This window comes from Scomber japonicus, chromosome 23, assembly GCF_027409825.1.
Source record: "Scomber japonicus isolate fScoJap1 chromosome 23, fScoJap1.pri, whole genome shotgun sequence".
Classification (NCBI taxonomy): domain Eukaryota; kingdom Metazoa; phylum Chordata; class Actinopteri; order Scombriformes; family Scombridae; genus Scomber; species Scomber japonicus.
The window spans coordinates 20,489,670-20,778,027 of NC_070600.1; the positions used below are offsets into that span (position 1 = coordinate 20,489,670).

Below are 288,358 nucleotides of genomic sequence, written 5' to 3' on the forward strand. Positions count from 1 at the left end.
AGTCACTTTGCCACCAGCTATGTCATTGCTCATCAAAAGTGTTATTCCTGGAATTGGCAATGCAGGGCAAACAGCAACAGGGAAAAAACCTGTAATCAATTTGGACTTAATATGTACGCGGTGGACTGGCCGAGGGATATAACCCATCTCTATGCCACGCAGCACAGTGCCGTATCCACATGAAGACTGCTCTGAGAAAGGCAGTGCACTAGAGAGTATCACAGACTGTGAGCCACCGGTGTCACGCAAAATACGCACCGGGCGCTGGTCATTAGACTCACCTGTCAGCGATACTACTCCATCAAAAATGAACGGCTTGAAACATTCATCTGGCTGTTCACAATCAGAACCAGTGGGATTATTGAGATCTGTGGAAATGCGAGGTCCTGATTTAATTAATCCGACGCCCTTTGGCTGAGTAGCACTCTGAGAAGGATGCTGCTGCTCTTTTCTTTTAAGGGTCAGACAATTGGCGATTACATGTCCAGTTTTATGGCAATAGAAACACTCTCTCTCCTCTTTCTTCTGACTATTTGATTTAGAGAAGGTGGTCTGTACAGCCGGAGCATAACGAGGCTTATCAGCAGAGACTGACGGAAAAACAGTCTTGTGAGTCAGCGCATACTCATCAGCCAACACAGCGGCTGAAGACAGTCTATCTACCTTTTGTTCATTCAAATATACAACCACACGATCAGGCAAACACTTCTTAAATTCCTCCAACAAAATTAACTCCCGTAACGATGAGAAATCAGTGACTTTGCATGAATTACTCCACTTATCAAAAAGAGTTCCTTTTTCTCTTGCAAACTCCATGTGCGTTTGATTTGGTGCTTTTCTATGATTTCTGAACTTTTGTCTGTACGCTTCAGGAACCAATTCATAAGCGCGCAGGATAGCAGCTTTCACTGAGTCATAACTCAGGCTGTCTTCCACCGGAAGAGCGGCTACAGCTTCTTGGGCTTTCCCATGAATTTTACATTGCAGTAAAAGAGGCCAAATGTCTGGCGGCCACCGCAGTGCGGCTGCAATGCGCTCAAAAGCACCAAAATACGAATCCACTTCACTCTCACGAAATATTGGCATCAAAGCCACATGTTTACTAACATCAAATGCCCTATGAGATTCAGCGGGTGAAGATGAAGCCCCCAAACCAGTGTCAGTAGGTGCTTGCAACACCTGCGTCTCTTTCTGAGACTCGAGCTCTAACTGACGCAGCCTGACGGCTTTATCAGCTTCGATCTCCAGCTTTCTAATTTCTAGCTGGTATTGTAACTGTGCCTTTCGGTTTTGTGCTTTCTCGTGGGCTTCCATTTGGAGACGAGCAAGGCGTACCTTCAGCCGTGCCTCGTCTCTGGACGACCCAGCACTGGCAGTAGAGAGAGGATCATAGCGAGGCAGCGTGAACGGAGTCTTCATCCGATCGCCTATCTCACCCTCCAAACTCAACACTGCTTGCGCACCAGCAGGTTCGTGCACTTGACTTTCAACCGAACCAGGCTTATCAGGCCGGATATCATCCTCCAGCACAGCAGGCTCTAACTGCTCTGGCATTACAAGAAGCTTCAACTCCACCAACTTACCAACAACTAGAGCTTTAAGCTCTCTCTTGAGTATCTGTTTGGGATGTGAGATGCTGAGGTGGCTTGCCATTTTGGCCAAGTCATCTTTACGACAACTGTCAATTTGAATAATGGATGGTTTGGCGAAGAAAGACTCCAAATCAAACAGCGACATGGCTAAACTGAAAACGTCTTCCTTTTACAAAAATCCTCGGTAATCAATAATTTTGTCTATTATACGTTGAAAAAGGGAAATATTATCCCGGACGAGCCCCCATTTATGTTACAACCCAGCTCGTTAAAAAGGAAATGTAACATAAAACCAGATGTAAAAGGTTTAAGCAAAATTATTTATTAACCAAGGATTTTACAATAACAAACAAAGGCCGGGTGATGCTGCTCAAATAAACAAAGAAATAGAACAAAAAGAGGACTCTAAAAACAGAGCTAACAACACAAAAAGGGAAGCTTACCAAATCTCTATTACAATACCAAAAACGGTGAGCAGCACCCCTACTCCTAGCGAGCTAATACAAAAAGTGGAACTAACGATGGTGTGCAACAATACCATTAACTGGCCAACAGGTAACAGGTAACAATCTCACAATCTCAAATAGGCGCAACAGCAAAGCAAGGCGTACTGGCCACAACAATCCAGCCGCCTCGAGTGACGGGCTGCAGAGCATTATCAAGAGTATGCCCTCCTAATTGGAGGCAGAGATTGGAGCACCTCCACCTATGCCGCACCAATCAGGGGGCCGAATAGCACCGGAGGAGTGGGAGGAGCCAGGACTGGAGATTGGTTCCCTTCGCTTCCGTCTAGCCAAACAAAAGGGAGAACACAGAGAACCCACACAGACACACAATACACACATACACCATACCTACTGCTAGAGGGCCGTAACAACTACCTTTTACTATTCTGCTGTAGTGTCCTTGAATATTTTCTACTGTCCTTACGCTCTTCTGCTGCACTGTACTTCACTGTGTGCTACTATATTGTCTTCTTCTATACTGTATGTAGTATTTCTGTAAAAGTTGGGATGTTTGCTAGATTTAAATTTAAAGAAACACAAGTTCATAAAGCTCGATCTGTCAAACGGTCAGTCCTGGATAATGAAATCAGTGATTTCGACACACTGTGCTTTCTCTCTCTCTCTCTCTCTCTCTCTGTCTGTGTGTCACAATCAAACTCTCGGCTTTGTCAGCAGAGCAAATATTACTCTGGCTGCAGGTCCGACGGTGGCTTGATGTTGTGTCCTCAGAGGTCGATTTTTTTCAAACGTACACTGAACTGTTTTTGTGAGCAGAATCACAAGTTAGCCGAGTCTGTCCGTCGGTACTGAATTAATCCTCCTGCATGAGCTGAATATGAGCAGCAGCAAATCCAGCAAAAGCTTTTCTTTTTTTTTTTTTTTGGTGAGAATTTCTCTCTCTAATCAGTCATCCTTTCTGTGCAGAATATGCATTTGGATGAGGAGATCAGTCTGGCATGCTGATTAAGATTTGTGACAAGAATCTGTGTATTGTCTATTAATAAAACTCACATTCAAATATCCCATTTTCAATTAGACATCTTTTTAAAGGCAACATGCTCATAAAAAAAACTGACTCATTTTGAGTTAAGAAAAGGATTAAAGACACAGAAAGAGAGAGAGAGAGACAGGCATGTAATTGTAAAACGTTATTCTTTTGTACAGAGCATCGATACGGGACTGAGGGATGGAGACTCTACTCTTTTTACACACGTTACCATGGAAACCAGCCCAGCAGCCAACCAGCTGCTGCAAGAACCCAGAGAACCCCCCCCCCCTTTCCCATTCCCTTTCCCTCTCTTCCCTCCCCCCTCCTCCTAGCCATCCTTAACACACACACACACACACACACACACGCCCCTCTCTTCTGCACATTCATATTGCATACCAGCACATGGATTATTATAAGTGGACCATTGAGTGTTTCTTCACAGTAAAAAAGAAGAAACCGTCAAATAAAACACTTAAAAGGAAATGCACACACACACACACACACACACACCTTTTGCATACAGTTGCTCAGACGTGGTTGTGCAGCAGTTGATGTTACAGAAATGAGAGTTAACAGGAAATGAGTCACCTATTTGAGAACAAAGTAACCACAACATTGTAAAGCCCAAAGTGTAAAAGCTAATTTTAATTTAACACAAAAGTACTTTTCATTGTAATTTTGTCAGGTGGAGAATTAGACACTTTTTTTTTTTTTTTTGACAAAGATACACATCACACTTTTATACTGTATGCGTACACATGTGCACACAAATAGAGCGTGATAATTGCAATGCCTTGCGTTGAACATCTGGGCAGATTCCTCACTCTGCAGTATACAATAGCATCAGCATGATAACCTGAAATATAACACAATAATTAGATATATTAGGATGTTGGTGCAACATAGAGGAAGAACAAAAGAGAGATACAGACAGATGAGGAATATTTAAAGAAGTGTTCACATCCTTTACTTCAGTATGAGTAGGAAAAAAGACTCCATTACAAGTAAATGCATTCGAAATCTGTATATAGCATCACATTGATTATATTGATTAGTTGTAAATGATGGTGTAGAGCCTCTAATTACTTCAAAAAATCAAATATATACTGTAAGTAAGTAACTACAGCTGTCAAAGAAATGCACTGGAATCAAATGTAAGACAGCAACTAATGTGACTAATATGTAGATTGATTTTCTCGCTTAATTTATTCATCGTTTGGTTCATAAAATGTCCAAAAATAAGTGAAAAATCATTTTTTTTGACATCTTCAAATGTCTTGATTTGTCCTGACCAACAGTCCACAACCCAAATATACTCACTTTACTGTCATAGAAGTATAAAGAGGCCTAAAAAGTACAGTAAATTTAATTAAACACAGTAAATATACTTTACAGTCTGTATTATACAACTTGGTAACAGTCATTACTTGTTTTCTGAATCTCATTTGATTTTTAAACGTGATTTAAACACATAACCAAGTCATTAACGACTCTCTAGTCACCAGTAATCAAATAAATATCTTCTTATAGACGGTGAGATGATAATTGTGTCATAAAAAAGGTCAAATTTATTCTAGTTATCAGTCAATCAAACTTTACTTCTATAGCATATTATATATATAGGTTAATGTAGTTCACAGCTGATTGACAAGTTGATAATAAGAGGCAGAAAAATAGCATCATTCAGAACAATCACAGCTTCATTTTAAACAGTAGATGCTCATATTATATATTCTAGTTTATTGGATTAATTATCTTTACTGTGCATTTGTTAGTTTTTGCTAACTTTATTCAAGCCACACATGTACATTTAATATAATTATCATTTCAATTTAAGTCAGGGAAAGTCTGTGAGAGATTACGACCTATCTGACAAAGAAAGAAACTAATCAAAAAAAGTTCAAGGCAGAAAAAAATGTCTTTTCTCTGCAGGTTTTTCAGACATACGATATCTTATACTGAATAAAAATCCAGGATCAGCCACATTTATCCGTCCGGCTTCGGTTTGCTTTGCTCGTGCTAATGTGTCCTCTACGACTCTAGCGAGGTTTTGAATTTCCCTGACACAGTGAGGAAGAGGAGAGGCGTGTTTAGTGTTCTCATTGACCTTCTAGAGAGATGGACCCCCTGACCATCAACACAGGCCTGGTCTCACATTACTGACAGCGCCTCAGGGCCCAACACACACACACACACACACACACACACACACACACACACACAGCTAACCCTAGTCCAGTGCTGTTTTCTATAGCAGGACGACATGAGATTACCGTTCCTGATAATCCACTCATGTTCTTTACGAGCCAGACGAGTTGTCTGATCCCCAGATGTCCACTTCAGGTGTCTTATTGAATGAAGTTGAGGTCAAACTGAGACTTTATACTGGTTTGGTGATTGTTATGGTTTGAATGTGAGACGCAATCATGATGTACATTTAGGTGTTTTGAGGTACTCTTGATTTTATAATTCAGTGTTTTTCCAGAGAGAACATTTGTGTGGTATCTGTACAGTAGTTTCGGCTTATACTTTGCTTTCAAGGATTTTCCAAGCTCATAAATTCAAATATTGGAGAACTGAATGGTTTCGGCTTATTGACAGAATGCGTTTTTAGATTTGTGGAGGGTTTTTCTCAACCTGCAGATGAGCTTCAAATGTGAAATCAGGAAAGTCCCCAAAACTGATGAAGTGAAAACACTAAATCTTTCATTTGGATCTCTCTCTAAATCAGCATTTTTTAAATACTTGCTGATTTAATTATGTTATTATCTCAGTTTTTGATGATTGCCATTTGACCATTATTCAATATATTTAAATACGACTTCAGTAAGTTTAAGAAGTTAATATCTTACATGTATATGGTTATGTGTACGTGTTAAAGATACAAATCTTTTCTCTACAGGATATATTATTGGGTGAACTCAGTCATAACTTGTGCCCATGATCCATATCTAGTGGAAATAAAGTCACTATCTTGGTACACACACAACAGTCATTTTTAAAGACTTCAGAGGCTCCATTTGCACCAGCAGAGAGGGTGAACCTGTTTAAAGTGAAAATACTGGTGAAGGAAACTTGTAATAGTTGTAACAGATATTTTTCCTTTGCCACTTTTACTTTTTAATATTAATTTTAATGCTTTCTTTCACCACTGATGAGATGACACCCAACTGACTGATAACCTGAATTCAGAGAGAGGGGGCGATCAATTTGGTGTTTGATTAAACATCTAACGTCAGTCAGTCAATGTCAGCTACCTCTGATATGATGGATATGAGGCTGTATTATTGATTACATACTGTATGTATCATGTAGATCAATATTAGACAGGACGGCAGATGGAAAACCTTTTGATTCGAGTCAATTCCTGTTAGAAATGTTGATGCAGTTTAACCCAAGTGTGCGTTTTGGCGTTTTGGGGTTCGAGGTGAGACTTTGCATTGAAGCCCGTCTGATCATTTCTCCAATAATACAACTGTAAATCTAGACAATGCTGCAAATACGTTGGCTTCTCAGCGGTAAATTAGATGTTGAGCTAACTTGAGCACATTTCTAATAGTATTTTTAAAAATTCTATTATTGATTTATGTGCAGCGTCCTGTAATATGTCCCATAAAATACATAAATAAAATAGATTTCCTGTCAGTTGTGTCAGCCTCCCCCCCCCCCCCCCCTCTCTCAACTGCTGTCTTCCCTTGCTGAAATTTTGTTCTTTTATTGTTTTGACACATGTCTCCGCAGAGAGGCGACAAACGCATGAATGCATCACCCCAGCAAAAAAAACAAAAAGAAAAAAAAAAAAGTTGAGTCAGTTGTGGTTTCAGAATCACATTGCGACCTTTTTAATGCATGTATTTTCAGTTAAGAGCTGTTGTGACAAAGTTCACAGTGGTTAATGTTAATGTGGTTAATCAACATCCAGCAGGGGGTCGCTTAGAGTTCACTATCCAACGTTTTAAGTCACATTTATTGCATTTTTGTCTTCCTCTTTTTTTTTTCTTTTTTTTTTACAAGTCTCAAAATCGAACTGCAGGAAGCTTTAAAATTGCAAATGTGAAGTAGGGTGTTTCTTGTACCTTTCTATTTACGGAGCGTGGTGAGACCTCTTTCGAAGAGATAAAATACTCTGCTGCTGTATTTCAAACTTACTCTTCAGTCTATTTCCTCTATCAAACAAACATGTTGCAGCTCTATCTACATATCAAGCAGCTTCACACTGAGAACCTCTGCTGCAAATTTTGTTAATTTAGCAGAAGTAATAAAAACCCTGCGGGAACACGGAAACTCAATTACTGGATTTCTATTTTTGCATGAATACATCAAATCAAGAGATTCCTGAAAATAAGAACAAAATGGTTTCTTTTTATATCTTAATTAAGTTTTTTTCTCTCCCCTCCTACATGTTGTTGCTACCTGAGTAGAGATAAAAGTGTTAATAAATGATCAAATCCAACTCAATGGTGAGATAAGAAGACAAGCTATTAGAAATTAGAAAACTTCTGAATCTTTTTTTAGATTTTTCATGTGTCAAATTATTCAATGTGAATTTTCCATGTAGGCAGACGGCTCAGCCAACTCCTAATTATGCATTTTCTTTTTCTTCTCTTTAAAAAAAAAAAAAAAAAAAACTCCCTCCCCTGCCGCCCACCCGCAGCACTCAAACACACTTCTTTCTTCCCACACCAGTCCTGTTGTGTCCCAGTACTGCACTGTCTCTTTTCAAAGAGGCAATTTATTACCATTTTTTTTTTATCATTTCATCCATTCCCCCAATGATAACATCAATGAATGGATTACCTTTTGAAAGAGAGATGAAGGGAGCAAAAAAGAGATGAGTTTATACCCTCTTCTCTCTCTGTCTCTCTCTCTCTCTCTCTCTCTCTCACTCTCTCTCTCTGTCTCTCTCTCTCTCTCTCTCTCTCCACATATCAGATGTATACCTCGCTTGGTCGAGCCAGGCATATGGAAATAGAGCCATAGCAGATGGGAGGGAGTCCCACAGGCAGTCCAGATGACTAATGAATAATGAACAATAGAGAGGAAACTGCTCTGTCGTATAAACAGGAGTGTGATGTTCAAGATAGGCCACCGTTCAGCCCCCGCTAAACATTAATCAATAGTGAATCGTGTCTGACTGTCTGAATCACATGAGCACAGCATCAATTTGCCTCCACTCAGACGTCTATTAGCTTATCAAAAGCTCGGGGAGCGCATAATTTATAAGACATGCTTTGCCGGATTCAACATTGCGATCTGTTGATGCAGTAGATACGCGAATCTCTCGGTGCTATACGCATTATAGAAATAAAGACAAATTATTTCCCGAAGGCAGGAATGTGGAGAAGTTTGCATTGTAGCCGTGAAGACCAAACTGATTGTGATGCAGTTTGCATTTCTGGGAGCATTTTTTTTTTTTAAATTGGCTAATGTTTTGGGGGTTTTCTCTTAATCCAGTGGATAGTCTGCCAAATGTTGGAGGACGACAAGGACAGATTTGTATTGCAGCTGCTCACAATCTTGCACATCAGTACTAAAAGTGAGGTTTCATTGTCTGTCACTCAGTAGAAAAAACAATGAGGGAGTCTTTCTTGAGCTCAGTGATTTTTAAACTCTTACAAATTTGATAAGAATCGACAGCAGAAGAGAAAGATACCAGTTTGAACTTGAACCTCATGTTGTGTTTCCTACAGATCGTTAGCAAACAATTATTTCCACATCCAGCAGTTACTAATCAACATTATCATTCATTTAGAGTCATATTTCTGTCCACCTGGTGAATAAAAGGCCAATATTCCCTCTCTTTTAGCTCTGTCTGAGAGAAACATCTGGCTCTTTAGCTGCTGAATGCTCCTTATTGTTCACCATCATGACGTTTATATCATAGACTGTATAAAAGAAATGGATGTAACATCTGTGACGTCACCCATTGGTTTGTGGACTGCTGCTCGGAAGCCAATAGTTTTGAATCGAGGCAGCGCCATCTTGAAAATTTCAGGTGCATGCTGGGAAAAATAAAAATCTGTCAATCAGGACGTAGCCACGCCCTAATGCATACCCTGCTTTATCGTCAAATATAAAATCAGGGAGGCCAAAATGTCCCAAATGAACATCATACTGCATTGAAGAAGGCTTTAAACTAGCGATTGAGACCATAAACACATTTTGAAAACGTTTACTGAGGTTAGAAATCAAGTGAGAAGTTGGTGAATTCTCCATTGACTTGTATAGAGACGGTCGCCCCCTGGTGGCCTTTTGATAGAATGCAGTTCTAAGTTACTTCTGCATTGGCCTCTTTTTAGAGGACTGGAGCTCCCCGCCTGATTTACATAGTTCTTTATCTTGATACCCAAAGTGCTTCACAGTGAAGGGAAGGAACCCACCTCAACCTCCACCAATGTGTAGCACCCACCTGAGTGATGCACAGCAGCCATGTTGCACCAGTATCAGCAGAATAATTGAGCCAATAACACCGAGGCATGATTAGGTGGCCAGATGGAGAAACCCATCTTGGGATTTTTGCCAGGACACCCAGGAACCCCTTACTCTTTGCGTTAAGTGCCATGAGATCTTTAATGACCACATCGAGCCAGGACTTTGGTTTAACGTCCCATCCGAAGGGCGGCTTCTCCTTTATTGGGACCAGACCTAACACTGCCCCCTACTGGCCAACTAACACAACGTCCACAGCTAACTGGCTAACTGTCTGGTAACTGAGCAAGTAGCATACAGTGGATTTCTCACAGTGGTTCCAAAATATCTTTATGAGATTGTGAGAGTGAACCAAAACAAAAAAGTTGCAGCCGGACATTTAAACAATGAACTGAAACTCGTTTTAGTTCTTCATAAAACCGAGAGGAGCTGCAGAGTCACTGATGATTCTCAGTATATAAAATAGGAAACAAGACACCACACCCAGTAAATGCACAAAAAGTCACGAAAATAATTGGAGAACTGAAGAAACAGCATCATAAATATTTCACACGTGTTCTTTAATAACAAAAAAAAATGACAATAAACAAAGCTGCAATTAAACTGCGAGAAAAATTGTCTCCCTTTTTAAAATGTCGTGGGTAGGTGTGAATCACAGCTTTAACCATGTTTCGAGTCTGATCGGAGACCTTTGTTGTTGTTGTTGCATGTTGTTCTCCCTGCTGTCTAATCTGTAATACATGCATGAATTAAATATTGTGAAGTTTGAGTCTGAAAAATTAAAAGACAATCAGTGCATGTTTCTATCTAAAGTTAGAGGATGTGATAATAGCAACTCCTCGATTTTTTTTTTTTTTTTTACTATTTTTTGGGGCTTTCTGATGTCTGTAACTGAGCAGCAGTATGACAGGAATGATGTTTCTGCAGAAGGCAAAAGCAGCTGCTGCAACTTTTTTCACAACTTCTCTCTCTCTCTTTTTTTTTTTACTTCTCATAAACCAATTTTTAAGACATGCAAAAATTTCCACTCAGGTTTTTCAATACGTTAAAAATGAAAAGAAAGACTCACAGAAGGACACACATTGAGTTTTCTTATAAAGGAATGATCAAGGCTGCTTCATTTGAAACTATGAATATTATGTATTTATTGCTTTTTCATTTTCACATTTCAAAAGGAGCAAACTTTTCTTTTTTTTTATTATTTCTGCAGTGCACATTTGTCTCATTTATCTCAGATTTGAGTGTTTCAAGCAATCTTAAAAGCAAGAAAAAAAGGAAACTTCTTGATTGACTTCTGATTTTATAGATTTTATTACTTTACATCCACCGTAGAATCAGTCCAGCTCAAGTCATACATACCAAAGTTTGACATTAGCATAATACTAGTTTTATTCACACTCAACCGTGAGACATGACGGACTTTTTCTCAGCCAGAAACTCTGCTGTTGCTGAGTGTCTCTCTGTTTTGCTCACACCTCTAACCCGAAGATGACTAAAATGAATTCACACATTTTCTGCCTTGTGCTGAAAGGCATGAAGTCAGTAACACGGCAGGTTGATAGAAACTGTGCACAAAAAAAGAGGGAAAATCGCAACACACTAATAAAAAATTTAAAAAAAAACAAAAAAAATGAGAAGCTACGATTGCTGAAACACTGATGTAATCTCACTGTGTTTTTAGAGGATTTTTCCTTTAAGGGTTTAGTGAAGTAGTTCGGTGGTGAACTGACAGATCGAGCCTTATCTTCATCACATCTGATTGTTCTCTCTCTCTCTCTTTCTCTCTTACGCTCTCTCTCTCTCTCTCTCTCTTTCTCTCTTACTCTCTCTCTCTTTCTCTCTCTCTCTCTCTGTGTCGAGCCTTTAAACACAGTGTGCGTGTGTGTGCGTGTGTGTGTGTGTGTGTGTGCGCTACCGTGACCTAGATTTCAAGTCTGCAGTGCAATGCAAGAGATGGTTTGTGTGTATGAGTGTGTGTGAAAAAGACAGCGAGCTCAGTCTATGGTTAACCATACACCTCGCCTTCCCCCCACATACACACATACCTACACTCACATTGAAATTACCTTCCACCAGCTGTGTCCTGTCACGTACTCGCGTTCTGAGTGAAAATTGTGTTTTTGTCTGGTTCAGTTCTGAATAGTTTTGTTTTCAATAAAGGCTTGATATATGAATTCGATGTACCTTAGATTTTATATGAGTATATTGACTTTGGGGGGGAAAGTGTGATGTCATCCTTTAGATTTGCATTAGAGGGGTTTTGAGGTACTGTAAGGAGCCGACTGTGAGGAAGTATCTCAAAGTTGCCGGAGTCAACTTCTTCTCTCTTTAGAAATACTGAGTCAATAATTTATTTCAACAAGTCATCGTGGTCTCAACTGCTCAATTAGCTTCGGTCTGAGGTGGCAGGGTGAGTTTCCAGAAAATGAAAGTCTGCAGTAATTATGTGAAAAGTCTTGGCTCCAAACGGGTAAAAGATGGCGTCGACTATAAGCTGCAACTCTGCGCTTCAAATCACAGCCGTCAATCAAACCCAACACGGCAGACTTCAATCTCATCTCCAAAAGGAATCACCAGCAGACTTATTAAAAGGGCCCGAATTTACCGATTGAGATCATAATGACTTGGTTGACTTGGTGTTTGTGGAGAGAAATTGATGCTTGTTAAATGGGAGTTAACTGGAGCATCTATTGGCTCTGTGTGGCATCGCATGTTAAAGCGCTACAGCATCGGCTTCACCCTCAAGCTGTGATAGTTGCTGCTTGGTCGCACCCTCTTTTTAACCTTTGTGTCGTCCTCCCGGGTCAAATTGACCCCGTCTGTTTTGACTGTTCCTTCCTTCCTTCCTTCCTTCCTTCTTTCCTTCTGTCTTTCTTTCCTTCCCTCCTTCCTTCCTGCCTTCTGTCCTTCTTTCCTTCCTTCTGTCTTTCTTTCTTTCCTTCCTTCTTTCCTTTCTCCCTTCCTTCTGTCTTTCTTTCCTTCCTTCTGTCTTTCTTTCTTTCCTGCCTTCTGTCCTTCTTTCCTTCCTTCTGTCTTTCTTTCCTTCCCTCCTTCCTTCTTTCCTTCCTCCCCCATTCCCTCCCTCCTTCCTTCCGTCTGTCTTTCTTTCCCTCCCTCCTTCCTTCCTTATTTCCTTCCTCCCTTCCTTCTGTCCTTCTTCCCTTCCTTCTGTCTTTCTTTCCTTCCTTCTTTCCTTCCTCCCTTCCTCCTTTCTTTCCTTCCTTCCTTCTTCCTTCCCTTCCTTCTGTCTTCCTCCCTTCCTCTCTTGACTCAAGGACAACAGGAGGGTTAAACATCTCTAAACCTTCTTTTTTTGTTTTTTGTGAGTGTCTTGTGACCTCAATTTGAATTTCTCTGATTTGATATAAAGAACATTTGCTTGTCTCACTTTTAAAGATGTTTGTATCAGATTTTAATGGTGTGATTGTCGCAAGTCGTCGTGATTTGACTCTCGTTTTAATCAGTTGTTGCAGAGTGTGGCTCTCTGGTATTAAAAAGTGCCAACAGTGTGTGAGTGAATGTATTACTTTCAGTTGCCAGTGTTTTGACACTCATGGTTGTTTATATTTTAATAAGTTGTAACAGGTTTAAACTGGTTAAACAGGTTTTTAAAGGGCTTCTGCAGGTTTTAACAGGAAGAGGTCAAAACGTGATCAGCACATTGGAGGTTTTTTTTTTTTAAGCTGCACCAGAAATCCCTCCTCTTAGAATAATGGGATTGTGGAGTTATCTATTATATTCTATAAAGGTTAGGATAAAGGATAATTATTGTAATTACAGACTAATCTTTTGATTATTATCTCAAGAAGTCATTTTGGTCTATAAAATGTTTAAATGTCTGTTTTCAAGAGTCCACAACCCACAAAGATATTCAGTTTACTGTCCCAGAAGACTAAATAAGCTAATTATATTGTATAAAGTTTAGGGCTGTAACTGATAATTATTTTCATTATTGATTGTAGCCCAATGGTTAAGATGTATTTCCTGTCTCTTTGTGCTTCTACCGGTCAAATAAAGGCAAAAAATGCTTCAAAAATAGTCTTTAAATTGTCAAAAAAGCATAATCTTCACATTATTTTTTATATATCTGACCAGCAATAAATAACTCAACATTCAGTTTACAATAATGTACAAAAAAACAGCAACTTCTCATGTTTGAGATATAATATAATCGCTTAAACCATTAATCAAATATGGGAAAAAAATAATAATAATATATATATCTACCAAAAACAAAAAATACAAATCTGCCTCAAAGGGTTTCTGATCTGTAAAACATCCTCTCTCGACTTACACCATGTTTAAAATCTCACTCTGGTCTTTTTTTTCTCTTTTCTTTTCTTTTAAAAGAAATTCTTTGTCAATTTAGCACGTCCTTTTGGTTAGTTATGTGGTGATGCAGTGTGAAGCATAGCAGCGCTGTTGCCATGGTTACCCACAGTTACAGAATATACCATCCGATCTGATTTAGAGCGGAGAGGGGTTAAAAGTGTGGAGCGTTGGAGTGATTGGGAGGGAAAAGGAAAGGAAAGGGAGGAGGGGGGTCCTGTGTGATTTTTTATTTTTTAAGGAGCGAGTATGTGGAGCAGTTTTTTAACAAGTCAGTGGATTTTAATGATGAGTTAATGTGAATTTTAAATCTTGAAGCTGGCAAGAGTTCACGTTTATGTTCTGATATTGATAAATGTGCATTAACAAATGAGCTAAATGCAAATCTGCTGCTAGGTTTCTGATGGCAAAGCTTTCTTATTTTCTCTCTGCTGGCACATTACATTAAATATTATAGTAGTTTGTCATCTGGTTTGACTCTGATTTTAGGCCTCTGTATGTTTTTGCCTCTACAATACATCCAGTAGTTGTAATATTTCAGTTTTGAGCAAAGTAGTAGCAGACACACTACAGTTGCAACCCCTAAAATATGTATATTAGCATCATTTCAGTCAGATTTAATAATTTATTAGTATTAAAAAACAGCAATAAGACTTAACACTGCTCAGCTTTGCATGGAAAAATGTGTTGTTCAGTTTTTTTTAAGGGCACACGAGTGAGTTTTATCACCTCGTACAAATTCTTTGGTTAGTATATCAGATATTTTTACACCCACACGTGTCTAAAAATGTCCCTATGTTTTATTTATAACATCACAGCTCTTGAAATGCAGCCTAATGGAAGAAGTTCTTTCCGTGGGCCAGATCAGATTTTGAATTTAAAAAAAAAAAAAAAAAGGAACGACCTCAACTCCACTTTAAAGCATCTACAGTACAAAACCCCGATGCATCCGTCTAAACACATTTTCTGTATCGCTCTCCTTTCCAACCACCAGACCTCAAGTTGCTTGGTTTCCCTCCCCCTCATTCGTCCTCCGGTGCACTCCCTCCTCTCCTCCCTCAGCCTCTCTGCCTCCCACTTTTTTCCTCTCAGACTCTCACCCACAGCGGAGTCCTTGAAGCTGCTTGGTTAATGACCCGATGGCAGCTCGGCTAAATAAAATGTCAATTTAAATGTAGTGTAGTGGGTTTTTTTAATGTGATTTTCAAAGCAGGAAGCTACTCTTAGATTCTTGGAAACTGCGAAAAAACATCAGTTTAGGGTGAAAAATAGCCGATTTAAGCATAAAATCATAAGCAAACGTTAATTTTACTAGTGGAATGAGTGGTACTTTTTGTGTGTGTGTGTGTGTGTGTGTGTGTGTGTGTGTGTGTGTGTGTGTGTGTGTGTGTGTGTGTGTGTGTGTGTGTGTGTGTGTGTGTGTGTGTGTGTGTGTGTGTGTGTGTGTGTGTGTGTGTGTGTGTGCAACCACTCCGCAGTGCTTCGAGAGATACGGTGCGTGATTTTCCTACATTACCCAGAATGACTCGGACTGCCCACAGAGAGGCGGCACACGCTTGTTCCACTCAGCTGCAGCTTCGGTATGTAGGAGGAGGGAGGAGGGAGGGAGGGAGGGAGCGATGGAAAACAAAACATTTAAAAAAAAACAAGAAAACAAAACCATTTTCATACCACACACTTTCAATACATAATTAAATAAATAAATAAATAAAGTCAATATGATGGGTGTTTATGTGTTTCACAATTGAGGTCGTTCATCTTTACCAGGGGTGTCAAACATGCGGCCCGTGGGCCAGAACCGGCCCGCCAAGGCGTCCAATCCGGCCCACTTTCCTTCCTGTCTTCTTTTCCTTCCTTCCCTCCTGTCATCTGTCCTTCTTTCCTTCCTCCCTTTCTTACTTCTTTCCTTCTTTGTTTCCTTCCCTCCGTCCTTCCTTTCCTTCCATCTTTCCTTCATCTTCCTTTCCTTCCCTTTCCTTTCCTTTCTTCCTTCCTTCCTTTTGTCTTTCCTTCCCTCCATTCTTTCCTTCCTATCACTTTTCCCTTCTTTCCTTCCTTGTTTCCTTCCTCCCTTCCAAACTTTTTTATTGGTCCGGCCCACATGAGATCAAATTTGGCTGTATGTGGCCCTTGAACGAAAATGAGTTTGACACCCCTGATCTAAACTAACATATGGCTTAATGATTTAGTAGTTGGTGATTTGATTAGAGCTTTTTTTTTTAACTTAAATCAGATTTGAATAATAATAAAATAAATAAAATAGCAGTAATGGCAATAACAGATCAATATTAGCTTTTTGAAGGCGACCTGAGGCTCAGTAACATGAGTTGCATCTACTGGAAGGAGGGAAGGAAGGAAGCAGGAAAGGAAGGGAGGAAGGGAAGAAGGAAAGTAGGAGGGAGGGAGAGAGAGAGAAAGGAAAAGAGGAAGGGACGAAGGAAGGAAAGGAGGACAGAGGAAAGAAGGAAGGTAATGGGGAGGAAAGAAAGAGACAAGGAGGAAAGGAGGAAGGAAGGAAGGAAGGTAATGGGGAGGAAAGAAAGAGACAAGGAGGAAAGGAGGAAGGAAGGTCAGAAGGAAGGAAGAAAGGAGGATGGAGGAAGGAAAGAAGGAAGGGAGGAAAGAGAGAAGGAGTGAGGCAGGACAGACGGAAGGAAGGAAGGAAGGGAGGAAAGAAGGAACAGTCAAAACAGACGGTGTCAATTTGACCCGGGAGGACGTAACTACTATATACTTACCTACTGCTTCTTTTTTTTGGTAAATCCTCATTCAAACCGATAACATCCTTTTCCTGTTCAGGTGATTATAATATTTGGAAAAGCGTCAACCACCAGAACTCGAATATTTTAAACTCAAACTGAAGCTTGTCATTTTATCATACTTTTATTTTTTATGATCTCTTTTCATGTTTGTTGTGTTTTATCTATTTTAAGGCTCAGCGAAGGATAAACATTTCAAACTAGCTTAGATTCAACATGCTGCAGTGTGTGTGTGTGTGTGTGTGTGTGTGTGTGTGTGTGTGTGTGTACAGTATATATATAGATTTAGTGCAGTGAATGATGTTGAATGTCTTTGAATGTCGTCTCTGTTTGTCATGTTGTAAATATACACTGCGTACATACATACAGTACTGTAAATATAGTTCTTATTATTTAATATGCTCTGTATTCGTAGCGTGCTCTCAACGGCTCCTCTCTGCGAAAACTAAAGGTTAATAATGCATCAGTCCGTGCTACTGTTATAACCTCTCCTTCTATACAAATAAACACTATTACACACTAAATAAATAATAAATAACCAGATTAACACATTATCTTAGAAAGCTCTGGAGAAAAAAGCTTAGAAGGTGTTTTATTATAGTTCAAACTAACAAGACTTTTATTATATTTACATTTAGTAATGATTGTAATTGTGTTGCTTTCTTAGTTTTCATTGTGTGATAGAGTAATGTTTATTTCTGGTGTATAATCTACATATAGCAGGTGTTATCGGCCTGTTTTTGTCATTTCCGCCCCCATGATGCATGCCCTGAGGAGGTGAAACTGGTTGACATTTTAAACCTGAATAATATTTATATGTTTGTTTTGGGGGGTTTTCTTACGTGTGAATGTGAATGACCTACTCTGTTACTCTGGTCTGCGGCGAGACTCGTTAGTACACTGGCCTGAATTCTTAGTGCAGCAAAAAGGAAGTGATGCATGTTTTTCTTCAGGCATCACATCAGTATAACTATCATCTAACATCCTCATATAACATCAATAGTCTGGTAGAAATACTGGAATATTAGACATATTTTGACATCTGATTGTCTAGTTTTTCATAGAAAGAAGAAAAATCATCAGTTTGAGGTGAGAAAGTAAAATTTAAAGCCAAAAAAATAAGCATATTTAAAGTGTTTCATCCACAGTAATGTAAAAAGGATGTTTACTATGAGAATAAATGATAGTTTATATATAATTACTCAACAGTAATGAAATGCCAAAACTGTCTGATTGGCTCTATTTGAATTTAATGTTTCAAAAAGAAAGATATCTTATATGGAAAGTGTAGTTTAAAGGAGTAAATTCATCATATTTAAAGAAAGTTTTAGCCTTGAAAGAAGGAACGATTTGGAGTCCGTCTTTGCTTAATAAACAAAAAGTAAAAGTGTTCTTTGGCCTCAATAGTCACAATTATAATCTATAACTTTGTTATTCTCTTTTTCCAAACTGCAATTTAATCTTTTCTTTTGACACATTTATTGCACGTCTGTCCATCTTGGAAGAGGAATCCTTTCTCTGTTGCTCTTCTTGAGGTTTCCTCCATGTGTTTTACACCATTAACCTGTTGTCCTCAAGTCAAGGAAGGGAGGAAGGAAAGGAGGATAGAAGGGAGGAAGAAGGAAGGAAAGGAGGGAGGAAGAGAGGAAGAAAGAAGGAAATGAGGGAGGAAGAAGGAAAGAAAGGAGGAAGGGAGGGAGGAAGAAAGAAAGAAATGAGGGAGGAAGAAGGAAGGTAGGAGGCAGGAAACAAGGAAGGAGGGAGGCAGAAAGGAAAAGAGGAAGGAGAGAGGGAGGAAGGGAGGACAGAAGGAAGAGAGGAAGGAACAAAAGAGAGAAGGATGGAGGAAGGGAGGAAGAAAGAAGGAAATGAGGAAGGAAGGGAGGAAGAAGGAAGGTAGTTTTTCGTCATTGGAGTCGAGGATAATCTAAGAATAGACGTTGTAGGTTGTACAGATTGTAAAACTCCCCGAGGCGACTGAGTGACTATACAAATAAAAATCATTTGACTTGACTTGACTTCAAATAGGGCACTGTGTGAATTTATTCTCTACTGAAAATGTTAATTTTACCAATAAATGGTGCTTCTTTTTTTTTTTTTTGTGGAGCTACTCTAAAACTTGAATATTACAAATATTTGGAGATGCTGTCAAGCTGTGTGATTGGCTGTTGGCTCCCACAGGAATAAGAAAAATAGTTGAGAATCAAAGCTAGATCCTCGGTATCTGCTCCGGTGTGTTTCAGTGATGGATCGCTCCTTCAACAAAGACTGAGACGAGCTTTGATCAGTCGGAGTCAGACAACAAGGCTGACAAAGATATCTGATCTTATGTCAATATTGGTGAACCATTACATCTGACGCCACCTTTAACTGAAACTATTGAAACCACAGCAGCTGAATATGAAACATGAACTCCCTGTCTGCGCTCATTCAGGGCTTCCCTCTCAACAAAACGTCTGTTTACGCCTCTGCTGTCATGACTTAGTTTGTATTCACATACAACATGGAGGTGGGGGGGGACAGGGGGGGGGGGGGGGAATCATGCAAAGCGGACGTTTGATATGAGGTTGCCAGGCAACAGTATAAGGTAGCAGCTTTTCAGAGTGACTCAATACAAAGTGTCAGAGTTGGGGAAGCGCCTCTCTCTCTGTGTGTGTGTGTGTGTGTGTGCAAGAAAGAGAAAGCTATTAAATTAATTCAGCTGCACCCATACAGAGAGAGCTGGCGAGGCACGACACATCTCGCTGCTGAATACACTCTGAATGTGAATCACCGCCTTTATGAATTTCTGCTGAATTCTCGACGTACGCAGGGGGGAGAAGGGCGCAAATGAATCAGCACATCGGGTCATGTGTGCTGCACGCATGACGGCATTACCTCCAATTATGTTGCTACATGAAACAGCCATCATCACCACATAGGAGGAGGAGGAGGGGGGCAGGGGGGGTAATTGCTTTTATTTTGCCATCAGGAAATGATCTGCCAATAAAACACCTTCCTAATGGCTCTTGTCGTCTCACGTAGTCTACAGAGTCTTAATGTTGCTGCTGATAATGTTAACTATCTCAGTTTGCTTTAGATAAACTAAAGTCACATTCAACACCATTAATATGTGATTTTAACCCCCCCCCCCCCCCCCCCTTTGAAATCCCTCCTAACATTTTAGTTTGGATGTCAGCTAGATGTACATATATAATGGAAAATCATTTATTAGGCCTAGTGGTGTAGAACAAGATGTAATAACGTACATTTCTGCAGATCTTTAATATTTAAAGTCAGGCCGCTTATGAAGGGAATAATATTATAGCTACTATTTCTTAGCTTTAATCTACAGGCCACTACATGTACTTCTTTTGCTGATGCAGACAATGAATGACAGCTCAAGAGAAAAACTATAGCAACCAGACAATTAATCAGTTGTCACAGATTTAATAAATAAAGGAAATAGTATATCTTCATTCATTATTGAATTGTATTCTGCTTTAAATTATTCAAATGTTCAAATGTTTTAGGATTAAAACAATTATTTAACTCCACAACTTCTTACCTCAATATATAAAATGTTGATTATAGAACACCTTCATAGTTTAGTGTGTTTTGGTGTATTTAATCTTAAAACATATGAACATTAAAACAATTTACATACCAGAACATCTGAGCCTCAGCTTACAAAATGCAGCAAAGACGGAAACCGAGAGGTTAAACCGCTGACACGAGGAACACTCCAGATAAACGTGAGGAAGACAAAGGAGCTCCTTGTAGACTTCCGGAGGAAAGCTGACCTCGTCCCACAGATAACGCTCAGCGGAGAGAGTGTGGAAAAGGTTAGCAGCTGCATGTATGTCAGGACCATCATCGATAGCGAGCAGATCTTTAATGATAACACATAAAACATCTTCAGAAAGTGTCAACAGTACACTTTTCTCCTACAGAGGCTGAGGCACCTGAACGTCCTCCATACCTTCTACATCTGCCTTATAGAAAACAACCTCACCTTTATTTTTCTGGCCTGGCTCTAGCTAGCGGGGTTAACGTTCATTAGCTGACTAGCGGGACTAACGTTTATTAGCCGGCTAGCAGGGCTAACGTTTATTAGCCGGCTAGCAGGGCTAACATTTATTAGCAGACTAGCAGGATTAACGTTCATTAGCTGACGTGGCATTTACAGAGGGTTAAATATTTGTTGATTAAAAGTAATATTTTTATCTCTTTTTTTTTGCCAGAGCTGTTGTCGTCGTCTTCTTCTTCTACTTCTTCTACAGCTTCTTTTTCTTCGTTTCCGGCAGGCTAGATGCCTTGCGCCATGTTGCTGCCTCTCACTGGTGAATCATGGAAGTGCTTCAAAGGCACACGCTGGCTACTGTACGTCATACAGTGATGTAATCACGTGGCTCCTTGCTGATGGAAAAGCCACAGGTTCATAAGAGGTGCTTGGATTAGCACCAACAGAGCACTGGCTCTAGCACTAGCTCCGAATTAGCACCGGCTCCAACTCAGTGGAAAAGGGGTAAGAGACCAATAAAGCCAAATTGTGAAGGGTGATCACCTTAGGGTCCAAACTCTGCAGGGAGGGAGGAGTGTAAAACCCTCCAGCAGCTCAATGCCCAGAGGACAGTGAAGAAAGAAAGCAACATTGAGAGAGACTAATCTCAGCACCTGCTTCCAGATTCTTCCCTCTGGCTGCAGATCTGCTGCCCCTGTATTTAAAGTATATTCTTCACTTTGATCTGAAGGAGACCATCTGCATGTATCTCTGAAATCTCATCACCATTAGCTCAGTGTCAGTCCGGTTTCTGTCATGTACCCACTTCACACCAGCATTCATAACCGGACACGCTGAACTGTCCGCTGTAATTCGGCTGTAAATGTTTAGCTGAGTGATCTCCTGCTGTGGTACCGATACTGCTGTGGAAGAATGACCTGAAACCAGCAGACCACCTGCCTCTTATCAGAATATGCATGAATCCATCATAATAAGTAAATAAAAACAGATGATTTTTCACTCAAATATGGACAATGTTGTTCTCCTAAAATATTGTATATGCAAACCAACACCACAGGTTTTCAGTAATGTGACCAAACGTGCAGGCATTGCAGCCAAATGTCACCAATTTATTTGACTTGAGATGCCATTAGTTGCATACTGTATAATCAGGCCACAAACAAAGAAACTGCATTTGGATTAAAATAACTTGTTTGAGTTGCTAAGGCCTTTTTTGGCACACAGTTGACTTAGAAACAATATATAATGGTATAAAGCTAATAGAGGAAATGAGGAGATGCTTTGTATTAGATGTGCAGTACAATCGGGCTCATGTAGGTAAAATCAAACTGTAAATGAATACTCATGTTCTTGGTGTAAGTATTATCCCTCATAGCTGAATGAGTATTGATGAGAAAAGGCCAATTTATTGCAAAGTTCAGTGGATTTTTTTCTTCTTCATACAAAATAATGAGTGACTTAAATATTCTTGCTTTTTTATTTATGTGTAACTTAAACATTAAAAGACTGAAATTCATTTATTGAGGGCGTCCTTACAGGATGTACTGTATACCACTGAGTTACAAAACCTTTCTAAAGAAACTGAGGATGAATCACATACAGGGAAATCAGTCTCTGTTACTACACTGTAGATCTGACCTGATGAAAGTCCGCCAGTTGAAATGTTACAATACAATATTGAGTACATGTAATTCTTTGGTTTCTTCACTGAAAACTGCCACTCGAGTCGTAATCACATTCATTTTGGCGCTTTTCCACCACACAGTTCCAGCACTGCTCGGCTCGACTCGGCTCGACTCGACTCAGTTCCAGGAACTACCTTTTCCATTACAAAGAAGTACCTACTCAATGTGGGCGGGGGCGTCATAGCAACGCTCCGCGATTCTGCTGTGACTTTGTTTTATACGTGACACAAACACATAAACAATGGAGGACATGGAGGCGATGGTGTACTTGCTGCTGTATGTGGCTTTCTGTCACACACAAAGCAACAAAATTGAGTCGTATGGCTGTAACGATGTTGCCGGTATTTAAAAATGGCGGGTTTGATTCTTGTGTGGGGCGGCTCATGACTCTTCCAGCGACGACTCTTCTGACCAATCAGCGGCCGGAAGTCTCTTGACGTCACATTTAGTATCGGCTCGGCTCGCTTGGAACCTCGGCAGAGCAGGTACTAAAAAAGTACCAGGTACCAGATACTATCCCTAGTGGAAACGCAGAAAAAAACCTGAGTCGAGTCGTGCTGGAGCTGTGTCGTGGAAAAGCTCCATTAGTCTTTAATATCCTGATGTATTTATTCCTTTAGAGTATTTGATGTTTATTTATAGAGGAAAGTCTATAATAAAGCTTGTGTGGTTCCTTATAATAACACAATATTTAACAGATGAAAAGTTTCGCTTCTTTTGATTATTGAGATTTAAAAAACACATTAGTCTAAATTTTACTTCCAGTTTTTTTTATATTAACACCAAAAACACTCAGATATCTAATCTACAACTACAACTAGTATCAAGAACTTTCAAATAATACCCAGACCTACTGACCTACTGACCTAATCCAAAGCTAAAAACTGATTTAAGGAAATTGAGAGTGAAAATTGCCTCAATGACTAATGTTGCAAAACCTTTCTAAAGAAACTGAGGATGAATCACATCGCTGCTGGTTTAAGGAGAATTATTGAGAAACTTACCTAGAAGTCAGTCAAAGTCCGCTGAAGTCTTTGGTTTCTTGGAAGTCTAAAAACTGCCACTTCAAGAGTGTTTAACTTCCTGATGGATTTATTCCTTAAGAGTATTTGATGTTTATTTATAGAGGGAAGTCTATAATAAAGCTTGTGTGGTTCCTTATAATAAAAAAAACATGTTAGTCTAAATTTTACTTCCAGTTTTTTTTATATTAACACCAAAAACACTCCATATCCTTCCTTCTGTCCTTCTTTCCTTTCTTCCTTCCATATTTCCTTCCTCCTTTCCTTCTGTCCTTCTTTCATTCCTTCCTTCATTATTTCCTTCCTTCCTCCCTTCCTTCTGTCCTTCTTTCCCTCCTCTGTCTTTCTTTCCTTCTTATTTCCTTCCTCCCTTCCTTCTGTCCTTCTTTCCTTCCTTCTGTCATTCTTTCCTTCCTTCTGTCATTCTTTCCTTCCTTCTGTCCTTCTGCCCTTCTTTCCTTCCTTCTGTCCTTCTTTCCTGCCTTCTGTCCTTCCTTCCTTCCTTCCTTCCTTCTGTCCTTCTTTCCTGCCTTCTCTCCATCTTTCCTTCCTTCTGTCCTTCTTTCCTTCCTTCTGTCCTTCTTTCCTTCCTTCTGTCCTTCTTTCCTGCCTTCTGTCCTTCTTTCCTTTCTTCTTTCCTTCCTTCTGTCCTTCTTTCCTGCCTTCTGTCCTTCTTTCCTGCCTTTTGTCCTTCTTTCCTTCCTCTGTCTTTCTTTCCTTCCCTCCTTCCTCCCTTCCTCCCTTCCTTCTGTCCTTCTTTCCTTGCCCCCTTCCTTCCTTCCTTCCTTCCTTCTTTCCTTCCTTTCCTCCCTCCTTTCTTTCAAATAATACTCAGACCTACTGATACTCTGTGAATCCAAAGCTAAAAACTGATTTAGGAAATTATGAATGAAAATTGCCTCCATGTTTAATTTCAGTAGTAGTTTTCCCCCTGAGCTTTCAAAATAAAAGCCACTATATAGAAACTGATGAAATACTGCAGACACCCAAAATAACTAGCACATGAGTCACTGGTCCAATGTTTAAAGAGGGAATATAATATATAATGTAATAATGATGTAATGCCACTTATATGATACTGTTTATTTAACAGGGTGTTGCTGTTAAATTAGATTACGTCTGCTCAGCCAACTAAATAAACTTGACTTGTGAGCAGCTTTTAAATGAAATATAGCAGTTTGAATCCTCATCCATAAGAGAAAGCTCTGTCTGGCTGAAACTGAAAAAAAAAAAGATGTTTTAATTCATGGACGAAAGATAAATTACACTTCTTGTTTTCGGTATTTTGCTCTTTCTTTTGTCTTGAGACAGCTCGTCTTATTTTCATGTGTAATTGCAGTGTTTGTTGTTTCTTGTGGAATACATCTGTGTCCGTCAAGGCTGTTTATCACCGTTGGGGGAAAAAAAAAAGAAGTTTTATAAACCATCGTGATTTACAATATCTGACACCCTGTAATTACTGTGTTGTTCTCATTTTTGAAGTTAAATTATGTTTTATTGGGACTTTTTAGAGCTCAGAAACTTCAGCTGAAGACTTTCTACATTAGTCAGACCTATACTAGATCACTTTCTACCTCATATGAATACTGGCAATTTTAATTAGATGCATTTAACTTGTTTCTTTCTTCACTTAAAAGGTGATCGTACTGTATAACTCAGATGTCTCTTCTAAGTAATGGAGGTAAAGTGAATTGTGTGAAGTTGTTTCAACACAGCAGCAGAAAGGAGTGTGGTTCCTCTTTAAGTGTGACTTTCTGTATCACTGTGTGTTTGTTCTGTTAACCACAGTCAAGTTTGACTTCCTATATCTCACCATGCATGAGGGAGCATCTGTTAACCCTTAATGCTGCCTAAAACAGCCGTGGCCTGACATGTGAAGAGCTCCACCCAAAGAGACAAGAGGCAGTTTTATTAGGAGGGTTGTTTGCATGAAGAAGCTGAATATTGCAACTGGGTTCATGCTTAAATGCATAAAAAAACACCATCTATTGCATTGTAGCCTACATTTATAATGGATAAAACCATAATTTAGTGGCATTAAACATTATTTTTTGGAACTTTAGTGCATGCAAAACAGGTCAAACTAACAATTCATAAGATATAATGACTAATAACTGAGTTAGGTCTTTGTAACTGTTAATTTGCAAGAGTTATTTGCAATTTATAATAAACAAGACTAGATCATCTACCCCGAAAAACCCTGATTTCACTGGTGTATCGATACATTTGAGATGGTTGGATTAGTTTATGAAGGAATCTGTGCCAATGAAATACATCAACTAATCAACTATTGCAGGATTTGTATTATTAGCACATTTTGCAGCCCTGTGTCAAATAGACTTATAACAAGTTCACATGATGCATTCTCCCAATTACAGTTTGATTAAATACCTACAAAGTCATTGACACACTGCAGCATATAATGTTTGCTCTTTCCTTCATGGGATTTAAACTGAGTGATTTTTTTTTTTTTTTACCAGGATAATCTAATTTATCAATCCAGCAATGAACAAACCAGAAGAAGTTTGTCAGTTGCACTACAGCAGGTTGTGTTTTTACAGATTATAAACAAGTGGATCTATTCTTAGTTTGAGTTTTAAGGGTAAATCTCAACCTTGGAAAAAGGAGTTTGATTAGGAAGTTATTAACCTTTGTGTCGTCCTCCTGGGTCTTACCTCCTTCCTTCCTTCCTTCCCTCCCTCCTTCCTTCCTTCTGTCCTTCCTCCCTTCCCTCCCTCCTTCCTTCCGTCTTTCTTTCCTTCCCTCCTTTCCTTCCTTCCTCCCTTGACTCGAGGACAACAGGAGGGTTAACATAAGATCCACTTTTTAATTGGTGTGTCTTATTTCACTCAACACGTTTAGTTGCGGTCGGTTCTTTCCTACTACTTCTTCTTCTTATCTTCTTCTTCTTCGGTGTTTTATGGCGGCTGTGTAGTGACTCAGTGCTGCCAAAACAGTGCGTAAGTAAAGTATAGGAGGGTTTTTGGTTACTCTATTTATTATACATTACTGTGAAATCTGACTTTAGTTTTTTAAATAGTTTTAAAGTTACATCATGCACTTTAAATTGAAACTAGTGAAGACTGTGAAATGCTTTTCTAATAAAGCTTGTAAGTCTCTCTGAACTCAAGGATTTTCTTTGTAGCCTTGAGATGTATTGCTATAAAATATAACTTAACTCTGCTAATAACACACACACTCAATCAAATTCATCATAAATCATTGTTGGTGTCGGTTGCTCATGGAAACTATAATCAGAAATATAAAACATAAAATGGTGAGAGTATCTTTTCATATCTGTTGTTGACGAGCTAGTTCATGCAGTTACATACTCCTCTTACTGTACCTGTACTGTAACTAAACACCAGGCCGTCACCTCCTGCTCCTGCTGTTCATTCACATTATTATTACCAAAGCTCCTCCTCCACCCGAGCCTCCACCTGTAGCCTCTGAGTCTAAACCCCCGCAGAGGGAAGCTATTATCATCCCTCCCTGCTGTGCTGAGCTTGGCGTTTCTGAGCCTAGACTCCAAACATCAATGCTCTACATATTCTCCATACTCATATAAATAATCTTTCCCACGATATTAAGCTGACTGAAGTGCAGATTTGCAAGTGAAATACATTCACGCCGGCAGTAGCAGTAGAAAACCTGTGGAGGAAAATTTAAAAACAAGCAGATAAAAATCAATAGAAATTTATTTTCTTACTTATCAAAAATATCTGCAACACATTTGCATAGATGGACACAGAATAGCTTACATGATTGTTTTCATGTGATTGTAACAATGAGAAGAGAGAAAAACCGGGTTTGGATTATTTTATAAAGGTGGTATTTTTTTATCCCCTATAAACAGAAACTGAAGTATAAAATCTAAACTAATGCAGATCCTGTTTTTTTCTTTTCTGGTTGTGAAATAACTTTTCGGGTTTGTTTCAGTGGAACAGGAGTTCATGTATTATATTAAGATAGATTTGTTTGATTCTTTTTCTCTACATCCAAATAGATAATAACTCCTCATAAATAAGGATAACAATAAATATTCCAAATATATTATTTCTTGGCTTATTAAATAGGTTTTTTCTCCATTAGATTTTTCTTTCAAAACCAATTATGTTACAGAAAAAGGGGGACATTCTCAAAGAGGACCTATTATGCTCATTTCTTTATATTTTTTTATTCTGGGACTCCACTAGAGTAGCTTTGCATGATTCACAGTTTAAAAAAAATCCTTAATTATCGTATACTGGCCCTTTATGCAGCCCCTCAATTAAGCTTCTTAACAGGCAGTTTGCCATATCAGAGTCGTATTAAGTTACCACTGATGCAAACTCAACATTTCCTGCTTTACTGCTTCATATTATAAACGCCTTTAAACTAGTAAATAACAAAAGGATTTTAATGTTGTTTTTTATAGAAAGTGAAATGTGTTCCTCGCTAAATTAGCCGAGCTTCGTTAGCAGCGGTAAAAACAAGTAAAAACAACATAAAAGGAGAAAATTGTAGCTATTTGTTGAGTGGAGTTAGAAATAATGTAGAGAGGAATAGTGCAAGCAGACACAGTGATGATGATGATGATGATGATGATGTTTGATGAAGAGCTGCAGACAACCAGCTCACTTCTAGCAGGTAAACTTATTTTTCTTTGAGTCATGGCTTAAAGTGACTCACCGGAAAACAAAGGTCATAATGTTAGCGCAGAGGAGCATGTAAAGAGCATGTGACGAAATCTGTCACCAGATGACATCAGCTCGAGCTTAAAAGTAGAAAAAAAACATTGGAAACTGAGCTCCACCTCATTATTTGACCCTTTGGGCCCATTTATGGATCCAACATTGTAACATTATATATTTATGACTGACTGAAAATAAAGAAAAGCATAATAGGTCCCCTTTAAAGCATTTCTAGTTAATAATAATAATAATCTTTTAAATTAAATGCTATAGTGCTCCTCTATTACAAACAAAATAATGAAATTGAAAAGTAAGAACAAAAGAAAATAGTCTTCAGAAACGAATCCTCAGCTTCTCAAAAATAACATCTTCACAGATCAGTAAAGCCACATGGATTCGACTCCGATGTGTTTTTGTTCTGCCGGAGCCGACAGCGGGGATGTGTGTTTTTTTTTGTTGTTTTTTTTAAAATAAATCCAAGATATGAATCCTTCAAATCCTCACGGGTTGGGGTGGGGGGTAGGGGGGTTGGGGGGGCATTCTCCATTATTCAATCCACCGTCACTTAGTTTGTGCTTCTCAAAATGAAACCGCTCCAAGAAAATATTCCTTCTTCCTCACAAATTTGGAAATTCCCCCAAAACTCCACGAAAGTAGTCCAAAAGTTTCCATCAGGAGGCCGTTAATCCAACATTTCTTTCCCAGTCGTTCATGACCACAACATTTCTTTCGACTGACTGTGAGTCATTTCTTTCAGTGGGTGACTTCCTGTTTCGCTGCTCCTCGGTCAGTTAGCGTACTGTCTGTAAAAGGCAACCTTGACTCGCTCTATCTGGTGGCACAGTTTGATGGCGGGGCCGAGCTTCAGGTCCATACACTCCTGCACCGTGGGCAGAGTGAGCAGCAGCAGCGCCTGGCCGTCAATGTCCTAAACAGGATGAGAGACACAAAACACATCAAAGCTTTTTTATTAATATATTATGGATGAAACTGGGCCAACAACTCATTGTTACTTTCATTATTCATCATTTTGACCACTTTGAAAGACTCAATTTGGTTTTTTAGACACATTTCATGTCATCCAACCAGCTGCTATTGTTGCAAAGACAAAAAAAAAAAGAGCTATTTATTCTTTTTTTAACCCTCCTGTCGTCCTCCCGGGTCAAATTGACCCCGTCTCTTTTGACTGTTCCTTCTTTCCTTCCTTCCTCCCTCATCCTTTAATTTTCCCTTCGTTCTTCCCCTCCTTCCCTCTTTCTTTGCTCCCTCTTCCTTCCATACTTCCTTCCTTCCTCCCTCCTTTCCCCTTTCCTCCCTCCATCCCTCATTTACTCCTTTCCTTCCTTCCTCCTTCCTTCCTTCCTTCCTCCCTATTTTCCTCCTTTTCTTCCTTCCTCCCTCCTTTTCTTTCTTCCTTCCTTCCTTCCTCCTGTCCTTCCTTGACCTGAGGACAACAGGAGGATTAATCATAGAAATGAACAAATAAATGGCTGGAAGTGTGTTTTGCTGCAAAGGTATTGTTTAATCATCAAATAGGGCTCATTTTATAATTTTGAACAATAAATACTGACAATAAAAAACTGTAATCTCTGAAACTGGCCAACAACTCATATTCATTCACACACTGATCGCTTGTTTACTTTCATTATTTATCATTTTGACCACTTTGAAAGACTCAGTTTGGTTTAAACTAATTTTTGGACACATTATATGTCATCCAACAGTTCAGAAATATCCTGGTCAAATAAACAAATAAATGATTGGAAATGTGTCTTTTTAAAAATTAAACTGTTAACAAGATGTTTAATAATCAAAGTGCGCCTCTTTCATCATTTTCAATAATAATAATGATCTCTAATCTCTCAGGGCGAGTAAAATGTTTAATCACACTGTTGCAACACACTGAATAAATATCTGATAAAACAGCTGCTTTATATCTGAGCTGTACTACAAGACAAATATTAGCTCAAGGTTGGAAAGAATTAAAAGGTTGAAGAGTATATTAAAAGCAATAAAAGATGTAAGAAAGTAAAGATGACGTAGTTAAAAATATAAATATAGACACAACTTTTCCTTTTTGGGGTTAAATAAAGAGAGGTTGGTAGGTTGGTGTTAGTTTACCTGCTCCTGGAAGATGTTGGCCAGAGACGCACAGTCAGTAGAGTTTATAAACTGGACCACTTCATCGACGCTCCACTCCAGAGGGTTTCTGTCCAGAACCAGCTGACCCTCCTCTTCCTCCATCTAACAACAACAACACAAAACATCCGCTAAGTTATTGAATAATAACTCAGTACACAGCTGATAAGTAGAGCCACCTTCTGCATGCATCACTTAGCTAATTCACACTGTACGATAGCTATGGTATACTTATTCTGGTGTAGGAACTGATTTACAGTTCAGTCGTTCATTAGCACACATTAGACTCACACTGTCTTATCTACATGTGAGCGTCTATGAAACATGCTTCACTCTGTCTTAAAGAGACACAGAAACCCTTCTGTTGTCCTCAGGTCAAGGAAGGACAGGAGGAAGGAAGGAAGGAAAGGAGGAAGGAAGGAGGGAGGGAGGGAGGAGGGAGGGAAAGGAGTAGAGAGGGAGGAAGGAAGGAAAGAAGTAAGGAGGGAGGGAGGAAGGAGGGACGGAAAGTAGTAGAGAGGGAGGAAGGAAGGAAGGAGAGAAGAAAAGGAGGAAGGAAGGAAAGGAGTAAGGAGAGAGGGAGGAAGGAAGGAAGGAAAGGAGGAAGGAGGGAGGAAAGGAGGAAGGAAGGAAGGAAAGGAGGAAGGAAGGAGGGAGGGAGGGAGGAGGGAGGGAAAGGAGTAAGGAGGGAGGAAGGAAGGAGGGAAGGAAAGGAGTAAGGAGGGAGGGAGGAAGTATGGAAGGAGGAGGGAGCAAAGAAAGAAGGAAGGAGGGGAAGAACGAAGGAAAAATTAAAGAAAGAGGAAGGACGACACGAAGGTTAAGGGACTTTAATTGTTACCATGGAGGAACTGCCATTTATTAATTTCACATTAACACAATCTGACCACTGTGAAGTCTCAAATTAGCCTCAAATCATTTTATTTTCTACATTTCTTCTTCTCTTATCGGCTCATTTGTGAAGCATTTTGAATATAAACATAGTTTGATTGACAGTCCGCCGGTCTCACCTGCACGTCTTGTCCTTTGGGCGGCTGGTACTTGTTGTTGTTCTGGTTGTAAGTCGACAGCGAGCGGGTCGACCTCCGGCGGCCCTCGGGAGCCTCCTGGCTGCCCGCGGCGTTGCCTGCGCTGGCGGCTCTTCGCAGCGTAGCGGCTCGGCGAGGACGGCTGCTGGTCACTTCCACCGAGGAGGCGTCGGTGTGATCCTCCCGTGGCTCTGAGCTGGTGCCTTCACTGCCCGACTGCAACGCCAGCTCTTCATCCTCCTCTCCCTCGTCGCTGTCCTGAGGGAGGAAGAGAAGATGAGAGTCAATCTGTCGGTGGCTCAACTCACTCGTTTGTTACTCTAATAGTCTTTTAATCTCAACATAGGAAGATTTATTATTATTAAAACTCTTTCTGGTGTTTAAAGTGATTATTACTTCACTCTGGTAAGATTCAGAGCCACAAAATATCATGCAACAAGATAAATATTGATTCATTTACCTCAAATGGGCCATAAAAAAAGTTTAATCAAGTGTTTCTTTCTTTAATCAATCAATTACTCAATCAGACTTTAATGAATTACAGTGGATAAAATATGAAATGTGAGGTGAGGTATTAAAAGGAAAACAAATATAAGAAGAAAATAAAATAATAAAATAACTAAGAGGAGATGTGATATGAAATAAAAACAGACATAAAAGGTAGGTCATGACAAGGAAGACAAATATAATAAAAAAAGGATAGTCCAAGTAGTAAAACAGGCTAAAACATAAAATAAAACACAGATGAATAAATAAATAAAGTTAAATTAAAAGCCAGATTAAGTGTTGAATCATATAAATGACTTAAATGATAGTTAAACTGGACCATATTACAGGTCTTTTTTTTCCCCCCTCTCTCCTGTAACTGTCCCCAAATGTCTCACAGGAAGTGCATAAAACATGAAATATGAGGTGGGGTATTAAAAGGAAAACAAATATAAGAAGAGATGTAATATGAAGTAAAATAAAAAAGGCTAGTCCAAGTAGTAAAACGGTCTAAAACAGTATTTTAAAACTTAAAATAAAACACAGATGAATAAATAAATAAAGTTAAATAAAAAGCCAGATTAAGTGAAAAGTTAATGAAAAGTTTGAATCACATAAATAACTGAAATGATAGTTAAACCACATTACAGGTATTTTTTTCTCCTGTCTCTTGTAACTGTCCCCAAATGTCTCACAGGAGGAGACATGTGATCTGAGCTCATGTACAGTAGAGGAGGAAGAGGAGGAGGAAGAGGAGGAGGAAGCTATGTTTCTTCAGGGTTTCCAGTTTCCAGACAGAGCAAAGATCTGTTAGCGGTGGAGTTTACATTAGATTGAGTTTCACTTGCCGGTTACATTTGGCTCCAGTTCCAAGTTGGTTCACATCCAGATTCACTAAACTCTTTTATCTCTGAGAAACTAGATTTTATTTGCCCCTTGAGAGATTATTCATCCACATACATAAAAAATAATCAGAAAAATATAAATATGATAATATCAGAAAGAATTATAATAACTTTAACCTTCCTGTCGTCCTCCCGGGTCAAATTGACCCCGTCTGTTTTGACTGTTCCTTCTTTCCTCTTTCCTTCCTTCTGTCAGTCCCTCCTTCCTACCTCCTTCTCTCTTTCTTTCCTTCCTCCATCCCCCTTTTTTCCTTCCTTCTGTCCTTCCTTCCTTTCCTTCCTTCTTCCTCCCTTTTCCATCCTTCCTTCCTTCTTCCCTCCCTTCCTTCCTTCTTCCTCCCTTCCATCCTTCTTCCTCCCTCCCTTCATTCCTCCCTTCCTTCCTCCTTTCCTTCCTTCTTCCTCCCTTCCTTCCTTGACTCGAGGACAACAGGAGGGTTGAACATCTGAATAAAAGATGTCATTCAACCAGAAAACTACCTTATTTTTAATCTTTTATTTAAAAATTGTTGCTGAACAGATTCAACTTAGATTTTCAAAAGGATTTGCTTTCAATAAACTGATGTGATATACTCAATTTAATGCTTTAAAACTCGCCCCTCGTCCACTTCCTCTGATCTGTCAGCTATCGTCTGTTTTATTCACCTCCACCGGCTATTTTTAAAAAACCCAAAACATTTATTCATCACTTATTAAGCTTATTCATTCTTTCTATTTTTTTTCTTCTCTTTTGCAAAATAACACATAAAACCTACTCAGATATTCAGAGTTGAGAGCTTCTGGTCTGATCAGTATGTAGATGATGAGTGAATAAACATAAAAGCATCGCTAAGCAACACTTCCTGCCTTTGAAGCTCCTTTTTCTTCCTTCAGTCTTTGTCATATTAAGGGTCAAGATTGTTATTATTTATGCACTTGATTATGACCGTACGCTCATTACCTGCCTGTTGCGTGATCAGCGGCGGAGCGGGACACCCACTGTCACCGTATAGGCGACACACACACACACACACACACACACACACACACACACACACACACACACACACGAAAAACTAAAAGAAGTGAAGTGAAGAGCCGGAGCGTTCTCTAACCTGCGGTGAGCCAGCAGGAGTGTAGTCCACAGCTGACGATCGCCTTTTCTTCTGCACAAAGATAGCTTTCCTCTTCTTCCTGCGGCGCGTCGGCTTGGCCAGCTCTCCCTCCGCAGCCTCCTCTCCTCCCATTGGCTTGGACAGCTTCCTCTTCTTCCCATAGTAATAGGCTGCAGACGTACAAGCAGATGTTGAAAACAATGCACCCAAAACAAAAACTTGGCCGCTCATCAGAGGCAATTATACACTCTGCTGTATGCCGCGTCACAGCCTTTGATTTGAGGGTCTTCTTCATAACTGCGGCCAGGAGGAAGTGATGCGTGTAATTACAGGACTCACTGTATTTGGTTTTCGTCTGTACGGAGCAGTTTTCCGGGCACTTGTCGGTAACGAGGACGGGGCCGAAGAGGTTGGGGCAGCACTGCAGCTTCACGCACACCTTACGGCAGAAGTCAGGGATCTGGTCTGCGAGGCGGACGATCCGGATGGTGGAGCGATAGGTTTTCCCTTTATATCTAAAAAGGGAGGGGGAGAAGGGGGGGAAGGGAGGGAGGGGATAGCGTGACATTGTCAGACAGTGATTATACTTGTATTTATGAGAACAATGGCTCTGTAATCCATCGGAGCACTGGACTATGAACGATGATTGCCTGCGTGGTAATGATGTGACTGAGTCATGTGGTTCATGATGGAGACTCCAGGGCAGATTTGACTCTCTAATAGTGAAAGGTTAGGAAAGGTGAAGCAGGACATTCTGAGGCTCAAAGGGAAAAAATGTGTGTTTTGGGTTTTTAATTTTAAGCTTGTTTTACAGACACAGTATAATGATTCCTCTGATTTGTTTAATGAAGAAGCAGCAAAACTAAAAATCTAATACAATTTTGATTCGGTTTAATAAAATGCTTTAACCTTCGTGTCAAATTGACCACATCTGTTTTGACTGTTCCTTCCTTCCTTCCTTCCTTCCTTCCTTCCTTCCTTCCTTTCTTCCTTCCTTCTTTCCTCCCTCCCTCCTCCCTTCCTTCTATCCGTCTTTCCTTCCCTCCTTTCCTTCCTTTTTCCTCCCATCCTTCCTTCTCCATTCCTTCCCTCCTTCCTTCCTTCCTTCCTTCCTTCCTTCTTTCTCCCTTCCTTCCTTCCTTCTTTCTCCATTGTTTCTTCCTTCCTCCCTTGACTTGAGGACAACAGGAGGGTTAAATGTAGTTTTTTAAGGGTCTGTACATTCCTAATAAATAAAATAACTCTTTATCTTGATGATAATCATGTGTAAAATAAAGACTGTATTTAATAGTCTTTTCAGTCATTCAGCAGGATGAAATTCAACATATATGAAGATTGAAGTTTTTAATAATGAATGAGTGATGAATAAATATTAAATTAGGTTTAAATCAACATCAACAGCAGCTTATAAACTCTTCAAAACGTGCAGAAAAACAAACAGTCCCTGTAATGGGATACCAAATCACAAAGTTTCTTTGACGGAAACATTGAAGAAATTATTAATTATAGGAAAAATATGAATTTAGATGATAATAGACAAAATAAAGCTTTACCCCAGTTCTTACATCACAAATACTAATTAAAATGGTTCAATCTAGTCACATTTCCACCATAAAAACAGTGATAATGACATTATACAACACTGGAGGCTCTTTGGGGGGAATAACCACCCCTAGAAAATTCAAAGTAACCCCCTTTTGTCAAATTGTCCAAACATCTCTGCTTGAATGTGATGGCTGTGCTCCGTCGCCGCTGCAGGTAACTCGCAGGGTGACGATACGAGCGGACGATTCTTTCTGGTTTCAGCCAGAAAAAAAAATGGGGCAGTTTTTGATTAGAAAACACTGAGTGTGCAGCCTGAAGCTGTGGAATAATTTGGCTCTGTGCAGCCAGCAGCCGGAGAAAATGCAGACCTCACATAAACCACTGCAGCAACCCAAAAAAATAACATGGAAGAGAGCAAGATGGACTCATAGGGGACAGAGAGAGAGAGGGAGGAGGGAGGAGGGAGGAGGGGAAAAAACCAGCAGGCCTGATACTGATTTATAACCGTGGGACAGATGTGATGATTTATTAAGATTTAGAATATAACGCAGCATGAATGCCACTAGAGGATCAGATTTACGGCTTTAATAATTATAGAAATGTGCCTCAGAAACCAGAAAATAGGGGAAGAATCTGTTTTGCTGCACGTTTTTTGGTATTTTTGGTCTCCTTACTTGGCTTTGAGGGTCTCCTCTTGGCAGTCCCAGCTCTGATCCTCCAGCTCCTGCAGCTCCTTCAGGACTCGTCCAGGCTTGTAGGCGGCGTTTATCAGCATGCTCAGGAGCTGGAGGCGAAAGCAACGTTTGAGATTACAAAAAAAATAAAAAAATACACACTGAACAATTCGCCACAGGAAACAGAGTAACTGTATAAAAACTGAAGAAAAAAAAGATTTGAATTAGACTGAAAAGGACAAATACAGATCACACTCGACTCCTGCTAAACACACAGCGCATGTACCAACACACACAAACACGGTCTCTGGAGAAATTAAGAGGCTGTTTTTCTGAGCGGCAGCGATGGTGTGTATGTGTAAACACACTTGACTGACAGGTCCTCACATTGAAATGAAGGCACTGCTGAGAAACTGCAGGTGGTTAACAAGACATCGCTGTCTCGCCCTTCGTCTTTCACCTCCTCCCCTCTTTCAATCTCTGTCGACTCTACTCTCCCTTTGAAAGTGTGTAACTCTTTGATTAAACCCGGCGCTACTCTTCCCCTCCCACCCCCCCACCACCACTGCCTTTGACATCAGCCCACCTCTTTGAGGACCAGCGTGCATTTTCCAGGTCCGACGGCCTGCGGCAGCTCAGCGATGCGCCCCTTGTTGAGGTAAGGTCCTGAGAAACAGCGATGGTTGACGTAAATCTTGGAGCAGCAGTATCTTCCATTAGCTGTGCCTGATGGAGAAATGGAGGAGAGGTCAAATGCAGTTAATGTTAAGTATGATGATGAAATTAAAAGGTTGAACCAATAAAATCAGATGGAAATATCTTGTAAGGGTTTTTTTTTAGGGGCTTTTTTTTGTGCCTTTGGCGTTACCAACAAAAACAAATATATCTTGAACGCCTGCCGGAGAATTAATCATCACTGCACTGAGTCATCTCCACTAAAGCACACATATAAACGTGGACTGAGAGCTTCAGGATCAATGATCTGAAAAATAAAACTAACAGAAAACTTCAATTTTTTACTTGTTATTGAAGATTTATTTATTTAGTCTCAGCTCTTCTCCGCATCTCTGATTGAATGTGTAAGTTCTGAGCTGCTGCAGGCGATCCCACAACACAAGCATCACATCAGCTTGCAATAATAAAAAATGGTGTAACATGATTGGATAAATAAATACCAGAAACAACAGATTATTTAGAAAAGTAAAAAAACACCTTCTGGTCTCCAGATATCAGTGATTGGTGCAGGATGTCATCCTCAACAAAACACAGAAAAACACACTGGACACGGGTTCAAATATACCCAAAAACATCAACGGAGCTACTTTTTTGAGGGGTTAACTCAACGGAGCAACTGAGAACTCAGATTAAAACTACTGTCATGTGTTCCTTTTTTGTGGTTTGATACATGTTGGTATAGGATGTATAGGATGGCATAGGTTGGTATATGTTAGTATATGATGGTATAGGACAGGGGAGTCAAACTCACTTTCATTCAAGGGCCACATACAGACCAGTTTGATCTCATGTGGGCCGGATCAAGGAAGGAAGGAAGGCAATAAGAAGGGATGGTAGGAAGGAAAGACAGACAAAAGGAAGGTAGGACGGACAGATGGAAGAAACGGAGGAAGGAATGTAAGAAGGAAGGAAGGAAGAACGGAAGGAAGGAAGGAAAGAAGGAAGGACAGATGGAAGAAACGGAGCAAGGAAGGAAAGAAAGAAGGAAAGAAGGAAGGAAGGAAAGAAGGAACGAACAAAGAAAGGAAAACAGGAAGGTAGGAAGGAAGGAAAGAAGGAAGGGCAGATGGAGGAAGAAAGGAAAAAAGGAAACTAAGGAGGAAGGACAGATGGAAGGAAGGAAAAGAACACAGAAAGTGGGCCGGATGGCACCCCTAGGCGGGCCGGTTCTGGCCCACGGGCCGCATGTTTGACACCCCTGGTTTAGGATGTATAGGTTGGCAGAGAATGGTATATGTTGGTATAGGATGGTATAGGATGTATTGGATGGTATAGGATGGCCTAGAATGGTATATGTTGGTATATGTTGGTATAGGATGGTATAGGATGGTATAGGATAGGATATATATCTTTTATTGATATAACTGCTTTCAAATATGTGTTTAAGTGATAGATTCAAATACTTGTGATGCAGTACTTTCATTAGTATCCTCATTTTTCTGATTTTCATGCAGTTTATCCGTAAAGCATTTGATTTGGGAGCAGATATAAATGTTCAACTGGAGCCTCGATGCAACTTTCTGCAGATATAATAATATAATACAATGTTGTCGTCCATCAATATGTTGCTATGATACAGTTTGATTTATACTGAGTTCATCCAAGGTTTGTTATTGACCTTTTTGAAATTGTAGTTTTTTGAAAAATTATCATTTTGATTAAACTACACCTCGTGGCCTTCATCAGTAAATGGTGTTTGCTCACTTTTCATGGAGATGTTTCCATTTGTAATATCAGTCATGCTTTAAAACAAGGCCATGACATGTGGGTGAAAGCTCCAGAAAACTTAGGTTAGAATTAGTTTTTTATCAAACAGCATATTTTATTAGTATGATATTCACCCAGGCTGTTTTAACTCTTTTATAGACTTGATTTTATATTAAACTATATTACCAGTGCATGATTTTTGAAGCCTAAAAAAGCTGCATGTTTCATTATTTGTTTTTCTAGTATCATCATTTCTATGTTTTATGTGCATATAATTATTTCCATTGTTAATAATATTATAAATGTGTGACTTTAAGCGTTTTACCCTGAAGGTGAATGCAGAGTCAAACTGGGCTACGGCTACGTCCTGCTCATGCACCCCCCCCCCCCCTCCACCTCCCCTTCCCCCTTAACATGAATTAGGGGTCTACAGAGCGATGTAGCATGCTGTACTCCACCCTTCCTGCAGCCCCTGACTACCACCAGCACCTGGAACCACACCGGCAGGGGTGAATAGTAATTAGGTGAGGTGATGAATATGAATGAGCGAGTGGGTGGTTTTTAAAACGGGGAACTTGGGAAAGAGGGCAAGGGTTTTATGGAAACTATGCTTAGCCTCCTCCACCACCCCCCTCCCCCCCCCCCTGCTCTCTTTGTGCATGTTGTTTACATGCAGATTCACCCATAACAACACATCGTAGAAACAATACAGGAAGGATGTGGTTGTTTGGTAAAAGAACGTGTAACCATATCCTGAGCTCTGAGGTCACTGATCAGTTATTGATTTTTCTCCCAGTGTCCCATTTGGCTGCCAAAAAGCTTCCCCCATCCTTCTTATTATGCTTCAAATAAAAACTTCAGTATTCATTTGGGGCCTTGTCTTCTACATTTTTTGGCTTTAATCCCATCTATTGTAATATTTCACACTTATTAAAATCCCAGTATGCGGCACCACTGGCTGCCACAGACCGACCATATGGATTCAGACAAGACAGACACATTTAGAGGAGGTGAAAACAAATAAAACTGCAGAGAGAGAACACACAACAAATATTTCCCACAGGTGTAAATGTCAAGTGTTCATATCAATGTTCAGCTGTAAATAAGATAAATATAATCACTCCAAATGAGCAGTTTAGATCCTTCATATGTAAACAGGTTGTGTTCGAGAGCTGTGTTTTTGGAAAAATCACTTGTTATGATAAAAATACAAAACTAGGAGCTGAGTTGTAGAACAATGAAAGTTTCCTTTACTGAGAGATTGATATTAAAATCCTTCAACATGAATTTAAAAAGCAGGATGTCGTCTTTCGGGCTCCGTGTTGATGTTTCTGGGCGTATTTTTTTCTCGCCTAAAAAAAGATGAAAACTGGCCAAAACATAGACCAAAACTCTCCTCTACAGCGAGCGGCTCCACTGCAGCTACAGAAAGCCTCTCATCTTTCTAATGCATTCATGATAAATGAGCTCTTCTTTTTAAGCGATACACAAACCCGCACACATAGAAAATAAATAAATTACTCCTGCAATACCAAACCCTCACTGAGGAGGAAATGAGACTCAATGAGCCATACTGCAAACGTTGGCCACAAGTTGCATCTTGTTTCGGCTTCTCTTTGTATTCTTCAATAATCTTTTTTATCAAACCAGACATTCACAACAATCCTCTGGCTTCAGTCTGGCTTCTCCTCCTCGAGGGAGATAAATGTGTAAACAACTATGTGGTTTTTTTTTTTCTTCTTCTTTGGGTTGGGCTCCGAAAAAAAAAAAAAGCCGACATGCACCTCATTACATGAACGTGCTGCCAATTTTTATATGTCAGTCTCATGCCTGAATAAACTCCTGGTTCACTTTTATGCAAAAAAGTTGGAACGGTAACCTTATCATCGTATCGAGCAACACTTACGCAATACAGTGAACGCAGCACAAGTTTGGATTAAATGTCAAGATTAACAGCATCACTGGGTTTAATACCAGCAAACAAGAGATAAAAACACATCTTGTTCCATTTTAAGATCATTTTGCAACTCCTACGCACACATAACTAAATAAAAAACACTTCAGTGAACCAGGAAATACTGTGAAATGAGACAATTTTACATTTTAAAAAGGTGATTATTCATGTTTTTCTCTTATCAGCATGGGGTAAAAATAGTCCAAAATCACAATAAAACTGCCTCTTTTTTTTACTTTTTCAATTTTCATTCAACTAGAAAATGTTTTACATACAGAGTCCCACCTTAACATCTACTGACTTTATATAACGGGCATTAAAATACACTCACGCACTCTAATAAATGATGAAACTGATGAGAACTTGTGGAGGATTAGCTGTGAGAAGAGAGGGGCGAGTGTCCCTCTTGAAAGTTTTTAAATAAAATCCATCATCAGTTACGCAACAGAAACACTTCAACATCTACCTTAACATTTAGTAGCTGCTCTCGCTCGTTCACACCACATGCCAAATATCACAGAAGTCTGATGTATGTTTCTGTAAATGTCGTGTCATGTCAGAATAAAGGCGTGAAGAACATTAAGCATGACACCAACGCTTGACTGCCAAAAGAAACAACAGAAAACCAGATGAATGGAGCCTGTTTAATATCTGAAAGCAGCTTATGAAGATGATGAGACACTTAGATATCATAAACTGTACTGTACGAGTGAATCTGAAGAGCCCCCCCCCCCCCCCCCCCCCACTGTGTACTCCCATCATACCTCCTCATTAGCATTAATTACTGGAGATAAATCATGTGTAACGTGGCTTTTGATTACCTGGATCCATGGCAACGGGCTGGCAGTGGCTGACGGGAGTCGTCTCCAGCGGCTGGGACGGAGCCAACCTGCAGGGGAAGGGGAAGGGGGGGTGGGGGCGGAGGTGGAGGGGGTGGGGTGGAGAAAGGCAATCAATCCGGTCAAACTAATCAATAAAAATTATCCGGCTTGATCTAATCAGACAGGAAACAACAGAGCAACCAAATGATCCCTCACTCCACTGATCAATCAACATAACGGCTACTATAGTTTCCGATTTGGAAAGCAGGTGACGCAGCAGCGGGGAGGGGAGGGGTGGCGAGGTAGGGAGGGAGGGGGGTAAAGTGATGGTGATGGTGGTAGAAGAATAGGGAGGGGGGGTATTGATGAAAGGATTCCCCCGAAGGTTAGAAATGGAATTAGTGGTTAGATGAGAGAGCTGACAAAGTGCTGCTGAAGACCTCATATTTCTCCTGCTCTCCGACTTCCAACCAACTACCCCCCCCTGTCCTCCCCCCTCCCCACACACACACACCCCCCCTCCCTCCACCGCGTACTCCCTGGGCTGCGTTTGCCAGCCGACGACGGTGTAACATGTCATTTGTCAACAAAATCAATCAGCGCTCCGGGAAACCAATTTCTGCTCCTAAAAAAAACCCCACTGGTTCAATTAATGGCTCCGGTGTGACGGAGAGAGAGAGAGAGAGAAAGCCTCGAGGGTTTTCTGAAGAAACATCTTTTTTTGTTTTAGTTTTATTTTGGGGGGGGGGGGGGGGGGGGGGGGGTTCACAGGTAGAAAGTAGAAGAGTGGTTAAATGAGACTGTTTTTGTGACTGTGGCTGAAGTGAAATAGACGACGGGTGTTGTTAGGTTACACACATATCTGTTTACAGACACATGTGGCCAGTTTCAGTTTCCATTTAACTCACTTCACTCAGTCTCTTTTTTTAAGAGTTAAGAGAGAACACAGACAATACTTATTAATAACTAAAAATGCACCAGAGATTAATTAGAGCTCTATATTACATCTATATATAGTTTACTTTATTGCAAAAAAACAGTAAAGATCATCAGGTAGAATTAGGTTTTACTGCATGGATCCTCTCTGGATGATTATCACTTTATAATATTTCATTTATCTTTAAACTGGATCTTTGGTGCAACATGTAAATCATTCATTTCTCACATTTTCTCCTGAGTTTTTGGAGCAAGTTAATAAAAGCTTAATAGTTTAATTTGCAGACATTATTGGCAGCTATCGACTGGTAAATGATTTATCCCAAAAGTTACACTCACTATGAACTTAATGGCTTTTACGTGAAGAAGAACTAGAGAAGAAGTTTTATAGGAAGTGTAATAACAATATAATGTAACTTCATATATTTCTTGTTATTATGTGTTTATCCAGTATAACATCTTTATCTGTAGTGATTTGAGCACATACCATCCTGGGCTTGTTAGTGTTTTGTTAGTTAAATCCACATTTTTTTAGTTTCTAGGAAGTTTATTGGTGGTGAAAGAGCAGAAAGAGTTGCTGTTGTGTTTTCACTGGATGATGATCACTTTACAATATTTAATTTATCTTTAAACTGAATCATTAATGTCTCCCATTTTCTCCCAAGTTTTTGGAGCAAGTTAATAAAAAATGAATTATTATTATTGGCAGCTATTGACTGGTAAATGATTTATCCCAAAAGTTACACTCACTATGAACTTAATGTCTTTTGGAGAAGAAGTTTTATAGGAAGTGTAATAACAAGCAAACATGGATACTGGATGTAACTTCATATACAACATCTTTATCTGTAGTGATTTGAGCACATACCATCCTGGGCTTGTAAGTGTTTTGTTAGTTAAATCCACATTTTTTTTTAGTTTCTAGGAAGTTTATTGGTGGTTAAAGAAGAGCAGAAAAGAAAAAGAGAAGTCGTTGTCTTGTTTTAAACCTGCGTATGTTGACACTTGACATCTTTCTGACATGTTTCTGGCATTTCTTTGCAACAATAACTAATCGATTAATCTAGAAAATAAATCCCATATTAAATAATAATCAAAATAATTATTAGTTCCAGACCATGAAATCCATAACACATGTTTCATATAATTTAGGAAACATCTGCGTTCATTATATTTCTTCTCTCATTTATTCAGACCTTTTCTTTAATCTCTCATGATGACAGCGACTGCTCATATTTAAAAATAAATAAATAAATATTTGTCTTTCTTACTGTTTCTCTGGTTGGACCACGGCTATCTTCTTCTGCTTCTGGCCTGTGGGAGAAAGTTTGCATCTCGTTGTCACACACAGGGAAATATGGGTTTATGTGTATGTGTATATGAGAGTGTGTGTGTGTGTGGGGGGGTGTGTGTGTGTGTGTGTGTGTACGTACAGACAGGTTTGAGTGGAGGGGTCAGAGGGTAAGCGTTTGCCTCACACCAGCCGACAGGGAAGATGTCCATGGACTCGACGTCCACGATACACTCTGACAGGGGTTTAGCCACACCTGGAGGGGGAGGGGGGGAGAGGGAGAGGGGGAGGGGGAGGGGGGGAGAGGGAGAGAGAGAGAGAGAGCAGTTATTACATTCACTCAGAGTCACAGTAGGAGTCCTCTGACACACTATCCTTCTTACACACACACACACACACACACACACACACACACACACTATCCTTCTTACACACACACACACACACACACACACACACACACACACACACACGTCTTACCTTCCAGTCGTAGCCACAGCAGGCGTCCTCTGACCTGTGTGATCTGGGCCACACACACCTCTGCTGGCTGGTGCGGGTTCACTGCTTCCAGCCACATGTCCTTGGCAAAGCCTCTGTTCTGCCATGTCTGAACACACACACACACGCACACACACACACGCACACACACGGATAGAGGAGGAGAAGGAGTTTATTTTACATTTAGGACAGCGATCTAACCTGAGATAACCTAAAGCCAGGCTCCGATAACGAGACATTCAAACTGATTTGACCCTGATTTTCCCGTGTGTGTGTTTCTGTGTGTGTGTGTGTGTGTGTGTGTGTGTGTGTGTGTGAGAGATAACAGCGATCTTGCAGCAGGTTGACTGCATGATAAACTGTGTGTGATTGCTGTAATAATAAAATAAATGAACTGCCAGATTGTACAGGAGATAGTGAGATGTGAATGCAGGCAGAGACACATCATCATCATCAGCATCATCATCATCATCGTTGTTGCGTAATCCATCTGATTCACTCTCGTGTTTTCAAACTGCAGCAAAACAAACATTTTGGCCACATAGTTTTTGCTGATGTTGCTTTTTTTTTTTTAACCTTACAGTATTTAAAAGATGACTCTTAACAGGTTCAGAATGAATTAATAGTTTGTGTGAGGCAGTGAAGGATTGTAGAGCAGCACGTAACTCTACTAAACAACATTAGAGATGTTTCCCTTAACCCTCCTGTCCTCCGCCCGGGTCAAACTGACCCCATCTCTTTTGACTGTTCTTCCTTGCTTCCTTCTTTCCTTCCTCCCTTCTCTCCTAAATTCCTTCCTCCTTTCCTTCCTTCCTTCCCTCCTTCCTCCCTCCTTACTCCTTTCCTTCCTCCCTCCCTCCTTACTCCTTTCCTTCCTTGCTTCCTTCTTTCTTTTCTCCCATCTCTCCTAAATTCCTTCCTCTTTTTGTCCTTACTCCCTTCCTTCCTTCCTCCTTTCCTTCCTTCCTCCCTTCCTTCCTTCCTCCCTCCTTACTCCCTTCCTCCCTCCTTACTCCTTTCCTTCCTTTCTCCCTCCCTCCCTCCTTACTCCTTTCCTTCCTTCCTTCTCTCCTTCCTCTTTTCCTCCTTCCTCCTTTCCTTCCTTCCTTCTCTCCTTCCTTCTATCCTTCCTTGACCTGAGGACAACAGGAGGGTTAAATCCCAGTAGTATCAGAGAGTTATATAACTTCATGAATTCACGGATGCACGTTAATTTTCCTTCTTACAGTAAAAGTATCGCCGCGGTAACATCCTCTTCCTTACATCAAGGCTAAAATGCCATTAAGGAGGTCTGTTTATGTGAACTTTGGCTGCCAGAAAACCTGATGGAAAACCAGCATAGCGTTCATCAGCGTGATGGTTTCTGCAGCTGCACAGGAGCGTGCAGACATTGGATGTAATAGTTATCATCTGGACCAAACTGAACTTGGCGCTTTTGGTGAAAAGGCTCTGTTACAGTAATGCGTTGGCCAATATATTCTACAGCAGGGATTTTTAAAAGTCTAAAACTGTGGATTTCCCCTTAGGTAAACCCCCCCCGCCTCAACCCTCACTTGCTTAGTTTCGCTGAATTTCTGGATGACTATTGGATCGTGATTATGTCATTTTATCCGACAGACACTCAACAGTTGAGCCAAGTTAGTGTAGTATTGCTGTTTGACATACTTCGGAGTACAAAAAAAGTCTGTCTGAAGGGTTTTTTGACTCTATGAAAGTGAGAAAAACCATAAAATTCCCCCAAACTACTGTATCTCCTTAACCTAATCACACCAATTTAGGCTTTTCTATGTGATCTCCTTTTGATATTAATGTAATAACTAATATAAACATCTATTCACTGAGTCTCCTCTGAAGCTGCCTCCCACTTTTCATCACACATTGATTAGTTACTACATAAAAATCTGTACTCGGTTGCCAAATGCTCTAAATCAATATGTATCCTAATGTTGGTTATATTTCTCTTACAAATGTCAACTTCTGTTTGCAGCAGCTTAAAATAGCACAGTGTGTAGGGGATGTTAAAAATCATTCGGTTCATGAAGTGGTATTGATGTTCTGAACAAAATATGTGGTTTCCGAAATAGATTTTTTTACCAGCTGAGCTCCTTCCAGAAATGATCAGGCTCACTCTGATAACATCAAACAGGTATCTCTACTATACCACTCTGTATTTTTTTTAGCGTGCCGGAGGGGGAAAATACTTTTAAATCTTTCCTGCTTTAAAAAGGAGTAGTGTTAAATCATTCTTACATCGGGGAAGCAAGCGTCAGGAGCCGCTTCGGTTCCGCTCTGCTTCAGGTAGTCGGCCCAGTCGAAGTCTTGGCCCTCGTAGCCTCGCGGTCGCTCCAGGCCGACGCCGTTTTTCAGGCACCACTGGACGGGCAGGATGCCTGGTGAGTTGGCGTGGCACACTAGCAACTGCGGCTTCACGTCAACAGAGAGGTCGTCAAGCGTGACCTGGAAGTAGGTCTCGTTGTAGACCTGAAGAGAAACGAGTGAGCAGAGAAAATTAGTCTTTAAATTTCCTGTCGTCCTCCCGGGTCAAATTGACCCCGTCTGTTTTGACTGTTCCTTCTTTCCTTCCTTCTGTCCTTCTTTCCTCCCCTCCTTCCTTCCTCCCTTCCTTCCTTTCCTCCCTCCCTACCTCCTTCCTTCCTTCTTCCTCACTCCCTTCCTTTCTTTCCACCTCCCTACTTCCTTTTTTTCTTTCCTTCTTCCTCCATTCCCTCCTTCCTTCCTTCTATCCTTCTTTCCTCTCTACCTTCTTTCTACCTTCCTCCCTTCCTTCCTTTCCTCCCTCCCTACTTCCTTCTTCCTCCATTCCCTCCTTCCTTCCTCCCTCCCTACTTCTCTCCTTCCCTCTTTCTTCCCTTCCTTCCTTCCTCCCCCCTTCCTTTCCTTCCTCCCTCCCTACTTACTTCTTTCCTTCCCTCTTTCCTCCCTCCCTCTTTCCTTCCTTCCTTCCATCCTTCTTTCCTCCCTACCTTCCTTCTTCCACCCTTCCTGCCTTCCTCACAAATGGAAATATATACATCTGAAATACAAAAGGCGGGTTTCACAGAGACTAATTATCCCAAATATTTCATTAGTGGCAACAGGCTCCACTTTTTGAACCACGCCTGTTCTCTATTACTCCTCCAACGCACCTGTCAAGAAGACTATTCAGATTTTTTGATGACAGTCGAAGGGGGAAACAAAAAAAAAAAGAAAAGAAGAAGCTGGAGTATTATTAGGATACCAATGCAATGCAATAAAATACCCAAGAACTCCCTGAGGGGTATTTAAGGCGGTATTTCAGCAGAATCTACAAACTTGAGGAATGAGACTGCCTCTTTGATAATAAAAGGCAGCTGAAGAACGCCTGAGGGGAGGAGTCTTGATAGCTTTATTAAGACAAGATTTCAGTCTGACTCACCTTGGTGACAGAAACGGGGCAGATCTGAAGCAGCTCCCGCGGAGAAACCATCTCCAGCTTCATCCCCGTCTTGAAGGAGTGCTTGGGCAGGTCTACGTGGTCCTGACACAGTAAAGTCAAGACTTTTAGACGAATGTGCTCCTTTTTTTTCCCTTGTTAAATGTGCACACATGCAAGATGACAATGTAGGTCATGCAAACGCTGCTGGGCGGGCGTGTAATGAATGAAGCACCTCAGTAAGGCCAAGTGTTATTCCCAGTTTAGTGATTAATAAAAAAAAAGAAGGTGGATCACACAAGAAGACACACACATTTTATTTTTAACTGATGAATTTGCATGATTTACATTTTGGCAAAGTTTCTTTCTTTTGTTTTTTCAGCCATGTAAACGCTCCTCATGCCAACGACCGGTTTCTTTCTCTATTCATGTTAAACTGACTGGAAATGAAAGAGTTTTATTTCCTGTTAGGAAAGTTTGACAGTGTTTCTATTAGGGCTGCACGTTTAGGAAGGGGAAAAAAATCCAGATCTTTCGTTTTTAAACAGAAAACCTGCATTCACCTACACCTACAGTCACCTACAGTAATTCTTGTGGCGTTGATAGTATCATCATATTGTATTGTGTGTGACAAAGTTCATTAAGTGGTAGTCTTTTAATCAGTGGACAGTAGTACAGCTGAAGAAAAATGTCAAATTTGTCTAAATCAACATACAGTGAATAGAGAGTAAAGTTTCTAATAATAAATAAACATTTAATTAATATTTAACTTGGGTTTAAATGACAACTTTTACTTTTTTTTCTCTATTTTCCTTATAATTGGTACTAAATCATATTCACCATTACAGGAAATGATTGAGAAGAAGTTATTGACCTGTAAAATAAAGCATAAAGTTCTCTAAGTTTTATATCATCAGAGGTAATAGTGGTTAAAAACAACATTGTAATCATTGCTGTAATCATTCAAAATCTACAGTCCTCCTTCTGTGATTAAAACATGCATTTAAAAGTTATATATGAAGCTTCAGTCGTCCAAATGAGTCAAATCAAGTCTTCTATGTTTCAACTTTACAGTGTTTTTAGAGCCAAAGTCTTTTTTATACTATACTTCCACCACAGCTCAACAGGGAAACACTAAGAGGGAATTTATCATCTGGCCTTAGGTAGCGCTGACATTATACACACACACACACACACTATGTGAAGAGCGGAGACGTGTGTATGTGAGTCTCACCTTGAACACTTCTAGCGGCAACGGACTCGTCTGTCCGTCGAGTCGAGCTTCCTCCAGAGCCTGCTGCCAGTCGGAGGCGCTCTTCAGAGACCGGAGCTCTGAGGAGTAAAGAGATGATATGAAGGGTTAGGGTTAGGGTCATTAACGCCATTAATATGATGGTAAATCTACTTTTAATACTCAAACCCTTCCTCAGCTGTTACAAGTGACGAATAAAGCTTTCAACTCCTTATTTAGCCTTTAAATGTGTACTTTAAATCTCTTGAAATGTACAAAAAATCTCTTTATATGGAAAAAAGGCGGCTGTAACGAGTGATTATTGTTATTATAGAGTAATTGCCCTTTATTTTCTCCATGAAAGCTAGAAGAGATAAACATGTTTCAGAAGCAGTTATATATATATATATATATGTATATTTTTAATTCTCTAAGCATCCTAGCAGCAATCAATAAACGAAAAGCTTTGACAATAAAGAAAAAAAACCTAGTATCTGTGGCTTTGGCCTGCACGTACTTATTAATAACACTTCCTTCTGACGGACAGGAAGTGAGAATTGCAGAAGAAGAGAAAGAAAAATTTGAGAGAATATCAACAGAAAGCAGAATGAAAAAGCAACATGAGCTCATCCCACTGTTGCATGTCGCGCAGAGAAAAACCCGAACAGCAGATAATCTTCACAACAAGGACGGAGCGAGAGACTGTCCAAATGTGATATCACTCGACCTCCAGCAGGGAGAGAGATGGGACACTCATTACTTCAAACAGAGAAGCTTGTCCTGTTTGGAGTTTTACTAAAGCTTGTTTTGCATTGAGAGGAAGTGAGCGCAGTAGTAAACACTGGTGTTGCGTGTGTGTGTGTGAGAGTGTGTGAGTGTGTGTGTGTGTGTGAGTGAGTGTGTGTGTGAGAGTGTGTGAAGCGTGTGCTCATCTGTTGGGAGGCGCTTCGGACAGAGAGCAGAGAGCAGAGGACGAGGAGGGAGGGAGGGAGGGGGAGGGGAGGGTTTTATTTCCAAATCATTTTTTTCCCTCCTTTTTGCAGAACCTTCCTCAGCTTTAATCACTTCTATAAAATATCAGATAACAAATATAAACAGTCCAAAACTCAAAGAGAGGCTTAAAGCAGATAATTGATTAATCAATCAATCGTTGCAGCTAAGGATGGGAATAAAGAACCGGTTCCATAATGAGATGTAAAAAAAAACATAATTTGATGTTACTAGTTTTCTCATTTGCACCTAAAGTAAGAAATTCCCACAATTATTTTTAATATATTTTGGATTTTTTGATGCCCATATAAATGGTCATAATGGTAAAAACAACTGAATGCTATATTTAATAAAGAGAAGTGATACTTTCTTGGTTTCCCTTGTCATTAATATCACACATACTAGTTTCTACACTGATTTTTTAAATCATTTCTATCAAAGTAAAGACCTACTGTACCCCAAGCTTCAATTCTACCAGTCTTAACCAATTATCTCCTGGTGCACGTTGCCTGTTTAATAGTAGGGAGGTTAAGAATTGTGAAGGTAAGGACAACATTATTGGGTTTTTTTGTTTTTTTAAGTTAATTTTTTGCCTTTAATGTAGAGGTTAGTAGAGAGAGACAGGAAATGGGAGGCAGAGAGGGGGACACTGACACACAGGATAGAGATTCGAGGACTGTAGCCTCACACATGGGGCAGGTGCTCTACCCACTGAGCTAAACACAGCCACAACATTATCATTTTTCAGTCTTGGAACCTATTTTATTCGAGTCCTTGACCCCAAAAATGTGCACTTTGATACCAAATGTGTCATTATAGCTATAACAGAAGCAAAGATATGGGCCTCTCAAGTATGGTCGGCGGCCATTTATAAAAAATGTGATCTCACTTGTGTCTTAGGATACATTTATTTCTATGGCCCTAAGGTACTTCCATACCAAATGGGACCTTTGTATCATGACCTATAGTACTATAAGGGTTAAAGCTTATTAAGTATGTTTATCAAGAACAACAGCACTGAAATAATGATTCAAATAAAACTCATGGTCTATTTCCACCATACTGTGAATATGATACAGTGGTATGAAAAAGTTTGGGCACCCCTGATCATTCTCAATATTTTCCTTTATAAATCATTGGTTGTTCGGATCAGCAATTTCAGTTAAATATATCATATAGCAGACAAACACAGTGATATTTGAGAAGTGAAATGAAGTTTATTGGATTTACAGAAAGTGTGCAATAATTACTTAAACACAAGTAGGCAGGTGCATAAATTTGGGCACCCTTGTTGTTTTATTGATTTGAATACCTTTAGCACTAATAATTGGAACACAAAATTTGTTTGGTAAGCTCATTGACCCTTGACCTACATACACAGGTGAAGCCAATCAAGAGAAAGGGTATTTAAGGTGGCCAGTTGCAAGTTGTTCTCCTCTTTGCATCTTCTCTGAAGAGTGGCAACATGGGAGCCTCAAAACAACTGTCAAATGACCTGAAAACAAAGATTGTTCAACATCATGGTTTAGAGGAAGGATACAAAAAGCTAGCTCAGAGATTTAAGCTGTCAGTTTCCACTGTGAGGAACATCGTGAGGAAATGGAAGACCACAGGCACAGTTCTAGTTAAGGCCCGAAGTGGCGGGCTAAGACAGATCTCAGATAAGCAGAGGCGAAGGATGGTGAGAACAGTCAAGATCAACCCACAGACCAGCTCCAAAGACCTACAACATGATCTTGCTGCAGATGGTGTCACTGTGCATCGTTCAACTATTCAGCGCACTTTGCACAAGGAGATGCTGTATGGGAGAGTAATGCGGCAGAAGCCTTTTCTGCGCACATGCCACAAACAGAGTCGCTTGAGGTATGCTAAAGCACATTTGGACAAGCCAGCTTCATTTTGGAATAAGGTACTGTGGACTGATGAAACTAAAATGGAGTTATTTGGACATAATAAGGGGCGGTATGCATGGCGGAAGAAGAACACAGCATTCCAAGACAAACACTTGCTACCCACAGTAAAATTTGGTGGTGGTTCCATCATGCTGTGGGGCTGTGTGGCCAGTGCAGGTACTGGCAATCTTGTTAAAGTTAAAGGTCGCATGGATTCCAGTCAGTATCAGCAGATTCTTGCGAACAATGTTCAAGAATCAGTGACAAAGTTGAAGTTGCGCCGGGGCTGGATACTTCAACAAGACAACGACCCCAAACACTGCTCAAAATCTACTAAGGCATTCATGCAGAGGAACAAGTACAACGTTCTGGAATGGCCATCTCAGTCCCCAGACAAAATCTGTGGTGTGATTTAAAGCGGGCTGTCCATGCTCGGAAACCATCAAACCTGACTGAACTGGAGATGTTTTGTAAAGAAGAATGGTCAAAAATACCTTCAACCAGAATCCAGACCCTCATTGGAAGCTATAGGAAGCGTTTAGAGGCTGTTATTTCTGCAAAAAGAGGATCTACTAAATATTGATGTAATTTTTCTGTTGGGGTGCCCAAATTTATGCACCTGCCTACTTTTGTTCAAGTAATTATTGCACACTTTCTGTAAATCCTATAAACTTCACTTTACTTCTCAAATATCACTGTGTTTGTCTGCTATATGATATATTTAACTGAAATTGCTGATCCGAAAAACCAATGATTTATAAAGGAAAATATTGAAAATGATCAGGGGTGCCCAAACTTTTTCATATGACTGTATATGGATCCTAGCAGTGACATTAAACATTATACAGCAGCAGAGAGGTAACTGATATTTATGTTGACAATCAGTCACATCCCTAATTAAACACATAGAAAATCCATTTAGTCTCATCTTCCAATGTACAGTTATTTTCTCAGTCGTAAAAAAAAAAGGTTCATGGATCTCCTCAACAATCTCTAACCAGTTATCTCCAGTCTGAAGATCTGTCTGTAACCATTAACATGTAATTGCTTTCTTTGCTGCTGCTGCTGCTGCTGCTGCGAGTACTTTTCAAACGACATCCAGCATTTCTTGTTATCTCGTAGTTCATCTTCAAAAACGACAGCGGTTGCAAGCATGTTTTGATTTAACGACTAAGTAATTATCATTTATGAGGCGAACATAAATTATGTAGTGAACTTTCAACATCATCGCTAAACGTTAGCAGAGCGGGTGCAGCAGCGAACGCCGGCAGTAGCAAACGAGACCCCCCCCCCCCCACACACACACACAGGCTGCAGCATAAGCAACTTAAATCAACTCCTCAAATATCACTTCAACGTTCCTGCAGCTGCTCAGCATGTTGGACAGTACTGCAGATATAATAATAATAATAATAAAGCACTCCACCTCACCCCCGAGGCAGAAGACTGTAAGATCACATAACTTATTAATTAATTACTGCAGTTAACTTTTGGCTACGGACAATTTAATTTACCTGTTACGTTTCATATATTCATCAGCATGCAAGCTCATTGATAAACAGTGGAGATAATAAGACTGTTGCATTGCCACTGAAAACTTTTTATCCCTGCATGAAAAAATTGATAAGCAGAATCGATGACGGCATTTATATTAATAAAATCAATTCCCATTCCTAGTTGCAGCTCAAACATATTTTTTTTGCTATTCAGCTACAGTCTGCACACTTATATTAAATTAAACATCCAAATCTAACATGCACTGTTTATTTATATGTCTGTTCCATTAAATCATGAAGTGTGCATCATGTTTTTGGGCCTCACACGTTTGCACTATTTAAGAAATGTTGCGAAATCGTCCCTCTCATAGAGCAGATTCACACTCTGTCTCATATAATTAACTTTCTGCATCTTCAGCATTAAAATATTGGCATCAGATATCAGATTTCTAAGAACCTACGGCCGTTAGATCCGATTGTTAACTTCAAACAAGAACCACACACACACACACACACACACACACACACACACACACACACACACATGCACACACATACACACACAAAAGACATGATTCATTAGGTATCGTTAAGTATCATGTAATTAAATTTTCTGGAACATTAAAATTGCGTCTTGTCACCACATTAGTTTCAGGCGGATTGTAAATTAGAAGGTGCAGGCAGATTAGATGATCACCTGTTGGCGGCTCTAAGGTGAAGCTGTTCTCCAGAGCCCAGCCGAGGGGGCGGAGCCTAACGTCCAGGTAGAACAGCCAGGTGTCCTCCTGAGCCTGGTCGGAGAGGCCGGCGTAGCGTAGACGGAGCCGCCCTCCCACGTTCTGGATGACTCGGACGGGCCAGTAATGGAAAGGATCCGAGACGTCCTCGAGCTCCAAGACGGAGCCCTCGATGATCAAATCCACCGTGTTCTTACCTCGTAAAGGCTGAGAGAGAGAGAGAGAGAGGGGGAGAGAGAGTTTTTCTTTTTATTCATGAATCTCTTAGACATCCAGCAGCTCTAAAGGCAAAGATAGTGTTAAGATTAGTGGTTTAACTTCACAAGTCTGTCCAGAAACAACAGTCAAGAGCTCAAATGAACAATAAAGCCTGTTTTTCTTGCTGTAATGATTCCTCCTGTTTATACTGACCATTAGAAGATCCCTATATAGTGTTTATAATGGAAGTGATGGAGGGACAAAATCCACAGTCCTCCTTCTGTGCAAGAAAGATGTATTTAATATGAAGCTTCAGCATCCAAATGAGTCAAATCAAGTAGATATCCTTCAACTTTACAGTGTTTTTAGTGTCAGAGTCCATCTTTTTGTTACTATACTTCCCCCACAGCTCAACAGGGAAGCACTAAGAGGGAGTTTGATGCTATAAAGACTGTAAATGTGTCAGATATCACTTGATAAGAGCTTCATATAAACTTCACATCTACTTTTTAAATACATTTACATTATGAAGGGATCTTCTATAATTGATCAGCATGAACAGGAGGAATAATTACAGCATTAAAAAACTGTTTCAATAATCATTTGGACACCTGACTGTAGTTTTTAATACATACATGAATACCTACTGTACCTGTAACCTACAGTGATGTTAGACTTGAGAAATAACAGACAATATTCATGTGATATTTGAATTTTAAAAAAGGTATTAGATAGGTATTTTTTCTTCCCTAATTCAACCAAGCAATTATCTGACCACACAGATATCAAGGCAGGATGGTTAATTAACTTCCTCACTTGAACCTCATGAGCCCAAAAAATGGACAATTATACTTATTTAGTAATAATTGGGTAGAGCGATCTCAGAAGACACTCATACAGAAAATACTTATTTAAAACTATCTAAAATCATCCATAAGTCTCCATGCAGGTGATGACTGTATATATGCATTCTCATACACACACACACACACACACACATTCATCCAAATGAAATTGCAAATTTTTCCCTAAACAACTGTCGGAAACACGAAGCAGTAAAGTAAAGTGCACAAGGAAGCGATGTTTAAAAAAAAGAGGAACTATAATAAAGGTCATAGCATACCTGTTTATGAGGGGGCGTTTGAAGGGAGTGTGAATAGTAAGTCGTATGTATAGTGTAGTAAATAATTTATTTAGTCATTTTTCCTGCTGTGTCTTTTATTAAAATCGACCCTGCAGGATTTGCAAGAGGCACAAAGTCTCTATCCTGGTGACTGGAGGATATAAATAGAAACTATTCAGTCAAACTCTCATGTTAAGGGTTAAGGGTTGCCAGGGTTACCAGGGTTACGATGACAAATAGGTTAAAATTGTATGTAGTGAGCTGATTGTGGCTTATAGACCATCTGGCAACTCGGATGACGTCGAACAAACTTCCATGGAAGCGAGTATGACGATTAATCATAATAAAGTTTAAAAGGGAGTTTCCAGGAAAAACAAAACAACAGGACAGGACAGGACAGAACAGGAGGGAGCTGCTGGGAGACGGTTATATGAAATACGGGAACAATTTTGAGGCCTGAATAACCGAATATGTGATGATGAGGATGTTAACCTTCAGAAGCTCCAGATAGAAATTTGACAGTTAGTTTAATTAACCCTTGTGTCGTCCTCCCGGGTCAAATTGACCACGTCTGTTTTGACTGTTCCTTCTTTCCTTCCTTCCTTCCTCCCTCCAACCTTCCTCTCTTCCTTCTTTTCTTTCCTCCCTCCCTCCTTTCCTTCCTTCCTTCCTTCCTTCCCTCCTTCCTTCCTTCCCTCCTTCCTTCCTCCTTTCCTTCCATCCTTCCTTCCTTCCTTCCTTGACTCAAGGACAACAGGAGGGTTAACTGACACCAATACTGGAAAAATACTTGGAAAACTAATTTCCTCCTTTACTTTCCAGTTATTTTAAAGAATAAATACTTGTATATGAGACACACACACACACACATAAACAAACACACACACACATAAACAAACACACACACACACACACAGACTTCTCCATAAAGCTTCCGGGCAAAAAGCTATTACATTTCAGTGAGCAGATAGAGAGAGACACAAAGTTGTTTCTCTGATATCTGATACGGCTTTGCTCTCTTCCTTATAATTATGCATAACTTACATTTTCTCTTCTTTTTTTTTAAGTATAAGCACTGATGTGTTTTTCTTTAAAAAACTCTCTTTTGCAAAAAAAACAAACAAAAAACTGAATGAAGTGAAGCGATGATTTCAGGCGTTAAGGATAAAAATACAGCTTGAGTGTTTCCGCCCGGATGGAAACAGGAGCAGGCGATGTGAACCGGAAAAGGAACGGCTCATGAATACTTTAATAAAACGTCCGACAAAGACGTTGTAAACATATTCTACTATTCCTTTTTTAATGTTTAAAACTACAATTCAATCCTCCAATCAATAAAGCTGCTACCAGTTTTATCCTGAGGTGTTTTTCTATGATAAAATGTTCTCCTTTGGCTCAAATCTGCATCTTTATTATTACATAACTACTACTAAAATATCTACATGTATTAACCCTCCTGTTGTCCTTGAGTCAAGGAAGGAAGGAAGGAAGGAAAGGATGGAGGGAGGAAGGAAGGAAGGAAGGAAGGAAGGAAAGGAGGGAGGGAGGGAGGGAGGAAGGAAGGACAGAGGAAAGAAGCACAGAGGAAAGAAGGAAAGGAAGAGGAAGGACAGAGGAAAGAAGGAAAGGAAGAGGAAGTACGGAAGGAAAGAAGGAAGAAAGAAGGAAGGAAGGAACTGTCAAAACAGACGGGGTCAATTTGACGCTGGAGGACGACAGGAAGGTTAAATAACTGCTCCTACTTTTTTCCCCCCAAATAAAACTTGAATATTCTCATATATGAATATTTTGTGTTTTTGACAGTAAATTGAATATATCTGGGTTGTGGACTAACATTTTTAACTAATCAGTTAATCAAGAAAATAATCATCAGATGACTCAATGATGAAATAAACTAATATTTGCAGCCATAATTTGCCTTTATTGTAAATTAGTCTGGTTGGCTTCATCCTTCCTTCCTTCCTTCATAGCATCATATTTAGCTTGGGGTGAAAAGTTCTGTCTCTTCTGTCTCTTCATATTAAGCAAGAAGAAACCATAACGATAGACTATCAGAATAATCCATCTTAAAAAAAATGTAGGAATTGATTTAAGAAGAGCAGAAGATAAGAGATAATAACACACTCACCCCCTCCAGCAGGTTAGCCGGTGCCGTCCTGGAGCCGGTCAGGTCCTGAACCAGGAACTCAGTCCAGTCGTTGTATTTCTCCTTGATGGCTACAAAGAGACAAGGACACAGAAAAAAGACACAATGCAGAGACTGAAAAACATGCAAAAAAAAAACCCAATCAAAGTGTAGAAAATGGCCAAAGTGTTGTTTTTGTGGTGAAGTGAGTCACCAGAGAACAGCATGCACAAGTAAGTACATGCATTTACTTGCAAAAACAAAACATTCAGCTTTTCTACTGCAAATGTTCAATATTATAACAAAGAATCACTCTGAAGTTAATCGTTTTTATGCAAAAGAAGGAAGAAAAATTCCAATATTCAGGCTGAAAAAACCTCTAAAGCAGGGGAGTCAAACTCATTTTCATTCAAGGGCCACATACAGACCAATTTGATCTCATGTGGGCCGGATCATTAAAAAGATGGAAGGAAAGAAGGAAGAAAGGAAGGAAATAAGGAAATAAGAAGGGAAGGAAGGAAAGACAGGCAAAAGGAAGGAAGGAAGAAAGGTAGGAAAGAGAGTTAGTGAAGGACGGATAGACAGATGGAAGGAAGGACAGATGGAAGGAAGGACAGAAGGAAGAAAGGAAGGAAGGACAGATGGAAGGAAGGACAGAAGGAAGAAAGGAAGGAAGGACAGATGGAAGGAAGGACAGAAGGAGGAAAGGAAGGAAGGACAGATGGAAGGAAGGACAGAAGGAAGAAAGGAAGGAAGGACGGACAGATGGAAGGAAGGACAGAAGGAAGAAAGGAAGGAAGGACAGATGGAAGGAAGGACAGAAGGAAGAAAAGAAGGAATTAACAAAGAATGGAAAAAAAGGAAGGTAGGAAGGACAGATGGAAGGAAGGAAAAGAGCCCTAGATGGCAAGTGGGCCGGATCGCACCCCTCGGCGGGCCGCTTCTGGCCCACGGGCCGCATGTTTGACACCCCTGCTCTAAAGTCTCGATGGCTCAAATCTGATCATCGCTGAGATCTCACTTTATTTTTAAGGCTTTCATATGCAACAGAAGAGTGATGAAGACAGCACATCTGGCAGGTTTATGCAGGAGTAAACACATCAAAGTGAAGAACAACCACGAATATAAATACCGCCTTAAATGGAGTCATTTCTGTATTAATAAGCATCACAGTAGCTGCAAAAAAATTGAGCCTAAAGAAAACAGAAACTTTTCATCACAGCTGTTTTTTGTGGAGCAGTCGTGGCTGAGATGAACAGAAGCAGGTTTCATATATCAAAAAGTTTCATTAGGTTGACTTGTAGCTTCCTCTGCCGAGCGGTAAACGATGCATGAATTCAAAATGACGGTTGAAGCTGAGGTCAGACTGCCACAAATAAAGGTTCATCATCAGCTTTTAAGACCACATATGAAAGTGGAGCAAATCACAATTGAAAACGTCAGATTCGGTGTGACAGTATGAAAGTGATCTGAGGCACAAAATGAGGCAAAGAAAAGAAAGAAAGAAAACTTTCCCAGCAGTTTGAACACTGATGAATGAAAATACTGAAGAAATGAGTCTAAAAGACGAATGAATAGAAGAATATGATTAAAAATACACGTTATAGAGTTTGATAGTTCATTTGAGCTTTACTGGAGATTATTTAACCTTCCTGTCGTCCTCCCGGGTCAAACTGACCCCATCTGTTTTGACTGTTCCTTCTTTCCTCCCTTCTCTCCTTCCTTTCCTTCCTCCTGTCCTTCTTTCCTTCCTCCCTCATACCTTCCTTTCTTCTTCCCCCCTTCCATCCTTACTTCCCTCCATCATTCCTTCCTTCCATCCTTCCTTATTTCCTTCTCTCCCTCCTTCCCTTCCTTCCTTCCTTCCATCTTTCCTTCCTCCTTTCCTTCTTTCTTCCTCCCTTCCATCCTTCTTCCTCCCTACCATCATTCCTTCCTTCCTTCCCTTCCTCCTTTCCTTCTTCCTCCCTTCCATCATTCCCTCCACCCCTTCCTTCCCTTCCTTCCTTCCATCCATCTTTCCTTCCTCCCTCCTTTCCTTCTCCCTTCATTCCTTCCTTCCATCTTTCTTTCCTCCCTCCTTTCCTTCTTCCCTCCCTTCTTTCCTAGAAGTGTGAGTTTTCCCGCCTAAAAGTCAATCACGCCTCGCTCTATACAGGTCTCAGTGAGCACAGAATGAGAAAACATCTGTATCGGTTTAACAAGGTTATAAAAAAAAAAAAATCAAATAAACAAATAAAAAACATTATTTTCAGCTTAACCAGAACAGTTGCTTCAGTGGTTAACAGACAGGTCATTAGCATTTCCTTCCTGTTTTCTCTTTAGACTTACTGACTTCTTATTATTATACAGTAGCTTGTTAGTTTCTTTATGCAAGCAGCAGAAAATCCAAGGTTATGCAAGCTGAGAAGAAGAAACCAAACAAGACTATGGAGGTTGACTCATACCTAAAAAACAATCATCTTTCTCCCCTGCACACTTTCTGTCATTTGTGAGGACATTATATTGATTTAGAGGCGTTTCCTATCTTTAATCATGAGCTACAACACTGACTGAAAGAAAATGAATAGCCAACTATTTTATTAATTGATTTATTGTCTTGAGTCATTACTCTGATTCCAGCTTCTCTAATATGAATATTTTCTGGTTTATTTATTCTTGTATGACCGTAAAGAGACAAAAGATAATGTCACATTCAGGCTTGGGCAAATATTTTACACATCAAACAATCAATTGGTTAAATGAGAAGATAATTGATAAGTTAATCTATAATGAACATAGTCTTTGAGTCAGACTTGAGTCCCAAAAAAATGAAAACTTTGACTTATTTGGACTCAAAAATAGTAAAATAATGGAAAAATAAGAAAGACAGTGACAGGCAGGACTTGTATAGATTCTCCTTGAATGAAAGGACTTCTGTCATTTAAAAAAAAACACTTAAAGCTTTGAAAGAAAAAAATCTCATTATAAGATCATTGTTCAGTCCCAAAAACAATTGTTTCTGAGAAGTTGCTGTAATGTCTTCAGTCTGCTTGTTTTGTCTGACCGAGAGTCTAAAACCTTCAGATATCAGATTCAATGTCACATAAGACAAAATAAATAGCACACTGTCACATTTTGAGGAGCTGGATCCAGGAAATATTTGGCATATTTTCTCAAGAAATGACGAACATTTGCCAATTCACTTTCTGTCCTCAACAACTAAAAACTTTCTTTGACTAGAGTTCACCCAAACAACTTATCATTATTATTCTGGCTCATAATTCGTCTTTACACCAATTCACATTCATAAATTCCCCCATCAGTCATTAATAATAAATGTTTGATTAATTAAATGGGGTAAAAAAGACATTTACAATCACTATTTATGCTTTAATTTTATAGAAGATGATGAATACATCATGTTTAAATGCTGATTTCTTTTAAATTTCTTTCATAATTAGGCTACAGGTCAAAATGTGTATCAGCTGTGCAAAAAATTTTTGGATACTGTCGGTCACATTAGGAAAAGTCCCGCTAAAAGAATTGTTTAGGGTGTCAATTTTTTTATGTATAAATGTATTTTGGAGAATTTTTTTCCTGTGTTTGAAAGTACTGAGAGAGAGAGAGAGAGAGAGAGACAGAGAGAGGGAGAGAGACAGACAGAGAGAGAGAGAGAGAGAACCTGCAGCAAAGGTGTAACCACTCAGCTCCACAAAAATGGGTCAAATTTGATTCTGAATAATACGCAAGGGTTAAAAATGTAACTAACCTATCTTATATATATATATATATATATATATATATATATATGTATATATGTATATATATATATATATATGTATATATATGTATATATATATATATATATGTATATATATGTATATATATATATATATATATATATATATATATACACACACATATATATACATATAGACTCTTTGACAGTAAAGTAAAGAGGGATACTGAGGAAGACAGGGCTGCATTTTAATTGTTTTTTAATCATAAAGCCACAATAATAAAATAAAAAAGAGATAATTCATCCCTTTATTTGTGTTGAGTAATAAAAAAGCATGTCCACTACAACACAAGCACGCACACACACACACACACACACACACACACACACTAAAAAAGCTAAGATCCAGCAAATTTGCATGGGGGGGGGGGGCGGGTGGACATGCGGTTTCTGTCTGCTTCCTGTTTCCCACAGTGCAACAGTGTTATATAATTCCTGCGTCTGTGTGCTTCCTTAGCTTTTCATTTGCCCTTGATGCCTGATATCAGCCTCCTGTTTATCCCTCCCTCCCTCTCCTCCTCCTCTTCCTCCTCCACCTCTTTCTCTTTTCTTTCTCCTCCTCCTCTTTCAAACTGCTGCCATTCCAAGGAAGACGAAGATGCTGAGTGGCCTTCGGTGTGTCCTGCATGTTTTTCCTGTTAGTCAGCACGTCTTGCACTAACACACACACACACACACACACACACACACACACACACACACACACACACACACCCTCCACAAACGCAGGCACTTGTTGGAGTCGGTGAAATGTTGCCAAATGAGTCACAGTTACAGAATGACTGCAACAACACGCAGCAAGAGCCGACGTTCCCCTGCAGCGCCGATTAGCATCAAAACTGAAGTGAAAGTGAAATACACATCTACTTCAAGCATGCTTTCTGCTTTCTGCTTTCTTTTTTCTCAGAATATATACGTTTTAATTGTTAACTTCTTCCTACTTTTGGTTTTTCTTGTAATTACTGGGTGTGTGCGTCCAATGTAGAGTGTCTAATATTGACCTTCGTATGATTGGTGTTCAAACATTTTAAGGAAGTGACATGTTTGATTGTCAGTTTGATAAAGATTTCAACTCTGTTTATCAGGTTTAGCAAATAGTTTCTTTAAGTCTTTGCCAACAGTTGAGATGAAATATATCAACATCAAAGTTTAATCGATGTGTATCGAATGGAATTAGACTCCTTTAACTTTTGCACATTTTATTTATAGATTTACTTTTAAATGGATAAAACTGTCTTTTTTTGCCAAAGTGATTAACATACCTGCTACAAAGAGTGTCATAAACTGCCCAAATCCAGATGTGCAAAGCCTGTTGTGACTTAATTAACCCTGATGTTGCCCTCAGGGTCAATTATGACCCAAGAGGACAACAGGTGTTAACTCAAAAATGAGGTTTAGTTTCATTTATATTACCATAACTTCCCAAAACTATGCATGAAAAACCTTTTGGTTAAAGGGCTAACACAGCTTTGGGTGGTAATTTAAACCTTATGCTGACTAAACCGGGTCAATTTTAACCCGAGAGGTCGACGGGTTACATCGACTCTAGCATGTTTTTGTTTTAAAACGAAAAAACCCGAAACTGAAGCTGCTGACCCCGTTTTTTTAGTTTCACAACAACATGATCGCTCTTTAATCTGAATTGGATTGGTGGAAATGGAGAATTTTAAAAAAAACGATGATATAGCCACCCACGTTCACTTCCTGATCCCATCTGATTATTCTCGTGTCATACTTTCGTCATCACTCTAAAAGGAAAGAAATGTCTCGTCTTACTTTTCGCCATCGCTGATCTTCTTCTGCTGTATTTTTCTGCAACTAAGCATCCAACCGAAAAGACGATCTGCTTCCTATTTACACACCAGCATGCGCATGCACAATGTAGAGCGGTCATGTGATAGGTGCGTTACTATGGATACCATGGATGGAGATTATTACTCAAAACGATGCTAAAATGCTCGTGTTGACTAATGCAGATTGTTTTTGTTTGAAAACGCCATTTTAACCCTTTAACGGGTAGGAGTGGAGAATGAAATATGAAAAATAAAATCCTAATTACGTCACATGCACAAAGTAAAACATTTCCATAAATATATTGTTTTTAATATTTTGGATTTTTATGAGTTGTATCTCCTAAAAAAGCTGCTAAAATGCTTGTGTAGTCCCTATTAACCCTCCTGTTGTCCTCGAGTCAAGGAAGGAAGGGAGGAAGAAGGAAGGGAAGGAGGGAGGGAGGAAAGAAGGAAAGGAAGGGAGGGAGGAAGGAAGGGAGGAAAGAAGGAAAGGAAGGGAGGAGGGAGGAAGGAAGGAGGAAGGAAGGGAGGAAAGAAGGAAAGAAGGAAAGGAAGGGAGGAGGGAGGAAGGAAGGAGGAAGGAAGGAAGAAGGAAGGAAGGGAGGAAAGGAAAAAGGGAAAGAAGGACAGAGGAAAGAAGGAAGGAAGGAAGGAGGGAAGGAAAGAGAGAAGAAGGAAGGACAGACGGAAGGAAGGAAGGGAGGAAAGAAGGAGCAGTCAAAACAGACGGGTTCAATTTGACCCGGGAGGACGACACAAAGGTTAAAAGATATAAAAATGGTCACAATGGTAAAAACAATTGAATGTTGTTTAATAATTATCATTTCTATTAAAGTATAGACCGACCATAAGCTTCAATTCTACCAATCTAGTCCTTCCAATTCAAAGCACAATACAATTCAACAACCACCTTAACTTATCATCTCCTAACAGGGAGGTAAAGAGTCATTAACATAAAAAGGTATTAAGACTTTAAGCTGTACTTCCTGTTAAAGCTTCTACAAAGTGTTGAATTAAGAGTCTGAATACTGATATGAATGAGAGAGTAACACCGTCAGATGTTTATGGTGATTATTAATGACATAAAAACAGCTTTCTGATCAACGCTGTAATTTGATATTTGATATTAATATTGAGTAAAACTCGTCGAGCTGATGACGGCCTGGTGTTTTGACTGCTGAGGCTCTTTTCCACCTGATTAATGATGACTGATTGAGGACTGAGTCATTTAACCCTCCTGGTGGAGGAGAGGAAAGGAGGGAGGAAGGAAGGATGGAAGGGAGGAAGAAGGGAGGAAAGGAGGGAGGAAGGAAGGAAGAAGGAAGGAAAGGAGGGAGGGAGGAAGGATGGAAGGGAGGAAGAAGGAGGGAGGAAGGAAGAAAGAAAGAAAGGAGGGAGGAAAGAAGGAAGGGAGGACAGACAAAAGAAGGAAGGAAGGATGGAAGGAAGGAAGAAGGAAAGAATGAAGGATGGAAGGAAGGAAGAAGGAAGGAAAGGAGGAAGAAGGAAGGATGGAAGAGGGAGGGAGGAAGGGAGAAAGAAAGAAAGAAAGAAAGAAAGAAAGAAAGAAAGAAAGAAAGAAAAAGAAAGAAAGGAGGGAAGACGGAAGGGAGGACAGACAAAAGAAGGAAGGAAGGATGGAAGTAAGAAGGAAGGAAAGGAGGGAGGGAGGAAGGAAGGACGAAAGGAAGGGAGGGAGGAAGGAAGGACGAAAGGAAGGGAGTGAGGAAGGAAGGAAGGAAATAAGGAAGGAAGAAAGAAAGAAAGAAAGAAAGAAAGAAAAAAAGGAGGGAGGAAAGAAGGAAGGGAGGACAGACGAAAGAAGGAAGGAAAGAAGGTAGGAGGGAGGAAGAATCACATTTAAAACATAACAGATAAGGTTGTTTCCACTTTTTTGACATTTGACATTTAACTACCTGATTAATCGATAGTGAAAATAATCGTTCTATATTTACAGCCATCAGCTTCTTATCTGATTCTACTTTTCCCTTCTTGTATAGACATGAAAGTTTTAGGGTTTCCCCCTCGTAACGCTCAGTGATGACGAGCTGCTCTGATGAATAACTTTAGGCGTTGAAGGAATGAATATCACATGACTCATCCATCACACTCATCATCATCTTCATCCTCAACTCAGAACTTTAACTCAACATTTAACCTTCCTGTCGTCCTCCCGGGTCAAATTGACCCCGTCTGTTTGTACTGTTCCTTCTTTCCTTCCTTCCTCCCTCCTTTTCTCTTTCTTTCCTTCCTCCCTCCCCCCTTCTCTCTTTCTTTCCTCCCCATTACATTAATTCTTTCCTCTGTCCTCCCTCCCTTCTACCTTCCTTCCTTCTTTCCTTTCCTCCCTTCCTTCCTCCCTCCTTTCCTTCCTTCTTCCTCCCTTCCTTCCTCCCTCCCTCCTTATTTCCTTCCCTCCTTCCTTCCTTCTCTCTTTCTTTCCTCCCTTCCTTCCTTCCTCCCTCCCTCCTTATTTCCTCCCCTCCTTCCTTCCTTCCCATTACCTTCATTCTTTCCTCTGTCCTTCTTTCCTTCCTTCCTCCCTTCCTCTTTTCCTTCCTTCTTCCTCCCTCCTTTCCTTCCTTCTTCCTCCCTCCCTCCTTATTTCCTTCCCTCCTTCCTTCTCTCTTTCTTTCCTCCCCATTACCTTCCTTCTTTCCTTCCTTCCCCCCTTCCTCTTTTCCTCCCTCCCTCCCTCCCTCCCTCCTACCTTCCTTCTTTCCTTTACTTTCCTCCCTCCTTTCCTTCATTCTTCATTCCTTCTTTCCTTTCCTCCCTCCCTCCCTCTTACCTTCCTTCCTTTTTTCCTTTCCTCCCTCCCTCCCTCTTACAGTACCTTCCTTCCTTTTTCCTTTCCTCCTCTCCTTCCTCCCTCCTTTCCTTCATTCTTCATCCCTTCTTTTCTTTCCTTCTGTCTTCCTCCCTCCCTTCCTTCCTTCCTTCCTTCCTTCCTTGACCCTTGACTTGAGGACAACAGGAGGGTTAATCTAACACTTTAAACCCTTCCAATGCTTCAAACTTTAACTTTAATATACATTTGAACACATCTCAACCTATTTAGAGTCATTTCCACTTACAGTAGCACACTCAGAACATTTTATCCTTTCTCTGGTTCTCTCTGTTCTTATTTAGCACCTACAGTAATATAACTAGATGTGCAGCTTCTTAAGAGTACATGTGCTTCTATTTTTAAGTCCACTGTAGTTTACTGGAAGGCTCAAGTATGTGACGCTATTAACACGTTTAACAAGTGTTACATTGTGGTTTTTAAGCCAAGACACAGTTATTAGAGCGGTTCTGACACACTTTACGCAGCTAAATCTCTCAAATTTGGAAAATCTATAAGAAAAGTTGCAGTTTTGGAGCATTTTAAAACTCATACGCTGTCATAGAAACTGTATTTTTATTCACTTTTTCTTTTTTTTGAGTATTATACATTTCATTACAACATTTTTCTTTTCTACTTCGCCTTGGAAACACACTTCCTCTGAGTTATTTAGAAAAAGCTCTTTCAACTTCCTTATTATAGTTGTTATAAAATCCCTTTTCCGCATCATAGATTTGAATATATATGGCAGACAGTTAGCGCCACGGAGGCTGCTCGGGATTTTTAAATACATAATTGACTTACGAGACCGAATACAAAAATCCTCTTATGGCTTCGGACTCCAGAAGTCCAGCCCCAATCAAATAAACAACTGTGGATTTTTTTTTTTTGGCAATTTAATCAACTTGTCAACATGGGAGAGGCTGTTTTTTTTTTTTTCGTGTGATGCCACCATGAACAGCGAAACGTCTCTGTGGCCCAAACGCTCTCTCTATGACTGTTTAATAATAGAGTGTTTTCCTGTGAGACTATTTTATTTCCTTTCTACTGCTGCTGGACTTTTGCAAGTGCATGCACACACACACGCAACACACACACACACACACACACCTCAAGTGTGCAGAAATAGATAAACTATTTTTACAGATCCTGCTTGATTACTCATGAAGACATTTAGAGCCGAACGGTAGCAGCAGAAGCTAAAACATGCAAAAATTCAACCTCCTCACCCTCTTTTTCCCCCCTCCCCCCCCTCACCCCTCTCTCTTCCCTCCCACCTCACAGTTTTATTATACTGAAGCGCTTTGTATATAAATAATTATCTATTTTTCTTCATTTCCATCCTGAAGGCAGCAGACACATAGAGGTGAAAGCCTGACTTTCACATAACAATAAGTGCATAATTAACCTTGAGGGAGGAGATCTTCAAAACACCCCCCCCCTTCTCCCCCCTTCTCTTTTCCTCCCTACCCCCCACCAGAGGCCCAGGCTGCACCAGAGCTCACTGGCAAGCAAATATCTAGAATGAAAGAAAGTGAATATGAATACATCTCTCTCTCCATATATATGTATGAATCTTGATATTCTGCATATTTTTCCAGCTCCTCTTTGTCAGAAAATACAAAATAAACTCAAATAAAAGCCTAGCTCTGTGCTCAAGGCTGGTTTAAAAGCTTTACCTTGGGTAATCAATGTTATAATTAAAGAAGAAAAATCAGCGCTGTGTTTTTAGCCTCGATCGCAGCGGTGCAACAGATTCTAATCAGAGTTAATAGGAGCAAATTACGCCTGATTCCCCCTCTGTCTTATCCAGTCATTATGCGCTGGCATGGAGATGAGCAGCACGGGTACAAAAAATAAAACGCCAAGTCAATTCAAACAATTACCTACTTCCATTTTAACTGACAGGCCATGAGCGTAATGACTGCAGCACGCGGCCGCATGTAAAATGCCACGCGGTGCAATTAGTGTGTTTACTGAGAGACGCCTGGCTGTTGTGTTGGGCTGAATTATTCCCGGACAGTTTTCAGATGCCGTACTGTTTAACAGTTTAATAGCCCTGTTCATGACGAGGGGCTGGTGGATAGGGAGGGCTGCACACTTTTAAAAAAAATCAATTTTAATAGTTTTTTAAGAAGAGAGAAAATTGAATACTCTTTTCAGATTAAGGCTGAGGTTCATGTTTGAAATCAATTTGATGCAATTAGTAGGGATCATATGTAAAAATGACAAAATAATCCAATTAATAGCAAATGCAATGAACTGTGTCCAACTGTTATGCTTTAAAATGTGTCTTGTGTCTCTAATTTTAACTATAATTTGCTTTAAATTGTTCATTTTGACACCACCTCTTTAAAACCATGAGGTTGTTCTGCTCATTCTTGCAAACACAGACTCGGCTGTGGTTAATTCTCCCCCATTAAGACACATACACATTACAGTATGTTTACCTTTCATCCACTTAAACAGTCCATTAAATATGTAAACTTCAGCTAAGCGCTCACTAAATATATAAAAAAAAAAAGAAAGTCTACTCCTCTTCTGCTGCTCCGCACTACAAATATTATTATTCAGATTCCAACAACTGTCAGAAATAACAGAAGAGTCTCCTCTAAACCCCCGTGGTCAAATGTCCTTATAGCCGAGCATCATCTGTACTGTTTAGGGTACTAATTTAATCCTGTTTACCTCCGCCAGAGCAGGTGGCGGCCTGTGGAGAAACCAAAAATCGAAGAATTACCAGAAAAAGACCAGAGCGAGTTGAACTGGAGTGACCCAAAACCAAACTATAAATTAGGGAAATCCTGTGGGAACATATTCTTCACACAATAAGAGCATCACCACACCATTTAAAACCCCACATGTAATGAAAAACAAGACTTTTCAAGACATTTTATGACCTTAAATTCTGTAAATCCTACTTAAGGCTTTTTAACAATAGGCAGGAACCCTCTATTAGAGCAATTAGTGTAAATATGAATTAACTTAGTGATGTGTTGGCAGTAAAGTGGTTCAAATGATCTGTGTATGATGTCATAAAGCAGGACGAAAAACATCAGATAATACTATAAATCTAGTTCCTGCTCGACTTTTACTGCTGTTTTCAGAGTAAAATACAAAATCCTCTACAAAACACTCGCTGCTCTTTTTACACAGTTCATCTCAGACACGCTGTCAGTTTATAACTCTAGCAGATCCTCTATCCTCCATGTGATTAACCCTCCTGCTGTCCTCGAAGGAAGGAAGGGAGGAAGGAAGGAAGGAAGAATGGAAGGGAGGAAGAAAGAAGGAAAGGAGGAAGGGAGGGAGGAAGGAAGGAATGGTGGAAGGGAGGAAGGAAGGATGGATGGAAGGAAAGAGGGAAGGGAGGATGGAAGGGAGGAAGAAAGAAAGAAAGGAGGAATAAAGAAGGGAAGGGAGAAAGAAAGGAAGGACAGAGGAAAGGAGGAAGGATAGAAGAGAGGAAGAAAGAAGGAAAGGAGGAATGAAGGAGGGAAGGGAGGAAGGAAGGAAAGAAAGGAAGAAAGGACAGAAGAAGGGAGGATGGATGGAAGGATGGAAGGGAGGAAGAAAGAAGGAAGGGAGGAAGAAAGAAGGAAAGGAGGAACGAAAGAGGGAAGGGAGGAAGGAGGAAGGAAGGAAGGAAGGGAGGAAGGAAGGAAAGAAAGGAAGGAAGAAAGGAGAGAGGAAAGAAGGAAGGGAGGAAGGGAGGAAACGAAAGGAAGAAGGAAGGAAGGAAGAAAAGAAGGACAGAGGAAGGAAGGGAGGAAAGAAGGAAGGAAGGAAGGAAGGAAGGAAGGAAGGAAAGAAGGAAGGAAGGAAGGAAGGAAGAAAAGAAGGACAGAGGAAGGAAGGAAGGAAAGGAGGGAGGAAGGAAGGAATGGTGGAAGGGAGGAAGGAAGGATGGATGGAAGGAAAGAGGGAAGGGAGGATGGAAGGGAGGAAGAAAGAAAGGAGGAATAAAGAAGGGAAGGGAGGAAGGAAGGAAGGAAGGACAGAGGAAGCCCTGTTTCTATTTACCTCTCGTTGCTCGACTTAAAAGCACGATCATAGATAAGAAACAGCTGATGCATTAGTGGCAACGAGGAGTTATCTCTCTATTACTTCCTCATTTCACTACATCAACCAAAAATAAATGCAGCAGCTGGGTAGGGGAAACGTTTCTGGGTACGTTGCTATGGGGATATTTTGTCATTTCCAGTAATCAAACATCTAAATATCACAATATAAATTATGTTTAAAAAGTATAAACATAGAGCAGAAAGACCTCTCCCATCTTTTACTGGAGTGTTTACATATCTGGGTCAATGATGGTTTTTAGTGTCCATGTGGTTTAGTCTAATTTAAAGGGTTAAAATATATAAACTTGCACACATTCTTTTATTTTGTACTCAAATTTCTGCTTTTAATCCATTTTGAGAGAATATATTAGAGGATTATGGCAAAAATGTCTAAGTGGTGTAACCATAAAAACAGTAAATAGTCAATAAAACAGCATATCAACTAGTTTGGCATGATCTTACATTATAACTTTTATATTAAATAAAGCTAATCGAATACTATTGTTCTAAATATTACATTTAATCTGGGTAACCATGGAGATAGGGTTTGTATAAATCCACTTAAATACACTGTGGTTACACCATTCTTTCTTTCTATCTTTCTATATTTCTTTCTTTCTTTCTTTCTTTCTTTAGTTTTCTTTCTTCCTCCTTTTTCTGTCATTCTTTTCTTTCTTTCTCATCCTACTTATTGTTCTTTCTTAATCTGGGGAATCATGGAGATCAGGTTTGTATAAGTCCACTTAAATACACTGTAGGTGGATCAAATATTTAATATTTATCATTCTTTTGTGGTTACACCATTTGACATTTTCAGGAGCATTCAGTCTTACTTTTGGTTAAAAAAATGGTGCAAATGTCATTTCAAAGGACATAAAACCAACACAAATACAAAAAGTACATTTTAACAAACCTGATTAATTTATCATTGTTTTGTGGTTACACCATTTGACAATTACAGGAGCATTCAGCGTTTTGGTAAAAAATGACGCAAATGTCATTTCAAATTAGATAAAACCAACAAAAATACACAATAACAAACCTGATGCTGCTTTTAAAACTATTTTTTAAGATATTTTTGAATTGGTCATCTTACCAACCCTTATTCATCACTGAGCCTCGTACAGTCTGATCTCGATTACACAGCTGATATTGGTACGTGGTTTGTTTACATGACGTAACGGAGGTGTGTGTTTGGACAGACAGCGTTTGATGTTACGTGATACAACTTAACATGAAAATAATGAAATAGTTTACCAGCTGCTGTCAGACCTGTTTCAACACTGTTCTTCTAAAGAAACAAACTAAAGACTTCTACTTAAATTAACAGTGTTTTTATTTGAATTCGTAGTTGTTGTTTTTTTGCCTTAATTGTCTTGTTGTTTTTTTACGTGAAGCACTCTGATCTGCTCCTTGTGTGAGATAATGCTACACAAATACATTTGAATTGAATTTGAATTGAATTAATGAGCCTCACGGGAACGGAGCAGTGAAAGATGAGTGTGCTACTGTTGGCCATTGTTATTATGATTCTGTCCTTCCATTTATAAAAACACCTACTCTACTCACATAATGTGTATGAAAATGAAGCCAAATCACACAAAAAGACACAAACACACACATACACAAACACACACCCACACACACACATATACACTGTTTTATAGTGTACACAAACACATTTGCATTGTGGCTCTATGTAAATCTAGAGACTACAGCAGTGAAGTGGCTGAACTACAGCTGTGAGTCTGACCATAGAAAGCTTTGTGTCCTTTCCTTCACTACTGGAGCTTTTCCACTACACAGTTCCAGCACAACTCGACTCAGCTCGGGGTTTTTTTTGCGTTTCCACTAGGGATAGTAGCTGGTACCTGCTACTTTTTTAGTACCTGCTCTGCTGAGGTTCACTGTGGATGAATAAATGGCATATTATGGTTGATCAGCTTAGCATAATCGTACATTTTCTTATTGCTACTTCTAAAACACATCTTTTTTCTGGTTTGTAGATAGAAATAAAACAGTCCGACCTACTTTCTTGATCTACGTTAGACGAGCCTTAAGACTTCTTCAGGTTAAACTGAGCTGATGAAACACTTTTAGGTCTAATTGATGCTAAAACACTCACTAAGAATGGGACTTAAACCTTTGTATCGTATTCCCGGGTCAAATTGACCCCGTCTGTTTTGACTGTTCCTTCTTTCCTTCCTTCCTTCCTTCCTTCCTTCCTTCCTTCCTTCCTTCCATCTGTCCTTACTCCCTCCTTCTTCTCTCATTCTTTCCTTCCTCTCTCTTTCCTCCCTCCTTCTTTCTTTCCTTCGTCCTTCCTCCCTTCCATCTTCCTACCTCCTTCTCTCATTGTTTCCTTCCTCTCTCTTTCCTACCTTCCTTCTTTCCTCTGTCCTTCTTTCCTCCCTCCCTCCCTCCCTCCAAAAATGGGACTTTAATATGCAACATTAACGCTAAAAACAACCCATATTGAGCGGCACTCTCTCCATGATTTCAAAAATAGAGAAATAATCTAGTCCTTGGATGTGGAGGAAGCACTTTTTCATATATAATTTCCAAAATATTGTCATATATTGTAATTACTGTGCCATAAACCTGCAAACAGCTTTGAGTTCAAATGGTTAAAATCACACCTGAGAGACGATCGCTTCACACACAGATGTGTTCATGCTGCCGGCTGTGGACGCTCCCTAAGTCGTCTCATTAATGGAGCTTTCCCACTACACGGTTCCAGCACTACTCGGCTCGACTCGACTCGACACAGTTCCAGGAACGACCTTTTCCATTACAAGAGGTACCTACTCAATGTGGGCGGGGTCGTCATAGCACGGCTCCGCAAAACTGCCGTGACTTACCATATATGACAATATTTTGGAAATTATATGTGAAAAAGTCCTCCCACATCCAAGGACTAGATTATTTCTCTATTTTTGAAATCATGGAGAGAGTAACGCTCATTATGGGTTGTTTTTACAAAAATGTTGCATATTAACCCTCCTGTTGTCCTCGAGTCAAAGGAAGGAAGGGAGAAAGAAGGAAGGAAAAAAGGAGGAAGGAAGTAAAGGAAGGGAGGAAAGAAGGAAAGGAAAGAAGGAAGGGAGGGAGGAAGGACAGAGAAAAGAAGGAAGGTAGGGAGGGAGGGAGGGAAGGAGGGCAGAGGAAAGAAGGAAGAGAGGAAAGAGAGAGGAAGGAAAGAATGAGAGAAGGACGGAGGAAGGACGGAGGAAGGAAGGTAGGAGGGAGGGAGAAAGGAAAGAGGAAGGGAGGAAGGAAAGGAAAGAAAGAGAGAAGAAGGAGGGAGTAAGGACAGACAGAAGGAAGGAAGGAAGGGAGGAAGGAAGGAAGGAAAGAAGGAAAGAAGGAAAGAAGGAACAGTCAAAACAGACGGGGTCAATTTGACCCGCAGGAGGACGATACAAAGGTTTAAGTCCCATTCTTAGTGAGTGTTTTAGCATCAATTAGACCTAAAAGTGTTTCATCAGCTCAGTTTAACCTGAAGAAGTCTTGAAGCTTGTCTAACGTAAATCAAGAAAGGTGGTCGGACTGTTTTATTTCTATCTACACACCAGAAGAAAGATGTGTTTTAGAAGTAGGAATAAGAAAATTGACTCTTATGCTAAGCTAATCAACCATAATATGCCATTTATTCATCCACAGTGAAGAAGAAACTATTCTATACTATTTCTGTTTCTGTGACGGCCTCATCACATTTAACTTATTGCTTTATCTTCAGGAAGGTAAAGGTGGTAGATATGTGCGTTTAACTCTAAAGAAGTGATCAAAGTAGACAACATTTAAATGAAGCCGTCTGCCAGTTTTCATTCTTGTGGCTGTGTTTCGTCTTCTTCTTCTTCCTCTTCCAATGAAATGCCACGCTACCACAACCATCTGTTCTGTCTCTGATATGACAGCGTTTTCTACAAAAAGCTCCGTTTTCCCACGCACACACACTACAACACCGAGCCTGTCTTTTTTCAGATTTACACGTTCATTTGACTAATTTAGCCCTCGGAGTGTGTGGACATCGTCTCAGTTTGAACTTCTGAACTGCTGCTGCTGCTGCTGCTGCCGACTCCTGGGATCAAAAGCGTCACACCCAAAAGCAACGAAGCTCCATTGTATTTGTCTCAACACCATGCTATTGTAAACCTTAGTTACACCTCATTCTTAAAACACACACACAAACACACACACACACACACACACACACACATGGAGCAGAAGACAGGTCTATCTCTGAGCGTCATCTCCAGCAGGCTCTGGCAGGAAGCAGTGTGGTGAATTCATTATGCAAATGATCTGTAGTCGGGATCTGAACAGCAAGCAGCGAGCAGCTACCCTCACCACATGACCAAACTTGTGATATAGCCTTTAAAAAAAAAAAAGACGTTCTTTACATGAATGGGATGGATGTATCCGACATGCATGCAGGCGTACTTTTACATGCACATGCACAAAGAAGAGCAGAAACTCCTCGCTCTGTACTGTAAGAACGAGATTTCTCCCTCCTCACGTCTGACCTCGAGGTTTCATATACAGTCAAAACACCATAAATATGTAAAGTAGGTTGGATTATAGATTCACTGGGTGACTTAAATTTTTTTGGGCTCATCTGCCAGAGGCTTATAGAGAAAAAGCTTTACCTGCCAAAGTCTGCCTTTAATCACCAAAACAGTCTCTTTAAAGTTGTCAAGCATCTATCAAGAAACCTAATTTGATCTACAACTGCACATTAAAGGACCAGTTCACAAGTATAGTCAGGAGCCCAAACCATCATTGAAGCATGTTTTTCTTGCTGTAATGATTCCTCCTGTTCATACTGACCATTAGAAGATCCCTTCATAATGTTTACAATGGAAGTGATGGAGGACTAAATCTACAGTCCTCCTTCTGTGATAAAAAAAAATGTATTTAAAAGTTTCATCTGAAGCTAATATGAGGCTTTAGAGTCAAATCAAGTCTTCTATGTTTCAAATTTACAGTGTTTTTAGTGCCAAAGTAGTATTATAGGAGTATTGCAGTAGTAGTATTACAGTAGTATTGCGTTAATATTATAGTCGTATTACAGTAGTATTATTGTAGTATTGCAGTAGTAGTATTACAGTAGTATTGCATTAATATCATAGTAGTATTACAGTAGTATTGCATTAATATTATAGTAGTATTACAGTAGTATTATAGTAGTATTGCAGTAGCATTACAGTAGTATTCCAGTAGTATTATAGTAGTATTATAGGAGTATTGCAGTAGTATTATAATAGTATTATAGTCGTATTGCAGTAGTATTGCAGTAGTATTATAGTAGTATTGCAGTAGTATTACAGTAGTATTATAGGAGTATTGCAGTAGTATTATAGGAGTATTGCAGTAGTATTATAATAGTATTATAGTCGTACTGCAGTAGTATTGCAGTAGTATTATAGTAGTATTGCAGTAGTATTACAGTAGTATTATAGGAGTATTGCAGTAGTATTATAGGAGTATTGCAGTAGTATTATAATAGTATTATAGTCGTACTGCAGTAGTATTGCAGTAGTATTATAGTAGTATTGCAGTAGTATTATAGGAGTATTGCAGTAGTATTATAGGAGTATTGCAGTAGTATTATAGGAGTATTGCAGTAGTATTATAGGAGTATTGCAGTAGTATTATAGTAGTATAACAGTAGTATTGCAGTAGTAAAGTCTCTTTTTGTTACTATACTTCTATCACAGCTCAACAGGGAAACACTAAGAGGAACTTTGATGCTAAAAAGATGTAAATGTGTCAGATATCACTAACTACATAACTCAGACTGCTGAACCTGAATATAAAGCTTCACATCTACTTTTAAATGACTTGTGTCCTCCATCACTTCCACTGAAAACACATTTAAAGATCTTTTAATAGTCCGTATGAACAGGAGGAATGATTACAGAGAGGAAAAACCCTCTTTCACTTTTGTTTTAAGACACACTGGAAAAAAAGTGAACTTCTCCTTTAATAATTTAGCGTCCAGACATGAATAAAGTGTAAACTGTCAAATAGCTGCAGAAGAAGCATTAAGTAATTACGAGTGAGATGGAAAGATCAACAAAGTTTATCCTGTCTTTTAAACTGTTTTTTTTTTTTAAAGTGACTTTTTCCATTTGTAAAAAATTAGCAAATTACGCAACAGAGCCAGACGCAGCGCTCTTCTTCCAAGCGAGGTCGCTGATTAACGAGGGCGCTGATTCGATGAGCACAAAGGCTTCGCTGAACGCATGAGTTAGCTGAGGAGCATTTGAAGTGGAGGAGCTGAGAAAGGGAGACTGTGTGTGTGTGTGTGTGTGTGTGTGTGTGTGTGTGTGTGTGTGTGTGTGTGTGTGTGTGTGTGTGTGTGTGTGTGTGTGTGTGTGTGTGTGTGTGAGTTTCATGAGTGAGGCAATTGTGAGTGAGCGAGTTTGACGAGGGATTTAGGTGTGTTTGTTGTGTGACTTGCCGAATTAAGAAAGACCTTTTCAATTCAGAATGTTTTCAAGGTTTCGCCCATCTCCAAAAAACTGGGGTGAAAAGGAAAAGGAGAGAGAAAAAAAAAAAAAAAAAAAAAGGGCAAGATGACTGTAACTGAAAAAAGGGGGAGGGAGGGACGATTTGAGAAGTTGTCAGAAAACTTTTAGAGGTGAGACGTTTGCTTCTGCTTTGTGTCGAGCAGCGTTTTAACAATAAGCTGCAGCTGACTCATAATGAAACTCCTCTGCATGAAGATGTAAAAAAAAAAATCACAGTCTCCTTTTTTAAATCTCATTGAAACTCGAGCTGAAGTTTCAAGTGAAGGCCTTCTCTTCATTATACTCATTTGTACATTTACACGGTTCAAAATTTATTTTTTTCTAGTGAATGCTCAATTTTTTATCTCTTTTTTTTTTTTTGCTAATTTGAGCTCTGCCTTTAACCTTTGTGTCGTCCTTCCGGGTCAAATTGTCCCCGTCTGTTTTGACTGTTCCTTCTTTCCCCCATTCCTTCCTTTCTTCCTTCCTTCTTCCTTCCACCCTCCTTTCCTTCCTTCCTTCCTTCCTTCTTTCCATCCTTCCTTCCTTCCCTCCTTTGTTCGTTCCTTTCCTCCCTCCCTCCTTCCTCCTGCCTACCTTCATCCCTGCCGCCTTATCTCTTTCTTTCTTCCCCCCTACCTTCCTCCCTTCCTTCCTTCATTCCTTCCTTCCTTCCTTCCTTCCTTTCCCCCTTTCCTTCCGTCTTAATTTCTTCTTTCCATCCTTCCTTCCCTTCCTCCCTTCTGTCCTTCTTTCCTCCTTCCTCCTGCCTACCTTCCTCCCTCCCGCCATCTCTTTCTTTCCTCCCCCCTACCTTCCTCCTTCCTTCCTTCCACCCTCCTTTCCTTCCTTCTTTCTTCCTTCCTTCCTCCCTTCTTCCTTTCTTCCTTCTACCCTCCTTTCCTTCTTTCCTTCCTTACCTCCTCCCTCCCTCCCTCCCTACCTCCCTCCCTTCCTTCCTTCCTTCCTCCCTTCCTCCCTTCCTCCCTTCCTTCCTTTCTTGACTCGAGAACAACAGGAGGGTTAATTTCTGGTATTTTATTTAATGTTTTTAATAAGACAATGTGCCAAAAAAAACTTAATATGCTATTTTCATCATTTCTGATATTTGATTGTTCATCTAAGTCATATTTTAAATAATTACACTAATATTTTTTGTCAGTGTAAATTAATGAAAATGAGCCAAACCTCACTTTTTCTCACTAGTGGTATCAAGGCACACAGATGATTTTTTTGTTTCATTCACGCTTCATTCACAGTTGGAGGTTTTTCTGCCTCCAGCTCGACAAAATGAAAGTGAACAGACAAAATAATTCAACAGTAACATCTCTTTGCAGAAGCAGTGTCTCTGTTAGAGCTCAGTGTGAACGCTTTACAAAGAGACTATCTGTTAAATTTGGGTGAAAGAACCCTTTAAAAGAACAGCAATGACTCTGCACTTTGAGACTCAGCTTTCAATTCAGAGCTTCAATGCATAATCTTCTCCAAATATCTTTAACTTTACATCTCCAAAATGTAAAAAAAGCTTTGGCTGCTTCTACATTAAATACATTTATTGATATTTATGAGCTTTAATCTTCATTTTAATTTATGATTTATAGACTGTTAGTCATATAACAATTAAAAAAAGGACAACACCCTACATTCTTACCCACACCCACCAAACTAACATTCATAGTAATAAACATGATACACAAGAGGAAAAATCATTTAAGGGAAGCAGGAGGGGAAGCAGTCCTAAATAATAAGTCATCATGTTATCCTACATGCTTATTTTTTCCATTTAATTTCCTAAAACATGCTTTTTTATCTGTGTAACTTCTTTATAAATTAACTTATCCAACATTTTATAGAAGAAACTGTCAACTGATGTATTAATTAGTAATAAGAAATAGTGCTAAAGTCTTTCTATGGGTCATTTCATACTAGATATAACATCAGTTGTTGTATGTAAATGCCTAAAAAAAAATTATTGGCTAGTCTAGTTTTGTTTTTTAAATTTCTGACCCGTCTTTGCTCAACTTGTGCATGTTGTTGTTTTCTTTTTTTTTCTTTTTTTTGGTCTTTCTGATGCAGGATAAAGTTTGTTTGCTGCACATAAGAGGAGGAGGCTTGTTGTTTATCAAAGCATCACATTTCTCACTGAGTCGCTGCGAGTTATCATACAAACACAGCTTGTTCTTATAGTGGAGCAGGCACAAACAGCAGTGTGTGTGTGTGTGTGTGTGTGTGTGTGTGTGTGTGTGTGTGTGTGTGTGTGTGTGTGTGTGTGTGTTATCAAACTGCTAAGAGACACACTCACTCTGCACTCAGCTAGAAAAAAAAGGAGTCACATGCAAGAAGAAGAAGAAGCAAGGCAATAGCAACTGAGCTGAGAGGTCACTTCCTGTAAAAGAGGTGAAGAGCAGCAGGAGGAGGAGGAGGAGGAAGAGGAGGAGGAGGAGGAAGCACACTGTACATGCAGCTCTGAGGCCTAAACGTTGGCACAGTGTTGATTTTATGTTAGCAACTAAGTGAGAAAGGGCAGTTAGTCAGAAGCACTGTTCAGCTGCTTACCTTTTCTTAGGTAAACGTTATCTGAGAAACAAAAAACAAACAAAAAGAGAACAAATAAAACAGGTAACCGTGACACAGGTGTAAGCACTCAACAATACACTCTCTCTCTCTCTCTCTCTCTCTCTCTCTCTCTCTCTGTCTCTCTCTCTCTCTCTCTCTCTCTCTCTGTGCTCTCATATTAGAGATACACACTCACACCAAAAAAGATGTGCATAACATGATGCAAAGCCTTGAAATGAAGCAACAAAGTACTCATTTTTCCATTAGATTGACAGTGTCTTGCAAAAGCCTCAAGGCAATATAAAGCTGCATTCAGTTACACTACACTCAGGTTTGCATCATTAAACTTGCAACCATGTCAGCTGTCCATCATAGTTAAAGACAGGAGAGAAAAAAATTGGAAATATGAGCTTTAGGGGAGAGATGGTTACCAGTAACTTTAGTGTTAAAGCTGTGGAAGAATCCTTTATCAGTAGCTGCTTTTATTTTCTTAATTAATACTAAAATGAGAGTGTTATATAGGTCAGTATTTTTTTTATATATCAGAAAATATTTTAGTATGATATGAAGCAATATGTTAAAAAGATGTAAAATCTCCATAGGGAAGCATTGCAGAGGTCAAGTGTCACCAATCAATACACATTCATTACAGTTTTCTGTTCTGCGACATCCATTACTTCAGAATAAAAGCATGTTAATGTGAAGGCTTTTATCTTAAAAGGCGACGACTCATGCAGATTTTCAGGTCTCTATTTTTATTCAGGGGCTTTACTGGAATATCTCTGCATGATTCACACTCTTTATTTATCTTATACTGGCCCTTTATGCAGCCCCCTCAGTTCAGCCTCTGTCTGAAACAAGCCGTTTTAGTTTAACCCTAAAACGTGTGATGTGCGGACTCTGTTCTGACTGGTCAGCTCCCAGAGGCTACAGAATCAAATAGAAGTAGGATTTCACTTTTTTCTCACTTCTCAAATACATCTGCACATGTTTGAGCCCGTATCACAGGGGTGTCAAACATGCGGCCCGGGGGTCAGGTTCGGCCCGCCAAGGGGTGTGATCCGGCCCACTTGGCATCCTGTGTTCTTGTCCTTCCTTCATACCTTCCCTTTTTCCTTTCTTCGTTCTGTCCTTCCTTACATCTGTCCTTCCTCCTTTTCTTCCTCCCTTCCTCCCTTTCTTCCTTCTGTCCTTCCTTCCTTCCTTCATTCACTCCTCCCTCCCTTCTGTCTGTCCTTCCTCGCTTTCTTCTTTCCGTTCTTCCTTCCTTCCTCCCTCCCTTCTGTCTGTTCTTCCTCCCTTTCTCCCTTCTGTCTGTCTGTCCGTCCTTCACTGTCTGTCTTTCCTACCTTTCTTCCCTCCTTCCTTTTGCCTGTCTTTCCTTCCTTCCCTTCTTATTTTCTTCCTTCCTTCTTTCCCTCCATCTTTTTAATGATCCGGCCCACATGAGATCAAATTGGTCTGTATGTGGCCCTTGAATGAAAATGAGTTTGACATCTCTGCCGTATCAGATCTGAAATATGCGACTGGACAACATGAACAACACAATACTATGACTATGTTCACCTCAATTCATAAAAAAACATGTTATGTCCCCTTTAAAAATGAAGTGTTGACAGTGACCTTTGCAGTTTGGCAACATTATTGACAAACTATTACTCCACACAGCTTCTCTGACAGTAGATTGAACAGAGACTTTATGATCATTTGCAGTTCAAACCAGATAAATAAATAAACCGACACATTAAGTAACGCCATAACGCTCATCTCAGCTGACTCTCACATCTGGACAATTTAAATATTTCTAACCCAATCCTTTCTGAAGGCTTATACTATAACAAAAAGAGCCAAAAGGAAAAAGTCACTCCACTGAAGTACTAAAAAAGCTAATTTCACCATAATTTCATAATTTCACAGCACTATCATATTAGTTACAAATAATTTAGTATCCGCTTTAGACAATAAGGAACACTGTGTTACCCTTTTTAAACATCTGTTAAAAGCATTTGATACAGTTGATCAGCCCTCTGCTCTTATAAAGGTTCTGCAGTATTAATGGATAGATTTTCAGATGGATGGAAATGTTGGGATATGTTTCAGAGATTTGAGTATGTGAAGTCTGGGAAAGTCTAATCTTAGGGTCTGTTCCAAACCGCATACTTTCCTACTACTCGTACTAACTCTGACGTCATTTGAAGTAGTGTAGTATGCATCAAGAGCTGACTACTCACACTCACATTACCCAAGATGCAATGCAACTTCTGAAAAAAACCCAAAATACAAACCTCACAGATCACCGAGGGTATGTTCGCTTCCTGTTTTCAAAATAAAAGCACCAATTCTATGGTTATGGTTTTCTTAATAATAAAAGGTAACGGGTGTTTTATTTTATGAAAATGACAGGAAGTGTGTTACTCGCTACGGCTAACTTGAGCAGCTCCGAATTCTCAGGAACAGAACTTTAAACAGGTGTTATTTGGACAAATTAGCGTCACATTGTGGATCTAAAGGGCTACTTTACTTTCTTCCTAAAAAGGTTAGAAATGTGGATAAAGTGGTATATTTACAGAGTTAGAGCTAAAATGAAATCAGCTTCAGCCTGATGATTTCAGCTCGGGTAGGAACCAAATGCATTGTGGGTTATCGTGTAGTTTACTACAGTGTAAACGGTCTGCTTACTATCTGGTCGTTTAGTGTGTAGTGTGTATATGGAAGTATGTAGTATAGAAGTATGTAGTATGTAGTATGCGGTTTCGAACACAGCCTGAGTCTTGTCCTCTTTTTACTTTCTATATTAATGATACTGTCTCTTTATTGAGTGGTTTTAAAGTGCATCTTTACCCTGATGACATCACTGTGTATCGTATAGCCTTTGAGAATCTGCAACTTTCCTTTTAATGCTCTTTAATGCACATGAAGCAAAATCTGTGTTGTGTACCAGAGCCAGAGATTATAGATGGATTATATGGATTATATAGATTATAATAGCATGCATATATCCATTGGGAACCGATGAACCGTTGAGAGAGTTACTAAACATAATTATCTTGGCATCTGGGCTTAATGAGAAATGTACATTTAATCACTATACGGCGAAATGCGTTAAAAAAAATTAGCTTCTTTTACAGAAACAGAACCTTCTTCTCTACGATTGGTAGAAAGAGGATTGCTGGAGCGGGTTTTCCAATCAGTTTGGATTATGAGGATGTCATTTTTTATTTCCTTCCCGTCTTAAACTTCCAGAAATAGACTGGCCTCAGATTTATTACTGGTGATAGCCGCTGTGCTCACCATTGTATTCTGTATGATAAGGTAGGTGGGTCTTTTCTAGCGGAGAGGCGTAATAAACATGAGACATTTGTTTATCTATAAAGCTCTCCTTGGAAGGCTGCCACATTACATCACAATGATGCTGGATTTGAACTTTGGACTCTATCTAACTCACTCAAAAGACTAAAGGCTTATGCTTAAGGTCCTCCGAGTGCAGCCTGGATTTGGATTTTTTATTTAAAGGCTTCGAATTCTTGTAATGATCTATGGATAATTTATAAAAGACATGATCACAAACCTCCCTGCTTCAATGTGTAACTGCTTTAACTGATATTTCTTTACTCTCATCTCCATTGTGTCCTATTTATTTTTAACTTGTCTGTAACAGGAGATAATTGTAAATGAAGGCAGCCTCTTTGAGTTCTTCCAGATTAAATTAAAAAAGGTTTGATGATATTTAATTTATAGTTCCCCCAGTTTGGTAGATAATCTGCTGAGATGTGAACAACCGTTACTTAACCGAGCACTGTTACAAAAAGGCAAAAAAAAAGAGGAAGTCGTTGAAGTCGCTGAGTGAAAAGGACATGTGGAGTTAGTGTGAGGACGAGGACACCCGAGTCAGGTGGAAACGTATCCAGGTCGTCTCCACAACAACGGAGGTGCTCGCTATCCATCAGCAAGAGGCGAGAGGGCGAGGGGGGAGGGGAGGGGGTGGGGGGGGAGGGGTCGAGAAAAAATAAATGGTCTGAGCAAGGTTTTTTGGGGAGGGTGAGTCATTTATCTGCTGCAGGTTGAAAAAGGTCTCTGCTCTTAAAAAGTTGTGATGTTTTGATAGAACGGCTGCCGGAGAAGTTAAAAGGACAACGCTCTGTTTGGGAAAGGTTGAGATCAGGTGGAGAGAGTAAGAGATGGTCCTCCCCCCCCGGCCCCCCTCGCCCCCCTCGTCTTGCAAAACTGAGGCAGTGTGACTCTTGAGCCATTGCAAGGGTCTGATGTGTCAGTGAGATAAATGACAGTTGAGCCGTCTCGACAATGAAAGCCCTTTGGGGAAAACCTGTCTTTCCACTCCGTTTATTTAAAGCATTCTTTGAGAAGGTAAAGATGGGAGGGTTATATGTGTGTGTGTCTGTGTGTGTGTGTGTGTGTGTGTGTGTGTGTGTGAGTGTGAGACGCTTCTAAATGAATGAAGTGGCTGACCTTTTGTGCTGATGGAAAGTGTCTTCAGTCTTTTTTATCGCTTTTCTATATATTCTGGACGTCGAACGCTTTGAAACAAAACGGCTGCGTGACATTGACAAAGTGTTGCTAACGCTATACGCACAATCACAGGAAACTACACATGATAATTAGTCACTGCATTTGAATCACAACGTCACATAAAACGAGAGCAAATTACCACTTAAATGCCCCCTACACCTCTTCTGGTGTCTTTCTGATAACATTTTAGTGTAGATAGTGTCCCAAAGTATTTTTTTCCATATGGATCTTTTATATTGGATATGTTTGGACAGGATTTAGGAAACCTCTCTACATCTCCGATATTCAGGTCGGACGAGGACGCAGCAAACCTCATCTCAAAACATGATCCAGCAGCTATAACAACTATAACAAAGCTCTGTACCTTCAAATCACAGAACAAAAAATGTATTCCTTCTGTATTACATTAGGTCCTTTGATCATTAAACAACATTATTTCGTTACTGTCACATGACTGTATTATAAAAATAATGTAGATTTATAGCTCGGCATGATCCTGAAAAAAGGAACTTGATGATAGGACAGTAACAGTAAAAGATTAGTTTTAAATTGGATTAGATTTAAAAAACAACAATGGCTGCTTTTCTTATGCTGCTTTCATTCTTATCATGACTGTCTCATATCTGATTATGCTTATACTTACTAACTCGTGTGTGTGTGTGTGTGTGTGTGTGTGTGTGTGTGTGTGTGTGTGTGTGTGTGTGTGTGTGTGTGTGTGTGTGTGTGTGTGTGTGTGTGTGTGTCAAAGTGTTTCTTCCTACCTTCAGGGGGCATCAGTGTTTTGTTGTTCTGAGCGCACCAGCCCACCGGGTGCAGCTCGGCTGTCATGACATCACACCAGAAGTCGGCCTTGCGGTCTTCGCCGTAGCCGCTGAAGCGCAGCAGTAGCAGCTGGCCACATGTGGTGATGATGGTGGCCACCCAAAACGTGTCCGGACTGTTCTTATTGGCCACTTCCAGCTTCATACCGGGCTGGAAGCTGCTCTGAAGGCTGATCTCCACCTGCGAAGGACATAACAATTCATTAAAGGAATATTCCGTTTTTTTCACAGCCTTATTTTCATAGTTACAGCACCTTCTTATCAGTTAAGATAACATTTTATTCATCTAGTTATTGTTTAAACCAGTTTATTATCTAAACCGGCAAAGGATTCAGTTTCGATCTCTCACCGCAAAGAAAGGAAGTTAGATTGCAAATTCAGACGCTGATGTTTACAGACAGTTTTGGGTGACAAGTTTAATGTTTGACTTCTCTAATAGGTTGATAAAACTTGGGATTCTTTTACAGCTTTGTGTATTTTGCTCTGCAGGAATCCTTTATCTCACAGGTTGCAAGTAAAATGTGATCATGATCAAAACTTTTCAAAATTTGACCCTGAAAGAGCCCTTTACTATAAGAATGTCACATTTTTTGGCCCAATACTCTGATATAATATGATTTGGGGAGTGTGTGCTTTCAAAACACATGTAAGGTTGAACTTTAACTGAACTAAAATAGTCAATTAATCACATTACACAACAATCTGATGAAACCTTTGGTGAATAAAATTGCTCTCTTCACACCTCATCAGTATTCACTCTGTAAAAAGCAGGCAAGACAAGATACAGTCTCCTGTCTCATTGCCTGTTCACAAATCAGGCATGCTTTGGTTCATATGTAATCTCTCCCTCTCTGTTATCCCTCCACAACCCAAATAAAAACCTAGTCAGATAAAAGTGAGAGAAAAGGGAGGACAGACAAAAAGAGGCGGAACAGAAACTGAAATAACTTGAAGTCATAGTTATTGTGGTTACTCTCAGCAACATTCATGTAGTGGCCACACACAGTAGATTTAGTGCGCTGCTTGAATGGCTGAAATGGCGCATCGTGTCCAGAGTGGCATGATCGCAAATATCAAGCGTGTTTAATTTGATGAGATTCTCTCCACAGACATTGGGATAACAAGTCGCTGCCATGCTTTTATTTTGGCGGGCGCCTCTGGAATGTATCTGCAAGTAGGAGACACATCTGTAACTGTGAGTTAAATTAAATTGCAGTATCATTTTTTGTTTGAATGTTTGCTGATTTCTCTGTTTTAACATTACTATGACTTTTATTTTGTAGCACAGATGGAAAACAAACAGATTGATGATGATGATGATTATAACATTAATAATCAAAAAGTACTTTCATTCATCATTTAGAAAAGCACAAACCTATGGAGGCTTCAGGTGAAATACCTGAGCTTGTTTTTATTCATTTATTTATTTGTTAGCTTAATATCTTTTGGTTTTGCGATGCTAGTTGGACAAAATAAGCAATTCAGAAATTTGACTGTCAGTTTTGGAAAAATATGATGGAAATTTATCTCTATATTTTATTCTGTGCCAAAATATAATCCAGACTTAAGTCAATAGTTTAAGTCATTGTTAGTCGCAGCACCAACCAAAATGTCATGATATCTAGTATCTTATGCCAATATTGACACCCGAATCTGCTGCCAGGTGATTAAATTTAACAAGCAAGGATTTTTTTTTTTTCCTTCTTCAAATTTACAACAAGTGTTTGACAGCAACCGAGAAATGTTTCACACTGTTACACACCACAGGTGAGGTTTAGATAATCACCAAGCAGAACTAATAAAGCTGCTGACTATTGAAGGAAAAAAACTAAACAACAACCCACAAAGCTCTGCACTGTAAACATCAGCTTTCCTGTTCATCCTTGTGCAAGGAAAAAAATGTTAACGTTAAAGTCTACGAGACAGTGAATGCAGCACAGCATAATGAGTTTCCATCATAGCCCACAGGCTGCCATACAATTCTTGAGAACACTACAAGCCCAACAGGATGTTCACATTCAACACTCGCACACAAACGCACACTCACAAGTGAATGGAAAAAGCCAACATCTTAGAAATAAACACAATACTAACGGCCCCGTGACTTCCTGCTACAACAATGCAAACGTGCTGTATCACTCTGGTTGGCTTATGTAAGAGAGCTACGGGCAGCCTCGGCAGCAAACACTGCCTGGTGTGTGTGTGTGTGTGTGTGTGTGTGTGTGTGTGTGTGTGTGTGTGTGTGTGTGTGTGTGTGTGTGTGTGTGTGTGTGTGTACAGGCCCAAGAGAAATCACTGTTTCAATTTGTCCAGGCAGAGAGAGAGAGATAGGGAGAGAGAGAGAGAGAGAGAGAGAGAGAGATGAGGGCTGCACTTTACTGAATCACATTTTTCTGGGGAATTCATGGTCTGTTTCCCAGTGACTCAATCCACTTACCAACAAGGCAATTTAGCTTCCCGAGAGACCTCAGCTGTTCAAATCACCACACAGACAATTTGTCCGACATCGTGGCGCACTCATAAAACCCACACATATATATATATATATTTTCTATTCTTGCCCTTATTACATTCATCGCTCCGAGTGATGTAAGAAACTGAAACACTGACACACTTCTTTAAATCTTAAATTACCAGCAGAAACGTCTCCACCTTGTTTCCACGGCGCACCCTGCCTAGAAACGGAGAGAGAGAGAGAGAGAGAGCGGTGAGCCTCATCGGGGCAGACAGCTGCTCCGTCGGTCGAACGCAGTCAGCTGAGGTGGATAAAGACCTCGCATCCAGGATCAACCGCTCTCGTCCATCTGGCCGTCTCCTGTGATGTAACATGTTGATGGCGGCAAAGCCTCGCTCGCAACTGTTTGGTAACAGTTTATTTGGGACGGCAATGAGTTGAGTAAAATTTTTGGATGAATCATGCCACACAAAAACGGCAAGATCCCTCCTAAAATATGATATAAATTATATTATGGTGGAGTTGTATTAAACATACTGAAATCCTGACAGCTGGCAGGAATAAATGCAGCTATCAGCAGCAATTTAACTCCATTTTTTTTTTGAGAAATAATTCTAGGAAAAGGATTAAAGGGCGGGTTCACAATTTCCCAAATCTGTCTTAAGTTTAGATCCCCTTATAATGCACTTACAATGGAAGTGATGGAGGGACAAAATCCACAGTCCTCCTTCTGTGAGAAAAATGTATTTAAAAGTTTTATCTGAAGCTAATATGAAGGTTCAACCGTCCAAATGAGTCAAATTAAGTTGATATTTTTTAACGTTAACAGTTTTTTTAGTGACAAAATCCCTCTTTTTGTTACTATACTTCCACCACAGCTCAACAGCGAAACACTACGAGGGAATTTAATGCTTAAAAAGACTGTACATGTGTCAGATATACACTTCATATGACTAACTCATCAACTTTTAAATGATGTGGATTTTGGTCCTGCATCACTTTACATTGAAAACACATTTAAAGGAGATATTTTAACAGTCATTATAAACAGGAGGAATGATTACAATGAGGAAAAAACTTCTTTCTCTCTTCATATGGGGGCGCCTGACTGTTATTTTAAGACAGGGATTTTGTCTTTTTAGCGACAAAATCTCTCTTTTTGTTACTATACTTCCACCACAGCTCCACAGGGAAACACTAAGAGGGAATCTGATGCTATGAAGACTGTAAATGTGTCAGATATCCACTTCATATGACTAACTCACACTGCTGAAGCTGAATATAAAGCTTCACATCTACTTTTAAATGATGTGGATTTTGGTCCTGCATCACTTTACATTGAAAGCACATTTAAAGGAGATCTTTCAACAGTCGATATAAACAGGAGGAATGATTACAATAAGGAAAACCCTCTTTCTCTGTTCATATGGGGGCGCCTGACTGTTATTTTAAGACACACTTGAAAAACTGTGAACCTACCCTTTAAAGCTTTACATAAAGAAGCCACAGTCCACTCCAACAACTCCAAACAACTCTTCAAGACACTCAAGCTGTGAGTAACTCATTGATTTGTAGCAGTTTTAGTTGCCTAAACTTAATTAAACCTTAACCACAGCTGTGGCAGATCAGAGACAAACAGTCACATGAATAGTTTTTGTAATGGTCATGTGTATCAGTTTGTAAGACGCTGACGACAACAACAAGAAGTAAATCCTCCAGCTGATAACGGCTGCAAGATCCTGCACCAAATCTGTGTTTTAGGCATCGAATATAATGATTTGATATATTACAGCATGTCTACGCCAGCTGTGGAGCACACACAGCACAGATAGATTGATTTACTGCCCACATGAAGAGACTTGTTACCATAGTGTTTGAAACTCTAGATACATACATACATGTAACAGTTTCATACAAGACTCGACTTGGTGTAAATTTGCTGATTATTACAACAATTTCTGGATTAAAAAAAACAGATTTAATGCAATAAAAAAGCCAAAAACTTCAAATGCATCACTGATTAACCCTTTCATGCATGAATTATGATTATTTTTTTATCCAAATTTTTTTTCATTTCTCTTTAGACATGAAAAAAAATTAACTTCCATTTTTTTCTTTCACCAAATGATATACTATTACATTATAATAACATAAATCAACTGATCTGTAACAAAAAACATTACTGCAGGTTTAGTGATGATGTATGGGATGACGCACTAGTGCCACCAAAATCCTTTCATACATAAGAAAACAGCTTTTGAATAGCTGTCCACTGCAGTGACCACTATGCGTGAAAGGGTTAATGTAATAACCCCAATAAAATGTTAATAAAATAACTTATTTAAATAGAAAAATATCTAATTAATCAGCAAACAAACACTCAACACCAACTTTTGGTTCTTTGTGGTTTGGTCGAGACTTAAAAATGATGTTTTTATTTTATTTTCAGTATGAAAAATACAAATAAATGATGTTTAATACATTTTTTTTACATTTTAATCTAATTTATTTTAATCTGTGCTTTGCTTTTGGAAAGTAAATTCATCATTTTGGCACCAGAGCAGTTTTCCTGAACTTGGCATTAAGTAAGAAAAACAACCACATACAGCGGAAAGCTAATTAGCTGATTCAGTATGTTATGTTTGGCTTTATTCAGTTACTCTGCACCCTCACGTCTTGTTAACTTACAGCAGCGATCAGTTCAATCCAATCAGACGCTGACGAGGAGCATTTTAACTAAAAAACTAAATGTAGATGTGATTGGTGCTCCTGTGGAGGTGAGATCACTCCAAGGCAGCGGCAGCAGCAGCAGAGAATAAGCAGGTGAGTTTGACATGTTAAACAGTCAGAGCCCCGTTGGTAACGGCGACACGCGGCTCAGCTGACCCCTCAGCTGACCTGCACTACGTCAGTCTGTCTGATCTAACTCAGCAGGCTGCGCTTCACTTCACTTCGGTATCAGATATGAGTTTCATTCCAGCGAATCAGAGCGGATCACAGCTGGCCTGCAGTCACTGCCAAAAAAAGAAAAGAAGAAGAAAAAAAAAAAGAAGTACCTTCCCCTTTCCTGCCACCTCCTTTCTTTCTTTCTTTCTTTCTTTCTCCGTAATGATTCTCTGCTTTGGGCTGAGTGATTAACAGCCTGTATTTCCTGATCCTTGTCAATACCGTTTATCTTTAATACATTTCAAGTTAAGTTGTGCCCCATTTCTTTTTAAACCCCATGATTCAGTTTTCCACAGAATTTAAGCTCTGAAACTGGTTTCCTGACTCAGATTTCCTTGATACAAACCAGTCATCCTGTACAAGTCAAGCCTAACACTTTCTCCTTTTTGCATCACAGATCTCGGTGGTTAATCAATATCTGCTACTTCGATGAACAGCAGCTTTCTTATCGGTTGTATCAGAGTTTTAAATAATTTCTAATGTGTCATATTAAAGCTTAAATGTGTTCATCTCAAAGTTACTGGTGCTACACGGATCAGTTTCAAATATTGCAGGTACAAGCAGAAACAGCCACAGTGAGGTTTTCCAAATGAAGAGCCTCTTACATGGATTTTCTGCCAACCAGCAAACCTCCAAACACGTCATCCAGGTAAACAACTTCTTCTACTTAGTCATGCTGTGTGTTGTAAAAACATTCGACTACTGCAACCGACATGAAAAAAGCTCTTTATCTCGTTCCCCCCCCGTGCCACAGAGCTCCATTATTGTCCACAAACTATTAAAAACATGTCAGTGAGCCACAGCGTTGCTCTGGGTGACATGTTCCTTCATTACCATGTACACACACACACACACACACACACACACACACATACACACACACACACACAGTAGTTTATTTTAAGTCAATCCCACATACACAGACCTGCTGCTGTACTCACTAGAGCACCAAATGTGCTGTAATAATCCGCTGCTGAAAATAGTCCCCTCAAAAAATGCAGCTTTTACTCCGGTTTCAGTTGCATTTCCTAAAATCCTGCAGTGCCCAGCTGTTTTAGGAAATCACTGAGCCTTTTTTTAAAAATAATGAAACTATGCATTTATGAGCTGTTATTAAATGAGAAATAAGAAAAAAAAGGAAAGTGTGATTCCTGCATCAACTGCCACATTGTGTTGATATATAAGAATATCTATTAATGCAGGAAAAACATCCTAATAATGTGATTATGATTTCCACCTTAAGGAAGAAGGATGCTGAAATTAAAATATGTGCCTCAGGAAATTATAGTGAAATCAACTAGAAATGAGAGAGTCTGCAGAGCTTTCAATAAGCGCTGGCTGTCGGCCAAATAGCCACATACTCATTCAAGTCCAACCGGCTATTTAATTATATTCATTTCTGATTCTAATAAAATAGTTTTAAATTAACAAGTTGTACATTTACGACTACTAGCAGCAGTTTAAAAACAACACTTCCTGTCTGTATCAGTCCACGTGCTCTATATGAATGTGTGAGTCGTCTCCAAAATAATTGACGACCTGTAATGAAGGGACGTCCTCATTAAAAGCTACTCCAGAAAGCACCAGTTGCAACAAGTTGAAGTATTAAAAACTCCACATTTTCCATATATACGCCACACAGACATTTATAGGCTTAATGAAAGTATGATTTAATTAATTATCTTCAATTACACTCTTTCTTCTTTCTGCTTTTATTCTTTAAACACTCACTAAAATAGGCGATGTTGTCAAAGTAACAGGTCTGTGTCATATGAGGAAAATATGGGCTACGCCTCAGCCCTCACACTCATAATGATGATGATGATGATGATGATGATGATGATGATGATGAAGATGACTAGAGGTTGAGATGATTCAGTAGATTCACATCATTTGAGTTTGTTTTGTTATTTTAGAGTTATTGTCAGCACAGGTTTATTTTACACCAAATTCTATTTAACCTTTGTGTCATCCTCCCGGGTCAAATTGACCCTGTCTGTTTTGACTGTTCCTTCTTTCCTCTCTTCCTTCCTTCCTTCTTTCTTTCCTTCCTTCTGTCTGTCCTTCCTCCCTCATTCCGCCTTTTTTTCCTTCCTCTCTCTTTCCTCTGTCCTCATTTCCTTCCTTCCTCCCTCCCTCCTTCCTTCTGTCCTTCCTCCCTCCCTCCCTCCCTCCCTCCCTACCTCCTCCTCTCTTTCTTCCCTCTTTCCTTCCTCTCTCTTTCCTCACTTCCTTCCTCCATTCCCCTTTCTTCCTTCCTTCCTCCCTCCTTCTTTCCTTCCCTCCTTCCTTACTCCCTGCTTTCCTTCCTATTTTCCTCCCTTCCTTCCTTCTTCCTCCCTTCCTCCTTTCCTCCCTTCCTTGACACGAGGCCAACAGGAGGGTTAAAACCCAAACATAGGCTGGATATGACACGTGATTAAAAACATGTTCCTCCTTAAAATTACCTTATTTATCTTTACTGAATAAGCATTTATATATTTCTAGTAAAATTATACATTAACCATCACTGTGGCATGTATTAATAAACCTTACAGTGACTGTGCCAAGTAATAAATAAAAAATAAAGAGTAAGTAAAGAGAAGTCGGAGATAGGCGTGATTGTAAATATTTATAGCTTTTTACAGACTGTGTGGGTTAAAACTCACAAGAAGCCTAATTCTCCTTTACACTAAGTCTCTACATGTTTATAATCCTGAAGGCAAACTCATTAAAATATGTAATAATTAATATCTGTGCATGTGATGGAATAGCAGCTGGCTACTTCACATCCATATGGAAAGCCCTTCAGTTTAGAGTTAGAGCTCATTTATACCCGCTGCATTGTTTGGGTTCTTTTTTATATTATTAATGCTTGAGTAATTACCTTCAATTGTATTTTCAAAAACCGGCAAAAGGTCGTCCGACAACTTGTGCGTCATGAGGGAACAAAGCCAGTGAGAGCGCTCTATTGAACTGCATGAACGCGGCGCTGCCAAGGCCCCGGCTCTCTCCAATATGTCGTTAAAGGATTTCTGCATAATGGTACTTATCCGTGAGGCTGTATTTAAAGGATCAACGAGGGACGGGGATTAAAGTGTGGAGGTGAAGATCATATGCAGTCACTTACATGTCTGAAGGTGGTGTGCGGGGCAGCGTTAGCCCCCGTCTCCTCCATGTACTCCTCCCAGTTGAACTCCGCCTCTTCCCCCATTGAATCTGCATCTGAATAACAACAAAAATCTTTCTGTCAGTCATTGACAATAAAACGCCTTCGCTGGAGGCCAAAAGTGAATTTCATTGACAATAAGACAAGCAATTTGTTACTCAATCTTGACTCGTAGGTGTAATTGATCTTGCCAAAATATAAAAAGTGAAAATGATGTGGAGCATGCGTCTGTATGTGCAACGTGCTGCGGGTTATCTTATGTAATGCCACTAATGTTTCTCCTGAAGGTGAGAATTGTTCACTTTGCCTGTGGGAGACTGATACATCCCAACTATAATGTGTCAGGTTTTTTTTCTTCATTGTTTTTCTATGTGTGTGTGTGTGTGTGTGTGTGTGTGTGTGTGTGTGTGTGTGTGTGCCTCTAGAGACTCCTTCTCCTCTGTGTGAGCAGCGCAGGACTGAACCTGCTCGGTCTAATGAGAGGGGCCGATAAGAAGCTGATGTTTTGATGGAGGTTTGATTCAAATAGATCATAGGGCCCCTCTTGCTCCTTCTCATTAATGCTTACATGCACAACCACACACACACACACACACACACGCACACACTTTTTAATAAACAGGGATTAACCCTTAGCACCCAATTTGATTTATCGTGTGCTTGAATCACGACAATTTACAGTCTGTTATAAGTAAACAGTTGAGAAATGATATTACAAAATGCTCCTTTGCTATAATCTTGCCTTATAAATCACCAAATTCTGATTTTTTTTCTTCAATATCAAATAAAACCCTGTTGTATGTACCTCCAGTTTTAAACAGAGCAAACATGAATTGTCCAAATTTGCCTAAATGTGAAGAAAAAGGCTGACGGTGAAGCCCAGAGCTCCAGCAGCGCCTTATTTGTGAGAAAAACATATATAACACTAAAATAGAAACCTCTTTTTCATTTTCCACCATCAATGCACTAAAAGCACGTGTCCCATTGTGTCATCTGAGGCAATCAAGTGATGCCCGAAGCACAAAATCAATGCATGAAACACAAAGAACAGAAGAAATAGTCCAGGTACAATAGCTGACATGTGTCGACCCACAAGTGAATGTAATAACTTTGTGGAGAGTGACGCGTTCACACTCCTGTGGGAAATAGGAGCGCTGACATACAATCACATGCATGAAGACGGCGCAGGTGTGTGTGGGCTTATAAAGAAGGAAACTATGGCTGCTTTGTGTCTTGAGGTGTTTTTATAAGCCACCAGTTGCAGTCGACGCTCTCTGTTATCCGTTCATATACAGATATTTGCTTGTGTGTTCAAATAGATTTGAATATACAGCGAAAGACTCAACACAGAATATACGTAGTAGCGCTTAAATTTTAAATTATGGTATTTCTGAGCTGTCAAAAAAAAGGTTGTGGTAGATAAATAAATCCAGCAAATAATAAAATATTTAAAAAGGAAGAAAAAAAGGAAGAAGAAGAGCATGAAGAAGAGCATTGAGCTTGAAAACATCACATGTGCTATTCTATTAAATCTACTTGCATTTGGAGCTGCAGTGTGCGGACTTTCTTGCTTTTTTATATATTTCTGAGTTGTATAATATATCCTAAAAATAAGAATATGTGGCATAACTATCTTAGATGTATAAACTTAAATTTAATCCAAGCAAAAACAGTCCAACAAACATTTTCCTGCAAACAAGAAATACATCTAAAAGAGCCAAGAAGAAACCAAATCAGGGTTTACTTTCATTTTTAAGTTAAAAAAATAAACAAAAATAGGATAAAATCTAATTTAAAATCATAAAATGAGCAACAGGATTGATTCCAGTCTGTTGATCTACTACAGATGATACCTTTGAACCAATTTTGCCACTTTTTGAAGGTTAGGGTTAGTGGATAAAGCTTTTGGACCTCACCTGTGTTCACCTCTTCTTCTTTCCCATTGGTTGAATAATGTGACTTCACAGCAGCGGGAGCCAACAGCTGATCCCGGGTGCGAGACTGCATCCTGCTCTTCCACTTCCTGGTGAGAGTTGAAACTTTTTTTAGACCTGTGGCAGCTTTCAGTTTCTTTCACTGCATCTTTCGCTTTCCCACGAAATCCCTGTTTCAGAGAAAAGAAACACATTTAATAATAATAATAATAATAATGGCTCAAATGGCTTTTTAGAAACAAGCTATAACATTCTCAGAACTTTGTTTCCGTCCAATTTTAACCTTCAATACCACAACAGAGACTTCAACTGGAAGGCTTTGACGTCTACTCAAGCAAACAATGACTATTTGATAAAGTATTTCCTTGGAAATCGTCTAGCAGACAGGAAATGTTGCAGAATGCATTTCCAGTTTCTTCAGAATAAACACACACAAAAAAAAAAGAAGAAGTGGGTGATTATTACGAACAGCGATCGTCACCGGGACTGAAAGGACTAAATAGAAAACAGCCTCCACCTCCAGAAAGCTTAACTTCATAAACAAAAGCCTGCACTGACTATCAGCTCATCTCCAGAGGAAGCGCTCGGAAACAAAAGGAGAGACACAAAGTTTAAGAAAAGACGGATTTTGCAGTTTTTTTTCTGTGCTCTGATTAATTTTTAAAGCATTGTTAAACTCAAGTGAAAAAAAACTGCTATTTTTGACTAATTGCAGAGCAGCCGCTGCCGGTTCAGCGTGTTGTCTTCCCCCAGTATAATATCTGGTTATGCATATTGTCTGGTCAGCCTGGATTTGCATACCAAAGCAAAAAACACCATCAGATAACCAATCGGAGTCAAAGAAAGTAGAAAAACCGGAATGACACGAGCGAGCGAGACAACAACCCAACAAATTAAATCGGGACTAGAAAAATATTCATCGAGGCATCTGTGCTGAGAGAATGATACACGACTGCAGAATATCATCACTGAATGTAGAATAAATATGTGTTTGTGACTTGAACCATGATATATGAAACACAGATTGACTAAAGAGGCAATTAGATATTTAATGTGGCAATTAGCAAATGTTTCTTTATCGTGGCACATCTTGAAATAACACATCAGCGTGAGTAGTGCATTAACACTCAACTCTCTGTGGAGGGGCATTTTCTCTTTTTTTCTTGCCATAAAAAGATGACTGTGGATATCATATTCAGTTGCTTTCTTTTCATCATGTCCTTATAAAAAGGTGAATCTCAATGATTTTTGGTTTATGAGCCCTTAAAATGAAGTGTGTCTACTTCAGCAGCAACCAAGGTTAAAAAATAAAGGCAACACCAAAGTGCCTAAATGTGAAGTTCCTCAAATGGCATCTTGAGTTTGGCTCCAATTTATTTTTATAACCCACCTGTTTAACCTTTACAAAGGCTTTAAAGGTATGCATAATTAAGGGTGTGGTCTCTTTGAATGACAGGTGCATACCATCACAGGCAATTCATTACCATGGTGACAACATTGGTTAGGTATCGTAACCATAGCTTAACTTTAGATACACAGAGTACAGAAGTAGCTGTCACTATTTCAGGGTGTTTTCAGTTCATGAAAGTTAACTTTAACATTTTAGTCACCTAAAAAAAAATGCTTGTTCAGCATTTTGTTGTACTAAAAGACCTTCTAAGGATCTGATGTAAGGTTTTATTTAACCCTCCTCCAGGTATTAACCCTCCTGCTGTCCTCGAGTCAAGGAAGGAAGGAAGGAAGGAAGGAAGGAAGAAGGAAGGAAAGGACAAAGGAAGGAGGGAGGAAGGAAGGAAGAAGGAAAGGAGGGAGGAACAGTCAAAACAGATGAGGTCAATTTGACTCGGGAGAACGATACAAAGGTTAACTAAAAAATGAGGTATAATGTCATTTAAATGAGGTGTAAATGAGGTGTATTGACCATAATTTCAAAATAAAATACGTGTAAACTCTGTTGCAATAAGTTGGAATAAAGTTGGCTAAAAAGGTCTAACACAGAATTGGGTGATAATTTAGAAATTATGTTTTATAAAAAGTCAAACCAAACCCAGGAGGACAAAAGTTGCACATTTGACAAGAAGACAACAGGAGGGTTAAGTACATTTTGTCATTTTGTTGTTGTTTTTCATATGTGAAAATTACCACAGACAGTAAATGCACCACACTAACCAAGCCAGCAGCATTATACGATCACTTCTGGCTCACTAAATCCAAGATGGCAACAGTCAAAATGCAAAGTCAAGGCTTTAAAACAGGAGTCCACAAACCAATGGGTGATGTTAAAGTATCTATGTCTATAATCTTTTACAGTCAACAGTTAGAAAAGAGTAGAAATAAAATGCCTTTACTGCCACTGCACAATGAAATGACTCTCTGAACAGAACAATAGATACAAGAAACTAGAGCACACATTAAAATAACATTACGAAATTACACCATAATGTTTAACTAACTTCGCCATTAAAACGTCTCCAACTGGTGATTATCAACCTAACTTCAGCCTGATGTGTGTGTGTGTGTGTGTGTGTGTGTGTGAGATGCAGTTTCTCCTGATTGTGACTGATTGGGTTTCTCTTCTTTTTCCAAAAAACTTGTAAAAACTCAGAAGGGGTTTTTTTTTTTTAGGTTTTTTTTTTAACGACAGTCCGCCTTGATTCATTACTGTGAACGATTCGATCAGTCAGACAATCAATCACCCGGCTGAGATGAATCAAACACATCCAGATGCCTCTCATCTCCTTATCAATGTTACTGGATGACTCTTTAAACTAAATCGCCTTACTCATCAAATCTGTGGCTTTGCTGTGTGATGTTTGAGCCTCTGCTATAGTTTCTCCTTAAGCTTTAATAAGCCTAACACCAAAAAAGTGACTTTCTTACTTCTCAGATTGTTTCATTTAAGCAGTGATTACTGGCTATGTGGGATTTTTTTACAAGAACAAAGCAAAATTTAGAGTGAATATCTCTTTTTTTAAAGTATGTTTGGAGCATTTTTGTCTTTATTTAACAGGAAATTAATCAAGAGAAATCAACAAGAGACTGAAATTTGGGGTCTTTACTGTCATTTTATGGGTTTTAACCACCAGACGCCCCAACGCTCCCCTCTTTTCTAGTATATCCATGTATACTGAATCCACTCCTGGTCATCATTAAAGTTTTAGAAATAAGCGTAACAAAATCTGAGCGACACATGGAAAGTATTTGTCTTGTACTTGTACTGTGATGTCAAAACTTTTGTAGAAGTATAAAAGAAAAAAAAAGAAAAAACTATTTCAATGGAGAGAAAAAACAGCAGATTTCAAAAGTCTTAAAAGACAAAAAAGGGAAAACTCACAAACAGGATGAAAGGAAGACAATTATGAAAAACTTGCTTATTTTCTCACTAATGAAACAAAAATTTTGAAAGTCATTATCCTCCAAACAACAGACAGTGTTTGTCACTTGCCTTGCGGTTGTCCTTGATCATGCAGTCATGCACCATCAGTGACTCACACACACCGACTTCCTCCCACTTTCATCAAACCTGGCAATTAACACCCAGGCACACATGCGATCCTCAATCAAGCCAACAAAAAAGAAAAAACAAAAAAAAAAGGAAAGAAAGAAGCTCCAAATATTCAAATTCAAATCCAAAAAGAGCAAAAAGTATCCTTATTGTGTTATTAGGAGAGTCGTCATCATCATGTATCCAGGCAGAAAAAGTTAAATAAGATATATATAAAAAAAATAGTCCAACAATCCTCTGATGAAAGAAAGTTGTGCATCCAAAAAAGAAGAAGAAGAAGAAAAAAGAAAAATCCAGAGAAAATGAAAGCACACAGCTGCTGTTTGTGCTACGAGTATTTACAGAAATGTGAGGCTACAAAGGCTGTGACAGTCTCCACAACTACCCGAGTGCGTGTGTGTGTGTGCCACCCCCCTCACTACACACACACACATACACACACATCCACACACACACACACCCCCGACGCCCCACAGTGGCTCCAGCATACATCCATTGCGTAAACAACAAGCTGAGCTAATTTGGCTCACATGACGCCGTTTGCTGCCCTTCTCCCCCCCCCCCCTCCGTCCCTCCTTCCCCTCCCCAAACCCCACCCCCCCACCACCCCCCCACCCTCCTCACAGCCTATCAGTGTTTCTTGCCTAAGTGCCCTACAATCTTCTGCAGCATTGACACATCGCTGTCGTCAGCATGCAGCGGCGGCACAGCGCTCATTAAAACTCAAAGTGCACTCAAAACGCCTGCTATCAAATAAGTACCAAGAAGTTCACAGATCCTGGTTTTTCCCCTTAAAGTCCCCCCCTATACCCCCCTCCCCACCTCGCTCTCATCTACTCATGCAGGACTTCCCCCCCTTTTGACACAGAATGACAATATTACCCAGATATTTTGCATCTGCTTCTTCAAAAACAAGCTATTTAAAGGCTTAGTTGTCATATTCAAATTAAAGATGACATGTTCATCATCAGATATCTGAAGAGGGTATTAATAGGAGTTTTGGTAATCGACCACATATGTATGAATATATTTGGTCATCTATTAGTCATTTATCAAGCAAGAAATGACATATTATCTTGTTCCAGCACTGAAAATGTGAAGATTTGCTTCTTTTCTCTATTTAATATCACTGTGGGTTTAATATCTTTGAGTTTTGGAGTGTTTCTGAAGACTTCACCTTGAGCTATGGCAACATTTTTTTCCCACTATTTTTACTTGATTTCTCAAAAATAATATTAGTCACTTAAAGATCTAATGGAGGTTTTTATTAGCGAGCACTTACAAACTTTAAAACGACACATTTTTTACTGTTTTCGCTCTGCTGTCCGACACATGAATTTGAAATGAAGCCAAGACTATGAGAGTAAAGTACCCACTTTCAGCTTTAATTTGAAGCTTTTAACATCCATATCCAGATGAAAGTGTGGAAATTGTAACCCTTTAACTTACTGCTACTGCATTGACTAAATATTAGAGGCGATATGTATTTAAAAAAAACTAAAAAAGATCATTCACTACGAGCAACCTCAAACCTTTCCAGCTGGAAGTTGTTTGGTTTTAAATCCAAAGGTGCTGGCTGGAGATCAGAGCCAAAACAACAGGAAATGTGTCACTGTCCAAATACTTATGGACTGTGTTGCTCATTTCCCCAAAATTCACCCTGACATATTTATTATATCTGCGAACTTTGGATGTCCCCTGGAATTTAAAACATCACATATTTGACTCTTTAAAAAAAACAAAAAAAATAAAGGTTAATAAGTCCCTGAGGTGTAAAAGAAAACATAAACAACCGAGGTTTATGTGTAAAGGCTAAAATCTTTCCACAATATGAGCTCTTTAAAATAATGTCCCTGTTGCTGTGAGTAATTTAAAAGGTTCAAACGAGGTCAAGCCTCTCTGAAAAGCAGAGAATTGAAACTAGGTGACATATTACGTTAATGACAGTTAGAAAAAACACATGAAAAAGGTCAATTTCATTCATTTATTCTACAGTCAGCTCACTGAAAGAGCGTGTTGGGTTGATGTTTTTTTTTCTTCTCTTGTTTTGGTTCCTTCACTGGTTCAACAAGTTTCAAACCCTGAGGGAGCGGAAAGCATCCACACGCGTTTGTTCAGATTGTTGGGCGTCAGTGTCAACTATTCGACTTCTATCTCTATCTCTAAACGAGCCGACTTTATTTATTTATTTATTTAATTTAGAGTTTATTGGAGTTCAGCATTTCTACTTGATGAAGCTTACTGGCCTATAGCGTCCCGGAGGAAACAGCCCAGATTGGGCATCAGGGGATTAAACTGGTCTGGGAGAGTTAATCTCAGACGCAGGACATTTGTGCCCCCGTGGTCTGAGGAGGGTTTTTTTTTATTATTGATTAGCCCCTGATGGGGCACTGGGCATCCACGTGTTGTCCTCCTGCCTTTCCCTAAACCCATCCATGCCAAAGATTTAATGGGGGATTTAGGAGATTAACTACCACTGCATGGGCTTGGGGTTTTATTGCATTACTCCCTATTAGGTTCTCCTCTTTTAGACCCATCCAAGAGTTGTTTCCTCTTGGCAGCAGGAGGCCTTGATAACAAATTGTCCTCTAATTTCCTCTACAGCGTTTTTAACATGGGTGTGTACACAATGCGAGGCAGCCTGTGTGTTTCATACACAAACTATGACAAACCTCCGATGCTCACTGGCAAACTAATAAATGATAGAAGTGCAAACAACAACTGCTCCTGATGTACCACACCAAAAAAAAGACAGAAGACACAGAGGAAAACAGTGCAGCAGCCAAAAAGAGAGAGGAGGGGGGTGAGGGGAGGGTGTGGTGGTGGGGAGGGGGGGAACTCCCTCAGCCCAGGGCTTTCTTATTTCAACATCAATGACTGGAAACAACTTCCTACAACACAGACATGTTCACCAAATGTCCTAAACAAGCTGCAGCTTTAAGACTTTTTTTTGGTTAGGGGGTTGTGAAAACAGAAGAGGTCAAAAACGGTATTTGCCTAATTCCTCTCCTTAATCAAATACAAGACAAGAGTTAGTCGGAAAGACAGAAAAGAAAAAGATCCTCATCATTTCCTGTTAAGTGACCACCTCTTTCTGTTTATCTCCAGCACAGACTGTGTGACTGTCCTTCTGAGGAAATATTCACAGGAACATTAACATACAATGGCTTATCTAAAACAGCTAAATGATTCAAAAAAGAAAAAGAAGGCTGTTGGGTGGATTCTTACAAAAACAGTCCAAAAACCATCAATAACATGCAGGAAGACATATTGATTTCTCCCTGTGGACAAAAAAAAAGGATCATATATATATATTTAACATCTATTGCTTTCATTTTCCCTTTAAAAGTGCTCTTTCTTTCCTTTATCTACAGCTCACCCATCCCCACTGGCAGCTCCATGAGAAAAAAAAATGTCTTTGGAGCAACAAGAAGTCTAATAGCATGATTTATTCATTGCACATGAACGTCTCGCGCCGGCTCCATAACGTGCAGTCTCTTTTTTTTAATTTTTCTTTTTTTATTGTTTCTGTTCATTCCGGTGACGGATTTAATCTGGAAGGAGGAATCCTCGGGAATAATGCAAAGCTGTAAAACCCCCCGGATTTACAGATCGCCCCTTAAAAGAGAAATAATTAAACAGATACGCGCGGTTTAACCCAATTATCTGCTTAATCGTTGCACATTTACCCATACAAGTGAAACAATACACTGAGAGAAACATCTCGTCCGACTGTACAATCATCAACATATTAATCTATAAAGGTGCCAAGAGGAGGAGGAGGAGGAGGAAGAGGGAGAGAGAGAGAGAAGGTGGAATAAATGGAAAAACCCTCCCGATGTCGATTTCATTTGCAGCATTAATTTAACATAATGCGATGTAGAAACAGAGCTGTCGCATGAGCTGCTGGAGCATTTTTTAGATAAAAGTGAAAGAGGAAACGTTAAGTGCACATGAGGAAGATGAGGCAGTGTGTGAGGGGTGTAGCCGACCAGCAGGCTGGCTTGGCACTCCGGTCATGTACTTTGCACACTCAAAACTGCAGCGGAAAAAAACTCCCACGGAGTTGCCAAATGCACACTTTAAATTTAATTGATTAAATCTCTTCCATGTCCATCAAAAGAAACAGAACCGGGCGCGTTATCTGCCATCACTTTATTTTTTCCTCGTTCAAAGATTTTAAGGCGCAGTTTTCCCCCCTGAACACCATAACCCGCCATGTTGAAAGTGGTTTGACATTTTGGCAGTGTCCGGTATTTTCCGATGGCTTTTACGCACCTCAGGGTGACGAAAAAAATCCCAAATGACTCATCTGTACGCGTATGACGGCTATAACTCATTTCTATAAAAAAACAACTTCGTGTTAACATTAAACCAAAACAAAAAAAATGCGTGGTGCTCTTTAAAAAGCCAGCATTTTATAAAACAGCTTTAAAATAACGTGACGCGGTGCAGATTAATAAAAAAAATTCACGTCATTTCCAAAACTGTTAATTAGTCTTCACGAGACGTGTGAACAGAGAAAGAGAGACAGAGAGAAACAACGCAATAAACGGTATTAGCGAGAGTGCCACGAGACAGCGTCCTCTCCGCCTGTGAAAGCTGTTAATTACAGCGCGTGAGAGACACTTTTTTTTTTGGTGTGGAGAGCAACTTGGGCTCGTGAACGGACGCTCGCGACTATTTTTCCTCGTTTCTATACAGCAGCACTTCATGGGGTTTTTAAAGCGGAGGAGGAAGAAAAAATAACTCTCCCGGTGGCTTTTTTTATTTCGTCGACATAACGAAAATAACAAAACGCTGCAGCCACATAAGAAAAATAAGCCGTCCAAAACACAGCTGGTGCCGTCACCTGTCTTACCTGTCCAAGTTTTTTTTTTTTTTTTGGTAGCCTCTCCTTCCACGAGACCCCCTCTGTTTTTTTTTCTTCCTCTCCTCTCCTCGTTCGCGTGAGCCCGAGCAAAGCAGCGCGAGCGACGTCTTTCAGCTGCTGCTGCTGCTGCTGCCCCCAGTCCAATATGGCATCTCCCATCTGCGCATGTCCAAAAAACATCTACAGATATTTCCAAGCCAACTCCTTCATTGACCTTTTAGTGCAATAGCAACCAAAAAAAAGAGAGAGAGAGAATGAGAGAGAAAGAGAAAACATTTCTTCTGCCTGTTTTATAAATAGGGAACTGAACTACAACAAAACACACTGTACAGCGAGAAACAGCGAGTTACACTATGAATATTTTATACGAATGAAAGCTTTTCTGTAATAATATTAACATACAAATATATATATGTATATGTATATAGAGTCACCGACCACTTCATTAGATACACCTGTACAATCTAAATCAATCCAACACAACAACTCTGCTTTATATTCTATTTTTATTAAGTTTATAAACTACATTTTCAGTTTTTATTAACATTGTCCCCAAAAAACAGGTGATAATTCTACTTAATGTTTATTATTGAGGTCGTACTAAGTGGTGAGCATTTTATACTGAATGGTGTTCTTAATATTTTGTCCACCCCTCATGTATGTTAATGAAGGGGACAAACTATTAAGGGACACCATTCAATACGCTCTAAGGCTTCCTAATACACCACCATCACCCACTATCACCTCAATAATACACATAAAGCAGAATGATCACCTTTTTGAATTGTAAATGTATAAGCTTCAGTTTAAAGCAGAGCTGTATTGGATAGCATTAGATTGTACAGGTGTACCTAATAAAGAGGTCATTGAGTGTATATTCTTTACATATATATATATATAAACTCTCCATCGTTTGCATCTTTTATTGTCTAATTTACATCCATACACGCATGATGACGTCTTTATCTATAGAGTTGTCTTATTAACACACACACAAAGTTCTGTGCTCATTATAATAAAAGTGATAATGTTTTTAATGAAGTATACGGAGCTATATATGACCATAGTGCCGCGATTTAGTCAGAAAACTCTTTAATTGAATTGCGCATATAGGCTGTCATCTATTATCTCCTCATGTTGGCTCTTTTTGCCCACTTCCTTTTGGTTCATTGGGGGATTTTTACTTATCTTTTTTTAGTTTTTTTTTTAGTTCTCTTCTAATCACTTTCCTCCAAAACAGTTCTTGAGAAATAGCGTGATATTTTTATCTGTTTTTTTTTCTTTCTTTTAAAAAAAAATAATAATCCGGAGCCATCTCTTATCAAAGTCAACAGTATCCTCTAGTGGTTAGGAGCGCATTGCATCACACACACACACACACACACACACACACGTACACACACGCACCTACACACACATTGTACAGTTCAAAGGTTCTTATATTTCCATGAGTTGGTGCCAGGGAGATGCAGCATGGCGAACTTTAAAGCCTTTATGCTTACAGAAAGTGAAACCTGCAAGGCTCTATTATTACCGCTGATCGCCTCGATAACACGAGGTTAGTTGGAGACACACACACACACACACAAACAACCGAGGCTGCAATGGAAATTAAAGTTACATGTTCCTCTTTGAGTGTGGAAGTTGACCTTTGAGTATTGTATGTATGTTTAAAAAAAACTGAAATAGGTATTGTAAGTGGATCCTAGATTATTTTGTCACACAACATTTTCCTCATTTAGCTTGGAAATCCCCTGAAACACCCACCGAGAACACCTGACTTTTCACCCACTGACCAGCCAAGTTTGTAAAAGCTATATTTAAGTTCAGTTAAGCTCTTATTGGACTTTATTTGAACATATTATATCTTTACTGCACATTCTGAGGAAACAAATATGCGCATTAATATTGTTTATGCCGTTTTTGTGTCTGTTAAGCGTCGCTCAGCTGATATTGTGGCTCCAGTGACTTTCAATAGGGATGAAACGCTCCTTGAAAAATAAGAATACATGGATATAGGCCTAAAAGTTTATCAAAGCTCTTGTTTAGTGTATAAATCACAACTACAAGGGTCAGTAAAGACACTAAGGTTAAGTGCATCTTTAGAAGTGCGTGAAATATGGTAAACTAATCTAAATAGTCTGAAAATGTACAGCTGCGATTTATTACAGTATAATATATTTTCTCATAATGTGGTTTAACCCTCATCAGCATATCTAACATTCAAGGACTATACCAATGGATTCCCGGTGGACCCCCGAGAATAAACTACTGTGAGAAACAACCATCAAAGTAAAAATGTTTCTTTCTTCTCAAAACATTATTAGTTTTGTGAGTGATGTCATCTGGAGAAAACAAAAAGATGAAAAATCATTATTATGATTTTTAGGAAAGTTACAGTTAACATTGAGTAAAATGAACATATATAGGCCTACTTTCTTTCAATAGAAGTTACAGTGTGTGATACTTTAAATTAAGATCCATGGCAAACATGATCTCAGTATACAGGCAGAATTGAAGCTTTCGACTGGGGTCAGAAACAGGAATATGAACTAATTAGGAACAAAGTCATAAAAATACTCCAATGATAGAATAAAGGACCTTTGAGACATGACAAAAAAGTATACCTCTGGGGTCTTTGGGTACTCCACTTGGTAGGATTAAGGTTAAAGATGTGCTTCCTGAATTGAGGCCCTCAAAATCTGAAGGGTCACGAGATGAGTAAAGAGATAAGAAAGAAAAAAAGTACATTTGTTAGGCATTTTTTGTTACTTTTCTCTTATTTTTGCTTTTTTCTTGTGCAATAGTCACCCCTTCAGATCTTTAAACCATCTCAAGTGACCATAGGCCTCCAAAAAAGGTCAAAAACAGCTGGTGTAAGTCTTAAAACGCCTGAAAACTGCCAGAAACAGCAAAGTGCGTTATAACAAATAAAGGAACGATTAACCGTGATAAGGGGTTTTATTTTGAAACGTGTAACGGGAAGTTCAATGTTACGTTCATGGTGTGGAGGGGGGGGGGGGTCTGAACCAAAAAAACACACAAAGGGACTCAGAAAGGGCAGAGGAAGAGGCGCTCGTGCCGGTGTGATGCCGCTGGTGGAACAGATGGTTGAAGCGCGCGTGGTGCCCTATTAATCTGCCAGAGAAGAGGCTTTTCCAAGCGCGCGGGAGAAAGGATTATGACTCCCTTTTACACACACACACACACACACACACACACACACACACACACACACTCACTATCACACACACGCACAAGGACACGTGCGACTTGTGCAGCATGGGCCCGCGGCCTCTCTGCACGAGGCTTTTTTGTTTTTTTTGGGGGGACTACACTCAAACGATTCTGGTATCTGAAATAGAGTCATTCAACACCTATAGCGGCTTCAGACTAAATCATTAGTGTCTTATTGTTAAAATAATCCCATTATAACTCGTCTAGCTTCATTTATGTGGCGTTTGTATTAAAATAAAGAAAGTAATTTATGCATTTAAGCTGTTTATCTATGCATGAATCCAATATCAACCAACTACGTCTGGCGAAATCATGGACAGACACTAATTGGCAATTAAATATCTGCAACCGAAATACAATTAAAAGTCTGTAAGGCAAGAGAATGAGAGAAAAAGGTGCCTTCAGTAATGTAAAAGTAGGCATACTGAAAAAAAGATCAATACATTTCATATAAAACTTAATATTCTCTGTGTGTGGGTCGAGGAGAGACGGCTGAGTTTAACGTTGTCACTTTAATGATTGAATGAATATGAACTCTTGTGAATGTGGATGATGTGACAGCTCTATTCCTTACAATCAATGGGATGTAGGTCTATCAGTAATATGCCAAAAGCCAAAAGCTGAGAATAATAATTTTAGGCTATAGGCATTTTGAATGACTATTTAGAGCAATTTACATTAACTTACTGCATTTGCATCTAATTAATTTACTCCCTAATTTACTCTTCTTAGCTTGTCACAGCTGTGTTGTGCAAACGTTTCATTTTATAGCCTGTGGATCCCATTATAATGTGTGGAATGACCTTAATTAAAGGATAGGTTCACTATTTTCACAAAAAAGTCTGTTTTAAAGCAACTGTCAGGTGCACAAATGGACACTGAAACAGGTTTCTTCTTGCTGTAATCGTTCCTCCTGTTCATACTCAACATTAGAGGATCTCATTTAAATATGCTTATAATGTAGCTAAGTGACGGGGAACCAAATCCACAGAAAAATGTACTTAAAAGTTTTATGTGAAGATAAAATGACGCTTTGGATGTTTGACTAAGTCAAATAAAGTGGATATCATCCACAGTTACAGTCTTTGTAGTTATATAAAAAATATCCCCTCTTTGTGTCTTGATGACAGTGTTTTCCTGTTCAGCTGCAGTGGAAAGATAGTAATAATAAAAAAGAAGTAATTTGGCACAAAAACTACAGTCACACTGAAAGATATGGACTTCATTTGGAGAACTGAAGCTTCATATTAGCTTCAAATAAACTTTTAAATACATTTCAGCTCAAAATGAGGACTGTGGATTTTGTCCTTCACCACAGACACTGAAACCCCCCTTCTCCCCTCCCCTCCCCCAAAGAAACAGCTTAGCCTATTTTATTTTATTGTGACCCACAGAAGGTTTTGAGTGGCATATAGACTACTGTGTGCTCTGAACAAAGCCAGACATCCTCTCTGACTTTGGTAGCCTGCTGTAAGCCAACATGTATAAGTAGTGGCCCTGTAGCTACCTGAGACTTCCAGGTAACATAAACCAATTAAGTCTCTAAACTGACAATCATTAGATCAATTAGTAATTAGAAACACTTTAAATACAGCCTGAGCCCTGAGCAGAATGATACCTGAGAGACTGTTAACACAAATATCTCCTTTATTATTACACCTTCACGTGAGGCAGTGATTCGTCTCGTGGACTGCTCGTGCGTGCGACTGTGCATGTGCGCGCACCCAAGCCCCCATTGGCACAAACAAAAGGCTCCCCATAAGCGGCCTCGCGCACATTCAAGGAATTGTGCTGCAGGAGCTTGCGTGAAGTCAGCAGCAACCCGCGACAGGAAGTGAGGCGAATTACACTCCAAATTAAAAGCATCAGAATCAGGCCAAGTATGTTGGAGCCATTTGTTATTCTGGTTAGATGTGTTTTTTGAAGCTGTTTGTTTTGAAGAATATAGATTAATTAGTTTGATTATAATATTAGTAGAATATGAGTTAATTTAAGTACTCGTTAATATATAGGCTATTTCTATAGGTAGACAGGTCGAGCACCATATGTTTTTTTTTTTACCAGGACAAGAGAGACACCATTGTTCTTTGTTTGCTTGCAAAATGGTAAAATAAACCAAAAGAAACGCCACACTTGCCTTGACATTACACTCCCACCCCCACCCCCACCCCCTCCCCCTGCGTAAGATCCATTCCTGAGGTGCCTCAGTGGCTGTTTGATCTTGAATTTATTTATTTTTTATTTTTTATGTTTTCTCCAGTTGAAGAAAAATCACCACTACAAAGTAGGTTTGCACATAAAAAGATATTTGCCTCCCTGCTGTGGTGCAAAACAAATCAAATATGCACAAGAGATAAGTGAAATTAATAAGCCCAAATGATGGCATGAAACTGTCTCAGCTGATTTATATGAGGGGAATTTAAGCTCTTGGTAAATGTGATTGCACCTAAATTTCACTGTAATCATTTTAGAGAAAAGTACCTGTTTATGTATCATAACTTGTTTTTCATCCATGACCTTGTATTTCACATTAACTGGATATTATATTCACCTGTTTTAGTCTTTAACAGTTATATTTATCTCTTTGTATTGTTTGTGTTTATTATTGTAACAGTGTTTATGCTGCTGTCTTGGAAAAGAGACTGTAATCTGAGTGAGACTTTTACCTGGTTATAGAAAGGATACATACTCTAAGTGAAATGAGCTGTTATGAGTTTAAAGCTTAACAGTGTGGGATATAATGAAAAGAGCAACAAAGGTTTTGGGTTGAGAATTTTTAAATGTATAAACCACACAGGAGTAAATGCCATACTGAGGTCATAATATCAATATATTTAACATCTTAGAATTTAAAGATACACTTAGTGGACATTTACAAGGTAACTCCATTGAAATCCATAAGAAAAACAAGTCAATGCTTTCCGAAATTTCTTCACTGCATCATCATTGGGGCTTGGGTATCAGTACTCGATACCTTTAAGGTGATGCTTCTATTCACATGATGGGTGTCAATTCAAATAAAGTACTCGTTGTAGTAGTTGGCCTTTACTCGCTTGAATGGGGAACAAACATATCCAAGTGTGCAGTTTCTGTTATTATAGTCGTTATAATAACAATCTATCGAGTTATTTTAACTATAGGAAAACAAAGGCTCCAGAACTGGAAGGATGAGTTGGTGTACTAGTGTAAATGTTTACTTTAGGGAAGAGCCTAAAATGGGAAGATACAGTAGGTCTAAAAAGATATCAGTCTCCTCTAGGACTATGTGATCCTCTAGTATGACTCAAGATATGATATATAATGATGTTTTTACTGGATTTAGGCTATGTTTTGTATTTTAATGGCAAATTTGGTGTATTAATATGTACTGGAGTCCATAATATGATATATAATTGAGCCATCTTTTGTATCAAACCTTTATAAAAACTAATGAAATTTCCCCAAAAACCTTTTTTATTTTTAAATATTTCCCCCGGAAGATAGACTAGCTATTAATGCTACTTGACAGTACCGTTTTCCTTGACAAATTTGTTTTCCTAGGATGGCGAAGTCTTAACCCGCCCTCCTCTGTCTCTGATTGGCTAAAATCCGTTGCCTTCATGGATTCTATTGGTTAGGCTGCGACAGAATATCAGGATAAGCCAATCAGAGGCAGAGTAAGGCGGGTATTGACTTCACCATCCTAGAAAAAGGGGAAAAAAGTGTTTTTCTTGACATAAACATGGATGTGAGTCAGATACTCGATCCTCTTGTTTTGGTTTTGCATCATGAGATGTAACACCAGGCTTTTTAAACATTGAAAAACTTTAGGGAAGTATAACCAGCTGTTTGAGGGTCTTTAAAAAACGCCCAACGTGGAAGAAAGTGCAACCTTTTGTCTTTTTTAAGCCTTATCAAAATGGATATGTACGGATACAGCGGAGTTATCTTGGTGAAGAGGTTTTTGGATAATGGTGTTTTTGAAGTGACCAACATGTCAGACATTAACAAAGCCAATCCTCACGGCTGTGATAATGGAGCTTTGACTGACAGGTTTGGCGTCTTGATCCAAGGTCTGCTGGCCATCATCGCCTTCAGCACGCTAATGTGTGAGTATCTGAATCCATCATATGTCTCTAAAGAAAAATCCATCTTTAATACAAACACCTTATTGGGTTTAATGTGGTAAAAGTAGCTGGAGATATTACAGAGATATTAAATGGAGGAAACAGCTTTTAAAGGGCTTGGTTTGTCCACGTGGCGTTTTGTTGATGTTTGTTGTCTCATTGGTTTTACACCAAACTGCATTGAAATATTGGCTAATTTAATGTGTTATTGCTTGTGGGAGAAAATGCATACCGATTATAAAACTTTTTAAAGCGTTAAATGACTAGTTGGGACTCTCCAATAACTTCGGCGCATATTATGTGCTATAAAAAACTCTAATTTCGGCCAATCTGAGCCTTTTCTTTGATAATGATCCACATATATATGAAGTAGGGCTGGGCGATATGTCGATATTATATTGATATCGTGATATGAGACTATATATCGTCATAGATTTTGGATATTGTAATATTGTGATATGGCATAAGTGCTGTTCTATTATTTACATTCACCCACTTAGTCATTATATCCACATTACTGGGTGTGTAAATATCTTGTGAAAACATCATTAGTCATCCCTATAATGTTGATATTGAGGTATTTACTCAAACATATTGTGATATTTGATTTAGTCCATATTACCCAGCCCTAGTTTCCTACCTATATTCCCGCTTGTCAGAAAAAAAATACATATTGAACACAATTTAAACTTTTTTAAACACCATTAACTTGGATGCATATTATGTGCTGTAAAAATCACTTATTTTGACAGAAAGATCATATTATGGCATCAGTGTTGTTTTTTCCAGGGTTTAAAGGCTGCATTACAGTAAAGTGACGTAATTTCCTGATCTTCCCAGACTGATAGCTGTTCTATTATTTACATTTACCCACTTAGTCATTATATCCACATCACTGAGAATCATTAGTCAACCCTACCGGTCAAAAATATTGTTTAATATATTCTTGCTTGTTGGGAAAATACATACCCAACATGACACAACTTAAAACATTACATGAGCATTAAAGACTTCAGTAACTGTAACTGTAAAAATTACTTTAACTCAACATTAGCCCTTTATTTGATTGTAATCCCAAGACATACATAAAACCAGACTTCTTTAAGCAGTTACAATCAATATGAATCAATTTTAAACACAGATTTGAATGGACATGCTGTTTGGTGGCATATTAATACACCACATTTCCCATTAACATCCAATTTCTCCATAAATAATCAGGAGATACGATACCACACCAGTATGTGAGCCTGAGAGCAAATCAACATCATAAATTGTGTTTTTTAGACAAAGGTTTCACCACAGTCTCTCCAGAAAGTGTAATTTAGGGTTTTGAGTTCAGGGTTTCATTGTTGTTGTCAATAGCAACCAGAAGACCTACAACAGTATATAATCTGTATAATATATAATACTTATAAATTAATGTGGAAATGTATAAATATTATATGAAACATATGTTGAACATGTGAATTTGATAACTTATAATGCAGAAAACACAAAACATAACATCTCATACTTTATTTAAAGCAACTTGAACTTCTCAGATTCACTGTCTGGTTTATTTAAATTATAACCAGTAGTTCTCAAAGCGAGACAGTTTTAATTAAAATATAATTTGAGAACTTCATCTACTTCCAGTGCAAAAACAAGATGCTCCCTGGCAGTCACAGTGAGGATTTTCATAGCTGGAACAATGCCTATTGATTGCTAAATAACTTGTGATTCTGGCAGCTGACTTGGAGAATGTCGGGCATCTCACCAGATTTAACGCTGCAGGCAACGTTTAATACTTTGTGCAGCACTTGCAGCCGAAAGGTGGGTCAAGCAGGAACACTGAAAACTTTAAACCTCCAAACTTTTAGAGGTTTAGAAACTTTGTATGGTTGGTTTTTAACCCTCCTGTTGTCCTCAGGTCAAGGAAGGACAGGAGGGAGGAAGGAAGGAAGGAAGGAAGGAAGGAAGGAAGGAAAGGAATAGGCAGGGAGGGAGGAAAAGAGGAAGGAAGGAAGGAGAGAAGGAAGGAAGGAAAGCAGGAAGGGATGAGGAAAGGAGGAAAGAAGGAAGGAAGGAAGGAAGGAAAGCAGGAAGGGATGAGGAAAGGAGGAAAGAAGGAAGGAAGGAATGAGGACGGAAGGAACGAAGGAGTGTAGGAAGGAAGGGAGGGAGGAAAAGAGGAAGGAAGGAAGGAAGGAGAGAAGGAAGGAAGGAAAGCAGGAAGGGATGAGGAAAGGAGGAAAGAAGGAAGGAAGGAAGGAAAGCAGGAAGGGATGAGGAAAGGAGGAAAGAAGGAAGGAAGGAAGAAAAGGAGTAAGGAGGGAGGGAGGAATGAAGGAAGGAAGGAAAGGAGTAAGGAAGTGAGGGAGGGAGGAAAAGAGGAAGGACGTAAGGAGAGAAGGAAGGAAGGAAGGGATGAGGAAAGGAGGAAGGAAGGAAGGAAGGAAGGAAGGAAAGGAGTAAGGAGGGAGGGAGGAATGAAGGAAGGAAGGAAAGGAGTGAGGAAGGAAAGAAGTGAGGAAGGAAAGAAGGAAGTAAGAAAGGAAGGGAAGGAGTAAGAAGGGAGGAAGGAAGGAAGGAAGGAAGGAAGGAAAGGAGTAAGGGGAAGAATGAAAGAAAAATTAAAGAAAGAGGGAAGAAAGAAGGAAGGGAGGAGGGAGGAAGGAAGAATGAAGGAAAGGAGGAAGGAAAGAAAGAAGGAACAGTCAAAAGAGGTCAATTTGACCCGGGAGGGCGACAGGAGGGTTAAAGCTCGAGCAACACAAATTCAATGTGTGTCTAATGAAGCTATAGTTGTTATTTTCCACCTAATTACATTTGATACTCCATGTTAACATTGACTTCACCTCTCAGTAGATTAAATATCATGCAAATGAAGCTTACATCTGAATAACATGTGATTCATTTTGCCCTTTTCTCTGATTCAGAGCCTGTAAAAGTGCTTATTTTATCAATTTACCTTTTTAATATGGGGTAAATCCAGGTCTTAAATGTTAAAAGGAAATTACATAAATCCAAATGCATGTACGTCCTTCATTATCTCCATGAGTGTGTTGGCATATGATCTAATAATCAGTGAGTAATTTCAAAAGGTCACTGCAGTCAAAGTGATTTCATCTGCTAATCAAGCCGCCGGGTTCAGTGCATCTGAAGCCTCGGAGCAGCCAAGCGTTGCAGAATTAGGCCAAGCCCTTCAGGGTGAGTGAGATCAATGAGCTGTAACCTCCACTCTGTTATTTAGTAGTAGAGAAATCAATACCTGTCCTCCTCATCCCCCCCCCCCTCCCTCCCTCCCTCCCTCCCTCCCTCCCTCAACCCCCCATCCTTGTTCTCAGTGTGCTTGCAAGTGTCATTCCTGGTCAAAAAGCATATGTGTCTGTTAATATTTACACTGCATTAGAGCCCAGCAGCTACATAGATCACAGTGGCGCTTTGCCAGGTCACATCCGAGCCTTCCCCATGCATCCCCTTTGGCTGATCTGTGTTTAGACTCCTCTTCCTCAAAAAGCTATTTATGGGATTTTCCTCCATTGACTCGTCATCATGCAATGCACTCATGTAAACCAGATAGAGGCTGGAAAATCAAAAAATGCAAAGATTTAGATTTATAAAACAGTCCAACTTGAGTTTTTTTTTTTTTTTTAATAGAGAAAAAGGCTGAACAAACTTTGAGAGCAAATGTTGAGAAACTATCTCTGACGTTCGATTTGTGCAATAGTTGTTTTTCCAGATTACCTCCAGGGAGTTTTAACATGCTTCAGATATAATAATTAGCCCTCACAATTTTGTAAAATCTACATATGTAAGCAATCTGATACTTCCAGTAGCTTGAAAAGTTTGGGAATTGCAGGAAAGAAAATTAATGTATGAATACTAAAAAGAAAAAAAAGAAAGAAAAAAAGCCTCCCTATGCAGTTGTTGACCTATTGCATAATTTCAAGTATCTCTGCTTTAATTAAAAACTTTATTTTCAACACTCAATGTATTTATAAATGAAGTTCGGAGGGGGAAAAAAAAAGAATGAAAAGAGTTTACAGATGTCTGCCAGGAAGCCTCGATCCTGTTTTCACATGCAGAGTCACATTCCCTGACCTTGTGAGATGGTGAGATAGAGGAACAGTGGGCGTCTGTTTCACCCCGAGCCGCCCGGCGAGGAGGAATGAAGTGTTGTGGCGGCGCGAAAACAAGAACGACACGTCTGCGTTTCATCTCTCTGCCCTCCTCCGAGCTGCAGGGCCTGAAGAGGGGAGAGGAGAGGAGAGGAGAGGAAGAGAGGAGAGGAGAGGAGAGGAAGAGAGGAGAGTAGAGGGGAGGAGGAGAGGAGAGGAGAGGAGAGGAGAGGTGGGGGCGGGGGGGGGGGGGGGGGGGAGAGGAGAGGAGAGGAGTGGAGAGGGGAGGAGAGGGGAGGAGAGGAGAGGAGAGGAGGAGGAGGAGGAGGAGGAGGAGAGGAGAGGTGGGGAGAGGAGAGGAGAGGGGGGGAGGGAGGGAGGGAGGAGAGGAGAGGAGAGGAGAGGAGAGGAGAGGAGAGGAGAGGAGAGGAGAGGAGAGGAGAGGAGGGGAGGGGAGGAAGAGAGGAGAGGTGGGGAGGAAGAGAGGAGGAGGAGGAGGGGAGAGGAAAGGAGAGAGGAGGAAAGGAGAGGAGAGGAGGAGGAGGAGAGGTGGGGAGAGGAGAGATGGGGAGGGGAGGGGAGGAGAGGGGAGGAGAGGAGAGGAGGGGAGAAGAGGAGGAGGAGAGGTGGGGAGAGGAGAGATGGGGAGGGGAGGAGAGGAGAGATGAGGCTCCCGGCGGAGGAACTGTGTTTACATGTTTTGGTATTTTGCAGGATAAACACAATTATTGATTAATTAGTTGATTTTTTTGTTGTTGTTTATTTGTTTGCAGTGAAGAGGTTTCGAGAGCCTGTAGGGATCAGACGACCGTGGAGGATCTGGTCAGAAAGTTTTCTCTTCTTATTCTCTCTCTCTCTCTTTCTACACTTTACACACTTTCACAGATGAATAAAGTCCATGAAAAAGAAAAATGATATTACAGCTGCAAGAAGAATTAGACGAATTAAATGGATCATTTTTTATCAAATTAGTTCCAAATATTGGTCTTCACTTGATACAGACAACATAAAGCAGCAGAATAGAACAAAGAAGTCAAGTTTGTTTCTTTTTTCCAGGTTTTTCGACACGTCCAAACAGGCCATCGGTGCTCTTTTCATCCACTTTGCCAACGTCTTCCTGTCCACACTGACCGAAGAGGATCCATGCTCCCTGTGAGTTCCACTGTTTAGGTTATTTAAGTTATAATAAAATAAGATTCAGGGATCCGTCATTCATTCTTCTCTATTTTCCCCCCAAAAGATATCTGATGAACTTCCTGCTGGACGCCATGTTGGGGATGCTGGTCATCTGGCTTGCTGTCAAGTTAGTGTCCAAGCTGGTGGAGTACAAAGAATGGACGCTGCTTACATTTGGAGAATATGGTGAGTATTAAAAAAAGTTTAGGAGCTCTTTCCCCTTTTTTTGAAATCACTGTAAGATGCAGTTACAGCTTGATCCAGCAGAGGGCGCTGGAGGCTCGCTGCAGGCAGACAGGGAGGCTCGCCAGCATCTCCAGCTGCAGCTGAATCTGGAAAACATTTCCCAGTGGCTTTACAGAGGGATTAACTCCTCGCCAATTATTACACTCACTCACTCACTCTGCACTTCTTTTTTTTCTGTCTCTCTCTCTCTCTCCTCTTGCGTTCCTCGTCTGTAATGGAAATTTTTAACTGAAGTGACATTACAAGGCTGATTTCTCTCTGAGGTCAGCGTCAGGTTTATAATTTGCCGGCTCTGTTTGTTTGTTTGCCGGCAGAGAGTGTAACAGAAATACTAAACACTTATTGTATTAATAGTTTGTCTGTTTGGTCGACGCTCTCTCTGTCTGTTTGTCATCCTTCCTCTTCCTGTCCTAATGACAGACTGGTCCTCCTTTGTGTCTACTGTGATCAGACACCTGCAACAAACCTTCTGGAAAGCCTCAGACCAGCAGAGGAAAGACTATAAATACAGAGTGTCCGACTCCGACACAAGCGGAGGAGCAGTGTCTGACATTTTGCAAAAGTAACTGTAAAAAAGGAGCTAATTTCAAAATAAAGTTAAAATCAAATTAAATCATCATTTCATGCAACATTTAAATGATCTTTTACATATGGAAGTTATATAATATAGGGAAAGTCTAAATCTGAAATTATGGTTTCTTTTTTGCTCAATGACCAAAAAAAGGAAACACTGCGTTGTACATATATAAAGCGACATAAGCGGAGGAACAGTGTTTGAGATTTTGCAAAAGTAGAAGTAAAAAAAGAGCTAATTTCAAAATAATGGTAAAACCTGCAGAGTTAAAATCAAATTAAATCATCATTTCATGCAACATTAAATTATTATTTTTTTGTATATAGAAGGTATATAATATAGGAAAAGCCTTTAAAAATCTAAATCTGAAATTATGGGTTTCTTTTTTGTTCAATGACCAAAAAAAAGGAAACACTGCATTGTACATATATAACGATAAATAGATTAAAGGTTTAAAAATAGTAAAAAAAAGAGTGAAATATAGTTATATGCAAGAAAAATGAATGTAATATGTAAGCAACACTTCAATACAGAGTATGTCCAAGCTCTAAATATTTGTTATCATCATCTATTTATATGAGATTGGCCATTTCACTGATGTATTCGGCCTCTTCTCGTTCCTCCAGGTGACCCTCCTCAGGCGGCAGCGTGGTTGGGTCAGTGCGGCATTTACCTGCTCATCATGGTGCTGGAGAAAGGTGTGATCAGCCTGGTGCTGCTCGTCCCCGGATGGTCCAAAGTAAGAAAAGAGTCAGAAACTTGAAGTGCATTCAGGTTCTTCCTTGTAGTTTAATGAGGCAAACGTTCTGGAGGAAATAGTTAATGGGTCAATGATGTTTCTTTGTGTCCATGTGTTTGAGTCAAATTTTAAAAGGGGTTAAAATATGAAAATGAACGTTTGAATAACTTATTTTGTGGACCCAGCATCAATTTCTGCTTTTAATCCATTTTGAGAGAATATATTAGAGGATTATGGTAAAAATGTCTAAGTGGTGTAACCATAAAAACTTTGTACCAAATAATTCAACTTGCTTAAAAACAATAAATAGTCAATATAACATCATATCAACTAGTTTGGCATGATCTTACATACTTTATATTAAATAAAGCTAATGGAATACAATTGTTCTAAATATTACATTTAATCTAGGTAACCATGGAGATCAGGAAACATTTAAATTTTTAAATACAATGTAGGTGGATAAAATATTTAATATTTATCATTCTTTTGTGGTTACACCATTTGACATTTTCAGGAGCATTCAGTCTTACTTTTGGTTAAATGCATAAAACCAATAGAAATACTAAATGTACATTTAAACAAACCTGATGCTGCTTGTAAAACTATACTATATTCACCTTGCCAACCCTTATTTATCACTGATCCATATATATGAGCATTAATTGAGTGTAACTTGACTGACTATAATGTTGTTGGTCAATATTGTGCAGGTAACCACATCTAAATTTAAAGTTTTCAGTTATTTTACTCTTGGGAATCATGTCAATCAGGACCCATTTCAAGTAATTATTAGTAAAAATCCACTTAAATACACTGTAGGTGATTCATTCCTTTTGTGGTTACACCATTTGACATTTTCAGGAGCATTCAGTCTTACTTTTGGTTAAAAAATGGTGTAAATGTCATTTCAAATCAGATAAAACCAACAAAAATACTAAAAGTACATTTTAACAAACCTGATGCTGCTTTTAAAACTATTTTTTAAAGATATTTTTGAATTGCTCATCTTTCCAACCCTGACTATAATGTTGTTGGTCAAAATTATGCATGTAAGTTTTCAATTATTTTATTCTTCAAACAACATTTATTTTAATCCAATTCCGTTTCCCAGACAACAACATCAAGAGTCTTGAGAGAGAATAAACAACTAGACAACAAACACATCAGAAGAAAAATGATTTTAATTCTCTAATGAAAACATGGAGGCAGTGTTTATATTTGAAGGCCAGTTGGTTTCCATGACATTCGTTCATTCATCCTTTAGCCCTCCTCATAGTGACAAATAACCTTCCAAGAAATAAAAAGGCAGTTTATTTGTTTATGTCCGGATACATTAGAGCTTTTTGTTTGTTTTCTTGTGAAGCTCTCTGTGCTATATTTATTTATGTGCTCTATAACAAAAGAAAAGGCTCAGTAAACATCAGCACATGTGTTTGTTTCTCTCTGGTTACCTTTTCATTCATATTTATATTCAGTCACGTCCCATTCTGTTAAGATTTAGTACTATTACATTCAAGGTGCTGGTGTAATGTTATTATTTAAGAGACTGCTAATGCTCAATATTTGGAATTAAATTTTTTGTAAGGCATCAAACTAATAACTATTTTCATTATTGGTTAATTAATTGCCAGTAGATATAAAAAGAAATGTCTAAAACTCAAATATAATCGGTTTGCTGTCATCTATGACAAAGAAAAGCATCATTTTCTGACATTTGAGAAGCTGATACCAAAAAATTAAAATACATTTCAGACTGAGGTTGATTTTTTTTCTGAGTTTTTGCACTGTGAATAAGAGCAACAACCAATCACAAAGCCTCATCTGCACAGACAGCTGTTCGTTTCAAAGACTCATGTGTGATGTTGAGATGAAACTCAAATATTCTGCATGTGTTTTGAACTTATTAACAGTATCTACGTTGATTGATCAGCTTCCAGTCAATATATTGATTCATGTGTCATGTATCACCATATGAAAAAAATGTGTGGTAGACATCTGGAGTAGGAAAGCAGGTACTGGACCAAATAACAACATTTGTGAAAGCAAGAAGAAAGTCTGCACACTGCAAATTTAATAGGATATCAGACAGCAGTGCAGACTTCCTACTTGCTTTCATGGATCACTATATGCATCATTATCATGTATTTATAAATAAAAACAGTCATTTTCTTCCCATGGAGCTGACAGAAGAACTATTTTGGTTTGGTAAATTGCTGCTGTCAGTCAGTCTGGTGAAGTTGAAGTTTATCCAGCCGCTCTTCCTCTCAGCTCAACACAGGTCAGAGCTCATCATCATCATCTTGTCCTCCTCCTTCTCCTCATCTTCATTATGTTTTCATTCAATCCACGCCAACTCCGCCCCGTGTTGAGCGTCTCTGTCCACAAGAGCAGCCGCCTGTCATCTTCAGCTGCTGCAGAGCTGAGAGGAACAGCGGCCAGACAAACTTCACCTTCACCAGACTGACTGACGGCAGAATGAGCTGCTGCAAATTCATATCACTGCTTCGTATCGTCCTCCCGGGTCAAATTCACCCCGTCTGTTTTGACTGTTCCTTCTTTCCTTCCTTCCTTCCTTCCTTCCTTCCTTCCTTCCTTCCTTCCTTCCTTCCTTCCTTCCTTCCTTCCTTCCTTCTCTCTTTTTTCTTCCTCTCTCTTTCCAACCTTCCTTTTTCCTTCCTCCATCCCCCTTCCTTCCTTTCCTCCCTCCCTTCCTTATTTCCTCTGTCCTTTTTTTCCTTCCTCCCTCCCTTCTTTCCTCCATCCTTCCTTCCTTTCCTTTCCTCCATTCCTTCCCTCCTTCCTTCCTTCTTCGTCTTTTCTCTCTCCATCCCTCCTACCTTCCTTCCTTCTTTCCTTCCTTCCTTCTTTCCTCTGTCCTTCTTTCCTGTCCTTTTTTCCTCTGTCCTTCCTTCCTTCCTTCTTCCTTCCTTAACTCGAGGACAACAGGAGGGTTAATGTTTAAAGGCCTTAATACAACTATTCCCTTGTTGATAAATGCTGATATTCACTATGTTTTTCTCCCCTAAAGTCCACAAATTCGTTGCCTTCCCAGGATTTTTATGAATGCTCATACGCTCACAATGTCATGCTTAAAGTGCAGAATAAAAACCAGTTGTAATAACAGTGCCATGTGTGCTTGTATAGTTAATATTTGGGTCTGATGTCAGCATATTAAACTTCTCCTCTCTTCTTCCAGTTGCAGGAAGTGTTGCTAAGCTACATCGCTAACCCTCAGCTGGAGCTGGTGCTGGTCATGCTCATTGTGCCATTCATAGTCAACGTAAGTGTCACTTTTATGATGAAGTTGTTAAAGTCTGTGTAAAGTACGAATAAATGTGTTCTGAGTTTGACGTACCACAGAAAAGTGTGTTGTTAACCACCCTGCCAAATTTGATTGATTAAAAAAATCGCCAAATATATGAAATTAAGCTTCAAAGTTGTGTAAAAATCAGCCTCTTTCTCTGCTACCAAACGCTGTGGGCGTGGCCGCCGAGTCCGCTGAAACCCCGCCCCCTACCAAGTGATGCCCCACCCCTATCAAGTGTCACCTGTCAATCAAAGTCAGACCAGAAACATGGATGCTAGGTTTGAGAGCTTTCTGCTGCTAACTCAGCGGCTAGCTTGGTGGCTAACTCGGCGGCTAATTCAGCTGCTAGCTCGGCGGCTAACTTGGCGGCTAATTCAGCTAACTGGCTAACTGTAGACTGTAGTAGTAGTTGTGTGTGCCTACTAAGTATTTATACCTCTACAGCAGCAGGGGCAGGTTTATGCTAATCACCGCCGCGTTACGTAACGCCCACTAAATCCTGAACACAGTTTGTGAAGCCTAGCTCCACAATTCAAATCTAAATGGTTGAAATGCTTTTTACACCTTTTTTTAGAAATACATTTATGACCTATTTAATGCAGAAAATGTCTGAATTCACTTTACACAGTCTTTAAATCTTAATTTTAAAAAAAAAGAAAAAAAGTAGTAAAAGCAGTAGAAGTAACCTCTGTCTTGACTCTCTGGCGCCTCCTGTAGTCCATCATGTTCTGGGTGATCGACAGCTTGATGATGAGGAAGTACAAGACGATGAAGAGCCTGGATGATACTTGTGACAGCTCTGTGAGGAAGGCCGACTCGCCGCCCTGGGCCACCGATGAAGAGTCACGGGTGAGAATAAGTGGCATTAATATTAAATCAGTTCAGCAACAAAACAGAGAAAATTTGAGCTCTGGTTAACAACAGCTGGTTATTGTTTATACTGACTGGCTCCATCAAAGCAGCAGCTGCTTCAATCTGGAAATAATATCTGTAATTGGGATAAAACGATACAAAAAGAGCATCATATTATAACTCTGGGCCAAAACAACACATGCAGTGAAAGACTCACAGAAGAACCTCGAGCTCTAGTAAACTTCAAATAAAAGTGAGATTTAAATAAATTACTGAATTTGAGACCTAAATTTGATTCAATTGCTACAACTACAGTAATAAAGGATGCATTTTTGTACTATTTTACAGGTTTTATTTCAATTAACTTATGTTTTAATATAAATAATTGTAGATTAAAGTGTTTAAATGTACAGAAATGTCACTTAAATTGAATTCTAAACTTTATAAAGTCTCTTAGCATCTGTTAAAACCTGAGCTGCTGTATATTATATAAACAGAAGCCTTATGGCAGAAACATATTATTGACATATTATAACTCTGGGCCAAAACAACACATGCAGTGAAAGACTCACAGAAGAGCTCCAAGCTCTAGTAAACTTCAAATAAAAGTGAGATTTAAATAAATGACTGAATTTGAGACCTAAATTTGATTCAAATGTATCGACTATAGTAATAAAGGATGCATTTTTGTACTATTTTACAGGTTTTCTTTCAATTAACTTTAGTTTTAATATAAATAAATGTAGATTAAAGTGTTTAAATGTACAGAAATGTCACTTAAATTGAATTCTAAACTTTATAAAGTCTCTTAGCATCTGTTAAAACCTGAGCTGCTGTATATTATATAAACAGGAACCTAATGGCAGAAACATATTATTGACATATTATAACTCTGGGCCAAAACAACACAAGCAGTGAAAGACTCACAGAAGAACCTCGAGCTCTATCCATCCATCCATCTTCTTCCGCTTATCCGGGGTCGGGTCGCGGGGGCAGCAGCCTAAGCGGGGAAGCCCAGACTTCCCTCTCCCCAGCCACTTCGTCCAGCTCTTCCCGGGGGACCCCGAGGCGTTCCCAGGCCAGCCGAGACACATAGTCTCTCCAGCGTGTCCTGGGTCTTCCCCGGGGTCTCCTACCTCGAGCTCTAGTAAACTTCAAATAAAAGTGAGATTTAAATAAATTACTGAATTTAAGACCTAAATTTGATTCAAATGCTACAACTACAGGTAATAAAGGAAGAATTGTTGTACTATTTTACAGGTTTTCTTTCAATTAACTTATGTTTTAATATAAATAATTGTAGATTAAAGTGTTTAAATGTTCAGAAATGTCACTTAAATTGAATTCTAAACTTTATAAAGTCTCTTAGCATCTGTTAAACCTGAGCTGCTGTATATTATATAAACAGAGTCTTATGGTAGAAACATATAAAGGACATTAAAAGAACAACTTAGATAGTTATTGATGGATTTATGTGCTTTAAAACTGTAAAAAACAAGTCAAATCCTCACTTGTCAGACCACTTCAGATTGACCCGTCTGCTCCGTACGTGATTCATCGGCCTATAAAAGGATTATTTTTGATGTTATGAAAGACTTTGCTATTTCAAAAAAAAAAAAAGAAAGAAGGAAAAAATAAAAAGAGGCTAGTTCCCATGACACATCCATGCAGTGTTACCCAAACTGATATAAACAAGAATGTGACAGTTTAATGTTGTTGCTTTTAATGTGTGTGAAACTGGGTGCTGATGGTTGATGGTATCTACGCCGTCACGCTGGGTGTCAACTGCACCTGTTGTTTTGGGGGATGAGAACACAGACACCACCAACATACCACGCAGATCTCCTCCGTCTGCACTCCAATCTAACGGGGAACAAACCCAGATGAGTTCACTCCAAGAAACACTGAGTCAGACTGGCCTTCTTCTTTGCTCAGTTGGTTGTTTTAACATATGTTAGGCGTTGCAGAAAAAGGGTTCGTTCAAGCAAAACTAAAAAGACTAAAATATGTATTCATGCACACGAGTTATGGTTTTATTTCTATACAGTTAATAGTCAAGGAAGGAAGTTAGGAAGGGAAGAAGGAGGAAGGAAGGAAGGAAAGGAGGAAGGAAGGGAGAAAGAAGGAAGGAAGGGAGAAAGAAGGAAGGAAAGGAGGAACGAAGGGAGAAGGGAGAAGGGAGGGAGGGAGGGAGGAAGGAGGGTAGGGAGAGAGAGAGAGAGACGGACGGAAGAAGGGAAGGGAAGGAAAGAAAGACAGAAGGAACAGTCAAAACAGATGGGGTCAATTTGACCCGGGAGGACGACACAAAGGTTAAAGTGAATATGTTAAAAACTCTTATTATTAGTTATTAGAGACTTAGAACAGACCCTTGCTGAAATAGTACCATGCCATTGGTTCAACGTCCCATTATTCCAAAACCCCAATAATTTGAAAAGCTTCCCATTAGTCCAATGTCCTGTTATCCTGAAATCAAGAACCCACTGCTCCGAAGGCCCATTGCTCTTAAAATACACATTCTGTTTGGAGGTTTTGCCTGTAATTTATATATTAAATGTATGTTTTTTGACTTGCAAATGCAAAAGTGTGTGTGTGTGTGTGTGTGTGTGTGTGTGTGTGTGTGTGTGTGTGTGTGTGTGTGTGTGAAGACAAAGTGAGAACTGAAAGACACGGTGTCAGATTATTTACGCAATAACATTAACCACATGTACATGATATCAATCTTTCATCTTTTAAGTGTCAACCGTTATCGTCAATACCAGCGTGTCAAGTATTAGACACAGTATTTATATGTCTTTATACACATCAGAAGGGGATCTTTTAATAATGTTTGAATGGGCGTTATATCACAATACCAACACTTTTAAAGAATTGACCAACTTTTCTATTTCTCCACCAGTTTATTCACTACACTAAATTATTTGCACAAAGTAAGAATTTGGTCATTAATGAGCTCATAAGCACCACTTACACTCATGCATTTTTTGATTTCCTGTCCTATAATGTTGGATATCTACATTAAAGATGGTCAAAGCTGCAACATTTGAAGTGAACGTGTGTGAAAACGCCTGAAAGACAAAAACTGGAGCTTCAACCTGCTCTGAACTCTTCATTTGTAAAGTTTGTCATCAGCTTGTTTGGATGTTTTTTGGTATTTTGTGAACTAAATGATCAATCAAGGAAAGATTGGAAGATTAATTGATGATAGTAATAGTCATTAGTTGTAGCCTTTGATGAGGTTTTGTGTCTCAACCAGTAAGATGACTCAGCTACTGTGTGGTTTTGGCTTGAGTTCTGGTTTATCTCGACAAATCAAACTGTAATGGGACAGTTGTTGTGTTCAGGGAATCAAACTTCAACACCCGCCTCCTCTTCCTCCTCCACACAACACAGCGACCCATGCCCTTTTTATTTCTCCTCTCAGGAAAGATTGAACTCACAGACTTCAGAATGAGTGACTATTTGGGTGCGTGACCCTCGTGTGCAGTTGGATAAGAGTGTTTATCCCTCCCCCCCCCCCCCCCCCCCCCCGCCTCTTCTTTTCTTTCTCCTGATCATCTGCCAGGCAGTCATAAATCAACCCTTCTTCCCGGGAATAAAAGTGACATTTAGGAGTTATTTCCACGAGCTGATGCTATGGAAAGCAAAGTGGAGTGGAGGAGGGCTACAGATAGAGGGGCATTGACTTGGATGAGGTCGCAATGGGGGTGGTAGTCAAAAGATAGTCACAATGATGATGTTGTTGTGGTTCGTGCTGATGGCTGTGACGAGCAGATTGTGGTGGAAATGATCCGATTCTTGTATGACATGACTATCATCCGAGATCTACAGGGCTGAAAAATTTACAAGGAATCTCTCCAGTCCAGATAATGTGGTTTATATCTGGAGCTGATCATTGACTCTCAGAACAAACTGCGTCCATTCTGCAGCTTTAAATGTAAAAATGTGAAAGTTTGCATTGACTTATTGCTCAGATCCTTGGTCTCATTGGTTAAATATTGATAGATTTAAATCATAGTTAGATTTTTATACTACATTAATGTAAACTGTAGTAAAAAACAGCGTCTTGATGCATTTGAGGACTTTGACTTAGTTTTTGAGCTCTAGTGATGCTAATGTCTGTATATCCATCTGTTCAATGCTGAAATATCTCAACATCTGTTGTTTGGATTGCCATGAATGTGTGTGTTGATGTTCAAGGCTTATAATTACTTTTGAACATTAAAAAGTTCATATTTGTGGTTTTGAGTGAAATATCTCCAAGTATTGGATGGTTTGCTATGAAATTGGGTTCACACATTCAAGTCCCCTTAAGGATTAACTGTAAAATCTTTGAGCTCCTAACTTTTCATCTAGCGCTAACATCGGGTCAAAAATTTGAAGTTTGGTTTATGATTAATAACCTGCTGAACAAATGGCCTCAGCTGCACTTTGTTTTGTGGTAATACTTTAACTTGTTAGCATGCTAGCTAAACTGTGATGGCAAACAGGGTAAACATCATACCTGCTAAATATTAGCATATTAATGTATTTATTATATTCATGATTGCATGGTGATGTTAGCATTTAGCTCATAAAGTAGCACCACTGTGTTTATAGCATGTACAGCCTTACAGAACTGCTAGCATAGCTGTAAACTGAGTGTGCACAGCTCTGCTAGCAACTCAAGATAAGTATAATAAAAAGAAAGATGAAGAGAAAAAGTGATTAAACTGTATATTGTTTTGATACACAACTAAACGTCTTTTTGTTTTTAAGCTAAAAAAATGCAATGCTGCACTGTTCAGAGTTAATTTTAATGAATGATTCTGATAGGAAGCCACCGACAGGACAGTAGTACCTTTCTCCTTGTTTTGCTCATTGTTTCAATCTACAGTTTTATTCTTCTCTTGTGCTCTCTGAGGTTAAAACTGTCAGTTTATGAGGATACAGAATATTGACATTTTTTATTGATTTATCATCGCCATTTGTCCAATCGGTACAGGAACTACATGAGCACAATATTAAGTGCATAAACTCAAATGAAGGATCAATGCATAAAAAAACTATTTTTGGCAAAAAAATGTGGTCAAACACCTCTGTTGCAACTTTCAGAGTTGCTTGAAGGTTTGTCTGTAACACTGAGAAAAAACATTTCTGTCAATATCAAAACAGGAAAACCAGATTGCTTCATCATCACAGATGTTTTTAGAAATGCACTAAAAGTTAGATGTCAACTCAGAGTTTTATGTTGAATATTTATCATATACAGGGAAGAGTTTTGAAATTGGCCCTGACATGTATAGTATAACAAATCTCTTTTATCAAGTATCTGATTCATACATCTTATACTCCTGTCACTATGTGGATCAGTGTTGGTCTTTATACCAGCTTTCCCAACTTTACTTTCAACAGCGAGCAACATATGGAAGTTTGTAATGTTGTAAATTAACTTGAGGAATTTTGCTCCTTTGGGATTTGAATTCCTGCTGCTGCTGGAGAGTCTCTTCAAAGCAGTGAATAAATGTGGGAACTGGGACGTTTTCCAGCTTCACATCATAGACGCAACATCCAAACATGCAACAACTTATAGTGTTGCATGTGTGTTGTGGCATGTGTTCATCCAAAATCATCTTCTATCTTCTCTCAGGTCTTGCTGACCGTCGAGACAGACACAGAGGAAGCTTCAGAAGGGGAAGAAGAGCCTGGTGATGCTGGACCGATCCCTTATGTGCAGTATTCAGGGGGGCCAGTGAGACCTAGCTGGGTGGTGGTGTAAACCCAGGTGATGTGACTTCCTACTTGTCCGTCCACTACTATCAAACACACACACACACACCTAAACACAAACACTCAAAACACTCCTAAATACACTATGAGCAAACCTTGCGTCCTTATCTCCTCAGATTTCAGATTTAAAGGTCTTAAATATCATCTTTCTTGCAAAGTGAAGGTATAAATATATAACCTGTGAATGTGAACACACTACAACCGCAGCTGCCTTCCTCTGCACTGAAGGTGTGAATAGTTACAACCTGAGCTTTAATCTTTTTGATAGGACCAACAGCAGTATGCATGTAAATCATAATCATCTTCAAGCTCTATATATCCTTTCACCTTGCTGCCTCTGTTTGCTGCAAGGTAACATCACGGTAGCTCAGACTGAACATGTGTGAAGAGAGATTATTAGGGAGCGCAGCTTTTGCACTTCAAAGTGTAAAGGTAGCACTGACAAAAGACTGGAATAAATCTGTCTCTCCTTCACACTAGGGGATTTTTGGGGATGATTTCATCTATAAACGGAGTCATTTATGGTGTATCATATTCCAAAGAGGAGTAAAAGTATATATATATAATTGCTCAAATATAATCACTTGAAATCTTGACTTTTTAATTAAGGTGTAATTACAGTCATTCCTGCACGCTCTCTCCCTCTGGCTGCTTGCTTTTAAGTTTGCAGGATGGTTAATGGTCTTATTGGTCTTATGGTTGTTGTTTTTTTTTTAAACCATGCACATTTTTTTTGGCTGCTACTGCATGTTGTGAAGTCAGCAGTCACGATGGACCAAAAATGTTGATAATGTCGTTGGTTATATGTAAAAGTTTCAGGCTGCTTTTTTAAAGAGATGATATGTGGGTTGTTTCATGTTTCATGTTTCATGTCATGGTTGGAAAGGACCAAGTTACACTATGTTTCTGCAATGATTATGAGTTTTAGTTGTATATGATGGACTATCAGGTGACACTAATTGACTGTATATAAAGAGGAACATCACAACACCACTCGAAAAGTGAAGCCAGAACATCTCAATCGCCCCCTGCTGGCTGGCTGCAGTATTAGGTTATAAGTCCAGCTGTCTCCATGTTAGTAGATGGGACATGAGCCAAACTAAAAACTTAAAGTACACGTCAATTTTTAGGTTCTTATCATGTCGATGTTCGTCCAAGTGCTCCTTTTATTGGATAAATTTGTTTTTAGTTAGTTATTTAGCGATTATAATAAGTGGATGTGATGTCATCATTCAAACCTCTGTTGGCCTAACTCTACTGCACAGACTCTGGCTCCAAATTACGTCACACAATCAAGATGGCAGCTCCGAGAAAGGAGATATTAACAGAAAAAAATTAAAGTACACGTCAATTAAATTTTCCCCAAACATGGTTTCTGTTGTTTTAGGTTCTTATCATATCATTTGTTCAAGTGCTCCTTTTATTGAATAGTTAGTTATTTAGCGATATAAAAATTGGATGTGACATCATGATTCAAACCTCTATGGGTCTAACTCTACTGCACAGACTCTGGCTCCAAATGACGTCACACAATCAAGATGGCAGCTCCCGGAAAGGAGATATTTCGACTTCACTTTTATATAAATTACAGGAAGTGGAGATGTGTCTTCCATATTTATATACAGTCAATGAGTCCACTATTGGAGAGGAAAATAATATCTTGTTAGAATGAAGTTGCTAATGTTATGAGGAAAAAGTCTTAAATTTGCGAAAATTTTATATTTCAGGGCAAAACAAATTTTATAGGAAAAAAAGCCATGAAATCATGAGAAGAGTCACAATATTTCAAGCACAAGATTTTGAAAAATAAACTTGCATCATTTTTACGACACAAATTGTATGATGTTTTAGGCCAAAATAAGTCTGAATATTTCTGTTTTTGAGAAATACTGATTCTCGCTCTCTTGTTAAGAGAAGCTCGATCTTGCTCTCCTGTGTGAGAAAAGTATCAATCTTTTCATCTAACCATCAGCAAGAAAGCAAATAAGCATATTTCTTAAAATAGTGAATATAAATTGTTAAATCGTTAAGACTTTTTGGAATAAGAACTCACATTTTGCTTACAATCTTTTTCTCAAAATGCTGTTTCGATATTTATATTTTTTTAAATTTTCAACTTAATTACAATTTTTTTTTCTCTCAAAATATTCCAACTTTACCCTACTTTTTTTTTTTCTCTAAGAGTGACCTCAGTTCTCGGTGGTAGTATATTGCTCTCAATGGGATAATAGCTGAATATTCAACTTTTTCAAGTTACGGCACATTTTATTGTATTTATTCTGTAAATATTTTATATGTATTTTGACTTTATATATTGTGGTCAAATCTGTGGTAAGAACATTGGAATCGGACAATCACTGCCAAACTACAGGCGGTAAATAAGCTTTGAGTTAGTATGAAGTGAAGTAGATGATTTATGTACGTTTCTTATTATTATTATTATTATCATTTCTTTTGTATCTTGCAATTTATCATAAAAAGCTACTTCTGTTCACCTGTTTACATATGTCAAACAATACAGGTTGACATGTCCATAATGTTTTTTTTTATATTAAAGTGTATCTTGTGTGTTTTTTTTTTTTTTTTTTAAATAAACCAAATTATGAACATGTGGATCAAATGACACAACGCAAGTGTCACTAACTGGCTGTAATCTGCCACGGTGCTTCTTACCGAATGTATCTCTTTAAATCTGTACTATGAATAAAGATGATTGACACATGCACTGTTGTGTGGTGGTGAATTCCTGCAGCGACCGGGTCAGAGCAGCCCGATGACAGACAAACTTGAGCAGTACCTGGCCGCAGCACACCTGTGTGGGCGGAGCCAGCAGCCCTGTGACCTCCAGCTGATGACAGGGAGGACTATAGAGGTGTGTGTGTGTGTGTGTGTGTGTGTGTGTGTATTTGTGTGTGATGTATGTAAGGTGTGTATCTAGTCATTGCCGCTGAGACAAGGAGTTAGTTACCGGGTTCGTCTCCGCGGTAACCAGGTGTGATCTTGAGCTTGAAGTTGACACGTTTTGAGACATGTTGACGTACATATATTTGGCGTGTGAGGGGAAAAAAAAAAAAAAACACTTACAAATGGGGACAAAAGTAGAGCTGCTTGGTTTAAGTCTCTAAAAAGCAACTTTTAAAATGTAGATTTAAATGTTTTATTTACAATTACAAAATTACTGTAAAAAATAATACACATCATATAACAAAAAAAACATTAAAATTCTATTAGAAATAGTAAAAAAATATATTAAAACAGAGAAAACTGTAGAAAGGACACTGAAATGTTTGGAGTTTGTAACCCTTGTCTATTGGCTTGTGATATTTATGGATACTGGGTAAAATTAGTTAAGATTTAAAATAATTAAATGCCACAGCTACAGTTCGTAGTGGTCGTTGTCTCACACTCTGTTAGTCCCGTGTGGCCAGTCCCCTGTGTCGAACATGTGTGACATCAAATAGTCCTCGTATTGTCCGTCTATCAGCTTTGCCGCGTTGTTCTTGGCGAACCAGCAGTTCACGCTCTGTGTCCCGCTGTAGATCCGTCTGCTCTTCTCAACAACCGGCACTGAGCGGTTTTTCACTTTGAGGACCTGCGAGGGTTTCATGTCTCCTTCTGCTGGAAGCTTGGACAGTCCCACTTCTTCATACAGGAACTGACCTAAAAGTATAATGAATCAGAGGTTTAAATTAATTTAAAGTCTTAAGAGACCAATGTTAGAAATATAGGATTTCATGATAAAGCCAAACTTTTGGTGACTAGATCTTTCCTCATTTTGGGTCTAGTGTCCAAAATCTTTGCTTTATCATTAAATGCGCATTAGACCTAAGTGTGCAGAGCCTTCTTTTCTCCCTATTTGACTTTTGGCCTTCTTGCAACTTAAGGCTGATTTATGCTTCTGCGTCGGACGCCGTCATTGTCCTTTTGAAATTCTGGGTCGAGACAACGTGTGTGTGTGTGTGTGTGTGTGTGTGGTTTCAGAGGAGTCTCTATCTGTATCTTTGTTTATCTTTCGGTCACAGTAGTATGTAGCATTGTGCTATGTGCGCTAATAACAGAAAACGCATACCTTTTGTTCATTATTAATAAATAAAGCAACTGCTGGAGGAACTGATGCTTTGACCAGACCAATCACAGCCCTTGTGGTCCGCGTAGTTAGGATTTTTTGGAGGTGCAAGTCAGGCTATGGCATAGACGGTCCGACGCAGAAGCATAAATCAGCCTTCTTTTCTCCCTATTTGACTTTTGACCTTCTTGCAACTTAGCATTGTGTCACTGGTGCAGAGTGACAACTAGGGAAAGACTCTCTAACAGTATTGAACACTGAACTGAAACTCATGCAGAGTCAGACAGGTTTCACTGCAGGTTCAGCAGAGTGGCACTAGATTATACAGCATCATGTCTTTGTTTTTACACAGTGACTTGAAATAAAAGTAATCCAGTATCTGTGTTCAGGACTTCAGTTGAAGGTATCTGATATATGTAGCGTTAAAATTTCCTCTTGTCAATTTCATCCATGGGACTCACAAGAGACGGATTAAAAAAGAGCTTGACTAAAGGTCACTCCAGAGGCGCGGAGCACATTATACAAGTGTTTTTATGGGCTGAGCAGTCCTCCCCATGACCAGTAATATGGTTTTAATGGCCAGTAATGTTTTTAGTGACCCCTTCAGGCTGAAATTTCCACCAAAGAAATACTGAAGCAGATTTTCATGAAACTTCTAAGGTAGTAATGACGCTGTGGCCTTTTTCCCTCAAGAATATTGTAGTTTTTAGTGGTTGATATCAGGCTTTTAGTTGTGTTAAATGACGAATAATGATTAAATGTATCATCTACTCAGTCATCACTCATTACAAATGAAAAGATTGAACTTGTCTGGACTTACCTAACAGACCATGGCAGTTGTTGGACAGCCCCTTGCTGTTACCGATGTAGAACCCCAGATGGTCTCTCTGGTACGGAGCTGGGTTCTTGTACTGGTGCAGCAGGATCACAAAGCTGATGTTTCCTCCGACCGTCACAGTCACGTTGGACTTCCCCACAATGGCCACTGACAGCACGCCGCTGTCCACAGAAACTGTGGAGTGGCAGGGCAGAACCATACGGTCCCGCCCGTCCAGGATGACTTTCTTAGGGGTCACCTCAATGTAGGCACGTTTGGGATGATCCACCACGATGGTGATGGTGCTGAAGTAGGTACGCTGTGTCTTGTGGCTGCCTGGTGGAGGTGGGGCCCCGATTAGTTTACCATTCACGGTCACACCTGGAGACATAAATGACCCACAGAAGGAATAAATTATGTAATCATGATGTGAAATAAGAATTTTATTTATTAATGCGTCACAAGTCTTACCGGAGTACTTGTGGTCAGAGACGAGGCGAAGGACGTGCCCAGGCTCGCCGTTGATGTTGAAGCACACGGTCAGTTTACTGAGGGGGAACTCAACCACAAAGTGAGGGTCACCGTCCGCTGAGGTAGTGAAAGTCAAAGGCAGGGACACAAACAGAAGATTAAAAAACATCAGGAATGTAAAAGTGAGCCTGTGAGTAGACTGCTAGTAAAGTAAAATGACCCATTTTGAGGGCATTTAATATATGTCTGATTAAAAACTGTGTGTCAACAGTAACAATAGATTAATTTGTCCAATGGTTCTCAAACAATTTGGCTTGGTCTTGTGAGCCATTGTAACAGGTTGCAGAGATTTTCACCTCTTACCTTCACAGATTGTTTAATTTGAAACACATTTAGAGAATAAGAGCGAGACAGAATTTTAAAAGAAAAAAAAGATCTTGAAGAAAAATCATCATTGTTTTTTCATTCATCATGTTATCTGATCACCCTTTGAGAGACTTGACCTGCATGTTGGTATGAATAAGGGAAAGGAACAGTTTTATTTGGTATGATAGAGTTGTTAGTTGTGATTCAAGGGGCAGGACAGATAAGAAAAACAAAAAAATAATTTGGTTAAAAAAGAGAGCACTAGTGCAACAGAAGGTAGAAGTGGAACCGGGCTGGTAGTTACAAAATGACCAAATTCTCCTTGTTCTAATATAGAAATAGTAAAAACAACTGAAACTTTTTTTTTTCCTCATTTGGGCACCCTGGTGACCATGGCGTTATTGTGCCAACCATGAACCAAAACATCCAGGTTTGCATCTGGCCGGAGACCTTTTGTTACGAAGGTCTCCATTTCCTGTCATTTCCAGTCATTTCCTGTCATCTCCCTATTGTTGGCCATCAAATAAAGGCACAAAATACACTCAAAAGTTGGACATTTCTCTACATATGAGAAAGCCTAGTATAAAATGACAAACAAATAAAGGCAATGGCAGATCTGTAGTGAGGGGTTATTTTCTGATTTTTAAAGTTAAAGCTTAATTTCTGTTCTGTCACATCGTTTACATCTTTAGCTGGAGTCTTCTCTGACTTGTGAGAACCAGCTAAGATGAATAGAGAAGTGATGAGATGATAGAGCAACAGTAATGACAGGGTCATTAACCCTCACTAACCACCTCTGATGGGGTCCCTCTATTTAGTGTAACACAAACATCCACTTCCCAACTCTGAATGCTTTCCCATTTGGCCGTAGTGTATGTGCGTGTGCGCTCACAAACACGCACTTGCATGTTTAAAGTGCCACGTAGACCCTGTGTTGGTATTTCAATTAGACCTTCTGTGTTCTTTCCTCTTTCCAGGTCATGTTCAGAGGCATCCCTGAACGCCTTGCCGTCTGATCACTGCCGACTGTCTGACGAACATCCAAATTACAGGCCGCCCCCCACACAGAGAGTTTACTGTACATTCCCTCTCTCTTGTCTTTCAGGTCTTCCTATAGATCCTCATAACCATTGCATTCTTGTATACAGTATATAGGGTTCAGAGGCCATCAGATGAAACAGGCAGGGGAAAATGTACAACTGTTTACATGAAGGGAAGGTTATGAAGTTACCTGATGTTTTGGAGATGGTGACGGATTTCTTGGCTGGTCTCCTCTCAACTTTACCTACGAGGAAAAGAATGTTTATCATCGGTGATGAGTCAAAGGGCCGCCATTGTTTAATGCTTCCTCTTAAAAGCTTCCATTAGCGTGATGTTAACTGTTTGTGGGACAGTTATTGGTGTAAAACTGTGTCTAAAGGCAAAGAAACGTGATATATACTGTTACTATTGTTTAAGTATCACCCTCTTTAGCCATTAGATATAGTCAGTTTGATTAGCACAATGTACTTAAAGGAGCTAAGGGACTTTCTATTGCTAATATGTTTCCCACAAGTTGCCAAAATATGACTAAATACACAACTATAAACAGCTATCCCTCACAATGACAAATGTTAGCTAACCTTTCCCACAAGCAGCTATGTTTGTTTTAAGTAGGTATCAAACAACAAATGTAAACAGCTGTGTGTAGGGATTTTATCATATTTTTTTCCTCTAAAACAGCTTCCATATTTGTAGCCAGTGTGTTGTTATAAACTAGTGGAACATTAACAAATACTGTAGATGAATACAACTCTGCTAACTGTGCTCGCAACAACAAGCTTATTTTGCAATATACAACATTTTTCAATATATTAAATATTTTTTTGCATGGACTGTGTTGAAGTGGATTATGCTGCAGGAGTGGATTGAGAAGTTGTAGTAGATATAATGATACTTTAAAGAATATTTGTATCTATATCACCATTTTAATCCATTGTTACAGTTGTGAATCCAAGCTAACTAGCTAGCTAAGTATTCCTTTGTTGCAGTTGTAGGTTTTAGTCCCACTTGTAACAATAACCACATTTAGGAGACAAAACCTTACCCAGTGTGTTGCTCAGACTTGAGCTTGGGCGTCCTGGCTTCTTCCCATCAGGTTTCTGTGGCTTTCCATTGTCAGTGTCACCCGGCAGCTCGTTGGCAGGTGAGAGAGATGAGGAAGGCTTATCCTCATCAGCAGCTGGGGGGATGGTTGGCGCCAGGGCCATGGTGCCATCAGCCAAAACCTCAGGCTTCTCCACCACCAGGTTGGTGAGAGGAGTGAGGAAGTGGTAGGTCATAGACAAATTGGTGGCCTGTTGAATGTGGTCTTCCCTCTCTTTGCTGGTTTGACTGCGCAACCGTGACCGAAGTCCCTCCTTGACGCTCAGGAAACCCCAGACGCGTTCTACAAAGTCCTCCGCAATCGAACCCAAAGCCTTAGATCCAGCTGCCATTGCCGCTGTAGCAGCCTTCACATGCTTCTCAGTCTCCTTCTCTCGTTGCTTCAGTGGCACGTCAGTCTCCAGGATGATGCTCTTGTCATTGTTGCTAGCGGTTACCTGAACGTGAAGTGATTCTATGCTTTGGTTGGTCAGTTTGCCGGCGATGACCATCTCCGAACCGTTGAAGTAGTTGGTGAAGAGATGCTGAGTAACGTATTGGACCGAGTCCTCAGTGTAGTTGATCCTTATGTCAGACAGCAGAGGAGTTCCTATCTCATCGTAGAACCTAAAGTGGGACAAGAAGACACCTGGGATTGTAGATTAATGTTTCAAAAATGATACACAGACAGTAAAATGACCCCTGAAAGTCAAAAATCAAGGTATTTTGTAAATTCTCAAAGCATGTTGACACAATGGTGGCTTCCTCATTTCATTGAAACCAATGCATTGGTGAATAAACCAAGGGTCATTGGGCCAGAACTTTGATGTCGGATCAGCTTTTTCCAGTCAGATATGTACAAGTGCAAATAATATGGTCGTAGCATGTCACTTGAACAAGATCTGAACAGAAAAATATAGATTACTAGTCATATCTAAACAACCTATATGAGCATTATCTGATCTTTAGTCCACATTGGTGAGTATCTCCCAAAACGACCCATATGTCCATTAAAAGATCCCTAAGAGTGTTTCATGGTCTACCACCTCTATGACTAAGGTTCGGATTATGTTTATACAACTAAAACTACTTGGTTTACTACTTTGCTTTTGGTAGGAAACAGATTGTGAAACACATCCTATGACATAAATCCCTCACTTTAAAGGTTTTGCATCCTACTTCTGCTTTCGCTCCTGAAAGAAAGACCAGTTATTCTTTTCATGAAAATCGTTTGTTAGGAAACATGAGTAATTTAAGTGTCAATGCTTTGGATCATTGTTCAAACACTTAGAAAAGTACTGTTTTTTTTTCTGCTGGGGATAGTTTCCACTTGCAACATTGATCAAGATCAAGTTCAAAGCAAGATGTCGGAGCAAGTTAATGGACTTGCTGGATCTTTCCAATATCTTAGACCCTTGTCACGAAGCCTTAGAGTATCACATGTTCCTGGCTTTATTTCTTATTGCTTATTTTTTACACAAACAGTAGCCAAATGTTACCCTATTCTTCTACTGTTCAAGCAGAGCAGTTTTTGGGTTCAGTGCCTTTGCTCAAGGGTGCATTAGTTTGTAAAGGAGCCAAAGATTTCGTCAAATGTTTTGTTGATTCAAACTAGTCACCTTCCGCCCATAAATCTGCTTGTCCAAACCCCTCTAAGCTACTGCGACCCCTCTTCAGAGTCTATGCACACATTCATAAAAGAGTGTGTATAAAGTTAAGACTGTGTGTGTGTGTGTGTGTGTGTGTGTGTATAAGTCCTCTGTCCTGTCCTTGTTGTAACGCCGCGGTAAACCTCCTCACCTCTTAACCAGCGTGTTTGTTCAAGCAGGACCGCGGCTATTATCTGTGGAGTCTATCTGTTAACCTCACGTACATACTCAGACGCAGGTTTCACAACACACACACACATTCCTGCTCAACTGAACAAACACCTTGTGTGTCCGAGTGCGGAAGAAAGAGAGAGAGAGAGGAGAGGAGGGTTGTGTGTAAAGGATAAGGGGAAAAAAGAGAGAGAAAGAGGGTGGCTGTTGTAGTCTGTGGCTGTCACATGTTGAAGTTGATTAAAGAGGTCTGTTGTCAGCACCGTCACATTTGCTGTCTTCGTTCCCTCATAGCTCGATGAGAGATGGAGGGATGTGTCAGAGGGGAGAAGCGAGGGATTAAGGATAGCTAATTGTTTAATAAGAGGTGGATTATACCCTTATTTAATAATCAATGATGTCCTCGTACAAATTAGTTTTGCTTCATGATCTGAAATGCTCAATGTCAAGTGTGTGTTTAGTGGAACAAATAGAAAATTCATTTAGATTAATTAGTGATTTTGGAAAGTGCGATGCAAAAAACACCACAGTGACAACATCATGGATTTTTGGAAAGTTTCTATACAGATCCAAATATAAGAAATAAAAAAATAAATTTGTCTTTGTTTATGTTGAGAGACTTGTGTCTTCAGACCAGGGTCATGCCATTTTAATGCATGTTTAACAGGCGATTTTGAACACTTTCAGTCCAGCATGAGGCCATTTCTAGATCAGTTTTAGACCAATTTTAGGTCAGTTTCCTACTAATATTACACCACTTGTAGACCACATGGGTAGAACAGTGTCAGATCAGTTTCACACAGATTTTAGTGCATTGTCTCTCCAGTGTCAGGCCCAGATTAAGATCTGTTTTAGACTACATCAAACCACTTTTAGACTAGTTTAAGGCCGGTATTAGACCTCTTCCAAACCACATTGTTAGATCAGATAAAGAGACGAACTAGCAAGTTCGCTTGGGGTTAGATCAAGGTTAAGTTCAGGTCTTACCAGAGTTTTGCAAATTGCCCCTCCAGCTGATGCAATCTAGTACCAACCATCTTGTCTTTGATTAGTTTCATACCAGTTTTAGACCATTGGCTTTCCTATCCATATTCTTCTAGGAGTATAGGCTCTTTTGAATTGAAATAGTGAGAAATCTCAAATTTGGTTGCTATTTTTTACAAATTTAAGATGACCACCATATAGACATAACGGAAAATCAATCAACAGTTAGTGAGGAGAATAAGATTGGCATTGAGGGTAGAGATTATAAATGCTCTATAATATCTACTGGCTGAGCAGAAAACACATTCTCACCCTTTGAGCATAGCGCTGGCATCAGCTTCCTCATTGATACGTCTCATCATCCCACAGTTTTCCAGAGACATGCGCTCCAGCAGCCGGTAATCAACATCATTCCCAATCCCGATGCTAAAGATGCAGAACTTTTCCTGCACAGCTGAGCGGGTATTCCCCAGGATCGTCGTGGATTGGATCTCACCAACCGTGGGCCGTCCATCCGTCAGGAAAATAATGAGGGAGACACTATTGGGGTTGACGTTAGGGCCCGAGAGGTACTCACGAAGCAGAGTGGAGCCAGTATTAATGGCACCATCGATGTTTGTGCCTACAGTGGAGGGATATCATCAGAGATTGTTGCTCATGAAAATGTCAAAGAAATGGAAATGCAGTTAGAAAGGCAAACTGTATAAATTTTATTGTCCTTATGCAAAATGAAAACGAACGCTCATAAAAAAGATGTTTTTCCACTTTCAGCCTACTACCAGTATAGTTATGGGTTTTTCAGTGGGGACACCATTTCTAGTCCAAATCTTTGACTATAACCATTTTTACACCAGGAAAAGTCTTCAGCAAACCATTAAAAAAACACTAACTCAACTATCAGATGTGCAGACAGCATTGACTGAAGTTATAGGAATCATGTAAAGAACTACTGGACTATGGTATAACTCTGTAGGACATCAGTTTTTCCATTGGCGCTGAAATAACATCTCACCTCCGTTGGGCACCAGCATGTAAATGAACTTCTTGGCATCTCTGATGTTAAGGGGCGTGACCGGTACGAGACCATTCGGCTGCCAAACTTTGATCTTATTGGAGAAGCTGATGAAGTTAAAGTTATCACCAGGACGCAGATCCTTCAGGATGGTGAATAAGGCATCTTTAGTCTGAGAAAGAGAGTCATGGAGAAAGAGAAGTAATTAATGCCAAAAAACATTATACACAGTGGATGTGCTTCTAGATGTGAAAATGAGTCGGTTTGAGATTCAAGTTGTTGAATAAAAGCCTTCAATGTTCAATACATTTTAAAAGTATTGGATAGTTCAAATAACATACTGAAATAGGGGCAGCATGTTTAGTCATGTAGTTGCCTACATTATGGAGCAACACACCAAAAACCTACAGAGTTCCTTAAAACCTTTCATTTCCATTTTGTAAATTAAGGACAACAATTATTTTGTTTTTTGTGTCCTTTTGAAAAGTGTATTAATGTATAAATCATCAAAAATCATCATTATCAAGTCTGAAAAATGCATTTTAATCTCCCCATCTTCCTTCATAGTTCTCCATAATTTGCATTTTTACACAAAGTTTGACAATGCCTCATCTGTTTTCTGCGCCATTCATCAATGATTCTACATCCATAATATGATGTTAGCTAGAAATGGAATTGAAATAGGTCTTGATATGGGTTTGTGGTAATTAGACTGCTGGTGGTGCATCTACTTTTCATCTCGTGCCAATATTTACTTTACTTGTATTCTACATATGTTGAATTTACTCTGGATACACAACCTGGTTATGATCCCATGCTTATTATATTGTAATGCTATAGAGCTGCAGTGGTGAAAACAAACAAACATAACATCAATTAAACACCCAGCCCTTTGACCAACTGTGGTGCTCCTCAGCTTTGATCTCACTCACTCACTCACACACACACACACACACATGCTTGTATAGCTATCTTAGTGAGGACATTCATTCAAACTAAATGCCTAAACTTGACCCTTACCCTAAACTGAACTCAAACCCCACCCTAAAGCCAACTCTGAAGCCTCAAACAGCTCTTTGAAGGTGTGTCAGAAAGTGAGGACCGTCCAAAATGTCCTCACTTTATAAAAATGTCCTCACTTCCTAGGAATAATCCTTAAACATTACACTCATGAATCAAGCACTCAAGGGTGGAGTTAATAATATAAAAAAATAGCATAAAGTATGTTCGTAAGATAACAGAAAGCTAGTTAATCTGAGTGTTTCAGTACTTTAATCTTAAAAAAAGAGAGTTTGTTAAGTTTTTGACCTATAGTTACACTACACTGCCATGTTAAAAGCGTGTATTCCCAAGTCTTTGCTTTATGGGATATTAATTAATTTCAATGACTTTTGAATGAGCTCCAAATACAGATGTTATATAGTCAAAATGCAAAGAGTGTGTGTGTTCCTTCAGTTTCAGCTGAAACATTAATTCAACTCCTGCAGAAGGATGATGTTTTGTCCCTCTCTTAGCTCAGAATGGGCTTCTCTTGAATGTCCACATTTAAGTACATAGACCAACAAAAACATAAACTTCCTGCTTTTTAAGTCCTGTAGCTTCACAGTCTCAGCATACCCAGATCTGCAGCCCTTAGCGTGGGGGTGACATATACAGTAATTTGGCGCCGAGTGGGAGGTGGGGGGGGGTATTTAAGGACATCAGCATGGACTGTATACAGCAGGGGTCACAACCTCAGCCTGACCCACACTGAAACCCTCTATTGTGGCGCCATATCAACACAATAATACGCACTTGTTGTTCTGTTCCTGCGGGCCAACTGGGGGTTGGCAATGGGTGGGGGGATGGATCAAGGGGTCGAGGGGGCTATTGTCTAGAAAGTTCCATTACCCCATAGACCCTGACCTTCCTCCCTCGCAGCACAGCCTCGTACAGTATATTTCCACTTTTCTCTCTCGCTGATAATCTGTTTTTCAGTTTCCCTGCTCTCTTCTCTGGTTCTGCACTCTTCGCTCTTGGCAGCTGCAGAGATCAGCTCTGAGTCTGAATGGGGGTGGCGGTAGCGGAGGGGGGGGGGGCGGGAAGGGGGGGATTATCGTGCTATTGCAGATGGAGGAAAAGGTCTGATATTGATATTCCAGTGTGGGCGTGAGGAGGTGGTGGGGTGTCAGATTTCTGATGCAATACAACCATTTGAATTTCGGCTTGAAAGCATTGTAAATTGCTTTGCTTGAGAGCAAGCCTGTCTGAAAACTCATCAGATTTTCCCTGACGCACACGGGGAAAGTAAGAGTGATTTCATATCTGTTATCCTGCTCCAAGGTAGAAGCTATAGCTGCATTAGATAAGATGGGCTACAGCACATATATTTACTCTAATTAAGGCCCATCAGATTCAGGCATTTGCAGAAACTGCTCACAGATTAACTGGAAGTAACAAATCAAAACTTAAAGGACCATGCTGATGTTTTGGCATGTTTATCCCATTCGCTACTATTTAATGTTAACAATCCCAACCTTTTTATAGGAAAACATATTTTGGTGACCTAATGGCTGTTTTTCCATTTGCTCTTTGGTTGTTTTAGCTTCCTACTTTTGTGATGCAGGATTGGGCTATTTAGCTGGCTTGGAGAGCGTGAAGGCTCTTTGGACATGACTAGTGTTCACATCTACACAGCATCCTTCTCATTGTAAGATTTTTTCAAAAGTTGTAACTTATAAGTCATGTCTTTGTTTATTGTTATACATATACAGATATAAACCTTTTAAACTACCCTTAAATTTAGTTGTTTTATTTACATAAATTAAGTCACTTTATTTTTTCTACCACGGTTTATGTTTAAATTTCTTGTCAACACTGTTCATAAATGCAATGCTCTTTAAAAGTCATCTCTCAAATCTCAAATATCGGAGCTCACATAAGCAACTAATTGTGCCTTTATAGTAAGGATTTCAAAACTATTGACATTTTCAGTGATAGTATCATGCTAGAACAATAAATGTTACCTATGTAAAATACATTTCATGCTTCTGCAGGTTTATTTTAATAATCTAAAACCAATGGCTGAAAATGAAAAGTATTAATCAAGAACCTGTAAAACAATGGTATTTAATGTACACAAATTGTAGTGAATGTACTTGAATGAACTTGCAAAATGACTGGTACTAAAAATTTAAAACTTTCTCCTTCTCCAATGATAGTACAACTTCCTAATGATGTTCTACTTTCATTTAGCACACTGTACGTAAATGTCTTCCTCTATTCTGTTTTTTTAACCCTCCTGTTGTCCTTGAATCAAGGAAGGAAGGGAGGAAGAAGGAAGGAAAGGAGAGAAGAAGAAGAAGGAAGGAAAGGTGGGATGGAGGGAGGAAGGAGGGAAGGAAGGAAGGAGGGAAGGAAGGGAGGGAGGGAGGAAGATAGGAGTGAGGGAGGCAAGGAAGGGAGGAAGGAAGGGGGGAGGAAAGAAAGAGAGAAGGACGGAGGAAGGAAGGAGGGAAGGAAAGAAGGACAGAAGGAAGGGAGGTAGGAAAGAAGGAAGGAGGGAAGGAAAGAAGGACAGAAGGAAGGAAGGAAAGAACAGTCAAAACAGATGGGGTCAATTTGACCCGGAAGAACGTCAGGAAGGTTAACTGAGCGTGCTGCTTTACCTGTCTAATCTTGGTTCCCAACATGGAGGCGCTGGTGTCGATCACAAACACCACGTTCTTGGGGACAACGGGGAGGTCTTTGGGAGCAAAGTAGTGGACGAAATGGCCGTTTAAAACCTGGGAAAGAAAGACAGATACACAGGAGTGAGCGGCAGTGAGACCAGGTGCAGTAGTTATGTATGATTGGCAAAACTTAAGATTGTTCTGAAGACAGACAGAAGAGTTTGGCAGCGGAGTACGACCGGTGGCAGGAAGCCAGAGAAATTAATGACTAACAGGTGGATGAATGTGTGTGTGTGTGTGTGTGTGTGTGTGTGTGTGTGTGTGTGTGTGTGTGTGTGTGTAGTTGGATGGGAAATTTGTGTGCATGCATGCAAAATATGTAAACTATTCTATTTCTTAAATGCCTTTTTTCGTTGTCTGGTTTCTGTTTTATATGTCATCACATGCTTTCACCTGAATGTCTCCGATCCCCATGTCTCTCTGGACATCGTAGCGGATCACATAGTCTCCCAGGTTGCCGTTGGTGGTGATCCTGGCCTGCTGGATGATGGAAGGACTGAAAGTGATCCTGTAGACGTTGTTCTCGTTTTTGACCACTGTGGTGACGGGAGGCTCAAGCTTGGCTGGAGCACAAAGACAGGAAGTGTGTTTCTGTGTTTGCTACATTTCACGCTACATGCACATGTAGCATGAAATAAAAAATACAACAGATGAAATAGAGATAAAATATAAAATGTAAGACTTTCGTAAACCTGGTGTTTTAGGTGCGTTAGACCCAGATGAGGTGCTAGTACGGCCACTGCGAAGCGGCAGCACCTGCAAGTCCGTGATTGACGAGTGGTCGGCGATGGTGACGTCCAGGCTGAGGCGGCTGACCAACTGCAAGGGCCGCAGGCTGGTCATATGTTCGTAGCGTCCCAGACGACGCTGCAGGAGCTCCTCGTAGGTAAGCAAGAAGATGGCCCTGTTTCGACCCGGGATGCTGGCCGCCATCCTGAAAACCTCCACCTCCGGCTCGGAGCTGGTGGGGGATGAAACAGCGGAAGAATCTGGTCAGCAATACTTCACTAGAGACATGTATATGGATCAAATATATTTCTATTAAAAATATTGACATCATAAGTATTTAAAGGGGCAGTGTGTAGGATTTAGTGGTGTCTAGTGGAACAGACTTGGCAGAAATATAATATTCATAAGTATCTTTTTATTTGTGTGTAATCCCATGAAAATAAGTATCATTTTGTTTTCATTACCTTAGAACGACCTCTTTATGTCTTCGATGGAGGCCGTCAACACTGGCTACAGAATGCCTTTTTTCAGTTTTTGTGAATTATGTGGCCAATGTACGATGTCTGAAATCTGTGACCTCGCCACTAGATGCCACTATATTCTTCACACTGGTCCTTTAAACAACTATGCTGCTGTGTTGCATGTTATCCAGTCTGCTACAAATCACATTTATATACTTTATGTGTCTTTTTTGACACTATCAATGGAAGCCTCCAAATGCTGAAATATATAAATAGTGGCTTTAAGTTATTGCAAGCCATTCATCTCAGTGTGGTAGTGAACATGAAGATTCAAATGTGAACCTTTTACATTTTTAATTACAGTAAAAAGTGCATTCAAAATGTATATTATAAAACTGCTAGTATGCTTTAGGTAATGTTGTAATGTTGCAATCTGTGGTTTAGTCAAAAGCTCATATGTGGAGGATCAATTAAAATCTGTGTCCTCTATGTGCTGCTTGTGACCTTTCAGTGTCAGAGTCCATAGATTGTATTGAAGTACATTTTCAGTGTATTATCTGATACTGCCACTAGGGGGTACAAAAGTTTTAGCTTTAACATTATAAATGATAAAACTAAGCCACTTTAATGTGTGTCATTATGCGCAGCTTTTATGACCCAAGCCCTCTTCACATTTCAGTGTTAACAGATTGAATGAAATATGAAATATAAAGAGCACAAGCTGTAAACAGACCATTAAATATAGATGACAGCAAAAGAGAAACATTGGAGCAATTAGAGAAGGGAGGAGTACAGATGAGGGGGGAGCGGCAACCTTAAGAGTCTCCAAGTGGTGATGTTATGAATATGGCATTGCTGCTTCTGTCTAATCTCACATCTTCCACACGTCAACCCCCCCTCCCTACTTCCTCCTCCTCCTCCTCCTCCTCCTCATTTACAGTGGAGTCAATGAATCACAAAATCTCATTTTATGAAATGTCGCTTTTTGCCCTTAACAGCTGGAAACGTGAGGTCACTTCTTCCATATGTCACCCCTTTGCCTCTGCAGGGTCACACGCAGATTTATATGACAAGTCTCGACTCTGGAGCAACGCTGTAACTCCAGACTTGCCTCTGTCTGCTCACACACACACGCACGCACACACACACACACACACACACAGACACACACACACACACACACACACACTTGTAAAACACTCACTTGCCCTCTGTGATTGCCTAGCTGCCATAGAAGAGGTTTTAGTCGGGATATTATTAATCTCTGTTCGCAAAATAGGAACATTAGAGGGAGCAAGGTCTGCTGTGTAATTAGGAGGAGACGCCCGAGGGGGATCAGACGGCAGGAGTGGCCACACACATACTTAAAACGTGCACAAACACACACACATACACACTCTCAGGTTTGTCTTACCTTGCGTCACCTGACTCTTTGTTCTTGGGTTTACCGTTCTCCTGCTTGACCCTCTTTTGCTTCGGCATGACCTCACTCTGGTATACACGCCCTCCGATGATCCTGGTGCACGGGGTCAAAGGTCAGAGGATTAGCGCTATTCCTCATATTCAGGACCACCTATTGTCACGGTTTAAATGGGGGCTTTTTGGACAAAAGAGTGAATTTGTGGACAAAATCCAATTGCTCCCTATTTACGGGGCAACATGAATGAACCTTGGCGTTAAGCAGTAAAAAAAAATAAAAGAAGTTGTCTATTATTTGAAGGCACTTTGCTCACATCTCCATGGCAACTGAGACATCATAAACCCCTCCAGCTCCAGTTTGTGCCCCTTTTATATGATGTTCTGAAGGTCTTTTAACATTTTGCTACCAGAATCTTCAAAAGCTCAAAAAATATTGCATCTGTTGCATCATAAAAAGTAAATTATGTTGTGACTGTACTTTATTTTATCTAGCTAGAGAAATTGTATCTATTCTTACTGTTTTTGTGAAAGATACACAATATTAAAGCATTTATTTGTATTAAAACATAACATATTGGAAAGACAAATGTTTTGGTTTATGGGAGACAAATTGAGCAAACAGATATGTGTTTTCTGGCTGCCATCTTGCATTGGTTTGGGAAACAGAGTCACAACTTGGGAAAGTGATTGAAAAATCTTATTATCTTCTGATTGTATCGTGCAGGAGACGACATTCTCAACGTTATTTCAAACAGATGTTTAGAAGAGTGTTTGATGACTATGGAAATATCTTAACAGCGGTAAAGTTGCGAAACAACTTTCTGAGTTTTTCAAAGATTGCAAAGTATTTCTCTGGAAATTGGACCGTCTGTGATTACACTGGGACTCAAATGTAATAGTGATACATGAGACACACTTTGGAGCTTAAATCCCTGTAGATTTTACAGCTTTTACAACATCTGTCATTTCATTAAATCCTTTTTTAAAATTTCCTCCATAAAATATCTTCCAAAACTTTCAAATCTGCAAAATTTAATGACTTCCTGGGGACAAATTAGAGCAAAGACTGACATAATGAGATTGTTATTTGATGATTTGTCCTTCTTTAGAGGGAACTCCTCTCTCCTGATGACATTTTTTTGTTTGTTTGTGTCAAAAAAGATTTTGTAGCATTTATGGCTCAATATCTGCTCTCGATTTTAATGATATTCCAACCTGTGGGTCAGGACTCAAGATAAATATGATTGGCCACAAGATGGAAATATTTCCTTTCATTTAACATTCATTTTTGGGACTTTTCTGTAATTCTTGCCATTTTTTCTGGTTAACTCTGGTTACACTTTGGACAAAATGTATGATGGAAGTTCAAGTACAGTAGATGCTTTATTGCACAGTCCTAAAGGTTGGGAACCTCTGTTGAAGAATATTATATCTTTAAAGTACAGTATCCCCATCTTTCATTCATTTTATGCTTTTTTTGTGATATACAAGGTTCCCAGGTGATAAAAGTGTTATTAAAATTATAATTTGTATCTTAATTATGCTTTGATTTGACCTATTTCGATTTTAGATCCACTGTCTGTGAGTCATTATTGCTTATGGAGTGACCCGCACGGCTCTTACATGGTGAAGTTGGAGACGTAAGCGCCAGCGGGGATCTGAAAGTGGAAGACGCCCTCAGCAGCGGTGGTGTGCCGGTTGAGCATGGCGCAGTACACCGCGGTGAAGGCGTAGCGGGAGATGATGGTGGTCTTGATGGAGAGTTCCTGGATGTGAGGTTTGGTCTGCTGCTCAGAAGAAACATTTTACGCATGAGGTTTTTATTTCCTTCAATACTTACATACTTTTACGCATTTCTTTTGCGCATATTGACACTTATCCAAATTTATCCAAATTGCAATTTCTATTACCCTAGACAACCCATCCCCGGGGAACTGGGCTTCCCCATAGCTACACTAACCAAAACAGAGGCAGAGGAATTTGTTTCCCCCCTATGAACTATGATCCAGTGCATTACAGCTCCTCTGGCACATCTGCGCTCTTGGCGGATCCCCTGTGCGTCACGCCCAAAGCGCACAAGTTTAAAAATGACAAAATACACTGCGCTAAACAACTTAAACTGGGTCATGCATTCCAGGTCACTAATCAAATGCTTTGGCAAGAGACGTTTGATTTCGGTAACCTTAGACAGCTCAGAGCATTAACTCATTAACTCCCCGAGCATTGACAGATTATAAGATATCAATATTTATCAGATCTAAGAAACCAAGGTAAGGATGTGGCATTGCTTCTTTACCTTGAATTTCAAATGTATCCCCTTTAAAATCTCTTGAATAAAAAAGAAAATGCGGACTCAGTGTTTGTCCAGAAGCTACAAAACGTTATCGACCGGATATCAACACTCTCAAGGCTCAAATAGCTTCATAAACCTGCAGAAAAGTTGACATTACCTTGTTTAGTAAAGTTTTCACCTGCCGAGGAACCCTGCGCGGCGCCTGTGGACACAATAAGAGAGTCAGGTGGGGGGTGGGAAATCCAAACACCAGAATATGCAGCATCTCCATCTTTTAAATGTCTTACAATATCTAAGTCAAAATCTGCCAAGTCGTAATCAATATCTCCAACATTTCCAAACTGGGATTCCTCCAGTTGCCCCAGTATGCTCGGGGTGAAGCACATCATCAGCAGAGTTAGCAGCAGCAGCATCTTGATAATCTTTTTTTTTCTTTTCCAATTTAAAGCTCAAAAAGATAAGTGGGACATTATCTCCAGATTCTCCGAGTCATCCACAGTGTTGTAGAGAAGAAAAATACACCCACCCACTGGAGAAAGAGGGATGGAGTGTTGTCAGTCCCACTTCAGGATGAGTTGGTGGTAATTTGGACCAGTGCTGCTGTTGCCTTCAGGGCGCGTAGGAATTTTTAAAAATCCCCTGAAGAAGTGAAAACTGTTCAAAGCAGCAAGGAGAAGAGTCGATATGACTTGAGGCAAGATGATGATTTCAGGCTCAATGTAAAGTTTGGGATTAATGAACAATGTATTATAATTCATAGTTTATTATCCTGCATGTCCATCACCTGCATTCACACAAATCTCCTAAGAAACATGACACATTTTACTTTTTGTTCCCAATTGGCAGTTCACAAACCTTTTTTTTACTCCTCCTCAACCTGCAGTTCATAATCAGCTCTTGATCCAACACCCAGATGTTTTTTCATTCTGTATAATATAACTGATGTTTTTCCACTACATAGATGACTTTCACTTACCTTTTTTGGTGGATTTGTTTATTCTTTCTTTTCTTTCTTTATTCTTTCAACGGTGTTTGTTTCCCCATCTGGCTTTTGCAGGACTAATACTCTGTTTTGGTCATTTAAGAATACACTTTTCAACTCTAAAGTTCCAAGTGTTGATGCACAGTTGTAGAAATGTTTTGGTCGGTTTTCTCCTGCCTGTGTCAAAGTCAATGGCCAGTATTTTTTGATAATCTTGACTTCCAAAAGTGCCATAACAGCTCAGGTAAATCAGTTTTTAATAGTCACATACAGTCATAACCACAGTACAGCATAGCGCAATTTGACATACAGAAAATATTAAAATCTCTGTAACCTCAAGCTGGTTATGGCCACCAAAAGAAAAAGACTAGACATAAATGTTAAAAACAGATTCGACTGATTAATAAAATAATGAAGATAGCTTGCCTGCATCTTTAAAACAACATGGAAGCTAGAGTTTACAAGGAGCACTTGAAGGCAGCATGTCACTGTCATTTAGCATTGTGTTTCCATCAGCTGCCTTAAGTCTTAACCTCTGTTTCCAATTCAGTATACTTTGCTAAGTTTAGCACAGCTGTTATCATAGAGTACGTATAACAAAGCATAATAAGAAAATGGAGTATTTATTTTTACCAAGGGTGTTTTTAATTTATTTTTTTATCAAATTAAAAGTACAAAATTGACTCTTTTTACTCTTGTATATTGCTTCTGACTTTTTTATAACCTTACTCAAAAAGGGTAAATTTGTCTACGTATGTGTTATCAGTTAAATATTCAGACAGTAATAACTATTAAACTGCTTGACAACAGTTTTTGTTTCTTTTAATTCCCACCTCTTTAAATTTATATCATTATTTCAGTAACTTATAATGTGATACCTATTTTGTTGTCCTAAAACTCAAACATGTAATTGTAGTAAAACAGACATTTTTTGTTTGTTTGTTTTGTTTTTTAAAACCTATTTAGTAAGACAGAGGTAGCATGTATATATTTCAACAGTACAGGCCTACGTTGACACCATCTTGTGGACATAATGCAACATTACATCTTCCTCATGTAAACTGTGGATATGTGTCAGTTAGATAAGCTCTGTACTTTCTGTTGTACATGGCTTTTTAAAAAAATCTGCAATTTCTGTCTAAGACACACCTCAGAATCACATTTAGCTAAATATGCATCATGCAGTTCAGTTTTTGACAGGTCAGTCTGTCTGAAACCTGTTTAATCTATGAATGACTCAAATCTGTCCTATTTACCCTGTCCACACTGCAGGCCAAGTTTCAAAGTTTCCTTCTCCTCACATGAAACACAACAAATATTGACTGGGGCTGGGAGTCGATCAGTTCAGTGGATTTTAACCTTCATTTTCAGTGTGCTGCGTTTTCGAGAGGCTCCCCCGCAGAAGGACCGACTATCTCCTTCGTGCTGTGTTTTGTGTGTGTGAGGGTATGTGTGTTTGAGCCCACAGGCTTGCAAACATGAGGCGTCCGCTATTGCTGCTCCTGGGGCTCCTGCTCCTCCAACAGACCTGCTGCTTTGAGTTTGTGATAGATGGAGAATGGGAGGAAGGGACGGTGAGTTGGATGCTGAAAAAAAATCTGTTTACACCAATTTATTATTTACAGAAAAGAGTCTGACCAGCTGTTGAGGTTGATATTAATCTTAAATCAAAGTAAAGGTAAAATTGGTTGCTCTTTAAGAATGGGAAAAAGGAGAATATATACATTTAAGGTGTATTCTGATGCATACAAATATTTCTTGATTTTTGCATCTAGTGGTGGTTGTTGGTCTTATGGTGAACACTGACAAGAACTGATATCTTCCCCTTTGTAACATCATTGGTTCCTATAATATGTTAAAACTGAAATTGAGAATACTCAATACTACTTTTTATGGGTTTTTCATCTAACCTGACCATTACTGCATGTACAACAGTGGATTATTTATCATGCAATAGTCTTATTGTATGAATGTTTCTCCTTGAATTGTTAAAGAGAAATATTAGAAATGTGCATATTGGTCAGCTTTTCTGTTTTAATTAAATTAATGGTTATATTTCTGGTGATTTTTTTATAATCTTACAAAAACTCTCTTTCTTCTACCAGTCAGATCTCCAGGATCATCGGGAAAGACACAAGGTGAGATCTTTCTGTTCTATTGAGTCCAAAACACTTTATATACATGTCTAATTGTAAGATAAAAAGCTTGCATTGTAGGTTTTCTTTTCTCACTGATGTTGCAACAGCTGCAAACATCGACCCGTGGAATGCATTGTACCGATTAAATAAACAAGACATCACCAAACAAACCCACTCTGTACCAGAGTATCTGAACTCCTGCATCATATCTGACTTAATAACAACACTTTGTGATTCATGATCTTCTCTCAGACACTAGATTAAGACCATGTGAGGCTCATGACTTGTGTGTGTGTGTGTGTGTGTGTGTGTGTGTGTCTTTCAGAGAGCGATATTGACCAGCGAGGAGCAAGAAGACTTTGAGGTATGACTCTCCGCTTGTTGTTTGAGCCCTCTCCACTGTGACAGAGTTTAACCTTATCTAACAATCAATATGCTGCTGTTTGAAGAGATTCCCATGACTGACAGGTTATTGACTTTGCTCTGCCCTAATCCTGCTCCGCTTTCCTTTACTCGACCTTTCTCTACATATGAAATCAAATCAGTGGGACAGATGTGTTGAGTAGGATACATCATGTTGTGGTTTTAAGTGACTTTACTTTGACTTTTGGCTCATTGATTATGGAGACATTGTGGAGCAGTTTAAACCACAGCAACATGCAAGAGAAGCTGGTCCAAAAAAACTGACTTGTAATTAAAAGTTGGGTTCAAAATTTTACACATCTCTTCTAATACAATAGTCAGGAGCCCAAATGAGCATTGAAACCTGTTTTTCTGGCAATAATCATTCATCCTGTTCATACTGATCATTAGAAGATCTGTTCAAAATGTGTTGTGAAGGAGGACAAAATCTATAGTCTTCCTTCTGTGTCTATTGACATTTTTATTTGAGGCAAACATGAGGCTTCAGCTGTACAAAGTTATTATGGACCAAGACAGTGAAAATAATGAGCTGAAAGACTCTAAAATGTCCAGAAGGAACTGCAGAGTTGGGTAAAAATGTGCCTATACCTTATATACATCATTTGGTCCTTTGATATTAAAAAAATATACATTAGTGCATCTTTGTGTACTGAGTTTTAGGGGAAGGACTTTCTGAAGTTAAAGAAAGAGAGTTGATAATTGGGCTGGTGTGAAAAAATACTCAAGATCAAGTGATTGTTAAGATCAAAAGTCCAAGTCAAGAAAGGATACAAATGCTAAAACCAAGAAATGTTTCTAAAAAGGGAAAACATTTATCTTGAAAGTTCATCTTCTGAACTACTGAGCTCTTGACATCCAGATCCACTTTCTTTGTGCTTAAATCTTTCTCACATTTTCTGCACAGGCCATCCGCGGAGATGACATCACTGTCAAGAGCTACAAGGTGGAGAGTCGCATCACATCGCGATTCGCCCACACCACCGTCAGGAGCTCAGTGGTCAACTCAGGCTCCAAAGCCCAGAGCATCGGCTTCAACGTCCAGATCCCCAAACGAGCTTTCATCACCAACTTCACCATGTAAGCCACATCACAGTTTTATGACGGAGCCATCCAAACAGACTGCACAATTCTAACTTTTCACATTTTATGTTGCAGGAATGTGAATGGAATAACATTTGTGGGCTCAGTGAAAGAGAAGACGGTGGCCAGGAACCTGTACGCCCAGGCCAGAGCCAGGGGCAAGGCAGCAGGCATCGTCAGGTACTGGACCAGCTTCTTAGATTTAAACCATGAGTAGAGTTCAATAACTGTATAAAGACTGCATTGATTCTTCTCCACAGGGCTAATTCTCAGGAGATGGAGACCTTTAAGACAGAAGTCCACGTCCCTCCTGGCAGTAACATTGAGTTTGAGCTCCACTACCAGGAGATGATGCACAGGAGGTTGGGTGTCTACGAGCACTCACTGTACCTGCAGCCTGGGAGGTTGGTGCCACAGTTCCAGGTAAGAATATCATAATATATATATTTGTCTATTCATGTCTCTATGTCATCTAGCAACGACCACTGACCAAATCTCTCTTTAGGCGGATGTGTACATCTATGAGCCAAAGGGAATTTCCGTGGTAGAAACACCAAACACCCTTGGTGCACAGTTTACAGAGATCATCCGAGTTACTCACTCCGACAAGAAGGTAACACCTCCACCAAAGCTGGTTTTGAATAATTTTGAAGTCAGAATCAAGAAATCTCAACCTACATTAGAGCATCATCTTACTGATTGGCTGATGGTTAATATCTAAATCTTTTTAAATGGGAATAACACAGTTTTGTACAAAGATTTGAAGTGAAGAATATCCATGAATTGTAGACATTTGAAATGATCATGTTTCTGTATGATTATATATAGATAAGTAGTAATCTCAATGATTTTAATTTAAATAAATGTCTGTTGAGCCACTATCTATTGTGGTAATAGGTTAACACAATGGTGATTAAACCTATGACCGCCTGATTAAAGCTATTGCATTTGCAGTATTACAAAGGAGGTTTTGGTTGCGACATTCCCAGGAGTGTGTGTGAAGCAGTTGAGCAACATCACACAGATTTTTACTTTAAAATACTATTACATTTTGTTAGATCACGTTGAATTAATAAAAACATTTAAAATTGACTTGACTGTTATGACAGTTCATGTCAAATTGGCCACGCATACCAGAATATTAGCAATATCAACAAGAATATTAAAGAATCAATAACAAACACATTTTAAAATGTTATAAAATATTAGTAGGAAAAAATGGAAATGAGTGAAATTGTCAGTATTTACCCAAAACAAAATTCAGGGGTAATTGCTGCCATGGCTGAAGATTAATTAATTATAGCCAAAATTGTGCAAAAAGTGCTTTATAAATGGCCACATATTAGCACTATTCACATCTAAATGAATCAGTTTTTCCTTGGTTCATGATGTAATTTTCTTCCTAATATCAGTGTCATATGTTAAATGGGTTTTGAAAACAAATAATCAAAGAACAAACACATAAAACCAACTGTGTCTGTGTCCTCAGGCTCATATTGTCTTCAAGCCCAATATACAGCAGCAGAGAAAGTGTGAAAACTGCACTGAGAGCGCTATAGACGGTGTCTTTACTGTCAGATATGATGTGAAAAGGGACAGCAATGCCGGAGAGCTACAGGTATCACACACTCCACTCAATAAATACTCAATAAAACTTATTGTTCAACTTGTTTCATACAGCTAGAAATTTTTTCCATGGTTCCCTCCAGGTCTCTGATGGCCACTTTGTCCAATTCTTCGCTCCATCCAACCTCTCCCCTCTTCCTAAAAACATTGTGTTTGTCATTGATGTCAGCGGGTCCATGTGGGGCGTCAAGATGAAGCAAGTAAGTGATAGTTGCTTACACTTGGATGGGACTTTTGTGTACTTTGACCCCTCCAACAGTGCACATGCTCCCTCTATATTATTTGTAAAACACTGCCACCGTGTGGCCGTTCTGCAGAATGCATTCAATTCCAAACTTCTCTAACAGACAGTGGAGGCCATGCAGGCTATTTTGGATGACTTGACCATTGACGATCACTTCAGCATTATAGACTTCAATCACAATGTACGATGCTGGAGCGAAGAGCTGGTCCCTGGTTCCTCTATTCAGATTGCAGACGCCAAGAAATACATTCAGAGGATCAAACCCAACGGAGGTATGATAAATAATATTCTATGGATGATTTAATAAATGCAAAAAATATAAAAATCTTTCTTTGTTCATGACTTTATATTACTGACATTTGACCCCAGGCACCAATATCAATGAGGCACTGATGAGAGCGACGCAGATGCTGGTGAGGGCGTCCAATCAGGGGCTCATTGACCCTCGCTCCGTCTCCATGATCATTCTGGTGTCTGATGGAGACCCCACTGTAGGTAAGAACAACTCAGCAGCTATTAAAAAGCTCCTACATTGGCATTGACAATTTTCTGCATTTTCTTATTGTCAAAAAATCTCATGTGCAGAGCCAAACCAACAATGAACTGATTCACTTACAAGTATTGTGTTTGTATGCAATGATTGATTAAGAAAAATAGGAAAATATCCTTTCAGTCAGCTCACTTGCATGATTTGCAGGAGAGATCAAGCTCAGCACCATCCAGAAGAATGTGAAGAGGGTGATGAGGGAGGAGTTTTCTCTCTTCTCCCTGGGCATCGGTTTTGATGTGGACTACGACTTCCTGGAACGTATTGCCATGGAGAACAGGGGCATGGCCCAGCGGATATACGCTAACCATGATGCAGCAGAGCAGCTACGGGTATGACAGACATCGAGGAAAACCTCCTCATCAGATATAGGCACTTTTGGTCCATAAATCAACACTTTCCTGATGCTCTTTAGTCCCTTGTAACTCACCTTAGTGTCCTTTATCTTCTACCACAGACCTTTTACAGCCAGGTCTCCTCTCCACTGCTGAGGAGGATCACCGTTCAGTTCCCAGAGGACACGGTTTCCAACATCACCCAGAACCGATTCGATAAATTCTTCAGTGGCTCAGAGCTGGTGGTGGCCGGGAAGGTGCTGCCTTCTGACACCGACACACTGACCAGCTTCACCACTGCATCTGCTGTGAGTAAATACTGGACTGAAAAATCAGAGAGATTTAGATTTAGAGGCAGAAATCTGTCTTTAGTTGAACTGATAGACACGTGTGACCTGTGATGAGTGACATGATTTCATTTTAGGGGTTCTCAAGCCACCCAAATGACTACAGTGCATAAAGAGGCGACTACATAGACTCCAAAACTATATTTCTCGAAATTCCCTGCTTCCAACCTTTATCCTTTCCTCCTGAATGGCCTTAAATTTAGCTATTTTCTTGACTTATTTTAACTCTAAGTCATAATTGGTAAGGTCCATTTGGTAAGGAGAGCTAAACAGTCACTTCACAGAGTTTTTAAATTGCAATTTTCGTTCTCCAGGCCAGTCTGGACATCACCCTTGAGACAGAAGCCGATGGTTCGGAGCTGGACATGGAGCTTGCCAAGCAGCAGCATTCGTTCACAGGCTTCGCCAAACAGATGTGGGCTTACATCACCATCAAACAGCTAATTGGTGAAAGGTGAGAGGCAGGAAAGAGTACAGAAAGATCAATGGTTGTGTTAGGTACATCATGAAAATTACACCAAGGGCTCTCTATGAAGTCAAACATCTACTTGGAAAACCCTGTGAAATGCAGATATGATAGAGTACTTCATATACAGTATATGTATAGAAAAGTGTATTAGTGGTGTGATTCTCCTGCAGGTCTATGGCTCCAACAGCTGCCAAGAAGAGGAAGATCACCCAGCGGATCCTGGCACTGGCTGTGGAGCATCAGTTCGTCACTCCTTTCACCGCCATGCTGGTGGAGAGCGAGGACTCCAGTGAAAGACTGCTGGCCGACTCCCCGAAGGACCCCAAACATGGCTGCTGCTCAGGTTAATGGTGTTTATGTCACAGACAAGACAAAAAAATTGTACGAAAAAAATTGTAAAAGAAAAAAACATGCAATATAATCAAATTACCATGAAACATTTCCATTGAAAGTCAATGATCGCTACATTAATAAACTGATCAGCAGATGATCATTTAGCATCAGTTCATGATCAATCCAGGTTCAAGGAATCAAGACCAGATAATATTGATGAAACAACACCTGGTTTACATTTTTACTGTGTCACTTGTGTTATAGGAGGAGGAGTAGGAGGAGGAAGCTCTGCGTACTCTGGTCCGAATCCGGTACGTGTTGTCTACCAGCCTCCACCTTGGGTCCAGATGACGACTCCGGCCCCACCGAGCCACGCTGTGAAGGGACCACAGGACCAGTTAATCCTGCCTCCACAGGTCAACTTAGGTAACAAACACACACTCACACACACACACACCACACATATACACACACACACACACACACACACACTCACACACACTTCTGGTGACTCTCACATCATCATCATGAACACTCTCCCAGCTGCAGTGTTAAATGTGAACAGTTCTCCGTGTGTAACGAGCTCAGTGTTTCTCATCCAGTGGATAACGACCCTCACTTCATCGTCCACCTGCCCAGAAGCAACATGGACGTCTGCTTCAACATCGACTCCAAACCCGGACACATTCTCAACCTGGTGTCTGACAGTGGAACAGGTACAAAACTGGGATTTAAATCAACTCTATGTACTAGATTCAAGTTTATTTATATATACTTACATGTTAATTTATATTTTATATGTAGGCTATAGTGGTTTGTCCTGTGCACAAGAATGAAAAGCATTAAGGTTAACATTAAAGGAGCAGTTTGAGTTGACTGTTAAAAAGTGGCTGTCTTTTAATTAATCTTACCTTTGTGCCACTAAAAGTTGTAGATTGATTGATGGATGGATGCTATGATATTATTGGGTGAGATTGGTTGTTTCAAGCCTACATAAGCACACCTCATATTTAAGAGGAAAACAATAAACTGGGTTTTAATCAGCTCATGTACTAACCCTTTCTGTTACTGTTCTTGGCATTTATTTGATTTTCATTATTTATATTAAAGTTAACATTCAAGTCTAGATGAAATGGCACTATCGAATCTCCTTAATGAATCTTAGACTGATTGATTGGTGGGTGGATGCTATGATATTATTGGTTGTTTCAAGCCACCTACACACAGGTCATATTTTAGAGGAAACCGTTATTGGATGTTGAAATAAGAATACAAATAAATAGATTTTTTTGGTATATATTGTTAAATAAGGGCACAATATCACTGGGGAAGTGAACTGTAAGTGTTAAAAAGGTATATTTCATTTAATCTCTACTTTAAAATTACTGTGGTTTTAGTAGCTCTGCAATATAGGCCAGTGTAGAGTTTTTATTATTGTCACTTACTCAGCACTGGGCTGTCCAAATAAAGTGTGAGTTTGTGTCTCTCCTCTCCTGAAGGTCTGGTGGTGAACGGGCAGTTAATTGGCTCCAAGCAGGTGCACAAAAGCAAACTGAAGACCTACTTCGGCACCATCTCACTCTACTATCAGCCTGATGGAGTCAGTGTGACCATCAACACCGACAGCATCGTCATGACCGATGGCAAAAGCAACCACTCCTTCACCTGGGCGGCCACAGCTGAAATCACACAGGATGGGTAAGAGTTGCACCCTTACTTATATCTTCAACCTTCCTGCCTTGGTGTCAGGATCATTTCAATCATGCTTTTATGTATTTCAGGGTGAGGATTTCCATCGTGAAGGACTCTCATGTTTCAGTCACAATCAATAACAACATCCAGGTGATGGTTTTGCTTCACCGTGTGTGGAAGAAACACCCGATCAATGTCGACTTCCTTGGTATCTACCTTCCCAATCAAAACCAGTACTCCCCTCTGGTCCACGGGCTCATAGGTACGTCTCATCATCCTAACAGGGTCTGAAGAGTAAAACAGCTGTATGGGGTGCTAATCTGATGTTGGGTGTAAATCAGTGAGTCAAATCAAGGTCTTAGACTGTTAAAAAAACATATGGATGTAGTTTCAGTGATGTCACTTTTAGGTTTCCGAACAAACGGCATCTTTTACTTGAACCAAAAATCTTAATTTGGGAGTGTTTTTCATGGGACAGTTCATAAGTAGAGTGAATGGCTTTGTGTGGCAGATGGTGCATGATTATTTAAGGACTCTGCAACACTTGATTTTTAAGAAAGCACCAACTTAAACCCCAAATTCACCTGTTAACAGTTAGGTTTGATCTGAAATGTGTGTGTGTGATCTTCTAGGCCAGTTTTCTAGAGAGCCTGAGGTGAGTGTGTATGCCGTCCACCAAGGAGCCGACCCTCTGAAGAAGGAGGCCACGATGGAGGTGAAGGGCAACAAGCTGTCCGTCACCAGGTACGTCTCAACTCATTTAAACTCCGTTACTGATGACACAACTGATTATTAAAACCAAAATCTCGCCTGTGTTTGACAGGGGCTGGCAGAAGGACTACAGAAGCGATACGAAGCGCGGTTCAAACGTCTTCTGCTGGTTTATACACAACAGCGGGAAGGGCTTCATCGACGGACACTACACCGACTACATTGTCCCAAATCTCGACAGTTTCCTGCAAACGCTCTGAGCAGAGAAACTTTTTTTTTTTTTTTTTTTTAAAGTACCCTGTGCTGCTATTAGTCTCCTGAGTCAGTAAAGTTAGACAGGAAATTAAAACCACTGGAAGGAGTGGAAGATAAAACACACTGAGGAACATAATGTGTCTTTCCCCCCCCCCATTGATGTCCCATTTGTAACATTTCATTATTTGAATCATTCTTCATTTCAATCTGTGAATGTCTCTTCCCTAATTGTTTTTTTTTTCTCTTCCAAAGAACACCTCTCAGTCTCTTTTATTAACATTTATTAACATCTGCAATGTTTGGATCAACCTGAGAATCAATACAAAATAAAAACCAAATTGAACACATTTCTTTTATGTTTGTCTTTTCGTGACACCTCGTTGGAAATGCATTGTGGGATATGTGTATGTACAGGTGAAGGGCGGATCTCGAGGAATTAACTCTGACACAGTAGAGTCCTGAGGTTATAACGACAGAAAGAGAGTCCTAGTTCAGGCCAGTTTGGAGAAGTCTTCGTAGGCGATTTTCACTGTCTTCCCTTTATGATGACCCTGAAGACGAGATGGATAAGAGATAAATGTAAATACAGGAAATAAGAATAATTTAACCTAGTAGAAGTTATTATGGCAGATTTTTCATATTGAATGTTATTATATTGTTGCTTATGTACAGAAACATGCTCCAAATGAAGACAGGTTTTTGAAGCACATTATTTGACTTGTCCTTAAGGGCCACTCTACTTAACAATACGGGCATGTGAATGTTGCCAAGGTGCTCTATGTTATCAAATATTTGTGGATTTTCTACTTCAGGACACTTTAAAGTGGATTATAACAGTTTTAGTACAGTCAGATCCCAAAAAATTGGAAAGGCTTTTAAAAAAATGAATTGAACAATGTGTTGAAAAGTACATTACATTGTGTAAACTGACACTAGAACAGTGTTTAAAGGGTTGGTTCGTGCTAATTACAATTTTTTTAAATGACCAGTAATGTCATGTTCCTGAAGTAGTGGCCTCTTTACACTTGGATAATAATCAAACCTCAATGTGGACTGTTGACTATGCACTCTGTGTATCCAGACTAATAGAGCCACAGTTTCTTTCATCACAAGTAGCCTTTGAGTGTCTTTTTAAATGCAAGTTTTTAGTGCTTTTAGCAAAACAAATGACTCTCCATTCACTTCCAAACCTGAACATGCAAAACTATCTGCATGACTAGACAAGTGTGCAAAAGGTATGAGAGAATATATACTTTTTGTAATTTGGGTGAATTGACCCTTTAACCTCTTGTTAGGGGAGGGTTAGGGTTAAAAAGTATTTCCTGTGGCCATGCAGGCATTATGATGGTAGAGGCTCAGTGATTTGCCATGTTTTGTTATGATCACATGATATATTTCATCATATTACACAGCCCTAAGTCAGGGTATAAATTCAATAACATAAAGATAATTAAACATTGACAGACACCTTTTTTTTTACAATAGAGAAAACAACCTTAAAAGTGTAGAAATACGTACAGAACTGAGTGTGAGATTGCCGCAGAAATTCTTTTCATCAATCCCCTCCAACACGGCCTCTGTGTCTCTGTACGGGCCGTTCAGGATCAAAACCGGTTTACCTGCAGAAAGTTGAGGTACATAAAGTCATACATCAGTTTGGAAGTTTTTATAATATGTGGAAAGTTTTAAAATCAGGTTTTAAGTGATCTACCTGGTGCAGGTATGACCGTTTCCACATGATTTTGATCCAGTTTCAGTTTGTCTCCGGAGTCGACCAGCTTCACCACCGCTGCATATTTGTCTCGCACCTCCTGCAGCAAAACCAACCACAACTGTTAGCATCAAAATGTTCCTTTTTATGTGCACTTAAACATACACACACACACACACACACACACACACACACACACACACACACACACACACACACACACACACACACACACAAATCCCAAGCTTCCTTACCACGATGACTGCCTTCTTCTTGTGATACTTCTCTCCCAGCCTCTTAGTGACGACTTTCACCACGATGTTCGGATGCAGCCAGTTATCCAATCTGGCCGACTGTTGCTGCTTCTTCTTTTCCTCCATCTGAACAAACAAAAAAAAAAAAGATATTTCAAATGATCACTGTTACAAATTTCAGCAAAATATAAACCTTAAATATAAAACATCAGCTCCTCTACCTCCATGATCTCCTCCAGAGCAGACTTCCTCTTCTTCTCCCTGGAGTCTGAACTGGACGGCGGGTCTTTCCTCTTGGTCGAGGATGTTGATGCTGCTGTTTTGAGAGCGCTAGCACCCAGGCCAGAACTACAGGGAGACAAAAACAGGTTCAGACAAAATAATTAAACTACGGCTGCTTGGTTAGTATGCAGCAGAATTCAGAAACTGCACAGAAGCTACTGTACCTTGATGTGGAAGGACGGGCCACCGATGAAGAAGCACCCAAGTTGAAAGCAACTGAAAGAGGAAAAAATATATGAGAAGTTTTAGTGATGGAAACATTAAAAAACCTTTGAAATCTTGATCTTTAACCTAGAAATGATTGTGTTTTTTCTACAATTAAACATCTGAGTTCAATGTGACAAACCTTTTTCTTCTTCACTCTCTCGTTTCAGCTCTGTGAAAACTGGAGTTTCCTGCAGAATAACAAAGAAAAACACTTTTTATTTTAATTGTGGAAGTCTTTTTCATTTGGAAGCTGAAGTCTGTACCCGGCGGTTCTCACCTCCTCCTCTCTGGCGTCGCGGCCTCTGCGGACCTGCTCCTCGATAAACTTGGCGCTCCTCTCCTCGTCGTCCAGGTCCTGCTTCTTCTTCTTGGCCTGCTCCTCTTGGCGGCGGATGGTCTCCGGGTCGCGGTCGATGTACTGGACGTACCAGCCTTTAGGGGTTTCATCCACCTTACAAAAACCTGGCAGTGACAGAGTTGATCAATTCATCAGATGTCATTTTCGTTGCTCAGTTTGGGCTTTTTTAAATGAGTCTAATTTACCTAAAAACACCAACCCACCTTCTCTGCCGAGCCACTTGGTGAAGTCAGTGAGGGTCTCCCACTGTGTGGAGTTCATGTGGACGTGCTCCCGGTCGCTGATGTACTCATTGTAGACGATGTTGTTGTGGACTCGCTTGGTCCCTGCAGATTTAAAGATGATAGAAGAAGTTTTTACAGCTGCTTTGGTGCCAACATCTGGATAATGTGTGTGTGTGGGAGGGGGTTCATACTCACCAAAACGTCTACTGAGCAGCTCCAGAAACTCGTTTTTGAACTCACTAGGAAAAAAGGAGACGACAGTAAACTCAAAAAGCTCATTTATAACATCATCGTGTGTGTTTTTGTGTTTTAAAACTACAGACAGGTTTCCCACACATTTTTACCAATGGATTTTCAATTTTCAATTTTTCCACAATATTTTACCCCATTTCCATAACTTAATTTAAGTAGTTTTAATTAACCCTAACCCATTCACATAATTCCAAACCACTTCACATAATTCCAAACCATTTGCAGGCCTGGAAAACAGTTTTCCTATTTTCATAACTTTTCCAGGAGTTTCCTGCCTGTGGGAATCCTGCTAGAGAAACTCATGAGGACTTACTTAGAGAAGAAGTCCATGAACTTGTTGGGGTCCTCTGAGGCCAGCAGCAGCTGCCTCTGGTGGGACTCGGACATGCAGTGACATTTGAAGCCATTCTGACAACAAACAGAGAAGAGAAATAGATTTTAAAACACACTAATTAACAGAAAATTAACCATGTTTGATTATATTTACGCTGCATGCTCACCTCGTCTCTGCATTGTTTCTGACACATCTGACAATACCACCTCAGTTTCTGGAGACCTTTGGATTTAATCCGGTTTGCTATCGCCTTAGGGGAGAGAAAGTCAGCTTTCCCCATCGCGACCAATGATAAAAATCAACAAACAGACTCGATATAATGTCAGAAATGAGATTAAAGAGAGAGGATGTGTAGCTTAGCCTGTTGCTAACGTGAGTAGCTTCCGCGTCAAAACATCGCGAGAAAGCCTCACATATGCTGCGTTCAGGGACCGCCCTCAAACTGCGTATCGTTACATTTATCAAGTAACTGTGGAAGCTCATTTCCGCCAATGTGATGGGAAAAAGAAACATTATGCAAGTCAACAATAATGAGAAACCTTCCCATCATCTTGTATCTTAAAATAATGATTTATCTTATGGCTTATTATTTTAAGATAATATTGACTTAGAGGATCTTTTTTCATCATCACATTGGCAGAAATGGGCCACAATAAGTTACAAATAGCAAGAACCAAAGTTATTTATGTGAGTTAAGTTAAGTTAGAGTTACAGTTAAGTTAAAAATACACAAAAAAAAAAAGGAACTGAAAAATATTCCCTGTGCAAAACAGTTTTGATAGAAATAAACAAAAGTAGTGATGCAGTGGTTAAATAAATATTGAATGATTTTAAAAAAGTAAGTGGTGGTTAATTAGAGTCTATCCAGTCTGTTCAAATATACATAAATTAATTAAATGTAGATGTGTTATTGCACATTTACAATATAAACAATAAACAAACAAAATAAATATGTTTAATGTTTAATGGTTGTGACATCAACAACTGATTTATAGGGAAACAAAGGTCAACATGCAACTTACTTTTGAAAGTAGACTCTACAACAAAGGAGGAGATGTAATTTTAAGGACTTTTTTTTAACCATATCAAACATATTATTATTTAAACCAGGCTATATTTATATATATATTACATATCTGAAGGGGGGTCTTTAAGTTTTGGAGGATTGGTTGCGTTTTCAGTCACGTGTTTGCACCGCCTTTAATTGATTCTTCTGCCAGTCCTTGAATGCAGCATTCGTCCATTTTGCCTGTCACTTGCGCATGCGCAGTCCTGCCGCTCTGACCTTCATAGGACTAACCATGTTCGCCAGGAGCAGCGCGTTGATCTTCTACCCACAATGGTAAGATTTAAAACACTTAAAACACCTCCACACTGACATTTAACCTTGTTATATATGTTGCTTCATCAAGTAGCTTTGTGATTTAAATGAAACTTGTTGGTTTCAGTCAGTAATATAGCACAGTTATTGAATGCAAGGACGTGCTAACGTGGAGGCCGCAGCTAATGAATGACAGCACAGTGAAGTTCATCCTGCTAAACAAAGCTAACTTAGCAAAAAGTCATTCATTTATAACATGCTATAAGGATATACTTTTAAATACTTTAAATGCAAAGACTAACAATAAGACCAGCTAATGTTAAATATCAAAGCTTTTACTGTCTTCTATCTTACCAAGCTAAGTGACTTTAGCTTATTTGCAGCTGTGGCACTAGCAGCAAGCAGCATGTTAATTTCCCTGTTTAAAGTTTTTAATACATCCACTCACATTATGCTTATGTCATGTTGGAAACCTGTTTAAATATGCAGGATGCCGCTTCTTCATGTTTGCAGCTGAAGCTCAAATGCTGTGTGTTTTGTGTTTTACAGTGGGCAGGTCAGGAACATGGCTACCCTGAAGGACAGTAAGTACTTTTGCACAGTGAACACACTTTATACATGCAAAGACAACAGTGCAACATGACTTTAAATACATGCAATGTTAGATTGATATCACTTCTGAAGGGCAATTAGGACAATTGGTGTCAATTCATGGCACATCCTTGAAGGTTATGTGTGGTCCAAAGTCAGAAGGAGTCATTAATTAGCAGGATGACAGCAGAAAATGTGCTTTAAAAGTAGATAAAATTAGTGATAAGTCATGACATGCAATTCATTCTCCCTAAAAGAAAATCACAACTATCCACTATGATCTGTTTTTGGGAGGATTATGTGATTATGCAAGCAGATGGAGATAGTTTTAAAAATGACATTTGCAGAAATTGTAATGAGTAATGCTGAATGATACCTATAATATTTTAATAATTCTCAAAAGTATTGATTGGATGATTGTGCATTTTTGCTGGCACTGAATGGATCATCAAGTTGTCAGATTTGTGATTAAAGTTTGGTGTGATGTAGAGTTGAAATTGTTTATCATGCAATAAGATAAAATATTCCTTTATTAGTCTCACAATGGGGAAATATACATTTATTGCAGCAGCAAAGTGGATAGTAATAATGGAAGAGTATCACTTTAAAAAAAAAAAAAAAAGAATAAAGAAGAATAAATTAAAAAATCATAGTAGTAAAAAACATAAAATATTGTCATGTCATCTGTAAATTTATATCAATATGTTATCCTTTATACTTGCAATACATCTTATTTAAACATAACTATAGCTAAAAAGAAATGTCTGTTTTGGGCTAATCAATATATTGCACCCCTGGAAGAATAAAAATAATAATATTTCATCATTGTGATTTTTAAAAATCCTGTAAGTTTAGTCATTTAATTAAGTCCTGCTCATTGAATCACATAATAATAATAATAATAATAAGGGGAAAGCTTGATATAAACTATACAGATAAATCTTTGGTGACTGATATATTTATGTCTCCTATCGTCTAAATATACTTGCATTGTATCTTTATTCAAATGCAATTGCTAAACTGTCATTATGATTAAAAAACATCCTATAAATTGAGTTATTATATGAAGTCCTAATCTAATTACCTACTACTAATAATAAGGGTTAGATATCTTGGTATAAACTCTACATATTAGCTTCTACCATCATTCTGGTAACTGAGTGATTATTCCTCTTTTCCTTCTAGTCACCATCAGGTTGAAGTCCATCAAGAACATCCAGAAAATCACAAAGTCCATGAAGATGGTGGCCGCTGCTAAGTATGCTCGCGCTGAGAGGCAGCTGAAGCCGGCCCGCGTCTACGGCACCGGTGCTCTGGGTATGTATACGTTTAAAGCAGTCAATCGCTCATTAAAGTATATGACCTTCCATCTGAGTCCATTTGTCATCTTCTGTCCCTTCAGCTCTGTACGAGAAGGCCGAGATCAAGGCGCCCGAGGACAAAGCCGGCAAGCATTTGATCGTTGGTGTGACCTCCGATCGTGGTCTCTGCGGCGCCATCCACTCCGGTATTGCCAAGGCCATCAAGGCCGAGATCGCCAACCTGACCGCCGCCGGCAAGGAAGTGATGGTGGTCAATGTGGGAGACAAGCTGAGAGGCATCCTGCACAGGTAAACCCGGAAATGATGCTTCTTAATCTAATGTTGGGCTCTACTGAGGGGGTTTGTTCATGATGTTGTTTTTTAAAATTTCTACCAGGAAATCGATGCATTTGGTCGTGTGTATGTGTGTCCGTGTGCTACCATGAAATCTAAAAATAAAAATGGTGGACACTTGTAACTTGATTCTCTGCATGGTGATACAACATTTCAGTCATAGTTTCATCTTTTGTGTGTATTTATTTGTTTTTTATTTCACCAGGAAGTCACTCCAGATGCATTTAAAGCTGCAGAGATTAGTCCATTATTTCTTTTTAAAGCAAAAATGCCAAATATTTGCAAGTTGCAGCTTCTCAAATGTGATTTAATAGATTTCTTTGTCACCTTTTTGATGGTGAATTGAAAATCTTTTTTGGAGTTTTGGATTATTGATTTGACAAAAGAAGACATTTGAAGATGTTAATTTAGGCTTTAGAAAATCATAAAGGGATTTTTTTTTTACTATTTTCTGACATTTTATCGATACAGTATTGATCAATTAATTGAAACAATATTTGACAGTTTGATAGATAATGAAAGTAAATGTTATTTTGAGCCGTAGATGTAAGTCAAACAACAATATACAGATACTTTAACAAGGCTTTTACAGGCTCTTTGAAGTGGTCAACAATGATTTCCTCCAGCAGTTAGCATTTATAAAACTGTCTGTTTGTCTTTTTGTTGGTTTTTTTCATCTGTGACAGTGATATTCGGCAGCTTAGACCTATTCTGTTTCAGCAGTAGAAGCGTTAGAAGACACTTTGAACTCATTCGTCACTCTTCATTCATGAATTTATTTCCTCTTTGGCAGAAAAACATGTACAGAACAAATTAAACTAGATTAATGAAACACTTTTAATGCAGACCGACTCTAACACAATCACTATAAACTGACTTTTAAGACACTTGCAGGGAAATAAACCTCTTATATCTTATATTAGATATAATACGGTAAACTTCTCTAATACATTTATTCCTGTAGTAGTCTGTAAATGTCTCTGTCGTCATTAAGAGGCTGATGCAATTCTTTGTCAAGACTGAAAGAATAAATATTATCCTATCACCTGAGCCTCCTATGAGCTGATGTGATTGCGTTACTGCGGTAACCGAGGCAGCTCAACAACTCGCACAAACTAAAATGCAGAAGAAGAATTATAGGTGTGTTGTGTTTTAATGATGATTTTTGTTTTTAACTCTTCCTCATCAGAACTCATGGCAGCCACATCATGATGAACTGCAAGGAAATCGGACGCAAGCCCCCCAGCTTTGGTGACGCCTCCATCATCGCCACCGAGCTGCTCAACTCTGGATACGAGTTTGACCAGGGAGCTGTCTACTTCAACAGATTCAGGTAAGACACTCCTTTTTTTTTTTTTTTTCTTTGTGTAAAACTGTTGCTTGTTTGTTTTTTTTAAAATATTGATCTCAAATTAAACATGTCTCTCCTTGATGCAGGTCTGTTATCTCATACAAGGCGGACCATAAGCCCCTGTTCTCCAACGAAACTGTTGCTAATGCAGGTAAGGACCGTTTCTCCCTCTCTCACACACACACACAGCATCAGGTGAGCCAGCCAGAGATACTGATCATCTTCTCCTTTCCTCCCCCACAACAGAGTCCATGGGTATCTATGACGACATTGATGCCGACGTGCTGAGGAACTACCAGGAGTTCACCATGGTCAACATCATCTACTTGGCTCTGAGGGAGGGATCCACCAGCGAGCAGAGCGCCAGGATGACCGCCATGGACAGCGCCAGCAAGAACGCCTGTAAGGACGTCACAGCTGCCCTCAATCCTGTCTTTAATGTTTCCACTCGTCTATTTGTAGAAACACTTAATTCATTCATTAGACTAACAGCAGAGACACAATCTGTCACGATTAGTTGATAGTTAGTTCATTATTGAAGGTATGTTTTAAAGCAATAGGCAAAAAAGTTCACTGATCCAAGTTTTCTAAAGATGCTAAACTTTATCTTTTTGGATTTTACCATTAATTGACTGGCATTTTTAAGTATTTCCTGACATTTTATAAATCAATAATGACAATATTTGGCAGTTGCAGCCCTAATAAGATACCCTTTCCCTTTTTTATTCTGTTAAGTTTGTCAAGTCTTTTTTTAGGACTTTTTGTTTTTCTTTAAATTAAGAGCTTTGTAGAAACAGTGATCAACATTTTTTCCCCACATTTTCTCAATTGGTCATATTGTTTATAATATAATTGACAGATAATAATAAAGTTTTGTTAATTGAAACTTGGTTGCTATGGTAACGAATAAAGGAAAAGCAGTGATTCTTCTTTTTATTTGAGTCAATGCAGGTTAAAAGCTGCGTATTATAAAGTAAATCAATGACAGTGGTTTATAGTAGGAAAACGTTTGCTCCCATATTCTCAGTTTGTTCCTTTTACATGACTTTTCCTCATTTTAAGGTGTAATTTGCAACACGTGTTCATTATTAGACAATTCTCAGTAAGGATTTACATTTAGCATTGATTGATTTTGATTGATTGACGTCTCTCCTTTCCCTTCAGCTGAGATGATTGACAAGCTGACCCTCACCTTCAACCGTACCAGACAGGCCGTCATCACCAAGGAGCTCATTGAGATCATCTCTGGAGCTGCTGCTCTGTAAGTCTTTTCTTTTCCTTCCCTTTCCTTTTTTCCTCACCATCACAATCTTTCTTTTTAATTTTTTTTTTTACTGCTGTTCATTTAAGGATTTTCTTCCATTTTTCATTACACTCCTCTTTCACTCTGCTGACTCCTCTGACCTCTGAGGCCTCTTGTTTTTTCTTCTTCCTTCCTCTCCTCCTTCCTCCTAAAAGATTCCCTCTCGTCTATGCATGTCTTTTTAAAAATTTCCCAAAGCGTTCATTCTTTCATGACTAATTCTCCTCTGACATAATCTGCTCCTCCTCACCCTCCGCTGAACTCAGGCAGTGAAGCTTGTCTTTACAAAGAAGGTAACATTGTAGAGTGTAACGTTAGGATCCCACCTGGACCAGTTTGACGAGTATCTTTAGGTAGAAGTGTGCTCTGTAGTTCTTTATATATAATAGACTAAACGCCCTTTAGGTTTATAGAGTCTCCAGCTTGTTAGACTTCTCCTTTTTAATCGTCTTTTTTTATTCTATGTGTTCTCATCCTCTTGTTTTTATTCTTCTTTCTTTTCCAGATAAACGGGGCGAGACCATCGTTTCCATCGACTATAACTCTTCAAAGTACTTCAGACAGTTGTTGTCAAGAGTCTATGAACATTTGTGCTTCTATTTGTAAAATATATGGAGAAAATAAACCTCTTACAGAGAATCCTGTCACCCTTTTCATCTGTTCCTGTATCTTATCTTGACTCCTCACAATAAATACTAATGAATAATTAAAGATGAATGTTGATGCTTCACTTTTATAATTCATCCTCCTTAAGAAATAAGTCATTTTCATGGTCATTCATTAACAGATAATCAGTTTATATTGTTTTTTTTTGGCAAAGTTTAAATGTCTGTAGCAGCAAGTGAAGATTACACAAGGAAAAATATGAAAGTATGTATGGATGTAAATGGAAAGAGGATGGAGAAAAAAACTAAAGCAGCACTATTATAGCATCAATAAATGCAATAATGTGAAGCAACTAATGTTTATTTTATTTTCCAGAAGTCTTGATTCATTCTGCTAATTTTCAAGACTGCATGTTGTGTTTTATTAGGTTTCATGATGTATGTTTTTAGGGGTATTATTGATTTTTATCCACTGGATCGATGTAGAACAAATGACCAGAGGTTACTGTGCTCGCAATTTTTAATGTTTTGACAATTTTGACCTTTCAATAAAAAGTCACATCTGCCATAAAGACCTCCTATGAAGGCATAAAAACCTCCAAACAGACTTGTACTGGATGTAACCAGGATAAAACCATGCTTTTAGGGAAATACTCCTTTAACATGGCTTTATCAACAGTTTGTCTCCTATTTTCATTAAACAAAATAAAAATCAACTTTAATTTAAAATAAGTTTGACACATTTGCTCTATTGAGATAATTATTCTGACTTTCTGATTTACCAATATAAGTTTATTATTGGAAATCTTTTTTTCTTTTACCCCACATGCCACTAATCCTCTTTAATAATCCTCAACTCTTAAATTGTCAGACTAGACTGATTGATCAGCAGGTAATCAATCATCTTGAAAAAAAAGTGTTTGGTGCGTTGGTTGTAACTTTTAGTCCTAGTTTGATTTATTTGACAAATTATAAAATATCACACATTGACATACTTTACATTTAAAGTTTTTTACAACACTTTTTTTCAACATTTTGACTTATTAAACTTGCTTATAAACGTCTTTGGCTCTGACCTTTGAGGTTTAATTTAACCAGTGATTTTATTTCTAACTCCAGAGCAACTTTTCCTGCAGGATTGGAAGTCCAAACTAAGCAGCAACAAGTCAGTTATTGAGTGTATTTTCGGCAATATGAGCTGGTCTGTTCAATTCACTGTTCGTGTGGAAGAAGATACACTAATCATCCATATGGGCAACTGTAGTCTTGACGCAGGATCCCAAAGGTAGTTGACTGAAGGACTGCAGTGCACCGTAACTTCTGACCTCCTTGTGGAAATGGGAAGACAGTGTTTAATGGCAGAGATGAATGAATTACATCTTCATTTGCAACTCAGCAGGATTGATTATCTGCTGTGAAGTTGTTGGTGTTGTTGATAAGAAATTTGAGCCAAAGCCCAGCTGAGCTTCTTCCTCACCATCCTTCCTTCCTTTTCCATCCTCAACAACACTTCACTTATTGAGTGTATTTTCGGCAATATGAGCTGGTCTGTTAATGTCCTTTCAATTCACTGTTAGTGTGGAAGAAGATACACTAATCATCCATAAGGGCGACTGTAGTCTTGATAGAGGATCCCAAAGGTAGTCGACTGAAGGATTGCAGTGTATAACAACTTGTGAACTACTTGTAGAAATGGGAAGACAATGTTTAATGGCAGAGATCAATGAATTACTTCTTCATTTGCAACTCAGCAGGATTGGTTATCTGCTGTGAAGTTGTTTCCTCCTGGCAAGATTGGACTGACAGGAAGAAGATGGTGGTGTTAGAATATTGAGCCAAAGCCCACCTGAGCTTCCTCCTCATCATCCTTCCTCCCTTTTCCATCCTCAACATGTTTCTAAGTGTGAGCCAGTGACTTGCAGTTCAAGGTTCGTCCACCAGGCTGTGCTGTCTGATAAGAAATGTGAGGCATCTCAGTCTCAAACAACAACCTGCAAAGAGAAACTCAAAGGTTCCAGCAGTGTGTAATAGCAGAATAACACAGTGTAGTCTTTGTTTTCTGTATGACAAAAGGTTTAGTTCTCGTCAATTGAGATGCTATATTCAGATATAATATCTTTCTTTTTTCTTTTTTTAACATATATCTCTTGAGAATTAATATTAAGATTTCCTGGCAACAGCTAACGCCAAATGTAGATGCTTGTAGTTTACATTTGTTAGCATTTATATGTCCGTGCAGATGTATGCCTTTATGCATGCCTGCATCTGAGAGTGTGTGTGTGTGTGTGTGTGTGTGTGTGTGTGTGCATACATGTCCTGCAGGCCTTGTTTGTCTATTGTATTTGTGCTTGTTATTGTTTACTCCTGAGGGGAGTGGGGGAGCGATTGCATCTGAACACTGAAATTACAGCGATGCCAGACTCTGATAAACGCAGTCAGAGAGCAGCAGCCTTCTCATCTCCTGCTCGCTGGCGAGGCCCGGCAAAACCCACATCGCATGGTACGGATGAGGAGAAGAGGGCTGGGTCGTTTGGGGAATTTTACAAAAAGCCTTGTTGGCAAATTTTGGAATTTTTCAGGGTTTTAGATGATGGATGGATGGATTGGGAAACTGCAGAGCTGATGGTTTTCCTTTGATAAAAGGATTGTGAGAACTCTGGAAAGTTCAGTCATTTTCTTTTCTGTTGATGCTTGTAAGGAAAACAGCTAAATTAATCCAATACCACAAGTTTCTCTGCTTCCTATGAGAGCTGATTTTTTAAAGTCTTTTGAGGTATGTCTAATTTAAGAGTCAAGTCTTTGAGGTCTGAGTGCAGGCCATTAAATTGACACGGCATTTGAACAGGTTTCCTTTTCTTCTTACATAAGTAGATGAAGTTTTTTCAGTGCACAGGCCTCATAATCATTTCAACTTTGAACTGCAAAGCTATGCAATGCAAGGCCTGCCTCGTCGCTTGTCTTATCATTTATTGATTGAATATGATTTGGTCAAGATCTGAGGCTTGAATGTTGTAGTTTTCAGGTATCAAGGCTTGCATCAAATTGCCACAGCAGTGTGCAGAAGCAGTACTAAAAGGCTTGTGCTGTATGTTTTAATATACCGAGTCTTGGTCGTGATCCCCTTAGGCGTTGGTGGATCCACAACATTGGTGTCAATATAAAAAAAAGGTCTATGTTGGAAACAGAGATATATAGCTACAGGGAAGTAAGATGGAGAAAGAAACCTGAGCAGCTAGGTGATCCAACAGGTTGTAAAGAAGTAAACAATCAATCAAAACCACTTTATTTGTAGGTGAGGACATCTGAAATGTTGGTAATAATACCTCATTGAACAGGAAAGCTGTTCAAACTACAGCAAGTACAGTAGGTCAAAGTTGTACCAGAAGTCTGTGTGTAATGTCTTAGGTCTCTCTTCCAAGTAATTGTGGCTTATTTCGAAAGATATTTCTATGTCCTCAGACCTGAAAGCTACATGTTGCTATTATTGGACATGAATGATGGCCAAAAACTGAAGCTACGAACCAATTATTGAGTGAATAGAGGAGAAACAGACTAATTTGGGTCCACATTGTGCCTCTCAGCAGGGGAGAGTCAACTTAAATGTTTGTAACACATGTTTTTCTCTTGCTACGTAAATGCCATCATGACCTAATAATGTTGGCGTGCTTCCAGTGCAGTACTAATCCAGGCAGTCCATTGTACTCAGAACGACCTCCGACACGGAAAAGTGTGATGGTATGATCATTAAAGTCGGGAAACTCAAAGGGGAAGCAAGATCCGTCTAGACCAAGTTCACCAACAGAGACACACCTGACGTCATTGTGGCAGTAAGCAGAATTATCGTTTCAACATTTTTTATTGTATGAAGTGTTTGTAGTTTCCATTTCCATTCAGCTGATTTGTGCTTGATAGAAGTGTGTGGTACTACCCTGATATATATCCGTCCTCAGTAGATGCTGGTGAAGTTCAGAGACTTGCCCTCCGAACATGAGTTGTCCCTGTTTTCCCAGAGAGATACACTAGCGAGTGACTCAGACTAGCATTAACATCCCATAGAAATATCAACAGTAGAGCTCGACCGATGCTGGATGTTTGGGGCTGATATCGGTCCTCAGTAGATGCTGGTGAAGTTCAGAGACTTACCCTACTAACATGAGATTACTGTGGGTTTACGTGTTTTCCCAGAGAGATACACTAGCATACATATTTATTGAAAGTTGGGATGAGTGACTCAGACTAGCATTAACATTGCTTAGAAATATCAACAGTAGAGCCTGACCAATACTGGATTTTTGGGGCTGATGCCGATACCGATATTATCGGGGTAAAAAAAATCCAATATTGATGATGGCTGATAATCTTACATATACAGAATATATACATAACATGCTTTTTTATCATACATTTGTGAGAAAGGAGGCTGTGATATTTTACATTTTAATTATAAACTTTATTTTATACATTGACATTAGTGCACTGATGCTAACGAAAGTAAACTTCGCTGGGAATGTAACAATTATAAATTCCTATAAACTTGAATCAAGAAAAAAGGATAAAATATACATAAAATGTTGCCTCTAGAACTTAAGAAATATATCGGTGCATATCGGACAACATATCTGTAATAGACCAATATCATCCGATAATATCAGCTGACTGATATATCGATCAGGCTTTAATCAAACTGGTTTAGCACAAAGTTAGTAAAAATGAAGGGTTAGGGTTAGAGGTATTTTTCGAATATAAAGTTGTATGTTTGTATGTCGTGAAGCTAAAATCCACACTGCTGTCTACATGTTTCTGGTCTTCATCAGTTAGTATATTCACATGTCATGCTTGCTAGTTCTGTTCTGTAAGGAACACCAAAGCATGTGCCCAACCAGCAGCTCATTTCTAACACATGTAACATTTGTAACTGCCTAGATTTGTGAGCACAGCTTGATTAATTTTCCCTCTTGTTTGCTTGTTTGTTTGCTTTTCCAGAATGTCACCAAATATGGAGCAGGAAGAGCAGGTTAGTGTCCAGCAATGTGCTAGAAAAAGGCATCAAAAAGAAGTCATCAGGGTCTCTCTGTATGAAGTGTGGCACAAAAATGTATTGCATATGCTGTTTCTTTCTGTGCAGGTGTTGGAGGTGGAGGAGAAAGAGAGCCAGAGCTTCCAAAGTCAAGGTCAAAGGTCAAAGTCTGATATATGCTTGACTGAGTGTTGATTTACTCAGACTCTATAGCTGACTCTCATGTGCTTCAATTATAACATCGAACAGCTTCCGCTTTCAGTTTAATTCTTCATGACTTATTTCCTCTATTGAAAAACTTGAAGTGGTTTATGATAGCAGATACATTCAAGTCATTTACCTGAAAATATCACACATGTAGGTAAAGAAATGTTTGAGTAAAAGAGTTCAAAGTGAAGAAATGTACCAGTTATGGCAACTCTCTTCTCTCCTCTGTGTTCAAACCAGTTACCTTCCAGTTATTAAGCAACTACACTACTTCCACCAAAAGAGAGCGGAGAAATAACACAATAAACTGCTTTATCTTCCGTTATTATGTTTTATGATGAAGCTGGAAAGGTGTGTAACTGTGTTAACGTGACAGCATAATGAAACGACTCAAACATCTGCGCGTGAACGACTGCGAAGAAAAAAAAAAGAGAAAATGTGTGTGTGTCTGGAAGTGAGCGTGTGCGTGTGTTTCTGTATTAAAAAATGTATAAAGGTGAGTGTGTGTGTGTGTGTGAGAGAGAGAGAGTGTGTGTGTGTGAGAACGAACGAGTGAAGACATCTGAACATTGTGTTCGGGGGCCCCGCCGCCGCTCTGTATTAGCTTCACCTCGTTATCGTTATCGCCCTCCTCCATTGTGGCATGACGGGCGGAAAATGATTAGAGGAACAGGTGACAATGGAGGCAGAGATTTCTGCCTTTACCCGGGGCAGCGCCACTGTCAGGTACAGCAGCATTACACTCAAAAGAAAAGAGGCGAAAAGAAGAAGAAGAAGAAAAAAAAAAGACGAGGGGCGCCCGCACAAAAGAGCTCCTTTCTTACTTTAAAACACTCACGTCTTCTTCAGGAGTGCAGAATGGGTTGGGAGCCAATTGACTTCCTCTCCTTACTTTCTCTCCATCCTTCCATCCTTCTCTCAGGTAATCGCAAAGAGAGAGAGAGAGAGAGGAGAGGAGAGGAGAGGAGCAGCTTTGAAAGGAGAGACTCACCTTCTTCTCCTTTTTTCCCCCCCTATCAGACTGAAAGAAGAAGAAGGAGAGACAGCGATGAAGGAAGGAAGACAGGAAGCGAGGCCGAAGCGGTTTCCCACGTCGACATGAGCGTGCACGTGTGAGTGACTCTGATGTAGTAACGCCGAGGCATTATCTCATTCAAACCCACCCCCTCTCAACTCTTATCTCAATGCATTCCCCTCCCTCTCTTTTCTCCCCCCCCCTACCCCCCTCCTCCTCCAGTCTTCCACAAAGCTATCTGCTCCGTGGACTTTTCTGACTATTTATGTCGGACAAGGTCAGGATCGTTTAAACCGCTCTGCCTCTCTCAGCCCCTGCAGATGAGATAGCGCGAGAAAGGGAGGGGAGAAACGATCGATTCCCGCCGCCACGCAGATTTATTCCCCTCCCCTCCTCCTTCGTTCCTCCTCCTCCTCTCTCATTCTCCCAATCGGGGGGGGTTTTGGGGGGAGGAGGGGAGGAGGAAGGGGTCACCATCGCTACAGCCGCCGCCGCCACTGCCCTCGCCAGGCTCATCAGTCTCTTTAACACCCGTGGCGTTTAAAATACAGTAGCAGCTCTTAAACTGGCCTCTTTTCTCTTCTGAGTCCAAATGAGACCCGTCCTCTCATCAATCTGGCCCCCGCTCGGGTTTCTGAGGGGCGTGAATGGTGAGGCCTGTTGAGGGAGAGAAAGAGGAAGAGATTTAGACGGGGGAAGTGGCGGTCTGTATCATTCACAAGGGTGTTTTACAAATGAAGTGGGGCACTTACTCAGGCTGAAGGCTTGATTGTGAAGTGGGCTGGCTGGGAAGTGGGGCACTAAAGTAGTCTGAGTAGAGGAGTGTAGGTGTTAAAGGCCGGGGAAGATACTGATATTTTTGAGATTAAAGCAGCAGTTACTTTACATTTTGTGTCAATCTTAATCTACAAATCACATAGCTCTTATTTATCCCAATTTTGGTGCTAAGTAGCCTTTACTGGAAGACTTTCTGTTGTGTTTTGTCTGTTTCAGGTCTGTTTGGTATCTTGTTACCAAGACCCAATTTGGGACTTGATTGGAGTCAAACGATCTCTTTGGTCACAGGTTTATGTGCCAATACAACAAATTAGAGGATCAGATTGACTTAAGTGGGTCAGACACGCCCCAACTTTTTGCAGGGTAAACGTCCTCAATGGCCACCAAGTGAGTTTCTCAAGGTAACAGGTAAGATCAATATGACTCACTCAACATAGCACTTATTAATCAATCAATCAATCTTTATTTGTATAGCACCAAATCACAACAGAGTTATTTCAAGGCACTTCACACAAAGAGCAGGTTCTAAACTGAACTCTTCAGGTCTTATGCAAGCTATTATTATTAGCTGATTATACAATATTTTCCATAAAACATTATTCAAATCTCAGTGTTAAGGAATGAAATGATTATTAAAAATAATTTGTGCCTTCATCATTTATTAAATTAGTAAGTATTACATGCAGGTGTAAGGATAAACTGCTAAACTAATTTCAGGATACATCAGATACATCAGGCACAAACTGGGACTTTCTGTATTTCATTATTCGTTGTAATTCCTACTTTAATAGATAAATTAAGTTGATCTCTTTGATGGGAAGAGTTTATCGAATTTGTGACTTTTAAAAGCAACATCGTCACTGGTTAGTCCTGGTCTAATCACTTCCCTTTTTACAATAAATGAGTTCTTATACTGGATGAACGTGTCAGATCATAAACTCTGAATTATTGTAAATAAAGGATTATTTGGTTCTTTCACATTAAATCAAGGTGAGTTAAGGTTCACTCAGATAAAATTAATCAATTAGGTTTGAAGATGGAAATGTTGTTTTGATTAATCGAGGATCAACAGAGAATTTATCAACCACTAATTTGATAGTTAATTAAATCAAATATGTACAAACTTTCCTATTCTACCTTTTCAAATGTGAATACTTTCTGATTATTTCATCTTCTATGAGGGGAAAGTTATAAATCTTATATCTTTGGATGTTTCACTGTATTCTGACATTTTATAGACCCGATAACTAATTGATCCATCAAGGAAAACTGTCTTTTGTAAATTATAAACAGGATGCAAGTAATGAAATGTGTGAAAGGGTAAGGTAATAAGTTACTTTACATACATTACAGTTGGTGGTTATGTACAGTATATACAGCCTGCTTTAATATATATTGACTGTAATGGATGATATTTACATCTCTAGTACAGTGGATGTTTTTAGAGTCACAAACACTCTCTGAATGAATGCTAAAATCAACCAGATCATAGAATATTAAAGACACCAGGAAATATTCACATTTGAGAAGTTGGAATCAGAAAAATTGCCTTTTTTTTTTTTTTTTACCCCCCAACAAATTACTTAAAATGATAAATCAATCATCAAAATAGTTGTCAGTTAACTTAAAAGCTGACAACTAGTTATAGAAGTGCAGGAAGTTATACAGTTACCATTCACTGTATTTGTTTTTCATTGATTATGTAGGCCTATTTTAATTTATGGCAAGTGGCTGTTATAACACTTTAATTTCACTTCATGATTAATCATTAGTTGCAGCTGTAGTTGTGACTAAAGCAAGTACAAGTGAGTTTCATAGCACAACTTTTACACTGAGTGAGCTACATGACTACTGATGCCTTTGACTCTTCATCTGTTGCTTCTCTGCAACTCAAATCTCCCTGAGTTGCATTGCTAATACCGACATACATCTTTTTTTTTGGTTTATTCCAAACAGCCCGCAAGCACATAATCAAATCTGTTGCTAAAATGTGACGTTTAAGTTTAAAAAAAAACAACCCTCTAACAATTAAAAGGCTTATTTGCATCAAAGATTTTGTTTTATCTTACCAGAGCAGGAATTGTGAAACTGTTGGACACTGTGGGACTGAAAGCCAGGATGACACTAATATTAACAGTAAAACCTCTTCATGCTCGCTTGTGTGGAGTCTGATCAAAAACTCATAATAATACATTTTGAATCTTGAGGATGTTTCTCATAGACGGCCAGCGTAGCGTGACATCGCTTGTTGCCGGGCTTCATCTGAGCGAGCGTTTTGTTTGTGAGAACATATGTCTTCTTCACTGTGTGTGTGTGTGTGTGTGTGTGTGTATTTATGTGTGTGTGTGTGATCTCCCTGCCACTCATGTCTTGGGTTACTATGTTTCTGGCTGTATGATAGATGGCTCAGCCCAACCTCAGAGCCCCCAGCCTGAGCCGCCGGACAGCATGTCACTGCCAGTTTCCGCCAACTGAGCGTGTGTGTGTTTGAATATGAGGATGTCTATGCTTCTGTGTGTGTGTGTGTGTGTGTTTTTGTGTGTGTGTGTGTGTGTTTGGCCAGTTCCGACCCCCCACTGCAACAGGATAGGTGGGTAAGGATGGCCTGGCAGTGTGATGTATGTGTGTGTGTGTGTAGTGTGAACCGCCTTGGGTCTGTCTCCTGCTGAGTGTGGCGGCCCCAGCCCTTTCCTGCCCAGACCACACGTCTAACCAAAACCCAATGTGTGTATATGTGTGTGTGTGTTTATATGTGTGTGTGTGTTTATGTGTGTTTCTTCCAAGAGCCTGAGGACTGAGCCTGTCATTCGCCTTATGATTATTTTCCTCATCCGTTCATATTTTTTGATTAATTTTTCTCATTATTTGATGAATCGTTTAATCTATTAAGTGTCAAAAAGTAGTGAAAAATGTCTCTCACACACTCTCTCTCTCTCATATCCCAAAAGTGACGTCTTCAAATTGCTCATTTTTGTCCAAGTTAACAGAAAAGAAGTAGCTTTTAAAAAAAAGAATTAATCTTCAATTAGGTTTTATAGTACGATTGAAAACCAGGATGATCTTTCAGTCTCAGCCAATTTAGATGAAATCCATAAAGTTCTCAAAAAATGGAAATGACAACTCCATCTGCTGAGGAAGATCATGTGATATGGTTGAAAGCTACTAAATGGACCTCATGGTGGGATATTTTTCTATATAAAGTTCTTAAATGATTCATTGATTATCAGAATTGGGGTTGATTTTTCTAATAATCGATTCATCAATTGATCATTTTGTCCCTTTTTCTCTCATCTGTCCATCAGCCGTCCTCATCTGATAATATTTTTCATACTAGAGCCAGTAATTAATTATCAATCTTGTATTTAAATGCAATAATTACATTATGTGATATGATTGAAAGCTCCAGAACAGCTACTAAATAGACCTTAGAGTTGAGATTTCTTTTTTTAAGTTAGCTGCTAGTTTCCTATAGTCAAGACTAAACTTTCAATTCAGGCCGAGAAGAAAGAAAAAGTAATGACAAGGAAGCTCATGTGATATGATCAAAAGCTCCAGAGAAGCTAATAAATGGACCCAAAGTCAAGAATAAACTTTATGACTCTCAGTTTAATAAACTCTCCAACAGATTAAAAGTTTATTAACCCTGCTGTTGTCTTCTTGTCAATCATGTAACTTTTATCCTTTTGGGTCAAAACCCTTTTTAAGCAACTTCATTCCACCTTTTTACCACTTTATGTGTGGAAATTAGGGTCAATAGGCCTCATTTAAATGAAATTAACCCTCATTTTTGAGTTCAAATTAAGTAGAAATTAGAAGTTTATGATGAGAGGAAAAGATATTGATGGATTATCACGTCATTATATTATTTTAAATGGCAGCACATCATCACACCTGTTGTCTCGGAGTCAATTTTAACTCAAGAGGACAAACAGGAAGTTTTAAAGCTTGATAAATTCTTAATTGATTATTAGATTATTATTGATCATCATCACTTCCTGTCTGATACTGAAACTTCCATTTTTTTATTATTTATTTTTTACACTTTGACTCCCTGATCTGTGATTTTTCTTAATATAGGCTCCGAGATTTCGCCGCCGATATAGCCGACAAACGAACGGCACCTAGAGGAGAAGGGAAAATAAGTAGGCTATAGCCCCCCCTTCCCACCCCCCCTCCCCCCCTCACACACCGCCCCTCCCTCCCCTCCTCCTCCTCTTCCTCCTATTCTTCCTCCCTCTCCAGTGCTGCCAGCAGACAGTGTGTTTCTCAGCGTAGTGGAGATTATAGCCGGGAATGACAAGCACGCCGTCTGATACCATATCCGCTCTGAATTACAGATCAGCCCTTTTTAAATGATATTTTAAATACTTGCTGCAGGCTGCGAGTTTTCACAGGGTCTTATTTCATTGTTATTATACTAGTACCATATTTTTGTTAGAAAATCAGTGTTGGCGCTTATTTAAATGAGGGAGAGTGGAAGCCGATATACACTCCAGTGTGTTATTTTACTGTGCCACTTTGGAAAATCCCTCAGTACAACCACCCCTCCTCTCCCTCCTCTCCCACCTCCCCAATTCCTCACATACATCCACAAGCAGTCTCTCTCTCTCTCTCTCTCTCTCTCCCTCTTTTTTCCTTGTATGTGTTCTTGGTGGGAATTAAAAAGGAGCCCTGTGAAAAGGACAAAAGAGAAAGGACAAATTGTAATTAGTTTGATTTTGTGTGTGTGTGTTAATGTGTGTGTGTGTGTGTGTGTGTGTGTGTGTGTGTGTGTGTGTGCTTGGCTGTGAGGTTGGTGTAGCCCATTAAGGGTTAGATTCCCACAAAAGACTGAGGCTTTGATTACCTCTCTCATGTGTCGGTGGGTGGTGGTGGTGGTGGGTGGGGGGGGCAAAGAGGGTTTTCTTAAAACCGGGGTGCGGCTATGACTTGAATTGTTTCACCGTTGCTCATTTTGATCATTGAATTAATACGGGATAGCAAAAAAAAATGTCCCTTTGCTTTTTCCTTTGCTGTCCCTTTCTGGACAGACTGGCATGTCAGCCTGCTGTAAAGAGGAAGAAGAGGAGGAGGAGGAGGAGGAGGTGCAGTACTCGCAGTGGCGTGCTGGGTGGTGCTGTTGCCCCAGCGATACGCCCGCTTTTGGATAAAAAAGGTCCCTCGGTTTCAGTCGAAAAGGCTCTGAGCTCTTTGTGCTTTGGCCTTTCATGATGGGGTTCTCTGGAGAGCAGAGGATGGAGAACGACACTCCTTCCCCCCTCTAACCCTCTCCCTCTCTCTCCCTCTCTCTCTCTCTCTCTCTTCCTCCCTCCCTCGCTCCTCTGCTGGAATACACCCCAACCTTGACATATTGAGAATGAAAACGACGGTTCCACATCCCCTGCTCGCTTGTTGACAGCGTTAACACTCTTTTCATGTGTGTTTTGATAGCTGAAAATGAACCATATTAGAGTGTTATGAGAAATTATGTTTAGTGTGTGTGTACGTGTGTTCGAGGACATGCATCGCCTTACGTGTGAGTGTATGTCCACATAACTCAAAATTTCTTTTTTTTTTTCCGGAGACAGAAAATCATTTTCGTTTGCTCTCACGCATTAAATTCACATGCAAATATACACACAGAGGTTAACTTAAGTCACTTTTGGGGTATTTACATGGACTTAGCCTAACCCTAACCATAACCACAGATTAAAAAATCATCTTTGTACCAATTGAGGACATAGTTTGTGTCCCTAGTTGCATAAGCTCTCCCCAATTAGCTGGTCTTACGTCTGTTGTGTGTCCCTGAAAGTGACTTAAATCATACGAGCGCACACACACACACACACACACACACACACACACACACACACACACACACATACATACAGACACAGAACTAATTGTGCTCCTTGTTTGTTTATGGTGTCTGAGAGAAAAATATGTAAAATAGGCCCAGGGGAGGGAAAATATAGCCAGTGGGGCTAAACTAACAATTTTAACCCTGTCTCACCCCCCCCCTGTATGCACTTCAAACTACTGTCTCACCCCCCGGTGTACCCTTTTAACTGCTGTCTCACCCCCCTTTATAATCTCTTACTGTCTCACCCACTGTATAACCTCTTACTGCTTTTTCACCCTCTGTATATCCCTTTAACTACTGTCTCACCCCCTCTATACCCCCTAACTACTGTCTCACCCCCTGTATACCCTCCTAACTATTGTCTCACCCCTGTTATACCCTCCTAACTACTGTCTCACCCCTTTTATACACTCTTAACCACTGTCTCACCCCCTCTATACCCCCCTACTGTATACCCTCCTAAATACTGTCTCACCCCTTTTATACCCTCCTAACTATTGTCTCACCCCTTGTATACTCCCCCAACTATTGTCTCACCCCTTGTATACTCCCCCAACTATTGTCTCACCCCTTGTATACCCTCCTAAATATTGTCTCACCGCTGCACACCCTCAAACTACTATCTCACCCCTTTTATACCTTCCTGTCAACTGTCTCACCCCTCGTATACCCCCTAACTACTATCTAACACCCTTTATACCCTCCTAACTACTGTCACACCCCTTTTATACCCTCCTAACTACTGTCTCACCCCTTTTATACCCTCCTAACTACTGTCTCACCCCCTGTATACCTCCTAACCTTTGTCTCACGCCTTTTGTACCCTCCTAACTACTGTCTCACCCCCTGTATACCTCCTTAACTGCTGTCTCACCCCTTTTTATACCCTCCTAACTATTGTCTCACATCCTGTATACCCTCCTAACTACTGTCTCACCCCTTGTATACCCTCCTAACTACTGTCTCACCCCTGCATACACTTCAAACTACTATCTCACCCCTTTTATACCCTCCTAACTACTGTCTCACCCCCTGCATACACTTCAAACTACTGTCTCACCCCTTTTATACCCTCCTGTCAACTGTCTCACCCCATTCATACCCTCTTAACCACTGTCTCACCCCTTGTATACCCTACTAACTACTGTCTCACCCCATTTATACCCTCCTAAATATTATCTCATCCCTTTTTATGCCCTCCTAACTACTGTCTCACCCCTTTTATACCCTCCTAACCACTGTCTCACCCCTTGTATACCCTACTAACTACTGTCTCACCCCATTTATACCCTCCTAACTACTGTCTCACTCCTTTTATACCTCCTTAACTACTGTCACCTCCTATAGACCCTCCTAACTGTTCAGTATTTTTTAAATCTAAATTTCACATTAAACAATCTCTGAAAACTTGCAACTTCTCTGTTTAACTTCTATCAAACTCCTTTTAAAGTAAACAAGGTTTTGCAAACAGCATTTCAACCACAGGAGACTCTCATAACTTCATAACTGTGAATCACACACAATACACTCATACTGATGCTGACAGTGATGCTAGAGCTTCACCAATTCACATCACAGCAAACAAACTGTAATACCTAACCTACTCAATCCCTCATTTAATACCTAACATGTCATTGATTACCAGAAACAACTCTCACAGAAACAACACTTTCTATGAATGCTTCTAAAGATATTACTAAGCATGTTTTATAATAAGCAGTGTGACTTAACTCATGCAGCCTTTTCATACAGTATGTGATTTACTATAACAGTAGCACTGTTGTTCTTTTAACATGCAGCAATAGTAATAGTCATATTACTGTAACAGACCTGAGTCAAGTTTCTTACAACAGACTTGACTTAGTGTGCACAAGTGTATTTAATAACATTAATTAGTGATGCAATCAAATCAGTTGCATGCTAGATTATTGTATAACTTACCTGGACTCATAATTAATATGATTTGTGCTACCTGCTTCATTCCTGCTGTACTTTTACAAGTCTGCTTACCTTTATTAATAACACTACTAATAGTCATAGTGACATTTCTATACATTAATACTGAAACTGAAACAAACGTCTAGCTGCACATCCTGTTTGAGGATTTGATCGATTTGTGGTGAATTCTTCTCCGTCAATAGCAATAATCTCCAACCACCATTGCCACCTGTTCTGACTTCACTGGACGTGTTTTCAAACCGCTGAGTCTGAGTCAGAGTAATAAAGTGAATAACTGCACAGACAGTACAAACTAACCTCTGGCTCCAGTGGAGTCCTGCTCTAATGATGCTCACTTCCCGCTTATTTGCGGTGAGTGTGTTTGTTTATATGTGCCCCTGTGTGTACGTGAAGTGTATTTTCCCATCAGCGCTTATGCCATAAATGAAGAATTGGCTCCTTCGTGCCCTTATGAGAACCATTATATGTGCAAAGGTATTAGAAGAGAATTTATTGTGACACAGAGCATTCATGGCCACTTATGCAGCAATTAGTCAACGCCTCATTTGTTGACTGGTTTTTAAAAAATGAGGCATTTCTCATAATGAAACAAGTTTGCGCAACTTCTTAGCATCTGAGAGAGAGAATGTGTGTGTGTGTGTGTTTTTTTTCCAGGGTATTATGTGTGAGTGAGTGTGTGTTAAAGGTCAAATCCAGTCATTTTGAACTGAAGCTGCAGATTGTAAACACGCAGAGCTGATATTCATCATCTTATATATGTTTTGCCTTCCTTGCACGTGTCTAAATCAGCATATACCTCAAGTGACACCAACACTCGCATTGATATTATTATTTTCAGGATACCAGCTCAACATTACTGCCCACTATCTGATATTTAATGCCCTCACTGCTGCTGTGTGTATGGGTGTGATGCGGTGACTCATCCATTGATTCCATAATACGTGACTTGACTTGACGTGTGAATGCTGAACATCAGCATTATTGCATCAAATAACGCAGACCCCCCCCCACCCGCCTTCCCTCCACCCCTCCGCCCCCTTCTCTCCGTCTCCTCTCACTCTCATCACACCTTTTCAATTTTCCTTTTCCTCCTCCCGCTCCTCTTATGCTCCATCTATCTACCGCCGTCCTCTCACCTCCTCCTCAACTCCTGCTCCGAGGTTTCATTTTCCTTCCTCCAAGACTCCATTTTCTCTCCTGCTTCTGTCCTTTACTCCTCTCCTCTCCTCTCCTCTCCTTTCCTTTCCTTTCTGCAGATTAAAGCATGTCCAATTAAGGCACGACCCCACTAGCATCAAACACACACATATACATATATATACACAAAACGTACACATGCATGAAAATGATTAAAAGCAGAGATGTATACTGTACATGAACTGATACTCGGGTTGAACCAGCACACATACATCCTTTATTTTTCGACTGAAGCTATGGATCGCCTGGAGGTCTGAACAGAAAACCCTTTGAATCAGACGTATTTTCATTTTCACTTGCATATTGTCACGGCTTGGTGAGAACCTTGAATTTAAAAAATGTCAACTCTTCTTTTTTTTTGACAGCTGTAAGAAATAAAAGCTTGTTTTAAGATTTAATAAAATGTATTTTGGGGGGTTTATGATGTTGTAAAAGCTTGGATTTGCAAAAATACTTGTATTAACTAATAGAGGAACATGGATCATACAACACAAGGAATCATTTTTAAGACAGTTTTGGAGGAAATAAAAAAATAAGTATATGTGTCTGATCTCATGTTACTGTTGACTTTTTCAATATTTAATCCACGAGCCAATGTTGTAGGAAATATGTTTAATGCAATTAATATTTTGCTGACAGGTCAGGTTTGACCATTTTGTGATGGTGCATTTATTTAAAAAGTTAAAATCAGATTTTGAGCATTACGTTTCTTTCTAAACATACTTGCTGTTGCAGATTAATAGTATGTAAGAGCGATTTTTAGGGCATGTTATCCTTTGATATTAGAATATTCTGAAGAAACCCAGATTATACTCAGTGCCTTTTGATTCACGTCCAATACCAGCATTTTTAAAAACCACATGTTACTACTGTATGGTTCAGGTTGTGAAGTGTTGTGTCTAAAGTATATTTAAAGTAAAGGGTTAGCCAGCTAATTGCAGGTTTATGATGGGACATGAACTCCAGTCTTCTGCCTTAAAGTCTGAAGCACTACAGCCTCCATTCCCTTACATAACTTTATATAGGAGGTGGGCTTTACTTCTTCCATCAATCATCCAATATGGACATAATTCGTCAGATGCTGGCTTGAAAAATGATCCAACTCAAGAGGTTTTCATATGATGATGACAAAATTATGTTAATTTTTCATGACTGATTCCAGTATTTTTTAGATTAAAGCTGCGAAAAGTGATATTTTGTGTAACTATATTACATTTTTGGATCTTTTTTTACATCCTCAACTTTTTCTGTCTTTAGGAGGCTAATGCAGTACACCAATAATTATTATAATGATATAATCACTTGATCAGAGTGCGTAGGTTGGAAGCTTTCAGACGACATATGTCCATCAAATTTGTAATCCAACAAACTGACTCACCTCTGTCTCGTTTTCTTGAGGACACACACTCAAAGCTTTTAAAGAGGTAAATATTCCAAGCCTGTAGCTCTTTGTTCCCACACTCGTGCACCTTTTCCCACCGCCTCAGTGTGTGAAGTCCAAATGAAACAGAGATATTCATGGCTCCTCTCTGCAAGCATAAAGACCTGGACCTCCTGCCCTGGCCATTCAATTAGCCACAGTGGCCAGTGTGTATGTGTGTGTGTGTGTGTGTGTGAGTGTGAGTGAGTGCAAACTATTGCCCTGTCTGAGCAGCCAACCTCAACTAAGGGCCAGGCTCAAACAGCGGCTTAAAGCTAACCAGGTCACAGCTGATGGTGTGAGAACCGAGGCTGTGCACAGTTTAGAGTGTGTGTGTGTGTGTGTGTGTATGTGTGTGTTGTAAAGAAGAGAGAAAGAGCACAAATCACCCCTCTAGCCTAAAACCTTGTATATTTCAGTGTTTGTGCAGGTGCATGGTTGCCAAAAAAACAGAAAACCTGCTACCTGACAGTTTTCCCATGATGTCACTGGCAGTTTGAAGAGGCGTCAAATGTGTACCTCCAACTTTAAATGTGTGTTTGTGTGGTTTATTTTCGTCCTCTTCTTTTTTTGATGGAAGTGACGTGCGTACGTGCTCGCCCTGCCGATGCGGCCGTGTCTGTCAGCAGCGTGTGCGTCTGTTTTCAAAGGGAGTCAAGCTACACTGATTTTCTGCTGCAGTGGTTGACTAATCAGAGTCCAATTCTGTTGAATCAGTCCCTCCTAACACTGACACATTAAGGCAAGTTGTGACTTTTTCACCTTTTAGCAACATGACACGGGTAATAAAGCGTACACTGGGGGGGAATAGAAGTTGATTCATGTTTGGCAACATCCGTGGAAACTGTCCTTATTTTATTTGTTTAATGTATCATGGTTTCATTGGTGATGCACTGTCACAGCACCCTCTTCATCAAAGTTAAATAAATAAATAAAAAATATGCAGGTAGGAAACAATGTGAGGGGAAGGGTTATTAGATGGGCTTTTAAATAGTTTGAAATAAACACCAGGCACAACCTAATACAGTATAAAGTGATCCACAGACTCCATTACTCCCAAGAAAAGCTACATACATTTTACCCGGATGTCCCACCAACATGTAACCGATGTAAATCCTCTATAGGAACTTTAGCACATTCATTCTGGGCATTCAGTAAACTTTATTAATTTTGGAAATGTATTATTCAGTGTTTTTCTAAAGGCTTTTAGTAAAAATCTGGCACCCAAACCTCTGATTGCCATTGTAGGGGCCACAAGTGTCATTTCTTCTGTTAATACATTTGAAAGAAGGGCAGTTCAATTTGGGATGGTGATTGCTATAAAAAGCTGATTTTGAGTGTGGAAAACGGACTCTGTGCCTACTGATAACTTATGGTTGGGAGAATTGTCAAACACTTCACATCTGGAGAGACTGAGATTCTACAGTGAAGATAGAGGGGATACATTTGATAAAACATGGGACCCCCCAGTACTGAATTACCTTAAAAATGTGAGCCCATAGACTCTGGCTATTGTACAAAGCCTCACAGTGCAAACCGACCTATTTATTTTACTATTATTATTATTATTCTTATTTATTTATTTGTCTCTGCTTTTATATTCTGTCTATAGTAGATACTCATTTTATGACCATGAAATATCATTGTAATGCTTGATGCTTCTTTTTCTTTTTTTTCTCTTTTTCCTTTTTTCTCTACATTGAAAATCAATAAAAACATTTCTAAAAAAAAAATTGTTTGAAATAAGTAAAATATGAGTGTGATTTATTATAAAAACTCCTTTATTGTCATTAATCAGGTATAAATACCAAACATTTGCTGGTTAAAGCCTTTTAAATGTGAGGATTTTCTTAATGGATTGTAATTATTGGTCTAACAAAACAGTTTGAGCTCTGGCACCTTAATGAGGCGTTCTCATTAATTTGGACTTTTAATTGACTAAATACATGGTTGAGTGAGCTTTGAAAATAATCACTGGTTGTTAAGGTCTCATCATGCTTCAAACTAAATACTATTTAGATCATGTGATTGTGTCTGAAACATCCAATAATCTTTGTAACTTTCCAAAAATCAACAATAATCGTACAGTGATTGGCCAGATGTGCCAGAGGTGTCGCAGTTAGCTGGACTTTACTCAATTAATGCTTTTAAGGAGAGACTGAAGAGCTCAATATCCCTAAAAAATATACACTCATATTGTTTAGTTTAGTTTATTTCGATCCCCATTAGCTGTTACCCAGGCAACAGCTACTCTTCTTGGGGTCCATGTTAAAATAAATACAACCAATTACAATTACAATATAACATAAATGCATACCCCCTTCATATTGGATGATTTCAGTCTCATAATTTAGTGTCAATGCAGGAAGTAGTGCACCCTTTAGTATGTAGGAAAGTAGCGTGTAAGGGTGTGGAGACCATAATTTGTGTCCCATGACAGACCTTCAATGCTAACCCTAACCGTACCCTTACCCCTAATCCCGTTTGCCATGACCACAATCTTTCCCTAAACTTAACCCATCGTTTTAGCCCCTTAATTTTCAACCGTGATTCATCCGCCATGACCGAGATCTTCCCCTAATGTTTAATCACGTTGTAGTTGTCATGCACAGATGTTATAGAAAGCAATGGAATTTCAAACATGCTGGCATTAGACGATAAAAGACATTGTCGTTTAACGTAATCAAGCATATGCAGAATCGCTCAATATTGGCGTTCTTCCATGTCTTGGTCCCCTGTTTGTACAATTCATGGCATCTTGCCCCTTCCTACGAAGCCCTTTCTGCCCCACCCTGCCTTCCAGTGCGACTCTAAACCCATTTGCCTTTTGACATGTTCAGACTTCACTTCGTTGTATGATCTAGTTCGTTTGAAGCATGCTATGATCTTAACCCCTACTGTATGGATATTGAACCCGATTGAAAGGATATGGCTGGCTCGTCGTGCGGAGCTAAAACAACTGAATTAAACGTATTGTGTGTGTGTATGAAAGCCTGATGCATCTTATTCTTCTGTGTCGTACACCTCTGTGGTACATCAGTGAGCCAAATCATTGCACTGACTCACACGTTCATTCCACCATTTGTTTGGAAACGGCTCCAATCATGATTTTCACCCTCTGGAGAGCAGCACTGAGCATGTGCGGGTAAACGCAGTTCAATTAACAGAGCTTCGCTTGCTTGTCGCGCTACGCATCACAACCTCTCCACTTTGTATTACAATGTCAATTTCTCAAAGAATTTCAAGTTTTAAGGTCATGATTGTCTTTGTGGTTAGGGAACATGTTACTCAGTGCAACATTATAGCTCATTGACATGTTTTTAACAGTTTTTTGGAAACAACGGAGGTCTGCAGCACAGAAGAATAAGATATATGAGCCTTTGGATACACACAAAATACTTTTAAGATCAGTTGATTTTTATGGTTTGGCTCTGTACATGACATTTGGAGACAATAAGAACATCGGCAGCCATATCCTTTAACACACAAGCCCACAGTCATTTATTTTTGTGGAAATCCCCAATTTTCCAAGGATCCCATCATCACTACTATCATGTGAAGCCCTAAAAAGAAGAAAATCAATGTAATCATCAGAGCATTTCTCTATATTTTTGGCCTGTGGAATCAGAAGGTTAAAAAAAAAAGCTCTATGTTGAGTTGTTAAAGTAGTTTATACAGATTTTGAAATATGCATTCACTTCAAAATAACAGTAGGTATGCACTTGAGAGGTATTTAGAAGTTTCAAGTAGCTTCTTCCCGAAGGTACTGAGTGAGAATAAAAAAGGGTTTGTGGCAAAAAGTGTACGATCTCCATCTCTCATGCAGTGTTTCTATATATGCTTAATTTCTCAGATATCACGTTATCAAATTAAGTATATAGCGTTTTCTTACTTTGGATTTCTGTTGAATTATTCCTGTTGTTTTTTAAATCTCTTCTGTGATAGTGAGCCATTGTTTCTCATGCCAACAAAAAACTACTTGTACTTCCTGGGAACTCCATCAACCCCAATCGTTGAGTATTATCTTTCTGGTTGTAGTTCAAATCAGCGATAAACAGCATTAAAACGGACATTTACTCATAATGACAAAGTCTCACAGTTACTTTAAAAGCTTGAACCCCTGACAAACCACCTTCCTCTTCCTCAGTGACAGGCATTTCCCACCATCGGAGACTGTATAGTGTGTATTTCTATAGTCTGCCATTCCCAAAGTTGACGGAGTGTGAAGACATATAATTGCTTCATGAAACCTAACTAGGTGATATGAATAATCTGTCAGTGGAGGAGGCAACCCAGCCTCCATGCCAATCACCGAGGTGTCCCGGGGTAGCGGAGCGTGGCCAAAACCATACCTGTCCATCCGGAAAAAAACATATCTGTCCCTCAACTTCCCTTTTCCCTCCAAACCGCTGTTATCAGACCACTGGGTTGAGTGTGTGTGTGGCTGTGTGTATGTGTGTGTGTGTGGCTGTGTGTGTGTGTGCAGTCAGTGGAGACCCTCTATATGCCACAATGATCAACTCCATATCAGATAGAGAACTAGCCACTGATTGGTGTGTGTGTGTGTGTGTGTGTGTGTGTGTGTGTTTGTGTGTTTGTGTGTTTTCCTCAGACTGATACAGAATTCAGCCTTTTTCCACAAGACAGCAAAAAGGAAGACAAAAGAGAAGCTGAAGGGAAACAGTTTTGATTAAAGCTTTGATAACACACACACACACACACACACACACACACACACATTCGCTCGCTCATACTGGTCAAGTTTAAGGTCAGTCTTTGGCAAAAAAGTAAGACTGTGAACAGTGTCAAAAGCAACAAGACACAAGAGGAATTAAATTACTCCAAAAGCAAAAGACTGACGGATGGAAATATGAAATAGAAAAGCTTTTATTTAATTCAATCTCATAATGAGGTTAACTTGAAGTTCATAAAGAGGCCGTACAAGGACATCAAGTTTAATAATGTAAACTTATCTTATCTCATACTCCCTGCCACCCATATAATTTATATTATATCGATGTCGTGATATGACACTATATATCGTCTTAGATTTTGGATATCATAAATCTTTTCCAGGGTTTAAACTTAAACTAACCAGACTGTTGTAGCTGTTCGATTATTTGCCTTTATCTGTTTAGTCATTTTAGCCACATTACTGATGATTATTTATTAGAAATCTCATTGTGTAAATGTTGTGAAAGCACATACACTCTTCCTAAAATATTGTAACAGTACCAATATCAAGGCACTTCGTCAAAAATATCTTATTTGATTTTGTTCTTATTGTCCAACCCTATCTGTGACCTTATTATTGTTACTTATATTACTAGCTAGTTGACATGAGTTTCTTTAGATGAAGTGGCAGCTAAAGTTTATATACATATAAATTTAATATTCAAATGTTTGAGCTCTGACTCTACATGTAACCAGTGGTGGTTGATTTATCATGTGCAGTGACTCAAAAATCAGAAATCCTCCAGTTGGTCAGTTTACACATACGAGCCCCTACGACCTAAACGACACAAAAACACGTTAGCATGCTATACAAAACTGAAGCTACAAAACGAACAAAAAGGAAAGAAGCGCACCTCTGATGGTTTGCAGTGACAAAAGAGGAGAGGAGAGGCAGAGACGGGAAAACTTATAGTGACAAAAAACACACACGGAGGAGCAACAAGTAAGGTATGTAACCATTTTATGTAATTATATAATAACTCATATATACACAATAATACTTAAATCATATATTCTATTATTACAGAATTAACTCTGTTGCTGAATATCTGTTAAGATTGGGTTCCCCTCTCTCAAATCTTGGTTACAGATTAGCGCCTAAAAACCAAAATCCTGAGTTTTCCCAGCTAGCTGCTTGAGTATGCAGCTAGCACTAAGATAAAGCTAGATTGTTGGTGATGTTGCCTAATATATACAATAATACTTAAATCATATATTCTATTATTACAGAATTAACTCTGTTGCATAAGGACACAAATCTTGGTTAGAGATTAGCTCCTAACAACCAAAAAGTTAAATCCTTCTATGAGTGGGTTTCTAAGAGGTGGCCTTAAATGTTTACCAGCTAGCTGCTTGAGTATGCAGCTAGCACTAAGATAAAGCTAGATTGTTGGTGATGTAGCCTGCAGGGTTTGTAGAGCAACCCGTTTCGGATGTTATCAGTCAGTGGTTATCAGCCTCATAGATATGGGTTAGAAAGGGTCCTGCTACACCCGCTAGTACAGTAGGTGCGTATCAGCCTCACGGGAATAAGAGCGTGGCAGCTACCAGTATAGGCTCTGTGCTGCTACGTTATGTTACGCTATGAAGTAGAGCAGAACCGGCTTTTCACTCAGCATTTGGCGACATTTGAGAGGAGAAGACACAACAAAGTATATATTTAACCCTCCTGTCGTCCTCCCGGGTCAAATTGACGCCATCTCTTTTGACTGTTCCTTCTATCCTTCTTCCCTCTTTCTTTAATTTTTTCTTCCTTCTTCCCCTGCACCCTTCTTTCTTTGCTCCCTCCTTCTCCCATCCTTCCTTCCTTCCTTCCTCCTTTCCTTCCTTCCTCCCTCCCTCCTTACTTCTTTCTTTCCTTCCTTCCTTCCTCCCTCCTTACTCCTTTCCTTCCTTCCTCCCTCCTTCCTTCCTCCTTTCCTTCCTTCCTTCCTTCCTCCTTTTCTCCTTTCCTTCCTTCCTTCTCTCCTAAATTTCTTCCTCTTTTCGTCCTTACTCATTTTCGTTCCATACTCCTTTCCTTCCTTCCTTCCTTCCTTCTCTCCTAAATTCCTTCCTCTTTTCATCCTTCCTCCTTTCCTTCCTCCCTTCTTCCTTCCTTCCTTCTCTCCTAAATTCCTTCCTCTTTTCATCCTTACTCCTTTCCATCCTTCCTCCTTTCCTCCCTCCTTACTCCTTTACTTCCTTCCTTCCTTACTATTTTCCTCCTTCCTTCTGTCCTTCCTTGACCTGAGGACAACAGGAAGGTTAACAAAGATGATTAAGGTTGTTTTTAGGAGGAGTCACTATAATAGATAGGCTTGCTGTTCGGCTTTCTGGATGAGCTAGGCTGCTCAGAAATGCTAATATTGGGTAGTATGCATGTTCTTAGATAGTGTAAGTAAAAAGTTACACACATTTTAAAACAATGTGGGTACTTTTTGCTGTGTGTGTGTGTGTGTGTGTGTGCCAGTGGTGGACAGTAACGAAGTACAAGTAATTCGTTACTGTACTTAAGTAACTTTTTAGCGGATCTGTACTTTACTTGAGTATCATTGTTTTGTGAGACTTTATACTTTGACTCAACTACATTTGGAAGAGGAAAATCTTACTTTTTACTCAACTACTTTCCAAAAACCTGTCGTTCCTTTCAATGTTCCTTTCCACAACATGCATGCATGACCAGCTGCTGTGACAGGTCCAAATGAACGTGCACCGCAAGTGTACCAATCAGAACACATCGTGTGTCGAGAAGTTTTGGCCCGGCCCCCTACCTGGCTACTTGTCCCAACTTGCCTTCTCCTCCATCCATATCTCTATTAGCATTCATTTGACAAAGTTTCGCTGTCCAGTAGCCTGCCCTGCCAACACATGGAAGTTAAAGAAATATGTGTCTAGTGTGGTTTTCCCCCTCCCTATTAATTCCTAATCAGGTGATTTCCATTTAGTATGATGTGCTTATGATAATTTCAAAAGATATCAATACCAGATATCACAAATGGAAAACATTTTGTTTTCAGGGTGGTGTTAGTGGGCTTTTTAACCTTAAATGACTTGATTGAGTGTATAAAGGACATACCAAGACATTGGAACTACATTACACCAAATTACTTTTACTTTTGATACTTAAGTACATTTGAAGCCAAGTACTTTTATACTTTTACTCAAGTCGACATTTAAAGGGAGCACTTTCACTTTTACTGGAGTAATATTTTACACTAGGTATCTCAACTTCTACTCAAGTACGTGGTCTGTGTACTTCGTCCACCACTGGTGTGTGCATATATGAATAGACAGAGGAGAGTGTCAGTGTACTAACAATCATGTTGATGGGTCATCGTGATTCAAAAGTGTATTGACAGTGTAAAATCGAATAGCAGCCAATTTTTTATTATTTCCAGTTTGTATTAATATATTTTGGCACACGCATTCCTATCATGCTCTCACTGATGTAAACAAACAGTGTGCATGACCGGCTCCAATCACACATCTGCCCCTCACATCCAGCTGGGGGAATACTGCAGCCTTTCATGAACGCTCAATCCTCATTTTCACCTTTCCTACTCAATTTCTTTAACCTTTACATGCTGTTCATATTCTGACCTTTCACAGTATTTCCTCACATAATTAGTCTTTATAGCAAACTACTGAACCACAAATCATTCATAAAGACTTCATCAGTCACAAATAAACATGATTAGTTTGTAATGAAGCTTTCAGAGAGAAGAGAGAGGTTATTTTTTATGTTTTGAGAGAAAAAACTATATATAAAAAACACTATAATATGATCCAATTTCAACAAATTATATAAAATGTGAAGAATTAACACAGTTTGAATGTTGATATTTAAAATTTTTGATAAATATGGGTAAAAAAAAAAAGTTGAAATATTTCCTTTTTTGTATATTCTGGGTCACATTAGGGGAAGTCATCACATTTCAGGCTAAAAGAAAAGTATTTTTAATGCTGTCAGATGTAAAATTGGGTTAAATTTGACCCTGAACAGTATGTAAAGGTTAAAGTTTCATAATACATAGATGTCCTGTGCATCATTTTATACATATTTTATCCAGAATCTGTTAATCTGGGATCTTCACTAATATTTAAAATCCAAACCTATCTGTAAATAATTAATTTTTAATGACTGATCGATGGTGGCTCAAGCAAAGCTGAAAGCAAATCTCCATTTTTCCTTCCTATCATTATATTTATATATATTTGTTAGTATCTTAATACCACAGCTTTCTGTCTAAATACATCTATCTTCTAGATAAAAGCTGATATTTCTGTGATGCTTTCTGTGATCACTGCCAATTTTTTCCCACGAACTGTGTTCTTGTCACGGCCTTCGAAGCAATATTTAGAAAATTCAGATGACACATAAAACTCTCAAATAAATAATTAACGCAGGATATCAGCCTCGTGTTTCAAATCAGCGCACACATCAGGCAGAATGAGCTTTACTGTTTCCTCTTCTCCCCCAGTAAGAAGGCCCTTTACCTTTTTTAAAGCAGTTTGCAGTAGTGAAAATGAACGTACACCTTCATGCTTTTTCCCATGATCCTTTGCTGTAACAACCCCCCCCCCCCCCCCCACCCCCCTCTCGCCCTCTCCCTCCTCTCCCCCTCCACCTACCACATAAACCCAAGTCACTCGGCCGGTCTCACCGATCTTATCGAGTCCTTTTTCATTTACTATGCTGAACTGGCCTCCTCCGTGTGTCATTATTGAACACACACACACACACACACACACACACACACACACACACACACACACACACACAGATAGATAGATGCACACACAGAATCACAAATACACAAATACGGGGGTACATTTGCTTTTTCTGTCCAACGTGAATGTGTGTAACATTTGGTTCATAGCCTGTGTGTATTTATCTGTAGCAATGCTCCTCTCGTATGTGTGTGTGTGTGTGTACATTGCGTATTATTGCAGCCCCGTGTGTGTGCATGTATGTGTGTGTGTGTGTGTGTGTGTGTACAGTATATAGCGTGTTTGTTTTTATCAGAGATCTTTAAGCTGGGTCATGTGTTGTTGCTTCACATTTCATCATCCTGCTCTCTTATCTGCTGTTTTCATACACAACTGCTGTAATACTGTTATAACACACACATACACACAATATTCCAGCAGACTCCCACCATATAACGGTAAGCCGGTAAAAAGATAGTTTGTAGGAGGGAGAATGAAGAGAAAGGAGGCAACAAGCAAAAAAAAAAAAAAAGGGAGGAAAAGCATTGACAGGAGGGATAAGAAGGAAAGGGAAGCGGCTTCTTTCTAATGTGGTTGTTTTTGTCGTTGATGTTGGCGGCTGACGCGGACAGACAGAAGCTGGAACCTGTCAACGATGTGAGGAATGAAGTCTCTCTCCGATCTCTTCCACTGATTATTTTTTGTCTTCGGACATACACACGTATATCTCTCTCTCTCTCTCTCTCTCTCTCTCTCTCTCTCTCTCTCTCTCTCTCCCTGCACGCTCCACATAGTGTTGTTTTGTCTGTAGTGTCTTTAAATGTGAAGGTTTGTGTGTTTGTGTGTGTCTCCATTCTCTCTCTCGTTGCCTCCCAGGAGGGTTACTGCTGGGTCATAACGGCTGATGTAGGTTCTGATATATATATACGTTAGGTTTTTGAAGATGACACAGGCACAGATTTTGTACCGAGGCTCAATTTCTATCTGTGTTTTCTAACTTTGTCGGCTGCAGTGACAGGTAACAAAAAAAAAGAGAGAGAGGGAAAAACGGCAGAATATCTAAATTTAAGATTAAAGTGTAATCTCACACAAAAACGAAGCTGATTGTGCCTTTAATTGATTAAATATTTGCTTGCTACTTACTACATTAGAGCACAGTAAACACTTGTAATTGTCAGGGCCCTATAGTTGTTGTGGTTTGGCCCTTGACGATGGGCCCTGTGTCCAAATTTCATTAATGATGGAAAACGCACTATTTTACAGGTTGCTTCACTTCTCCTGGAAATGTCTGAATCATTTTTAAGTATTTTACTGTCAACTTTTAGGACATTTTACAGAAATGGTGGTAATAAAAAAGAGTTAAGTTGGTTTAGTTGCTAAGTAACCACTCTTATGTTGTTAATTAAAAAAAAAGTGATAAATTAGACTTAACTGACAGTGTGTAGTTTTAACTGTTAAACTACATGTAAGTCATGTCTTTAAAATTAATAATGAGCACATTTCCTGTATTTTACCAAGTTACATAACCCGTTGAAAGAAATACACAGCAGCTGAAACACTGAAAACTAAGTATAATCTGTCAGTCTATGATTTAACCCTCCTGTTGTCCTCAAGCCAACGAAGGAAGGAAGGAAGCAAGGAAGGATAGAAGGGAGGATGGAAGGATGGATGGATGGAAGGGAGGAAGAAGGAAGGAAAAGAGAACGAAGGAGGGAATGAAGGACAGAGGAAAGAAGGAAAGAAGGAAGGGAGCAAAGCAAAGGAAGGAAGGAAAGAAGGACAGAGGAAAGAAGGGAGGAAGGAAGGAAAGGACAGAGGAAATAAGGAAGGAAGGAGGGAAGGAACGAAGGAGGGAAAGATGGAAGGAAGGATGGATGGATGGATGGAAGGGAGGAAGAAAGAAGGAAAGGAGGAATGAAGGAAGGACAGGAGGAAGGAAGGAAGGAACAGTCAAAACAGACGGGATCAATTTGACCTGGGAGAACTTCCTTCTTTCCTTCCTCCTTCCTACCTTCCTTCTTTCCTCTGTCCTTCCTCCCTCCCTCCCCCCTTTCCCTTTCCTTCCTCCCTTCCTCCCTTCCTCCCTTGACTCGAGGACAACAGGAGGGTTAAATACCTCCAAATGACCAGTAAAATAAAGTTTTACCTAATGAAGTGATCACAAACTGACATCCAGCTAACCTGAGGCTACGTATTATTACAGTGTAGAGATGCTGGTTAGTTTATGGGGGTCCTTACAGAGTTTAGTCTCAGTTGGGGCCCCCCACTTATACTCACCACAGGACCCTCTGGTGGTTTAATGGTTTCACTTTGTTGTTATTATACATCAAAATCTATCAGGCTTTGTTGATGTAACCTCATGACTACCACAACTTCACCCCTCTGCACGATATATGCAAAATGCTAAATATCTATATTTCCTGGTCCAAGGTTTAGACTCTGTTTATGTTTAGACTCTGTTTGACTGTTTGGGTTACTGGACTTTTAATGTTTGGTGACAAAGATTGTGTCAAATCCCGTCATTGATTGAATTAGCTGTTGCATTACCTTGAAGACACATAAACAAAGCAGCATGTATTGGATTTTTTTTTTGGGGGGGAGGGGTTTATTCCCTCTGTACAGATAAAAAAAATGTATCTTCTCACTTTTGCTGTTGCTTTCAGTACCTGCCACAACAAACATGGAGACAAACTCACCACTTCCTGTATTACAGCTCTGGTTCAAACTGCATGTTCAGATAGAAAAGTTAACGAGATGTTACACTGAATCACAAATCTTATGACAGCAACTAAAAACAGATTTAAATTTGACGGTTTTAATACTAACAAAGCACCAGATTTAACCAGTGTTCAGTATATACACACACAGACACACACAACTTTGTCTCATCTCTCAATTAACAGTCAAACAAGCCGATATGTGTTCATCTCAAACAGGTCAGGACACAGCGACTCGAGCCAGAATCCAGTATTTAGACTCCTTGTGCTGTTAATAGGAATCCTGATATGTCTGAACTGAATATCCAGCTCTGTTACTGCGGTATGCGGAGGCTCCGGAGAGACTTTCTGCCCAGGAAAAAGCCTTCGCTTGCACTTCCTGTCTGAGCATCTTAGCTCCCATGAGCCCTTTCTCTGTCTGGTTCTGCTGCCCTAGCCTCTTGCCTCAGTCTGACTCATGGGAGCCTTTCCCTTCCCAACACGCTAGCTCGGAAGCTGATTGGATGATGACTCTAATCGTCGGCGGAGGAGGAGGAGGCGGAGGTGGAGGTGGAGGAGGAGGAGGAGGGGGAAGCGGAGTGCAGGGGCGCATAATGGCTTCCGATTTTGGGGAGGAAACGAGATGTAAATGAGGTAATTATGTGTCTTAACGAGGGCAAACAGCGTTGACATTCTAGCCCTGGTAACCAGCGTATTTATAGCCCATAATAACCTTAAGTGGGACTGGCTGGAACGCTGTCAAGGGAATTAGAGCAGACTGAACAGCGTTGCTTTTGTTTTTATTAGGGTTGTGTGTTTGAAATCAGCAAAAGATTTGACTTGGATTCCTCCATCAAAACTGGAAAGAATGATACTGACAGGCATAGTTTGGAGCTTTGAGAGCCGAGCCGACTCGTCTAACCTCACAGTATTTGGGAGGAAAGAAAAAAAAAAAAACCCAAAAAACCTGAAATTGAGATTTTTGATACAGAAAAAAAGCGGGATGAAACTTTAATCCCCCCTCTTGTGGAGACAGAAAGAGAGGTTGTCCATCTTGGCGGCGTTTCATGTCAAATGTATACGACCGGGGGGAAAATATTTTCCCTCCATGATTTTTATATTTGTCTAACTAGTTAGTGTATAAGAAGTGTTTAAGAATCAATCATAAGTCAATGAAAACAAAGAGCGCTCCATAACCAGATTGAGTTTCAGTGATTTTTGGCTCCTTCAACACCCCCACCCACCCACCCCCCACCACCCCTCCCCTCCTCTATACCCCTCTCTTTACCCCCACCTTTTCCTCAACATTGAACTTGAGCAGTTATGGTTCTTTTGTTTTTAAAACATGACATAAAAAAGGTTTGATTTTAAAATGAATGAACTGAACTTGAAGCCCAGTTTGGGGGAGGCCAAGGCAGGACTGTGGGTTACTGTGCTGGCGTTAGGATTGTGCCGAGTGCAGCAGAAATCCTTTTTTTTCTCTTTCTCCTCTCTCTCTCTCCCTTCTTCTTCTTCTTCTTCTTCTTCTTTTCTGATGGAGTAAGCACAGGGGCTTTGGAGTTCACCCTATTTTCATATTCTCTCATACATCCATTTCCTCTCCTCTGCCGATTAAAATGAGAATTTAGACAGCGTTCCTGCGATGGCATAGCACAGTAGGATTATCATATGGCGCTGAGGGGTTTTCTGAAGTAGGAGTGAGGAGATGGAGGATGGAGTGAATTTATTTTTAATGTGGTGGACATTCAGTTTAGTTGGAGAGATCAAAGATTCCCGAGCGACTTGTTTCTTTTTCGGTTTTGTTTTTTTGTTTTTTTGAGGAAGAGGGGAAATTACAGGAAGTTGAGGGGAATTTTATTTGTGCATGAATGAACTTTGAGTATCTGAGTATCTGTTGAAGTGATGTTTAACGTGTTAGTCAGGCTGAGTCACAGATGACAGCGTACACTACTTCAGCTGCTTCGTCATTCTTTTACAATGAAGCTAAAACAACAACAGCAGCAGCATCAGCTTCACCTGAGCAACTTTTTTACCTGCAGCCTGACGTGGTGCAGATATTAAGCAACCCTCCACCACCAACCCCTCCACCCCTCCTCCCTCCTCCTCCTCCTCCTCCCACCTCACCTCACCCCTCCTGCCTGCTGGTCTCTCTTTCCGATGGCACTCAGCCGTTACGTTCTCAAGGGAAGGGCAGACTGCTGGCGCCGCACTGTTTGGGCTCTCGCTCTATCTCAGCACACACACACACACACACACACACACACACACAATACAGGGACACACACCTCCGCAGGTACACAGGTTACTCACACAGCAAATTAAGCATATTGTTGCGTTGCCTCCAGCGTCGAGGGGGTGAAAAGTCATTTGGAGGTTTTGTTCTCAAGCCATGTGAGAGTTCAGGAGGTTTTTTTGTCTTTGTGCTGAGGTGGAGGATTGAGGAGTTTACTAGTTATACTGAAGCTCTCAGGCCGGTTAATAAAGACAATTTACATACATGGTGAATGAAAGCATGACATAATATAATTTAAAGGGTCATCATAGAGTCAATATTAAGTCATATACAATCATGATTTATGATGTAATTCTGTATATTTAACATTTAAAATTAAGTGGATAGCTTTAAGTTTTGGTATTAATACTTTAATTGAAGGTTAAAGCAACGTAGCACAGCACATATTATAATTAATGCATGTATCAGTTTATTAATTAATGCATTCATTCATTACTTGAGTTAACTTTGTTTAGTTTAATATAAGTACGAATAAAGGGGAGTTTCACCTCTTTTATTAAATCTAACACACTTTCTATCCCTTAAAATAAAAAATAACTTATTTTAACTTTAACTTTACTAATTTTAAGTTTTTGCATGCATGCATTTTATGACAAAGTGTACAGTTTATTCATTTTAATTAGTCATTATTCTATATATGCTGAGCATCTTGGGCATAAAAATGTCCTTTGGGATGAATAAAAAGTTCATCTTATCTTATTAAAGTTTTCAATCAGATAAATCATCACTGCAGAGGCAATTAATCTAATTAAATATTTAATAAATGAGTTAGATCTGTAGCTGCAGAATAAATATCACCTATATTCCCTTTTTTTGTTTACTGTATTTCACACAGTTCATTTCATTTATGACGAGGTGGTTAATGGTTTATATACTCATATTTTGGAAGTGCTGGCAGAGCTCGCCCTTAAAATCATCAAATCTCTCACGAGTTATGAAGACATGAAAAAAAAAAAAGTTTAATATTGAGTGAAAACTTGTCCGACGTCGTGTCTCTCTGTGTGCTTTTCATTTGGAGCGTATAAGATCAGATCAGTGTTTATGAATCGGACACTTGTCTGGTCCTCGCTGTGTGTAAGTGGTTTAACAGATTGAATGAGAGAGAGAAAATAGAAAAAAAAAAAAAGAAGTGGTCTGAAAGGAGAAAAGTATTCATGACACTTGGAGTGACCTTCATGTGAATCGCAGCCTCCTCTCGCTGCTCGGCCTCAGAGTGTTTTTGTGGTTTGTTAAAGCTTATTTGACTTTTGACAATAAGTTTAAAGTACGATGTTTAGTTGAGGTAAAGCAGGATTATTTTTCCAGCCTAATTTGAAGCAGTAGGCTCTCTCTCCCTCTCTCTCTCTCTCTCTCTAGGTCTCACTCTCTCAGCCCCTCTTATAGTAATCCGCAGTCATCTTGATCAGAGGCAGACACCGGGATTTGACGGAAAATTTAACAAATAAACTCTTGATGCCTTGGATAACATTCCCCTCCGACTGACCCGACCCCGTGACCTGTGAGACACTATGGTCGGGGTCGTGACCTCGTGGTGGTAGCGTCAGAGGGGCCTCAGTGTGTTGGTTTGGCTTCCATGTCCTGACCTGTAGGAAAACATACACACACACACACACACACACACACACACACACACACACACACACACACACACACAGAAAAAGCCTCGACCAGTCCACTTCAGGTCAAATTCCACCTCCGACTCTCTGAGACATTAGAGTGGCCTGTCTCAGCTGAAACCAGACTCTCATTTCTTACAGTATGTCACACTGAATGTATGTGTGAGATTTAAAGTCTCAGCATATGAACATATGAATAGCTTTGGGGGAATATAATTATATTAGAAATACAAGTTTTCGACAAAATTGCTGTCAAATTGTAAAAGTTACGTTTCGAAAAAGACACTAAAATGTGAAATATTATATAAACGTGATATAAAAGCAACAACTGCTGCTAATGATAATCGTCATGACTACTAAAAAAGTGCATATAATTATAATAATGATAATAATAATGCTTTTTATTTAAAGGCACATTTCAAAGCACTTAAGGACAATTTACAAGACTCACATAAAACAACAACAGCAGTAAATCAAACATGATAAATCAACAAAGTTAGTTTCATTTTACAGAGATAACTAAATAAATAAATAAATATGATTGTGATTACATAGTCAGTGTGAGATAGAGAATGCCACTCAAAATAAGATTTAAAGGTGGAGTCAGAGTCAGAAGTGAGATTGACCAAAAGGTGAGGGGCAGATCAGCTGACAGCTTTTTGACCCCCATGGTGGTTAAGTTATTAGAGCAGAGAGCTTGTATCTCATTTAATTACTGCTGTAAGGAATAAAATAAATCAATATACATATAATATGTAAAAAAACTCTAGTTTGAGTTGTAATATGGAATACAGGTTTGGATTTTGCTCCAAATATTTGCATCATACTAATTATTTTAAAGGGTACATATACAGAATAAATCAAATTGTCATACATGTAAAAAAAAAAAAAAAAAAAAAAAAAAAAAGTTTATTGACCCTTTATAGGAAAGTTTAAGAGTTTTGAAGAATTACGGCTGCATCTAATACTTTTTTATTTCTATTTTTGATGAATCTGTATTTTCTCAATTCATTTATCTAATTGTATAACACTGTTAAAAGGTCTCATTATAATTTTCATGGTGGCTTCTTCATTTCTGCATATTCAGCTTACTATCATATATGAAAAGTATCAAATCTTCACATCTGAGAGCACCAAAAGATATAAAATGACTAAAATGATAGTAAAATCATTGTCTAATACCTAACAGTTATTGGTGGTGTGAAGATACAGATGATTATGTGAAACGTGCCCCTACGTGTGCGTGGGTGCAACTATAGTGTGTAAATCCTTTTGTAATTGGGCGTATACCAACACCAACACTAATGTTCATGGTACTGTGTCTCTGAATGTCTGCAATGCTGAATTCCAGGATTTAAGGCGTACAGTAAAGTTGCGACACTGGACAGGTACAGTTCATGACCCGAGGTGGAAAGACAAAGCTCTAGATTTACCCTGCTGATAAAAAAAAAAAAAAAAAAAAAAAAACCCAGTGTGATGCATAAAGAAGAAGTTGACAGGAATGAAAACACAACCAGCCGTGGCGTCTGCACTGATAAAGAAAACCATTGTGGGCATGATAATATCTGGAGTTATGTATATGTTAGTTAGGTGTTATATAAGTGTAGATTAAAGGGTTAAACTGATGAATACTGGTTATCAATCATTTAGAAAGTCAGCTGTCAGATTTAGGCGCCAGATCTTTTTTTTTAATTTATAAATTTTGTATGAACTGTATATTTAATGGCCAACTGTTACCTTCCCTATTATTGAATAGTATTAGCATTTATTTATGATTTGCAGGTCAAAAGTAGATAGATATGTACTGTAGGTAGAAAGTGCTGATATTAAAGGTTTAAAAGTGAACTTATCCTCAGATGTCAATTGTTTCAAAAGCATTTATTCCAACTTGGAGGTGGGATAGGTCTGGATAAATCTAAGGGGCCGCAAGGTAATTAACAGGATAGGAAAAGAAGGTAAGACATTATAGTATTTGTGGCTTTCTTCTCTTATCAGTCTTTTTTTTTTTTTTTTTTTAGTCAAATAGTCTTTTACCCTTTAGGTGTGTATAATTTTCAAAGACAATCAAAGACAGAAAAATCACTCTTTGAACTGTTCATCACTCATTGACACATCAACCTTTTGATGAGGGCTGACGAGTACACACACACACACACACAACGTATTTTAAAGGGTCAAAAGATTTAAAAAAAAAAAAAAGTGTGTGAATCCCTAATTTAATTACACAAACTGAAATATAGTCATTTCAATGCCAAAAAATGTCCAATCAAATTTAGACCAGTTTGATTTAAGACGTCTTTTGACTTGCGAGTCACTTGCCAGTTCCCATCTGGTTGTTGTTTTTTTCCCGTTTCCATGGCGGTAACCCAGCAGTGTATTGGTAACAGAGGAATTGAGGACATTAGCCGGTCCAAAAAACCTGCTTCAGAGTCACTTATCCCTCCAAGAACAAAGCTGAGGTTGGATGCGATAGGCAGCACGCATACGTGTTCCCCTCCTTATCTTGTTTATGTGATGGAGTTTTTCAAACGCAAACATTTTCTTTAGATGGCACAGTGGACCTCTGCTCTGAGATAAGTATCGAATGCAGACTTAATTGCCTGAGATAGAAGCTTATTATTCCCATTAAAACGGGCGTTCGGGGCCTCGATCCCCGGGTCTCTCTCCGCTGCCAGAGTCTCTCTCTCCCTCTTTCATCCCTCCTCCTCCTCTGCTTTCTGCTTGTCTCTATTGTCCGTTTGATGTGGAGATGAAGGGGAAAAAGGGCGAACAAGAACAGTTTGGTGCTGAAAAGTTGGAAAATCTGGTAACAATTGGAATGTAATGGAAGTGTTTGGAGGTCTTGTCCCCTGATGTGCTTAGCTAATGATTTTGCGGCCCTGAGTGCACCCTGCGTTAGGTGTGTGTGTGTGCGTCCACATTTTCATTTTTAGATATTTCCAGGTGATTCTTCAATTCTGTGAGTTTTATTTTTATATCTAAATCTTTAATTTTCATCCCTTTTGTTGACTCGCTGCTTTCTTCCTGACTCCTAGATGCAGGAGAGACAGACAAAGAAAGTTGTCTTTCTCTGTCTTTTTCTGTCTTTCCTGTTTCTCCACCCTAAGTTCTCTGCAGCGTTTGCACGGCCGTTGCCTTTGTGGGATTTGTGCGTCTCCGGCGGCGTTTTCCCTCGCCGGTCGGCACCGAGCCGGCATTCCTTCACGGGTTCACTGGCAATGCTCAAGTGGCTCCCTCTTAACAGCCCCCCTAATCACTCAGGGACATAATCACAGGCCACTTTGAAGTAATAGTCAATTTGCTACGAGTCCACCGTTTAACAGAACTGCTTCGGAGCAAGCCGGGGCTGCAAGCCGGCCACAGCAGATGTAAAGATAGGAAGGCCGAGCCAGTGGAGAGGATGCTTTTTTAACACTCGTTTCAACAAAAGGTAGCACACACATGCTTACAAAAGTGTTTATTTTGGGAAAAGCCTTTATACAAGACCTCAGGTTGTGTAGACAAAGGACAGGTGAAGTAGATAAGAGGTGGAAAAGTCAAACTTTGCAGGGACCGCCCATGTGTACGTGTGTTCAGTTGACGAGAAGTTCACAGGAAGTGTGCAGACTTATAGCTGTCACTCAACCCTGCACGCTCTGCCTCTGAATGCACCAGCAATTGCTCACAATGACACACTGTACCTGTGTTGATGTGTGTATGCCGCCCTGAAGTGAATCAGGTACAAAAAAAAAGCGCCGGACGGCCTCGAGTTGGCCTATGTTTATTGTTTACGGTACTCCGGGTGGCGCCAGGCCCTGAAAAAACAGGAGCAGAAAAACACTTTGTTTTGGTGGGGAGGCTGCTCCTGTGGTTTTGTAATCGCCATCACTATCAGGGGCCCTGATCGCTTTACAGAGAGGGAGGGGAGGAGGGAATAAAAGGTATGTTATTCCACACTGTGCACAAAGGGAGGGAACAGAAAGAGAAAGAGATGTGGGTGCTTGGCAGTGTGTCTGTCTGCCCTTTTTCCTCTTTTCTCGCTCCTTACCAACTTCTTTCTCCAACTCCTCCGCCCCCTCCATCCAGTCTACAGCTGACTCAGGCCAGGAGTCACTGAGACTGTCTGCCACGGTCACGCAGGGGGCTCGACTTCCTGTATGGGAACCTTGAACCTTAATATGATATTCCCTGCCTTTGATATGACAGATAGTTTTTTAGGTGAGGCTGTTTTTTAAGCTTCTTTAGCATCTTGTTTTTGCTTATATGTCACTTTATGTCAATATGTTCCATAAGAGCGGTACTAAATATACACAATGACAAGAGTACATGGCCACAATTTTCGCATGAAGAGTTGACACGATCACAAGCTGTTGAATTTGAACTTTTAAAGGAACACTTTGTATTGTATGTTGGCTTTCAAGCATTTGCAGGTTTGTCTTAACGTCTCTCTCGGTAACACAAGCGTGGCGGAGTTGTTTTGGGCTTCTGAAAGGTGAGTGACGAGGGATTCATCATCCACTCGATCTCCCACCGCGTTCAACAGTTTTATTTATATTTGATGCCTTTTCTCTTTTCTACATTACACAAATCCTCTAGAGTGACCAACGTGGGACAGTTTGGTTCCTCTGGTGATTTAATTCATTTTAATTTGAAATTCTCAGGAGTTTCCAGATGATTGAAAAGGAGGCATCTTTGGCCTCGAAACGAACAGGAAGTAGTGAGCTTCATGGGAAATGTATACCCAGAATTACCAGTTGGCTCCTAAATGTATTTGTTATGATTTCATATGGTTTGGGTAATCACTGTCATAGCTTTGTAAACAGTTTTGACAGTAATGTATTGATAGTGAATGAACACTTTATCTCTTAACAGTGATGATGGAAAATTATTTTGGCAGCCTGCCCATTTTTTTTTTTTTTTAGTATTTTTTTCTTTTTTATTTCCTCCTTTGTAAAAGTCTGAAAAGTGAAAGTGTGGTGTTGAAATGTCTGAGATGTTGCATTCATGTGCAGTTGCATAACGTGGAAATTATCAATGTTGGTTTACGGTTGATCAGAAAAGGTTCGGATGAAGGAAAGTAGAAGTGTTTAAAGTTGTTCTGAATGGCTTCACTAAAAAGGATGAGTGAAAAGACAGCCATCATGGTGTCATGGTGGTGGTGGTTAGGAAAGAGAGCTGGGGGGGGGGGGGGGGGGTATCATTTACAGGTGGGGGCATATTTGGGCATTCTCTACTGCAGGGGTGTCAAACTCATTTTCATTCAAGGGCCACATACAGCCCAATTTGATCTCATGTGGGCCGGATCATTAAAAAGATGGAAGGAAAGAATGAAAAGAAGACAGAAAGGACAAATGGAAGAAAGGAAGGAAGGGAGAATGGAAGGAAGGAAAGGGAGGAAGAAAGGTCGGACAGAAATGAAGGAAGGAAAGACACATGGAAGGACAGAAGGAAGGAGAGATAGAAGGAAGGACAGAATGAAGGAAGGAAAAAAGAGAGGAAGGAAGGAGGGAAGGAAGAAGAAAGGGAGGAAGGAAAGATGGAAGGAAAAGAACACAGGGAGAAAAGTGGGCCGGATTGGACTCCTCGGCGGGCCGGTTCTGGCCCACGGGCCGCATGTTTAACACCCCTGCTCTACTGGAAGAAGGAAGTGTTGCCGTCGGTTACTCACATTAAAAATGACTGGAATGGTGAATGTTGGTTGGTTATGTCAGGAATGTCGAAAGAGTCAAAACTGTGATGACTCTTTCTCACCCATCATGACGTGTGGAGGGAAAGGTGTGGGATGAGGTGCTTTCTTTCTTTCTTTCCCAAAAGTGTTTCCAATCACCACTCGTTACACACACTGTCTGCTTGAACCCAATCCAGTTCACATAAGTCACTGACATGTAGTGTTACAGTGTAGACATGCAGATAGATTTGACTCATTTACAGAAGTTTGAGATATCTGCTTTGGAAGGTGTGAGGTGAGGCAGTTTCAGAGAAGTACATCTAAAGAAGTACAGGGTGGGGGGGGGGGCAACAGGAGGGTTAAACATCATCTGAGACTGTGACTCAACACATCACCACAGCTTCCACCTACTTCCCTCTGGCAGGTGATGTACAGTAGGACAATTCAGTCACACAGTACAAGACAGAAAAAGAGCTTTTTCCACCAAGCTGTTAAACTAATGAACATGGTCCTCATGACTCAAAATATCAGCTCTATCTGCATGTATAGACACCACTAAGAGACACTTAAAAAAAAAAGCTGGGTTTCTTTGGGTAAAATGGGTAAACTTGCCCTTTAAACCCCATTTTCATTGAGACCTCTTATAAAGCTGATGATGGGAAAAGATCAAAAGTGTCATTTAGAGTTGCAGTAAAATGACTCGCTGCATTCAAGCCACACCGCCACTGATTCAGATCTACTAAAAGAGTGACTTCACATGATAGATTTGACATAATTCAGAGTTAATTCAAGTTTGAGATTATCTGCTTTGGAAGCTAACGTCTGTGGATTATCAAGAGTAACAAGCATCTTTTTATTTTTACTAGTGTGGCAACAGAACAGAAATCACCATTTTGGGGTAAAATAGGTAAACTAGCCCTTTAAACCCCATTTTCATTGAGACCTCTTATAAAGCTGATGATGGGAAAAGATCAAAAGTGTCATTTAGAGTTGCAGTAAAATGACTCGCCGCATTCAAGCCACACCGCCACTGATTCAGATGTTACTGGAAATATTGTCATCGGCAGCATGTCGTTGAGAAAAGCTGCACGCTTCATGCCTCGTCTGCTTTACCTGTCCGTGAACAAAGACCAGCGTGGGGAGGAGGTAGGACGGCAGTGTGCAGAGGCTGGTTTGGCCTATTTTCAGAGCCATTAGTGTGAGGGGTGTGTAATTCAGAGGGCCTGCGCCGTCTTTATTCACGCGGCGACATTAGGAAGTAATGAATCATGAAGAAGGTGTATTGTTCCACGCTACTCTTCCTAACACACTGCTCACACACACACACACACATATATATATACACACACATATATACACACACGCAGACACACACTCACAGGTGTAGAACATCATTATCACCCAGTTCCAATTGATGAAGAGTATTATACTGCCAAATTGATTTTCCTTACTCTGCGATCATGATGACACAAGAAAGGAGAAGATGAAGAAAAGAAGCGATCATCAACAACTTTATATTCCAATCAGCATATCTGAGCAGAATGAATAAAAAAAAAAAAAAAAAAAAGAATTGCACAGAAAAATGAAGCCAGGGCTCAAATCGCCTCAAATTGCTTTGCTTTTTTTTTTTTTTTTCTATCATGAAATGTTACCGATTATCATGAAACGTGTAAATTGAATTCTTTTTTTTTCATTTAAGTAATAATTGATTTGACATTTCGGAGCACTTCAAAGGCAGTTTGGCCCGAAGGCTCTGCAGTAAATTACAGTATAAAGCTGAGGATTTACCATTAGCTGAGTGTCAAGTGTACGCTCGGCTTTCGCTTCCCCTCCCCATCTATCTACCCCCCCCCCCCACCCCCCACCTCCCCACCCTCTGCTTCCTCCCCTAACATCCTCCTTTCTCTCTATCTCCTCTCCCAAAAAAACCCCTCTGAAATTCTAGTCAAACTTTATACAAGTTTGTCTTCACTGCCCCTGTTTGTGTGTGTTTGTGCTTCTGTGTCCAGGTCTGCCGTTTTATTGTAACACTATAAAGGCCATGGTGTGTTTATCAGTAAACGGAGCTCCACACAGTTCGCCGCCTCCATTATAAGTCTTCACTTCCTTGTTTAGTTTATATATTTTTCCCGAGGAAATGCCCTTCTTTTCTGTCTGTCTTCCATGCGGGGCGCAACAACAGGCAGCCGGGGTGTTTGATATGTAAATAGTCTGTTCAACAAAGTCCAGGTGCTATCTGTGGTTACAGAAGCTGATACATTGGGCAGCGGATGGCTTCCTCGGCTTCTGAACCACGCAGACACACAATTAAACGCGGTGGCTGTGCTTAGAGCGGAGTGGCAGGCTGATTTTTTTTTTCTCTTTTCACTAAATATAACATCTGGTCTGGTCAGTGTCATCCTCCTTTCATATGATGGACATAATGCTCTGTGTTTGATTACATGGTCTAATCGATAATACAAAGCTTATCTATAAGGGAGTCTGAGCTGATCGATACCTCAGTAATCAATAATTGGATGCTCGATGCTACTCATTGAATATCCAGACAGGCTCTGTAACAAGATGCAGACAGTTTAACTAAGAAAATTAGATTAATTTATAAATAAATACAAATTTAAAGGTTCTCTTTTAGCTCACTGTTTTTTTGGTTGTAGTTTTAGTGATGCAGGTGCCAAGTATGTCTTTTCATAATAATCATTGATAATTAATTGATTAATGATCATTTTTAAAGCACTACTATCACATTAACAATAACACATAACATACTGTATTAACTCGTCACTCGTCCTTTTGAAAACCACATATCTCCAAATTTGATGATTTGGATTTTTCAGACTCACTGAAGGGAGTTTTTGACTTCTACTTATTCAATAAAGTGCTCCAAAACATAACAGCTCATATTATTATTGGGTATTAATGTCACAAAGTTGAAAACAGGGCAGAGTTTCTTTCTTCGCTTCGGAAAAGTTAATTACGTGGTTTTCACAGAGAAGCAACAAAATGTAAAATCCCTAATTTGAGGTTGTTTGAATGTAATTTCAAACCAATAGTCTTTGAAATGTTTTACAATGATTATGATTGTTGCCTTACTGGGATTCACTGTACTGTATTTAACTACAGTTTTAGTTTTTAAGGTAATGTATATTGTAGTTTCTGCTTACATGTATCTACAGTTATTGATTTTACAGCTGAAATGATTAAAAATAGATGTAATTAGCTCTACTTTGATGAACTATAACACTGAAACACTGCACACTTAAGGAAATGCATGACTAATAATAATGCAATGAAACAATATACATTAACAATACACTCTGAAATAACCTTACCACATTTTAATACTTTCAATTTTGATTCATTTAGTATAATTTTGCTCCTACCTCTGTTCTTTAACATACTGTAAAATTCTGAATTCAAGACTTACTCTATGGTTTTGCTTCTTTCAGTCAACTATAAGATGCTTTTTTTCCCACCGCCTGCATGTTTCTGCTCAAAAACACTCGAGACAGTCTTGCATGTGTCAACCTATTAGTCAACTACAAGGATGCTGAATCACATTTTAAATATTGCTTAAAAAGGAGCAAGCTACAACTTTAAAAATCCCCCCTCCCCCTCCCCTAATTCTCTTGTGACATTTAATTTGACTGATAATTACGCTCCATTTGATGCAGTGGCTCAAAGTTATTTTAAGTCATATTTTAGCTGCGTGACTGTTAACTTTAATATCTTAGTAGTAGTCACTCCAGACCCCCCCCAAAAAATTAACTATTTTACACACTGGATAAAAAAAAAAGAAAAAAAAGATCATCCATTACCAGCTTCAGCATGAAAATACATCAGCTCGTTAATTAGTCGAACCCAAACACATGCATGTGCGAGACTTTGTATGCACACGTACATGCCTACACATACACACACACACACACACACACACACACACACACACACACATGTGCACGTACCTACTGATTGTCACCTGAATCCCGAGTTAGCTGGAGGTGACACGTATTGTCTTTTGGCCTTGAATTAATGTGCCTGTAAATACGTTTTTTCCCCCTCATTCCTATTTGTTAAGTTATTCATAGAACTGCTGATTGCAGGCAGCCGTCAGAGCTAAATGAGGGCCTTTGTTATTGTTGAGTAATTAGGACAGCCATCATCGTGCTCCGAGATGACAGGGTCAGTTAAATAGTTTCTCTCTCTCTCAGTAGTCTGGGCTGATTATGGGAGCTCAGGCAAGGCAAAGCAGGCCTGGGAGCTGGAGCTGGGGAGGGATGGAGGAGAAGAAGAGGAGGAGGAGGAGGAGGAGAGGGGTGGTGGTGGTGGAGTACAGATGGGAGGAGTGGGGAGGAAAGCAGACCTTATCTCAGGCAATTAATCAGAGACACTCATATTGCGGGACAATTATTCAAAGCTCACTCCTGCATAACTCAGCCCAAGGTTCCAGTGGGCTCGCTGTCTCTTTCCATCCCCCCTGGACTGGAAGGTCAGGAAAGTGAGAGGAAGGTGGAGCTGAGAGAAGGAGAGGGACGCTATTGAGTGTGTGTGTACGTGAGTTAATGTGTATATGTGTGAGTGTGAGTGTGTGTGTGTGTGTTCAAGTCAGCTCAGGCAACGCAGGGTCAAAGTCGTTCAAAGTCTCGTCTTCTCTGGAGGCCTTTTTTTGTTTTTCAAGGAGTTTATTCCCCATCATGTTTACATGCATTAAGTTTTTCTGCCGTCGGTGGAATATCATGGGCGTTGTCTGTTGGTGTCTGTGCTAGTATGTGTGTGCGTGTGTGTGTGTGTGCGTGCATTATAGGGCCTAGGGCCAGCATTATCAACATTCCTCGGTGGCAGCAGGGTAGCTCGCCTGGCACCACACAAACAGGAAAAGGAAATAGCTCGACTTCAGCACGGTTATCTCCCGGAGAGCCTTCACAGCGTGTGTGTAGTGTGTGTGTGTGTGTGTGTGTGTGTGTGTGTAGGCATGTATGTGTCAGAGCATGGCAGACTGTTTGTGTATGGATCCCAGTGGCGGTGCAACACTGAACAGCAAGGAAGATCTGTTTATTAAGAATTAGCTGTTGGTATTTAAAAGGGGGTCTAGTGATGCCTTCAAGGGGGGTTGTGTTTATCATGTTCACAAGAGCGTTCCATTTAAATGACCTAGTGATGTTGTAATTCAGGGTTTTGTATGTGTGTGTGTGAGCTGGGTTTTTTCTTGTTGTCTATTATTTACCTGTTCTTAAACATGACACTGAAAAGGCTGTCAACGCTAACTTCTTAATTATTCATGAAAAAGAAACAAGGCAACGTCCATTTTTTTTTTTTTTTTACCTCTCATAATTTAAAATGGAAAGCACAATGTGAAATGTGAAGTATCAATTCTACTTCTGTCCTTCTCGGTCCATATAACACCATTTTGCGTGCCTGTCTGTCTGTTGCTCTTCCTAAGATTTCTCCCGATGGAGTTTTTAATTATCTAAATTGAGGGTCTAAGAAAGGGGAATTGTGATTTGTTTGGCAGGGAAAACATTAAAGTCATTGTGCCTGCAGTAGGTGTACGCGGGGAACATTTGAAGTCGTTTCGTCTGATTTTACCTCCAATCGAGCGGTTTAATATGTCTAAACCGAGGGGTTCGTTTACAACCTGTAATTATCTGACCGCTTTGAGTTTTTTTTTTTTTTTGCAACGTTGAACTTCTGTAATGATGCCAAGATCTCTGCAATTAACAATTTGGAAAGGTTTGTGCTCTTCACTATTTAATAAAAAGGACTACACTCTGACAAAAAATAAATAAATAAATAAAAAACACTAAAAGATGCTCTCAAGTGCAAAAAAAGGGATCTAATTATTTTTAAAAGGTGCAATGGTGAAAAGGCATGTGACTGTTTTGGCTCTTATGGTCATTATTTCACATTTCTTACACTATTCATGTTATATCTTAAAGCAATATTAGCTAAAACTTTCAGAGTAAGATAATAAGTAGTAAAAACAATGCTTTATTTGATGCTGTTCTGTCATAAACAACATGCATCATAAAACAAGAAGCACATAAAAGAAAGGAGGGGAAAAATGTGACGTGAAGGGTTTTTTTATGGTGCTATTTGTTTACTGGCACAATAAACTTTTCCATCACCTGCCACTAGAGATATGACTCGAGGCTTCAGTCTACACTTGAAAAAGAGCTGCTGCTTCCTGTTTTGTGCCTTAAAACTAGAGTCAGACCGATATATCAGTCAGCTGATGTTATTTCCCAATATTGGCCTATATGACAGATATATGTGGTTTGATATGTGCTGATAGTTAAAATTGACCCTTTTTTAAAATTTAAGGTAAAGTATTTTATGATATTTGATACTTTTTCTTGATTCAAGTTTAAAATATGTACATGTTGTTTTTTGCATTTTTTGAATTGATCGTTATTTATAATGATTACATTTTCAGTTTAAGTTTACTGTGTCAGTGCAATGATGTCATTTTATACAATAAAGGTTATTGTTAACCTTATCTTTCTCACAAGTATTTGACTATTGCAAACAAAATAAATGTGTGTGTATATATATAAGATCAGCTGATATATCAATCTCTATTGGTATTGGCATTGGCTCCAAATCTCCAAATCTAGTATTCATCAAAGCTTACTTAAAATAACACATTTCATTCCTTTCAACACTTCCATGATCTTTAATATGAGGCAATGTCTTACTCATTGATATCAGCTTAACACACGCACACACACACACACACACACACACACACACACACACACACACCACACACACACACACAATCAAGCCTGTCATCTTGACTTGTTGTATTGATACTTCTGAGATAAGAACATCCTGTTGCAGCACAGTGTTATGTAAATCAACGACACTGATTTGCCAACTAAAACTATTTTTAGTTCATTCTGTTGGCCAGGAGATGTGCTAGAGCGAAATAACAGCATGCAAATAAAAAAAAAAATAAAAAAAACACCTAAACTCTGGCCGACATTCAAAAGCATTCATCGCCTCGCCTTTTTCCCTTTTCCTCTGCTCTCGTTCCAGCCCCAACCTGATCCACAAATGTCACCTCCACTCTATGTATAAAAAGAGAGGAAGACATCGAGGAGGAGGAGGAGGGCAGAGAGATGGATCAGTGAGAGAGAGAAAGAGAGAAAGAGTAGAGAGAGAGAGAGAGAGAGGAGAGAGAGAGTGTCATAAAATGCAAATGCAGCCTGTGTTCGCTTTTACAAATTAAATGTCAGGACATAAAATATTGTCAGTTTCATTTTGCCGCCAGAAGGATGACAAATCCATATTCTCCCTTAAATAAAACTCTTATTGCGGTGGAGGGGTAATCATGGCAGAACAAAGCGGAGTGATTAACGATAGCAATTTATTGTATCTGGCGGGCCGGCGAGGCAGCGGCAAGGCAGAGGAGCAGAGAGACATCATGGTTATCATAATTCATATCGTAAATAACAGGGCCCAGCCAATCACAAGGAACCGGCGATGTCATCCCAAATAACCTTTGATAACAATTACCATAGAAGGCAGTACAAACCCCAAAGTCACAATGTTATCTTATCCCTATTCTCTGCTTGTAGAATACAACACTATTACCATATAGATTAGACTATTTATAATGGTGCGTGTCATTCCGGGTGCGGCTTTAAGTCGTCACCGTGTATGTGTGTAGGTGTAGCAAATGGTGAGGTGTGGTGTGTGTGTGTGTGTGTGTGTGAGGGTGTGTGTGAGGTAGGTGGACCTGTCGTTGGGAGGAGATTATAGCCTGGTCTTTATGAGGAGTTGAGTTGCCCTCTCTCAGTATCACACAGCAGCACATTGCCAGGGCGGCCGGTGCGTACAATGGCGTGGTGGGAGAGGAGTCGTGCAATGTATGTGTGTGTGTGTGTGTGTGTGTGTGTTCTGGGAGGGGTCGGGTGGGTGGGTGGGTGGGGATAACGGAGAGAGAGAGAGAGGGGAAAACTAGAGGAGGAGATATTAGCAGGGAAGCGTTGATAAGTGTTGGAGATTAGCGTAGGCGTATCTTGTCCGAGGTGTTGTTCCTCCTTGTTTTATCTGCTGATAGAAATTTTCTGATGGAGAGCAGTGATATGTGGGATCCACGGCTTCCCTACCTACACACACACACACACACACACACACACACACGCAAACACACAACCGCCCACAAACCATTCATAGAATCCCACCCGTGAGACGCACACTTCCCTCCTTCACCATGACACTCACTTTGAGAAATTAATATCATCACTATAAAGAAAATGAAAATCAGCAACTCATACCAGGCTCTATACCTGAGATGGGTAAAACTGCTAAATTTAGGTTCCCTGTGTGGAGATTTTGACCACTTGTGGCGCTGTGGAGCAATGTTTTTGTTTGTTTTACTTTGCTAAAAATGTGAACAAACACATTTCCTGCTGACAGTCTCATGCTCAGAAGTCATAATTGAGAAATGTGCTCATGTAACAACAAAAGTTAGAGAAGTAATGCAGATGTAATTCCAGATGTTTGTGTGGCTTTGGAAATGTTTTATGAGAATAAACAACTGTTTTGTTGACAGGAAAAGTCTTCGTGGAACATTTGATGCGTTAAACAGGAAGAGGATGCTTTTATTGTTGCAACAGGTTGAAAATCTTCAGTTGATTAAACAAATTTGGTAAATGGCTGTTTATGTCATACCAAAAAAGGGTTAGGCTCATTGTAATTGAATATTTTGGTTGGTTGGACCTTTAATCAGACGAAATAACCAATTAGAAGATGCTACTTTGAGCTGAGGGAAATTGTGATGGGCATTTTTAAGAATAAATATTTTGGTATGGATTCTGCTATTTCCTGTTTGGTCCAGCATTTGTTGATGAGTATGGTTTGTACAACTCCCCTTGAATCATTCTTTACTCTTTTCTAACATTCTAACTAAACTAAACAATTACTGGATTAATCAAAAAATAAAATCAGAAGGATTAATTGATAGTGACAATAATCATTAGATGCAGCCTTAATTATCTTCATGTGGAATGAAGACAAGAAGCAATTAGTCATATGAAAGATTTTGGAGGCTCCACATCCATACCACCGAGAGAAGACACAGATTAGAAGTTGAGTTCATGATGACTCTTGTTTGTTTACACCAAAGTGACTGTTTTGACTGTTCCTTCTTTCCTTCCTTCCTTCTTTCCTCCCTCCCTTCCTTCCTCTCTTTCCTCCCTTCCTTCTTTGCTTCCTCCATCCCCCTTTCTTCCTTCCTTCCGTCTGTCCTCCCTCCCTCATTCCTTCCTCCCTCCTTCACTCTTTCTTTCCTCCCCCAACCTTCCTCCCTCCGTCCTTCTTTCCTTCCTTCCTTTCCTTTCCTTCCTCCCTTCCTTATTTCCTTTCCTCCCTCCTGTCCTTCCTTGCTTCCTCCCTCCTGTCCTTCCTTCCTTCCTTCCTCCCTCCTTTCCTTCCTCCCTCCTTCACTCTCTTTCCTCCCCCTACCTCCCTCCCTCCTTCTTTCCTTGCTCCCCCCTACCTTCCTCCCTCCCTCCTTCTTTCCTTCCTCCCTCCTTCACTCTTTCTTTCCTCCCCCTTTCCTTCTTTCCTCCGTCCTTCCTTCCTTCCTTTCCTTCCTCCCTTCCTTCTATCCTTTCCTACCTTCCTTCCTCCCTCCTGTCCTTCCTTCCTTCCTTCCTTCCGCTCTCCTTTCCCTCCTTATTCCTCCCTTTCTTCCTTGACTCGAGGACAACAGGAGGGTTAATCAAGGGGAACACCAAATATGGTAATCAGAATTGATATCAGTCCAAAAGTTTAAAAAAAACCCACACTTGATTAGACACCAGAAAAAAAGATTAAAGTTGTAAATCTGACATGAACCATTTCAGACTTTGCTGAATCCGAATGTTAAACTTGCAGATGTGCAGACAGTGACGTGTCTGAAGTGATCATCATCAAGTAAAGCCCCTTGAGACACGATTTCGTACGGTGCTATAAACATGACCAAAGCATCATATCATCAACATGCTAACTGCACATGCTCAATAGAAGCTAAGTAGATGTGGAGTCAGATGAAGAATAGGAGTGATGTCGTGTTAGCAGGAGATTTAACACTGCTCAAAATTGTGCTTTTTCCGTGCATCCACCTCCAGCTCAACCTGAAACTGCAAAGAAAGAAAGACAGAAAGAAAGCAAGAAAAAGAGACCAAAATGGCTTCAAAGGACACTTGAATCTTTTACTGCGAGGAGGAGGATGAGGGAAGGGGACGAGCACAAGGACGAGATAAAAAACAGAGCGCCAGTGCGGAGGAAGAGAAGGGACCAAAGCAAGGACAAGGTGAAGGAGAACAGAGATATTACATTCTTATGCTTAAACTTAAACAGAGGAGTTTGTGTGTCCCTTCAGCAGTAAAACTATCCAATCCCTGCCTTCCCTGCCTTCCCTGCCTTTCCTTGACAAGACATTTCAAGATCAAGCAACATGCAAGACAAGACAGTGGTGTGCAAACCTAAAGTAGATTAAGAGACGATATTAAAAAAAGAAAAAAAACAAGAGAAAGTAACGTTTTTAAAAGTCATGCTCAAGATCAGGAAAGGGAGGAAGACCTGTGAGGACATAAAAAGGATGTTAAAGCACTAGTCAGTGGTATAATATCTGTAGTTTTTGGCAAGGATAGCCCTGTGTGGGCTCATGAACAGTTAATCTCTTTTGACAGGATCTTCATTTGAATAAAGATTCTGTCAGCGCTATGTGCTTTTCGGTCGCTTAAGAGGAGGACCTACAGTAGCTTCAGCGAGAACTCGAATTGCTTTGACAAATCATGGCTGACGGGAGAACGGTGCCTTCCTACCTGTGCATATGGAAACATGCCTAAGCAAAACTTTCCAAAAAAAAAATCTAAAGCAATCTAAAGGGAAAAATACATCGCATTAGAGCAGCTTTAATGTAAGATTAGGGTTTTTTTTTTAGCTTTATCCTCAATCATCATGTAGAAAGCAGATGTTACAAAGGACCTGTTGGTGATACAATAACAGTATACCCTTGCAGATGTGGCAAATAATAGAAATGGGCTATGTATAATATCTGTTGAGTTGAGGATCTTTAAATTGGTAAGTAACAGCCAAATAAATTGGAAAAGACAAGAAGCTCTATTTGAACTCTATTTAGAGAGAAAGTCAGGTATGCAGCTTCAGAAGAAGAAGGTATGAAGACTTTTTGGTATGTACAGCTAATGATTGTACCTTGTAATTGTCAAGAATAAGTTATTCATCACTTCTGGCACTATTGGAAACACATATGGGACTGTATGTACTCTATATTTGGTCTGGAAATCAATCAGTCACATACAGCCGAACATGTAGTCCCATAGCACCAGACGATGCTGAGGTTGATTTACACTGACTTCAGAAAATCCCACTGCCTCTCTCTCCCTCTCTTTTCTCTGCACTCCCCCCCCCCCCCTCCCATCTCTCTCTCTCTCTTTCTCTCTACTCATTTTTCCCCTCAACATTTCTCATCTCCTCTCCTAGATGGAATTCACAAAGTGATTTTCTCCTCGTTCCTCTAAATCTCTTGATCACTTTAATTTTTTGCTAGGCTGCTTCATCGGTGTCCTGGGAAAGAGAAAAGAGAAGGAAGGGGGCAGGAGGAAGGGAAAAAAGCCGACGGGCGAGAGACTACAAATGAAGCCGGGAGAGCGGGGAGAGAGACTAGAGAGAGAGAGAGAGAGAGAGAAAGAGAGAGAGAGAAAGAGAGAGAGAGAGAGAGGGGGAGAGTAGTATAGAGTTAAGGCTTTATCAGTGAGTGCCCTGAGGTATGTGGGGACGCTGCTGAATCCAGAGAGATTAGGGGAAAAATGCAGCACATGGCAGTAAGGGGCTTACGCCACAGCTTGTATTAGTTCAGGTGAAAAGAGTATTGCTTTTACATAAAACTGGACAAATCCAGCCACAATGCATTTCCCGTTGGACCACAATGGGGTCCTCTATCTGTGGACCTCACCTCCTGTCCCTCGGGTTCCCCCAAAGCTCCTCTATCTAAACAGGAGTAGAGACTGAGGGAAGGTGGAGAAAACACAGATGGACAGGGGAGAGGGAGGAGAAGATATGGCGCCGCACCAAACTTCATTTTCAGAGTTTGCACAAGAAGCTGGCTGCCAGAAGATGGCATGGGCCTAATTTCCTCTAGGGACAGGGGGTTCATGTCCCCATGACTTTTCAAAATCCTATTTCTTGTCCTCACCCCCCCCCCCCACCCTCCACCCTCAACCCCCCACTTCTCCTCCCCTACCCCACTTTTACAACTTCAGTTTGAATTATTCTCTCAACTCTACTGTCCAGGTGGCACAATCCAGATGTGAGAGGCTCAGCTGATAAAAATGCTGATCTTGAAGACTCTCGACTATTCAAATGACGGACAAATAAAGTCAAGGCCAGTCGCTAATAGAGGCCGAGTAAAAAATACTAATGCAGAGAAGTGGAATTACCTAACCCTAACCTACCAATCTGCTGCTCTGAGTTTTTTTGCTTTTTAACAGAAATACTTACTTCATTCACTAATTAACTCCAATCCGTCTTACTTTGCCGTATTTTCTATCACTGTTGTAACCTGCTGCCAATGAAGCTCAACACTTCCTAAAAAGATGTGTCAATATAAAAGCCCCGCCGGGAAAAGGTAGATGTATGTTAATGCCTCTTGAGCCGCTGAAAGGCTTTTAATATGAAACACCTGTGCAGGAAGTGTGCTATGTAGCTGAACAGCGATTGAAAAAAAAACAAAAATAACAAAGAAGAAGTGATTGGAGAAATAAAGTGAATGGAAACAGCAAAGTTAAAAAGGGGGGAAAGAGAGTCTGGTTTACTCGCAAATGAGGTACATAACAAAAATTTACAGTAGGCTCGTCTTTGGTTGCTTTAATTCACACAATAAGCTTTATAGGTAAAAAGGGAGTTTTTATCCCCTGAGTTTTGTCTTTCAGGCTTCATATAATTGTCCTTACCTTCTGATCGAATTAGCTTAATTTACATGTGACAGTGTATAATTATAATAATCTTAATATTTTCCTTAAATATGCTAGAATCAAACAAAATTGAAGAGGTCTTATAATTAAAAAAATAAGGTAAAGCATATGTGAGAGATCATTTTCGACTGTGGAACTATTAGTTTGGCAAAATTAAGAAAAATAATTAAAGTCTCAACTCAAGATTCACTTTATAGCTGTTGTTCTGGAGCTCTTTTTTTTAGAATAGATCTTTATTGTCATTGCAAGTATACAACAAAACGCTGTTAGAGCAGTCCAATGCAGCATCAAAAATAAGATAAGATAGATGCAAGAAGATATATACACATAACACTAAAACACACACACACACACACACAGGAGCCAAGCACATCTCATCCATATCCATGACCACATACACATTCATAGACCCTTATTTATTAATTTAATTATTCATTATATTTTAGACCAGATTTTAAGTCATTGCAAGTATACACAAAACACCAATGCAGCATAAAAAATAAATTAAGATATAAGATACACACACACACACACACACACACACACACACACACACACACATTCATACCCATAAAACTTCAAATACAGTCTAAAATATAAATAAATAGATAAATAAGGGCCAATGAGACTGTCTGTTAGCATGTGAATGGAGTTCAACTCTTCACATATATGTCACATGATGAGCTATTTCTGTGGGAAGTGGACTTTGAATTTAATTATGTATCAATAAATATCAAATTTATTGATACATAATATATAATAAATGTGATGAAATACAAAGGATGCATTAATAACAGCATTTACTTTTTTTACTTCCATACTTCTTGGGAGAAGGGAGTGATGAAGATGAAGATACAAAGAAATAAAGTTTTAGTGAAGACAGAGGAAGAAGAAGACGAAGGTGGAATGAAAATAAATCAGAGTTTGAATAAGACAGAAAAGGCTGCGAGGAGCTGGAGCAGGAAAGATTTTAGATGAATGCTTTCCACGTCGGGTAAAAGCTTCACATAGACACTGAAGTCTCCATTCTAGTGTCACTGGGACTTTTTTTTAATCTAAATCTTCTGTTCCTCCTGAGGTGAGGTTTATTAGTGAAGTTTTTCATCTTGAAATATGTGTAGGTTGAAGAGGAGCGTGGCCTGCACTCTTTCTTTATCTTTCACCTGTCATGTACAGTAAGCCCAGGTAACAATGGCGCCTTACATTACATTACATGCCCATTCTGTATTCACACCATCCAAGTCAGACATCCAAAGAAGCTCCCGACAACCCCTCCCGTACTACTCGCCCCATTATTGGCAGAACAATACCCTCAAAAAGCCAAGTTGGTCAAAAAAAAAAGACACAGAGAGCGAGAGATAGAAGAGGGGGCCGTATCTGCGATGGCGCTTAACATCAATTTGTGACACGATTAATCAATTTGGACCCTCTTTCTCTCTCTTTTCTTGGGGGCCTCGTCACCGTCGTCACTCTTTTAAATAAAAGAGCAAGCGGCTGTTTGAATGAGCCGGGGCTCATCGCGATATGGCGCAGGTTAAGTAGGAGGCGCATGTTTTAGGATAGCGCCCCGCTGCTCCCTCTCGTCCTGAAACACTTAGCTGGTGATTAGCATAAGCTGATAGCGCTATCAGGAGCGTGCCATTGTGGTGACCCTGAAGCCCCCCACCCCTCCCCCCCTCACACACCCCACCCCTCCCAAACACCCTCCACCACCACCACCACCACCACCCGTCCTACCCCACTCACACCCCACCCCCCCACCCCCCCTCCTTTCTCCCTCTGAGAAGGTCTTATCGGGGATGTACAGGGCCTCTGTAGCCTCCTGGGGAGATGATGGAGGGAGGAGGCTGAGGTGGGTACTGTAGGGAAGGAGGATGGGCTTTGAATGGGAAAAAAGGAGGAGGAAGAGGAGGAGGAGGGGGGGGTGGGGTGATCTCGTTGTTGAACACTCAGTGTCTTTGGAAGTGTCCTCTAATGTTTTTTTATGCCTTTTGAATAATAATAGTTCAACTTCATTGCTGCTTTTCAACTTTACAAAACAAAAAAGAAAAGAGTCACAGATGTCTCGATGTTTCCGACTCTTCTACATTTGGAGGATTTTGCGCCTTTTTTTTTGTTTTATATCATTTTAATTAAGTGATGTTGAGTTTTGAGCTGTTGGTGAGACAAAAAGACATTTTTGACTGGTTTCCAAACCCGGAATTAGACAGACTGTAAAAACACATTAGGCAGTATATCTCTAAACTTATTGAAGAGTGAAACACAGTAGAATCAGTGAACTAGTATTAAAGCTAGTTATAATCCACCATGCACAAGAAATCTTTTTGTTTTCTTTTTCTTTTTGAAAGAGAAATTATTCTAGAGAGAAATATGAAGACAGTCAAAGCTCCAGCAACACTTGTAGTAGGAGTAACTTTATTAATAGACCAATGCATTTTGGCTTGTGGCCTTCATCAGGGTCATTATAAAACCCATTACAAGCACTATGTGTCATGATATCTGGTCAAAAACTAAATCTATTGAACCCATTTAACTTTTTTGGGCAATCTTTACCACTTGTATGAGGTATGTAATGCACAGACAGACCATCAGATTGTTCTATGGTTGCTATAGATACGGGTTGTGTTCTATAGTTGCTATAGATACAGGTTGTGTTCTATGGTTACTATAGATACAGGTTGAGCTATAGTGTATAAATGAAGAATAACACAAATCATTGCTGACATAAGAGATCCTGCTGGAGACATTTTTAAAGTTGAGTTTCATTTTTTCATCTTGTACATGAACAGAACAAGTCTCTAATATGTTATTTAAAAAGTTTGGAATAAATGAGGTCTGAATGAGGTCTGTAAAACATCAAATTTTGGGTCAATGAGAAAGAAAATCCATGTTTTATGTTGTCATGGCCTCAAAGAGGTAGGAAAAGCAAAGAAATAAAGATTTTTTAAATAGCACTTTCATGGTGTGACCTACAAAGGGATAAAGTTTTTTAAAAAAGAAGACTGACTAATCGACATTTGTAATGTTACTATGTTCCCTCATCTCAGGAGTTAATAAGCAGGTGAGTAAAATATCATCACAGATAGAATCAGTGACCAATACAACAAAATGATTTACTCTTTAAAATCTGTTTGTAGGTAAGTTTAAAAATGAAAATGTGTTTGTTTCTCCGCAGAAGATCACTCTGAAATCTCTCTTGAAACAACCAGGAGGAGGAAAGCCATCATCAATATATCTAAGCATCTCTCCGTCTCCATGCAACGTCTTTCTCTCCACAGCTTAAAGTCTCACAGTTTATTTATAACTCCGAAAGCGACAAACAAACTCTGAATGAAAAAGTTAATTCACCTAAATTTCCGTCTCTTTTGTGTTTTTCCGCGTTACCTATTTCAGGAGGCGGCCGGATCTTCACCAACGGTCTCTAAATCACTCCCACGATACCTCAGTCAGACTTTTTTTGGGTTTTTTTTTTTTTGTTGGGGTTTTTTTGTGTGAATGTATCATGCAAAAAAAAAAAAAAAAAAGTATGATGAAACCACGAAACAATACACACACATAAACATGAATATGGCGACACATTTCTTGAAGGTAAGCAATTTCCATGCACGTTAAGAGCTTAGCATCGACGCAGCAGTATTCATATCAGTTTACCATTATGATGCAAATGATAACAGTGGTGCCTGGCTCCCTCTTTTTCTCCCTTCTGCACTTCTACTATGAGCAACACGGCACATTATATAGTACAGATGCACACCTACATTACAGTGTACACATAGACACAGACATGATGAATTTCACCCAGCTGCATTGCATATTCCCTTTGTTTGAGCTGATTGGATCTGTGGCGATCATATGTTTACCCAGAGCTCTATCTCTTTGAGAAACCTCCGTCACGGGTAGCGGAGAGTAACGTTCGCCTCGTGTTTTCCTTTTATTTTGGAGACGGGCACGCACACACGGTCTTTATGTATATATGCTAATAGGCTGGCTAACACGGTTTCACACTGTTTGTTTCTGCAAATGATGCAACTTGCCAGACATCCGTTTTTCTGCTGATGTTCACATTTTCTTTTTTTTTCTTTTTTTTTCTCCCCCTCTTCTTTTTTCTCAGGGCGGGCATTTTGGAGAGAGAGAGAGAGAGAGAGAGAGAGGGAGTGAGTGAGAGAGAGAGCAAAGGGAGGAAGATGATGAAGAGAGGAGGAGGAGGGGAGTGGAGAGGAGGGGAGGGGAGGGAGGCGTGTGTTCAAAATCCACAAAGGTTTTGTAATAAATGCATCGACGACAATAAAAACAAAAACATTAAAGGGAGAAAAGACGTGTTTCTGTGTTAAACAATTAGTGCTGCAGCATTAGAGCCGATCAGGAAGAGACAAAAGCTCGGCAGCAGCAGGGGTTTACCCCAGACACAAAGACACAAAGACAGATGCTCTGCAGCCCAGCCAAGCTACACTACCACATACTAGCTTCCACTGGAGCTGTATGGAGCCACATGAACAATACAAGTGTTTGTAGGTCTGTAATAATATAGCATCAAAACTGTAATTGACACGATTTAATAACCTGGATACTTTCATATATTCATTTGTATTGTAATGTAGAAATGTACAATGAAAGCTGCCTACCTGTGCCATTTCAGAGGCTGTAGGGACAACTTCACAACACACAAACAGACAGCAGCTAATGGCAACTTTAAAATTGGATATCTACTTCAGTTCTACACCTGCTGGTATATCTGAAATCTTTCTGCCAAAATAAGAAAAAGTTGTATTTTTCTCACACGTTGTAGTTTTAAGCTGCAAGGAGAGGATCAAGCGACTGAGCTAGCATTTCAGCTATCGAGCTAATCAACTCGTTTACTACTAAGTGAACAGTGGCCGAAGCATTACCTCATAGATAGCACTGAATAGGGTGTTTGCAGATGTTTATATGATGACTTATTATAGTAGGAAAATATTGTTAAAAATGATGTCTTGTGTTTTTTCTACATCCTGAATTTCTCTGAACAGACATTTTGATCAGAGTTTTTTTGGGGGGCAACAGATTCACACATTAACCCTTTCACACATAGCGGTCACTACAGTGGACAGTTATTCAAAAGCAGTTTTCTTATATATATGCATATACTTTAACCCTCCTTTTGTCCTCAGGTCAAGGAAGGACAGGAGGTAGGAAGGAAGGAAGGAAGGAAGGGAGGTAGGAAGGTAAGAAGGAAGGAAGGATGGCGGGAGGAAGGAAGGAAGGAAGGAAGGAAGTGAGGAAGGACGGAAGGAAGGAAGGAAGGAAGGAAGGAACAGTCAAAAGAGATGGGGTCAATTTGCCCCACTAGGACAACAGGAGAGTTAAAAGCTTCAGCCACTTCAGCCACCACAGTGAACACTAGTGCATCATCCCAAACACTACTACTTCATATTCAGACAACTTTTTTGGTTGTAAATTAGTTGATTTATTATTATTTATTATTATAATCAAATGTAATGTAATCTGATGGAAAAAAGATCCAGAAAATCATTATCATAATTCGTGCATGGAAAAATTTGCACAAAGGTTCATGTCATATTTTGGAGGGAGGTTGGCTTCTATAAGTGTTTAGTTGGTTTCTCATCATTTAAGCATTCTTTAAGTTAAAATGTGTGCAAACGTAATAGATAGAGGTGAAAGAATAAAGAGATACGGCAGGTTGATTAACCCTCCTGTTGTCCTCCCAGGTCAAATTGACCACATCTCTTTTGACCCTTCCTTCCCTCCTTCCTTCCTTCCTTCCTTCCTTCCTTCCTTCCTGCCTTCCTTCCTTCCTCCCTTTCTTCCTTGCTCCTTACTCCTTTCCTTCCTTCCTTCCTTTCTTCCTCCCTCCTTACTCCCTTCCTTCCTTCCTTCCTTCTCTCCTAAATTCCTTCCTCTTTTCATCCTTACTCCTTTCCTTCCTTCCTCCTTTCCTCCCTCCCTCCTTACTCCTTTCCTTCCTTCCTTCCTTCCTTCCTTCCTTCCTTACTTCCTTTCTCTTTTCCTCCTTCCTCCTGTCCTTCCTTGACCTGAGGACAACAGGAGGGTTAACACACTTTCTCTTTGCTGTAGTGAGTTTTATTAATTTTCCAGAGACTTGTTCAGTGTTTTATTCTTCTTCACTGTTTACATTATGTTGTATGGTACAGTTTTATCCTGTAATACCAAACTTTCTGCTAACTACTAATGCTTTCGACTGTCTCTGCTGCTCGTGTGATCCTCTTCTTGCAGGTCATAGTTACAAGTGAGACAAAAATGTTTAGTTGTAATTTGTCTGCTGCTGAACCAAACCCCTTCCCTCCATAGGTCTACCTCTCACTGTAGCGCTTCCAATTTCATTGTTGTAATTACCGGTTACAAAAGCTCAGGATTACATTAAATTTAAAGGATGTCAGTCATAAAGCTCCTGCAGCCTGTGTGGTCACACTCTCCTTTCAGCTCCCGTTAACCATGCATGTGTGTGTAAGACTGTACGTGTGTTTGTGTGTGTGTGTGTGAGGAGCCCCCCTCTCCAGTGGCGTCTACTCTGTACATTCGACTCAATGGCTCCAGTGTTCATGTGTGTGTGTGTCTGCATGTGTGTGTATGGCTGCGGCACTTAACCTTGTGACCGGTTGTGGAATGAGCTCCATAGAATAGCCACTGAGCCTCTCGCCCCCCCACCGCACCGCCGCGGTGTGCGTTACCACCCCAAGAGAGGCTGACAAGCTCGCGCACACACACACACACACACACACACACACACACACACACACACACACACACACACAAGCTCTCTCTGTGTCCTCCAAGACAGAGATGGTTGACGGCGTAAAGCCTCATGTTTAGACTCTGCGTCTTTGTTCCTCCCTGATGGTGCCTCCTCTACCTGCATATGAGGGAGGAAGTCTCTGCTGTTTCCACTTTAAAGCCAGGAAGTGTTTGATTCCCTCAGTTTCCTCAACTACTAAAAGCCCATTTCATCTTTTTCCCCAAAAACCGCAGCGTGACACGACACCATTATTCCCTCAGTCTACACCCCAGCCCGCCCCCAGCCCTCTTTGATTCACCCTGCTGCTGTTTCATTTAGGCTCATTGTCACACACTTGTTGGATGTATACAATAGAATCACCTGCCGCAGCCTCTGATGTGTGTCGAATGAAGTCAAACAGGAGCGACGTGTGCATAGCAGGTGTAGGGTGAAGGTTAGATTGATTATAAGGAGCTGATGTTGGCTTTTTTTTTTATAGTCATGCAATAATTAAGATGCTCAAAACATGCAAGAATACAGGTGCTAAGTGACATGAAGAAGAGAGAAAAGGCCTGAATCTGCAGCTACTATGGTCACGAAACAGTTGGTAACACCTGCTCTGCACAAAAAGCCCACAAAGACACATAAAGTCATTGTTTGCCCATAAAAAAATATTATTTTTTTATAAAAGAGGATAAGATTTTATAGTCTGTCTCCATAAAAGTTGTGTTTACTTGCTGCAATAAGAAGTTAATCACTGCACTTTTTTTGGGGGGGTGACAAGCACAACTGAGAAAATTTATCTTAAAACAGTAAAAGTGGAAAAAAATGCAAATAAGCCTCTGATTTTTAGTCTTTGTGTCATAAAAATACAATTTTCAAAGTTAGCCTTTCATCCAGATATTTTTTATTATTTTCCTTTTTACCCAAATTTCTGCAGTTTTAAAAAAAAGTTAAAAATAAACAGAGATAAATTCCCCTTTTTTTGAAAAGAAAAAATAAAGCACTGAATCCTGTTTGTGCTGAATGTGTCAAACGGTCTGGGTAATTCTGACAGTGCATGATAATGGCTCAGTTTACTGTATATAATTCAATATTTATTTTGGCATCTGCCCTCCAAAAGCAAAGTGTGGCAGCACCTGCATGACGACAACTGACGAGCGAGCAAATATACCTCGGTGAATGTGCGGTAAGGAGGTATCAGACTTCCTCTTTTCACACCTTGAAACAACACTCCATTGATGGCATCCGAAGAGAGAGACCCGACGCTAACCTCACCCTCTAACCTAAAGCTTTAAGGGGGTCGCGGGGTCGGCTCCTCAACAGGCAAACCTCCCTCTTCCTCCTACTCTTCCTCTTCCTCCTCCTTCCACAGCCCTCACCGCTACTGTCAGTCAAATAGCTGTCAGATGCATTGTGTGTTATATTTGGATTTGCGTAAATCAACTATGTGTGTGTGATGTTTGAGGGAATAAAAAAAGGACGTTGTCACCAAGATAAGACATAGAACACGAGCCGGCCATCTGAAACCGACCACTTACAGCAGGGGTCATATAAAAGGGTCAGCGCCATGGCAACAGCAGCAGCCCGCCACATCTACTGTGCAGTGTTTCGATTTAGAGCGTAGCCTGTCAATCACACAGTTACCTGGCAGCCACAGAAAGGATGTTGGACTAAAATATATACAACAGAAAAGAAAAGTTAGATACATTCTCCTGTGGAAGAGACAAGCTCCTATTTATTATTTAACCCTTGTGTCGTCCTCCCGGGTCAAATTGACCCCGTCTGTTTTGACTGTTCCTTCTTTCCTCCGTTCCTTCCTCCCTTCCTTCCTTCCTTCCTTCCTTCCTTCTCTTTCTTTCTTTCCTCCCTCCTTCCTTCTTTCCTCCCTCCTTTCCTTCCTTACCTCCTTCTCTCTTTCTTTCCTCCCTCCTTCCTTCTTTCCTCCCTCCTTCCTTCCTCCTTTCCTTCCTTCCTTCTTCTTTCCACCCTCCTTCCTTCTTTCCTCCCTCATTTCCTTCCTTCCCTCCTTCCTCCCTCCTTTCCTTCTTCCTCCCTCCCTTCCTTCCTTGACTCAAGGACAACAGGAGGGTTAAAGTCTGTATGTGTGCTTGTTTATAGAAGAAAAAGTGTCTTTAACAAACTATTTGGACACATTTCAATATTTTATGTATGCAAATGTATGTTTTCTTGCAGAGAGGACGTCTAAAAAAACATCTGTAGTCATCTTCACTTCCTGTTGATTGAGCTTGTAACACACACAGGAAAACTTAACCTGGACCCTATTTTCCCATCATTTTGTGTCTAAGTGATTAATGGGGACAACAGTTTTTGAAACTGGTCCAGTATTGAGTGAGAGCGCTTCAGTTAGCAGCCACGTAACATGCTTCAATGTAATCCTTTGGGGCAATAGTGCTCGACAATGTACCTCCACTAAAAGTGTTTGTTTTTGCCACTAACAGGTTCAGACAACATTATAAAAAGGACCAAACCGGGGAAATAAAATGTTTCACTCTCACTCAAGGAGAAGTCTCGTTATGAAATCTCACAAGAGTTGAATTATTGTCAAAATCAGCTTGAATATTCAATCATGACAGAGTTGGAGAGAGGAGTCCAGAGAGGAGTTTGTTGTGTTGGAGCTTTATATTATCTAACAGATTGTCAAAGTCATGGCTGAATATTTAGCTGATTATTCAAGCTGTCTTCTTGCAACAGATTAACTCTCATGCAACAAGACTTCTCCTTGAGTGAGACTTGGTTAGACAACAATAGAATAACAATCTGAGCCTGTCAGTGGCAAAAATAATCATTTTCGTGGGAATAAATTGTGTAATGTATTGCAGCTGTCAGTCTTGCTCAATAATAGATCAATTTCAAATTGTCCAAACTGTCCCCATTGGTCACTTAGACACAAAATGATGAGAAAATAGGGTCTAGCTCATAGACTGTATAGAAGAAATGGACATAACATCCATGACGTCACCCATTGGTTTGTGGACTGCTGCTCGGAAGCCAATAGTTTCGAATCTAGGCAGTACCATCTTGAAAATTTCAGGTGTATGCTGGGAAAAATAAAAACACGGATTCTACTTATATGGGCATGAGGCGGGGTCATGGGCGGAGCGGGAGGTTGTGATAGGTTTGCGTGGGCTGGATCTCGAGGACATTGGTCAATCAACCTGTCAATCAGGACGTAGCCACGCCCTAATGCATACCCTGCTTTATCATCACATATAAAATCAGGGAGGCCAAAATGTCACAAATGAACTTTACTGAGGTTAGAAATCAAGTGAGACTTATATAGAGACGTCCAAAATCCTTTTGCAGCACCCCTGCTCCTCACATGAAGTACTGCACAAATGATTCACATAGCAGAAAGGTCAATTTAAAGGGTTAATTCTTGTTTATTACAACTTGGGTCTTGGGGCTTATTGGCTTTGGTTTTTGGTCATCATTCAAATTATAATGACATTTCAGAGATCTGGGAATGCAGTGACATTATTTAGAAGAAGTTGGATGGGACAAGAAACACGAGCATTTAGACAATCAGACAGATTTTAACCAAATGTTGAAGTTAGCCTGGAAGATGAAACAAAGGCAAAAATAGTGAAATTATGACCCAAACATCCATCACAGTTTTCTTTTCTGTCTTTGTTTCTGGAAGTATTTGTATCCAGTTATCATTCATGCACATTATGTACCAACATACTGTATAATGCTGCATGTACAGTAATATTGGCTCCATTCACTATATTCCCACTGGGGGTTTATTATAGCTCCCTGATTGGCGTGAGCAGCAGCTTTGAATATAGCCATCAATCCTAATTAAACTGCATCTTTCATTAATGAATCTTTCCCTCCTCATAAACTTTTATATTTAAAGTTTTCAAACATTATAAATACACGTCGAGCGTCTAAATGACTGCAAGTAGTGAGTGAATTTCTTGCTCCAATTTGTCCAAAAATATTAAGATGCTCCGAATGAGTTGAGAAGTTGCCGTGTGCAGATCACTGCTATTATTGCACTGATATTTCTCAGCCCTAATGAAATCTGCTCTGCTTCGCACCGATGGAACACTGTTAACTTTGATCTCACAATTAAGTCTCCATGAACAGCTAATAAAGCATAATCTGCTCTGTATCTGCTTGTCTGCACCAGAAGCACAGAAAGCCTTTTAGCGTATCTTCGCTGCGGCTCCTGACTGACATTTTGTTGCTCTCGGCTGAAACAGTGACTTATTTTTATCACGCTCCAGATAATACAATCAAGTATTAAGGAGTTAAAAATCAAACTGGATCTGCATCGGTTGAGTGGCAGATGAGTGGCAGACGCCTGTGGGGCTTCTAGTTATTCAATCTCTTTCTCTCTCTCTTTTTTTTTCATCCACCTCCCCTCTTACTTTTCTGTGGATATGTTGACATCCCTGAATACAAAAAAAAAAAGAAAAAGCACACCCGCTTTTGTTGCAGTTCCTTCACCAGAGGTTGCACCCTGCAGCTATTCGGATATATCTAAATTGCCCAATCTTTCATTTACTAAATATAACATAATCATGACGTCACACTCCTTCCTGATAGCTCTCATAACCCGTTTATACATTCTGCTGTAATATCGCTGCTCTCTGATCAGAGGTAATGATGGAGGCTTGAACCTGAGTCTCAGATTTCACCTCTATGATAAGACCCAATCAACCGTAAATTGTGGCCTTTCATTTATTTATTTATTTATTTTTTTGTGTGTGTGTTATTCTTGTTTCCTTTAAGAAATGACACTGGCCCAAGTGGACAGACGGTAGCAGTTTGGTGTTGTATGTTGAGAGAATTGATAAGGAATGTTTTCCACATGAGTTAGATACTGAACTCTGATTGTAGCGCCATATTTTCCTCTCATCTGAGACTAGCGGTAGTTGATGTTACGAGGGGCCGAGAGCCAAATCTGTTAAGCTAGTGGCATTTGTGTGCTGATGTATAGGTTTGATACCTATGGAACAATAGTTCACATACAGTTTAGGTGGAAGAAACCTCAAATGTGCTTCTACTTTTTTATCATCAAATAGCTACAAAAAAAAAAAAAAGAAGCTATCCAGGTTGTGATGAAGCATGGGAGAGTTAGACTTTACCAAGTTACCACGAGCCTCACTGATGAGGTTAAAAGGTAACACTTCAATAAAGTCTGCCTTGTACACTTAAGTAAAAAAACCTTGACTTTCTCCTTGGGTAAACCTCAACACTTTTCATCTTACACCTGTTGTTTTTGTTGGAAGAAATACTTTTGAGGTCAAAGAGATCTAACGGCAACATCATCTGTTTTCATGGATAACAGTTTGTGATGGATATGTTTTTGAAGGAAGAGGAGCAGATAAGATTATAGTGTCTAATGAGCAACGGCCCGCTTCGGTCGATCGTGACCCCGCGCAAGTTTTAATGAAAAGTCAAACCAGTGGACTAAGTACATCTACAGGGAGCCAAATGTTAGAAGAGTCTGTCTGTCTCGACTTATTCTTCATGATTTCACTACTGATGTCTGAATTAATCATTGTTTGGAGAGAAATATTATCCAAAGAATTGAAACTGGAATTTGTGGTATTATTTATCATTTTATCTTTAAACTCAGTAGCTCATGCTGTGCTATTTATAATATTTTAATACGTTTCAGTTTGGTTTGTCATGTTTGGCCAAAATCTTACATGATAAATAATCATTTGAGTGGTTTGCAGGATGAAATCAAAGCCTGGAGGAAATAGAACATAATGTATTACAGATGTCATTAAAAAGGTCATATAATAGTCAAGGAAGTCTTTTGAGTTAAATATCTTGTAATGTTGTTAAATTAAGTATAAATTCAAGTTATGCAGTTACTCAAATATGCAAGCCACAGCTGTTGTGTGTTATGTCACATCCATATCGGACAATTCTGCAGCTTCATGTTCAACACTGACGTTCGTAGTGAGTCCTCTTTGTAGTGACTGTGTGTGTGAAGCAAGTCCGGCTATCGTGCAGGAGTTCATGCAATTAATATTTGCCTTTTTAAAAAAAAAAAAAATTAATCATTAGTACAATCTCTCTAATCTTAAGTGTTTTATCTTCTTAAACTGAATCATACCATGTTGAAAGGGAGAAATGTAGCAATTTTGAGTGTAGAAATAAAAGAAAAACATTGTCATTGAACAGGATGCAGATGAGGAATTTGGCAGAATCACTCAATATAGATACATACTGGGTTGGAAGTGAGAAATTGGAAAATGTGCATGTTAAAAAAACCCAAAAGGCGCTCAAGTGGTCGAGTGGTTAGAGAGCGCATGCCACATATGCAGCTGACCCCAGTTCGAATCCCGGCCGGAGGTCCTTTGCTGCATGTCACACCCCCCTCCTCTCTCCTATTTCCTGTCTGTCTACTGTTGATTAAAGGCGTCTGTGCCAAAAAAAAAATTTAAAAACCCAACCCAAAAAACATTGTCACTGAACATGATGCAAGATTTTGCAGAATCATCCAATATAGATGTTTTTGCCTGGTGATAAATATGTCTGTTTCACTAGTAAATTGCTGTAATGTTAAATTATTAAATGATACCTTTGGAGTATTAATAATTGTGATGCTTAACTATGTATATTGTTGCATAACCTTCAAATTAATGAGTGAAAATACTGATTCAATATAGATACATAGTGGGTTGAAAGTGTGAAATTGGCAATGTCATTGAACATGATGCATGATCCAATATAGATGTTTTTGCCTGGTGATAAATATATTTGTTTCACTAGTAAATTGCTGCCATGTTAAATTATTAACCGATACCTTTGGAGTATTAATAATCTTTGATGATTAACTATGTATTTTGTTGCATAACCTTCAAATGAAAGAGTGAAAATACTCACAGGTCTGCTCCTTTAGTCTAGCTGATGGTAAACACCTGCTCTGTCATCACTGATAATGGGTCATGGCTGCACATCTAGTCCGATGTCGTCCAATGTTTTGAAGCTGTGAGCAAAAAAAAATACATACAGCAGCTTTATCACATGATGCAACTATTTTTTGTCCATATTAAATAGAATAAAGTTATGATTTGCAGCCGGTGTGTTCATTTTGTTCAGGCTGTAAGACAAACATGACGACATCATTTCAGCATTAAAATTAACCTTTTAAATTTCACCACTGAATTTTAATGGATTGGCTCAATTTATGAAGTCATTTAAAAAGCTTTAAACTACTGTCATCCTGTCATTCTGTCATTCTGTCAGTGTGTGCATGCAGCATGTGTTTCAATCATCATTAAAAATCCAACAATAAAAGCTTTACCTATAATTTGACATGACATGATTGGATAGGATGTCAGATCATAAGCCACCAGCCAATCCAAATATTCCCCTATAATAAATTTATTCTTCTAAAAAGTTTCAAACTGCAGAATAGACCCATTTTTCCTTGAAGAATCTGTAACTTCAGTACATTATGCTTACTCTTGAAACAATATCCCGACCTTTCATCAGATGTGTTGACTGTGTCAGACTGTATTTAGCCTGAAAGCAACTCTTCTATCTTCTCTGCTTGCGGATCTCTCTCTCTCTCTCTCTTTCTCTCTCTCTCTTTTCCTGTTATCAATTCTCTTTAGACATCAGCTTTTCAAAAGCTGTTAGGGATGTGATGTGAAAGGAGGGCAGTTTGAATATTCTGAAAGCTTTATATATGAAAAAAAAAATACAGGCCTAAAGCATCATCTGCAATTATACCATTCGTTGTCAAATATGTTTGCATATTCAATATATTAAAAAAAGAACTGCTGGATGTGGCTTAATTTAAGAAGCCTCATAGGCGACATGCAAACTCCTCAACAATGTGCTGGAGAGAGATACCTTATTAGCCTTATTATCATTATTCCTCCTGATCAGTCTCCTCGACCAGATTATTGTCCTTCACCTAACTTTCCTCTTTATCGTGTAGACACAGACCAAATAAACTCTGCAGACGCCGGTGGCTCTCTTGCTGTGAAAAGAAAAGTTGGTCGGTTGTGAAAATAAAAATTATGAGACCAGTGATGCCAGGACTGACTGAGGAGTGGGCTATGTTCTGACAGGTGTGGTGTCATGTCGACCGAAAGGCAAAGATGTTTTGAATTAATGAGGCCAGGTGACGGAGAAAAAGGAGCAGAACTGGAGCCAAGACTCTCGCCTGCAGTTTACTGGAGACCTGGTGTGCTTCTTATTTAAATAACTGCCCTTGATCTCACTGATCACTAGGCTATAGGCTACTTAATTAAAACTAACAAGCAGTGTATTAGCACCCTGCCAGCACGCTGACACTGTCAACCTGGTTGTATGTAAGCAGCCCCCCCGGGGACGAGGGTGCAGTTTTCCAGATGCAGGTGAAGCAGAGTTCATTTAAAATACCCCACAAAAAAAGAGAAAAGAGTAAAGATGGCAGGTTTGTGCACCATGATTGAAAGTGAAAGCATTTCTCACTGTAGTGGTGAAGGAGTTGTGTGTGTGTGATGTGTGTGATGTGTGTGATGTGTGTGATGTGTGTGTGTGTGTGCCCTCAGAATAAAAGGCAACATACCCGCCTAGGAAGGCCAGCCTTGAGCTTTATAGACGGCTGCTTTGATCAGAAAAGGCCGGTTCATCTTCACCTTCTCGTGGACGTCACCGGATGCTGATGAAGCGGCGTGCCTGTTTCTTCTGAAGACACACAGAGAGGAAATAAGGTGGAGGAAGAAATGTAATAGATGCTAAATGGGCAAGGTGTGGCAGGGGGTTTCTTTTTTTATACCAAGCTTAACTCCTTTCACACTCAGTTTCCACTCTTTTCCACCCACACACTCAACACTATCTGACAGCATCACATATACACAGTGTAGAAGCTTTTTCCAACTCATTCAAAACACTTGATTTAATCTACACATAGTAAAATATTTAACTCTCACATACTGTTCATATTCTGCATCCTCACAGTCATAATCTAAGAATCACCTCATATAAAGTGTCTATACCAAACTATGAACCAAAGCATCATTGTATAACCATTAGAGCATCAGTCTTCATTACTACATCATAAACAGAAATCTAATAAATACTATCTTATTAAAACTATTCATTTAACTAAAAGACATATGGCCCAAATTTGACCCAGAACAGCCTCAATGGGAAAAAAACATTTTGAAATATTTTAATTTTGCATGTTTGGGCCACTTTTAGGGTATTAGCTGTCAAATTTCAAAACAGTACGTAAGAGTTAAACTCCAAACTCCATATTTGTATTGAAAATATAGTAATTTATATCATTTTCTAAACAGTTTCTAACAATCTTACAAACTTGGAGATCCTCACTACAGGTTAAGATCTGTAGAATAGAGTCCTGTTTGCCTATAAAACAATATAAATTGTACTTTTTAAAGATTTTTATCAGAAGATAAATGACATGGATCAATTGTGCATTTCAATTTATTCTTATGGGTTCAGAAATCCTGTTACATGTGATATAAAATAAGTGTTAGTCTGTAAATGACTGCAGGTTTCTGTTCTAATGCTAACTTTACAGTAAGCATGTCAGAGTGTAATAACAGAGAGAAACGTGGACTTTAGTGCTTTTTCAGGTATCAGGAGAAAATGACTCTTAAAGTGAGATTCAAGGTGAGATTAAGCTAATTAAAAGCCAATTGTAGAGCAGGATGTAAAAAGCAAAGTAACACGACACTAATGAGACCTGCTGATCCATAATGTGTACAAATGAATAAATCATTTCTTTCTTTTCTTTTCTTTTCTCTCTCTCTCTCTCTCTCTCTGCTGGGTTAGGGTCGGACTGAGTTTAGATTGAGATTATCATGGATGATTATTGTAGCAGTTTCAAGGTGAGATTAAGCCAATTAACGGCTCATTAAAGCACTGCTGAAAGGGAGCTAAGCACATTTACTCGAGTACAGTATTTATAAGTATTACAGTCCTTCAGTGCAATATTTCTACTCTCAATGAAGTATTATTACAGTGGTATATCGTAACTTTTACTTAATGATCTGGCTACTCTTTATTTGACAGCTATAATTATCACAGAGACCATTTTTCTACATTTATTGCTTTCAAGTTGGTGTTTTCTTTTTTACTGCCTGCAAGATTTTTACTTGTATCAAAGTATTTTAAGGGATGTTTTGACATATGATTTTGACCTTTTTTTATTCTTACAGGTAATCTCATTGAGACACAGCATCTCATTTTTCAAGAGGGATCTGTCCTAGACATAACAATACAGTACAACACTGAGTTACAGACACAAGAGCAAGTTCTGATACATGATATACTTTAACTTAATGATCTAAGAGCTCTTATTTGACAGCTGTTACTATCAAAACGGACCACTTCCTGTATGTATTGCTTTCAGTGTTTTGCATTTTAACCTCAACTTGTAACAGAGTAATTTTTACAGTGATACATACATGATATACTTTTACTAAATGTTCTGAGTACTCTTATTTGACAGCCATAAGTATCAAAAGGGACCATCTTCATGCATTTATTACCTTCATATGATGATATACTTTTACTTAGTGTTCTGAATACAGCTATAACTATGAAAGGGACCATTTCATAGTTTTTACTGTAAAGTGGTTTTACAGTGATGCATATATACCTCTTACATGACAACTGTAACTATCAAAATGGTTTTTCATGCATTCATTGCTTTCAATGGTGTGCCTTTTTGCTGAATGGAAGACTTTTGCATGTAACAAAGTTTTTTTTTTTTTTTTTTTTTTACAGTGATGCATATATATGTATGATATACTTTTACTTAATGTTCTGACAACTCTTTATTTAACAGCTGTAACTATCAAAATGGACCATTGCTTTCAGTTTTGATATTTTAAGTGTATTTTTGCTGAATGCAATTATTGTAACAAAGTATTTTTTACAGTGATGTATACATATATATTAATATTTATGTATACTGCTACTTTACTTAACGATGTTCTTACTTTTCTCCAACACTGAGGCCTCCAGCTCCTGTGATGACTTCCTGAGTAAAGTAACGTTGTAATCCGTTTCTCTCAGAGTAATGAGCACCTCTGCTGTGTTTGAGAATGACTTTGCGACGACCTCTGTTGCAAATGCTGCACCCCCCCCCCTCCTCCTCCCCTCCTCACCACCACCGCCACTACTACCCCCCCAACCCACCCCTCTCAACACTCCTCACCCCTCCTCGCCATCCCACCCCTCTTTGCAGAAAATGGAAATGGCTTAGCACTATCGCCGTTGCCCCGGCAACCATCTGAGTCCCCCATCTCGCTGGTGGAGAAATGAGTTTTGAACAGGCTCGAGAGAGGCAGGGATTAAACATGATCCCGCGGACGGACTGTCAATCAAAACCACAACTCTCCAACCTCCTTCCGTTTCCCCCCCAAAAAAATAAATAAAAAAAATAGAAAGAAAAAAGGTGCATTTTAGTGGAATCATCTGTTTTAGAAAAAAAAAAAAAAGGAAATAAATAAATCAACTGATGATGAATCCCGCCTGGTGTTTGTAAGCTATTAAAAGAAGGGGACTCTTTTTTTCTTTTTTTCTTCTTCCTCTAAACAAATCCGTTATCCTGCAGCGGATTTAGTGGTGGTCGTTATATTCCAATGCCAAGAGGCGATGGATTAATTTAATTAGCCTGGTGAAGATTAATGACAATGCATAGGCCCTTTTTCTTAGATAAGGCTATACACTGTTAAAAAATAAATAAAAAAAGGAAGGAGGGATGTGTTATTTTCTGCAGACTGTGTGTCTAATTTGGGAAAGTTGGGGGGGAGTGATTAAAGGGTAACCCCTACTAAAATTAGTGCACTATAGATTTTATAGCTTGAAGTTTATATTCACTTTATTTTAATAGGCTGAGATAAGCCTGAATGATGAGATTCATAGCTGGTAAAGTAGCATCATTTAGCATCATGTATCAAACACAGATTCATGCTTGTGTGTGTGTGTGTGTGTGTAATGGAAACTAAAAGCCTGATAATGTTTATTGTTTTCCTTGAATTACTGGACTATCATTGAGGAACAGGGTTAATTAAATAGTGTTTTATTAGCATCTCACTGTATGTTGAAAGGAAAAGGTGTTTAAATAAGGCATATTAAAAAATAACTTAGCACCAAATGTTCAGACTTTAAAGGCGCAGGGTGTCTTTAAAGCTGATCAGGTATCTTTTTAAACATTATAAAGGAAAATATCTCTATAATAGATCTTCATTTAGCAATACTAATTAACCATGATAGGCTAGTGTTTCTCAATCTTTTTGGCTTTTGACCCCTTTAAAAGGAAAGCTGTTTCTGCTTGTGACCCCTCCCCTGCAGAGCTGCATGCTGCATACGTCCACTTCAACCAGGAAAGAGATTTTTTCCTTCTCAGATTATTTTGTTTGAATACTTTTTTTAGTGGTCTGACTCTGAACTGAACATGTTAAATCATCCCAGTCTGAGCAAATAAATACAGAAACATACTTCTGCTGCTTTCCCAGTCTGCTAATTGTTTCCTGACCCCTTCAGATTCAACTTATGACCCTTTTTGGAGGTGGTGGGTGGGTGGGGTGGGTCCAACCCTTAGTTTGGGCACCACTCATGTGATCATATGTGTGTTGGAATTTGATCGTGGTCTGTTAATCTGATGTGTGACTGGACCCCAGGAAGAACAGCCCTCGCTCTTTATGATGATAATTGATAATTAAATTAAATTAGTATTAAGTAGTAGTATTATTAAATTCCACTAAGGCAAAGTGGAGAATTTTAACCCTTCACATGTTAATTAAAACCTTATATAAAAAAAATCTATTTAATTGATATATCACACCTGGAAAGATGAATCATATCTATAGTAAATCTGTTTATTGTTATGCATCAATATACTAAGAGGAATCCCATCTATGTGCAATCTGAGTAGACAGTCAACCTGTTTCTGATGCTGGTGAATTAAAGTTAGTGTCAGTGTAAACCTACCACAACTCCTGCAGGATCCACTCATTCATGATAGTGGCAGTGCTGTAAAATGCATTTAACAGTGAGGAAACACAACTGTATCTTCTTTATTGCACTTTATTGAACTGCTTAATTAGATTAGCAATGTCTCAAACTGGGTCAATAAAGCTTTATGATTTGATATTTGGTGTCAGGTGTCAGGTGTTTTTTTTTTTTTTTTTTTTAATGAAGTCTAAAATCCACAAATTGAGATGCAGGATTAATTCTCCTGGTCATCCTTGCTTGCACTTGTAGAAGTAATCAGATTACAGTAACGCACTGCTGGTGCCAGGCTGGCAGAGTCTGCTGAAAGAGAGGGAGAGGGAGGAGGAAGAGGAGGAGGAGGGGGGGGGCAGAGTGAGACCCCCGTGCAATTTGATATTTGCCTCTTTGACAGTCATTTAAAGGGGATCTGGAGAACCTGATAGCTGGGGACTTACACCCCTTCCAAAGGCTTTCGGGACACTTTAGCCCGGCTCGGCTCGGCCCTGCAGCGCCAGAGAGTCGCCAGGCAGGGTGTAAACGTTAAATGTTAGCCATTTGTTTCGTGGATTGTGAGAGAAAATCAAGCCAGTCTTTCATTCATTCATTTTTGGGAGAAGGGGGGGAGACATGCACCCTCCTCCCACTCCTACCCCCCTCTCCTCTTTTCCCTCTCTCTCTCTCTCTCCCTCTCTCTCTCTCCTCCTCTTGCTTTCTTTCTTTCTTCCTTTTCTTTCCCAGACTCCCACAAACCCCAACAAACAGTCATTGACTAAAGCGGCTTAAGGGAGTCTCCTAATAACGCTTTAACGAATTAAAAGCAACAGAGAAGTTTATAGAGTGAAAAGAGGAAAGAAAAAAAAGGGGGGGGGGGTTGATATTTTGTAATTGCTGAGACTGTACAGACAAAGAGTCCTGACGCAGTGGAATAGGAGGTTATCTGCTATCGCGGCGCTTCCTTATCAGTGGATAAATATTTGTATATCATGGCCAAGCGAGGGGCTCTGCAAAAACCCTCTTAACGCGTTGTTGTGATTGTTGCAACACAGGTTGATCTACATGGAGATAGCTACTGTATATATACGTCCTCTCTCTCTCTCTCTCTCTCTGTGGTGGAGCTGCAAGGGCTGCCATGCACGTGGGGGGTCGAGTAGGGAGCTGCTGCTGCAAAAGAAGCCATTTTTTCAATTATGAGGTTAAAAGAGTGTGTGTGTGTTTAATAAACGACTGCTCATTAAAGAGAGAGTACATTCCCCTGCAGATAACAGGCAGGTTGCATTGTGCGGCTCTCTCCTGGGAGGACTCCTGACTGGATGTTTGTCCCCCAACTCCCCAGCCTCGCATCTCATTAGGGCTAATCTCCACATCTCTATCTACCCGCTGCATCAGCCTCCTATCAACCTATATGGCCTGTTTCTGAACCAGACACACACACACACACACACAGAAAGATTAAGATTTCCTTTCACAATGTGTGAATTAAATCAGGCTATTTTGGTGGTGGTGGTGGTGGTGGTGGTGGTGGTGGTACCTCTTTACGCAACAACCAACGTGATCTGGTTGTTTTTCTTTCATATAAAACCCTCACTGGACTCCCAGTGGACACCCAGTCCAGGATTATTCTGCTCAGCCAGGAAAGAGGAGGAGGAGGAAGAGGAGGAGGAGGAGGAAGAGAGAGAGAGAGAGAGAGAGGAAGGGAGAGAGAGGGAGGGCCTGCCTGGATACCCAGCCGCCTGTAAGTGTCCATCCCCGGTTTGTTTGACATGGCAGTGTCCCTGGGTATAAAAAGCGATAAACATCTGGTGGGGCTGCCAGGACATTGGAAAAATGAGGGGATTGGGGAGAGGCAGTGAAAGAGGCGGCGAAAATACGAAATCATAATGAGAAGAAAGATGGGCAGAGAGAGAGAGAGAGAGAGAGAGAGAGAGAGAGAGAGAGAGAGAGAGAGAGAGAGAGAGAGAGAGAGATGCTGATCAGCTAATTACAGCTGCAAATAAAATGCAAATTTATCCTGGCACGGTGAGCATGCCCAAGTTTAAACACAGCGCCATCCAAAAATTCAGAGATGCGCGGGCACAGTGCCAATGATGACTTCCAAACAAAGAATGATGATCCAATAATAAGAATAAATGTATATACTTACACATTTTATTATTAGTAGTATTATTATTATTTATTATAGTATTATTATTATTATTACATGAGACTATATTCGCTTCTGCACACCACTACATCCTGGTGCTTTTTTCCTTTTTTTTTTAAAGGCTACACACCTCCCACCCCCATTTTCAATAAAAAAAAAGAAAAAAAGAAAAAAAAAGAAAGATGGCATGCTTCCCAACAACAGTGACACCACCATGCACATGATGCTACACATCCACAATCCAACAATACAGTTCCCACAGTGTAGTCGCTATTTACGCAGGGAAGGGAGGGAGATAGGAGGAGTGTGTGTGTGTGTGTGTGTATGCCTCAGCCCCCCCCCCCCCAACCTTATGTAGTGATTAATGATATATCACCACCCAAAGATTAATCATGGAAAATTAACCACAAAAAAAAAAAAAAAAAAAAAATCTTGGAGGTACTCGTGAGAACCGCAGCAGTGGTTAGATCAGGTGGGCTCAGGGATGGAGGGATGGAGGGATGGAGAGGTGGGTGAAAAAACGAATTAGCTTCATCGAATCTTTTTAGATGCAAATATTTTGTTATCTCCACGTTACTGCGCCGTTTTTTTTCACTCTCTCTCTCTCTCTCTCTCTCTCCAGTGTTTATGATTAATTATCTCTTCTTGGTGAAAAATAAATCATGCGAAATTAGGATCTAGCTGACTCCACGTGCGTAAGCAGAGATGGCAGGTCGATGCTGTTAATTTCAGGTTGAAATTGACACACTAATTATAGTGCAGAGTGCTGCTGGAACACTAGCAGGCAAGATTATACCTCTGTGCTTCTATTTTTTTCCTCTCTCTCTCTCTCTCTTTCCCTCTTCCTCTCTCTCTCTCTCTTTTTTTTTTATCAGATCCCCTTATATTTTACCAATTAAAAATCGTAAAGGCATTTCATTGCCCCGGGATAAAAAAAGCAGCCTCTCTCCTAACATGGCCATCACTTTCCCCCATCAGATTCATTGTGATGTATTAGATGCAATAAATTATCCCATGTAACAAAACATGGCGAGCTGAAAGGCTGATAATCTGCAGAGGGGAGATAAGGATTCATTATTCCAAATCATTATGAATCCAGCGTTGGCTGTGACTTCTTTCTTAATCAGCTTCTGTGATCCTGGATACGTGAAGGGAGCAGATAAGAGCAGAGTCGTTTATAATTCTCCCCACCTCGGCCTAATATTTTAAAATAAAATCGCAGGGAGAAGCCGCCGTAAAAAAAAAAAAAAAAAAAAAAAGAGAAGAGAAGAAGAAAAAAAAAGAAAACACACACGCACACACACATATACACTCACACTCACACACACACACACACACACACATATTGGCTTAACGTTTGGAGAGTGCACAGGACGAGAATAATAAAACACATTGAGAAAATAAATAAGTAAATAGATAATACGTGGCCCATACATTTTTGGAGGTGTTTTGTCTCAAATTAAGGTCATCTTATTCGACATACAGCGAAGAATCATGTAGGCAGGGAGGAAAAGGGGGGGAGATATATAGGCTATACTGCAGTATTTATTTCGCATTTGGAGTGGGAAGTGTCTAATAAAATTTAGGCAACACCAGGAGGCTGTAAGAGCGGGTGACCGTAAATGATTTACTCCCGTTTATGCACTAACGGGGCAGAAAAGCCATGGTGCAAGTAGAGGAGGGGGTGGGGGGTATAGAGGTGGGGAGGGGAGGGAGGTATAACAGAATAGATAAAGAGCAGCTACAGCTACAGTGGATGTTTTGCATCTGTACAATCTGAAGATGAAATGTTTTGCTCTTTAAAAAAAAAATCAAAAATGACATCAACAAAAAAAAGCATCTGTATTAAATCAGAATATAAAAGGTGACATTATAACTCCTCATTCTGTCTGCTATGGGTGAGATTATAAACATCAGCTGGCTGTGACAGAACTGATGGGAATAAAAAAAGGCCAGTGTGCGCAGGCTCCGGTTGTTATTATGGCCCAGTGTACCGGAGGGTTTGGTGCTTTTGCTGTTGTCAGCCTCTCTGCTGTCACGCGGGGAGCTCGCGTCAAATTCTACATTAATCACGCGATTTCACGGCGGCGGGGCGAAGCACGCGGGAGAAGAGGGGAGCGTGACTTTTTGGACTTGGGCATGCAACGCTTTTGCTCACTGCTTCCGTTATATAGCCCGGTTCGGATGCTTGTATACCCCCACCCCACACCACCACCCCCACAACCCTCTTCCCCTCCCCATAATGTGATTGAGTGTGGCCTAGTAATGCAAGGTAAACCCTAAACACGGCATCAAGGCCATTTACAGTTTCCATTTACAATTAATTAAAGGTCTGAATGCGCAGAATCTCTCACAAAAAAAAGAGGCATGGTTTTCTATCTGTTTTCGCTCAGAAATTAAATGTGTTTTCCATTCTTTAATTCCAATCCCGTCTGAACAAGACAGAAATTGATTCTCGTTTATTTCCCCTCATAATTAATCTTTTTATTACACCTATAATATGCTTTAATTATCTGCGGCACAAATACTGGTTTAACCGTTGTTTCTCCAGCTTATATCAAAGCCATCAGTGTGCGCATTTATCACACACTGCATATTAACTTCACCTTTACATTCAAATCTCACAGCTAATAATTCCCCCCCCAAAAAAATAAGCACTTTATTTACGTCAAAAGCAGATTAATAAATCATTACTATCTGGATGTGTTATTTTGTAATTCTATTTAGATATTGAAATACTAATTCCATAAATGAAAAGCTTTACCCTGCAATAGAAATACTGAATTATTCATTGGGGGTTTTTTTTTTTAAAAGACACGTTTGGCTATGGTCGTATTCATAAGTTTATACAACGAGGATTGTGCCAATTATCTTTAATTTATTACCTTAATTGAATTTCTTCCTCCAAATATAGCCTAGATTTGGGTGTGATCAGTTTACATTCTCCTTCAGAGAGTCAAGGCGCAACATGAGAGATGCCAAACCTCCAGCATCCTCCCTCTCCTCTCCTCTCCTCTCCTCCTCCTCTTCTTCTTCTCTCCTCTCCTCAGTGCATTTCACAGAGAGAAGGATCGGATTTGCTTGGTGCTCCTTTCAATCAACCATGGTGTCAATAAGCAGGCTACTAGGCCTCTATATGCTCCGGGTTAGTGTTGGATGTATGTGAAGAGCAACTGCTTAAAACCACCAAGCCATAAAACAGCAGCTCCGATCAGATTACCAACATTGATGATGGAAAGATTTCAGATGTATTTGCTTTGCACGTTGTTTTAGCTTTACCTCTAATTGCTGTGGAGTTTGGCGCGAATCTTTGGTGTTGATTAGACATCAGCTATGGCTTCATCTGTCCCCTTTTTTTAGTGGCAGAGGAGAGAAGGAAGGGGGCTCCTCTTCTATAGCACAAAAGGAAGGCGCAACATTTTGTGTGTCACGGAGAGATCTTGCGTGCCCTGCACAGAAAATATATCTCCAGAGCACAAAGTGTACAGGAGACATTCTTATAAGGAGGTTATATAGATAATAATACACTGACACAACATAGCCTCGTGCTTTCTACTTTGCGCGTGCACATAATCTTATAAAATCAAACATAAAAGTGGCATTTTTAATAATTCTTTTTCTTTTTTTGTCACTAAAAAGTAGTTTACGTCATATATTTAGTGGTTCTTGACATCTGATTAAAGGCAGGCATTCACTTTTGGCCTGCAACTATGGGCGTCACCTAAATGTTTGATAAGCTAGCACTTGCTCTACCTTCTTTTATCATTTAATACATTTTTTTAAAAAGGAAAACATGATAAAAAACAAAAAGTATAACAAAAACTACATATTTTAGAGCCATTCGAAAGCATTAAATGTGTAAAAAGTAAATAATAAATAATAATAATAATACATTGCTGCTGATTGAACAGTATTAGCATTATTACTATTTCTAATTTATTCCCATTGGTTTCTTTTGCCTCTAATTGGGTTTTCTATTCCTCTAAGTTGTGATGCTCAAACCCGGAAGAGCTGGCGTGCACAGTACAGTAAGTACGGTTAAAAAAAAAAAAAAAAAAAAAGGCCGCCTTGCCTTTTGGTTGGCCCGTATTCGCGTGCAGCCTGCCCGGTAGCCTATGCGCGCGCGTGTTTCTCCTCGCGGTGTGTTATGATGTGACTCCGGGACCGAGGGCGCGCGCGCACCAACACCACCACCAGCAGCAGCAGCGTGTGTGTGCATGAATGTGTGTGTAAGTGTGTGTATGTGTGTGTGTGTGTGTGTGTGTGTGTGTGTATTTCCCTCCCCGTCCACTGCTCTCACTCTCGCCCTCTCTCTTTCTTTCTCTCTCACTCACTCACTCTCTCTCTCTCTCTGTGTGTGTCTGTCTGTCTCTCTAAATGCCACCGGCGCTTCCATCTCTATGTCACTCTTTCTTCACATCTGCAGAAAAAGGAAAAAAGGCTTCTTCTCACCGTCCAGCGTCAACTAACAGGTCAGTAAATATTTAGATTTGCTCGGATGAAGCCGGTGCATCCTAAAAAAAAAAAAAAAAAAAATGTTGCTCTGTCCAATCGGTAGCCTCTTCTCCTTCGGTGGCTCTTTTTTGTGTGTGGTGGTGTGTGAGCTCAGTGATGTCGCTTCGTCTGTGAATGATTGGAAACTTTTACGAAGCCGCCATCTGTACGTTAAAGTCTTATATATAAATGAATCGATGGGAAATTTGTCACATTTTTCTTTTATTTTGAAAATCAAATCAATGATTTCATTCAAATCAGCACGGATAAAGCTACCGGGTACACCTCCATTTCTCTCCAGCGGCTATACGTGTCTGTGTGTGTGTGTGTGTGTGTGTGTGTGTGTGTGTGTGTGTGCACTTGCTGAAAGAGAGAGAGAGTGAGAGAGAGAAAAAGGGAGGCTGTAGTGTTGATAATACTGGCTACAACATCCATAACGACCGCCATTGTTGCCTTTAACGTCCGCTGTGAGCTGCTGTGTTTGTTTCCTATGGCTGATTTTTATTCTAACAAAAAAAATGGCTTTGGTATTATAATAAATCGCCTTTTTTTCTAATTTCTTCCTCCGCTCACACACACACACACACACACACACACACACGCAAAGGCACGACTTGGGATTGAAATGTCTAAAAGCTAAAACGACAGCCAAGTGAATTTCTTAAAATACCTAGCTATATATACCTGCCTCTAAAATAGCGCAGATGAGGGTTTTTAACGACCTATTACCTACCCGCTCAGGTTGGTGGTACAGGCAGGATCCCATACAAGCCGTGAAATTGATCTGATTACCTTGCCGGCGGGTCATAAAAAAGAAAAAAAAAAGGGAGTTGGGCTTGCTGAGGCTGCGTTTTTTCCCCCTTCGTTATTAGTTCCCTCCATCTCGTCTTTGGTCGATATGTCTTGATATGGCGGAGAGAGAAAGAGAGAGAGAGATAGAGATAGAGGGAGAGAGAGAAAGAAAGAGAGTCGCTGTTAGACTGAATAGGATGCCAAATTAAGGGGCATCACAAGCGCACTGTCACGGGCCAAGAAGAAGAAGAAGAAGAAGAAGAAGAAGAAGAAGAAGAGCTCTAACGACTATTTGCATGCAGGGAGTAGAAAGCGAGAGATGCCTCATGCACACCCTTCTCTATTGATCTCAACTACTGCTTTTTGTTCATGTGGGTTTTTTTTTTGGTCCATTTTTCTGCTTTCTAAAAAAAATAAATAGAAAGCCACACCAAATCATTTGAGATTAAATTTTGTACCATTATTAAAATATTATTACATCTTTTAAATGACAGATTAAAGTCCACCGGCCTCCTATAGCTATATATATAGATAGATAGAGAGAGAGAGGCAGAGGTGGACGGCAGGTACAGTGGTTTCATTTGAATTTGTGCGTTATTACGCAGCTGTCACACTGACCTTTATTATCATTATTATTATCATTATTATTATTATCATTAGAATTTAGCTTTGTGGGTTAATTATGAGCTCAAATTTAAATTCTGGCACGTGATTTGATATGTTTATAATCTGGTGTGTTGGGTTAGATTAAATGAAGCAGTCACACACACACACACACACACACACACACACACACACACACACACACACACACACACACAGACACACACACACACACACACTAAAATATATATATATATATATATGTATTAATGACTTTGTTACTGGTGGTTGAGAGGTGAAAAGGCCCTGTACGTTAAATGAAAGATTACATCAGCGCGTCTGGCGAGAAGCGATATAGACACAGATAAGCATCACAGTCAGTCAATTGGCAGACCGTTTTGTTTTTCTTTTTTTTTTTTTTTTCGTTGGGAAAAATGACACAAGTGCTACTTCTTCTTTTTTCTTTTCTTTTCTCTCTCTCTTTTTTTTTAACACTCGAAGAAAAAGAAAAATGAAGAGGTGATTTATCCAACATGCTTATGCTCTCATTTTAATCATTCTAGGAAATCCAAGTCTTGTTTTTCAAGTTTCAAGCGCTCGACAAGCAGAATTTAACGCCCTCGTTTTGTTCTGAGAAGCCGAGTTGGTTCACATGCTGACAGAATAGCTGCCTGTTTTTTCTTGAAAAGACTTGAAAGGCGACAAATGACTCACAAGGAGAAGACTGTAACATATAGGCTAGTCTGTGGTGTTATACTGCTTTTACATGGAGGCTATAAATGAGCATGTAACTACTAATCTATCTCACATTTTGCACCATCAGTGGCCTTTAGGATTTTGAATCATCTTGCTCTGTTATGTCAGACAACACTAGCAGCAGCATCAGGCTGGCTTTAAATAATGTATTATCTATAAATAAACACGTGTGGTGCGCTATTTTCCCCTCCCTCCTCCATTCAGTTGTAGTTATTCGTCACCTACTTCTCATTTTTTAATTTTTAATTATGTTATGAAGATAAAATGATAACAATAGAGGAGTTTGTTTATATTTGGGTAGTTCTTGTTCCACATTATGGAAGCAGACGCCAACACTATTGATGAAACAGACCTTGATGAAATGCTACACACATAAACACCTGTTTAGAGCATTAATATTTAAAGAAAGTAGATCTCATGTGTCTGTTCTTGTTTCTGAACCGCTTCCATGTGCATACAAATATAGTGTTATGATTATTCCACTAGGCTTGTGGTGTGATATTATTGTAACATATATGTATTATTATTATTATTGTGTGATTTTTATCTCCCCTGACCTGATTAATCAGCTGACGGAAGGAAACTATTATATATGATGACAAACATTGATTGTGATTGCTGAGGAGGCCATACACAGGAAGTTGAGGGACAAAGTAAACACACACACACACACACACACACACACACACACGTTATCTAAAACATTTCATCCCCCACATTGGCAATGGAATAATCCGTTCGTGTATTAAATTCTCAGCCGCAACACAGGGGGAAAAAAAAGAAGAAGAAGAAGAAAAAGAAAAAAAAAACACTAGTGCCGTGTCTTGATTTTAATCAGAGCTGGCTGACATAATCACCCAGAAATGATCTCTGCCATCAAAAGCCAAACTGGCCCTTCGCCTACTTTTATGAATCAACCTTTACGCACAGACAGCAGCACTGTTATTTGTAGGCCATTAACTTCCAAAATAGACTCACGCACTGGCTCCAACACACACACACACACACACACACACACACACACACACACACACACACACACACACACACACTGGAAGGAGAAAAAGGAGCTGCAACCACGAGCTATTTCTCCCCTTTCGCGTCGACAGTTTTGGGATTATAAATGACAACTTTTTAAGAGAGCCAGTCTTATTCCGAGCTGAATAAGCTCCGGCGTTATTGACACCGAGGCTTGGGAATCAAGTCATGGGATGGCTTCCATGTCCCATTCTCTAAGCTTCGATACATCCAGTCAAGAAACAAAAAAACATAATCGGGATTTTAGGCTACATTTACCGTCATGTGTTGCCTCCGAGCACCTATAACGGGTACTTTGTGGATAATGGCTCCGCGATACTTTTCAAGAGGATAATTACACGAGTCCGCTGACAGCTTGACAATGGCAGCTACAGCAGTTTGCATCCAAGTTCAGTCTCAGGTTTGCCTGAGTGAGAAACGCTCCCTCTTTCTGTGTATGTGTGTCTCTCCCTCTCTCTCTCTCTCTCTCCAGGTAGGGCTATCCTGGAGAGGGAAAAATACCAAGCTTTGCCAAGTCTCTCTCAGTCTGTGCTCCCACGCGCCCGGCTGGGAACAACCTCCATATCAAAGAAGGGGGGGGTGGGGGATGGGGAGGGGGGTAAAATTGGGAGCATAGTCGAGTACGCACTAATGGAGTCATCACCTGAACGTGTGGCCTTGTAGGTTCACATGTAAAAAAAATATATTTAATTCTGAAATGTACCTTTAATCTATCTGATCAGCTGGTTATTGATTATTAATAGTCCAATTCATGCACTTAAAAAAAAAAAAGAAGCAGCCCAATGAATTTCCCACCAAATCGACCCAACCTGATATTACACTGTCACAGGATAATGCTGATACCTACGTGGTGCAAGGGCGTGCGCGCTCCCGCTGCCGCTGCCTACCCACTGCGCGCCGTAAGAGGGTTCATTTCCTGACTGTTTACACCGCGTGACGTCACATCCAGTGGCGTCGCCGAGGCTGCCCCCTCCTCTCTCTTTATTCACACACACATACACACACATATACACACACACACATACCACTCTACTATTACACACTGCCAATCTGAAAGTATATACGGAGAAACCAAACTGGGGCTTCAGACATAAAATACTTCCCCAAGGAGCAGCCTCATTTTCTGCAGTGGAATAACACTGAAGACACCCGGCATCATGCATGTGTTATACACTCAACATGCATGGTGAATTACTCTCTGGCTCCAGTGGGGAAAATATTACTCTTTGAATTATAGTTATTTTTATTTGTTAAAGCTGGAATAATATACAAAGCGATATGAGGTAGGCTTAAATCAGTCCCAGCGCGCGCTATCGTGTTACATTTAATGCACTGTTTTGAATAAATAATGACATGAGCCATTGTTGCTTGTCTGTTTGGAGTTGCTTCACTATGTTAGGTTACTGCAAAGATACCGGTGTGGTAAGTGACAGCTAAGAATAACCTACACTATTAGACGTTTTTCTTTTTTTCTTTTCTTTTCTTTTTTTTTTTTTTTTTTTTTGGAGGAAAGTATAAAGTGAGTCCGTCCTTGTCCGCGGCTGCTTCACGGTGAGGAAATCGGCTCAGTTTGGATCTGCCATTAGAATAATGTGCCTGTCACCGCGAGAGGACGCACTGTCACAATTTTAAGAGCGTAAATGTCCCACCAACCTGCTACTGGCCCAGAGCAACAGGCACTGCTGCAGCCTTTCTTTTCTCTCTCTCTGCCTCTCTTTCTCTCTCTTTCTCTCTTTTTACGTGCTGTGAACAGATAAACTGCAGCAGACTCAAAATGTGACTTTATTCCCAATTTCAAACAAAAACAACCACTGCTGCTACTACCTCTTTTTTTCATTATTATTTAAATGTATTTGTTTATAATGTCATTATAATGGATTTAAATATATATATTCTATTTATTTTAATTGTTTTTTCTACTTTTAACATATTTAAATGTATGTAGCATACATGTTAAGGTTGTATTGCCTGTTTAACCTCCTGCATGGTCAACTTGGCGCCTTAAAACGTTTTCATGCACATAGTGTGTTTAGGTTTTTTGTTAAGGCCTGCTAAAAAGGAACATCCCTATTTTAATAATATCTTTTTGGCAAGGTCATTGAAAAAAAAAAACCCTCTCCTGGTCCACGTTATATTCAATTAGGGCAGGCCCCTCCCCTTAACTGATGACACTGACAGACCCTCCTTAAGTTGCGTCGCGCCACAGCTGTCTGCAAGCATTGAGCTGCCTGGCGCCATCCTGAAAGAATGCCTTCACTGTAAAAAAAAAAAAAAAAAAAAAAAAAGAGGGGGGAGAGAGAGAGAGAGAGAGAGAGAGAGAGCAAAAGAGAGAGAGAGAGAGAGCAAGAGAGAGAGAGAGAGCGAGGTAGAGCAAGGGTGAGCAAGCAAGAGTCACACAGACCGAGAGGGAAAGAGAGAGAGAGAGGAGCGGAGTTAATGGAGAGGGCTACAACTGCGCACAAACACAGATTTGATCAGTGAGTTTAACTTGCTGCTGGTGGTCAGTGTGCAGTGAAGCTATCGGCTGCAAACAGCGCCCGCACCTAAAAACCTCCACTACTTGTTGAGCTGGGGCTGAAAAACTGACACTTTTTTTTTATTGTCTGCGTGAGAGGAAGAAGTTCAGGAACTCTGCGTGGGACCGGTTTCCATTTTGGACGTATTTATATGTCAACACCTTTGTTGCATTTGTAATGTGGGGTATGTTTCGTGGTTAAATATTTATTTATTTTTTAAAAAGAAAAACCCGGGTTAATTCACTTATAAGCGTGAGCCCTTTTTTTTTTTAAAGTCGTGCTTGCATGTGAACAAATTTGAGAAAAATAAGACAATAAATTCTTCTCTCTGTCTCCAGGTGATCGGAAGCAAGCGCGGAACCTGTGGATTTAACTAAAAACGGATTTGGGACAGATTATTTCTTATCTTGTGACTTGTACCGGTTTGCTTCGGCGTGCATGAACATTTGCTGAAGACAAAAACAGCAACAACAAAAAAAAAAGGCAATGGAAGTAAGTGCGGATCAGCCACGATGGATGAGCCATCATCCCGCGGTGTTGAACGAGCAGCATCCCGGCTCACATCACCCGGGCCTCGGCCACTCATACATGGACCCTTCGCAGTATCCCCTCGCTGACGATGTGGATGTACTCTTTAATATCGATGGACAGGGGAACCACGTCTCTCCATACTATGGAAACTCAGTCCGAGCCGTCCAGAGGTACCCTCCTCCTCCACACAGTAAGTAAACGCTCTGTTTAGGCCTTTTATTTAATAATGTGCACATTATCCTGTTTCGGTCTTGGTGCGTAATTTACCCCTGCACAAAAAGACTCAATTACTGTCACTGTGTTAGGAATTATTTGTGTAATCTAAGTGTGATACAGACCGGGTTTCGGTTTTGGCCTGAGTTGACTTTGCCTGAAAATCATGAGAAGCTTAAGTGTTGTGAAACCATGCCGTAAACATGTATGGTTTACCTCCAGTTTGTCTTTGGTTTCTCTGCACTGCTCATATCACAACCTGTTTCCGTCTAAACTTACAAACATAAAAACAACACTCAGCTGACTCATATGTCAAAGTTTTTGTAAAGCTCGGGGTGTAATTTGTTTTCTGGATCAATCGAGTATTTGGTTACGGATTTAAACAAATAGACGTGTTGGCATAGAGGTCACAGATACACCTGGAAATATGTTTGGTATAATGCTCAGCAGCCCGTTCTCTCACATCTGATCTCATGCACAATATTTATCTTGATTACAAAAAATATATATATTCTATTCATCAGCACTTCTAGGGGTATTAGTGGTGTTGTCTATATTGTAGCATTTCACTTCCTGAGCAGTCAATTACATCGCAAGTTTTTCTTTTGAGGCTTTTTTGGCTTACAAGTTTTCAGGTGTCGCATCAATGAAACAGCCAAAGGGCAAAATTATGCACGTGCGGGGCCACATGAAACCCTCTAGTTTCTCTTCACAAGAGGGGGATCAAATAATTTCGACACGTCAAAATAGTATCGATAGAAAGTCTTTAAAAAATGACTTCTATGAGGAAATTAAACGAGAGCTTTGTGTTGAAATCGTGCGTAAATATATATGGAGCAAATCTGTGCGTAATTGTTTGTGCTTGTTTAGGCCCTTAAATCTCCACTCTGACACTTTCAAAATGGAAAATAATGTGAATGTGTATTTATTGTGATTGCAGACTTGTGTCAGCTTGTAATGTTTTTCTTGTGTTTCTGTGCTGCCTCAGGTAGCCAGGTGTGCCGTCCTTCATTACTGCACGGCTCTCTGCCCTGGCTGGAGGGGAGCAAAGGCATCGCCCCGCACCACAGCACTTCCCCTTGGAACCTGAGCCCCTTCCCCAAGAACCCCTTACACCACGGTTCCCCGGCCAGCCTGTCCGTCTACCCCCCGGCCTCCTCCTCCTCCCTGTCCACCGGTCATTCCAGTCCGCACCTCTTCACGTTTCCCCCGACCCCTCCGAAAGATGTATCCCCGGACCCGGGCATATCCACCCCGGGCTCCAGCAGCTCCGGTCGGCAGGAGGATAAAGAGTGCATAAAGTACCAAGTGACCCTGGCCGAGAGTATGAAACTGGAGTCAGCTCACAGCCGGAGCGTGGCATCAATCGGAGCAGGGTCATCCTCTGCCCACCACCCCATCGCCACATACCCATCCTATGTCCCTGAATACGGCCCAGGCCTCTTCCCACCAAGTAGCCTGATAGGTGGGTCATCTTCTAGTTATGGTTCCAAAACAAGACCAAAAACAAGGTCCTGTTCAGGTAGGCGTGCGCTTTATTACATTCCCTTTTGATCTAACTATTATTCCCCAGATTTGCAGCCTTAATGATCAGACATGTTTAATCTCATATAGGCAACAAAAAAAAAAAAAAAATGCCCATAAGCAGCTCATTCATCCCTCACATGAACAAACTCTCCTTTTGGGGCTAAAGGCCAAACAGGTCAACTTTTACAAGGCGCTTTAAAATGTGTCAAAGCTCTTTCTTTCATCATCATCTGACCATAATAATAACGATAATAATAATAATAATAATAACAATGATAGTAGTAATAAATGGATTTAATTTAAAGTTAATTTTTAAAAATAATAGGCCTAGTTGGAAGAATTTACTAAATATTTTTAATTAATTTATTGAATAAAATTAAGACTCACTGTCTAAAGAAAAATTCAATTTCCCAGACTCAGCTGGATATTTTCTCTCCAACAGAATAAATTCATCATGACGCAAAACGAGTTCAGAGTTGAACGCTCAGATTAATTTAGGTCATTTTTTTTTTGTTGTATTATCTTCCTCTACACTAACACAGAGGGGGGAATGAGACAGAGGGGAAGCCAGCTCTCTGGGCTGTGTCGCCCCGTTTATATGTTTAAGATAATCCCATTACTGTCAGACCAGTGCACGCCACAGTTGCATTGTTTACCCAGCGGTAGAGCACCGGATACTGCTCGTTCATTCACAGGGAAAAAAGCGGCTGAACCGTCGCCGTGACAGAGTGCACCAACTACCGAGGGAGGAAAGAGAAAGAGAGAGTGAGGGAAGATATTTCCAAATTGGACGGGGTAATTATTTTAAAGGTTGTTGCTGCGCCGCTGAAAAGCAGTTTTTCTGTAATGAGATTAATATCAGCGGCTTTGATGGGAGTATAGAAAACAGTGGATTAGTTGATGCATATCATCGGGATTATTCAGCATCATAACGCAGGGCCATTAATGCAAATAAAGATTTTAATTCGAGGATAATGTGAGATAATGTGCATTTAAAGATATTTCCTGATTTGAATAGTATTCCCCGTTTTAATGAGGTTATCAGTGCAGTGTGTGCATCATATCAACTTGGAGAAAACGCTCAAAGGCGTCTCTCTAAAGCTAAACACACCTTGTGCAACACAAATTCTGCATTGCAGAGGCCTGTGTGTTATTTTTTATTTTTTTGCACTGGATCCGATACAGTTCCTGTTTGATTTTAGCAGCGTCTTCTTCTGCCAAAAAAAGAGACATACTTGTCCAGGTGCTTGCATGTCTGTCACATCTAAAAACACAGCACGACCCGGACTGACGCATCTCTCTCTTTGTGAAGAAGTCGGGCTGTGTGTGTGTTTTTGCAGCTAAAAAAGGGGAAGTGCAGCTGCATGAAAATGCAAAAGCCTCTCGGCGTTGCACAAAAGCCCTGTGTGAGTCTCTGCTTTCAAATAATCTGACTGTGACTGCAGCTCCCTTGTTTCAGTTTCAGGCCCCCTTATACTATAATCAAACTGTTAGTGCGCGTCTCACCTGTCGGTGTCACTAGAGAAGTGCCAGTCAAACCTGAACACCCCCTCAATCATTTCAAAGCAGAGGATTTAGCCTATTCTAAGACATAATACAGCCTACAGACTACACTATTATTATTACCATTATTATTGTTATTTAAAGGAGAGATGAGTTGATGAGAGAAAGAAGAGGGCCTGTTTTATTAGAATTCATATAAAATATATATTTCACCGAGCAGAGTGGATTTTGTGTAGTAAAATAAATCCTGTTGAAGGACACGTAGCTTGAAGATGTTGTGGTTTTATTGAAATGATTTCTGCTTTATGGACCTTAACACAACTGTTACTCACCACCAACACTAACCACATGTGTTCAATGTGTGTATGTGTATGTGTGTGTGTGTTTGATTAATAATAATAACACAACTGCTGCTGCTATAAAATTCATGCAAACTATCACATCAATATTATTATGATTATTATGATTATTGATGTTTGCTGCTGTAAATATGACACAACTGCTTTTGCATGCTTTATTAAACTCATAATATTTTACTAACCTCTTTTTTATTCTCAGCTTAGATTAAAATAAATATTAAAACATTTCAAAAGGACCAACTGACCAGGACACTGTCTCCATGTTGTGTGCGTGTGTGTTTTGGGTTTGTGTGCGTGTGTGTGCGTGCGTGTGTGTGCGTGTGTGTGTGTTGGCTCTTGCAGAGGGTAGAGAGTGTGTGAACTGCGGGGCCACGTCGACTCCGCTGTGGAGGCGGGACGGTACGGGTCACTATCTGTGTAACGCCTGCGGACTCTATCACAAGATGAACGGGCAGAATCGCCCTCTCATCAAACCCAAGCGGCGGCTGGTACGTTTCCACCTCTCCATCTCTCTATTGATGACATTTCCGTCTCTCTCTCTGTTTTTCCCCTATCCAGGAAGAAGTAGGCCTATTAGCTGCAGGAAATTGACTCGACAAGTGCAGGTCTCTGTTTTCAGATACTACCATAGAAAAAACTGCACAGTTGATTTTTTTTAAATGCAATGACGATGCTATTTTTTATTTGCTAAAAAAAATTGTCATTGAATCCACAAAGTATTCTGTTTGAGCAATATGGGCCCCATGTGTATTTTGGGGATGCCTCCAAACAAAAAATATATATATATATACCTCTGTAGCCTTTTACACTGATGGCTGCAGGCCTGCATTCAAACAAAAACATTTTAGCTTTGGTATTATAGTTTTTTTTGGTATACTAGCCTCAGGTGGAGCTATTTTTGCAGTTTGCAGATATTTGAGGGGGAAGCCCCTCTCGTCAGAGGTTTTAGAGGAGTTCCTCAGCTTTTTTGGCTACATGTAGGAGAAGAAAAAAAAAATCTTTCGAGGCAAAGATGGCTGTCCAGTTCAGCTCTGGACCTCTTCTCTCCTCCACTAATGTGAAAAACCGACTTCCCAGGAAAAGGCTGCCGGATATCTGAGCAGCGCAGATAAGTCGCTTTTAACAACACAGCCCCGCTTCCCCAGTCAAAACATAAAGGCTGCGGAGTCCGAGCCAGGCCAGCAACACAGTCACGACTTCAGATTGTTTAGTGTTATAACCTCTGCTTAAAAAGACATGAGGACGGTCAGGTGTGGGGTAATTGCCACGCCACATGTGACCTTATAGCACTGTTTTTTATTTATGTATCAGTGTGAAAAAAAACAAAAAACGACCTTAAAATGAGATCAGAGGAGGATTTAAAGTGTAAGATATGATCCGTGAATCAGATCATTTGCGTAATAACTCACCCACGCCATCTTTTAATACTCACATTTGTCTGAGATTTGATGTTTTTGGTGGCACGAAATATTAAGATGCGTAAGAATTTAGGGAATTTACACCAAAGATGGTAAAAAAAATAAAAAAAAACAAATGGTGAGATATAACACACACATCATATATGAGCCTATAACAGACATAATAAGATTTATTCCTCCTTTTTCTGATTGGTTATTCAAAGCACAGAGCAGCAGAGGTTATTAGGCCACCACATGTGTATAATTGGAAAATCCCTGCTAGAGATAATGTAGTCCTTTGCGTTAGTGTGTCCTTTGCGGTCACCTGTCTATTGATTGTTTTTAGAGATTATAACATCAATGTCAAGCCATTGCAGCAAACTGGGCTGTGAGGCAGGCAGGCAGGCAGGCAGGCAGCTAAATCCATGGGAAGACATGACTTTCACTGTGTCAGGATGAGGTGAAGGCTTTACTAGCCTATAGTAGCCTGAAGCGAAGCCAAAAATATCCAATTTTTTCTTCTTATTATGCTTTTAATTGGCGTGCAATTATTGCTATATGGTTTATTTTACTGCATCATTTAGTCATATTTTCTATCATAATATCCAAGTGTATAGAAAGCACACAGCCTTCAAAAGCCTTACTCCTATATAAGACCCTTTTAAATAAAGGATTAATCCATATAAATCTATATTAACACATTAGGGCCCTTTTCTTTTCTTTTTTTTTCTTTTAATTTCAATTGTCACGAGGTTGACATTTAAAACAAGCTTTCGTGGCACAAACACGCACTTTAAGGGGAATTTTAATCAGATTTAATAGCTCTCCCATTTCAAGGAACTGCTTTTATGTCTTCTGTAAATATTTATTCTCCAGGAGGTATGTGCTCTATGACGCTATTTTTAGCCTCCAGTGAAAGCAGCTCTGTTTTTGGTTTTTCTGTCTTTATTTTAAACTATTTTCAGCTTGCACTGAATGCAAAAAAGAATTCCCATGGGTGGACATTGAGAGTGTATGTACAGTTAGTAAAATAAAGCCTTTATTGACTGCCAGTTTTTTTTTTTTTTTTTTTGGATTTTTTTTGGGGAACAGTCTTAACACACAATGCGCATGACTGAAAATTAATGAATGTGTTTATAATCGTGATGTATCTGACATGAAATAAAAATACATCTGCCTTTACTTTGCATTGCATTCATAGGCATTAGCAGGCTTCTATGCAAGATGTCATGTATACAGGGTTGCCAAAAATCACCAAAAGAAGAAACATTTTAAAAATCCCCAAATCTTTGTGGAAAGCCTTTACGCAAAAAAAAAAGTTAGCCATATTCTAATCTGATCAATAATGAGTCAGTGTTAGATGAAATGGCAACCCTGGATCTTGGCGCTACATCTGTCAGAATAAACCTTTCTGTTGATTGGGTTATTACGTGGTCATGTGACGTTTTTTGTGTTTTTTTTTTTTCTTTTCTTTGGTGTTGTTTGTGTGTACAGTCCGCAGCCAGACGGGCAGGGACGTCATGCGCAAACTGTCAAACGACAACGACGACACTGTGGCGGAGAAACGCCAACGGGGACCCGGTGTGCAACGCCTGCGGCCTGTACTTTAAACTGCACAATGTAAGTAATAAACCTGCATAGGATATATCTCATTAAGTCATCTGAGCTTGTCTTTTAATATTTATTCCTTTCGCTTCCCATCTCCATTTCTTTTCTCATCACGTCCTGCTGGGCACCTTCCCCTCCCCTCCTGCTGAATATATTTGATCTGACTTGTCCCTGCAGAGAATTTCCGGGGCCACGGCGATAACAAATACTGTAGAATTAATATGATTTATTGGCAGTAAGTGCGAATCTAAAATGTATAAGACCGAAGTGAACTAAGCCCGCAGCCGCCTTGCTTTTGAATATTAAAGAAGGAAGCTTAATTAAAATTCGATTAATTTCCAGGCCGATTTTTTTTTTAAACTTATTTCTAGCCTTTTGGTTCCAAGCGCGCCAGGGACTTTGAGTCCCCCCTCTGACCACCAATCCGTCTGATTCGTTTTGGGTTGGTTAGTGCCTCACCACATCATTTCACATCCTCAATCTGAAAACCCCAGGGACTCGTTTATCTCTCCCTCTCTCTCCTCTCCTGTGCACAAAGCTGTCACTTTTAATCAAACAGCCATTGTGGTTGAAACTAATAATAATAATAACCAAGCTAGAACTGCTCTGAGGCCACATGTAGGTAATATTTTTCCCCTCTTCACAGACAACAGATAAAGGTTACCTATATCCTATATCCCTGTGTGTAAAGGGGAAGAATATCCTGCTCTGCTGCCCCCCTTGTCAGGCAAGCGCTCCCTGTTAAATCATTTTCCCATGTTACTTTTGGCAGATAGTTAGGCGCTGCAGAAACAGATTCAGACCAAGGTTAAAAGGAGAGAAGAATAATATTTCCCAGTTACATATTAGCATTTGAACTGACCCCGACCTCCACGTAATTGTGAAATTAGTTTATTTTGGTATTTCCAGACTTCTGTAAGGGCTCGCTCCCTTTGAAACAAATTCCACATTCTTCATGGGGAATTTAGTGGAGTCCCAGTTCGCCTGTGCTCTTGATGTGTGTGTATATGTGTGTGTGTGTGTGTGTGTGTGTCTACAGTCCCAAAACACCTGACAGTAGCAGTCTGTTGTCACATAAGCTTTGGCTTAGATAGCTTCTGAAAACAGACAAGTTGTCACAAACATGAGGCCTTGTTAAGACCCAAAACATAGAGAGCCTCTTTTTAGTAATCAGGGGTTTTCTCACCGCTTGTGAAAAGACATCTTTCTCATCTCTGTCTCTGAGTGATGTGCAGTGTGTTCAGCTTTGACACCACTATACATGGGCTGAGGTTTCAGGTGGTTAGGTACTGGTGTTGGTAGGGAGGATGTGTGTATTCTGCGGTGGTCATTGACTCAAATGCTTTGGCTCGGCTTTTGTTTGATGTGCCGTGGCGGCGGCCGAGCGCAGGCCGGAGGCCCAAGGCTTCCTCTGTGAGACCGTAGACATCTCAGCATCAAAGAGCAGAGGCCTGACAGGCTTTAGGTGGGCGTAGCATGCCTCAGAGCTGGAAGCAAGGCAGTCAAGGCAGAGAAAGTCACCCAGTATGGAGCCACATCTTAGAGAGTGAAACCACATCACTGGGGGGGCCACAGATCTCTGCCCTCCACTAATCATCGAGGCCATTCTGCTTAAAGAGTCAGCGAAAAAATGCCAATGTCTCAGACAGCGCGAGAGAGTGAGGAAGAAATCCCTGTTCCCATTTCCCCGGGAAGAAGCGCTCAGAAAGATCAGGAAGCCAGTCGGCCTCATCCACCTCGCCTCATAATCCTGCCCACAGCCGGAATTCCATCATCCAGCTCTCATTCCCGGCTAAACCTATGCTGGAATATGGCAGCTGTGGCCATTTTGGCCAGGAGATGGCCACGCGGTTGAGGAGGAGGGTGGAGGAGAGGAGGACTTGGCCGACGCCGGCGGTCGTCATGGCCATGTGTCTCTGTGGTTGACTGGCTGCACGTTAGCTGCCAGACCCTTCTCCGTCTCTGCTCTGCACACACTCTCTCCATCTTCCATCCACCCAACTACAACCCCCCCTCCCCTCCCCACCCTCTCCTTCTCTTTCTTTCTGGCATGGCCACAGCCTCAGATACAGTCCAGCTTAAAGGAATCAACATTTATATCCACTCCAACACACACAAACACAATGATAGACACATACACACAAAGCGTATATATAAACAATCTTCTCTTTCAGGATCAGACAGTCAGATTTGCCTCATAATGGGACTCCATTACATATCATTATGTCACAAGCCCCAAATCTGCCTCTATGGAAACTAAAAGCTCAGCCTGCGCCACATTTTTCTTATTTATTTTAAAAACTTGAAGACATCTCTCACTTGCGGTGCCTTTCTTGTTGTGCTGCTTAATGTAAATGGAGATGTAACTGTGATGTTGAAGTCTCCGCTCCTCACATCTGTGTTGCACTCAAACAAACAAGCAAAAAAAAATGCTCAGAATCAGTTGCAACAAAAGACTAACCTGCCATCTTTTCTGTCTCCTTTCGAGAGCAGATCAACCGACCTCTGACCATGAAGAAGGAAGGCATCCAGACCAGGAACAGGAAGATGTCCAGTAAGTCCAAGAAGAGCAAAAAGTCCCAAGACACCATGGACGACTTCTCCAAGAGCCTGATGGACAAGAGCAGCTCCTTCAGCCCGGCCGCGCTCTCCCGCCACATGTCATCCTTCCCTCCCTTCTCGCACTCAGGCCACATGCTGAGCACCCCCACACCCATGCACCCTTCCTCGGGCCTCCCATTCGCCCCCCACCACCCTTCCAGTATGGTCACAGCTATGGGTTAAACCTCCCAGAGCTGCGTCGCCCCCTGAACCCTCGGCCTCGCCACCACCACACCCCCCCTCGGTACCTCTGCTGACCTGCTTCCATATCCTAAAAAGACAAATAAACTTCTCCTCGGCCCAACCTAAGCTCCCCCGTCTCACCACCGAGCCGCGGCGTGTGAGAGCGACAGGCCTTAGGCTCCTTTATCCTCAGTTGTATCTTATTTTTATAAAAATCAAAGTGTACCTCTGCGATGTGAATGCTTTGCAGACTTGACTTGACTGTGGCGCACTGACCTCCAGGGGGAAGATTTTTTTTTTCCTCCAACCAAGGGGGCGAGAAAGAACATTTTCTCCCCCAAAAAACCACCGCCACCACCACATAGACGCTGTCCTCCCAGCTGATCCCATGATAAGCAGCTCCATTTGTGTACAAAAAGCCATTTTTCCACTCAAACATCACAAAAACAAACATTACAAAAACTTTTATGGTGCCCTCTCCCTTAATTTCCCAGCCCACCTCTCTTCAACCTACACCTGTGTAACAGGAAACCCCACCACCCCCAACCCTCGGCCCCACCGCCCCGCTCCCCCCTTCTTCTCCTTCTTCTTCTTCTTCCTCTTCTTCTTCTGCTGGAGAGATGAGGAGAGACAGACGTTGAATATATTTGTACAAATTGTATGAAATACAGTACATTTAATGAAGACTTTTTAATTAAGTAAGAAAAAAAAAAAGGAAACTTGCCCCTGGGCAGCTAACGACGAGAAGGGTACGAGTCGCAGCAGGTGGAGAGACTTGCTGCCGGAGGAGTGAGGAGAGGACACCTCCGAGTTCGGGAGGAAAAGGAAAGTGTGGAGGAGGAGGTGAGAAGACGAGAGGGGAAAGACTTTTTGAGAAAAGGCAGGCCTCGGTTTTCGCCTGCGTGAATTGTGTTGCATTAAGTTTGCAGAGACTCAGCAGTTCTGGCTGCAGGCGTCTCTCTTCTTTTTTTTTTTTTTTTTTTTTTGTTTTGGATGTGCTATAGGTCTCGGGCAATTGGTTTGTGTTGACGCGCGCACGTACACATACACATTCATGCACATACCCACACACACACACACCCACACAAGCACGCACACACACACACACACGTACACACTTGATCACCTGAAAGACTTTCTTCCTGCCCACAGATTATATGCATTGTGAAAAAAGTTCCTGTATTTGTTATTTGTATGTATAAATCAGAGTACCAAAAATACGAAAGAAACAAAGATGTAGAATTATTTCTTTATGTTATGCAGACTGAATGGTTGTAAAAATTTAATAATAATCACTAGTGTAAAATATGACTGCTTTTTTGTTTCGTAATTTTTTTTCCTCTTTGAAAATAATAAACTAGTTTAATCTCTGTTGACATGTTAGCACTGTGGTCGAGAGCTGTCTTTTCTGTCTCTTTCTGCTCTGTGTGATCTTTGTCACATTGCAAACACCCCACCCACCCACCCACCTACCACAACCACAAGCAGTGACACCCCACCATTTTCTTTCCTTTTTTTTTCTTAAAATGTTTTTTTTTTACCCAGCATTCAAAGGAACGGTCAGTTAAGCGCAAACAGGAAGAGTAGAAATAAACAGTGGCAATGGAGGAACAAATCAAATGGCGGGGTCAGACAGGCTTGGCCAAACAGGCACAGTGGGCTGAAGGGGCTTTTGTCTCATCCTACTGATACATAAATACACAGCGGCTGACATGCAACACTGTTAACACACACACACACACACACCAAAACATCTATCATTCATTTAGCAAGGAGGAGTCGTCAGGAAACAACATTATTTCAGGCATTTCCCTCTGACTTGAGATCACTCATGGAGCCACTTATACATTTAACATCAAGGAAATGATTTTAAAAAGGCAGCACTGATGTCTGCTTTAAGCTATATAAGCCCTAAAATGTATTTCTCTTAAGCAATAAGCTGGCAATCTTTGTGAGGTTAAGCTCATTCTTGAATCATATGATCACATCTTCACACATTTGAACTTAAAAGTAAAAAAAAAAAAAAGGAATAAAACAACTCCTCAACCCGATGCACGCAGGCTGAACTGTCATTAACGTTGCTTGACAGTTTTCTTCACAGTTGGACCATCTATGTCAGTTTATATGTATCACCTCTAAAGCTGAGAATGATTCAAGTGTTGGTTGGGGAATATAAAGAGGAAGTACAGGTCGGTTTCGACCACCGAATTAACCACAGAGTGGATGATGCTTCTTCCTTGTTTGAATAAAATGGCTTCTCTTTTAAAAAAAAAAAAAAAAAAGAAGGGGGCCATCAAGACGTGATCATGTCCACTCAGGATTCCCACCAACGAATTTCTGATGCCCTCAGAACAAATAACTCCAAGGCTTTAAAACTACAAACAGTAAAGCCCCAATGACCACAAAACATAACACACTTGTAGTCTGGGAGGGAGGGAGGGAGGGAGGGAGGAAGGGAAGGAGGGAGGAAAAAAAAGAAAAAACGCTTTTCTGAGCTTTGTTTTTACAGATAATACACAACTAGTATTATTGGGAATGTCTTCTGAGCTTAAAACTATTTGACATGATCACAATAGTGAGTGACAGCTGCTGTGTTAGATGAGAAAGCATTAAAACTTAAGATATATTTTGGTATATCTCATAATATATATCATAAAACTTAAGATATGTTATGCCTAAATTCAACATTTGACATAAAAATGATGCCGTCCCTTGACTTTAGTCTTCCTTCAATGCATGTCACCCTTCTTTTAAGTATTCAGGAATGCATTATTGCACAGATGAGACTCTATACAATTTTGCATTTTCCGGAGTTTAGTCTTCTTGCATTAAGTTTAGTTTTTTTGTGTGTGCTTGCAGCTCAGTTCAAGACCTGTTAGCACTGATACGACACAATTCAATCAAACCTTACACCTTTTATACAGGGGAGCATATTTACAAGTGTTTTACATGTGAATGGGAAGAAGAAAGACTAAATGAGAGACTGATGCACACGAAAAACACACTAAATATTTAGATAGAAGATTAAAGTGTACATAAAAAAGCTATTTGCTACATTTATTAAGAATTTGAACAACAAATGAAAATGAAGCATTGTGGCTGTAATGCGATCATCTGACATAAACTTTAAACTCAACCAAACAGATTTCTTCATCCCTCTCATTAAGGCGACCTCTTCTTATGTAACACACATAGTTTTTTAGCTCCGTTAGCTATTATCGAGATGTTGTCCGTGCCCCGTAAACGCTACACAACCCAAAGTCACGCCCAGAGTATCGCAATCCACAATTTTCCAATATCGGAATATATTTGCACAAGTGGAATCCAAATCCAGCGGCTGCAGACCTCTCATGCCTCCCTTCAGAAAGGCCATACAGAAGTCAGGTATTTGGCATCATTTGTTTCTGAGCTGCTGTGACCAATCGGGAGATTTGCTCCTGTGTTTTAATAGTGAGGTCAAGGGGGCATGTGGAATGAGAATGGGAATAGTGTGTGTGTGTACAGAGGGATTGAGGAGAGCTTTGCCCCGTGATGGGACCCCATGGCCTCTGGCTGACCTTTTTCCCTCTGGTGTTTGGCTGTGGACGTCTGCCAAGGGTGACTGGATTTGCACCGACTGGCTCAGGTGAGGATGAATATGGGCTAACGAACTCTCTGTGATCTCTTCTCCTCTTTCCTCCCTCATTGTCGCCTTCATCGTCGTCACAAACCACTTATTTCTGTCTCTCTCTCTCTATCTCTGTCTCTCTCACTCACTCCGTCTGTCTGTCTCTCTCTCTTCCTATGTCCGCCTCTCGTCTTTCAGGTGAGGATGATGACAGATTTGTGGGTGTAATCGGCTCTTAGGAATAGTCTATCTTCATCCAGGCAGCGCCGCTGTCACTATCAGCAGAGGTCAGGTCAAATTTGGGGTCAGCATATTGGGAGGAATTTGGTGACTTTGCATGGGATGAATGCTGATTTCTGCTTGTGCTAAGGCTACAGTTATCTTCTTTACCAGAATAAGAGCTATTTTGAGTCTGAAACCTTTTGCTAAATGCAGTAACAGGGAGTATTCGAAAGTCTTGCAAATGCTTGGGAAGCACAAATCACCTCCAATATACTCCAACTCAGCACCTGGAGAAAAACCATGTGCATGTATTTCACACAAAATTATATTTAAATGCACACTTTGTCACTTAAATACAACAAAAACACATGATATCAACTCGTCACTACTGAGAAGAATCTACATAAACCTTCAAACCATCTAAATATTCGTAATAATGTCTAACCGTGGTGAAAATGATCAACATCCTACACTACAGGAAGTAGAAACCATTTGCATAGGACATGTCATCGTTTCCTCTCACCTTTCTTTTACATTACAAATGGTTTGAGTCAAACATTTCCTTTCTTGGTATAAGTCTGTTACGGTTTCTTTTCTGCATAGACATACAGAAATCTGAATTAGTAATATTGGTTTGAGGGAAGGTTCAATCTGTGGAGCTTTTTGTCAACTGTGAGTTATTGAAATCGTCCACTCGGTTAACCCCATGCATGTAGAATAGCGTTTGAAAAAGTCAGCTACGGTATTCGGCCTGTTTGGTTTGAGGCCTTGAACTCACCAGAAATTAAAAGACGTCAGAGTATTGATAAAGTTTAATAAAGACATAAACAAACTGATAAAAAGATAAAAGTCGTGCTCAGTTTCATCAGATAATACGTTAGCTAACATTCGTCACAAGTTGTTTTCGAATAGGAGTAGGAGTAGGGTCATCCTTAACACATTTACCAGAAGAGTATTACTCACAGCTCTGTCAATGGAAATCTACTGACAGCTCAAAGTTTATGAGTTGTGATTTACGTTAATTGTTAATTAATCTTATTATTTGTGTCTTGAAGCTCAGTTTTGGTCAGTTTTGGATTCAAAGAACAAGTGTGGCTTCTAAAGGTACATCAAGCTAGTTTTGGTTTGAGTGTTTAAGTAGTAGCTTGACATTTTAGGAGGTTTACTACTTGCGTTCTTGCTAAGAGTTACATGCAGACTGCTATGACTCTTGAATCTGTCTGTTAAATGTGAAACTAAAGCTACAAACCTCTAAACTTAGCTTAGCACAAACAGCACCACCCCTTCAACAGCTCATTAATTTAACAAGCTCTATCTTGTTTGTTTGTTCTGTAATAAAAAGTATTGAAGAATACTGTTGTGGGTTTTTTGTTGATTTCATTCCAGACTATTTCTTGGCCAGGTAAGGTTGCCCCGGTAACCAGCATAGAATTCAGGAAGTCGCTGCAACTGGGAAAGAAATAGTCACTTAAAAACAGGTGCATTATGCCAAAAATCCCCGCAAAACACACCACTTGTTGCTTCCTGTTTTCAGTCACTGTATCAATTTCACAAAGAAGATATAATCTGATAATTAGCTAGCTTTAGATATGCTGATAGGTGGTTTATTTTTTACCGTTGGACCGGGCCTGGTTAGCTGTTTTCTGCTGTTTCCAGTCTTTTATGCTAAACTGAGCTAACAAGCTGCTGGTTCCACCTTAAAACTAAACGCACAGACATGAGAGCTGTAAAGATCTAAACTTATAGCACCATCTTTATATCACGATGAAGATAAAACACTCTAACTGTGATAGATATGCTATAAATTCACTTTTGATTACACCAGATGACCTTTAAGTCTCCACAGAGGCGCTACATAGATACTATAGCAATTAAAAACTTAACTCAAGGCTGCTTTTTGACCGTAATGTGACATCTTTAATCTTCTATAATATGACTTTGATACCCCAAACAAGATATACACACTTCTCCAAAAAAATATATTATAGGATTACTTAGGTCGTCGTTGTTGAAAGTAAATGGCTGTTGCTTTTCTTATCCTTCGCCTTTGTTTTCGAAAGACCTCGAGCTTGAAACATGAGGGATGAGCTGCTGTAGCATTGTGGGAGTTCTCTCACTTGTTCGAGACCCCCTCACCACTTTCAAAAGAGCAGCCTCGCGTTGCATTGTCTCCTTAACAATCGTAAATTTGAACCATAATCTCCCGTCACAACATAGCAGATAAAAGATAATTATCTCTTTTACTGAGGTGCCCTGGGGCTTCTTGGACGGCCTAGCAGACAACATGCCTAAACCCTCATCCCACACACACACACACACATATACACACTCTCCCTCTCTCACACACTTGCAACAGGCTTGGGAGCCTGCTGCTGCTGCTGCTGCTGCTATGTTGAGAGATTCGTCAACAGATGAGTTTAAATGCTGGGGGTGTTATGTGAATGTGTGCACACAACAAACACCATCTAAGCCTTTTCTGCTCTGAATTAACTGCTTTCTGTCTCATTCATGCAACAATATTTTGAAAACACCGGATTTTTCCCCCCCTCCTCTTATACCCTGTTTAGATTTAGAAGTAGGAGGATTGAGGAGGACTGGCGGCGGCGGCGGCACCGTGTTCAAAGTTCACAGGTTCACTTAGGGAGCAGCTTCGAGGTGCTCACCTCAGTCTGTGACAGGAAGTGTCAGAGGGAATGAAGGATGACCAGAGAGGAACGGGAAGAGTGCGAGGTGATGCTTTTTTTTTTTGAGGTAGAGAGGGGAATGTTCATATTTTAGGGTTGATGGAAGGGTGAATGAGTGAAATATGTTGTGACCAATGGGGGAGGGGAGGGGGGGGGGGGTCAAAATGATGTAGCTATGTTGCTGAAAGTTTAAGTGGAGAATAAGTAGAGGTTAAATATTTTCACTATTTTGTAAGTCCACTGATTTCCGAAAAAGTGAGAAAATGTCCCGGTTCTTTATTTTACATTAAAAGGACACTGTCACAGCTTATATGGTTATGTGCTTGACTATTTCTTGGAAAAGCTGAAGTCTTCTGGTCGCCTAGCAACTTCACAGTGACGCCAAAAATGTGGAACAGGCTGGCTGTTTTCAATCTTTGTGCTACGCTAAGCTAACCAGCTGCTTCATTCTAAACAGACACATGCAAGTATGGTATCAATCTTCTCATCCAACTCTGGGCAAGAGCGTGAGTAGTTGCACTTTCCAACATGTTAAACTATTAGAGAATACTTCTAAAAAACAACAGCTACTTGTCAATCCCTTTTAAAGAAGATGGAAGGACACAATGTGATCTTATAACTTCAAATGAAAGTGAACAAGTACAAAATAATTTCATTTGTGGTCTTTCTTTAAACATTCTCAGATTTGGTTTCTGCATCTTTCTGGCCTGAAAAACTACAAACCAGAATAAAGGATGAAGTTAATTGTGGATAGCTTGTTAAGCAGAAAGTTTAGAGCAACACAGATTCGTCCGTATTTTGTTCAAAATTATCCAATCTTCTTTTGTAACCTCATTTTCCCCTCTGTTCAGCAGCTCTGGAGTATATCTCCATGTATTTTGCTGCACCTCATGGCTCTCAGGACATGTTTTACAGCCTTGTCCCCTGGTTGGCCCTGTGTAACGGATAGCCGTCTCTCCCAGCCCCCGGGCCAAACTGAACCTCACCTGTCAAAAACCTCCGTGGCAGCAGCAGCAGCAGATTTGCATGGGGTATAGCATCCACAAACTGTCACTTGGGGTTTACACAACACCGTATGAAGCCTTCACTCTGCTCTTCACAGCAAAACGAACACATGCCAAATCACCTGAGCCGTGCAAGAAAACGACTGACTGGCACCTCTTAGCCGCATCACAAATCCACAGAAAAGTCGACCAGACAGGTGTTTGTATTCCGTGCATTTGGCTGCAGTGCCAGAGGACATGCATTAGCTAAGCTGTGTTTGATGACATGATCTTGGCATCATCTTGGAAGGTGTGTTTGAAGAGTGTGTGTTGAATACTACACTGCTTATATATATATATATTTATATATATCTGGGCCAAGTTCATACGTTAATATGCTAATCACTAAACTGCGTAATAAGTTGATATCTTAGGACAGATGTTGCATGTTTATATCTGTGTTTACTATTAGTCTACTCTAATTTCAGAGCTGCTTTTTCTTGTTTCCTCTACCATTACAAACACCAAAATAAATGATATTTTCACTCAAGTACAATAAGGCTTAGATGAAAGCTTAAGCTTGCCATCCATGCCAAAAAAATTGCAAGAAACATCTGCCAAGTCGAACTTTTTTGCACAAAAACTCACAAAAAAAGATGCAGAATTTCACCAGAATCTCACCACACACCAGATCTCTTGCTGTTCTTTATTTCTGTGTCTGATAAGAGAGTTTTCCAGAGTGAATTATGTGTTTCCATCCAGCTTCTCTAAGTTGGCTCATCAAACTTCCAACACATGTCATATATACACAGCACCTGTCAAAAGTTTGGACTCACTCTCTCATTCAAGGGGAATTTGGAAGGAGTGTCCAAACTTTTGACTGGTGCTGTATATAAACACAATGGGATCACATAGCCTATAATATAATAAAGAGGTCTAAAAATCAAATGGGGAATTATTGAATAGTTGCTTTAGATTTCAACATTAAAAGTGGTTAGACATTAGAGTAGATGAGAATGGCATTATGTTAAACAATGCTTATTTTTTGCTGCCAATACTGGTGAATTGATGAAATATAACAAGGAAGTCCAGTTTGAGTCATGCATATATGATTTTTAAGGCTTTTCATATGCTGAAACCCTGCAGTACCCCAGTTTAGTTGATAACACCTGTGAGAAGTTACCACACCACAACCTTTTTTCTTTTTCTTTTTTTTAATCCTCACTCTCAATGATTGCAAAGTGAATGTCACAATTACAAAGTTGTGTTGCAATCTACCTGGAACATAAAGCTTTGACGGATGATGTTGTGTTGGATTGACGCATCATTGGAGCCGAGAGATGATACATTCTTTAGCCAGCAGCTCAGAGGGTTAGAGATCAAGGCTCCAATAAAAACAAATAAGTGACTTGACCTAACCCCCACTGTGCAAACACATTGGTTTCATTGAAGTGATTGAGGAGGCTTCACTCTTTGACGCAGTGCTAATGTTACTCTGATCCTTCAGAAACAGTTCTGCACCTTATGGAAGCAATCCTAATGTTGCTGCAGGAGTGAATCAACCTCTTCATACCATTCTCTTTTAATGACGTTGAATATTGGCAGAAATTATTGCTTATTGGCAGGTTTATGTGGAAATTCCAGTTTCAAATATGGCCCTTCAACCTCCATATCAGTTCAACTGTAACTGCAGCCAGTGAGTGCGTGTGTGATCATGCGTGTGCCGACAACAGTTAGAGTAGCTACCTAACTAACAAAGGGACTGCTGTGTCGGTCGGCTGTCCAGAGCCCCGGGGCTGTTTACACATGCCATTGTCTCCCGTGGGCCAATCAGACAAGCCTTATTAGATAAATAAGCCTGCTGCGGCCAATCGCTGGCAAGCAAATCAGGATCTGGGCCGGTTATCTGCAGCACCCCAGGAAGTGGGAGAAATGATGAGGGAAGTGACAAAACACATAAGTGCAACCTTCCATCTCCTCCGCTCTGACTATCTACTTCACATCTCATTAGAGCTTTAATTCATGCAGTCATATCTGCTCAGACTGGAGGGTTGATGTCTCTCTGCTGGCTCGCCGTCTGTGGCCGATGGATTTCATAGAGAGGCTTAAAGCATCCCTCATAATAAATTACCTATTTAAGTGTGAACATCTCCAAATTTGTGCATATTTTTGCAGCAGCGATGTCCAACACAGGGGAGTGTTTAGTTGCTGTGTTTTTTATTTCAGCGTGAGACGCTGGAGGTGCCAAGATCAAATTTGCATAAAGAGCTTTCATCATGTGTTGTTGGGAATTTCCAACAGGTGGGTTTTCCAAGTTGGCTGATAAACATCTGCTTTTACACGCTATTTTGTCAGAAAAATAAACCCATAAGACAATGGAAAAACAAATGGTTGTCCTGAGACTTAACAAGCAGATTCCATTTTAGCCGGACCACAAACATGTAATAACAGTGTGTGTGTGTGTGTGTGTGTGTGTTTCCTCACTGTGACAAACCAAAAAACAGATTTTTGTGCTTTATTGAGGTAAATAAAGATTATTAGTGTGTTGAAACTTGGAAAAACTTCAATCATATCATGTTGCTTGTGAGAAATCAACAGCCAGATTTTCCAGGTAGAAAAAGAACCAGAGATGAAGCAATGCTCATGACTCTGTGGCTCTAATGATGCCTGAAAGCACACAAATATCTTAAAGGTTCATTCTTGACCTGAGAAATTACAGTTTGGCCAAAACATTCCCGTCTTCAGCCACATTTTCAGCTGTCCTGGAAGCCATGTGGCTGAAGGTTTTTGGTCAAATACACAAATTGCTTGATTTTGTACTGTCCCACAATGCAATGTACATAAGGAAATTGAAAAGCTATGCACAGGTGGATCAAATCACAACAGAAATTGTGGACAGCGATGAGACAGCTCCAGAAAAATCTTGCACATTGGAAAGAATAATTAAAGTATTAAATATTTGGGAACACATTTTTTTTTCCCTGGTTAAATTTAATTTACAACAGCATTTCACTGCAGTTTGACTGACGCCCAGTTGAACATGTGTTTTATTATAAAAGTGACGAGAAGTGAAGATTATTTTGAACTATAAACTCTTTATTTTTAATATGTACTATGGCAGTGGGACATGGAAAATCATAATGACATAGTATACACCCTGGATCCATCATTTTAATTTAGTTAATTTTTTGACCACCGGTTTTGTCTGCCAGTTAGTGCTTGCAACAGAGTTATGCTCATCAGATGATGTAATCCTGGCAGGCAACACCAAGCAGTGAAAAAGCTTGTAGGCCTTGCAGCTGCAGATCACCACACTGATGCAATCTGAGCCTCTTGCACAGTTTGTAATCGACCACAATACTGTGATGATCAGCCATGTTTCTCGTTGTGCTCGGCGCTTCGTATGAACTGCTTCACCCTTTCAGACCCGAACTGTCGCCACTGTCCCATGTACCCCGGTCCTTCTAGCCCCCACTCTGCTCCCACAGCCACCCCACCTCCCTCTGGGAGCCCTGGGAGTGTTTGTACTGGAGGCAGCCAGCGGAGACGGCTGGTGTTTTCATAGCAAAATCTCTTTCCTGAGGTAATGCTGGCCTGGGTTGACCGCCGCAGCACGTACAGACCAGCAGCGGCTCTGGCAAGAGGTCATGGATGGTCTGTGATCACATCACCATGGAGCCCCACAGTTTAATGTTTAGCAGCCCATATTTGCCCCGACGACATGATTTCATAAGCATTACAGTTCACATGCATTCGCTGTCTGGGAGATGTAACTGCCTGACAATGTGAACCACACCAACATGTCAGGAGAAATTTAAAAAACACTGTATAATGCAAATGAATATTATAGTCATTACTTTAAAAAACCATTACAGTCAAGCAGAAGTTGGGTCAAATATGTTCTGCTCATTATTTTTTCCCTCTAGTCCCCATTTCATTTTGGAAGATGAAAAAAAAAAAAGATTAATTACATTTATATTGACAATTTCAAAATATATGACCCAGCTGCCAACATAAAAAAAACAGATCTTGACAAAATAATTTATGGATAAATAGTTGAACAGATTGTTTGCCCTCCCAGTGTGTATTGTTGCCTGAAGCAGCCGCCGATATTTCAGTCAGTACCTGTCAGTCCTAGTTTCAGCTCTGGCAGGCTTAACGAGTCATGTTAGTACGTGAGTTTATAGTTAAAAAGAAGAAAAATAAATCACTGCAGCACCGAGGAGTAAATGCTAATTATATAAGGGAACCAAAAAATCTGATATGTTGCTCTGCACTCTTAGGTCCATTGCACATAAAAACAACCTTTCTGTCTCAGCTTTCAGATGTTTGACACAAGTGAATCTAATATGCTGTAATATGATCAAATATGCATGCAGACAAGAAATGCAGTTCAAGACAGTAGTAGTTTCCAAGATCACCAGAAATATAACATATCCAAAACTGAATATAAGAAGGCTCCATCTATAGCATAATACACATTTGAAAACCAATATTTTATCCTTATTTATGAATCCAAAATAGTTATCTAAGAGTCTTTAAAGCTGAGATATTTAAAAAAGGAGCAGTAACAAGAACCTTGCATCAAATTACTGAGATCTTTAAAACAGTTACTCAAAAAAAAAGGTAATGTGATTCATAATTGCTCCGAGCTGCTGAGGCATGCTTGCTTAGAGAAAAAAGCATGATATCAGCATTGTGTTTCCAGACATATTAATGGATTCTGGTAATTTGAAGAGCATAAAATTGTCTCTCATATAAAATAATAACACCCTAAGAAATGTCTCGTGACCTTTGAGGCTTTTGATACTTGCAGGTGTTAGGTAGATTTCCATGTAGTATATTGTGCTTTAAAACATGCCAAATTCTCTTCAGATATTTAGTCAGGTATCTAGTCTTTTCAACAGCATTTAAATTCCTATATATTTCACAATAAAGCAGGTTCCAAATACATGCTGAATTAGTCATTGAAATACTCTTGAAACAACTGTTAATATGACACCTTAAAGTCACATTTCAAACTAATTTAGTCCAGTTTGAACCCCTACGCCTTGACACTGTCGTAGCCTGAAAACAAGCAAATTAACACTTGCAGTGTTGCTGTGATGTGGTATTATTCTGCTTTCATTCATGTAGTATAGGAATGGATGAGTCACCAGCTACTGATAGCAAAAAAAGTAACCCAACCTGCTGCAGACTTTAAACAATGCATGTCTCATAAAATTTAAAGAAAAGAGAGTGTAAAGTCCAGGCAGTGTGTTTATTATATGGCACAGTCTGAAGAGCTCAGGAGAGTAGAAGAAGTTGGGGAAGGATGTATTAGGCAGAAAGGAGGAGACTGCGTTCACCGTGGCCTCTAATTTACTTAAGTGTAGCCTAAACGGTAAGGAAGAGATAAGAATGCTGCTAATAGACCTTGACCTCAAGTGACAGTCACACAAAGCGGGCGGACAAAGAAACGACTATAACATCTTTTGACGATCTACTGCTTTGAATGTATCTTCTCCACATTGAACTCAAACCTGAAAACATTACCGTTTTTCTTTTGGACCGCTGAAGACATTCTTTAAAGTCATTAGTAATTTTGATTTGTGAGTTACCTGAGGCCTTGTTGCTCTAATGTCTTTGACAATTCACCTGAGCTACAGCGGTGTTGTTTATTGAGCTTAGGGGGGGGGGGGGGGGGGAAATTCTTCCATCAGGGCCTTACTCATGATAATATAAGGGTGGGTGTAGTTTATACTGTAATAGACAGATAAACAGTTCATCTCACTGGTGCTCTAGGGGAAGGCTCTGGAGCGCTGCACTTAATGGTGCCTGCGCAAGCAATTTCTAAGCTGCAGAATAAGCAAAGTAAAGACACACAAAGACAGACACAGGCACACACACACACACACACACACACACACACACACACAGAAATATGCTTAACCTCAGTGAGGGAAGCCAATCTGTCGAAAAAAAAAGAAGCACTGCAGAGCGCCAGCGCAGTGTGAAGTTGCGTAAGAGAAGAGTAGATGAAAAGCGGGAATGCATCGCTGTCAACACCCGAACCAAACGAGACAGAGTTTGTTTATCTGAACGCCTCCCGATCACCAGCCGTGAACCAGGAAGCAGCAGGTGCCTCGCTCCAACGGCAGGCCCTGTATTGTTGACAGTGGATAAACAGGTTGGGGATGGGACGGGGTATTTTTTTTGGTGAGAAATAGGAAGGGGTTAGTGAGAGTTAGTGTTTTCCCCAAAACATTGGAGGAGGAATTAGCCCTGACTAGTTCAGTGTAAAATTTGAAAGTGTAAGCTGTTTGTTGTTTTTCCCCCCAGTTGGCGTTTATTAGTGTTGTCTTATTGCGGCTCTGCTGAACAAGCCTGGCCCGCGTTGTCGCCTGGCAGGGGCGACAGCGGGATAAAAAGCCCAGTGAGGGGAGATGGCTGGCGTTGGGGGAAGGAGAGTCTCCATTGTGTTTCCATTGTAGCTCTGTCACTCTCTGCTGCCCTGGCTCGCTGTCCCCTTTAAGCAGCCCGTCCATGTCAGCAGAAATGAGCTTTTTCCTCCTCTTTCATCCCTTCCCTTTTCTTTTCTTCCGCTGCTATTCACTCGGCTGTTTCTTCAAATGTCTTAAAAAGCCCGATCACACGGTTTTAGCACATTAACACATCTGCAGCTTAACCTTGAGAGCTGGCCTATTGTCACCGAGCGTCGAGAGCAGGGGGACAAACAAAAGTTTGGATTGTCAAAAGCATACATGCGTTCATTTTGGAACAATGCTGCTGTAAATCAACTGGAAAAAAGTTGTTTCACACAAAACTTTGGCTCAACAGTGGGGGCATTGTTTTATGTCATGTTTCATCAGAGCAGTATGCTGTGGAGCATCCCAGCGGTTTCTCCTGTTCTTACTCACGGTGCCAGATGGAGGGGGAGGTTTGCCTCGGGGCAGGTGAGCAAAAGGGGAGCTGGAGGTGTGGTAAGATGAAGGGGAGGACTCGGGTGACCAGTTTTACCTGGGACTGATTGAAGCCCGCCCGGACATGCACGAGAGCGATCAGCCTGAGGGGAGGAAAGAGAGGGAAGAGAAGGACAGCACAAGGGTTTGCAGAAAAGGAAAACACCTCTCATCAATCTTTTTTTTCTGCCTTTTCTTGTCTTTATCGTATCCATCTCCATCACTTCTAGAGTTTTCTGCTCCTCCCTTAAAGTAGCTGCTTCCCACTACACAACACACTTTTCCATTATTTGCTCTTCTCTCTCTGTGTCTGAGGCATTTTTTTTTAAATTCCAGGGAGATGAAATTGTTCCTGTAATTGTTGGCCCATGAGAAAGAGAAAAGAAAACTCCCACATACCAAGAGAAAGTTGGATAAATAGAGTTCGGACAAGCCAGACGTTTTTAAAAGCATTTTCTTTTCGTTGCTTCGTCTGGTCTTGGTGGCAGGCTGTTTGTTATTGTCATATCTTTCACACCTGGCAATTAATCAGATGAGAGTCGTCGAGTGGTGTGACCGTGTTGCTTTGAAAATTCAGACAAATATGACAAATTGAACGGCATTCTTAGTGGCGTCTGCTTTACACAGAACTACTCTCTGGAGACTGAAAACATGATCGCTGTTATTAGTCTTTGGAGCTGCTTCTAAAACAAGATAACATATCCAAACTCTTCGGGGCTAAAGAACATGTCAACCATCGCAGCAGTGTGGTTCACTGAAGGGTTTTTAATAGTTTTTGGACAACAATGGAGGTCTACGGCACAGAGGAATAAGCTATATCAGACTTCGGATACACACACACAATACTTGTAAAACGATCCGTATTCATTGTTGGATCGGCTCTGCGTGTGAGATTTGTTGACAGTAAGAAGAATATGGAAAATTGCCATTCATATCCTTTAGGCAGTAGTTCATGGCTGTGTCGAGCTGTGTGATAGCTTTAGCATCAGTTCACACGTAGCAAATAGCAGCTGGCAGTGACCCCACAATTCTCAATCACAGCACTTGCTACGCTGTTTTCTTAAGAAAGCAAACCGTCTTGACCGAGTTGAATCAAGGCGTCACAAAGTTGAGTTCAAAATGGAGAAAGCTATCATCTGAGCTAATGCAGTTTCAAGACTTGTGTGATTATCAGTAACCAGTAATTCAGTTTCTTTAAACAAGCCTTGCTTTTAGTTGGAGAGTTAGCCAGTGAGCTAGCCATCTTGATAGCATGTTACTGAGTTAGCTAAAGGATGGGTCTGTTCGAAACCTCATACTTTCCTACTACTCGTACTAACTCTGACATCATTTGAGATATGTAGTGTGTTTCAACTGTGTAGTATGTGATTTAGAGTATGTGAGAAGTTCCTGGATGGTTTACTAGATTCTCCAGAAATGCAGAGTATGCATCAAGAGCTGACTACTCACACTCACATTACCCAAGATGCAACGCAACTTCTGAAAAAACCCCAAAATACAAACGTCACAGATCACCACCTCGGTGGTTTCAAGTTAGCTACAGGGAGGGTATGTTCGCTTCCTGTTTTCAAAATAAAAGCACCAATTCTATCGTTATGGTTTTCTTAATAATAATAAAAGGTAATGGGTGTTTTATTTTATGAAAATGACAGGAAGTGCGTTACTCGCTACGGCTAACTCTGAATTCTCAGGAACAAAACTTTAAACATGTTATTTGGACAAGTTAGCGTCACATTGTGGATCTAAAGGGCTACTTTACTTTCTTCCTAAAAAGGTTAGAAATGTGGATAAAGTGGTATATTTACAGAGTTAGAGCTAAAATGAAATCTGCTTCAGCCTGCTGATTTTAGCTCGGGTAGGAACCAAATGCATTGTGGGTTATCGTGTAGTTTAGTACAGTGTAAACGGTCTGCTTAATATCTGGTCGTTCAGTGTGTAGTATAGAAGTATGTAGTATGTCGTATGCGGTTTCGAACACTGCCCATGACACTGCAGCAACATAACTTTTGACTCTTTCACTTTAGGTATGACAGGACCTTAACTGTTGATACACTGACACTGCTAATTGAAAGACAACCTCAACTCTCCTGGTTTCATTTTGAGAAAATTACCTCAAGCATAGCAACTTCTTTTGTATCATCTGTTACTCAAACAAACGTATTCTCGTCTGCCAAATAGTTTTCTTAGTGACTCAGACTTCATACAAACACGACAGCGAAACTAGTTTAAAAATGGATAACAAGTTTTATATTCTATATGGACTGTATGTATTCTCTCACACACACGCTGGTCTAAATGTGTGGTGATGCGGTCTACATTTCCTGAGCCACGTGTGTGTTCTTTGCGTGTAGTTTGTCATCCAGGGAAAATGAACCTATCTGAACTTTCCTTCACCCGGACGTTGATGCCTTGCAGCAGTATCCCCTAGTGAAGGGTGAGAAGGGGACGGGGTTATTAACATATGTCATACAGATACTCTACCATAAGTTTTCTACTTTGTGCAACCCAAGCAGGTTCACTTTACTCCTTTTTTCCTGTCCTATTCATTCCTTATCCTCTCCCATTGTTCCTCCTCTGTGGTTTGGAGCTGTAAAAGTACTTCAGTTTAACTGAACACTGTCAGAGGTTAAGGAGAGTGATTGCATCCCTCCATCTCCTGGTCCTGCTCTGGCAAAAAAAAGAAAAGAAACTAAAAGTGATACAAGCGTTGACCAAGTGATGATTGGTTTTATCAATATGAAAGTGAAATCTTGCCAAGGTTGTCATTCAAAAAACGTAATCCTACAGGAACAGTTGTTCTTGTTGTATCTTTATCCAACATCCGTGGCAATGTTATTTCAACAGAGAATATCCCTACTCTCTGTATTAATGGTGCAAACATGTCACTATATTCCAAATTTATGCCTTAAATGACCAACCTTTAGCAGTTTTTCTTCCAAATCTGAGCTAAACTAATCTCAAAGGTAATGACAAAATAACGAGTGATATTGACGCTACATGAGCTCTCGTTCAGCCAATTATGAGTCCACGCATGTCTAACTTTGTGTTAATTTCAAGGTAAAAGGTTGCAACATCCTTTTTTAACTCTGAAACCACATCACCAGGTGCTCCTCAGGTAAACTGCACTTGCCTTTCTGTGGAAGAAGGTGTAGCCTAATAACCTCCTTGCAACAATTTACTGACTAACTCTTCTCTCTTAAAGACTCTCCCTTAAAGTAGGTGAACCCTGACAGATTGCTATTTTATAGTGCAGAAGAAATAAGTGAATCATGTTGCGGCTTCTGTACTTCCTATGTGTAGTTCCCACGCATCAAATACTTGCCAAAGACCGTGCTGCTCCGGCTCTGGCTCCGGCTCCGGCCTGCCTCACAAACACCACTCGTGAAACTTATGGAGGCTTCAATGACCATAAGGGGATGGTAATGGTCTCTCAAATCAATGTCAGCGCCTGTTTAGATTTAATTAGTGACCTCAGAACAGGTTCTCTGTGTGAGTGCATCCACTTAGAGGCCCCTCATTGGATTTTCACATTCACAATGGAAAGACTGAAGCGTCAATTCTAGTAATCCTATATCTGCACTTGCTGGTCTGTCCCTCGAGGGCAATGCAATGTAGTACTCTCTGTGTCTTGTGTCTTGTGTCTTGTGTGTGTGTGCGCATGTTTTTCATTCATTTGTCATAAAACATATTTGTTGCATTTAAATGTGCCTTAAGTGCGTGTGAGAGTGAGTGTGTGCGTCTGCTCACACAGCGGTTAGATTGATTGAGCAGTGAATTGTAAGTCCCCTGGGTGTTTTTTGAGCGGCTTGTTGTTTCTGTTTTGTGGCCTCACAATGGGCCTGTGTGTATTGGGGTGGGATTTGTATGCGTGTGGGTGGGAAGTCTGTGAGTTTCTGAATGTATGTATGTGTTTGTGTGAGTGGTGAAGGGTTGGAATGAGAGCGTAGCAAGCTTTATACTTGCCAAGCTCTTGAGCAACAGGGATCGAAAATAGATTTTTTTTTTTCTCTACCTCTGCTTCGGGTAATTCCAGTCTCAAAGAGAGCAGCATGACTGTTTGAGATGATGTAGCAAGTCCTATATTTATGTAACTATCTGTCAGTCTTCCCTGATGTAGACTTGATGACAGATTGAGGATTTAAAAACATCTGTATGTGCTGTTGACTGTGTTGATTCCTGACGTATGACTTTCCCCTGAATTATGATGAAATCGTTTTGAGGTAATGGTTTTCAAGGGGCAGACCCAACTGATAACTTTCCATTATCATAGGAAGGAGGTTTCAATCTTTCCAATGAAGCATCTCCCGGGTTCACCACTCCTCTTCCTCTTCTTTCTGCTTGACCAGCCCAGTGTGACCACCAAGTCTGGGCCGGTAAAGGGCTGAGGTGGGCCGCGGATGAAAGCTGGGATTGTTACAGGGTCGAACAGGTCCCTCTGTAGCACCTGGCCATCTGGACATTACATCCCCCAGAGCCGTAATGGATGCAACCCCTCCTCTTCTAACTCCTGGCTGAAGACCCATAATGGACGCCCCCACCAGCCCCTAAGGGGACCCCCCTATGGGACTTCAGTTTGGGAGGTTGTACAAGTGGATAATAGGTTTCATTTAAAACTCCATTCACGGCGGGGCCGCAGCCGGCTGTGAGGAGCTGTGAACTGCAGCGCGGGGGTTAGCGGAGGTCACGCAGGCCTGACCACCGGCCAGGAGTTAAAACTCGATCGCCAGCGCCGACTCATACCATTACCTGCCTTCTGCCACAGTGATAGCAGGTGTAAAGGGGAGGGGCTTGTGGTGCAGGTGTGTGAGCCTGATTCAGGTTACCTATGGCCATGTTAGTGACAAGCTTGTCCATTTCAAAACCTGAGCAAACATGATTAAATCTTGAGGCCAGTGCACTGATCTGAAGAAGAAAAAGGAAAGTAGTCTTTTCCCATCGTGACCTTTTTCTGTGGTGCAACAGAAAGAGAGGAACACCTGGGAGAGCTGAAGACAGGTGCTTGTCAGTGTGTATGTGTGTGTGTGGGTATGTGTGTGTGTGAGTATGACTTGAATCACTTTCAGGGACACAAACCAGACAAGTTGATTGGGAAAAAAGCTGTGTCCCTGGTTGTAAAACAATGATTTATTATGTCAGTGGTTAAGGTTAGGGTAAAGGTTAGGTTAAGGCACGTAGTAGTTATGGTTATGGTTAGGGTAAATCTCCAGGAAATGAATGCAAGTCTATGTAAATACACCAAAAGTGACTTAAGTAGCCCTGCGTGTGTGTGTGTGGTGTGTGTGTGTGTTTGCGCGCTGGAGAGTGAAGTAACTCACTACTGCAAGAAGGAATGCTCAAATGCAACTGTTCATTAACAGAGAGAAGTCATAGCTTGATTTCACTCTCTTCGCTGCAGGGCTACTCGCAACATTAACATTCTTGATTTCCATTTTAAACCTTGAAGTCACATACACACACACACACACGAACATACCACACAAACACACGCGAACATACCACACAAACACACGCATACATGAGCACAGACCCGTACTGGTCCACTCACATCTGAGCACACACGTGTGCAGAGTACGTGAAAGGTGAGTTACACATGTTATAATTCATAGTGAAAGGTGAAATGAAGTGCAATGGGACAGGTTTTTGGCATGTGCAGATATACAGTGTGTGTGTGTCTGTATGTGAAGCACAATGAGGTTTTATCTTGTATTATCCAATATTCTGGTGCTATTAAGGACATAATATGGCTTTTTAAGTGATTAAATTTAATTAAAATTGAGGTTATGTCTTAGTCTTTAAACTTCTTATTTGCACTTTGAAAATAAGACACTCTCTCACACTCTTCACATTCCTCAAGTGGTGTAACAGATGAGGCAAGATTTGACATGAAAAACAGTGAGGCTGAGGACTGAGGCCCGTCCTGAAACAGTTGAACTTTTGTCTCCTTCAAACACAGAGACACAACTACGATTTTTACAAGAGTGTAGAAGTCGCTCTTTTTTCTCGTGCCTCCCCAATCACCTGCTCTGCCGCTGGGAATGAGGAGGACGGGGGGTGGTAAAGACTTTGAGAAGCTCACCACTCCCCCCTCCCTGCCTAAGAGGGCCTCTTCTTCTCATCACCTCACCACTACCCCCCCCCCCTCCCCCCTCACGGGTACATGTCAGGTGTGATTGTAGAGGTGAGACAGAGATATTCCAATTAGCTGGAGCTGCTGCAATACAGTGCTGCTGCTCTTGAGTCACGCTGACAGGAGGGCAGCTGGATGGAAGACTACTACTTTATTTAATGGGGCCTCGGTTAAGATGATGGAATGCAGCACAGCGCAGCCGGCAGTGAAGCTCAAGTCTTTCAGGGGAACCAGTCAGCCTCAGTCACTTTCAAGTTGGCTGACGTTTCTTAAAATCTCATTATCTAAAAAAGACGAGTGCTGAGCAGTTAAAAGCCGTCCGTCGTGATGTACCATAATAATATATATATATGTATATATGACATATTTTATGAGGCAAACCTTGTAGTCAAACATTATGTCTGACTGAAGTTTTGCAGATCTTGCAGGTAAAGACAGATTTAAACTCTGCTTTATAACATAATAAAAGCTTTTATTATAACTTTTTATACTGTCCCTGTTCTCACTCCTACTTTCTGCATACATTTGAAGATTTATACCTTTCTCCTCTGTGCACAAAGAAGACTTATTATTATGGATATTATCACTTTTTTTTCTTAATTATTTCATTCCTTTCCTAACCTTCTTCTTTCAAAATTTACCCAAGTCTCACTTTTATTATTTTTTTCACATTAAAAAGGGCCTAAAATGAGTATAAAGCAATGTTAAAAAAAGAACATAGAAAGGAAAGAAACATTCATGTAATACAAGATGAAAAATACAAATAGTAATAATGGGATGTATAACAGTTTAATATTTAATTTACATAATTCATTGGCGCTACAGTTGACGGTTTTATGACACTGCAGTAATCACGGCATCATATAATAAAGATGATATGCAAAAATATTATGAATCATATGAGAAAAATATGTCATGACATGTTGTTTAATGTGAGCAGCTAAAAAAAAAAATTCAGGAAAAAAACCCTAAATATAACACCCTCCCTCCCAAGCTTCTTTCATTTTCAGGCTTTTGTATATAGCTCTAGAAAAAAAGAAAAAGAAAAAGAAACCATTAGGCCACTTCCCTCCAACAGTCTAGTATGACATGTTGGCATGTTTTTAAAACTCCCAGCGCGTGCTTTGATAGTTTTTCCCAACACATTTTGTCGACCTTTTCTGGGGCAAGGTGACGCTATCAGCACGAAGGATCTTATCAGCTGTGTAATGTGTCATAAGTGGTAATGTAACTAAGGTGTGTGTGTGTGTATGTGTGTGTGTTGGGTTGTGTTGATGTGCGGCAGAGTGATGGGGATGGCGATAGGTGTGATAAATGTGCCGATGTGCCAGTCATTTCTGATACGCCCGGTGGCCTAAAGGGGTTGGGGGTGGGAGGTGGTAGGTGGGGTAGGGTGGTGAGGGGGGGGGGGGGGCAGGGAAAAGGAGATGGGCCGTGTTTGATAAATAAGGGAGAGATTCCATCTACAAACAAGGGAAACGTTAGATTTCTGATTAGACCTACATGTCTGAAGGCTGCTCTCGCTTTGGAGGACTGAGATTCATGATTTCTGCTCGGTGACAGCTCTGTAAAGTAGGAGGAGATAGCACAGAGAACGAGGGATGTTGGGTTTTTGTAACTGGTATTAGCGGACGGGTGGGCACTGAGAGGAAGATCCGCAGGCAGTGCTTCATAAATGAACAAACTTACACCGGGATTCACAGATGTGGTGGCAGATCGAGACTAGGCGGCCTTTCTCACACTACTGACTGCGTGTGAGTGTTTTCTGTGTGTGTGTGTGTGTGTGTGTGTGTGTGGTGGTGGTGGTGGTGGGGGGGGGAGAGACACGTGGAATGTTTCTCTACCTGCATCGACAGGTTGCTCAGCTCTTCTTCTTTACCTGTCAGACCCGCAGGGCCAGGTCAGAGCTGGGTTGATGCGTGTACATGGGGCTCTCTCTCTCTCTCTATCTGTGTGTGTGAATAGGTGTGTGTGTACGTGTGTGTGTGTCATCATGTTTACTGTATATACAGCTCAAAGCATGCTTGTAATTGTGGGAATGTGTTTGTGTGTGTTGCGTTGAGGGAACTACACACTTTCTTCAGTTACTTGGAGCGGTTATTGAGCAACACACGTGCTACCCGGCAATACTACAGGTTACTTTTTACATGTAAAAATAACACACACACACACACACACACACACACACACACACACACACACACACACACACACACACACACACACACACACACACACACACACACACACACACACACACACACACACACACTCACACACACAGTTCAAAGTAACACTTCTCTAAACATAGCCTGGTACAAGATCTCACATCAGTAATTGTCAGAAATTGAAAAAAAGGTCTGGTCACAGTTGGTTTCCCTGGTTACAGAAACAATAAAGAAGAGGCCCGTTTGTTACTTGATTGGGGCGAGTTAAAAATATTTTGGGCAGCGTCTGAGCAACTTCTCAGACCATTTGGGTGACTTCCCCTGATCACAAGTCAATTATTACGATTGAGGGCACTGAGAACAGGTAACTGATAAAACCAAATGTCTATTTGATTCATAACAACCAGGCTATTAGCTTCGGTAGCATCTTGCTATTATAGCACCGAGCTAATACTTTGGTCACAATGTGTTACGTGGAGTTCTGGGTGTTTCCTTTCTACTTTTTGGAAACACACGACGCTACCATGGACCGAAGCCAAAGACGGCATGTAACACGGTGGAATAAGAGTTGTTGATTTGCGTTAGAGGTGTTTGGACGTTGATGTTAGCTGTTTGGGCTAAATTGTACGAACACAGCAGGTATTGTAGCTGTAATTGCAACTGTCAATCACAGCTGTCAAACAACGCCCACAAGGCAAACATCACAGCTGCTATAAATCTTCAAATCTTATTGACGGAACAATTCTTTCCAAAATAACCACCAGCTCACTGAGTAGAGCGCCCTGAATTTAGCGATTAAGACCAGAATGACTCTTATTTTGAAGAGTAGTTGAGGCTTTTTGAATGGGAGTCAGTTGGGGCACCATGAGGCTTTTTGGTGGCGTTACACTTTAAAAAGGTACGTCTGCATTGGTCAACAGTTTAACCTTCGTGTCGCCCTCCCTCCCTCCCTCCCTCTTTCTTTCTTTCCTTCATTCCTTCTGTCCTTCCTCCCTCCCTCCCTCCCTCCTTCTCCCTTTCTTTCCTTCCTCTCTCTTTCCTCCCTTCCTTCTTTCCTTCCTCCATCCTCCTTTCTTCCTTCCTTCTTTCCTTCCTTCCCTCTTTTTCTTTCTCCCTCCCTCCCCCTTCCTTCTTTCCTCCGTCCGTCCGTCCGTCCTTCCCTCCCTCCCTTCCTTCCTTCCTTCTTTCCTTCCTCGACTCGAGAACAACAGGAGGGTTAATCACTGTCATATATCACTTTAACTGTATGTAATGATTGAATATTTACCAATATAATGTGTAAGGAGACATTATTATGTAGTATTGGACATCCTGGCTGTGCTCACTCTCTAAAATGTGCTATCTAGCCATAGCAGCTAACATCTAAGTTGTTGTATTAATTGGAAGAAGAGTGAGAAGCAGGATAATGAGCAGATATCTAACTTAAACTTTGTAACTTGCACTTGTTGAACCAGTTAGGAGGAGCTAATCAATCAGTTATATCATCTAAAATAATAGATATGCTCTCATATATTTATTTTGGGATTTTTCTCTGGTTACAGCACATACAGTGTCATCATCCGGTAGGTTTAAATAAATAAATAACAGTTGAAGATTTGACTCATCATCATTAAAAGCAACTGTAAACAATAAAGGTTGTTAAGTAAAGGTTCCTCACGATGAGCGAAAACTGACTCAACCTGATTGTAGAAAAAAAGAAGAAGAAGAAGAAGTCATCAATTTGGAGTCACAAAGCACAATAAATGACGACTATAGCGTTACAATTTCTACACAGGGGTAAAACAATACAGTTGGCTTAGAAAGGAGTAACAGGTAAAGAGTAAAGTGGTGGAAGGATAGAAATTAGCTTTCTATTTCTGTTTGAGCCGCCCTGCGTTTTGGAGTGTTTCTCTTTCAGGGATAGTGTGTCGTTTGCTCTATAGAGGGCCTTGTTCCTGGGCCTGTATTGTTTTACCGGATCGCCCATTGTGCTCTCAGACAGAGGGGGGAGGGAGGGTGTGGGGGGGGGGGGGGGGGGGGGGGGGGGGTGTGGTGGGGGTATGGGGTGGCCCGCTGCCAGCCGTGGATACACCGGCTGCCAGCCTCCCGCCAGGACACACACACACACACACACACAGACACACAGCGGAATCGAGAAGCCCTGGATACGAATGCCGGCCATGGATGGATCAGAACCACTCAGGCCCAACCAGGGCTCTGTTACACAGGCATGTAGGGACACACACACACACACACACACACACACACACACACACACACACACACACACACACACACACACACACACACACACACACACACACACACACACACACACACACACACACACACACACTCTATAGCTGTAAGTATAGACTTGCTGAAGTAACAGTAAGCTTCTAGCCATTATCTCACACACACACACACACACACACAAGTCTCTTGGTTGTCAGCATGTAAATATATAATGGAGATGTACAAGATGACACATACAGATGAAGAAGTTAAACAAGTGCAAACTTACAAGGGGACATAATATACTGTTTGGGATTTTCTGTTATGTTTATATTGTTATGATGTCTGATGTATTTCAAAAACATATCGTCAGAGGTCCCAAACTTGAGGTGAACATATGTAAAAATGCTCCCTGTAAGTCAAAACCCAAACCTTCAGCATCCTCTGTGTGCAAAGTTACCTCTATACTTCCCCATCAAACTAAATGTAAGCTAACCAATCAGAACTGAACAGGCGCATCAGAAGGAGGGGCCTAAAAGCTAAAACAGCTTCTTTCAGACAGAGGCAGAGTTTTTTTTAACTTGCTCTAAATATAGACCTTGAAATG

General features: G+C 39.9%; 7 protein-coding genes across 11 annotated transcripts; 4 read left to right on the plus strand and 3 right to left on the minus strand.

Moving 5' to 3' along the window:
• Positions 1 to 28,478: 28,478 nt before the first annotated feature.
• sfmbt2 (Scm like with four mbt domains 2) lies at positions 28,479 to 102,892 on the minus strand. 3 transcript variants are annotated; one of them, XM_053314093.1, is made up of 21 exons: positions 102,737 to 102,892; positions 94,353 to 94,459; positions 92,398 to 92,492; positions 83,828 to 84,068; positions 78,540 to 78,560; positions 57,010 to 57,098; positions 53,521 to 53,767; positions 48,449 to 48,546; positions 47,218 to 47,319; positions 46,053 to 46,283; positions 43,785 to 43,911; positions 43,447 to 43,560; positions 43,285 to 43,327; positions 41,078 to 41,145; positions 36,447 to 36,586; positions 35,861 to 35,970; positions 33,981 to 34,156; positions 33,642 to 33,811; positions 31,139 to 31,414; positions 30,111 to 30,233; positions 28,479 to 28,917 (listed from the first exon to the last, which is right to left on the minus strand). In XM_053314093.1, exons 2-21 carry the CDS (start codon positions 94,441 to 94,443, stop codon positions 28,777 to 28,779), a joined length of 2,703 nt encoding a protein of 900 aa, XP_053170068.1. In that variant the 5' UTR covers positions 94,444 to 94,459; positions 102,737 to 102,892; the 3' UTR covers positions 28,479 to 28,776. The 3 variants fall into 3 exon arrangements, with proteins under 3 accessions (XP_053170068.1, XP_053170067.1, XP_053170069.1); XM_053314092.1 differs by lacking the exon at positions 102,737 to 102,892 and having other exon boundaries at positions 94,353 to 94,524; XM_053314094.1 differs by lacking the exons at positions 78,540 to 78,560; positions 102,737 to 102,892 and having other exon boundaries at positions 94,353 to 94,524.
• Positions 102,893 to 109,722: 6,830 nt separating this feature from the next.
• tmem110l (transmembrane protein 110, like) lies at positions 109,723 to 126,920 on the plus strand. The gene is made up of 8 exons (XM_053314098.1): positions 109,723 to 110,073; positions 114,968 to 115,016; positions 115,251 to 115,346; positions 115,435 to 115,556; positions 116,817 to 116,929; positions 120,129 to 120,212; positions 120,957 to 121,088; positions 126,721 to 126,920. The coding sequence occupies exons 1-8, from the start codon at positions 109,884 to 109,886 to the stop codon at positions 126,847 to 126,849; spliced, it is 915 nt and encodes a 304-aa protein (XP_053170073.1). The 5' UTR covers positions 109,723 to 109,883; the 3' UTR covers positions 126,850 to 126,920.
• Positions 126,921 to 130,167: 3,247 nt separating this feature from the next.
• On the minus strand, positions 130,168 to 147,705 carry itih5 (inter-alpha-trypsin inhibitor heavy chain 5). The gene is made up of 14 exons (XM_053314099.1): positions 147,420 to 147,705; positions 147,290 to 147,334; positions 146,463 to 146,626; positions 144,835 to 144,936; positions 142,920 to 143,191; positions 142,624 to 142,799; positions 142,168 to 142,284; positions 138,521 to 138,692; positions 137,821 to 138,130; positions 134,667 to 135,331; positions 133,812 to 133,865; positions 132,215 to 132,331; positions 131,747 to 132,124; positions 130,168 to 130,520 (listed from the first exon to the last, which is right to left on the minus strand). Exons 1-14 carry the CDS (start codon positions 147,543 to 147,545, stop codon positions 130,261 to 130,263), a joined length of 2,958 nt encoding a protein of 985 aa, XP_053170074.1. The 5' UTR covers positions 147,546 to 147,705; the 3' UTR covers positions 130,168 to 130,260.
• A 1,748-nt stretch (positions 147,706 to 149,453) lies between these two features.
• Positions 149,454 to 158,661, plus strand: itih2 (inter-alpha-trypsin inhibitor heavy chain 2). The gene is made up of 21 exons (XM_053314091.1): positions 149,454 to 149,688; positions 150,220 to 150,252; positions 150,578 to 150,616; positions 151,580 to 151,752; positions 151,831 to 151,935; positions 152,016 to 152,178; positions 152,261 to 152,368; positions 153,245 to 153,373; positions 153,465 to 153,581; positions 153,729 to 153,897; positions 153,995 to 154,120; positions 154,323 to 154,504; positions 154,630 to 154,815; positions 155,169 to 155,308; positions 155,494 to 155,666; positions 155,921 to 156,082; positions 156,259 to 156,372; positions 157,156 to 157,354; positions 157,438 to 157,610; positions 157,981 to 158,092; positions 158,172 to 158,661. Exons 1-21 carry the CDS (start codon positions 149,593 to 149,595, stop codon positions 158,317 to 158,319), a joined length of 2,847 nt encoding a protein of 948 aa, XP_053170066.1. The 5' UTR covers positions 149,454 to 149,592; the 3' UTR covers positions 158,320 to 158,661.
• Positions 158,464 to 162,294, minus strand: kin (Kin17 DNA and RNA binding protein). The gene is made up of 12 exons (XM_053314095.1): positions 162,103 to 162,294; positions 161,916 to 162,010; positions 161,546 to 161,589; positions 161,330 to 161,452; positions 161,046 to 161,230; positions 160,908 to 160,956; positions 160,726 to 160,777; positions 160,501 to 160,627; positions 160,280 to 160,405; positions 160,026 to 160,125; positions 159,833 to 159,933; positions 158,464 to 158,865 (listed from the first exon to the last, which is right to left on the minus strand). Exons 1-12 carry the CDS (start codon positions 162,214 to 162,216, stop codon positions 158,806 to 158,808), a joined length of 1,176 nt encoding a protein of 391 aa, XP_053170070.1. The 5' UTR covers positions 162,217 to 162,294; the 3' UTR covers positions 158,464 to 158,805.
• An 889-nt stretch (positions 162,295 to 163,183) lies between these two features.
• On the plus strand, positions 163,184 to 168,796 carry atp5f1c (ATP synthase F1 subunit gamma). Of its 2 annotated transcripts, XM_053314096.1 has the most exons (9): positions 163,184 to 163,278; positions 163,807 to 163,841; positions 165,034 to 165,165; positions 165,251 to 165,458; positions 166,693 to 166,836; positions 166,941 to 167,005; positions 167,101 to 167,256; positions 168,019 to 168,115; positions 168,663 to 168,796. In XM_053314096.1, exons 1-9 carry the CDS (start codon positions 163,199 to 163,201, stop codon positions 168,664 to 168,666), a joined length of 921 nt encoding a protein of 306 aa, XP_053170071.1. In that variant the 5' UTR covers positions 163,184 to 163,198; the 3' UTR covers positions 168,667 to 168,796. The 2 variants fall into 2 exon arrangements, with proteins under 2 accessions (XP_053170071.1, XP_053170072.1); XM_053314097.1 differs by lacking the exon at positions 168,663 to 168,796 and having other exon boundaries at positions 168,019 to 168,119.
• Positions 168,797 to 253,355: 84,559 nt separating this feature from the next.
• gata3 (GATA binding protein 3) lies at positions 253,356 to 263,329 on the plus strand. Of its 2 annotated transcripts, XM_053344226.1 has the most exons (6): positions 253,356 to 253,604; positions 254,616 to 255,149; positions 257,359 to 257,415; positions 257,575 to 257,621; positions 259,908 to 260,033; positions 262,515 to 263,329. In XM_053344226.1, the coding sequence occupies exons 1-6, from the start codon at positions 253,370 to 253,372 to the stop codon at positions 262,803 to 262,805; spliced, it is 1,290 nt and encodes a 429-aa protein (XP_053200201.1). In that variant the 5' UTR covers positions 253,356 to 253,369; the 3' UTR covers positions 262,806 to 263,329. The 2 variants fall into 2 exon arrangements, with proteins under 2 accessions (XP_053200201.1, XP_053200200.1); XM_053344225.1 differs by having other exon boundaries at positions 257,359 to 257,621.
• The last annotated feature ends 25,029 nt before the right edge of the window (positions 263,330 to 288,358 follow it).

What these genes read in the sequence shown, in the direction of transcription:
- kin (XM_053314095.1), bottom strand. Translation starts at nt 162,216, where the DNA reads ATGGGGAAAGCTGACTTTCTCTCCCCTAAGGCGATAGCAAACCGGATT. An exon ending in GCTGCTCAGTAGACGTTTTG is followed by an intron (nt 161,453 to 161,545) that starts GTGAGTATGAAC and finishes TTAAATCTGCAG; the next exon opens with GGACCAAGCGAGTCCACAAC. An exon ending in CAAGTGGCTCGGCAGAGAAG is followed by an intron (nt 161,231 to 161,329) that starts GTGGGTTGGTGT and finishes TGTCACTGCCAG; the next exon opens with GTTTTTGTAAGGTGGATGAA.
- atp5f1c (XM_053314096.1), top strand. Translation starts at nt 163,199, where the DNA reads ATGCGCAGTCCTGCCGCTCTGACCTTCATAGGACTAACCATGTTCGCC. An exon ending in CTGAGAGGCATCCTGCACAG is followed by an intron (nt 165,459 to 166,692) that starts GTAAACCCGGAA and finishes CTTCCTCATCAG; the next exon opens with AACTCATGGCAGCCACATCA. An exon ending in CAGCGCCAGCAAGAACGCCT is followed by an intron (nt 167,257 to 168,018) that starts GTAAGGACGTCA and finishes CTTTCCCTTCAG; the next exon opens with CTGAGATGATTGACAAGCTG.
- itih2 (XM_053314091.1), top strand. Translation starts at nt 149,593, where the DNA reads ATGAGGCGTCCGCTATTGCTGCTCCTGGGGCTCCTGCTCCTCCAACAG. An exon ending in ATGCAGCAGAGCAGCTACGG is followed by an intron (nt 154,505 to 154,629) that starts GTATGACAGACA and finishes CTTCTACCACAG; the next exon opens with ACCTTTTACAGCCAGGTCTC. An exon ending in AACAAGCTGTCCGTCACCAG is followed by an intron (nt 158,093 to 158,171) that starts GTACGTCTCAAC and finishes TGTGTTTGACAG; the next exon opens with GGGCTGGCAGAAGGACTACA.
- tmem110l (XM_053314098.1), top strand. Translation starts at nt 109,884, where the DNA reads ATGGATATGTACGGATACAGCGGAGTTATCTTGGTGAAGAGGTTTTTG. An exon ending in GAAGAGGATCCATGCTCCCT is followed by an intron (nt 115,347 to 115,434) that starts GTGAGTTCCACT and finishes TCCCCCCAAAAG; the next exon opens with ATATCTGATGAACTTCCTGC. An exon ending in TTGTGCCATTCATAGTCAAC is followed by an intron (nt 120,213 to 120,956) that starts GTAAGTGTCACT and finishes CGCCTCCTGTAG; the next exon opens with TCCATCATGTTCTGGGTGAT.
- sfmbt2 (XM_053314093.1), bottom strand. Translation starts at nt 94,443, where the DNA reads ATGCAGTCTCGCACCCGGGATCAGCTGTTGGCTCCCGCTGCTGTGAAG. An exon ending in TAACGTTTACCTAAGAAAAG is followed by an intron (nt 57,099 to 78,539) that starts GTAAGCAGCTGA and finishes GTCTCTTTGTAG; the next exon opens with CCATCAAGGAGAAATACAAC. An exon ending in GCACGCTGGTCCTCAAAGAG is followed by an intron (nt 35,971 to 36,446) that starts GTGGGCTGATGT and finishes TTTCGCCTCCAG; the next exon opens with CTCCTGAGCATGCTGATAAA.
- gata3 (XM_053344225.1), top strand. Translation starts at nt 253,370, where the DNA reads ATGGAAGTAAGTGCGGATCAGCCACGATGGATGAGCCATCATCCCGCG. An exon ending in GTACCCTCCTCCTCCACACA is followed by an intron (nt 253,605 to 254,615) that starts GTAAGTAAACGC and finishes GTGCTGCCTCAG; the next exon opens with GTAGCCAGGTGTGCCGTCCT. An exon ending in AAAAACAAGGTCCTGTTCAG is followed by an intron (nt 255,150 to 257,358) that starts GTAGGCGTGCGC and finishes TGGCTCTTGCAG; the next exon opens with AGGGTAGAGAGTGTGTGAAC.
- itih5 (XM_053314099.1), bottom strand. Translation starts at nt 147,545, where the DNA reads ATGCTGCTGCTGCTAACTCTGCTGATGATGTGCTTCACCCCGAGCATA. An exon ending in TGAAAACTTTACTAAACAAG is followed by an intron (nt 146,627 to 147,289) that starts GTAATGTCAACT and finishes TCTTCTGAGCAG; the next exon opens with CAGACCAAACCTCACATCCA. An exon ending in AAGTCTGAGCAACACACTGG is followed by an intron (nt 133,866 to 134,666) that starts GTAAGGTTTTGT and finishes TTTTCCTCGTAG; the next exon opens with GTAAAGTTGAGAGGAGACCA.